Source organism: Catharus ustulatus, chromosome W, assembly GCF_009819885.2.
Source record: "Catharus ustulatus isolate bCatUst1 chromosome W, bCatUst1.pri.v2, whole genome shotgun sequence".
NCBI classification, from domain to species: Eukaryota; Metazoa; Chordata; class Aves; order Passeriformes; family Turdidae; genus Catharus; species Catharus ustulatus.
In genome coordinates, this window is record NC_046261.2 from 10900224 (window position 1) to 11188581 (window position 288358).

The 288358-nt window shown below is 45.2% G+C and overlaps 1 protein-coding gene and 1 long non-coding RNA gene across 4 annotated transcripts; one reads left to right on the top strand and one right to left on the bottom strand.

Moving 5' to 3' along the window:
* Positions 1–39278: 39278 nt before the first annotated feature.
* Positions 39279–214314, bottom strand: LOC117005018 (ras GTPase-activating protein 1-like). 3 transcript variants are annotated; one of them, XM_033076234.1, is made up of 25 exons: positions 213621–214314; positions 175528–175677; positions 170675–170810; positions 169748–169818; positions 156029–156146; positions 154181–154212; positions 150158–150210; positions 149144–149294; positions 122611–122689; positions 119553–119673; positions 118459–118615; positions 116102–116189; positions 113338–113415; positions 110690–110847; positions 110347–110405; positions 102555–102727; positions 102239–102398; positions 101927–102069; positions 101120–101235; positions 81206–81292; positions 73722–73789; positions 54403–54491; positions 50407–50484; positions 47104–47238; positions 39279–41044 (listed from the first exon to the last, which is right to left on the bottom strand). In XM_033076234.1, exons 1-25 carry the CDS (start codon positions 214079–214081, stop codon positions 40961–40963), a joined length of 3045 nt encoding a protein of 1014 aa, XP_032932125.1. In that variant the 5' UTR covers positions 214082–214314; the 3' UTR covers positions 39279–40960. The 3 variants fall into 3 exon arrangements, with proteins under 3 accessions (XP_032932125.1, XP_032932124.1, XP_032932126.1); XM_033076233.1 differs by having other exon boundaries at positions 110329–110405; XM_033076235.1 differs by having other exon boundaries at positions 40961–41044; positions 47104–47174; positions 110329–110405.
* On the top strand, positions 87382–88419 carry LOC117005019. Its single transcript, XR_004419744.2, has 2 exons — positions 87382–87739; positions 88100–88419. It is a non-coding gene; the product is annotated as an uncharacterized LOC117005019 (long non-coding RNA).
* Positions 214315–288358: the final 74044 nt, after the last annotated feature.

Here is a 288358-nt window from a genome sequence, read left to right on the forward strand (position 1 = left end):
AGAAGCAACCTCTCTCCTCAAGTTCGACCGGCGAGTTGCAGAATGTCCCCCCACCCGCCGAAGGACCAAAGCAGGACTCCACCTTTCCCTAATGGAACCATCGGGCTGGTCCAGCCATTCCTTTGTCTTGAGCACTTCATGGCTAATAGGGGAGCCACCCCGGCTAGCTTTACATAATAATGGGAAAAATTTCTAAAACCTCCACAGTCCACAACATTATCCACCCCAAATTTTTTCCATGCTAACATACTATATCAAATTACAACCTTTAAATTACATACATGCATGCAGTTACAGACACAGTATCATAGATAGTTCACCCTAGAACAAGGTCTCCTTGGGGTATGCATCGGGTTTCTCCATCCTTTTGCATCACCCACCAGGTACAACCTGGTCCTTGAGCAAAAACCACCCCACGGACAGGATTGTCTTTGCTGGAGGCAGAGTTCACCCAAACAGTTTTCCCTAGCATACCTCTCATGTGTACCACTGGAACCTTATCCCCATCTGGTGTACCCAAGAGCTCAGATTGAGCAGGGCCTGCTCGGTTAGTGGAGCCTCGGGTATTCACTAACCACATGGCCTTTGGTAGATTACCTTCCCAGTTCTTGAAAGTCCCCCCACCAAGTGCCTTCAAGGTGGTTTTAAGCAGGCCATTGCACCGTTCGACCTTCCCAGCTGCTGGTGCATGGTAGGGGATATGGTACACCCACTCAATGCCGTGTTCCCTAGCCCAGTTGTTTATGAGGCTGTTCTTGAAATGAGTCCCGTTGTCTGACTCAATTCTCTCAGGGGTACCATGCCTCCAAAGAACCAGTTTCTCAAGGCCCAGGATGGTGTTCTGAACAGTGGCGTGGGGCACAGGGTAGGTCTCCAACCATCCGGTGGTGGCTTCCACCATGGTGAGCACGTAGTGCTTGCCTTGGCGGGTCTGAGGCAGTGTGATGTAGTCAATCTACCAGGCCTCCCCATACTTATATTTGGACCAACGCCCACCATACCAGAGGGGCTTCACCCACTTGACCTGTTTGATGGCAGCGCACGTCTCACAGTCATGGATGACTTGAGAGATACTGTCCATGGTTAGATCCACCCCTCGGTCTCGTGCCCACTTATACGTGGCATCTCTGCCCTGATGACCTGAGGCGTCATGGGCCCATCGAGCCAGGAACAATTCTCCCTTGTGTTGCCAATCCAAGTCTATTTTTGACACCTCTCTTTGAGGCCTGATCTACCTGCTCGTTGTGTCGGTGCTCCTCATTAGCCCGAATCTTGGGGACATGGGCATCCACGTGACGAACTTTCACAGGTAGTTTCTCTACCTGGATGGCAATGTCTTTTCACTCATCAGCAGCCCAGATTGGTTTTCCCCTAGGTTGCCAGTTTGCCTTTTTCCACCTTTCCAACCAACCCCACAGAGCATTGGCTACCATCCACGAGTCAGTATAAAGGTAGAACTTTGGCCACTTCTCTCTTTCAGCAATGTCCAGGGCCAGCTGAACAGTTTTGAGTTCAGCAAATTGACTTGATCCACCTTCTCCTTCGGTAGCTTGTGCAACCTGTCGAGTGGGGCTCCATACGGTTGCTTTCCACTTCCAGTTCATACCAACGACGCGGCAGGACCCGTCAGTGAAAAGAACATAGCATGTTTCATCTGCTGGCAGTTGGTTATACGGTGGGGCTTCCTCAGCGCAGCTCACTTGTTCTTGCTCCTCGTCGTCGGCGAGACCAAAATTTTCACCTTCTGGCCAGTTCATAATTATCTCCAAAATCCCAGGGCAATTTGGGTTTCCGATGCGGGCGCGTTGCGTGATGAGGGCAATCCACTTGCTCCATTTGGCATCGGTGGCGTGGTGGGTTGAGGGAACCTTTCCTTTGAACATCCACCCCAGCACTGGTAGTCGGGGTGCCAGAAGGAGTTGTACTTCCGTCCAAATTACCTCTGAGGCAGCTTGGACTCCTTCATAGGCGGTCAAGATCTCCTTCTCTGTGGGAGTGTAATTGGCTTCAGACCCTCTGTAGCTCCGGCTCCAGAATCCCAGAGGTCGGCCTTGAGTCTCCCCAGCCACCTTCTGCCAAAGGCTCCAGGACAAGCCATGGTTCCCGGCTGCAGAATAAAGCACATTCTTCACCTCTGGTCCCGTCCTGACTGGGCCAAGGGCTACCCCATGAGTGATCTCCTGCTTGATCTGGGCAAAGGCTTGCTGCTGCTCAGCACCCCAGTGGAAATCGTTCTTCTTACGGGTGACCAGGTAGAGAGGGCTCACAATCTGACTGTGCTCAGGAATGTGCATTCTCCAAAAGCCTATGGCACCTAGGAAAGCTTGTGTTTCCTTCTTGCTGGTTGGTGGAGACATTGCGGTGATCTTATTGATGACCTCAGTGGGGATCTGGCGCCGTCCATCTTGCCACTTTACTCCCAGGAACTGGATCTCTCGGGCAGGTCCTTTGGCTTTACTCTTTTTAACCACAAAGCCGACTCTCAGCAGAATCTGTATGATCTTTTCTCCTTTCTCAAATACCTCCACTGCCGTGTTCCCCCACACAATGATGTCATCTATGTATTGAAGGTGTTCTGGAACCTCACCCTCTTCCAGTGCAATCTGGATCAGTCCATGACAGATGGTGGGGCTGTGTTTCCACCCCTGGGGCAGACGATTCCACGTGTACTGCACGCCCCTCCATGTAAAGGCAAACTGAGGCCTGCACTCTGCTGCCAGGGGAATGGAGAAAAATGCATTGGCAATGTCAGTGGTAGCATACCACCTTGCTACCTTGGACTCCAACTCGTACTGGAGCTCCAGCATGTCCAGCACGGCAGCACTCAGCGGTGGAGTCACTTCGTTCAACGCACGATAATCCACAGTCAATCTCCATTCTCCATGAGACTTGCGCATGGGCCAGATGGGGCTGTTGAAGGGTGAGTGGGTTTTGCTGACCACCCCTTGGCTCTCCAGCTCACGGATCATCTTGTGGATGGGGATCACGGCATCTCGATTCGTCCGGTACTGCCGGCGGTGCACTGTTGAGGTGGCAATTGGCACTCGTTGCTCTTCTCCCTTCAGGAGTCCCACTGCAGATGGGTTTTCTGACAGTCCAGGCAAGGTGTTCAACTGCTTAATGCCCTCTACCGCTACAACAGATATTCCAAAAACCCATCTGTATCCCTTTCGGTCTTTGTAATAGCTACTCCTGAGAAAGTCTATGCCTAGGATGTGCGGAGCCGCTGGGCCAGTTACAATCGGATGTTTCTGCCACCCCTCCCCTGTCAGGCTCACCTCAGCTTCCAGTAAAGACAATTCCTGTGATCCCCCCGTCACCCCAACAATGGAAACACACTCTTCCCCCACATGTTCTGATGGTATTAGGGTGCATTGTGAACCAGTATCAATTAATACTCTGTATTCTTGGGGTTCTGATGTGCCAGACCATCAGACCCACACCATCCAATAGACCCTGTTATCCCATGCCTCTCCCTGGCTAGAGGCAGGGCCCCTCTAGCCCTGGCTATTATTCCTTTCCTGAACATACATAGTGGAGGTTCCTTCAAGTGGGTCTGACAGATCATCCTCCCTTCTGTAATGCCCAGCACCTTGGTCATGGGAAGTTGAGGCTACCTTCACTTTAGTGTAGCTCCCTCGGTTAGCATTTTCCTCCCTGAGTTGACGCACCCTTGCTGCCAAGACAGAAGTGGGTTTCCCATCCCATTTTCCCATGTCTTCCCCATGGTCATGCAGGAAAAACCATAGGTCAGTTCGTGGGGTATACCCTCTTCCACTAGCAGGGGGGCGTTGGGCTGTAACCTTGGGGTATGAGGCTCGCACTGGTGCTGCCTTGATCTTCCTGATCTCCTCCCTCATCTCACTTATGTCACCTCTCATCCCCCTCACCTCCTTCATCTCCTCCCTCATCCCCCTCACCTCCTGGACCACGGAAGAAACCTGGGCCTGGGCTACACCATTCATCATACTGTGAAAATCCCTAAGCTTGTTAGCAACAGAGCTTACTGTTTCTCGGTGCTCATCAGCATTAATCGTTGCAATGAAGGTGGTGTATTGAGATGGCCCTCGGTTTGCCAGATTCCACAACATGTGACCTGTGCACCTGACCTTGTCAGGGTCATTGTCATGCTGTTCATCCCTCCCAAAGAGTACCTCCAGTACCGCCACCTCTCTCAGCTGTTGGATCCCTTCCTCAATGGTCTTCCAATGCATTCTATTGTGGTACTCCTGCATTCTTTCTCTGTTGACAAACGTCTCTCTTACACTCATTAAAAGACGCTCCCAGAGGGGAAGTGGGCCTGACTCCCTTACGAATATCTGGTCCACACCTGAGTCCTGGGACAAGGATCACAAATTTCTTGCCTCTGTACCATCCAAGTGCACACCTGTACCCATAAGGTCCCAGACCCAAAGTAACCAAGTTGTCAAAGCCTCCCGGCCCGGTCGTGCAATATCTTTCCGCAGATTGCGGAGATTTTCATAAGAGAGGGACTCAGTGATGATTTCAACCTCTGGCTCCCCTGCTGGTTGTGAGGGCCCTCCTCTCTGGTCCTCTTTGTCTAGGTGCCTTGTTTTCATTTTAGACTTCCTAGTTTCTACAGGGGCGACTGCTGCTGGCTGTGAGTGCCCTTGCAATTCAGCTGGACCCTGGGCAGATGTAACACCTATGGGTTCCACTACAGCATCACTGGATTCTCCCCCTTTATGGCAGGGCTTCTCACCATCTGGGGAGAGGTACTCCTTCATCATCTGGCCCATCTCACATATCTCCTTCACTAGAACCCCCACCCACTCTGGGTGGTTTCTTTCTGAGGTGGACTGTGGGGCAGGGTCAGGTTCTGGGGCAGCATCCCTAGACTCTGGGGCAGGGTCAGTCTCTGTGGCCGCATCCCTAGTCTCTGGGGCAGGGTCAGCCTCTGTGGCAGCATCCCTAGTCTCTGGGGCAGGGTCAATGTCTTCAGCACCATTCCTATTTCCTGGAGTAGGTATCAGAGTTGTTATCCAGCTCAATCCCCCCTTATCTCTTAATGTTAAACAGGACAAACCCATCAGTAACACCAGCCACTGTACGATATCATTAGCATTCAGAGGAAATCTGAACCCTTGAAAAACTGGTGGGGTAGACCCAAAAATTTGGGTGAGGGGTTGGGAGAAAATTTCCCCTGGTGTTATTCCCTCACAATAGGTGCCATTATTAAAGTAATCCCAAAAACATGCATTTAGTGTGTGGTATCCCTGAATCCATGTACCCGCCGTCCAAAGGAAGTTAAAAATCCATTAATTCCTCACCTTATCAACCCATAAAGCAAGTTCTATAACAGTCACAGTAGCCTTAGTTTACAGGGCCCATGTTTATTTAACGGTTTGCAAATGGGAGATATACATGTATAAACACGTGCAGCCCAAACCATATTAAACTGGACCACATGTTGCTGGGCCACATATTGCTAGCACACAAAAAGACAATCTCAGGCAACTGAAGAACTGTTATTCCTTAACCTCGAGCCCCACGTTTCGGGCGCCAAGATCTGTCCTGGTTTAAAGGGACAGTATTGCCAGGAAAAGGAAATTCAGGAACTCTCAGGCAAAAAAGGTATGGGTTTGGAGTAACAGTTCTTTACTGATATATTTATAAGACAAACAAAAACAGCATCAACTATATGAAAGAAAAAAAAAAACAGTGACAGAACAGAACGGAACTCAGTCCCAGTCCCTTTTTTCAGTCACCGATGCCCCTCCTCGTCCGCAGAGTCCGATGGAGCAGGGCAGGCGGCCTCTCAGTCGTAGTGGTTGCAGAAGCAGGGGAGCGAGGCAGCAGCACCGTCCCAGGTGGGAGAAAGGGTGAGGGAAGAACTTGCTCACGGTGGGTGTCCCAGTTCTCAGTTGTTCAGAGGAAGCAGGAAGTTTTAGCAGTCCGAGACCAAAGGAGCCTGATCCCAACCACGGAGAGAAGCAACCTCTCTCCTCGAGTTCAACCGGCGAGCTGCAGAGTGTCCCCCCACCCGCCGAAGGACCAAAGCGGGACTCCACCTTTCCCTAATGGAGCCATCGGGCTGGTCCAGCCATTCCTTTGTCTTGAGCACTTCATGGCTAATAGGGGAGCCACCCCGGCTAGCTTAACATAATAATGGGAAAAATTTCTAAACCTCGCCAGCTCACAACTCTCTGAAACTATATATATTAGGTGTTAAGTTCTCTTCACAGGGTGAAGCTTTCCCCTGTGATGGAGCCCAAAGATTGTCACAAGTCCGCTCCAGGAGCATGAAAACCAGACCTAAAGTAGCATTTCAGAAATGAATGACCACCAAATAATTTCAGGCAGAGCCACAGGATTTTTCCAATGTGCCTGGAGTTAGGTTTTCATTACCTCTGGATCTTCTGGTCTCTATACATTACTTGACTTCTTGATGGCTTTTCTACTTATCTAATCCTGTTTTCAGAGACTGCGGTCTTCTCTTCTGATTTGCTCTTGGAGCCTCCAGACACTCTTTTCATCTGTGTCTTGAGACATTTCCTTATCTTTTGTTACAGAATATCCTGGAGCTAAAGTATTCAAAGAATTTATAGAATGACCAGGTTGGAAGAGACCTTCAAGGTCATCGAGTCCAACGCATGCCCTAACACCTCAACTAGACCATGACCCCAAGTGACATATCCAGTCTTTTTTTAAACACATCCAGGGATGGTGACTCTACCACCTCCCTGGGCAGATCATTCCAGTACTTTATCAATTTTCCATTAAAAACTTTTTCCTAATATCCAACCTAATTTTCCTTTGATGCAGCTTGAGACTATGTCCTGTTGTTCTGTTGGTTGCTGCCTGTTGAAAGATACCAACCCCCACCTGACTACAACCACCTTTGAGGAAGTTGAAGAAAGTCATAAGGTCACCCCTGAATCTCCTTTTCTCCAGGCTAAACAACCCCAGTTCCCTCAGTTATTCCTCATAGGGCTTGTGTTCCAAGCCCCTCACCAACCTCATTGCCCTCCTCTGAATGCGCTTAAGCATCTCAATGTCCTTCCAAAGCTGAGAGGCCCAGAACTGGACACAGTACTTAAGGTGTGGCCTCACCAGTGCCAAGGACAGAGGAAGAATGACCTCCCAGATCCTGCTGGCCACACTATTTCTGACACAGGCCAGGATGCCATTGGCCTTCTTGGCCTTCAGGGCACACTGCTGGCTCATGTTCAGTTGGGTGTCGACCAGTACCCCCAGATCCATTTCTGCCTGGGCACTGTCCAACCATACCATCCCAAGCCTATAAGACTGTGGGGGGTTATTGTGGCCAAAATACAGGACTCAACCTTTGGACTTATAAACTTAATCCTGTTGGATTCTGCCCATCCATCCAACTGGTCCAGGTCTCTCTTCAGAGCCTTCCTGCCTTCCAACAGATCAACACATGCTCCCAGCTTAGTGTGGTCTGCAAATTTACTAATGAAAGACTCAGTAACTTCATCCATGTCATCAATGAAAATATTGAACAGGACTCACCCTAGCACAGACCCCTGGGGGACACCTCTGGTGACTGGTTGCCAGCTGGATGCAGTGCCGTTTACCCCCACTCTCCGGGCCCAGCCATCTAGCCAGTTCTTAACCCAGCAAAGAGTGCTCCTTTCCAAGCCATGAGCTGCCAGCTTTTCCAGGAGTATGCTGTGGGAGACAATGTTAAAGGCCTTTCTGAAATCCAAATAAACTACATCCACAGCCTTTCTGGGATCCACCAGGCAGGTCACTTGGTCATAAAAGGAGACCAGATTGGTCAAACACAACCTACCCCTCCTAAACCCATGTTGGTTGGGTCTGAGACCCTGGCCATCCTGTAATTGCTGTGTGATGCCACTCAATATAAACTGTTCCATTACCTTACCAGGTACTGAGGTCAGGCTAACTGGCCTATAATTGCCAGGATCCTCCTTCCCACCCTTTTTATGAATGGGTGTCACATTGGCCAGTTTCCAGTCATATGGAACCTCACCAGTGATCTCTGGGACTTGGTAAATGACAGACAGCAGCTTCACAAGCTCATCTGCCAACTCCCTCATCACCCTCAGATGAATCCCATCTGGTCCCATAGATTTATGAACATCCAAGAGGCTCAGCAGTTCTCTGACTGCCTCCTCCTGGATAACAGAGGACAAGTCATCTTCCCACTAAAGACTGAGGCAAAGAATGTGTTAAGCACTTCTGCCTTCTCCTCATCTGCAGTTACTAATTTTCTTCCCTCATCCAATAGAGATCAAAGGCTGGACTTAGCATTCCTTTTGCCATTAGTATATTTGTAGAAACATTTTTTCTTATGTTTAACAGAAGTCGCCATTTTTCATTCAAACAGAGTTTTGGTCTCCCTATTTTTTTTCCTACATGCTCTAGTAATCCCCTTAAATACTTCTTAAGAGACCTGACCCTCTTTCCAAAGATGATAGATCCTCCAAAAATCTCCTTGCCCATCCAGGCTGGACCTTTGCCTTGTCGACTCACCTTTTGGCACACAGGAACAGTTTGTTCCTGTGCCCTCAAGATCTCTGTTTTGAAGCATGTCCACTGTCCTAGTTTAGGGAAAATTTAGGGAAAACCTCTGGGAGGAGCCCCCAGAAAAACAACAAACCCCCCAAGACTCCTCCCCCCACCACTGGGTTCGGGAAGAATTTCCTCAGAGGAAAAAGTGGAAAAAAACCTGTTTATTAATCAAGCAAAACACTCCCCAACACAAGAGAAGAAAATTAACAACCTCGGATGACAAAAAAAACCTCTTTCACCGATGTGAAAGGGTGACAAACTCAGACAATCTCTCTCGTGCGAGTGGTATCAGTCTCCGGCACTGGGAATGACTGCTGCAGATCTCAAATTGCAGGGTCCCGGTGTTCCTCGGTGTTCCAGGTCCGGTCCAAACAGGTTCGGAAGGTATACAGAAAGGAAAGGGGGAAAGAACAAAAAAAACAGTCCAGGGAAAGAGATTGGACTGCCTAACTAATAAGCAAAAGCAAAACTAAAGTTAGCAAGCGAAGCAAAGCTAAGCAAAAGCAAAGCGAGTAAGCAAGTTACTAAGCAACCAGAGCCAGCCTGAGCCAGCAGAGCTAACCTCCCAAGCACAGACGACGGGGGAGGGGAGCCAACTGATAAGTAGACAAAACAAATTTTCGCTTAAACAGAACACACGATTGGGGATACAAGCCACCATAACGTCACCCCAGGACATCCACCTTTCTCGAACTCCTTTGTTTTTAAGGGCTGCTTCCCAAGGAACTCTCTGAATAAGTCTCCTAAATAGGCCAAAGTGTGCCCTCCAGAAGTCCAGTGTAACAGTCTTATTGCTGTTCCTCCTGATTTCACCAAATATAAAGAACTCTATAATTTCATGGTCCCTATACCCCCAGTGGCCTCCAACCTCCACATCTCCCACCAGCCCATCTCTCTTTGCAAACAACAGATCTAACATAGCATTGCTACAGAGGCAGACGTGACACACAAAAGGCGCGCTATACTTCAGAAGGCTAATATCTGTTTATTACAACAACCGGTTGTCTTTTATACACTCTAGAAAGTGTACAGTTTGTTCATTGGCCACAATAGATCAACATAACATTCATTGGTGTAAAATCCATCTATGTCTCTGTTTTTTCCAAGACTTTTCTAAAATGCTTTTTACAGCTGCATGTTTCTTCTTGCTTATCTTCTTTTTCTCCTTCTCTTCTTGGTCTCCAGGCCAACAGCCTTGATCAGAGAATATTTCTCAAAACAAACCTCGTTTATTTACCCTCTCTAACCCACAGATCAGCAGTGGATCCTAAAAAATTCCCCCTTTTCTTTATTATTTAAACCAAAAACACAGCTGCTAAGGATTTTTCAGGGCCCTTACAAAAATCCAAGCAGACAACGTGGGGACAAAACAATACTTCAACTTACCAAAAAAACCTATTCGATTATTCTCATCTTCAAACTTAAAACATTCCCGTAAACTGACCCATTGCAATATAACAAGTCCTTATAATACATACTCTCAAAATCCTGACATCCATAACCATGCGCTAACAAAAAAAAGGATACATTAACAAGGCACATAAGAGATGTATTTTCAAATTCCATTACAGACTCCCGAATCTCTTGATGACACATTTATGGCAGAATGATACCTTCACTTTTAGTCAAATGAATTTTTCCTCCATATAGAGTTACATTTTGTGGCCAAAAGACCAAGTCATCTGTCCAGAGTCTAATCAGAACTAAGCAGCATCCACTTAACTCTACAACTGGCCACTACTATCATAATGCAAGCAAACCTAGTTGCTTAAAGTGTGGGCTTTCAGCTACTAACTCAGCACCCTTATACAAAAGCAATACCTTTCCCCTAGGTACATTAAGTTCCTCTCTTTTGGGGAAGTAAATGCCATGTGAAAGGAAATGGTACAAGACACATTACTCAGTACTGCCAACCTCTCTGTGGAGGAGAACAAAACCCCAAAGTAAAGGTAACATCCACCAATTTAAATTTAACTTTTTAGCCTGAGTCAAATGGCCCCATTTATTTGCCCTGAGTGATCATCTTCAAAGCATGTTCTTTAAGAGTCCATGTTTCAATCCACCTGATGGTCAGTGTCTTCTACGCGTTTTACTTTGGTTATGGGGCGATCCATCCTGTTCCTTCTGGGGTGCTCCAAATACGGCTTAGCACAACAGGCAGCAACCCAACGAGGACCATTCTCTGTCAAAACACGAGGGTACCCTCTCCCCCATGTTATTAATTCCACTGGGCCAGTCCACATTCCAGTAATTAAATCCTCAACCCATACCTTAACAACCTTATGAAAATTTGGCTGTTTAGAATTTAAAGAAGAAATATTATGAAATATAGGAGACAACTGTAAATCAGAAGAAGGGCGCAAGAAATTTAGCACATAAACAGCTTTATCCAATCTCACTTGAAGTGGTTCCCTTTGCATTCCCCCTTTTTGTTTTTTAATCTGGCGCTTCAAGACACCATGAGCGCTTTCAATAATTGCTTGGCCTGTCGGGGTAGGTATGGGAGATACTGGTAGAATGTTCAACACCCCAGGCATGAAAAAATGTTTGCAATTTCTGTGAAACATATGCTGGACCATTATCTGTCTTTATATGCAAGGGAACACCTAAAATAGAAAAAGCATGACAAAAATGATGAATAGCATCTTGAGCTGTTTCACCAGCAAATGCTGATGCAACCATAGTATGAAAAAAAGTACAAATGCAACATAAACATATTTTAAACGACCAAATTCAGGCACTTTTGTAACATCAGTTTGCCATTTTTGCATAGGTAGTAAACCCATAGGATTGGTACCATAATATTGTGAGACATGAGTCATATGGCAATCAGGACAAGAAGAAATTATGGACTTTGCTTCATTGTGTGATAACTAAAATTGTTGTCATAATGCCTGGGCACTTTGATGAAAAAATTGATGAGACACAACTGCCTGTTGTAACACATTAGGTACTGTTTTGACTGCTGTAGCAGCTACAAAGGAATCCACATAAGCATTACCTTCAAAAAAAATCCAGGTAGTGATGTATGACTACGAATATGCATAATAAAACAGAGATGCCTTCGATTACAAATAACAGTCCACAATTTCGACAGCGTGACAAATAATGGCTTCTCTCTGATGTTATGCAACACAGCTTGATCTAAATGTCTAACTAACATGAACCGAATCAGTAGCTATATTCACAGAATTAGGAAACAAGATAAATACCAAAAATACAGTACAAAGTTCAACCAATTGTGGAAACCCTTGTTAAATCATCATTTCATATTACCAATAATCATTATTTTTCCAGGCCACAGCAGCCTTTCCGGTTTTTCCATCTGTAAAAACTGTCATACCTTCCACTGGAGCAGGAGAACAGATTTACTTCCCCTGGAAAGGAATATCTCTGGTCATAGTCAAAATAGGATAAGAAGGCAAATGACATGTTATTTGACTTGTAAAATAAGATAAAGCAGATTGCAATTCATGACGATTCTGAAAACACCATTAAAAATATCGTTGTTGTACAGGTATCACAATAGTTACAGGATCATGGCCTAAGATCTCATGACAATGTCTGCGACCTTTAATGATGATATCTGCAAAAAGTTCGTAAATCCCTGGAGTTGTTTTCTGGGATCTGAAAGATAAAAATATCTATTCCAAAATATGTTTATAGGCTTTATTTGTGTAGTGAAAGAGTTAATATTTTGTTTGAGGTTTGTAGAGGGTTATGTGATTTTTCTTGAGTGGTGGTTAGAGTTGTTTATGATGGAGAATTTTTTGGCGGTCGCACTGGGGCTTGGGCTAGGATAGCATGGGTTTAGTGAGAAATGGTGGTGGTTGCTTTGGCTATATGGTTGTTTTTTGGTTTCTCTTGTATTTAATTTTAGTCATGGCTTGATGGTATTTTCTCTTTTTGTTTGGTAGTTGTTAGGGCTCTGCCCAGCCCTGCCCAGGCCGCATGGGTTGTGGTGGATGGGGTTTGGCTTGGCTGGTAGCTGCTTCCGGGGCCTGGTGGTTTTTGGTGAGACTTAGTAGTGGCAGCATTCCAGCCGAGCTGCAGGCTGGTCTGGTTGTGCTGGGGGAAGGGGGAAGTAGCTGGGTTTTTAATGGCTAATGATGTCCCCTCCCCTTGCCTAGCAATCTCTGGGGCCCAGCCCACATGGGATAGGACCCTCCCAGCCTGGCCCAGCCATGTAGAGGGGTCAGGTTAGGTTATTTGTATTGAGGTCAGAAGGAAAAGAGTGATTTTTTTGGGTTTGTTTGTTTTAAAATGTGTGTTCACAGAGGCATGTTCAACTTTTTTAGTGGTTTAATAGGTTGTTAGTTCTCAAAACCAATCACTGATTCGTTTTTGTTAGACATAGAGGAAGCTTTTAGTAGTTCTTTTTAGAAAAGTAATTTCTGTGGGTTGGTTTTAATGCAAAACCAGCACACACCTGAACATCAGAAAGCACTTTTTTACTGTGATGATAACCAAGCACTGGAACAGGTTGCTCAGAGAGGTTGGGGAGTCTCCATCCTTGGAGATATTCAAAATCCACTCAGACATGGTACTGGGCAACCAGCTCCTAGTTACTCTGCTTGAGCAGGAGGGTTGTACAAGATGACCTCCAGAGGTCCCTTCCAAACTCAGCCATTCTGTGATTCAAAAACATTAGTCACCTGTAAACCTGAGATGAGGAAAATACACTGAATTACAAAGTTTGCGATTATTTGTATTTGAAGACAATTTTCTTTGGCAATAGTTTCCCAAAACTCTAATTATGTTGATAAGGACAGTAGAACAAAACAGCATTTTACTCACTTGATAAGGGTAGCAGAACAGAACACTTTACTCTTATCAAGGACAGTAGAACAGAACAGCACAGCCTTGGAGAAATAGATAAAGGATGTAACTTAGACAAACAGAAGTCATGCAAAATGCAAGCAGGATGCCAGTTCAGCTCTGCAAGGTTGACAAAGTGAAAGTTATACAAAACAACAATATTACGCTTACTCAAAGCAGGGGGTGAGGAACAGCTACCTAAAAAGGATACCAGATGTTGAAGACAGACCTCAAAGAACCATATAAGGACTTCTGATAAGGGGTGCGACTATGTACAATAAAGTCAAGGAAGTGGGAATAGCTAATGAATATGTAATCAGTGTGCATGATGAAAACACTGTTCACTTGATGTTCAGAGCACTCGATTAGAGGAAGGATCCTCTGAGAGACCAGCATGTTTCAATAAAGAATGCCTACTTTCTAATACTCAAAACTGTTAGAAAGTTACTACTGGCTGATTTCAGTGTCAATGCGACCTTACAAAAGTTTTGATAGACTATTTTTAAAAACCTAGGTAAATATTTTTTTTAATCCTTATGTCACAGAATCAGATAATCATAGAGTGATTTGAATTCAAATGGACCTTAAAGGCCATCTAGTCCAACTGCTCTGCAATGAGCAAGGACACCTTGAATCACATCAGATTGATCAAAGTCCCATCTAACCTGACCTTTCCAGGAACACGCCATCTACAACTTCTCTGGGAAACCTGTTGCAGTGTTTGACCATCCTCACTGTAAAAAATTTCTTCCTTATATTTAGTCTGAATCTAATTGCCCCAACCCAGGTGCAGCACCTTGCACTTGGTCTTGTTGAACTTCATGAGGTTCTTGTGGGCCAACTTCTCAAGTGTTTTCAGGTATCCCTGGATGGCATCCTTCTGTTGTGTCAACTGCACCACTCAGCTTCCTGTCGTCTGCAAACTTCCTGAGTATGCACTAGATTCCACTGTCTATGTCATTGATAAAGATATTAAACAGCACTGGTCCCAAGACACAGGTTTACTCTGGCTTTCCACCATATAAATTACCTTGAACAAATTTTCTTTAATATTTGGTGAAGTGGAGGTCATCTGAGTTCATCCATAATTTTAGAATATATGTGCCATTAATACTTCTGTACTGTATTTTTTCCCATACTTGGTTTATTACAGTGAAAATAGTGTAATGTACACTGTGTATATTGAGTATGGTTTGGATCTTTGATAGAGTATCAGCATAATTCTTTGACATTCAGGGACCACTGTATGTCACCTTTATAATTAAAAAACAAACATAAAAAACCCAAACCCAAAGCTTGTTAGCATCAACTTCAAATAAGAAAAATGAAGAAAAATGAGGTCTTCCATATAAAGTTGTGGTGTCATCAACAGAGGTGCTGATTTCTACTTCCCAGTATACTGTATTGTGCTTTAGGAACCATAACTTTTCCTTCATGGATGCTAAAAGTAATATAATTCTGGATAATTCTTTAGATTTAAGTTATTACTTTTCTCATAATGCTGTACATTTGATTATGATTTGAGTAGAGAAACTAAATTTTTAGGCTAAAACCTCTTCTCCTCTTAAAAACATTTTACTTAGAAAAAAAATGGAAAAGGAAACGATACATTAGATTCCTTTATCTTAGCCTTGCATTCACTATAGGCTAAAGCAAAAATAGGTTGTTTTTTTTTCTATCTAGCATTGGGGCAGCCTCATCTTAAGTACCATGTGCAGGTCTGTGCCTCACAATTTAAGAAGGATATGAAGGTCCTTGAATTGCCCCCCGAGGAGGGGAACAAAGCTGGTGAAAGGGCTGGAATGAATGTCCCATGAGGAGTGGCTGAGGACTCTGGGTTTGTCTAGTTTGGAGAAAAGGTGGCTGAGGGGTGACGTCTGCTCTCTACAGTTTCCTAACAAGGGGAAGTGGAGAGGGAGGTGCTGATCTCACTGGTATCCAATTACATGGGAATGGCTCAAAACTGTGTCAGTGGAGTTTCAGACTTGACATTAGAAAGCATTTCTTTATCCATGGGATGGTGAAACAGTGGAACAAGCTTTTCCCAGAGAGGTGGTCAATGCCCCAAGCCGGTCAGTGTTTAAGAGGCATTTGGACAATGCTCTTAATACTATGCTTTAACTTTTGGTCAGCCCTGAATTGTTCAGGCAGTTGGACTAGATGATTGTTGCAGGTCCCTTCCAACTGAAATCTATTCTATTCTATTTTATGCTATACTATGCTATGCTATGCTATGTTATGCTATGCTAATCCATTATACAGCTCAACTTAGGATTTCTAATCACCTAGACTCTGCAGATCAGGTCAAATCTTAATACACAGTTTGCTGTATCAACATAGCAATCATTATCTAGACTCAATAATTATATAAAAGAATATGAGTTAGTCACTCAGACCTCAGAGGCAACGCTGGCCACCAGGGAGGTCACAGGGGCCACCAAGGGGGGTCACAGGCCTTGCTGTCTAGCAGTAGTTCCAGTCCAAGTTCCCCACTTCAGACTTGCAACTGTTTGATTTCATAGACAGTGCTGTGTGTGTGTTTCCCTGTTCTGTGATGGGGCCATCAACAACCCTTGGTTTGTTGAGTGCTTAGGACCTTCCAGGCCAGCAAGGAAGGGAGAAATTGGCCTGACACCTAGGTTTCTTGAACCCAGTAGGGAAGGAAAGAAAAAAATCTCTTTGGTTTGCCTACTTGGTGCACAGGATCTTAATGGTCTGCTATTAAGGGAAAGGGGATGAATACATGACCCACTTGGTCACAAAGACTGGTTGTTTGCCTTGTAAAATTACATTATTTATGCTAATTACATTACCAGATGTTTGGAGCAGGGGGTATCAGTCACAATGCTACATACTATAATGAATACATTTATTTGTTCAATAGGCGATAACCATATTTATGAGACTTCCCTATTACCAAACAACATTGGTCTCCTCATGCAAGTTTCATATTTTTTACCTCCCATCACACACTTCTTACCAAAACTATTCTCAAGGAAACTCTTACTTTACAACAAATGGATATGGGAGAAACTTTGTCCTTACAAAGAACTCTCTGCTCAGATAATCCATCAAGAAAAATATTTCTGTCTCATGTTGACACAAGGATATAAGTTATTAACATAGAAGTTGTTTCAATGCCTGCATAATTACGAACAAATATTCCAACATATGATGCTTAAAATCAGAATAAAACATAGACTACAAACTATTACACTTGATAGGATAGGTCAACTAATACAGTTGTTTATGAAAATTCACACCATATTTCTATACTTTGCCCAATAAAAAGTTCTGCATTTCATAGTTATGTTACTGTTTTATAGCTTTAGATTTCAGGTTTTGAAACAACTTTCAGTTGTTGTAGCATCTCTGTGATTTATTTAACAAACTATTTTATACTTACTCTGCAATTTATTAGTGCATTCAATATAATCCTTGATAGATTTTGCTGCTTACACAAAAATCAGACTGAATAGCTGACGATTAAGATACAAGAGAACTTGCAAATCGCTCTAGCATTACACTGAAATTGTTCAAGGAGGGAAATGGGGATTGGGCACTTTCTTAGCTCAGGGTGAACACTCTGGCTCTGCTGGGAGCAGGGTCAGTTAAGGCGGTTTTGGTGCAGGACTGCTTCTGCTCAGCAACTAAATGGTGGAGTTCCCCCTGCTGCCTGCTTGTAAGCCTACTGCTTACGAGAGACGGTCCCAGCTGCCTGTTGACTGAGACTTTGGCAATCTCTGAAGCTGGGAGATATGCACGGGTAAGTGTCCAGGGGAACCAAGCCATCCATCTCCTCTTTCTCACCAAGGCCGCCATTACCCCAGCCACAATGGAGTCACTGCAGCTTTTGCCTCACCAGAGCCACCATCGCCCCCTACTGGTTGTGGTCATAACTACACAAAAAGGGAAACAACATTTAGTGGTTGGGAAAACTTCTGTTATTGTGTTGTTGATTTGCTCTGTTCTGATATATATAGAGTCTACTAAATAACTGTTTTCCCTTTCCTACATATTTTTTATGCCTGGAAGCCCCATAATTGCAAAATTACAGTAAGTTAGAGGGAGGAATTGTCTTTCCATTTCAGGATCATTCTCGCCTTCCTTGGCAGACATTTGTTCTTTAAACCAGAAGTAACAGATTTTCTTAATGCGGGGACTAATATTTCCTAATGTCCCATTTGAGACAAATTTGAGAGGAAACTTCCTGAAGGGGTCTCCTCTAAAAAAGCAGATTCCAGCAGCCCCTCACCCAACCAGTTCGGCGGACAATCTCCTTGGGGAAAAGTGGGAATAACTGTTTATTTCACAAGCAAAGTACTTTCAAGCATGGAAAAAAAATGAATAATATTAAACAATAAAACCTCTTGTTCTGAAGACATGGCAAATTCAGAGAGTCCTTCTGTGAGTGTGTCTTGGTCTCAGACTCTCTCAGTCCACCCGGGTCTTGAGCCACAGAGCAGCTTGGGGGCCCCCAGGCAATTGCCCTGGTGTTTTTGGCCCAAGAAAAAAAAGCTGAACAGTCCCAGAAAAAAGACACAGTCCTGGGAAAACTTTTCTTGCCGTAGTTAATGAGGAAAACCAGTGGGAAAAAAAAAGAAAATTTCCCATCCCTCTCTCGCTCTGCACTGCTGTGAACCCAGAGAGAACTGAACCTTTCTCTCTGTTTTGAATACAAGCACCTCAAGGATTCCACTGCTTCTCCCCTCTCTCTCTCTATCTCTCTCTGTGCCTAGCTTAAAGCTACAGGACCCATTTCTGGACAGAAAAAACAAGAGAGTGAGATACCAGACCATGCAGTCACCCCAGGACATTCCACCCTGTATCCCCATCATCAGCTTAGGACCCAAACTAATATATTCTAACTCTAAACACACACATTTATACATACATACATATAGTCACAATATACAGCTATATACAGATAGTGGCAGTGACCTTCAGTAAACAGTAATATTTACACATGGTTGTCACCCAACAATCAGATCTCCCTGAGGTACACATCATATTCCATCTCTCTGCATTATCCACCAAGTGCAACCTGGTGCCTGAGCAAAGACAACCCTGATGCCTTTGGTTTTAGCTTTTATATTTTTCGGAATATCTGCTGCTTAGTGTGTAACTCTGAAACTTCATATTAGGTGTTAGTAAGTTCACTTCACAGAGTAGTTAGACAAAACAATCCCTTCCTAGCTAGAGAATCAAGGACATCCTTTACCCAAAAAGCATAAACAACAGCGAAGGGAAAGGGGGCAAGCCAGGGGGTTGATACTTCATATCATGGGGCTGTAGTTGGATAATTAACCCTAATATGTAGATGAACCAAAACTTATAAAAGTGTGAAGACTTGAGACTGGAATCCATCTTGAATTTGATTTAGGTCTAGCCCCAGTCGGGGTCTTGCACTGACCAAAGTGTATCCTTTCAGTTAACACCTATTTTATTCCTTTTGCTCTGTCTAGTCTCTGTTCCAGGTTAGCCTTTCCCAGCATCAAGCCCATGGATGGGTTTGTCTGTACTTGAGGCAGAATTACAGTAATTTCATGATTATAAGCCGCACCATTTTGACTAAAATTTTGCTCCCACCCCGGAAATGCGGCTTACACTCAGGACCGGCTAACGTGAAAAAGTTTCTGAAATTTCCAACCCCGAAAGTGCAGCCGAGGGGCCGAGCTGAGCACCTGCCAGTAAAACCTGGCATTGCATGATTGTTACAAACTGGTTACTCTGTTGCATGGCGGGTGGAGGCGGGTTCCATGCGGGCAGCGTGGGGGGGGGGGTAGGGAGGTGGGAGGTTCCCTCCTTCAGGCAGCGCAGCCCGGGGGAGAGGCGGAGGGCTCACTCCTGCCAGCCCCGTGGCCCAGGGCAGAGGCGGGGGGCTCCCGCCCCCGCCTGACGCCGTGGGTGCCGGCGGGCTCCATCCCTGCCTGTTGCCACCGCCGCGGGTGCTGGCGGGCTCCATCCCCACCTGCCACCACAGGGCAGCGCTGGGCCAGGGCGAGCGAGCCTGGCAGCAGCGGCGGTCGGCCCCGAGCAGTCCCACCGAGCGGTAGTGCCGAGCTGGGTCACCTGGCCCCGTCAGCAGCCCCGAGCCCGCACGGCCCAAGCCGAACCAGTAAACCCCGCAATCCCGCGATTCTGTTAATAATTGGTAACTTTGTTGCACACAGGTCCTTGTTGCGAATGACAGAGCGGCTTATAATCAGGTGCGGCTTATGTATGGACAAAGAACGAAATGTTGCCGACACCCGGAGATGCAGTTTATAGTCAGTGCGGCTTGTAATCGTGAAATTACTGTAATCCAAAGAGTCTTTCCTAACTGAACTCTGACATGTACCACTGGAACCTTGTCTCCATCTACTCTATGCAGGGGCTCAGATTGGGCAGGGTCTGCTCGGTTGGTAGACCCTCAGGTATTAACCAGGTGGCCTTTGCTAGATGCAGCTCCCAATTTTAGAAAGATCCCCCACCCAATGCTTTTAAGGCGGTTTTTAGCAGTCCACTGTACCTCTCCGCTTTGCCTGCAGCTGGTGCATGGTAGGGGATATGGTACGCCTACCCAATGCCGTGTTCTCTAGCCCAGGTGTTGATAAGGTTGTTCTTGAAATGAGTCCTGTTGTCTGACTCAATTCTCTCAGGAGTACCGCACCTCTAAGGACTTGCATTACAAGGCCTAGGATGATGTTCCGGGCAGTGGCGTGAGGCACAGGGTAGGTCTCCAACCATCCAGTGGTAGTTTCTACCATTGTTAGCAGACAGTGCTTACCTTGGCGTGTCTGGGGCAGTGTAATGTAATCAATCTGCCAGGCCTCCCCATACTTATATTTGGACCACCGTACACCATACCATAGGGGTTTCACCCGCTTGGCCTGCTTGATCGCAGCACACATCTCAGAGTCATGGATAACCTGAGAAAAACTGTCCATGGTTAGATCCACCCCTCAGTCTTGTGCCCACTTATAGGTGGCATTTTTATCCTAAAGACCTTAGGCATTATGGGTCCATTCAGCTAGGAACAACTCTCTTTCCTGTTGCCCATCTAAGTCTATCTGTGACACCTCTATCTTTACAGCCTGATCTACCTGTTTGTTGTTTTGGTGCTCCTCATTAGCCCGACTCTTGGGGACATGGGCATCTACATGGTGGACTTTCACAGGTAGCTTCTCTACCTGGGCAGCAATAACTTTCCATTCTTCAGCAGTCTAGATTGGTCTTCCCCTATGCTGCCAATTAGCCTTTTTCTATTTTTCCAGTCATCCCCACAGAGCATTGGCTACCATGCATGAATCAGTATAAAGGTAGAGCACCGTCCAGGGCCAGTTGAATGGTTTTGAGTTCAGCAACTTGACTTGATCCAACTTATCCTTCAGAGGCCTCTGTGACCTGACGTGTTGGATTGCATATGGTTGCTTTCCACTTTTGGTTCATCCTTACAATGAGACAAGAACAATCACTAAAAAGGGCATAGCTTGTTTCTTCTGCTGGTAGTTGATTGTAAGGTGCAGCTTCTTTAGTACGTGTCACTTATCCTTACTCTTCTTCATCAGTGAGACCAAAGTTTTCCTCTTCAGGCCAATTTATAATTACCTCCAAAATCCCAGGGTGATACAATTTTCCTATACAGGTGTGTTATGTGACAAGAGTAATCCACTTGCTCTATGTGGCATTGGTGGCATGGTGGGTAGAGGGAACCTTCTCTTTGCACATCCACCCCAACACTGGTAGTTGAGAGTGCCAGGAGAAGTTGTGTTTCAGTGCCTATTACCTCTGAGGTGGCATGGACTTCTTCATAGGCTGCCAAGATTTCCTTCTCTGTTGCGGTGTAGTTGGCTTCAGACCCTCTGTATCTTCTACTCCAGAATCCTAATGATCGGATTCGAGTCTCACCAGGTACCTTCTGCCAAAGGCTCCAGGACAGACCATGGGTCCTGGCGGTGGAGTAGAGCACGTTCTTCACATCTCATCATGTCCTGACTGGGCCAAGAGCTACTGCATGAGCGATCTCCTGCTTGATCTGGGCAAAGAATTGTTGCTGTTCAGGGCATGTCCTAGTTTAGGGTAAATTTAAAAAAAACCAAACAAACCAACCCCCCAAGACTCCTCCCCCACCACCGGGTTCGGGAAGAATTTCCTCAGAGGAATAAAAGTGGAAAAAACCTGTTTATTAATTAAACAAAACACTCCCAACACAAGAGAGGAAAATTAACAACCCCGGATGACAAAAAACTTTTTCACCGGTGTAGGAGGGTGACAAACTCAGGAAAATCTCTCCTGTGGGTAGTGTCAGTCTCCGGCGCTGGGATGACTGCTGCAGTTCTCAGTTTGCAGGGTCCCGGTGTTCCTCGGTGATCCAAGTATGGTCCAAACAGGTTCAGAAAGTATACAGAAAGGAAAAGGGGAAAAGAACAAAGAACAGTCCATAGAAAGAGATTGGATGCCCTAAGTACAGTAATTTCATGATTATAAGCCGCACCGAGTATAAACCTCACTTCTGGGTGCCAGCAACTTTCCATTCTTTGTCCATACATAAGCCGCACCTGATTATAAGCTGCACATTACAATACAGAGTGTGATAAAAGGTATCTATTCTATCACCATCTGTTGAGGGTGGGGGCAGTGATCCTTATCTCAACGGGAGATATTTTGCTAATGGGCCATCCATTGAAAACAGGCGGGGCATTGTTCTTTATCTTTTCACAACCCATCCTTCCTCCAGTAGTGAGTCATTTTCTGCTAATGGTCCATTGAGTCCCACTGTGTGACTGATAAAATTACTTCATCCCATTGGAAGTTGCTCCAGCCAGGGGGAAGAGCCCAACATTTCTTACCAAAATAAAAACAGGTTTTGGGTCACTAAGGGGACCCCCTTTCTCCGCTGGACTCCAGAGGAAAACCAAATTTCTCCACATCACCACTGGACCTCCGGAGGGAAACTGCACCTTCTGCAGGAGCACTGCTTCAACTGAATCACATCTATCACTGCAGGAGGATACAGCCACCATTTAATGGGACTGCTACCAACACCCTGCCTGACGGTGTGTCAGGTTGTACTCTGATTTTGTCAGGGTTTGTAGTTTGTTTCTTTGTAGTACTGTATTTCTATTTTAATTTCCCTAGAAAAGAACTGTTATTCCCAATTCCCATATTTTTGCTTGAGAGCCCTTTGATTTCAAAATTATAATAATTTGGAGGGAGGGGATTTACATTCTCTATTTCAAAGAGAATTTCCTGCCTTTCTCAGCAGACAACTGTCCTCCAAACTAAAACAGCAACTTTTCATTCTTTGTCCATATATAAGCTGCACCTGATTATAAGCCTCACTTTGGGTTCAGACCAAAATTTTAGTCTAAATGGTGCGGCTTATAATCGTGAAATTACTGTAATAAGCAAAAACAAACTAAAGCTAGCAAAAGCAAGCGAAGCAAGCGAAAGCAGCAGCAGCAGCAGCAGCAGCAGCAAGCCCAAGTCAGCAGAGCAAGCCTCCTAAGCACAGACATGGGGGAGGGGAGCCAACTGATAAGTAGACTAAACAAACTTTTGCTTAAACAGGACACACGATTGGGGATACAAGCCACCATAACGTCACCCCAGGACATTCCACCCCTTATCTCCATATCGTGAGTCCACTACTAAACACTACGTAAAACTTCATCAATTAAATACTTCCATCTCATGCCTGTGTGATCTAGTTTACAGACAATGGTAGTAACATTCAACAACAATCATATTTGTCTCACACCACAATCAGATCTCCTTGAGGTACACACCGTGTTGTTCCATCTCTCTGCATTACCCACCACGTACAACCTGGTCCTTGAGCAAAGACAATCTCACAAATGGGTTTGTCTGTACTCGAGGCAGAATTTATCCATACTGTCTTTCCTAACAAACCTCTGACATGGGCCACTGGGACTTTATCCCCATCTATTATATGAAGGGACTCAGACTGGGCAGGACCTGCTCGGTTGGTGGAGCCTCGGGTGTTAACTAACCAGGTGGCCTTTGTTAAATGTTGCTCCTAGTTTTTAAAAGAACCCCCACCCAAAGCTTTCAAAGTGGTTTTTAACAATCCATTGTACCTCTCCACTTTACCTGCTGCTGGTGCATGGTAAGGGATGTGGTACACCCACTCAATGCCATGTTCCGTAGTCCAGCTGTTGATAAGGCTGTTCTTGAAATGAGTCCCATTGTCTGACTCAATCCTCCCAGGGGTACCATGCCTCCAAAGGACCTGTTTCTCAAGGCCCAAGATGGTGTTACGGGCTGTAGCATGAGACACAGGGTAGGTTTCTAACCATCTCGTGGTGGCTTCCACCATGGTCAGTACGTAGCGCTTGACTTGGTGGGTCTGAGGCAGTGTGAGATAGTCAATTTGCCAGGCCTCCCCATACTTGTACTTGGACCAACGCCCCCCATACCAGAGGGGCTTCACCCGCTTGGCCTGTTTGATGGCAGCGCACGTCTCACAGTCATGGATAACCTGAGTGATGCTGTCCATGGTTAGATCCACCCCTCGGTCTCGTGCCCACTTATAGGTGGCATCTCTACCCTGGTGGCCTGAGGCATCATGGGTCCATCGTGCTAGGAACAATTGTCTCTTGTGGTCCCAATCGAGGTCTATCTTCGACACCCCTATCTTTGCAGCCTGATCTACCTTCTGATTGTTTTGCTGTTCTTCATTAGCTCTACTTCTGGGGACATGGGCATCTACATGGTGAACCTTCACAGGTAGTTTCTCTAACTGGGTAGCGATGTCTTTCCACTCTTCAGTAGCCCAAATTGGTTTTCCTCTACACTGCCAGTTCGCCTCTTTCCATCTCTCCAGTCATCCCCACAAAGCATTGGCTACCATCCAGGAATCAGTGTACAGATAAAGCTTTGGCCACTTCTCTCTTTCTGCAATGTCTAGGGCAAGCTGAATGGCTTTGAGTTCAGCAAATTGGCTTGATCCACCCTCTCCTTCAGTGGCCTCTGCGACCCGTCGTGTGGGGCTCCATACAGCTGCTTTCCACCTCCGATTCATCCCTACGATGCGACAGGAACCGTCGGTGAATAAAGCGTAACGGGTTTCCTCTGTCGGCAGTTGGTTGTATGGCGGAGTTTCTTCAGCCCGTGTCACTGGTTCTTGTTCCTCATCTGTGACACCAAAACTTTCACCTTCGGGCCAATTTGTAATTACTTCCAAAATCCCAGGGAGATTCAGTTTTCCAATCTGAGCGCGTTGTGTGATAAGGGCAATCCACTTGCTCCATGTAGCACTGGTGGCATGGTGGGTGGAGGGAACCTTTCCTCTGAACATCCACCCCAGCACTGGTAGTCGGGGTGCCAGAAGGAGTTGTGTTTCTGTGCCGATCACTTCTGAGGCAGTTTGGACTCCTTCATAGGCAACCAAGATTTCCTTCTCTGTTGGGGTGTAGTTACCTTCCGACCCCCTGTAGCTCCGACTCCAGAATCCCAGAGGTCAGCCTCGAGTCTCATCAGGCGCCTTCTGCCACAGGTTCCAGGACAAACCATGGCTCCCAGCTGCAGAGTAGAGTACATTCTTTACATCTGGTCCTGTCCTGACTGGGCCAAAAGCTACGGCATGAGCAATTTCTTGCTTTATCTGGGCAAAAGCTTGTTGCTGCTCAGGGCCCCAATGGAAATCATTCTTCTTGCGAGTAACCATGTAAAGAGGGCATACAATCTGACTGTACTCAGGAATGTGCATCCTCCAAAAACCTATAGCACCTAGGAAAGCTTCTATCTCCTTCTTGTTGGTTGGTGGAAACATAGCTGTAATTTTGTCGATGACATCAGTAGGAATCTGACACCGCCCATCTTGCCACTTCACTCCCAGGAACTGGATCTCCCGAGCAGGTCCCTTAACTTTACTCTTCTTGATGGCAAAGCCGGTTTCCAGGAGGATTCGGCTGATTTTCTCTCCTTTCTCAAACATTTCTGCTGCTGTGTTTCCCCACACAATGATATCATCAATATATTGTAGATGTTCTGGAGCCTCACCCTTTTCTAGTGCAGCCTGGATCAGTCCATGGCAGATGGTAGGACTGTGCTTCCACCCCTGGGGCAGTCGGTTCCAGGTGTACTGCACACCCCTCCATGTAAAGGCAAACTGAGGTCTGCATTCTGCTGCCAGGGGAATGGAGAAAAATGCATTGGCGACATCAATAGTGGCATACCACTTTGCTGTCTTGGATTCCAGCTCGTACTGCAGTTCCAGCATGTCCGGCACAGCAGCACTAAGTGGTGGAATCACTTCATTCAACACTCGATAATCTACTGTTAATCTCCATTCCCCTTCAGATTTACGCACAGGCCAGATGGGGTTGTTGAAAGGTGAGTGGGTTTTGCTAACCACCCCTTGGTTCTCCAGCTCTCGGATCATCTTATGGATGGGAACTACAGCATCTCGAGTTGTTCTATATTGTTGGCGATGCACTGTTGAAGTGGCAATTGGTACCTTTTGCTCTTCTCCCTTCAGAAGTCCTACTGTAGTTGGGTTCTCAGACAGTCCAGGTAAGGTGTTCAATTGCTGGATGCCGTCTGTCACCACAGCTGCTATCCCAAATGCCCACCTGAATCCTTTTGGGTCTTTAAAATACCCCCTTTGGAGGTAATCTATGCATAAAATGCATGGGGTCTCTGTGCCAGTCACAATAGGGTGTTTTTTCCATTCCTTTCCAGTCAGACTTACTTCAGCTTCCACCAAGGTAAAGTCCTGTGATCCACCTGTCACGCCAGCAATAGAGACAGATTCTGCCCCCACATATCTTGATGGGACTAATGTACATTGTGCACCAGTATCGACCAAAGCTTTATACTTTTGTGGTTCCGATGTGCCAGGCCAACGAATCCACACAGTCCGGAAAACACGATTTTCCCTCACCTCACCCTAGCTAGAGGCAGGGCCCCTCTAAGCCTGTTTATCCTTCTTCCCTTGGGCACATATTTTGGAGGTTCCTTCAAGGGGATCGGACATGTCATCATCATCATTATACTTGGCAATTTGGCTATGGGCAACTGGAGTTGCTCTCCTTTTGGTGGAATTTCGTCTTTGAGTCTTGCCTTCCTTCAATTCACGCACCCGTTGTGCCAGAGCAGCAGTAGATTTTCCATCCCATCTCCTCATGTTTTCTCCACAATCACGCAGGAAGAACCACAGCTCAGCCCGTGGGGTGTACCTTCTCTCCCCATCGGGGGAATGTCTGCGTTGGATACCAGGACCTTTAATTGGTGCAGCCGAGATTTGGAGAAGGTCCTCCTTAATCTCATCCCTGAGTCTCTTATGATTCTCCTCTATCTTGTCTTCTAATTTCTGCAGACGTGTTTCCACAGCTGCGATTCTGGCATGTGTTGGATCATGTACAGCATCTGCATATGCTCGGAGTTTCTTTGCCATATTGAGCACGGTCTCATCCCTCTCATCCCGCTTCATTATTGTCAAAGCAGAAGCATATTCATGTGGCCCAAGTCGCACAAGTTTTCGCCACATCACAGATGTACATGGTACCAAGTCTGGATTCCTAGTTGTTATGTCATCTGAGAAGATAATCTCTGCCACTGCCATTTCTTTCAGGCATTGGATCCTTTGTTCTATAGTCTTCCACTGTGTCTGCTGCATATAGAGATCGTCTGCACACAGGTATCTTTGTGCTACACTGTCCAGGACCCGTGCCCAGAGGCTGTGAGGGTTAGTCCCCCTCATCATTCCTTGGTCGATGACAGGATCATGTGACAGGGATCCCAAATGCCTCGCTTCAGTGCCGTCCAGAATTGTAGCCTCACCTGCATCACCCCAAAGACGGACCAACCAACTAATTATAGACTCATCAGGTCGTCGAGTGTAATCCTTTCTTAGACCACGGAGGTCCTTTAGGGAAAAAGACTCAATATTGGCCTCTGATCTTGTACCAGTTGCTTTGACTCCTGGTTTTATGTCAGGAGGCACTGAGGGTCCTTCTCCTGCATCCTCATCATCATCCACTGGTCGATTGGTCTTGTCTGTGGATTTCCCACTTCTTGTGATAGTAGCAACAGCCATTGGTTGAGGCTTACTGTCTGGTTTAGCTGCTGGCCTCGAGCCTGGGGTGTTGGCTGCAGCCTGAGTGACTGGGATAGTGGCTGATTTATCTCCCTGTCCCCTTTCCTCTGCCTGCTGCCCTACAGTATCCAGCAGAGTGCGATAAGCATATGCCAGGGACCAGCTCACTGCAATGATATTTTCCTCCTTGGAGTTATCATGGCATTTCTCTTTAAGGTATTTTGTCACCTCATCTGGGTTCTGAATTTGTTCAGGGGGAAAGTCTCAGACTATAGGGTCAGAAAATTCCTTTAAGATTTGGCCTATATGCTCCCATTTCCCACACCACTCAGGATTCCTCACACTTGGCTCTAGTCCTAAATCAGGAGTCCCATCAGCCCCTCTAGAAATCTCAGCTGTTATCCTATAGAAGCTGCAGACTGTATAAAGAAAGGTTACTAGATTGAACAGCAGAAAGATGGTCTCTTTAGCAGTCAGGGGAAACTGAACATACTCTAATAGGGATGTAAAAAATTCAGGGGAGACGAAGGAAAACAAAGGCTGAAAAGTCTCATCCCCTGCTTCTCCTCTAACAAACTGGGCATGTAACCACAACCATGAACCATACATTCCTGGAACAGACTCCAGCATCTTTATAAACCTCCTACAAGCCATTACAACTAAGCCCAGCCCGATGGATATTCTGGTCATTGCCCCTCTGCTACAGAAACTGCGTATTAGGGAAAACACCGGAGCTATTTCTGGATGAGAAAATAAACCCAAGGACCATAGAGGTATTAAGACCTCAAAAAACCCTAAAGAGCAAAAATACATGCAGGCCTCCACCCCCAGAGACATTATAAATTCAAACAACATTATTAGAACGAAGTTTTTTCCACTTTCTCTTGCCCTACAATTGGGCGCCAAAAATTTGTCCTAGTTTAGGGCAAATTTAGGGAAAAACCAACAAACCAACCCCCCAAGACTCCTCCCCCACCACCGAGTTCGGGAAGAATTTCCTCAGAGGAATAAAAGTGGAAAAAACCTGTTTATTAATTAAACAAAACACTCCCAACACAAGAGAGGAAAATTAACAACCCCGGATGACAAAAAAACTTTTTCACCGGTGTAGGAGGGTGACAAACTCAGGAAAATCTCTCCTGTGGGTAGTGTCAGTCTCCGGCGCTGGGATGACTGCTGCAGTTCTCAGTTTGCAGGGTCCCGGTGTTCCTCGGTGATCCAAGTCCGGTCCAAACAGGTTCAGAAAGTATACAGAAAGGAAAAGGGGAAAAGAACAAAGAACAGTCCACAGAAAGAGATTGGACTGCCTAACTAATAAGCAAAAACAAACTAAAGCTAGCAAAAGCAAGCGAAGCAAGCGAAAGCAGCAGCAGCAGCAGCAGCAGTAGCAAACCCGAGCCAGCAGAACTAGCCTCCTAAGCACAGACATGGGGGAGGGGAGCCAACTGATAAGTAGACTAAACAAACTTTCGCTTAAACAGGACACACGATTGGGGATACAAGCCACCATAACGTCACTCCAGGACAGGGCACCACTGGAAAGTGTTCTTCTTGTGGGTAACCAGGTAGAGAGGGTTCACAATCTGGTTGTACTCAGGAATATGCATTCTCCAAAAACATATGGCAGCTAGGAAAGTTTGTGTTTCCTTCTTGTTGGTTGGTGGAGAAATTGCAGTGATCTTATTGATGACATCATTGGGAATCTGCCGTTGTGATTTGGAAACTTTTTAAAAGTTTAATAAGGGAAAAAACAAGGACAAAAATAAAAATTAACCAGTGCTGGGGTGCCTTTGGAGATTGACCAAAGAATACACCAGTGAATTCGGACAGTGTTATCTACATACTGTTACATTACTAAGGCACATACATATTCATGTGCTTCATACATTATTCAACCATTCTTGTGAGCTTTTGTTGTTTCAGGAACTCTTGCTTATTTTCTTTAAACTCTAACTTATCTGGATGACATCCTGTGAATCAGGTTGATATGTTTGGGGTTTTTTTTCTTGTGTATCCCTCCTGTTGTTCCACATCCTCTGATAAGGATTTAACAGGTTCTTATCAAGTTTAAGAGGTATTCTCTAATTATCCTCAGTGCTCTGGTTTGTGTCACAGTTATCACTTGGAGAGGACAGGGAAGCATCTCAACACTAGTTCAGTCAGCAGATGTGAGAGAAGCATCTTAATATTTATTGTTTTGTTAAGGCCAATGGTATAATATATTAATCACACTACCATTTCTATAAGCTAGGCAATACATAGTTAAACTGATAGATTATGTTATACTAATGAACAGTTAGTTATACATTGTGCTATATCCAAATATTTATGGTCAATACTAACATGAAAAGCTAATACATAAATGCGAAAGCCAATATTACATTGTAGTTTTTTTAACACCATCCATCTTGCCACTTCACTCCCAGGAACTGGATCTCTCGGGCAGGTCACTTGACTTTGTTCTTTTTGATGACGAAACTAGCTTACAGGAGAATCTGGATGATTTTCTCTCCTTTCTCAAATACTTCTGCTGCCATGTTACCCCACACAATGATGTCATCAATGTACTACAGATGTTCTGGAGCTTCACCTTTTTCTAGTTGTCTTAGTTTGGTGGACAGGTGTTTGCTAAGAAAGGCAGAAGCCTCTCTTTGAAATGGAGAATGCAAACCCCCTCCCTCCAAATTATATAATTTTGAAATTAAGGGGCTCTCAGGCAAAGATATGGGAATAGGAATAGCAGTTCTTTACTAAGAAAATTAAAATAGAAATGCAGTATTACAAAGAACAAACCCAAAACACTGACAGAGTCAGAATACAACCTGACACCCCGTCAGTCAGAGTGTTGGTATAAGTCTGATTAAATGGTGACTACAGTCCTTTTGCAGTGACAGATGTGGTTCAGTTGAAGCAGTGGTTCTGTAGAAGGGTGCAGTTTCCCTCTGAAGGTTCAGTGATGATGTGGAGAAGTCTGGTTTTCCTCTGAAAGTCCAGTGGATAAAAGGGTTGCTTTAGTGTCCCAAAATCTCAGTTTCTATCTAGGTAGGAAAGGCTTGGTTTGTCCCCCTGGTTGGAGCATCTTCCAATGGGATGAAGTAATTTTATTAGTCATACAGTGGCACTCAATGGGCCATTAGCAGAAGATAACTCCTTGAAGGAAGGATGGGTTGTGAAAAGGTAAAGAACAATGCTCCGCCTGGTTTTAATGGATGACCCATTAGTAGAATATCTCCCATGGAGATAAGGATCACTGCCCCACCTGGTCTCAACAAATGGTGATAGAATAGATACTTTTGATCACATCCTGTATTGTAACCCAAGACACTAGTGCAGTCTGAATCAGTCCATAGCAGATGGTAGGACTGTGCTTCTACCCCTCGGGCAATCGGTTCCAGGTCTACTGCATGCCCCTCCAAATGAAGGCAAATTGAGGTCTGCATTCTGCTGTGAGAGGAATGGAGAAAAATGCATTTGTGATGTCACTGATGGCGTACCACTTTGCTACCTTGGACTCCAGTTCATATTAGAGCTCCAACATGTCTAACACAGCAGCACTCAATGGTGGAGTTACTTCATTCAAGGCACGATAGCCCGCAGTCAATCTCCATTCTCCGTCAGTTTTGTGCACCGGCCAAATAGGACTGTTGAAGGGTGATTGGGTTTGCTGACTACCCCTTGGGTCTCCAGCTCATGGATCATCTTGTGGATGGGAATCACAGCATCTCCAGCTGTTCTATACTGTTGGTGGTGGAGTGTCAAAGTGGCAATTGGTACTTGTTACCATTCCCCCTTCAGAAGTCCTACTGCAGATGGGTTGTCTGATAGTCCAGGCAAGGTGTTCAACTGCTTAACACCCTCTGTCTCCACAGAAGCTATCTGAAAAGCACATCTTAGTCCTTTGGGGTCTTTGAAATACGCACTTCAGAGGAAGTCTATGCTCAAAATGCATGGGGCTTCTAGGCCAGTTACAATATGGTGTTTTTTACACTTATTTCTAGTTAGGTTTACATCAGTTTTCAACACAGTCAAATCCTGTGACCTTCCTGTTATGCCAGCAATAGAAACAGATTCTGCCCCCACATGTCTCAATGGGATTAATGTGCACTGCACACCAGTGTCGACCATGGTCTCATATTTTTGTGGTTCTGATGTGCCAGGCCAATGAATCCACACAGACCAAAAGACACAGTTTTCCCTAGCCTTTACCTGGCTAGAGGCAGGGCCCCTCTAAGCCTGGTTATGCTTCCTTTCCTGGGCATATGTTTTAGAGTTTTTTTCAAGGGGATCAGACATGTCATCATCACACTTGGCAGTTTGGCTATGGCCAACTGGAGTTGTTTGTTTTCTGGTGGAACTTTTTCTCTGAGTCTTGCCCTCCTTCATTTCACACACCCGTTGAGCCAAAGCAGCAGTGGGTTTTCCATTCCGCCTCCTCATGTTTTTCCCCCAATCACACAGGAACAATTACAGATCACCTCATGGGGTGTATCTTCTCTCCCTAGCTGAGGGACATCTGCGTTTGGTAACAGAAATTATGATCTGTACTGCCGAGATTTGGAGAAGGCCTTCTTTAATCTCCTCCCTGAATTTCTGGTGATTCTCCTCCATATTATCTTATATTTTCTGAATGCACTCTGACAGACATGCTTCTACAGCAGCAAATCGTGCATGTGTTGGGCCTTGAACGGCATCTTTATATGCTGGGAGTTTCTTCACCATATCGACCACAGTCTCCTCCCAGTCATCCTGCTTCATCATTGCTAAAGCAGAAGCATATTCTTGTGGTCTGTCTTAGGTTGCAATATAGGATGTGACCAAAAGTATGTATTCTATCACCATCTGTTGAAACCAGGTGGGGCAGTGATCTTTATCTCGATGGGTGATATTCTCTGCTGATGGGCCATCTGTTAAAACCAGGTTGGGCAGTCATCTTTATCTATTCCACAACCCATCCTTCCTCCAGGAAGATATCATCTGCTAATGGGTCATTGAGTGCCACTGCATGACTGATAAAATTACATCATCCCACTGGGAGATGCTCCAGCCAGGGGGAGGAGCCAAGCCTTTCCTACCTAGATAAAAACTGAGATTTAGAACACCAAAGCAGCCTTTTATCCACTGGATTCCAGAGGAAAACCGGACTTCTCCACATCACCACTGGACCTTCGGAGGGAAACTGCACCCTTCTACCGGAGCACTGCTTCAACTGAACCACATCTGTCACTCCAGGAGAACTGTAGCCACCATTTAATCGGACTGCTACCAACACTCTGACTGACGGGGTGTCAGGGTGTATTCTGACTCTGTCAGTGTTTTGGGTTTGTTCTTTGTAATACTGCATTTCTATTTTAATTTTCCTAGTAAAGAACTGCTATTCCTATTCCCATATCTTTGCCTGAGAGCTCCTTAATTTCAAAATTATAATAATTTTGAGGGAGGGGGTTTACATGCTCCATTTCAAAGACAGGATCCTGCCTTTCTTAGCAGACACCTGTCTTTCAAACCAGGACATGGTCCAAGTCGTACGAGTTTTTGCAACATCACTGATGTACATTTTACCATGTCTAGATTCCTAGGCATTGTTAGGTCCTCTGTGAAGACAATTTCTGCCACTGCCATTTCTCTCAAGTGTTGAATTCCTTGTTCTATGGTCTTCCACTGGGTTTGCTGCATATAGAGATCATCTGCACACAGATATCTTTGTCCCATGTTTCCAAAGATCAGTGCCCAGAGACTGTGATGGTTAGCCTCGCTCATTATTCCTTGGTTGATAACCTGATCATGTGACAGGGTTCCTAAATCCCTTGCTTCAGTAACATCCAAAATTGCATCCTCGTCTGCAGCGCCCCAAAGACAGACTAACCAACTAGTTATAGATTCATCAGATCGTTCAATGTAATTCTTTCTTAGGCTACGAAGGTCCTTCAGGGACAAGGACTCAATAGTGACTTCTGATTCTGAGTCAGTTGCTTGCCTTGAGGGCCCTTCCCCTGTATCATCATCATCCACTGGGCAATTGGTTTTGGATTTGTGCTTCTTTCCCGTGGTAGGAGCGACTCCCAGTGGCTTAGGCTGTCTCATTTAGCTGCAGCCTGAGTGACTGGGGTGTCTGCTGATTTATGTCCCTGCCCCCCTGCCTCTATCTGCTGCCCTACAGAATTTAGCAGTGCCCAGCTTATTGCAATGATCTTTTTCTCCTTAGAGTCTTCATTGCAGTTCTCTTGCTAATATTTCCCCACCTCAGCTGGGTTCTGAATTTGTTCAGAGGGAAAATTCCAGGCTGTAGGGTCAGAGAATTCTTTCAAGGTCTAGCCCATGTTCTCCCATTCCCCACACCACTCAGGATTTTCCATGACTGGGTCCATGCCTGGGTCACATGTCTAATCAATTCCTCTTGACATCTCAGCCCTCATTTTAGACAAGCTGCAAACCATATAGAGGAAACCTACTAGATAAATGCCAGGAAGGTGGTATCTTTGACATCCAGGGGAAACTAAACATTCTGAAAAGGTAATGTAACAGATTCAAAGGTGAAGGAGAGGAAAGGTTGGGAAGCCTCATCCCCTGCTCCTCCCCTAACAAACTGGGTGCAATAGCTAATAAACTCCCAAAACGTGCTACTGAAACTAGGACGCAGGGTAGGACAAAGAAACAATAAACCATACATATCTTGAACAGACCCCAGTACCTTTGTTAGCTTCCTATAAACCATTATCACCAACCACATCAATATAGTAAGACTTATCCTTACCACTGCTCTATAAGTTACAGGCCAAAGACACAATTGGCTTTATCTCTGGATAGGTAAACAAGCCTAGAGACCAGAGAGAGATTACCTCAAACCATATGGTGGTTACTGACTGCCTTATCCCAATATAGAGAAGTTACAAACAAAATGCAATTCGTACAGGGTTTTTTAACTTTCTCAAGCCACTCGTTGGGTGCCAAAATATTTGTCCCATTTGAGACAAATTTGAGAGGAAACTTCCTGAAGGGGTCTCCTCTAAAAAAGCAGATTCCAGTAGCCCCTCACCCAACCAGTTCGGCGGACCATCTCCTTGGGGAAAAGTGGGAAAAACTGTTTATTTCACAAGCAAAGTACTTTCAAGCATGGAAAAAAAATGAATAATATTAAACAATAAAACCTCTTGTTCTGAAGACATGGTAAATTCAGAGAGTCCTTCTGTGAGTGTGTCTTGGTCTCAGACTCTCTCAGTCCACCCGGGTCTTGAGCCACAGAGCAGCTTGGGGGCCCCCAGGCAATTGTCCTGGTGTTTCGGACCCAAGAAAAAAAAACTGAACAGTTCCAGAAAAAAGACACAGTCCTGGGAAAACTTTTCTTGCTGTAGCTAATAAGGAAAATCAGTGGAAAAAAAATATGAAATTTTCCCATCTCTCTCTTGCTCTGCACTGCTGTGAGCCCAGAGAGAACTGAACCTTTCTCTCTGTTTTAAATATAAGCACCTCAAGGATTCCACTGCTTCTCCCCCCTCTCTCTCTATCTCTCTCTGTGTCTAGCTTAAAGCTACAGGACTCATTTCTGGACAGAAAAAAAAAGAGAGTAGGATACCAGACCATACAGTCACCCCAGGACACCCATGTAGTTTAGAAAAAGCACCACATTTAAGAGCACGATAAACCATTTTAACTTCTGACCCTACATGTTTCACATGAATCATCTATTTATCTTACATCTCACACACTTCAAATACATGTGCAGGACTATTTAGAATTTGGTTGTCAAAGCAGACAGGCTATGTTGTTTTCATAAATTTATTTTCTATGAAATGGTTATTTTGGGGGAGTAAGATACTACTGAAGAATCACATAGTAAGTATGAATTTATAGGCTGTCATGCATCAAACTGAAAAAGAAGTTGAGAGTACTGCTATTCTGCAAAACTATTGGTCCTAATGTAGGCCTCAGGGAGCTAGAGGTCAGTAGTTGGGAGTGGTAACAGGCAAACCTTGGACTGGACATTGCCAGAAAGTGGAATAACTGGACAATTTTTGTTGTTGTAATGTGATGAAAGAAAAAGGGGGGGAGTGTGTCTAAATTCTGCACCTTTGTTGGTGGATAATATTTTGGTGTGAAGAATTCTGTTTTTTTAATGTAAATGAAGGATGTGTGATGAATGTATATTTTAAAGTTAATTCTTAAATATATTTTTCACAGAGGCAAGAGGTAAAATGTATTTGGTTTATATGGCAAATTTTGCCAGTAGAGGAGGCTGCAGCACTGGTTTGTGTGAGGATATCAGAGCTCATTCCATCAAATTCCACAACAGCTCCACCACTGCCAAAGCTGAGCCAATCACCAATACTGGTGGCACTCTCATGATGTATTTAAGAAAATGTAAAAAATACTGTGAAGCAGCTGTGAGAGAGTGAGAATATATGTGAGGAAAAAACCCTGCAGACACCAAAGTCAGTGAAGAAGGAAGGGGAGGAGGTGCTCCAGGTACCAGAGCAGATTCCCCTGCAGCCTGTGGATGAAGGGGGGAACCTCCCTTGGAATGGAAAATGTAACCCACTTCCCTCAGAATTATTATAACTTTGAAATTACCGGGCTCTCAAGCAAAGATATGGGAAAAGGAATAACAGTTCTTTACTAGTATATATACATGTATAACCAGGCCAAAAAAAACAATGGCAGCAACAACAAAACCAGAAATCCAATAATAGCCTTCTCTTGGCTGTCAAGCACTTTCCCCTTTGGTGGAATTATGGTCACAGCCAGTAGGGGTGCTGTTGGCTCCCAGACAGATAGGGCAGGTGTGATGATTCCCTTCTCTCTATATGGGTAATGTCAGGAGAGCTGGCAGAAGAGATAGAAAAGGAGTTTCCTTTCCAAACTCACAGGGGCAGTCAGTCCTGGTGCCCCTCCAGATAGCAAAATGATGTCTAGCAGGAACCTCGGAGCAGCCAGCTGGAAGCGAGCACACCCTGGGGTGGTAAACAAAATGTAGCAGAAATTCTGCAGCCGTAGCAGGAGCTGTGGGGTTTGGGTAGATGTGGGGTATTGAGTTAAAATGTAGAAAGTAGCCCTGAATTAGTGGCAGAAAATAGGGGGGCTGGGTGGGGAATAACTCCCTTGGATAGGTCACGGGTGATGGCTGGTCCCAGGATCAGGCCGCATAGAGGTAGTGGCCATGACGGGGGACGGCAGGCTCCCAGTGCAGCACTCACTGACTCTGGGCTCCCAAGCACGCAGAGAAGCAGAGAAGGAAGCTGGCAAGCCCAGTAACAGTGCCAAAGGAAAAGAAAAAAAAAGAAACCAGCAAAAACAAGGCAACAGTATCTCCGGTCAGAGGCACCATGCTATGTGGTCACTGAGACGATTGTCCCACCAGAAGGAAACCACAGCCCTTCACCTCCCCAGCCCTCACAGGATCCTGGGCTGGGTCTCACACATCGAAATACTCCCGCAGCCGGGGAGGGGGCTGGGGGTGGGGTGGGGTGGGAGGGGGGCGGTGACCAATTCAGGACACAAAACAAAAACTAACAAAAAAATGGATATGGGATAAAGACCATGCCCAAGACAGCTGCTTACCAGATTTGTTCCACAAGTAAGAACTGTGGAAGGTTAATCTTGTCTGGTTGCTAGGTGCCTACCTAACAGCTCACTTACTCCCCCCTCCTCAGCAGGACAGGGGAAGAAAACAACATGAAAATGCTCATGGGTCGAGATAAGGACAGGAAGGTCATTCATCAGTTACCATCATGAGCAAAAGTGACTTGACTTGGGAAATATGACTTTAATTATTGCCAGTTAAAATAACAAAACAAAACTCAAAAATAAAACCACCTTCTCCCACCCTCCCCCTTCTTCCCAGGCACAGCTTCATTCTTGCCTCTTCTACCTCCTTGTCATGGTTTAAGCATAGATGGAAATTAAGCCCCACACAGTCACTCTTCTCCCCTCACTCCCTCAGGAAGAGAGAGACATAAAAAGTGGAGATTCCAAGTTGAGCTAAAAACAATTTACTGGAAACAACGAGATAAGAAAACAAACAGTAACAGCTACAATACTAATAACAAGTGCATGAAAGAGGGTGATTACATGCAAAAAATGCTCACTGAGTCTGACCCAATGTGACATAACTGCAACTGGAGCCACCCCACTGCTCCATTTGCCACTTGCTCTGCTGGAAAAAGTAACAAAATGGTGACGATTCCCACATGTGGCACCTTTTTCTTCCACCTAAAGCCATGCTGCCTCCTTCCTGGAAGTGAGTCCCTTACTTCCATCCCCCTCAACGATGATGTGAATGGTATAGAATAACAACTTAGACACAGCCACACAGTTCTAGGCTCTGCACCCTCTTGGCTACTGCCTCCCACTGGGGAACAGGCTGGAGAGTAAGAAGTTTGGAGGGGACACTGAAAGAAATAAAGAAAACTAGTAGCTTAGTGTAACTTACTTACCATTAGTAACTAGATGTCCTGAAGTCTCAGGCTGCAAGCTGTGAGCTTACACCAAGATACACTGAACTTTTACCTACTTAAGTAAAAGAAGGTCCCAGAGTCAGTTTGGGTCGGAAGGAAACGAGGAAGGTGACTAGCCCTGTCAGCATAAGATGCAACCTTAGAGGTAAGAGAAGAAATGGGTTCGACTAGAGACAATGAAGAGACCCAACGAAGAACAAGAATACCCCATACCATAATTAGTATTGGACCGAACTGTCACATGAGGGGTGGGGAACTTGGATTGTAAGGGTATAATTACCTGGGGATTTCTTTGTTCAAGGTCCCTCTCCTGAGGCACCCAGTTCAAGTTGTATCTTACCACTGTACCAAATAACCTAATTTGCTAGATTCTGCCTGAGACTCTGCTTGGGGAAACCTAGGGTAAAAACAAAAGGGAAAATGTCTGTGTGAGTGTGTGTGTCTGGAGTCAACACAGGGTACCTATTGGTTCAGTGGAGCCATCCATCATGAATGGACTGCAAAGTCCTAGTGGTTGAAGTCTCAGGTGGTATGAATGTAACTCCTCGACAGTGTGAGATGAGGCCAATTTCCCTAACAGACACAGATAGGACAGTTGACCTGAACTGGTCAAAGGGATATTCCATTCCATTCCATTCCATTCCATTCCATTCCATTCCATTCCATATAATGTCATGCTCAGCAATAGAATTCAAGGGAAGGGATGAAAGTTTATTTGGGGGAGAGAGGGAGGTAGCTGTTGTTTAGAGACTAGTTGAACATCAGTCTGCTTCTGGGAGGTGATGAGTAATTACCTTTGCATCACTTGTTCTGGTTTTCTTTTCTTCATCTTTCTCAAACCCTGAGTTCTCTTGCTTTTGCTCTTCCTATTTTCTCTGGTCCTGCCTTTTTTTTTGGTGGGGGTGGGAGTGGGGTGGCATTTGAGGAAGTAGCTGTGTGTGGTGCCTAAGCTGCTGGTGAGGGGTAAACTACAACATTATTTTCACACACTCTTTTAGGAAATATGTAATGGTGTCAATTCTTAAAATATATATACTGTATTTGTTTTGCACGGTCTGGTTTTTGGTAGCAGGGGGGCCACAGAGATATGGGTGAGAAGCTACTGGAAGCTTCTACCATGTTCAGTAGAGCCAATCCCTGATGGCTCTGAAGATGGACATACTGCTGGCCAAAACTGGGACAGTTAGAGAGGTTGGTAATGCCTCTGTGATAACATATTTAAGTAGAAAATCAAAACAAAGTCGCACAGTTTTTCTTCTAGTCAGAGAAGAGGAGTAGGTGAGAAAATGTGAAGGAAAACAATATGGCGACACCAAGGTCAGTGAAGAAGGAGGGGCAGGAGGTGCTCCAGACACCAGAGCCAAGATTTCTCTGCAGGCCATGGTGAAGACCATGGTGAAGCAGGCTGTCCCCCTGCAGCCCATGGGTCCACGGGGGATGCAGAGATCCACCCATAGCCCATGGGGGAGGTGCCCATGCTGGAGCAGGTGGATGCCTGGAGGAGGCTGTGGTCCAGTGGGAGTCCCAGTGGAGAGAAGGGGCCCTTGCTTCCAGCCTGGAGCAGCCTGTCCTTGGAGGACTGCACCCCATGGAAAGAGAGGCCCACATCACAACAATTTTGAGAGGACTGTGTGCCCATGGGGGGAATTCATGTTGCAGCAGGTGTGGTAGGACTACTGTTCATGAGAGTGGACCCATGCTGGAGAAATTCATGGAGAACTGTCTACCATGGGAGGGACCCCACGGTCTCACAGGAGAATGACTCATCTCCTAGAGAAGTGGAAGAAAATCTTGGTGATGAATTGACCAAAACACTCATGCTCTGTCTCCCTGTGCTGTCGGCAGGAAGGAGGGAGGGGTTAGGGGGAAAAGGGTGTTTTAAGGGCTTATTTTACTTCTCATTATACTCCTCTGATTTTGTTAGCAATAAATTCACTTTGTAATTTTAAGTTGAGCCTATTTTCCCCTTGAAATTTTTTCTCCCAGTCCTTATCTCAATCATGAACCCTTCGTTAAAATTTTTTTCCCCTTCTCCACTGCTCAGCTGTAGCAGAGGATGATGAGTGAGCAACTCTAATGGGTGCCTGGTGTTGGGCCAGTGTTGAACCACAACATATACCTAAATGCAACTTTACCTACAGTCAGTTTTATCAATGCATTTTATATGCAGTAGATAAACAGTCAACCATATCTGTCATCGAAATTTCATTTTTACAGTGTTCTATTACTTGAACACAAAGTTAGTTTCTATGGAGAGTCTATTGGCAGTTTGATTATTTCAAAAACTTATTTTTCAGGTTTAAAAATAACATTCATGGTAGCCTTACATTACACACAAGCCCAACCAATATATACATTATACAATGGTTTAATGGATGCATGCATGTCTGATACAGTGATAATAAATTTACCAAATTCTAATTGTTCACTTTTGTAAACATTTTACAAAAGCATTGTGATTTGCTTGGATGAATACACAGTCCTTGATGGAAGAATTCTTTAGACTGAATCTGTGGTACATTAAAGCTGACAAGATCCGTTCTACATATTCTTTGGACATGATTCCAGCAAGAGAAATAGCATGGTATAAAAAGTATACAGGAAAGATTGTTCTTACCATAACCATCAAACTCTGGAAATTGTAAATACATGCTTAAGTGGTTGAAAAAGTCAAAGTCATAATAATTGTAACCACTCAGAAATTACAGTAAGAAATGTTATACAGTTACATGCAGTTGTCAAAACAATGCATATCTTTCCTTGCCAGTTGGTCAGTCTTTTCCAACAAGGCAGAAAAACTTTGGCATTTTCAGGCGTTGAAAATAATTTTCAAAGTTCATGACAGTCACAGCATTTTCTTTGCAAAAGGTAAACTGTACACCAAGGCTCAGAGGCTGTAAAAACTGGTTCCAAGTGGAAAAAAGTACAAATATCCTGCACATATAGCTTAAAGAACTGCTGGTTCAATAATTTGCTAATAGAATCTTTGTTTTCTTTTTTGCATAGTTCACACATCACTGGGAATGTGACAGGATGTGCTATTTTTGGCAAGAGCAAAAAATGTGATACCTATGTAAGTTGCCATGTTAGACATGCTGGATCCATGCAGAATTCAGGTAGAAGGCTGCTACCTGATGTTATTAGACAGTGAATACTGATGTTGTTTTTGTTGAAGCAGTTCTGTAATAGCCAACAGCTTCTTAAGAACATGCTGTAGAAAAAAATACAAAAAAACAAACAACAAAAAATCCCAGTACAACCCTACATTAGAAACTAGAAAAAAACCAACACCCATCTTGCTTGAGAAGCATCTTCAACATTAACCTACCAGACTTAGAATTAGGTAGTTTAAAATATATTTAAATCCACATCCCCCACACCCGCTCCCCCCAGCTCCAGTTTCACAGTCATGAAGACATTACTTCAAAAGGCAACTGTAAAACAGCGATATGCAATTTATCTGCAGCCATGGAAACCCATTAAGTCTTGCCAACTTAACCTGAGAGTTTGAAAATGAAACAGTTCTATCTGTTAAAAACAATCAGTAAACCAAAAATCTGTTCTTGGATATTTTCCCCATGTGAAAGTGCAGAACTGGGCCAAGAACATGAAAAAAATTCAGGTGGGAAAAAAAAGGTGATAATCAAATTCACTTCTGCACAAGCAGAAGTACCCTCTAACTCTGAAAACCTGGTCATTAAACTTGAACAACTAAAACTGAACTTACAAAACAGGTTGAAAAATTGTATTGCTAATGCACTGTCAGGAGTTCAATAATTTTTTCATTATAGTAGAACTGTGTTCAACTACAAAAGATTGATGATGAACATTAGAGCACTTATAGGTGAAAAAAAGAAAAAAGATTCAAGAGGTTTTTTTATGGAAACCCATGAAGAGAAATTACTCATCTGAAGTAGAAATATAAATGCATTGAGAAAACAGTGTTGCATTTATGACCATTAAGTACTACAGATGCAGGCCTTGTGAAAGAAATTATATCCCTTATCTGTAAGCAATACATATTTATAACTGAAAACTTTTACTATCCTGACTTGCCAGTCTACCCATCATCTTTGCTTTGTCAAGACTAGAAGTAGCTGTGAATTATGAACTTGAACATGATTGATTTTTTCCTCTCATATCCCACTGAAGAGGTAAATTGTAGTAGTTATTAAACTAGATTAGTTTTTAATGGTTCTAATCCAGCATTATCTCATTTTTAATTCCTTGAGCTTTCTTCTGCCAAAGCTAATTGAATACAAATATATTTTCACCATTTGCAAAATTGCCATAAGCGTTCCCAGTAATACCCTTATCAAAAAAAACCAAACATTACTGCCAAAAAATACATTATTTGAGTAAAATCTGCTGAGATTAAATATAGATTTTTCATCTATTTGGGTTTAAATTAACGCCTTTAAAGAGTCAGGATATAGGAAGCTCAGTCTTCAAACCATGACAATAATAAGAAATCTGATTACAAGAAGTTATTTTAAAGCAACTAAGAGTTATTTTTAAAACGATGTCTTCAACATTAGTCATTAAATAGTTTGAGCTGATACTGATTAAATTTAAGGAAGACCATCACTAAGCCAAAAGGCTTTCTATAGTACAACTTCTCCTGTCCCCAAATCATTAGCATTAAAAAGGGAACAGTATTTAAATTATGTCCTGCATAGCACAGTATACTAGTCAAGCATACCAAAACATATTACTGTGCAATAAGTAGGATTGGCAAGTTGAAGTTCATCATAACCAGTAGATCATAGGCAAGTATATTACTTTTTGACACAATGCATGAAGTCATGTAGATTTTTTTCCTCTTAAAAATAAGTTTTCATAAAAGTTGTACACAAGTTTAATATTTGGAACAGAACACTCATTTATAGTATTTTCTGGAGAAGTTCACCATGACTGTTTACAAATGTAATAAATTAGGAAGCAGAAATAAAGTAGTTCTAGAAAGCTATGGAAAGTAAATTTAGCTGTTTAGTTCTCAATTAGATGAGCTAGATCCTAAAACTAGAGATGGTCAGGAGACAGTAATTTCTTGAGTTTAGGCTTCCTTCCTCTAGAAAGTAAAAACATGACCTGGAAACTAAAGAAAAAAAACCCACAAAAAACCAAATCAACAAAAAACAAAAAATAAAAAGCAAACCAATGAATGATCTGCTTTTGCTGGTGGCCAAGTTTGGGGAGGAAGTTGAAAGACTGAGGAGTATTAGGGAAAGTGAAAGGGAAATAGATTGGTGGAGTTCTGCCCTTCCATCCTTGAAGGAGGCCCATCAGGAGTCACAGGAATCCCATACCTCCTACTCTCAGGCAGAAGGAGGAGACCTAGTAGATGAAGGGGAGTGGAAATGGGTTCCTACTTGGAGAGGTAACAAAAATTCCTCCCAACCCCCATCATGTACGCAGGTGCCACTTCAGAATAGGAATGAGGCCCTGGATCTAGAGGGTCAGCTAGATGACAGAAGATGATCTGCCCAGTGAGCCTCCCAATTACACTTCATCTGTCAGATGGATCAACACCTCTAACATTAAAAAGAAAATAAGGGTAGTCGTAGTGGGTGACACACTTCTGAGGGGAATAGAGAGCCCCATATGTTGACCAGACCCATCCCACAGGGAGGTCTGCTACCTCCCTGGGGCCTGGGTAAGGGATATTACTGAAAGACTCCCTGGGCTGATTCAGCCCTCTTATTATTACCCACTGCTGATACTACAGGCTGGCAGTGATGAGATTGAAGAGGAATGTCAAGACAATTAAAAGGGACTTCAGGGCACTGGGTCAAGTGGTTGATAGGGCAGGAGCACAGTGTTCTGCTCAGTCCCTTTGGTGGCAGAGACAAATGATGGAAGGAATAGGAGAGCCCACATTATCAACAAGTGGCTCAAGGGTTGGTATCATAGGCAGAATTCTGGGTTCTTTGCTCATGGGACAACTTTTACGGCACCTGACCTGCTGGAACTGGATGGGATCCATCTCTCTGTTAAGGGCAGAGGATTTTAGCTCATGAACTGGCGGAACTCATTGAGAGGGCTTCAAACTAAGTTTGAAGGGGGAAGGAGATGCAGCTGGGCTATTTGGAAGCAGGCCCAAAGGTTGTAAGCCTGAGTTAGGGGTGAAATCAGTAGCCCAGCTGATGTGCATGTACACTAATACACGCAGCATGGGTAACAAACAAGAAGAGCTGGAAGCCATGGTGTGGCAGCAAAGCTATGATGTGGTTGAAATTGCAGAAACATGGTGAGATGACTCATACAGCTGGAGCGCTGCACTGGATGGCTACAAACTCTTCAGAAGAGACAGGAAATGGAGAAGAGGTGGAGGGGTGGCCCTTTATATTAGGGAGGCTTTTGATGCCATGGGTATTGAAACTAATGAAGTTGAATGCCTATGGGTAAGAATTAAGGGGAAAGCCAACAAGGCTGACATCCTGCTGGGAGTCTGTTATCGTCCACCCAACCAGGAAGAAGAGGTGGACAACTTATTCTATAAGCAGCTGGAGGATGTTTCAGGATCACCACCCCTTGTTCTTGTAGGTGACTTTAAACTACCAGACTTCTGCTAGGAACTTAATACAGCAGAAATGAGTCACTCCCGGAAGTTCTTAAAGTGTGTGGAGGACATATTTTTGTCAAAGCTGGTGAGTGAGCCCATCAGGGGAAGAACTACATTAGACCTGTTGTTTGCAAATAGAGATAGGCTGGTCGGAGATGTGGAGGTTGGAGGCCACTGGGGGTATAGGGATCATGAAATTATAGAGTTCTTTATATTTGGTGAAATCAGGAGGAACAGCAATAAGACTGTTACACTGGACTTCTGGAGGGCACACTTTGGCCTATTTAGGAGACTTATTCAGAGAGTTCCTTGGGAAGCAGCCCTTAAAAACAAAGGAGACCAGGAAAGGTGGGCGTGCTTCAAAACAGAGATCCTGAGGACATAGGAACAAACTGCCCCTGTGTGCTGAAAGATGACTCGACGAGGCAAACATCCAGCCTGGATGGGCAAGGAGCTTTTGAAGGAACTTCAGAATAAAAAGAGGATCTATCATCTTTCGAAGGAGGGTCAGGTCTCTTAAGAAGTATTTAAGGGGATTCCTAGGGCATGTAGGAAAAAATTAGGGATGCCAAAGTTCAGTTTCAACTTAATTTGGCACATTTTGTAAAAGATAATAAAAAATGATTTTACAAATATATTAATGGCAAAAGGAAGGGTAAAAACAACCTTTGTTCTCTACTGGATGCGGGAGGGAACGTAGAAACTGCAGATGAGGAGAAGGCAGAAGTGCTTAACACCTTCTTCGCCTCAGTCTTTAGTGGGAAGACGGATTGTCCTCAGGACAACTGTCCTCCTGGGTTGGTAAATGGTGTCAGGGAGCAGAATGGTCCCCCTGTTATCCAGGAGGAGGCAGTCAGAGAACTGCTGAGCCTCTTGGATGTTCATAAATCTATGGGACCAGATGGGATCTATCCCAGGCTGATGAGGGAGCTGGCAGATGAGCTTGCGAAGCCACTCTCCATCATTTACCAACAGTCCTGGCTTACTGGTGAGGTTCCATATGACTGGAAGCTGGCCAATGTGACACCCATTCACAAAAAGGGTGAGAAGGGGGATCCTGGTAATTATAGGCCAGTTAGCCTGACCTCAGTACCTGGTAAGGTAATGGAACAGTTTATATTGAGTGTCATCATGCAGCACTTACAGGATGCCCAGGGTATCAGACCCAGCCAGCATGGGTTTAGGAGGGGTAGGTCGTGTTTGACCAACTTGGTCTCATTGTACAACCAGGTGACCCGCCTGGTGGATGCAGAAAAGGCTGTGGATGTTGTCTACTTGGACTTCAGAAAGGCCTTTGACACTGTCTCCCACAGCATACTCCTGGAAAAGCTGGCAGCTCGTGGCTTGGAAAGGAGCACTCTTTGCTGGGTTAAGAACTGGCTGGATGGCCAGGCCCAGAGAGTGGTGGTGAACAGTGCTGCATCCAGCTGGCGGCCAGTCACCAGAGGTGTCCCTCACGGTTCTGTGATGGGGCCAGTTCTGTTCAATATTTTTATTGACACCATGGATGAGGATATTGAGCCTTTCATTAGTAAATTTGCAGATGACACTAAGCTGGGAGCATGTGTCGATCTGGTGGAAGGCAGAAGGACTCTGCAGAAAGACCTGGAATGGTTGGATGGATGGGCAGAGTCCAACAGGATTAAGTTTAATAAGTCCAAGGGCCAAGTCCTGTATTTTGGCCACGATAACCCCCTGCAATGCTATAGGCTTGGGACTGTGTGGCTGGATAGTGCCCAGGCAGAAATGGACCTGGGGGTACTGGACATGAGCCAGCAGTGTGCCCTGGTGGCCAAGAAGGCCAACAGCATCCTTGCCTGTATCAAGAATAGTGTGGCCAGGAGGACCAGGGAGGTCATTCTTCCCCTGTCCTTGGCACTGGTGAGGCCACACCTTGAGTACTGTGTCCAGTTCTGGGCCCCTCAGCTTTTGAAGGATGTTGAGACACTTGACACCCTTTGGAGGATGACAACAAGGCTGGTGAGGGGCTTGGAACACAAGCCCTATGAGGAATAACTGAGGGAGCTGGGGTTGTTTAGCCTGGAGAAAAGGAGACTCAGGGGTGACCTTATCACTCTCTACAACTTCCTCAAAGGTGGTTGTAGTCAAGTGGAGGTTGGTCTCTTTCTCCAGGCAGCAACTGACAGAATGAGAGGACACAGTCTTCAGCTGTGCCAAGGGAAATACAGGTTGGATATTAGCAAAAAGTTTTTTAAGGAGAGAGTGATAAAGTACTGGAATTTTCTGCCCAGGGAGGTGGTGGAGTCACCATCCCTGGATGTGTTTAAAAAAAGACTGGACATGGCACTCGGTGCCATGGTTTCAGTGAGGTGTAAGGGCATGGGTTGGACTCGATGATCTTGAAGGTCTCTTCCAAGCTAGTGATTCTGTGAAAAAAAACCCCACTAAAACAAACAAAACAAACCCCCAAAAACTCCAAAAGAGAAAACTTAAAACAAAATACCAAAAAGGCTCCCAAAAAATCCCCAACTCACTGCTTTAAAACATCTTTGGATTTGTTGTATAAATACTTAGTTCATATTTTTGAGCTTCTTTACCTTTACAACTAGCAACCTCCTGGTGAAATTTACATATTTATCACTCATACTGCTGGAGAGAAAAAATTACAAAGGAATCACTATGTTAAACAATAACTCTAGACGTGCTATCTCTATGTGTGATTTTTCTTAATCATCATTGTTTACCTGCATTACACCTCGCTCATTGCTAAGTGTCCGAAGTTCATCTGAATGAGCCACACACATCTCATGCAAGGCTGCCAGATAACGAGATAAGTCAGTTCTAGAGTAATCTGTAGTGTCTGGAAGCTCAGGAACATTCTTTAACAAAAATTATGAGAACAGACTTAGAATGGTGAATAGCCAGGCATAAAAGAAATTAAATTACAGTTCTACACATCCGCCAACAGTTGTTTTGATACTGCAAGCACCACATTTTTCTTCACAATTAAGTCTTCTGTCCATGCTAATACAAATTATTTATTTCCTCCTCTCCACAATGATCTATTTTATGAAGACAAATTATGGTTACACATTTCCCATAGAGAGATTACTGATTATACAGTAATTCCTGTTCCTAATTGGAGGGTTTGATGCTGCTATGCTGTCTCTGAACTGTATAGAAAGATACTGAGAAAAAGAGATTCATATCATATCTTCCCCCCAAATGAGGGGGATCCATCTATTACATGTTCGTTGTTTTGTATTTTTTTTGAAATTTAAATCAGGCAATAACAACAGCAAAAATGGACATCAAAAAATCCCCAAACTATCAAGTCAGAAAATCCACTAAAAAAATAATGTACAGTAATTTCACGCGTATAAGGCGCACCTTTTTGACTAAAATTTTGGTCCAAACCCGGAAGTGCGCCTTATACTCCGGAGTGCCTTATATATGGACAAAGTTTGGAAATTTGCCAACCCAAAAGTGTGAACTGCGAGCCAAAACGCGCCGGCCAAAGGCCTCGGCGCGGGGGGGGCACATCTAGCGCGGGCCTGCGGGGCTCAGCACGTGTCCTGGTTTGGAGGACAGGTGTCTGCTAAGAAAGGCGGGAGCCTCTCTTTGAAATGGAGAATGTAAACCCCCTCCCTCCAAATTATTATAATTTTGAAATTAAGGGGCTCTCAGGCAAAGATGTAAAATTAGGAATAGCAGTTCTTTACTAGGAAAATTAAGATAGAAATACAGTACTACAAAGAAACAAACCTCATACACTGACAAAGTGTCTTGGGTTACAATACAGGATGTGATCAAAGTATCTATTCTATCACTGTCTGTTGTGACTAGGTGGAGCAGTGATCTTTATCTCTGTGGGAGATACTCTGCTAATGAGCCATCCAGTGAAACCAGTAGGGCATTGTTCTTTATCTTTCCACCCCTCATCCTTCCTCCAGGGAGGTATCTTCTGCTAATGGCTCATTCAGTCCCACTGTGTGACTGATAAAATTACTTCATCCCATTGAGAGTTGCTCCAGCCAGGGGGGAGAGCCAAGTCTTTCTTACCTAGATAAAAACTGAAATTCTAGGACACCGAGTAGCCCTTTCTCTACTGGACTCTAGAAAAAAATAAGATTTGTCCACATCACTACTAGACCTCTGGAAGGAAACTGCACCTTCTGCAAGACCACTGCTTCAACTAAACCACATCTGTCACTGCAAGAAGACTGCAGCCACTATTTAATCAAACTGCTACCAACACCCTGCCTGACGGGGTGTCACGTTGTACTCTGACTTTGTAAGGGTTTGGAGTTTGTTTCTTTGTAGTACTGTATTTCTATTTTAATTTCCCTAGTAAAGAACTGTTATTCCTAATTCCCATATCTTTGCCTGAGAGCTCCTTGATTTCAAAATTATAATAATTTGGAGAGAGGAGGTTTACATTCTCCATTTCAAAGAGAGGCTCCTGCCTTTCTCAGCAGACACCTGTCCTCCAAACTAAGACACAAAGTCAGAGTACAACCTGAAACCCCATCAGGGTGACACCTGTCAGTCAGGATGTTGGTAGCAGTCCTGTTAAATGGTGGCTACAGTCCTCCTGCAGTGACAGATGTGTTTCAGTTGAAGCAGTGGTCTTGTAGAAGGGTACAGCCTCCCTCCAAAGGTCCAGTGATGATATGGAAAAAAAGTCTGGTTTTCCTCTGGAGTCCAGGGAAAAGAGGGCGACTTGGTGTCCCAGAATTTCAGTTTTTATCTAGGTAGGAAAGGCTGGGCTCTTCCCCCTGGATGGAGCAACTCCCAATGGAATTAGGTAATTTTATCAGTCACATAGTGGGACTCAATGGGGCATTAGCAGAAGATAACTCCCTGGAGGTCGGATGGGGGGTGCAAAGACAAAGAACAATGCTCTACTGGTTTCAATGGATGGCCCATTAGCAGAGTATCTCCCACGGAGATAAGGATCAGTGCCCCACCTGGTCACAACACATGGTGATAGAATAGATACTTTGATCACATCCTGTATTGTAACCCAAGACAGCATGGCTGGCACAATTGTTAGTAATTCGTTACTTTGTTGCGCACGGATGCTCACTGCAAAAAAAAGTGCGCTTTATATTCCAGTGCGCCTTATATATGGACAAAGTTTGGAAATTTGCCGACACCCGGAAGTGCACCTTTATGCTCCGGTGCGCCTTATACTTGTGAAATTACTGTAATTAAAGCAGTAGATTAATCAGTTATTCTAAAACCTAACAATTCTTCAAGTCCTCATGTATAATCTACCATTTAAAGAAAAACAACAGTATATCACAATATGCAGAAGTTGCCATCTAACCATAAAAAGGTGACATATGGTAATCTATCTGAATGACACACTTCAAAACAGTAATTGTTATAGATTATCAAAATAGTCTGAGATGTTTTCTAGGTCACTTTTAATGGATTAATTCAGAAATAATAAGATAGGCATGTTTCTTTCATCTTCTTTTTCCCCATAAATTATTGGTTTAAACATAAACATATACACATACACAAGCTCCTAACTTATTATAGCTATCATACACAAAATACTAATGGTTTCAAACTGAACTGCAACTATTATTTTCTTTTAAACTACAATATCCAGAATTCATGCAGTCAAGCATTTGGTTATGTATAACTAAAATAGAACACAATATTTTTAAAAACTTCAATTTTTTCAATCTCAGGTCAAAATCTTATGACAAGTTACACATAAGATTTTCTATATTTTAAAATATTTTTTAGAAGATTTTTATTTTTGTCTGAAAGCCCTAATCCTTGAGGACAAGCTCAAATAGATCTCATGTCTACAACAGTACTTTCTAACAGGACATTTGATTGGTTTTAATTCTGTGCAACAGGCCAGCAATCTGCAGTTCCTCAACATGCACAAGAAAAATATTTCAGTAACAATCATTCAAAATTGTGAGAAAGCTGATGCATTTTTGAACTAGTTAACAAGAACTATAAAGAATTTTAACTCACCATGTTGCTATACAACTTGCAATTTTTCTTTTTAAACCACTTACCCCAAGTTCATCTAAAAACATGATCATGCGATGTTTGTTACTCTTGATGAATGGATTTACCCCCTCCATATATGGCTCCTGGTAATTTTTAAAAGTATTTATTAGAACAAATTGATACTGATTTAACAGCCATACCTGAAGTGAACATATTATAACAGAGACAAATGACACTGCAAAACAAATGTGTCATCTTTTTCAAGTGAATTTATGATGACTGGTATACAATCATTCAAAAGATTACAGTAATTTCACGAATACAAGCCGCAGTAATTTGACAAAAATTTTGGTGGAAACCCGGAAGTGCGGCTAATAGTCGGGGGCGGCTAATATGTGAATAGTTTTCTGACATTTACAACCCCAGACGTGCCAGCCAGGGCGCCGAGCCAAGCACCGGCCAGTAAAAGCCGGCATTCCACGATTGTTACAGTGTTACTGTGTTGCCCTGGCTCCCTGCAGGAAGCACGGGGGACGGGGAGAGAGGCGGGAGAGCTCTCTTTCCTCCTCTGACGCGGTTCGGGGAGGACGGGGGGGGGGGGGGGGGGGGGGGCGCGCGCTGCCATTGCCGCGGCCCGGGGAGGACGTGGGGGGGGCGCCGCCATTGCTGCGGCCCGGGGAGGACGGGGGGGGGCACGCCGCCATTGCCACGGCCCGGGGAGGACGGGGGGGGGGGCGCGCCGCCATTGCCACGGGCCGGGGAGGACGGGGGGGGGGGGCGCCGCCATTGCCGCGGCCCGAGGAGGATGGGGGGGGGGGCGCGCCGCCATTGCCGCGGTCCGGGGAGCCAACGGGGGCCCTGCGCCGCCATTGCCGCGGCCCGGGGAGGACGGGGGGGGGGGGGGCGCCGCCATTGCTGCGGCTCCGGGAGCCGACGGGAGCCCCGCGCAGCCATTGCCGCGGCCCGGGGGGGGGGGGGGGGAAGTGCGCGCAGCCATTGCCGCGGCTCGGGGAGGAGGCGGGGTGCTTTGTCTGCGCCCGCCGCCGGCGCCACGGGCGCGGGAAAGCTCCGTCCCCGCCCGCCGCCGCTGCCGTAGGAGCGGGGGAAGCTCCGTCCCTGCCTGCCACCGCGGGGCAGCGCCGACCCGGGGTGACCGAGCCCAGTGGCAGCGGCGGCCGGCCCCGAGCGGCAGCACCGGGCTGGGCCACCTGGCCCCGTTGGCAGCCCCTAGCGGGCCGAGCCTGCACAGCCTTAGCTCAGCCAGTAAACCCCGCCCTCCCGCGGTTCTGTTACTAATTGCACGCGGGTCCTCGCTGCGAACGACAGAGCGGCTTATATTCGGGTGCGGCTTATCTATGGACAAAAACCGAAATATTTGCCAACACCCAGAGATGCGGCTTATACTCAGTGCGGCTTGTATTCGTGAATTTACTGTACACTTTTTTCTGCTCCAGATGGATTGTGAAATTGTTTATATATGCATTGTGTCATGAAATGTTATATTTCTGAACTACTGAAAATGGAATTTTTTCATTGCAGCTATAAAATGAAGAAAAAACTTTCAGAGGTAACAACATCAGCAGCATCAACATCAGGACATAATTGCCCTCCTTTTTGTTCTTTTATTAGTGCTAAAATTCCAAGTTGTGTTAGACAAATAGCATTATAATGGGAGCCTGAAATTTCTTTCTTTCATTATGCTTAAGTCAACAGATTTTTATTGTTCAACCATATTGTGACTTGGGAACCAGAACAGGCCAATTATTACTGGCATTCTTTTAGTGATGCAAAAGAAAGTTTATTAAAAGCTGAGGCTTTAAAAGGAAACTTGTAAAACTGATTTACAAAATTATGTCAAGCAGTATGAAAACAAGTACAAATAAAAGGGGTGTTTCAAAATGCTGTACCAACAGAAAATACTGGTCTAAAGAATAAATAAAGAAAAAGTGTGTGTGTCTGTGTGTGTGTGAGCCAGAGGTTGGTAGTTGTTAATATGTTTCCAAATTAAAATACTCTATATCCAGGCTGGAAGTTTAGTCCTAATTGGTCTCAATTTGAAAGTTAATTATTACATATCGTATATAGAAGAACATGGATGTGGAATGTATTTCAAGGTTCTGTACAGAGGCATACCAATATTACTGAAAGATGTCTCCCCATTTTGACATGAAATAATCAATGTAAATGCAAAAAGGCTCCCATCATCTCCATCAGGCAAATGATTCATACTTCTTGAATAAATTCTTTCTAATCACAGATTTCTACTCTAGCATTTCTCAGTTGTCTTTTTGAGATGGATATTCCTAAAGAAAATTTACTCATTTTGCCATCACATAGATGTTTTCTTTGCGGAGGGATGGCTGCTTGCCTCTCCTCTCCCACTTTTCCAACTCCAACACTCATCTTTTTGACTAAGGGAAGCCAGAAGCCATGGTGGTTTTGGATTTTAGCAAAGCTTTTGATACTCTCTCACAGTATCTTTCTGGATATAATATCCAGCACACAGCTAGAAAAGTCCATAATACATTATGTGAGTGATTGGCTAATGGGCCAGGCTCAAAAGACCATAATAAATAGGGTTATAATAAAATCAGGCTGGCAGCCAATCATCAGTGAGGTTCCTCAGGGCTCAGTTTTAGGGCCAGTGGTCTTTAATGTTTTTATAAATGATCTGGACACAGGAATCGAGCATACATTAAATTTTGCTGATGATAAAGTAGGAGGAGCTGTGGACTCCATCAAGGGTAGAAGCCTTACAGAGTGATCTGGATAGACTAGAGAGCTGCGCAATCACCAACCATATGAAATTTAACAAGGGCAGGTACTAGATTCTGCACCTGGGATGGGGTAATCCTGGCTATACATATAAATTGGGAGACAAAAGGCTGGAGAGCAGTCACACAGAAAGGGACCTGGGGTCCTGGTTGATGTCAAGTTGAATGAGTCAGCAGGCCCTGGCAGCCAGGAGGGCCAACCATGTCCTGGGGTGCATCAGGCAGAGCATCGCCAGCTAGTCAAGGGAGATGATTGTCCTGCTCTGCTCTGAACTGGTATGGTCCCACCTCAAGTGCTGTGTGTAGTTTTGGGTGCCTCAATATAAAAAGGACATCAAACTATTAGAGTATGTCCAGAGGATGGTAACCAAGACATTGAAAGACCTCGAGGGCAAGAGTGGCTGAGGTCAGTTGGTTTGTTCAGCTTAGAAAAGGCTGAGGGGTGAGCTCATCATAGTCTACAACTTCCTCAAGGGGGGCAGTGAGATGCTGATCTCTTCTCTCTGGTGACTAGCAATAGGACATGAGAAAATGGAATGAAGCTGCATCACAGGTAGTTCAGACTGGACATTAGGAAAAGATTCTTAACTGAGAGGGTGGTCAGTCACTGGAACAGTCTCCCCAAGGAAGCAGTCACGGCACCAAGCCTATCACTTCAAGGACAATATGGGTGCTACCCTTAGTCATATGATTCACTTTTAGGTAGTCCTGCGGGGAGCATGGAGTTGGACTTGATGATCATTCCCTTCCAACTTGAGATATTCTATGATTCTATGACTACTAGAGTATGACTACTACCCTTTTTGACATCGACAGACAGAAAAAAAGAGTTCACATACTTCCACTGTTGTCTTTGAAATGAATGTCTGAGTTTATCTGATCTCATAGCATAAAAATATGGTTACATCACTCTATAATGCGTACTAGCATGGCCATTAATTTATCAGTTATTTTAATATGTCACTGTTGTTGTTCATACTACCAGATTGAAAATCTTTATGGTAAGTACCAAATCATTCACATAAGTTTCTAGATGACTCATTCTGAAATTATTGACTCTTCTTTCCAAATTTGCCATACTTTATGATACTGCTCTAGGTTAAAACAATACCCTGTTGAGCTCCAACTAAAGAGGATAGAAAAAAAATTGCAGGAATAAAGCCTCCTTGCTAATAAGACACCCAGGTCACACATAAGGATTTGCATAAGAATAATACAGACAAAATCTGTTTCTGTTAACATGAACATGGCAATCTTCTAGACCGTTCTATGTAAAATTATATTCACCTTAGCTCCAAATTCAACCAGATTTGCTAAATTCTGCACAGACTTGGCAACCAGTGTCAGCGTTCTTGCAGCAGTAGGGGAAGGAGAATCTGATAGGAATAGAAATTAGAAAGTTACTGACCATTTAATTTAAAACCTCCAGTAGTCACAAGAAAATTCCCTTCCACAATTTGTTATCATGGAATTTAATACTTTAAATGCTGTAAGAGAACTGCATATGAAAAATTTCCCATGATCAAGTAAACTGTTGGTATTTTAGTAACTATGCCCACAGTAAACTTCAATATGCATATATAACTGTCTAAGACAACTCACAGAGCAGAGACTCCAAAGTGAGTTACCTCCCCTTAGTTTTAACCACTCCCCTTTGATCAATAAGGAGAGTCAAATGCAAGAAGATATAAGTGAAAAAATAACAGTTTACTAAAAATAAAACAGCAACAACTAAGATAACAGCAATAACCACTAGATACAAAGGTGCTGAGTCATGTCCTCCCCCTGGGAACAGAGAAAACAAGGTAGCAGAGAAGCCCCCTCCTCCTAAGATGGAAGTCACTGTGGCAGCCCATTGGTCCAGGGGACAAAGACAAGATGGCAGAGAAACTCCCCTTCTCCCAAGATGGTGGCCTCTGTATCAGCCCATGTGGCCCAAAGGACAAAGACAAGATGCCAGAGAAGGCCCCTATGGTGGACCACACACCCAAGAGAGAGAACAAAGGAAAACAACACGGTAAACAAGCCTCCGCGGTTTCAGAACACTCCCTACCCCCAAAACAACAACCTACAGCGAGGAGGGACAAAACAAAACCTGGAAAAAACTATTTTTGTCCAAAAGGCTCTGATGCTGCCAAAATACTGAAAGAAAATTTCCAGTATCTGCAGGTCTGATCCCTCCTCAGAATGGTGCAGCTGGAACTGTGGGCAGTGGTTTGAAAAACTTCTGGAGAGCAGGTCTGACCGTTCCTTGGCACAGCATGGCTTGAAATGGGGGCGGCTGCTGGAAAAACCCTTGGAGAGCAAGTCCAACCCCTCCTTGGCACAGGGTAGGCAGTAGCAGTGAAGGTATGGTGAAATTCTCCTAAGCCCAGGATGAGCATAAGAGCTCCTGCCTCCTGCTGCCTCACAGGAGTTGGCAAGTGGCAGACAAACAACCCAACAGGCAGCGAAGGTGTTGCAACATCTGCTCCAAAACAGCTTCGGATTGTGAAATGCAGCTTCTCAGGTTGCCCCATTACAGCAAGGAAGTATGTTAGAAAATTTGCTCCACAAAGAAAAAGAGCCCCGTTAGTTTGTTTGGCTTTGAGTTGGTTTTTTTTTGTTGTTTTGTTTTGTTTTTATTAACAGCTCTAACAACCCTATATAAAGTCCATATACTTACCTTAGTGAAAGTCAAGAATATTATCTGGACTTCTAAACATGACTAACATTTACAGACAAGCTTAAAAGGGATTACACAAATTTATGGATAACAACTTCATTTATAGCTAAAGACACAGTGGTCTCAATGCAGTCCCCAAATTAGAAAATAATATAATCTGAAGATTAGAAAAATAAATAAAGAAATTATAGGAAAGATGTGTGCTACTGTCTTTACAAACAATTCCATGGGTGAAGGTATGGGTGTTAATGTCATTGAAATGACTCTCAATGTCTCTACCAACTTCAAGCCACAGGTTTGTTACAGAACCCAGACAGTTTGACTCCTGAAACAGACAAGTGGGTCTGCACAAACCTGAGTTTCTGAACTTTAAGGAAAATGCCAGGTTCAAGGGGGAATATGTGATAGGCGGTTTGCGAAGACTATACTTTCCTAGTACCTCAGCCACTGGCGAAAGGAAGAGGGCAACATGCGGCCAGGATTTTAGGATAAAAGGAGGTTGAGTCCTCCAAAACCTCAATAGAGAAAACCCCACGGGCATGTGCCCCAGTGGACTCTCTCCCTTTCTTCGAATAAAGTTGCAGGACTCCTCTGTCTCCTTTATGGACACTGGCTTTTCATAGCGTGATTTTCCGTACAAGATGGGAGCTCTTGTCTGAAATCCTTCCACCTTCTGGGGCCGGCACATGGCAAGAGGAGCTGGAGGTGTACCTCTGCTGCTCTTTAGGTGACCAGTTCCCTTTGATGCTGGCCATCACTGGGCGATTGATTGGGTTCCTGAGACTGTCCAGGAGACAGATGAGAGGCTGACCAGGGGGGTCTGTGAAGAGCCTACAGGAAAGGACAACTGGAAATCTCACTGGTGAGCACAATGGAAACTTTGGGGAGTAAAACACGGCAGTGAGAGGAATGACAGATTTGTCTTTACAAACAAGCTGTGGGTCTGCTGGTAGATAAGACTAGCACTGGGAGATAAAAGAAACAGTGGAATGGATTCCACTGATTGATGAATGGGAAAAGATATTTGCCTTTACAAACCAACTGTAGGTTTGCTGATAAATGAAGCTGGTTATTGAAAGATGAAAGAAGCAATGGGGAAAAACTAAGAATTTTATAAGAATTAAAAATTAAAAGAGAGGGTTATACATTAGAGGGGAATCTCAGGTATCAGGCGTTCTGGGAAATCTGTACCTCTCAAGCACCAAAAATTTGAGAGATCCCAGGTGAATGCCCCATGGCCTCTCCCTTTATTCAAATAAAGTAAAAGGACTCCTCTGTCTCCTTTTTGGACATAAACCTCTGGTGTTTGTGGATTAATTTTCCTGACAATTTGGGAGATCTCATCTGGGATATTTCCACCGTTTGGGGCGACAGGCAGTAAGTGGAGCTGAAGGCCCACCTCACCCAGTTTCGGTGATCAGCTCCCCTTGGTGCCAGTTGGCACCAGGCAATCGACTGGGTTCCCGAGACTGTCCAGGAGACAGATGAGATGCGGACCAGGGAGGTCCATGAACAGTCCACAGGGAAGGACCACTGAAAATCTCACCAGTGAGTAAAATGGGATATTCAGGAAGTAAACCTGGGAGGGCACCCATGGAGGGTTGCAAGGATAAAACTGGGAAGGGGCCCCAGGCAAAAGGGATGATGATCCCAAAATATCTCTTTTGGAATCCCTGGAAGAATGTGGAGTTGGTTTACACATTCTCACAGAAGTAATTAAGAATATAGATGCCCAAAGGGGGCAATAAGGGGATTTGTGAAAGGGTCTTGACAACAGTGGATGGACTGAGAGTGTTTGTGTGTTGGAACAAAATTGGTTGAGTGGGAGTGTGGAGAGATATGGGTGAGGAAAGGAGAGCCAGGACAGAGCGCAGAGGTGCGGGACTGGGAGCATGGGCTGGGGGCCTGTGGGGCTGCTGGGACTCAGTGCCGGGCAGTGCCTGACCCTGCCACCCCTGAGCAGGGGCAGCAGTAGCTGCTGGCCTCCAAGAGGTTGTGGGACACCCGGGCCCCATGAGGCTGCGGGATGCCCCGGCTGCCTGTGATGCTGCTGGCTGTGCCCTCTGGGATCGCCAGTAGGAGAGGAGCCACATTTAGACTTCAACAGGACAGGGACCAACTCTGGACTACGGTGTATGATAAAGAGAGGGAGAACAAGGATGAAGGAATATCCGGGAAATGCAGATTTTACGTGAAAAGATTAGGATTCTCTTTTAAGGATTTTGTGAGTTTTGCTGGAAAATAAAAGTAACACGGGAACGGCCGTGAGAGTTTGCTGAATGTATGAGATGGGTTTGAAAAGCATGACTTTCTGATTATTCCTAGTTGTGATTGTGGTTTGCTAGGAGGGGATTTGATGGCTGGAGTTGGGAATGCGAGTTAGTGTTGTGGGGAGTAATGGGGAGGCTAACGTTGTGAATGCTGGAGTAAACCCAGAGGTGTGAGTAGTCCCAAGGGAATATGGAAAACTGCATATGGAGCCATATTACTCTGAGGTAACCTGGACAAGTGGTGTCTAAAAAGCAATACCCTGTTTCAAGGGAAGGAATGAAGGGGTTGCAACCTGTTGCTAAGCTAAGGGTGGGTCTTTTGGAACTGTGTATGTCCCCTTATAACACTCTGATCCTGATCAAACCCAGGCACTCCATAATCCTAGATCCTTATACCATCTTGAGCTGGGTTCCCTCCTCACACTGGTGCTATTCAGTACTTGATTTAAGGGATGCTTTCTGGGAGTGCTCGATTACAGAAGATAGTAAACAGTATTTTGCCTTTGAGTGAGAACAGGAGGAAGAAGGGAAAATGATAAAACAACAATTGACATGGACAGTACTCCCTCAGGGATATACAGAGTCACCGGTTTTGTTTGGGCAAGCTTTGCAGAAAATATTGAGAGTTTACTCCACCCTCAGGAGTTAAGTTGTTGCAGTATGTGGATGATTTGCTCTTATCAGGGGAACAGGAAAAGGGTTGAAGGGGCTACTATAAGGCTGCATAATTTTCTTGCTAAAAAAGGACTTATTGTCCAAAAAGAAGGTGCAGTTGGTAGAAAAGAAGGTGAAATATTTGGGACACATTCTGACTGAAGGGTTACGGTGTATTGATTTAGAAAGAATACAAGGGATTTTAGAAGTGCCATTACCCCAGACAAGAAAAAAGGAGTTACGGCAGTTTTTAGAGTTGGTGGGGTACTGCAGAGTATGGATTGAGGATTTTACTGTTGTGGCCAGACCTTTATATAACTTTTTAACCCAAGACAGTCCTAAAGTGGTGGTATGGACACCAGAAGGAGAGTACAGCTTTAGAAAATTAAAAGACAAATTGGTTAATACCTCAGTCTTAGCTCTTCCAGATGCAGAAAAAGAATTTCAACTAAATGTGGATTTTAAACAGGGTCATGCTAAAGGAATTTTGGTGCAAGAGCATGGGGGAACACAGAGGCCTGTTGCTTATTTTTCTAAGTTGTTAGACCTGGTGACCAGAGGCTGGTCACATTGTCTACAGAACTGTGCAGCCACAGCTCTGATGGTGGCTGAGGCACAAAAGCTGACAAGAGGAGGGTATCTGATTGTTAAAGTTTCACATCAGATTAAAGCTTTGTTAACTCAGAGAGCCTCTAAGTGAATGACCAGCACTTGGTTATTACAGTATGAATCTTGTTTAATGGAACTGGAGGATTTAAAATTTAAAAGTAGGAAAGGGTTTTAACCTGGGCTAGAGAAGATTTATGAGATACTCCCTGGCCTGAGGGAGAAAATGCATTCATTTATGGGTCTTCAAAGGTGGTAGAAGGGGAACTATTTACAGGATACTCTATCATGAATGGAAAGCAATTAAAGGAAAGGGGAAGTTACCACCCGCTTGGTCAGCTCAGACAGCAGAGCTGTACGTGCTTGTGAGAGCCTGTGAATTACACTGGGACAAGATAGTGAATATTTTTACTGATTCTAAATATGCATATGGGGTGATACATGCATTTGGGAAACTATAGGAAGAATAAGGTTTATTAACCAGCAAGGAGAAAAAGCTAGCTTGGGAGAGCTTAATTTCTCATCTATTGGAGGTGGTGAATTTACCAAAAGGGGTGGTAATTACACACGTCAGGGAACACCAAGCAGGGTGCTTGGAGGAGGCAACAGGCAACCGACTGGCTGATGAAGAAGCTCGGAAAGATGCATTGTTGCCAAAAATCTCTAAGATCTTTACCTTGCTCCCAGTAACTGCACCGCTGCCAGAGAAACTGTCTTTTCCACCAGAGGAACTTGAGATACTTAAAAAGAGTGGGGCAGAGGAAAGAGGGGATTACAAGGTTTACAAGGGATGGTAAGCAGTGGATACCAAAAGCTCCGGCGGCCTTACAAATGTTAAAACAACTTCATGAAGGGAGTCATTGGGGCTCCTGAGGACTAGCAGAAGCCTTCCTCAAAATGTATGCTGCTGTGGGTCTTTTTACTCCGGCAAAGTGAGCTATTGAGGGTTGTTTGATTTGTGCTAAAACCAATAACAAGGTTACAAAGAAACTTGCCAGGGGAGGGAGGCCTTGAGCTGTACATCCCTTCCAGAGATGCCAGGCAGATTTTACTAAAATGCCCCGAGCGGCAAGATTTAAATATCTTCTGGTAATAGTATATCAGTTAACAGGGTGATCAGAAGCACTTCCAGCCTTTTCAACAACTACAGGAACAGTTGTTAAAGTATTTTTGGAACAAATAATTCCAAGATATGGGATTGTAGAAGCAATAGACTCAGATAGGGGAACTCATTTTACAGGGAAAACACTTTGAGGAGTCATGACTGCTTGGGGGATACAATGGAACCTCCATATACCCGGGCACCCCCAGAGTTCGGGCCTGGCTGAGAGGATAAATGGAGAAATAAAGAAACACCTTCTGAAGCTGGAGATAGAAACGAAGATGCTGTGGGTACAGTTCCTGCCCCTGGCTTTGGCAAGAATAAGGGCCAGACCCAGGAGAGATATTCAATTAGCTCTCTTTGAACTGATGTTTGGAATTCCTTACCCTCGTAATTCTCAGTCTACTGGAGGATGGGGGGGGTAGAGATAAGTGATGTATATTTAAAACAATATGTGGCCATGTGCTGGTTTTGTATTGAAGTTGCTTAGGAAGAAGATATACTCCGAGGTTTTTTTTTTATGGAAACTTTGTCTGTGAGTTGATAAGACCAATTGGAGGCAGATCAAATAATTGACAGTTTGGAAAACTACAGCAATTTCATGACTATAAGGTGCATCGGATTATAAGGCGCACTCCCGGGTGTCGGCAAAATTCCGAACTTTTGCCGATATATAAGGCGCACCAGACTATAAGGCGCACTTCTGGGTTCGCGGGAAAATTTTAGTCAAAAGGGTGCGCCTTATAGTTGTGAAATTACTGTATGTTAGTTAATTGGGATGCTGACCCTTCTACAAGAGAAAAGGAAAAAGTAAAGATGATCCAGTTTTGTATAGAACGGGGAAAAACAAATAAGATCTGACCATGTTCACTGGCCCAGATATGGCTCTTTTAAAGCTTAGATTTGCCAGGCTTTAAACAAATTTGTAAATTCAAAAGAAAAAGAAAAAAAAAAAAAAGAAAGAAACGGGGACCCTCTAGATACATTGCCCCCTCCTTTCCCGCTTGCTCCCGCACCGTTCAGAGCTGCGCCACTCGCCCCAGCCCCAGAGTACCCCCTTGTTCCAGCCCTGAAATTCCCGACAGCGCCAGCTGTTCCTCCTGCTATGGTTCCCGCCCCAATCCCACAGCCACCCCAGTTGCCCGTTCCCAACTGTCTGCACTGGACATCGCCGCTCCAAATCACGCGGCCACCTGTGCCCCAGTCTGGTTTCTGCCGAAATACTCTGCCCCCTCAGCGGTTCCGGTAGCAGTCCCCTCCTACACCCCCTCCCCATCCTTGAAGGACTCAGGATTGCTGCCTCAGCTGTCCAAGATGCCTCTTCTCTTAAAGGGGAAGTGCCATACCATCTAAAGCCTGTAATAACTTTAAAAATGGGTCCCCAAAGGGAGGAATTAGAATTTGTGGTTGACTCAGGGGCAGAAAGAACCTGCCTATTAAAAACCCCAAAAGGCTGCAGTATAAGTAAAGACACTGCACAAGTAACAAGTAAAAAAAAAGATTTCACAGAGTCTATCATTAAAGATGAAATAATTGAGGGGGAAATAAAAATTTGGTTGGGAGATGTCTTATTAGTTCCTGGGGCAGGCAGTAACATACTAGGGAGGGATTTACAGGTAAAGTTAGGAAGAGGGGTGATACCAGAAGAAGGAAATGGGGGGGGGGGTGGGTATTGACCCCATCAGGGTCACAATTAAGAGAAAAAAAAGTCCCATACGTGTACATCAGTACCCTATGTCCTTAAAAAAACAAAAAAACCCTTAAAACCAATAATAAGGGGACTAATAAAGGATGGGACATTAGAACCTTGTATATCTCCTCATAATACCCCTATTCTGCCAGTAAAAAAGCCTAATAAAAAATATACAGTAGTTTCACGAATACAAGCCGCACCATTTTGACTAAAATTTTGCTCCCACACTGGAAATGCGGCTAATACTCAGGAGTGGCTAATATATGAATAATTTTCTGACATTTACAACCTCAGAAGTGCCAGTCAGGGTGCTGAGCCGAGTACCTGCTAGTAAAAGCCGGCATTTCGCGATTGTTACAAATTGTTACTCTGTTGCGCCGCGGGTGGAGCCTGGTTCCCTGCAGGCAGCACAGGGGGCGGGGGGAGAGGCGGGAGAGCTCTCTCCTTCCCTCCTCTGCCGCAGCCCGGGGGAGAGACGGGGGGGCCCCGTGCCGCCATTGCCGCGGCCCGGGGGGAAGGCGGGGGCCCCGTGCCGCCACTGCCGCGGCTCGGGGAGGCAGTGGGGGCCCCGTGCCGCCATGGTCGTGGCTCGGGGAGGCGACGGGGGCCCCGTGCCGCCATGGTCGTGGCTCAGGGAGGCAGTGTGTGTCCCGTGCCACCATCACCGCGGTTCGGGGAGGAGGCGGGGGGCTCCGTCCCCGCCCGCCTCCGCCGCCGCGGGAGCTGAGGGGGCTCTGTCCCTGCCTACTACCACGGGGCAGCGCCGGGCCAGGGCAAGCGAGCCCAGAGGCGGCGGCCAGCCACGAGTGGCCGCGCCGAGTGGCCCCACCGAGTTGGGCCACCTGGCCCCGTCGGCAGCCCCGAGCAGGCCGAGCCGAGCCAGTAAACCCTGCCCTGCCGCGGTTCTGTTACTAATTGGCAACTTTGTTGCACGTGGGTCCTCGCTGCGAACGACAGAGCGGCTTATACTCAGGTGCGGCTTATTTATGGACAAAAAGCAAAATGTTTGCCAACACCCGGCGATGCGGCTTATACTCAGTGCAGCTTGTATTCGTGAATTTACTGTAAATTAGTATAAGACTTAAGAAAAGTTAACAAAAGAACTCAGACCCATTATCCTGTAGTACCCAACCCTTATATCTCTCTGAGTAAAGTCCCATCCCAGCATCAGTGGTTTAGTGTAGTGGACCTCAAAGATGCTTTCTGGGCATGCCAATTAACAGAAGAAAGCCAGGATATTTTTGCCTTTGAATGAGAAGGTCCTTTTCAGGTACTGCTGACAACTGAAGCTGCTATCCGAACCAGGGAATGCGGGTGGATCCATGCCAGCAGAATCAAAAGACCTGTGGAGAAACCTAAAGAGTAGACTATAACATCTGAACCTGGTGACACCAAATTGACTCTTAAGCGAGGACCAATTGGTAATGAATTGGGAGGACCCAAATAACAACTTCCATCAATGCCACACAGTATATCCTGTCTGACTCATTCCAAATAATGGACATATTCACTGGATTAAGTGTAAAGGTCTAAATTGTAGAAAAACTGATGTTGTAATACATACAATTAACAGTCTCATTATAGGGAGTTCTAAATACCAAATCTTGTTCCTATCTAGATAAAAACTAAGAACCATTAAAATAATAACTTTATTTTGTGGATGGGAGTTACTAATGTCTGTTGACTGGGGAATACCTGAGCTGAGGAAATAGTAGGAATCTACAGCTAAGGAGCGTCAAAAACAGCAAGTGACAAAGAAATAGAGGGCAAGACCAGATCGGCCTCTGTATCTGCCACTGAGAAGATCATAACATCTGCTGTGGGCTGCAACCCCATAGGCATGGGAGGTGGAGGTATAAGCCATACCGGACCTCTATTATTCCTTTTTCTGTCACTCAGTTTCTGCCTTTTCCCCGTCGGGAGGTTGGCAAGGCCATGCTACAGATGCTACTGGAAGCTGTACATGGAAAGACACCGAGGTTCTTTCCTTATTACACATACCCATGTCAACAGCCACTGTTATGACCCATTCAAATTAAGTACAGTAATTTCACGAATACAAGCCGCACCAATTTGACTAAGATTTTGCTCCTAAACCGGAAATGCGGCTAATAATCAGGAGCGGCTAATACAACCTCAGAAGTGCCTGCCAGAGTGCTGAGCCGAGCAGCTGCAAAGTCGGCATTTTGCGATTGTTACAAATCGCTACTTTGTTGCACCGCGGGTGGAGCCTGGCTCCCTGTAGGCAGCACGGGGGGCGGGGAGAGAGGCGGGAGAGCTCTCTTTCCTCCTCTGCCGCAGCCCAGGGGAGAGACGGGGGGGGGCCCGGCGCCGCCATTGCCGCAGCCCGGGGAGGAGAGGGGGGACCCGGGCCGCCCCTACCGCGGCCCGGGGAGGGGGGGGGAAGCCCGCGCCGCCATTGTTGCGGCCCGGGGAGGCGGGGGGAAGCCCGCGCCGCCATTGCTGCGGCCCGGGGAGCCGACAGGAGCCCCGCGCAGCCATTGCTGCGGCCCAGGGAGGGGGGGGGGAAGCCCGCGCCGCCATTGCTGCGGCCCGGGGAGGCGGGGGGAAGCCCGCGCCGCCATTGCTGCGGCCCGGGGAGCCGACAGGAGCCCCGCGCAGCCATTGCTGCGGCCCGGGGAGGGGGGGAAGCGCGCGCCGCCATTGCTGTGGCCCGGGGAGCCGACGGGAGCCCCGCGCAGCCATTGCTGCGGCTCGGGGAGCCGACGGGGTGCTTTGTCCCCGCCCGCCGCCGCCGCGGCAGGAGCGGGGAAACTCCGTCCCTGCCCGCCGCCGGCGCCACGGGCGCGGGAAAGCTCCGTCCCCGCCCGCCGCTGCTGCCGTAGGAGCGGGGGAAGCTCCGTCCCTGCCTGCCACCGCGGGGCAGCGCCGACCCGGGGTGACCGAGCCCAGAGGCAGCGGCGGCCGGCCCCGAGCTGCAGCACCGTGCTGGACCACCTGGCCCCGTCAGCGGCCCCTAGCGGGTCGAGCCTGCACAGCCTTAGCTCAGCCAGTAAACCCCGCCCTCCCGCGGTTCTGTTACTAATTGCACGCGGGTCCTCGCTGCGAACGACAAAGCGGCTTATATTCGGGTGCGGCTTATCTATGGACAAAAACCGAAATATTTGCCAACACCCAGAGATGCGGCTTATAGTCAGTGCGGCTTGTATTCGTGAATTTACTGTACCTGTGAACAAAATGGAAAAAAATATTGGATTGCAGAAAACCTCGAAATAAGCAATAACAAATTGAAATGTCCAAAAGGAGAAAAATGGATTTGTTTCACATATATCATTGACAGTAAGGCCCAAGATTTGGTAAAAGAACAATTAGTAAATATAAAAGGAAAAATAGTACCACAGCCTAAAATTGTGCCAATTTCACTTCAAAATTTGTATGCAAGACTTGAAAAGAAACTTGAAAAGGAGATAGATATCTCAAGACTGGGAAAGAACCAATTTATATAACTAAGAGAAAGAATAAGTAAAGAGCTTAATGTAACCAACTGCTGGGTCTGTGGGGGGACTCTGATGTCAAAAAAATGGCCATGGAAAAGTAGTAGCTTAGGCCCAATTGAACTCCTTAAGGGAACCAGACAAATATCAAGAGGAGAAGGAGACCAAAAGGCTGGATTTTAAGTTCAACAGTGATAGGGGAAGAATGTCTCTGGTGCACTGGAAAAGCTTTCATAAGGAAGTCGGAAATACTCCTTGTAAAAGATATAAAGTAAGTAATGGAACACTGACCTGGTGGATCCCAGAGGAACCAACTCAGTATTGGACACAGGGAAAAACAAAAAATGAAAATTGTAAACATGATAACAGAATTAGACTTTTTCAATGTAATGATACTGGCAAGAATCCTTACTATGGAATCCCAGAAATATCCAAATTTTGGAAAAATATAAATCAACAGAAAAATAATTATTGGAAAGCACCTGATGGCTCATTTTGGATATGTGGAAAAAGAGCATATCCTGAACTCCCTTCTCAGTGGGAGTTGTACCCTGGGAATCATACAACCAGGATTTTTTCTTTTACCAAGACCAAAGGGAGACAAATTGGGAATACCAGTTTATGAGGACTTAAAAATAAACAAAAGTGAATTGATTGGAGGGTTCCAAAAATGGGAAGATGAAGAATAGCCCCCTAAACGCATCATTGAAACATATGGACCAGCCACCTGGGCACGGGATGGGAGTTGGGGATACCGAACCCCAATTTACATGTTAAATTGCATTATAAGGCTCCAGGCAGTGGTAGAAATAATAAGAAACAAAACTATGAGCAAATCAACAAAGGCAAACAAGGGCTGCAGTGTATCAAAACAGACTGGTTTTACATTATTTGTTAACTGAAGAAGGAGGTGTGTGTGGAAAATTTAATATATCAGATTGTTGTTTGAAGATAGATGACAATGGAGAGGCTGTACTGGATATAGTCAATGATAACAGGAAAATAGCTCATGTACCAGTACAGAAATGGGAATCAATGCTAAACAATAGCTGGTGGGATAATGTATTGGGAATAGAATGGCGGAAGAAGCTAGGCTTCTTCCTTTTATGTGCTACAGTTGGCTTGATCATTCTCCCTTGTTTAATCCCCTGTTTTATTCAGCTGATCACCAGCGTAGTTCTAGGCATGCAAGTTGTAATAATGCCTTATGGATCCAAAATTGGCTATATCTGGAACAGCACAAAAAATCATGGTGTTAAAAGAACAAAGAAAAATAAAAGACCCCTTGAAGGAAGCGAAAATGATTTATTAAAAAAAGGAGAAAATAATGGAGGTTAGAAAATAAGGAATATTGCTCAAGCCAAATGACGTATAAAAAGAAAGATGGGGGTATTGTTATAAGTGCATGACATATTGTTGGTTTTTCGCAACTATTAGGATAAATGCTATATGTATAATGCTAAAATAGTTTTTCTGTATAAATATAGGTTTTTTTCTTTTCTTCTAATAGCAAAAGTTAGATATAAGTTTTTTAGAGATAGTATGCTTAAACTACCCGCCTAGTTGAGATAATAGCCCGTGAACGTGTGATGGGGCCCTGCAGCTGACACGACAATTATCAACACTCACCGGCTGCAAAAAACCAAAACCACGACCCAAATTAAAAGATGATAAGAAGAGGATTAAAACCATAAGCCAAGAAACACGCATGCTCTAAAAAGGCGGACCCAAGGAGTGGCCATGCTAAACAGTTCCCAGAATTTTTTTACTATACATGAGAGACTATGAATATGCAACAGGTTGATGTATTGTAAAGTGAATTTAAAGGGGCGTTCCCGAAGCAACCGTGTGCTCTTGGCAGCTTGCCAAGCACCCAGCCGTTTTAACCCTTTGCTTTATGTTTGTCTCCTATTGTCTTTTTATTAAACCTTTAAAATTTTACCAGGACAGTGGAGCGTGTTTTTCACACCGCCAAAAAAAACCCCAAAACCACAACATGGCGGATGTCATGCGCTACAGACGCGACTCTCACCCAACATGGCGGCGAGCACATGGCTGCAGAGTCACTCACCCAAAATGGCGGAGCGCGCGCACCGCAGAAGCAGCCCGCCAATTCATCTCAAAATGGTGAAGCGCGGAAAGCAGCCCGTGGTGGAAGATACTGCGCCGAACACGTGGAGGCAGCGGATGGAGCCGCCCCTATCGTGGCGCCAGTGGGTTCCTCCCGTGCGCCAACCAGACCTCAGAAGCATCACAGCACCAGAAATCGGAAAAGAAACCAGCAGCCCCCGCTGCCGGAAGAGCTCCAACAGTTCATTCACCCTATGGCGCGTGGCGCCGCCGGTGCCCGGGGCTGTGGACAGCAGCATACCACCGCACCCACAGTCGGAACTCAAAAAATTTGGGAAACACCACGACAGCCAGCATCGCAGTCAGCACCGAGAACCTGGGAGACCCAGACAACACAGACGGCACCCGAGACCGCAAAAACATAACACCAAGCAGCTGCGAGCAGCCACCGACGCCAGCGAGGCGGAGCGGAGTTCCTCGTTGTCCTCGACAGACCGCGTTGCCTGGCAACGACTACAGCAACTGTATCCAGTACTCTTACACCATCAACAAATGATTGTGAGTTTACTGGGGCTGGGGGAGGGAAACCAAAAGATAGCCCATTCTTCTCCGATCCTTTGAATCCTGGAAAAGACCCTAACAGTGTCACGGGAAAGCCCGTACTGCCCTGTGCTATGCGGAGGTGGCGGGAGCCGGGTGGGGCTCTTCCTAGCAGCATGCTTTCCCCTCTGCCTGCCCTCTGCAAAAGCGGAGAGACAGAGGCAGAGGGGGGAGGGAGCTTGCATGGAACCCCAGCGTCCGTCCCAAGGGGCCGCAGAGGGGAGACAATCCAAAAAAGCCCGGGGGTCAGCGAGAGCAGCACCGCGACTCCCCTCAGCACCGCGCATGTGGGACCCATTCACTATTCTTTCCACACCCCGCGTTGCTATGGAAGCGCTAGGCCCGACTCCGCCTCCAGCTGATTGGTTCCGTCCTGGAACCTGGCCCTCCTTTGACACACCCACTCGCAGCCTACCGCAGCCCGGGGAAACACACCACCCCGGGGCGGTCCCAAGCAGCTGCCCCCACGCCGGAACCGGGGAATGGGGCCTGGACAGAGTAGCCACGAGGAGCGGCAGGCGCCCTCCCAGCTACCGTCGTCAGCCACTCCCACCGTTCCTGCAACAGCCCGAGCTCCGTCTGCTGCAAACCTTCGTGTACCGACACTGAAACCTAGCTCAACAAGTAACTTTTTCTTCAGAAAACTGCAACACCTGCACAAGCCTTCTGAAAAAGCAACTGCAAACTAAGCCTATCATTTCTACAATTAATCCGTAAAACTTCTTTTTTTATTATTCAGATAACGATTGCTACGGGATTTAAAGAGTCAGCACTGTTGTTGTACCTGTGTTACCACTGTTACAATACCACCCTATAACTCTCTGCATTGCTTGAATTACATTTTATAAATAGATACTCCTGTAACTATTTTAAATTACAAGCTATCCTTTCAAGCAAAAATTAAATGATGTTTCCTCAAAGTACTTTTAATTTATAAGAACAGCATCCATTCTACTACTTCCCTAATATAGAAAAGGTTACCACTAGCATTAAAAAACCTAACCCTCTTTCATCCTAAAGCAGAATACTGAAAATACATAAACTATTTTGTTAAACACTCTCCTTAAAATATGTACTGTATTTAATAACCTAAAAGTTTCCATAGACTCCACAGCTTTAAATTGTTTAATTAACATTTCAGTTGCAGTTTTCTAAATACTTATCTCTTATCACTTCTAAAATCACTACCTTTAATATTTCTACATAGCTAAAACATTCAGACCAACTCCTGTTAAAATTAATATCAAGTTTCTAAATATAGCAAGCTTGTCACTGCTATCACTACAGTACTAATTTAGATGTTTTCTTATTTTCAACCAAAATATAAACATAGATTTAAATATTAAGTTTTTACAACTAAATATGAAGATGCAATATTTACAGAACTGTGATAATTTGAGATTACAGGAGTTAAAACTATACATGAAAAGATAATAACAGAAACTTCTAAATTAACAAAATAGTTTGCCTTGCAGCTTTGAGGTCATGTCCTATACCTTTCCTGAAGAAAACATATTATTTAAAGATGCATAATCATCCCAAAACACGTTTAAATTAATTAAAATTATCACCAATTTCAAAACTCTAATTTAAAAAAAGTTCATTAAACTGCAACCATTAGCAATGTTATTAAATATACTAATGATGATACAATAACTGTATAAAAGTAAATTCCTTCCAACCTTGACAAACAACTTCATAGTGTCCTTAGGTATCAAAATGATTAATTTTTGTTATCTCTGTTCTGTAATACTAACACAAAGATGTGTCATTTTAATTATGTACCAAGATGTAACCTGTAAAATCTAAGAAATATAGATGTTTCCTTTGATAGTTTTGAATTGCTTTGGTTATAACAAAAGGGTGAATGATATTTTCAAGAGAGTTCTATATATATGTATATAATTATATTTGTTTACAACTTCTTTATAATATTATTTAAAGGTTTGTTTTAAAGATACAATAGGGAACCCTTCCCAGTCTAGGTTTCAACTCTGGCCAAGTTTTGGCTTTGACTGACAGGGAAAAAGTACTAAATCCAGATGTTTCTGTGCTAAAGATGAAAGCAAGTCATTTTGACCAGCTGATTTAGCCTTGCAAAAGCTGAACTCCTTTCCTTTGAGATAAACATGGAGAGCCTTATCTGGAGAAAGTTCTCTTAAGTCCTCATTTTGAAAGGGAGGCTCCTCAGTGATGGCAGACACTGGGCGATGGTAAAGCATATAGGCAATTATAAGTATCACTTTGTTAATTTCATTTAAAAGTGCATGTTTTGTTCCTGTTATAGTTCTTAAAACAAAGAAAGGGGGCCAAATAAGTAGTAGAAATATGTGGTTTTAATTGAAATAGTTTTAAGTTGAATTGTATATTCTTTAGTATTGTAACTTTGTAACTTCTAAGCATGAGTCTGTGACATGTTTAAGCTGAAAAATTGTAATTTTAACAGTTTTTACCTAACAGTTTCTAAATATGAACACCACAACTCCAATGATACATGAAGCACATCATTGCTGTGGAACATTAGGCTTATTGAATTTGGTGAAAAAAGCTTTATATATTTTTTTAAATCTAACTGAAAGGGTGAGCTGTCACATTGCAGCTAGCCTAAAGCTGCAGCCTCGAACTCAGTCAGCCTAGAAGTAAATAAGTCCCTGAGTGAGTGATTATAAGATAGATTTGAACACATACCCTGGATCCCAGCTAATCCATTGAACCCTAAGTGCAGATGTATCACTGGCCAGGGAAATAGGTGTCTTGACAGCAACCAATCATATGTGTATACCCAGGAAATTCAAAGCCTCTATTTAAGAAGCGTTCAGAACAATAAAAAAAGGCTTATGTCACATGAATCTCAAGAGGGTCTTGTCTCTGTCTCCAACCATGACCCCATTCAATGTAATAATAAGCCTTTTGTTGTATTTTCTCTCCCCTGTCCAGCTAATGAGGGAGAGTGATTGAGACCATTTGGTGGGTGCCTGGCATACAGCCAAGGTCTACCCACCACAAAGGAATACAGCAAAACTTAAAACCTGGAATTCCATCAACACAAACTTATGTCTGGTACAACAGTAACACACATACTAGCTGTTGCATCTCTAAGACCTCAACTACATCCATAAGTTAAAATGCTCAGAAACAATTATAGGTACTTAAGCCAACTGCAGTGGAATAATCTATGCCCTCAACATTGACAACAAAGCCCCATGCCAACTTTCAGATATGATCCCTGATGCATGTCAACATCCAAAACACATCTAAGTATCGTTTAGGAGAATGCTATCTGTTATCAGCCAGAACCATACTGCAGATCAGTATTGCAATTTTGCAATCCTGTTCTAGCAAACAGGAATAGTCCCCATCACTGTTTTATTTACTGATAGAGATGTACTCTACAAAGAGAGCATAACAACCCAGGATAATGTTTTTGTACTGGGCCTGGCTAGGACACAGTTACTTTTCTTCAGGGCAGCTCATATGAAGCTGTTTTAGATTTTTGACCAAAACAGTACTGATAGCAGACTAATATTATAGCTTTTGCTGAATGATGTTTATAGAGCATCAAGACTGCCTGTTTTTCACTCTACTCCCCCAGTGAATAGACTGAGGGTGAGCAATAGGCTGAGATTAGACAGAACAGGGCAGATGACCCAAACTAACCAAAGAGATATACCATAACATATAAAGCCATGCTCAGCAATAAAAGGGAAAAGAGGGAGGTTTTATGGGTGTCAGCCATATTTTCTTTAGGAATTGGCTGGGCATCGGTCTACACATGGGAAGTACAGTAATTTCACGACTATAAGGCGCACCCTTTTGACTAAAATTTTCCCTCGAGCCCGGAAGTGCACCTTATAGTCCATTGCGCCTTATCTGATGTACAAAGCGGCGAAATTTGCCAAACCGGAAGTGTGAGCTGAGAGCCGTGGGGGGAGCCGGAAGTGCCACAGCAGCCGCCCCGAGGCACCGCCCCTCTCCGGTCCAGGCAGTCCCGGGGCCCCATGGCTGCCAGATGAATGTGGGCTAGGGGGGCCGCGGCACCCCCTTCCTGGGTGGAAGCAGTCCCGGGAGCCCATGGCTGCCGCGTGAATGCGGGCTAGGGAGCTCGCGGTACCCCCGCTCCTGGGTCCAGGCAGCCCCGGGAGCCCACGGCTGCCGGATGAAGGCGGGCTAGGGGGCCGGCAGCACCCCCGTTCCTGGGTCCAGGCAGTCCCGGGGAGCCATGGCTGCCACGTGAATGTGGGCTAGGGGGGCCGCGGCACCCCCCCTTCCTGGGTGGCAGCAGTCCCGGGAGCCCATGGCTACCGGATGAAGGTGGGCTAGGGGCCCCGCGGCACCCCCGCTCCTGGGTCCAGGCAGTCCCGGGGGCCCATGGCTTCCGCGTGAATGCGGGCTAGGGGGCCGGCGGCACCCCCGCTCCTGGGTCCAGAAAGGCCTGGGGGCCCATGGCTGCCGCGTGAATGTGGGCTAGGGAGCTCGCGGTACCCCCGCTCCTGGGTCCAGGCAGGCCCGGGGGCCCATGGCTGCCACGTGAATGCGGGCTAGGGAGCCCGCGGTACCCCCGCTCCTGGGTCCAGGCAGCCCCAGGAGCCCACGGCTGCTGGATGAATGTGGGCTAGGGGGGCCGTGGCACCCCCCTTCCCGGGTGGAAGCAGTCCCGGGAGCCCATGGCTACCGGGTGAATGTGGGCTAGGGGGGCCGCGGCACCCCCCTTCCCGGGTGGAAGCAGTCCCGGGAGCCCATGGCTGCCGTGTGAATGCGGGCTAGGGGCCCTGCGGCACCCCCGCTCCTGGGTCCAGGCAGCCCTGGGAGCCCACGGCTGCCGGGTCCAGGGTGGCCCGGTGGCTTGCGGCACCGCCCCTACCGGGTGGAGGCGGGCCCGGGGGCCAATGGCTGCCGGGTTGAGGCGGGGCCTCGACCAGCAACCGCACGGGGTGAGCTGGGGGCGGGGCCTCGCTGCAAAAAAAAAGTGCGCCTTATAGTCTGGTGTGCCTTATGGTCGTGAAATTACTGTAGTTTGATTGCCTTTGCATCACTTGTTTAGTTCTATTACATTTATCCTTTATTTAGTAAGCATTTATATATTTTTGGTTTGTTTTCTCTTGATCCTCAAATTTTCTTGTTTTTATTCTCTTTCTTCTTCCCCCATCCTACTGAGGGTGAAGAGGAAAGTGAGCAAGTAACTGTGATGCTTTATCTGCCAAAGAGGGTTAGCCCACAACAGTTTTCTTTATGAAACACTTGAACATTCACTTTCCCTTTTTTTTTTTTTTACTTTAAAACAAGACATTGGGAATAAACATTATAAACATTGTCTAATCTTCAAGAGTGAGAACTGTATGCTGACTGCCTGAGGGAGAAAATCAATTAATTTATATGATTAACATGATTTTGCACAGTATTCAAATGACTTAATATTTTGCTAAATTACGCACTAAAGTAACTTCATGCCTATTATTACATAAAGTATGAATTCAGTCTGAAGCATAGTCACCTGAGATGATATTAAACATCCTTGGGTTCAGGATAGCAGGACAAATCAGTCGAAGAAAAACAAAGCCACTGAAATGGAGAAAAAAAAGAAATTTTTTGTTCAATAATAAAGCTATCATTAAATTATGTAGTCTTTAGGCATATAAGTGTGGAAATCTTTGTGAGATGACAACCAGCTTGTGCTCCATGTTAATTAAAAATGTCTTTTTATGATTTCAACTATAACAAAAAACAAAATAAAATCAGACATTGATTTCCCAATTAAGGTGAACTTCTGAAACTACCTGGGAAAAGCTTAACTGTAAAACCATACTGAAGTCTGCAGTATAAGACCACACTGACTTTATAAAGGAGGAACACTTCATCTCCTGCCTCCTACAAGTGTTGCACTGTCTACTATCACAAATAATTCATTCTACAGCCACTCATTTCCCCAAGTCGACATAAGGAGAGCAAGAGTGCACAGTAAAAATGGGCTTGAACCAATCCATCTCCTTATAACAGTACGTCAGTATCCTAGAAGAATAATACTGGATCAGCTACTATCTTCACAGAAGTAATTGCTGCCACCCAGACAATCTAGAAAGCTAGGGAAAAGTACACAGTTTGACTGCAGAACTAGGAAATTACTAAACAGAAACCTAAATTGTTGATTTAGTTTTGCACAGTCTCGTTCTTGGTAGTGAGGGGGCCACAGAGGTGGCTTCTGTGAGAAGCTGCTAGAAGCTTCTACCATGTCCAGCAGAGCCAATCCCTGATGGCTCCAAAAATAGACATGCTTCTGGCCAAGGCTGGGCCAACTAGAGATGGTGGTAATGCCTCTGTGATAGTATATTTAAGAAGAAATCTAAACAAAGTTTGTGGTGCAGTTTTAATTCTAGCCGAGAAGAAGAGGAGGTGAGAACATGTGAGAAGAACAACTCTGCAGACACCAAGGTCAGTGAAGAATGAGGGGGAGGAGGTGCTCCAGGTGCTGGAGCCAAAATTCCTCTGCAGGCCATGGTGAGGACCATGGTGAAGCAGGTTGTCCCCCTGCAGCCCATGGGGATCCACAGGGGATGCAGAGATCCACCTGTAGCCCATGGGGGAGGAGCCCACACCAGAGTAGGTGGATGACTGGAGGATGCTGTGATCCAGTGGGAGACCCGTGGAGAGAGGGATCCTACTCCCAGCCTGAAGAAGCCTGTCCTTAAAAGACTGGACCCCACGGAAGAGTGACCCACACTGCAGCAGTTTGAGGCATACTGCTGCCTGTGGGATGCACTCATATTGCAGCAGTTTTGGGAGGACTGTTACTCATGAGATGGAGCCACATCAGAGAAGTATGTGGAGAACTGTCTCCATTGGAAGGGACCCCACGATGCAGCAGGGGAACGACTCCTCTCCCAGAGCAGTGAGAGAAAGCACGGGTGATAAACTGCCCAAAACACCACTCCCTGCCTCCCTGTGCTGTCAGTGGGAAGGAGGGAGGGCTTATAGGCAGGGAGGGAAAGGTGTTTTGAAGGGCTTATTTTACTTCTTATTATCCTGCTCTGATTTTGTTAGTAATAAATTCATTTTATATCTCTAAGTTGAGCCTGTTTTGCCTTTGATGGTAATTGATGAGTGTTTTCTCCCAGTCCTTATCTCAACTCATTAACCCCTCATAATATTTTCTCTCCTCTGTCCACTTGCAGGGGAGGGTGAGTGTCCTAGGTTACAATGTAAAGATGTGACCAAAAGTATGTATTCTATCACCATCTGTTGAAACCAGATGGGGCAGTGATTCTTATCTCTGTAGGAGATATCCTCTGCTAATGGGCCATCGGTTAAAAACCAGGTGGGACAGTCATCTTTATATTTTCCTCAACCCATCCTTTCTCCAGGAAGATATTTTCTGTTAATGGACCATTGAGTCCCACTGCATGACTGATAAAATTACATCATCCCATTGTGAAATGCTCCACCCAGGGGGAGGAGCCAAACATTTCTTACCTAGATAAAAAATGGGATTTGGAACACCAAGGCAGCCCTTACCCACTGGTTTCCAGAGGACAAGAGCTACCAGACCTTTCTACAGGATCACTACTTCAACAAGACCACTTCATCTGGACTGCTACCACCACCCTAACTAGCGAGGTGTCAAGTTGTATTCTGACTGTGTCAGTGGTTTTCTTTTGTACTATTGCATGCTTTTTTTTTTTCCTATTAAATTGTATTTCTGACTTGGACTTTCTCACTGGTTTTGCATCCAAACCCAGTGAGTGAGCAGCTTTCATGGGTGCATGTCCTTCAGTTTACCATGAGAAAAATCTAACTTTCTGTTGACAACTAAAGAAAAATAAAATAAAATATAAATTTCAGGTTAACCATAATTCTGGAAGACTGCTATAAAATTAAGAGATATATGGACCAACTAAAGCAATCTAACTCACCTTTCATTTAGTTCAGAGTGCATGGACACCACCAGCAGACTGCTTTTTCACTACAGCAATACCAAAGTTTGACCTCTTACAAAAGAGTGGAAATGGACCTTGCACTACCTTGCTTTTAAGTATACAGTGATGGCATCGCCTATTATTAATTGGAAGTGACACATGTAGCTGTGAGCTTAACACACCTTTCATGTGTCCAACACACTTCAATTCCAATATATGCTATTATAGAAGTCTCCTGTTTGTCCAAGAACCATGGATTATGGGTTAGCAAAACACTCCTGGCCCAGTGTGAAACAAAACTATTTTCTATGAGATGAATTTAAAGCTGTGAGAAAGTAAATAATTTTGAAGTCATGGCATGTACATCAATTTCTCCTATAGATGATGTATTGGTTTTGCACAGCCTGGTTTTTGGTAGCGGGGGGGCCACAGAGGGGGCTTCTGCGAGAAGCTACTGGAAGCTTCTACCATGTTCAGTAGAGCCAATCCCTGATGGCTCTGAAGATGGACATGCTACTGGCCAAAACTGGGAAAATTAGAGAGGTTGGTAATGCCTCTGTGATAACATATTTAAGAAGAAAATCAAAACAAAGTACACACAGTTTTTCTTCTAGTCAGAGAAGAGGAGGAGGTGAGAACCATGTGAGGGAAAACAACATGGCGACACCAAGGTCAGTGGAGAAGGAGGGGGAGGAGGTGCTCCAGGCTCTGGAGCCGAGATTCCTCTGCAGGCCATGGTGAAGACCATGGTGAAGCAGGCTTACCCCCTGAAGCCCATGGGTCCACAGGGAATGCAGAGATCCACCTGTAGCCCATGGGGGAGGTGCCCATGCTGGAGCAGGAGGAGGCTGTGGTCCAGTGGGAGTCCCAGTGGAGAGAAGGGGCCCTTGCTTCCAGCCTGGAGCAGCCTGTCCTTGGAGGACTGCACCCCATGGAAAGAAAGACCCACGTCGCAGCACTTTTGGGAGGACTGTCTGCCCATGGGGGGAATTCATGTTGCAGCAGGTGTGGTAGGACTGCTGTTTGTGAAAGTGGACCCATGCTGGAGAAGTTCATGGAGAACTGTCTCCTGTGAGAGAGACCCCATGGTCTTACAGGGGAACATCTCCTCTCCCAGAGCAGCGTAAGAAAATCTTGGTGATGAATTGACCAAAACCCCCATGCCCTGTCTCCCTGTGCTGTTGGTGGGAAGGAGGGAGGGACTAGGGGGAAAAAGGTGTTTTAAGGGTTTATTTTACTTCTCATTATACTCCTCTGATTTTGTTTGTAATAAATTCACTTTGTAACTTTAAGTTGAGCCTGTTTTCCCCTTGAAGTGTTTTCTCCCAGTCCTTATTTCACTCATGAACCCTTTGTTAATTTTTTTCTCTCCTTTTCCCAGTTGTGGCAGAGGAGGGTGTGTGAGTGACTCTCGTGGGTGCCTGGCATTGGGCCAGCATCAAACCATGACAGATGACCTGAGGACAACTGGGGTGTGAACCCAAGATGGACCTTGCAGACACAGAAAATTTGCTGATAAAGAGAGAATGGGACCCAATATTTATAGTATCTAGCAGAGGTCCCAGAAAAATTCTCAATGCAAGCTGTATCATTTAAGGAAAGCCACATGGTGCTCTCTGGCGATGGGAAGAAACAGGAAGAGACATGGTATTTGCTTCTAAGTTCTACACGCTTGCAATAGACTAGCCCAAACACCTCTAAATAAGAACAGCCTCAATTTGAAGGAGGAACTCCCGCAGAACACTGTTGGCAGGTTTCACATTGCAGCTAGTCTGAAGCTGCAGTCCAAACTCAACCAGCCTAGAAGTAAACAAGGCCCTTGATGAGCGATGATAGGATGAATTTGAACACATACAAAGGATCCCAGCCAATTAATTGAACCCTTAATGCAGATGTATCATTGGCCAGGGAAATGGGTGTGTTAAGACCCTGACCAATTGCATGTGTATATCCAGGAGATTCAAGCCCCTTATGTAAGAAAGGTCCGAACAACAAGAGGCTTTTGTAATATGGATCTCTGAGAGATCGTGTCGCCTCTGTCTCTGACCCACGATTCCATGTAACAGGCAGGTATTTTACTGAAGATTTTTCTTCGTTAAAATCTTGAGTTACTATTGTTATGAACACTAAATTGCAGGAAAATAAGCATGGAAGGTACTGTACTAAGTACAGTAACATTAACTGAAACTCTGAGGAGGGAAGGACTCCTACATCTTCATTTGTGTCTCCATCCAAAGTGATACACAAGACCCAATGGCAAATCATCTGGAAGACACTGTTCAATGGGAGATTCACCTCAGTAAATCAGATCAGTGCCAGATATTGGTCTATTAGAAAGTTAGGATTGAAAAAAAAAACCAAAAAAGGTAATGCAAATGTAGAAAAGATGTGGCTTTGAAACCTTTAAATCCCCAGTAACATTTAGAACAAGTGTCAAGACTTCATTTTTATCAAAGGTTCTTTTCACCTGCACAAGCAACTGAAAGTGTTAAAGAAAGAACTATTTATTCAATTAACTTATGAATGCAGACTGTAGTTTCTGTACTCAGTGCCAACTCAAAGGAGTCTGGTTCAGCAGCCTGCAACATTTTTAAAGAGATTCTGGAATGTTTCAACATGATTGGGCTGTAGCAGAGAAATAAAACTGGGACAGCATAAAAGTATGTATTTTCCAAAATGAATGCTGATTCCAAGTGATCAGCACAGGGAGCCTTCATTGATGCGGAAAACTATATATTCCAATTCAGAAAGTCCCTCAGTGAAATCTAATGACAGTCCAACCACCTTTCTGAGAAGGTATTAGTTTCCTTAACAGGTTATGTCTGCACTTTAAAGGACACTTAGCATGTGTAAGATTTTTCCAGTAATTAACACATACTACATAAGAGTCCCTGGATAAGGCACAGTCCTCCCAGATGGCATGACAGGAACATAATCATTTGAGGATATAAAAAGTTAACTATCACTTTGAAAAAACTTTTTCTCTTTCCCAAGATCTTAGATTAAATAAATTAACAAAATACAAGTAAATTTGAAGTTGAAGCTATTAAGTATAGCTATAATGGCCTCTATACTAGACCATTACCAAGTCTCCAACAACATGACTAAGAATCTATCAGATCCTTAACTGAGATATCATGCCTCAGTACCACAATAATTTTAAATATTCTTGTAATCTTTATACAGTAATTTCACAATTATAAGCCGCACTGAGTATAAGCCGCACTTCTGGGTGCCAGCAACTTTTCGTTCTTTGTCCATATATAAACCACACCTGATTATAAGCCACACATTACAATACAGAGTGTGATAAAAGGTATCTATTCTATCACCATCTGTTGAGTGTGGGGGCACTGATCCTTATCACCGCGGGAGATATTCTGCTAATGGCCCATCCATTGAAACCAGGTGGGGCATTGTTCTTTATCTTTTCACAACCCATCCTCCCTCCAGAAAGTAATTTTCTGCTAATGGCCCATTGAGTCCCACTGTATGACTGATAAAATTGCTTCATCCCATTGGAAGTTGCTCCAGCCAGGGGGAAGAGCCCAACATTTCTTACCAAGATAAAACCAGAGGTTTTGGGACACTAAGGGAGCCCCTTTCTCCACTGGACTCCAGAGGAAAACCGGATTTCTCCACATCACCGCTGGACCTCTGGAGGGAAACTGCACCTTCTACAGGAGCACTGCTTCAACTGAATCACATCTGTCACTGCAAGAGGACTGCAACCATCATTTAATGGGACTGCTACCAACACCCTGCCTGACGGGGTGACAGGTTGTATTCTGACTTTGTCAGGGTTTGGAGTTTGTTTCTTTATAGTACTGTATTTCTATTTTAATTTCCCTAGAAAAGAACTGTTATTCCTAATTCCCATATTTTTGCCTGAAAGCCTCTTGATTTCAAAATTATAATAATTTGAAGAGAGGGGGTTTACATTCTCCATTTCAAAGAGAAGTTCCTGCCTTTCTCAGCAGACACCTGTCCTCCAAACTAAAACAGCAACTTTTTGTTCTTTGTCCGTATATAAGCCGCACCTGATTATAAGCGGCACTTTGGGTTCGGGCTAAAATTTTAGTCAAAATGGTGTGGCTTATAATCGTGAAATTACTGTAAATACTAAAAACTTTTGTCACTAAAAGAAAAAATTTATAAGCACACCGAAGCATGAGTGAGACAGGGAATTGAGAAGTAAGGAATAGTTCATCAAAATTAGCTAACCAAGACAATGAGGAATGCCTGACATTTACAGTAATTTCACGACTATAAGGCGCACCCTTTTGACTAAAATTTTTCCCTGAACCCAGAAGTGCGCCTTATAGTCCGGTGCGCCTTATATGATGTACAAAGTTGCGACATTTGCCACCCCGGATCTTCACGGCAAAAAAAAAAGTGCGCCTTATATGATCTACAAATTTGCGAAGTTTGCCGACTCCTGGGGGGTGCGCCTTATAGTCCGGTGCGCCTTATGGTCATGAAATTACTGTACTATGCTTGTGAAAATCGGGAGGAGAGGCAGACTTGTTTGCAATAAACAGAGCCAGAACTTGCAAACAGGGTGAGGGGTGCAAGGCTACCAGTAATAAGTGACAAATTCAAATCCAAAACCCTAAACCAGCGAGAACTAATCTCAAGACCTGAAATGTGCCCAAAAGGCTAAGACACATGCTCTGGAGACAAAGTTGAAAAGTTCAAGTCCAATGAAGAGTTTGGAAGCCTTCATCAGAGACCCCCGACGACCCCTGAATTGGGGAGGCGCAAGCGTAAAAGGACTTTTGGTTCATTTTAATACAAAGCGAGGGTAGGTGGGACTAGGCGGGACTAGGACATGAATATATATTAGGCATATTGTGTAATCCTAGTCTTTTAGGGAATAAACAGATCAGTAGTTTGAAGTTTTGGGGTGCATGCTTTGGGAGGAATTATCCCCGTGCACCTCAGCGCTGAATAAATGCATACCTTCTTTATAACTCTAATTTCTTACAAGTTGTAGAGTCTTTTCCGCGTATCAACAGTAATAAGACAATAAAATATTATTTTCAACATAAAATGACAAGTAACTTACCTAACAACTCTTGTTCTCATTGTCGTATTAGCTGGCCACTTGTTTTGAACAGACTTCTGCAAGCATCCATAAATATATCTCAACGTCCTGTAAAAATAATGACTAATGAATAATTTTATTTAAAAATTTTAAAGAGTAAAAATAGCTGGTCAGAAAGTATCTAGTCCACTTTCCTCCAATTCAGACATAAACTGTAAATTAATTTAAAATCTGCTATAACAGTCCATTTAAAAAATGGCAAAGAAAGTCCTTGACTAATGCACTACTCTATTTGTGAAGGTAAAATTCTGATAAATCATTTATGCATTATATGTTTGTTGGGGGTTGGGAGGGGTTTTTACTCTTTTCCCTCGGTGGAGAATTGGAGAATTTTTCTCATTATCATGCTAAGGAAGCTGGCCAGGGCGGCTCCCTTAGCTTTTAATTGCCCAAGACAAAAGGGATAGACGGGTGTCTCGCTTGGTTGGATTGCTGGCAGGCGTTTGAGGGGTTGGGGGTGGATGGTCGTTTGTTCTTTTTTTCTTTTTTTTTTTTTTTTTCCTTCCGGGGGGGACATGGGGGACACGGTCTCACCAGTTGGAACGCCAAGGAGGGAGGTTGCTCTGCGGTCGGATCTGCCCTGCAGCCCTGCACTGCTACAGCCCTCCTGCTTCTGAGAACAGCACTGAGAAGCAGGACCCAAACAGTGAGTGGAGTCTTCCTTCACCCTTCTCCCACCTGGGACACAGCCCTGCGGCTGCCACCTCGCATCCCTGCTCCTGCTGCTGCCATGGCTGTGAGGGGCCCACCCCGCTCTCCACCGGGACCGTGCAGAGAAGAGAGTAACTGGAAAAGGGACTGGGACTAAGTTTTGTTCTGTTTTCTTGCTGATTTTTTCATAACTGATGTTGTTCTTGTTTGTCTTGTAGATATATCAGTAAAGAACTGTTATTCCTAAACCCATACCTTTGCCTGAGAGTCCCTTAATTTCCAAATTATAGCAAACTGAGAGGGAGGGGATTTTAACTATCCATTTTAGGAAAAGCTCCTGCCTTTTTTTCTGGCAGTATTTGTCCCCTAAACCAGGACAATGTTTTATAATACATTTCCTTTTTAAAAAAAAAAAAAGTTTGGTGGCTTTTATCCTTGATTTTTTTCCACTTATGCATCCATAACTAGAGGTCAGGTGTTTAAAAATAGTTGTGCAATAGTCCCCGCCTATAAAAAAAATAGGAGCCCTCTGATGTATTTCAGAAAATGTTGAGATGCACCATATAGTTAACAGGATGAAGCTTTTAATACTAATTGTGCTGGTTTTGTATTAATTGATTTGTGGTGAAGAGGGAAAAAGTCAGCCATAAAAGTGATTCTTTGTGAGGAGCTGCTAGCAACTTTCTCCATGCCTGGCAAAACCAATTGCTGGCTAGCTCTGGGAATTGGCATGCTGCCAAGCCAATTAGAAAAGCTGAAAACACCTCTATGATAACATATTTAAGAATGAAAAAACTGTGGGAAGTGCTCTTGCTCCCTGCTCTCTAAAGAAAGGTGGGGGGGCAGCCCGGGCCCCCTTCCCGACGGGGAGTGCTGGAAGCCGTACTGGCATGGCCGCCGGGCCATGCTGCCAGGAGCTATCCCGAAGCCGTGAGCAACCATGTGGCTGGGGCAGCACCATGTGGCTGCGGCTCCCTCGGCATTGATGCCTTAAGTTCTAAGTTTTTCTGTTCTGCTTGGGTGTGTTTTTCCCATTGTGCTTGGGTGGTGAAGACAAAACAGTCCTATTCCAGCTGGGGACTCAAGGACAAATTCTTCAAACTTCAGGCCCTAAGCATGAACAATATGAAAGGAGGAGAGCGGGCCAGCAAGCAAGCAAGGAGGATGAAACTCCACAATTTGAGACTATTAATTGGACAGTTGACTCCTACATGCAAATGGACTAAAACCTATAAAGATGTGAGATCTTGTGACCAAGTCCTCTTTTGCTTCCATCTTGGAGCCATCCAGGCAGGTCCACGATTGGTACTGCCAGGGTGTGGCCTTTGAAGGCCTCTCAAAAAATACCCATTTTATTCCCCTTAACTCTGTGTAGCCTCTGTTCCAGCCCCTCTAGGCATCAGTACTGGTGACTCCGCCAGGACAGGTGAGGCATCTGGAAAACCCCTGGACTGAAGCCCTGACGGCAACCCCGGAAAGGCTCAGCAGGGTCCAGAGGTATCAGAGCCAAGAACCCTGGGGGCAGGGTCACGTGAGTGACCGAATAAAAGGGTATTCTGTTTAGCATCTGGCTTAGGTGCTAAGAGGGTTTGTAGATTGATTGCAATTTTGTGAATTGCAAATTTTTTTTGGAGAACCTTAGGGTTCTAAGTAGAATTGTTTTGCTCTTTATCCATGGGTAAGAAGGAATGCCTTCTTAAAGAGTAGCTTTAAATTGTAGTGCTGCTGGCCTGAAGCCAAAGGGTAGCATAACTGATTGGTTTCTGTACTGTGGCTCTGAGGGTTGTGAGTTCCAATCCCGACTGTTTGTGCTTTTTGCTCTTTATTTTAGGGTATCAGAATGGGTTGTGTATCCTCTTCTGAATGTGAGAATGGTAGTATTCCAAGAGATAGCCCTTTGGGGTTAATATTGAAAAACTGGGCAAATTTAATCGGGGAAGAGTCTATGGTTTTAAAATCTAAACTTATTATACTCTCAGAGAAAATGTGGCCAACGTATGAACTAGATAATGGGGAAACATGACCTAAATTTGGGAGTTGAGACCAAAAATTAATATCAAGTTTAATATCCTGAATACGGGGAGACAGATTTTTTTAAGAGTTAGAGTATGCCCGGCTTTTTATGGTATTAGCATGTGAGTAAAACATAGATAAGAAGAAAGAACATGTATTAGTCTTAAAAGATAAAAAGAGCCAACTTTCAGTAGCATATATAAAAATTCAGAGGAGGCAGAGATGGACCTTGAAACACTAATCTTAGAAAAATTAAGATTTTAGTTAAACTTAAATAATTGATTGATCGTCTGTCATCTCATGTTTGCTCAGCTGTGCTTACAATGGGAAAAGACGAAACTGGTAAGCAGGCCTGAAGAAGCACGAACAATCGCAACCAGAAACCCATTCTTTGAAAAATTGGAATATCCCCAGAAATCATTTGTATTGTCATTAATAGAAAAGGGTCGAAAGTTCAGGGCGAGGAAGACTCGCCTTACTTCCTCCTTTTAGGACCCCTCCCCACAAAAACGACCCCAGACTTAATTCAAGAAGCCAACCACGCATGCTTAATAGCCATTCAAGCTAATTACCATAGGAAGCAGGGGATGGGAGGGGCTGGTATTATGAATATGTATTTATTTAAACCTTTTGTTAATAAATAGACTCTGTGACCACCTGTAATTTCGCAGTGCGTATTAGGGGGCTACCCCACGCTGCTGCCCAGCGCTGAATAAACATACCCTTTCTAACTTTAAATTGTTAGAGAGTCTTTTGTCCGTCACAGTTGAGTATCGGTACTAGACCAATACTCATATTTTGGTAAATCATTTGGCGACTCTGGTGGGACACTTCTCTCTGGCCGAGGGGCCAGCGGGGTTCAGGACCCCTCTAGGGCGCCCACCTGGGATCTTCCTAGGAGGAGGGCTCCTTTTCCTCGCTAGCACCCCGGGGAGCAGAACTAGAACTGCCGGAGACACGGACAAAAAGGTATGTTTAAAAAAATTAAAGATAGGTACCTTTAAGAGAACCAAATTCATAAGATACTGCAAGACATCGTGCGCACAGTGGAAAGGCCTAAAGTGGATTTGTTTGTAAGTTTCCGCGGAGCTTGAGCTGGCCTGTGTTCCAGGTGAGGCTGGAACTTGTGCCCCGTAGTGGGGGTGCATTGGCAAGCCAGTGGCAGCTGTCACTTGTGCCCCGTAGTGGGGGTGCATTGGCAGGCCAGTGGCAGCTGTCAGAGGTAGAGCTCATGCAGCAGTGGGTCGGTGGAAGTTTTATTTGTAGTTTAAAGCAGCCCGGTGGTGATTTCCAGCTTGAGGCACCGGCTGCGGGCATTGGGGTGTGATGACTGCATTTTTGGTTTGCAGAATACAGCGATCGCAGTTTGTGCATGCCAAATGTGTGTGTGTGTTTGAGTGTGCAACTTGTTTTTGTGAGCTTTGTGTGCTTGAACTGTGAGTTAGTGGCGCACTGTGTGTGTTTTATTTTGTGTGGTTTTGAGAGTGTGTTGGCAAAAGTTTTGTATGTGTAAGTTGTGAAAGAATTTTGAAATTTACACCTGAGTAGTAGACACCTAAAAAGTGGAGGAATTTGGAGCACTTGCATTATGTGAATTGCATGAGCTAAGCTGTGTGTGTGTAATTTGACTCTGTGTGTGTGTAAGCAGCAAAATTGTGGACAGCGTATTACTGAGTGAGAGCAGCAGTTGTGTGTGATTGAGCTGTTTGTTTTGTGTTTAAAAGAAGTGAGCAGTGTGAGACGATCTAAAAATTATGCCCAACATAGTCCAGTGTAATCCCGGCAACAGACATTGGTGGGGTGATCCGAGTTTTTTGCATAGACAACGCCTTTGTTTCTGCTCAACCTTGAAAAGTTTTAATTTTGGCTGTTTGTTTTAAATGTGAAAAATATAGCTAGTTATTTGTGAAGTTTTAAAATTGCTGGTGTAAAGGGTTAGTTTCTAAGTGCAGAGGGGTGAGACAGCGACATGAGTCCAAAGCTGCTGGCCCCCCCACACCACAGAGAAACTGTGTCTTGGCCAAAATTTGACAGATTTTTGGCGTAGCTTTATGAATACTTAACCCAAGGTATAACGAGAAAGGTTTGGTTTACTAGCAACCTGTAATGGGCAATTTAAAGGAAAAAAAAAAAATGTTGCTTTGTTATTTCATGTAAGTGTTGTAAGTAAAGTGTTTGAAAGTGTTTGGTTGAGATATGAGTTCGCTTAGAGGTGAATAAAAAGAGTTTCTCTTTAGTTGTGCAGTGTGTGTAGTGAACATTTTGAAACAAAAACGATTGCCAATTTGTGTTGAAAAAAAAAAAATAACCATTTGTCTTGGTTAGTGACATAAGCTTTAAAAGAGTTATTTTAAGTGAGTTGGTTCACTGGTTTTTCATATTAACCCCTCTTTTGTTGGTTGTTTTAATTTCTTTCCTTTTCTCTTTGCTGGTATAATTATATGTCAAAGAATAAAAAATTCAGAGAATGATCCCAAGCTAAAGGAACTTCCCTGTCCAAGAAAGAGCTGTGACTTTAACCCGTGAGTTGTGTTTTGTTGTGCAGTTTGTTGAAAATTGTAAATTTAATAAATATATAAGTCAAGGATACCTAAAAATGGAATTTATAGTAAACACAAAAGCAACATATTTGATGTTAAAATAAAGATACCTATAATAAATAGTTATGTTATAATAAAGGGGGCTACTAGCCAGTTTGAAAAAGCATATTTTTACAAACCACTAAAGTATAAATTGGAGAAACAGTAGAGAATTCATTGATTTTTGTATATGCATAAAGCTCCAGCTGCACTTTTGAGCAGGGATCTGCTGGAGCAGCTGGAAGCAAAAATAATGTTTAAAGATGGAGAAATTAGTTTGGAGGTAAAAGATCAACAATATGTAAAATTGTTAAGCCTAAAGTTAATAACCAAAGAAATTGAAGCTGAAAATAAAGAAAAATTATTAAAAAATATGAATCAGGTGTTCCTTAGAGTGTGAGCCTCTAATATACCAGGGAGAGCAAAGAATGCTCTACTAGCACAAATCTAGCTTAAAGAAGGAAAACAATCAGTAAGGGTTGAACAATATCCCTTGAAAAGGGAAGACAGAAATGAAATTCAAACAGGTTAGTACAAGATTTAAGAGATGTTAATAAAATAATTGACATTTTGTTAACTTATCTGACACCTTAATTAACCTAGTTTACTGTTTTAGATTTGAAGGATGCTTTCTTTTGCCTCCCTCTCCATGAAGCCAGCCAGAAAATTTTTGCATTTGAATGGGAGAATCCCAAAAGTAGATGTCAAACTCAGCTCACATGGTGTGTACTACCCCAGGAGTTCAAGAACTCCCCTACCATATTTGGAGAACAGCTGGCAAAGGATTTGGAGTCTTAGGAACTCCCACCAAGGGAAAGACAACTGCTTCAGTACGTGGATGACCTCTTAATAGCCACCCAGACCCAGGAGGCTTGTGTGGATTGGACGGTAAGCCTCCTAAACTTTGGGCCTGCAGGGGTATCGAGTATCCCAAAAGAAAGCCCAGATGGTGAAACAAACAGTTATTTACCTGGGCTATGAAGTGAGTGCTGGACAAAGGACCTTGAGGCAAGCCTGCAAGGAAGCAATATGCCAAACCCCAAAACCCCAGACAGTAAGAGAACTGAGAACCTTTCTAGGCATGATGGGGTGGTGCAGACTGTGGATTTATAACTGTAGATTGTTCATTAAAACCCTGTGTGCCTTAATCATGGAAGGGAGCAGGGATCTTCAGTGGACAACAGAAGCAACACAAGCCTTTGACCAACTAAAGAAGGCTCTTATGTCAGCTCCAGCCCTGAGATTTTCAGATGTGAGTAACCCATTTTTTTCTGTTTTTCTCACGAAAAACAAGGGATTGCTCTGGGAGTACTAGCACAAGATCTGGGGCCGTACCAGAGGGCAGTTGCCAACTTCTCCAAACAGCTGGACACGGCAGCCAAGGGGTGGCCAGGGTGCCTCAGAGCTGTTGCAGCAGTAGCAGTGAACATCCAAGAAGCATGCAAGTTCACCCTAGGCCAGAAGATGACCGTGCTAGTATCCCACACAGTGTCTGCAGTCCTGGAAGCAAAAGGGGGACATTGGCTTTCCCCACAAAGATTTCTAAAATACCAAGCCATACTGGTAGAACAAAATGATATTGAAACTGTGGTAACTAACATTGTGAACACAGCTTCTTTCCTCAGCGGGAGTGAGGGAGAACCAGTGATCCACGACTGCCTGGAGACCATTGAAGCCACCTACTCCAGTGCCCGGATCTGAAGAACACCCCTCTTGAAGACGCTGAGACCTGGTTCACCGATCATCAGCAAAAAGGACATGCTGGGTATGTGGTTACCACATGCAGACCATTGCCAACAAACACCTCTGCGCAAAAAGCTGAAATAATTGCCTAACCTGAGCCTTAGAGCTGGCAAAAGAAAAGAAATCAACATTTATATAGACTCAAGGTATGCATTTAGAATGGTCTATACACACAAAACTTTTTGAGAAGAAAAAAAAAAAAAAAAAAAAGACTGCTGAACTCACAAGGGAAGACACCAAAAAGTGAGCTCAGAATTAGAACAAAGAAATATGCTGGCGGACAGAGAGGCAAAAGACGCAGCCAAAGGTGAGGTACCCAATGAAATGGTCGAAGCAACACTAATTCCAGATAGAAAGATCTCTATTGAAGGTAAGTCAGTATATAACAAAAAGATAAGAAACTTATTAAAGAAGAGGAAGCAATTTATAACCAAGAGAGGTGAGCTGTAACAAAAAAGGAAAATTGTAGTACCTTTCTACTTGTTGTGGTCATTAGTGCTAAAAAAAAAAAAAATATGAGAAAACTCATTAAGATATAGATGCCCTATGCAATTATTTAAAAGATAGAATTCTAGCTAGAAAATTATAAGGCACAGTAGCACAAGTATCTCGTCAGTGTGGTTTTGCCTCCAAACTAATCCTAAAAACTTTCCAAAGCCTAAAGTTGGACAAATTAAGAAAGATTGTGAATCTGAGCAGCAATGACAAATTGATTTTACGAAATTGCCCAGGAAAGGGGGGTAATGCTACCTATTAGTATTAACAAATACCTTTTCAAGATGGCCAGAAGCCTTCCCTACCCAGACAGCTAAGGCGTGAAAAGCGACCAAAACACTGTTACAAGAAATAATACCATGCTTTAGAGTCCCAGTCACTATATCTTCCAATAGAAGGTCACATTTTACATGGTGGCCCTAAATAAACAACTTAAAGAAATTAGAAAATATGTGACTAGAGCCCAAAGCAGATAATTAGATAAGCCAGTACATGATATACAACCTAGGAATTAAGTATATGTTAAGTTTTTTGCAGAGAAAACTTTGGAACCACAGTGAGAAGGACTATTCCAGTCCTCGCCACCTTCACAGCAGTCAAGATCAAAGAACAGAAAGCTTGAATCCATCACCCCTAAGTGAAGAAAGCTTCTGAAAAAGTTTAGAAGATTGCACCAGACGACGAAGACCTGAAGCTGAAATTCACCAAAAACAACGAGTAATGGACTTAAGTTACCATGGACATAATGTGAACAGTTGTGACCCTTGTGGTCATTACTATACAATCCCTACTCTCGTAGGGCTTTTAGCAAAATGTTAAGGGTCACAAATGCAAGTATGTGAGAAGGAAAAATGTTTAAGGTATGTAAATTTGCATTTGTAAAAATGAGTTCCATGAAGCTCACCATCCATCTATGGAACTCATCCAAGTTGGTCCTAGATGCTGTGACAAATGCTTGACCATGTGTCCTAAATTTAAACTTAAAATTAAAGGGTGTGCAGCAAAAGGTTTAATCTTGATTTTAACATCACTGAATTGAGTTTGACAAATCAAAGCCAAACAACTCCACCAGTGTTAAAGAAAATTGTAACAATGTAAACTCTGATTATTTCAAAAGAAAAAGAACAAAAATTGAGCCAGAAATAGGAATGCAAGTAAGTGCTTCTGCCATTTGGCCAGAATGTGCCCCATTTCTCAAAACTCTTTTTATGGATTGTACTGATTAGACTGCTTGGCTTCAAAGCTGTAGGCCTTCTAGTTTTAAGAAAAAGAGAAACTTCACTGAGATATTAAGAATGAAATTGAGAGTTTTAAATACAATAGATTCAAAAGTGTTAATGAACAAATTGGTTGTGATGGAAAGTAATTTAGCTATATTATAGCAACCTTTGCAATATTTTTTGTTAGCATTAAGTAACAATTATTAGAATTAACCAAAATATTACCAGAATAGGAATAATTAAAGCACTAAGCATATCTAGTGTGAACATTTCTCTAGCTCTTAAATGTACATCAAGCACAAATGTGGATGCAGTCATTTGCTGCCACAGTTAACAAAGAAGATAAAAAAAGCATTCCCTAATAAAATTTGCAAAATTGTTTGGGATAATGCCTCTGAAATGAAAAAGAGCTTCAATCTTGGTAGGTCTTGGTCAATTTTACTTATGACCATGTAACAAATATGATAGCAGCCTTCAATTTAACTATACACAATGCATCTGTGAACTTAATACATCCAATAGAGCCCTGTTTTAAGAGTAAATCATGAAGGGACTGTATTGTACGCTTTTGAACATAGAATGTTCAAGGCATGAAAAATTAAGGGAAAATAGCAAACCATTAAGCTGAAGCCCTGTTCTATGAAGAAACAATTAAGATATATATGTGAAAGAACTTTAGAATATGACAAAATATTTGCCAAAACACAAAACAAAGCATTTGCCACTTTGAAAGGCATCTAACCAACCAGACAACTTCACTTGTGTCTACTGCAATGCTTGTTTAGAATTGGAAGATACTACAGCAAGTGGCAAATTTGGCATCGCTATCGAAGGCATATGGCTTGGTCTTAAGAGATCGTCGCCATGCGCCTTGGATAGATGAAGAGGAATCCCCATATTGAGTAAAAGAATTTACTCATTTCAAAGGAGAAGTGGGGAATGAAACACTAATCTTAGAAAAATTAAGATTTTAGTTAAACTTAAATAATTGATTGATCGTCTGTCATCTCATGTTTGCTCAGCTGTGCTTACAATGGGAAAAGACGAAACTGGTAAGCAGGCCTGAAGAAGCACGAACAATCGCAACCAGAAACCCATTCTTTGAAAAATTGGAATATCCCCAGAAATCATTTGTATTGTCATTAATAGAAAAGGGTCGAAAGTTCAGGGCGAGGAAGACTCGCCTTACTTCCTCCTTTTAGGACCCCTCCCCACAAAAACGACCCCAGACTTAATTCAAGAAGCCAACCACGCATGCTTAATAGCCATTCAAGCTAATTACCATAGGAAGCAGGGGATGGGAGGGGCTGGTATTATGAATATGTATTTATTTAAACCTTTTGTCAATAAATAGACTCTGTGACCACCTGTAATTTCGCAGTGTGTATTAGGGGGCTACCCCACGCTGCTGCCCAGCGCTGAATAAACATACCCTTTCTAACTTTAAATTGTTAGAGAGTCTTTTGTCCGTCACAGTTGAGTATCGGTACTAGACCAATACTCATATTTTGGTAAATCAGACCTGGTTGCGCCTGCCATGAGAACAGGATCGGTCCCGGCCGTACTGGGCGCAGGCTCGTGCCAGGATGTGGGCTCAGGATAGTGTGCGGCCCCTCCTCCCGCATCCCTGCGAAGGGGGGCAAGGGAGGGCACAACTCAGGCGGGGCCCCAGTCAGTGAAGGAGGAGAAAGGCAGGCCCTGGCAGCAATAGACACTGCCCCCGCTGCCGTCTCCGGCACCAGCCCGAGGGGTTGGGAAGGGGGGAGGAGATAGCTGGTGTGTGCAGCCCTCGGCACCGCCCCGAGAGGCAGGGCTAGGGGTTAAAGCCTTCTACCGAGAGGAGGGGCCGGAGGGCAGGGCCAAGAAGGCGGAGAGGGAACCTCCCATAGCAGGAATGACGCCTCATCCGTTCTCAGGCCTGAGATATCATGGCAGCCCCAAAGGCCAGGGAGCTGCCTCGGAAGATGACATCATCAAAAATCGCAGACACATAGCCCGGGCGTAACGTCGCGATAGGTCTTGCATGATGCTTTCTAGGATGGGGACTAGCCGAGGTAGACTCTTTGCTACAACAGTCAGACAGCTCTTACTCAAATGGGTCTGAGGAGGAAGAAGAGGATGAAATGGATGAGATTATTGCTGCCTTAAACAAGCGAAGGAGGGGAAGGATAGCAAGAAAAACCCTCAGAGAATGTAGCCCAATTGCCCACTATACTAGATCAAAAAGGAAGAAAGTAAGAGAACCAATTTTGCAAGCCCCCTTACGACAAGCAGTTGGTAGTCAGGGGTTAATACATGTGAAAGTTCCATACTCCCTTATAGAGTTAGAGCAGTGAAAAACTACTGTGGGGAAATATAAAGAGAACCCAGATAAAGTGGCAACATTAGTAGAACAGACTATTAACTCACAAAACCAGATTTGGGCAGATTTGAACTCCATGTTAGATACATTACTCGATCCCACTGAGCGACAAATGGTCAATAAAGCTATCACAACATCACTGGAGGGGAGTGTAGCCAGTGGACTGCTTCAAGGCACTGTCATTCAGATATTCTCCCTTGAGAATCCTGGGTGGGATCCAAATATACCAGAACATATGGTGAGGCTAAAACGATATCAAAGCTTTGTGGTATATGGGTTAAAACATGGTGTACCAAAAACTATAAATTGGTCAAAGCTTTATGAAGTGAGACAAAATTATGATGAATCACCCTCTGATTTTTTAAAAAGTTTAAGAGAAACCACTATCAAATATACGGATCTAGACCCTGAATCAGCTGGTGGCAAAGTACATCTGGTTTTCTTGTTTATGGGTCAGACTTCAAATGATATAAGAAGGAAGCTGCAAAATATAGAGGGAGTCCAAGATATGGAGAAACTGCTAGAGCTTGCCTGGAAGGTGTTTTGAGATAGGGATCCAAATGAAAGAGTTAAACCCCAACCTAGTAAGAAGGCAGCTCAGGAAAAGTCATCCAACAAAGCCTCTCCTACAGAAAAGGACCAGTGTGCATACTGTAATAAGTGGGGATATTGGAAAAAGGACTGTCCAGTGTTAAAAGAAAAATTCTCAATTTCCCAACTCCCAGTAGTAAAAACGTCAAGTGGCTCAAGCTCCGAGTGATGGCAACCAAGGGCTATTCCCCCAGCAGAGTCCTTGGTTATGACAAAGCTGGGGAAAGATGACATCAAGTTTTTGGTAGATACAGGAGCAGCATATTCTGTGTTGAATACCTTAGAAGGGAAACTGAGTCACAACACTGTACATGTTGTTGGGGCAACTGGGGTAAGTGAAACATGACCTTTCTTCTAACCAAAATTCAAATTGGGGAAGCATTGGGTAATCCATCAATTCCTTTACATGCCTAACTCTCCAAAACCATTGCTGGGGAGGGTCTTGCTAGAAAAATTGGAAACTTATAACCAGACTGTGTTTAGTGACTCAGATATGTGTGTTTGCAATGTAACTACAATTAGAGGCTGTGATTTTGTGTATAAACCACCTGTGTTTACTAGCCAGTTGCTAATTAGAAACTATACCTTGTATTGTAGTATAACCCCAACCCACATCAGTATGGATTTATCACTTGTAAAATAAAGGCTATAACATGGAAATTTTCAACAACTGCTAAATAATGCCAAGGCTGAAGCTAAAAAGATCCTAATAATGGCTCACTATGATGGTAAAGTTATAAAACAGGCAATGGAACAAATTAAGAGGGCGGGAGAACACCACTGGTGGGAAGTTTTTTTTTGGCTGGTCCCCCCATGGCCACTGGCATTTTCAATGCTCTGCTGCACCCCGTTGTGGTTGTACTGCTGGTGCAGGTCTGTGTGTGCTTTGCCATGGTGGCCACTTGTTATCGGATGGGGCAGGTGAAGCTCTGCTTTGATGGCCAGGTGAAAGGAATAGGGCTGGCCAGGATGCTCATGAGGTGGTCAAGGGCAAGACTGGGTTGGTCTCTGTGTTTGCCACCAATATCTTTTGGTTCCGCTGTTGGCTGCAACCCAGTAGGCGTTGAGTGGTGGGGACACATGCCATGTCAGACCTTGAGGAGAGGGATGGCCTTCTCTGTTACCAGAGGGCCATCCAGGAGGGGAGGACAGGCCGGGCAGCCTGCAGATGGTGTGGGCCACAGGGTGGTTGGGGTTGGAGGGGACCTCTTGAACAGTTTCATTTGGTCTGGGCCCACCTGCTCAAGTGGGGTCACCTAGAGCAGATTGCCCAGGACTGCGTTCAGCTGAGCTTTGACCATCTCCACAGATGGAGACTCCACAACCTCTCCGGGCAAACCTGTTTCATTGTTTGATCATCCTCATGGTAAAGAAGCAAAAGTTTGGATACAATCCAGATGGAGGGATAATATAAAATACTTATGGTAGACCATATAAAATCCCACATATTCCAAGTGAAATTCACATGAAGGGGAAACATGATTTGCAGTATTATTTAATGGCTTTATGCAAATGATAATATATTTTAAGTGGTTCCTCTTCTGCGTTTAATTAGTATTCTTCTCTAGGCATCAGCATGGCTCACAGTGTACTTTATTTACTTTGCCACTTTTAGCCAGCCACGCTGCGGACAGGAAGACAAAAGCGATGGCAGCAGCTTTTCTTTTTTCAGTGTCCCTCATGAAGAAAAGGTGCGGAATGGAGCCGGCAGCCAGTGCGGCTTGTGCAGTACTGGTGGAGACCATGTGACCAATAGAGAGAGAAGCACAGTGAGCAATTCCCCGATTGCAGAACTTGAACAAAATCAACCTTTCAATGCTGCAGAATTCTATAAAAACTGTTTCAATCGATAGAACTTGATAACAAATGAACCTACAAACACCAATTCTCTCCCGAGTCAGAGAAAAGGAAACAGTGAAGACACATGAGGAGAACAATATGGCGACACTAAGGTTGGTGCAAAAGAGGGAGGGGAGGAGGAGGTGCTCCAAGCATCAGAGATGAGATTCTTCTGCAAGCCATGATGAGGACTATAATACAACAAATTGTTTCCCTGTAATTCATGAAGTACATGGGGGGATGAAGCATTCACCCACAGCCCATGAGAAGAAGGCACTTGTGCTGGAGTGTGTGGATGCTGAAAAACTGTGATCCGGTGAGAGGCTTGAACAGAGAGAGAGAACCCTTGCTTTCAGAGATAAAAAAGAGGATCCTTGCTTTTATACTGTTATAAGTACATATTATATTGTTGGTTTTTCGCAAATATTAAAATGAATGCTATATGCATAATGTTGGAAAACTTTGCTGTATGAATATAGTTTCTTTTAGTTCTGCTATTAACAAAACTTAGAAATAGTAGTGTGATAAATATATATTTTTCTTGGACTATAACATGGTGATGTAAAAAGCTTTTGTTCACGTAACTAACTCAGAGAATGGTAAAAAAAAAAATATAATCAGGAAATTATTCAGATTCTTGGATTATTGGACACCAGAACCCCAGGGAAGGAATATATTGAAAAAAATGTTGATTTGCAGGTTGGGGGCAGATGATTTTGAATAATGCATGAAGATCTATGAATATGCAACATGTTGATGCATTTAACCAAGTGTTTTTTGAGTTAGTGTGTGCTCTTGGCTGAATGTCAAGCACCCAGCTGTATAACCTTTTGCTTAATTGTTTGTCTCTTATTGTATTTTATTAAACTTTTTAAATTTCACCAGGAAAGTGAACCTCATTTTTCACAGTACTAGAACAACTCATTCTTTAAAACTGCACCCCAAAACTAAATGGCCCACAAAAAGCAGTTGTGGGAAGATTGCAAGCCGTGGGAGGGACTTCAAGTTGCAAGCAGGTTCCAGGCAGCCTGTTAGCCATGAAAATTAAAACCACCTTGAAAAAGTTCACAGAAAACTGTTTCCCATAGGAAAGACCCCATGGCACAGCAAAAGAGACTCCTGTCTTTAAGCAAACTGAAAAAAGATCTTAAGAAGTGGCAAACTAACTAAAATTCCCATATTTTGTCTCCCTGTGCTGTCGGGGGGACAGAAAGAAGGGCTGGGGTGGGGAGAGTAAGGTGTTCTAAAGGTTTATTTTTGTTTCTCATCATCCTCTTCTAATTTTATTAATAAATTTTTCTTTATACCTTTTAAAATTTTGAGTATGTTTTGCCCTTAAAGTGTTTTCTCATAATCCTTATCTCACCCCATGAGTTTTCTTTCCCCCTCCTCTGCTTAACTACAGCAGAGGAAAATGAGTACAGTAATTTCACGATTATAAGCCGCACCATTTTGACTAAAATTTTGCTCCCAACCCGGAAATGCAGCTTACACTCAGGAGCGGCTAATATATGAAAAAGTTCAGAAATTTCCAACCCCGGAAGTGCCAGCCAGGGTGCCGAGCCGAGCACCTGCCAGTAAAACCCGGGATTGCGCGATTGTTACAAATTGGTTACTCTGTTGCGCGGCGGGTGGAGGCGGGCTCCATGCCAGCAGTGCGGGGGGGGTGGAGGCAGGGGGCTCCATCCTGCCGACCCCGCAGCCTGGGGGGGAGGTGGGGGGCTCTCGCTCCTGCCTGCTGCCGCAGGAGCAGGCAGGCACTGTCCCCGCCTACTGCCACCGCCATGGGTGCCGGCGGACTCCGTCCCCGCCTGCTGCCACCACTGCGGGTGCTGGCGGGCTCTGTCCCCGCCTGCCACCGCAGGGCAGCACCGGGCCGGGGCGAGCGAGCCTGGCGGCAACAGCGGCTGGCCCCAAGCGGCCCCGCCAAGCGGCAGCGCCGAGCTGGGCCACCTGGCCCCATCAGCAGCCTCGAGCGGGCCGAGACTGCACGGACCGAGTCGAGCCAGTAAACCCAGCGATCCCATGATTCTGTTACTATTTAACAACTTTGTTGCACGCAGGTCCTCGCTGCGAACAACAGAGCGGCTTATAATCAGGTGCAGCTTATGTATGGACAAAGAACGAAATGTTGCCGACACCCGGAGATGCGGTTTATAATCAATGCGGCTTGTAATCATGAAATTACTGTAAATGATTTTCATGAATGCGTTGGCATTTGGCCAGCATCAACCCATCACATGAACCTTGCTATCACTGACACAAAAGAACTTTCTATGCTGTTCTGTGGTGAGTTGACCATGGTCAGCAGCTAAGCCCCCACTGAGTTACATGCTCACTTCCCCTCAGCAGGATAGGAAAGAAAATAATAAAATCACAGAATCATTTAGGTTGGAAAAGAGCTCTAAGATCAAGTCCAACCAGCAACCTAACACTACCGAGTCCACCATTAAACCACATCCTTAAGTGACACATCTACATGCCTTTAAATACCTCTAGGGATGGTGACTCCGTCACTTCCCTGGGCAGCCTGTCCCAATGCTTTACAACCCTTTTGGTGAAAAAACTTTTTCCTAATATCCAATCTAAACCTCCACTGTCACAACTTGAGGTCATTTCCTCTCATCACTTCCTACTTGAGAAGAGACCAACATCCACCTTGCCACAACCTCCTTTCAGGTAGTTACAGAGAATGATAAGGTCTCCCGAGCCTCCTCTTTTCCAGGCTAAACAACCGGAGCTCGCTCAGTCACTCCTCATAGGACTTATTCTCCAGCCTCTTCCTCAGCTCTGTTGCCTTTCTCTAAACATGCTCCAGCACCTCAATGTCTTTCTTGTAGTGAGGGGCCAAAAACTGACCCCAGGATTCAAGGTGTGACCTCACCAGTACCAAGTACAGAGAAACAATCACTTCCCTGGTCCTGTTGGCCGCACTATTTCTGCTACAAGCCAGGATGTCATTGGCATTCTTGGCCACCTGGACACACGCTGGCTCGTGTCCAACTGGCTGTCAACCAGCACTCCCAGGTCCTTTTCCATTGAGCAGTTTTCCAGCCACTCCAAGCGTGTAGCACTGCCTGGGGTTGTTGCGACCCAAGTGTAGGACCTGGCACTTTGCCCTATTGAACCTCATGCAATTTGCCTCAGCCCATCTATCCAGCTTGTCCAGATCCCTCTGCAGAGTCTTCCTATACTCAAGCAGAGCCTTCCTATCCTCAAGCAGATCAACAGTTCCACCCAACTCTGTTCCATCTTCAAATGTACAGAAGGGCAAAAGCAAGAAAAACTCATGAGCTGACATACAGTTTAATAGGTAAAGTAAAAGCTGTGCATGCAAGGAAAGCAAAATAAATTCATTCACTACTTCCCATTAAAGCAAAATCAAAGGGTTAAGAGCTTAGCTGAGGGATAGAAGCTATACATATAATGATTAGAGTAGAAGCAATGTAGAAAGTATCTGAGCCAGTAGAGCTAAGACAAGAAATCACTTGCTTGGCTTTGTTGTGTCAAGACAGGTGGTTGGGATATTGTCAAAGTGAAGGAACCATATCTGCACCTGGGGGCTGGGGAAACACCACACAGCCGACTGGAAAAAGCATTGTACACCATCAATCATCACTGTGCCACAAGATTCCAATAATCCCGTTATTGTGAATCATTTCACTTCATTGCAGGCTGCAGACGAGACACACCTGCCTCGGGTGAAGGTCTTCATACAGGACTTGACCATGAGTAAGTGGGAGGGCCGGCATGACCTTATCGTTTGGAGCCGTGGGTATGCTTGCATCTCAACCAACACCGGAGTACGTTGGCTACCTGCAAGATGTGTCCACCCTGACCTGCCACATCAGAAACAGAATGCGGCCTGTGTACAGCCTTCAAATGCTGATCAACATGCCGATCACCAGCCAGACGGACCCTCTACAAGCAGAGGGTGAACATTAATTTGCCTGTTTTCCCTTTAAGCTGTTTTAAATTCTGGGACATTATTAGACAGGTTTTCTGAAATGCACTAGAGATAAGTTTGGTGAATGGTGACGGGTTCTTTGTTATTGTATTTTGCAGGGAAAGGACACCAGGCTTGAAATTTCCCTTGGCACCTCAGATGTCCTCAGGTCTCTTGGGATGTGTTTGTTCTCCTCTGCAAGGGCCCTGTAGGGGATTACAAACACTTTTCTTTCTTTCTTCTTTTTAATGTAAAAAAGGGGACCTGTGGACACTGTGGCCTAGTAAATTTTCAGTCTGGATTTTCTCAGGTTGTGAAAAGTACACAGTTCTTGTTTCTCATAAATAGCTAAAACCTTCCCAGGTTGTTTTGAAATACACAGCTCTGGGGCTGTGGATGTTCCCAGGCAGAAAAAGAAAAACATAGATTAAACATCTGTTGTTTTACAAGTAACTGTACTGTGAGTACATGACAGAGATTGTTTTCTTATTCTGTCCAATAATTCTCTGTTCTGCCTGAGGTTTGCGATCATCATTATAAATATGTTGGTGTATCGGTCATTAAACGGCCTCTTCTCTAAGAAGTTGCCCATGTGCCCATGCTTTCCCTCATGTGATAGCAACATCTGGGCCCTGAAACCAGCCAGAACCAGGTTGGGAGCTTGAACTATGACCAAAGGGCATGAGAACCTAGCAACAAGACAAAGGTGAAAAGTTGAAGGCTAGGAAGACTCCCTGACTTCATCATTAGGAGACCACTGACCCATTTCAAACACCCACCCACCCATTTGAAGGAAGGAACTGTGCAAGCCTAAAAAGGACTTTGAGCTAATTTTGATACAAAGCGGGGTTAGGCGGGGTTAGGTAATGCATATGTATAGGTGTATTGGTTAATTCTATGAATATGAAAAGCTTTTGTGGATAAAAGAAGGCAAGAGCCCTGTGTACTTCGCACATCCCTGTGGGAGATTTCTCCTGGGTGTGCCCTTCGTCTTAATAAACATACCACTTTCTAATTTTAACTGGTTGGAGTTTTTGTTTCTGCATCACCATTGGCAGTCAGGCATTCAGCCATCTTCAGTAAAGCAGGGCTCCATCATACATAATGATTACTTGGGAAGACAAATGCAGTAACTCCAAAATGTCTCCTTCATCCTTATTTCTCTGCAGTTTTATTGCAAAGCAGAACGTCATATCATATGGAATATTCATTTCGTCAGTTGGGGTCAGTCATCCCAGCTGTTGCCCCTCCCAACTTCTTACCCATGTCCAGCCTACTTACTGGGGGGTAGAGCAGAAGGGGGAGATAAAATACAACCCTCAACACTGTGCAAGCACTGTTCAGCCAAAGCATGGGTGTGTTATCAACACTGTTTTAGTTACAAATCTAAAAGAGAACACCATTCAGGCTCCTATGAAGAAAATAATCTCCATCTCTTTTTCTATACCATTTGCATAATATGCTTGGGTTGTACACTATCCAGTACATCTTCATTAACTACCATCCCGCCTTCCCATCCTTTAGCATGCATACAGATAACATTCCCTTCGTTTATAGCCCCCCCTCCCCCCAAAGTGTCCATAAAATGTCCATTCAGTTCACTTGGTCTGTAACCTGGGCTCTGTTATGGTGGTCACTTGGAACAGGAGCAGTGCATTGTGTGGAGTCGTTTGGCACCAAAGGTAGCTCAGATTGTGTCACTGCTGCAGTTGCACTGCTTTTTGCAAAGTTCATCTACCACTAGTTCAGGTGGTCCCTTTTATAGTACTACTTCTAGTATGAAACTCAAATCATGGGTTACAACAGTTTATTCACATATCCATTATAATCTCCACCCCTGGTCCTTTTGGATCAGGCTATAGAGTTTTGCATCACAATGAACTCCATGCCTTGCCTGCACTCCATCATGGATTCTCCATGGGCTGCAGTCCCTTTGGAGGCATACCTGTTCTACTATATACTTATCCACAGACCAGCCACTTTGACTCCAGCTCATACTGGAGTTCCTCCATGTCCAGTATGGCAGCACTAAACCATGGCATGATTTCATTCAGGCCATGATAGTCCACTGTTAGTCCCCACCCTCTGCCAGACTTTTGCAGGCCATATGGAACTATTCAAGAGTGATTGAGTATTACTGCTTACTCCTTGACTCTCCAATTGATGAATCAGCTTTAGCCAGGGTCATCAGTCACTCTTGTTAACTCAATCACCTTTTATTCACCCCCCAGGTGGCACCTCCTTCTTGTCCCAGGGTCTTTTTCAGATGACAGATGGAAATCCCTGAAAAACCTAACCCACAACACAGTCCTAAAGAATTTTGTCTTAGTACTGATTAGTATAAGATAAACCAATAAAACACCATTTTTATGGTTCAATATAAACCACAAACAGGAATTTTCAAGTACAAATTTGAACAGAAGAGTGCAAACTTACGGAGGTAGTATCTCTGCAGCCATGAATATTTTCTCCACCAATTCCGAAAGTATACTGAGTAGATGTGCCAAATTAGTGTTTACGTCTTCATTTTTTTCTAACTTTGAAGGATTTAACTGAAACCAAAAGGGAAAAAGACATAAATTTTCTCTCTTGAATAGAACTACATATATAATTTGATAATATTACACACTGAATATGAATTCAAAATAAATTAAATATTCTATGGCTGTACAAATCTTGTACAAAACTTACAAATCTGTTTCAAGGGCTGGCCAGAAAACTAATGTGAAAAAGCAAGGTTTTTAACTTTTAGTGCACTATGCTTTTAACAGTACATTTAACACTATCCGCAAGTACCCATCTTTTTTCTAACTATGTATATTTTCATCTTTTAATCCAGTATTCTGAGGAAACAGAAGCAGACATTAGGAGAGTTGTTTTAGAAATAAAGATAAGATCTAACACAAGCAGTTAATGTAAGGGAGTTTAAACTTAATTCAGACATTGACTTCTAGCATATCTGGAGCTTAAAACAAGTTATTTAAGGTAGGCCATTCAGTAACTGAACTTACAACTGTTAAAGAATAAATATATAATTTAAAGAAATTTGAGTTTAAAAGCTTATTTAAAAGTGATACTATGAACATTGTTCAAGCTCACATTTAGGAAAAAAACCTCATAATCAGTTCAGTTCCAGTACTGAAATTATTTCTGAAGGGTTAATAAATGTTTCTAAAGCAAATAACCAGTAGATCATAATTTCAACAAATCAAAATTAAAAAAAAACATAGTTCAATGTATCACCTCACAGGACTGCTTGCTCTCCATTATCTTTAAAATACTGTCTTTTAGTGCATGATGAACAAAACGTGTTGCTGTAGCTTTCATATATTGCTCCATAAGTGTACTTGCTAAAGTGGTGGCACGAAACAAAGTAGTAGCTTCATCTGAAAAAAATGAAGTGTAAAGTTGGGAAAAAGAGACAACAAAAAGCAGAAGGGAAAAATAAGCTATGTTCACTGTTTGGTATATGATGCAAGAGGAGACAGAAATGAAGACATGGGAGTCATTCCCTCCCCAGAGTTTCAACTAATATTAGTGTAATTGGTACAGTACCTTCCATGTTTATTTCCCTGTCATTTAGTGTTCGTAACAATAGCGACTCAAGCTTTTCATGAAGAAATATCTTCAATAAAATGCCAGCCAACAGTGTTCTATCCTGGCCACAAACATGTGATAAGGCATAGACTACATGCATCTCTTTCTGGAGTATGAGCTAAAAGAAAACCAAAACAATGTTAAGAAATTTGTGTTTAAATAACAGTCACCACAAATGCAACTTAGCAACATCTGTAAGTGTTATTGAAATTTCTCTCAAACAACAGAGAAAGTGAATTTTGACAGAAAAAAAATGAGGAAACAAACTTAATACCTCTTTAAACTCACTGTACTCCTCTTCTGGCATGATCTTCTCCATAGAATAGCGTGCTCGAACACGCAAAGATCCTGGCTCAATACCTTTCAGTGGTATATGGGAACTGAGTTGAAACCACTCATCTGTTGCATGCCCTTTCTGTAATCGGCTTAATTGGCAACGCATAAACACTTTAAGAAAAAAACATTGTTAAATAGGTTATCTCCAGCAAAACAGTGCTAGCATTGAATAAAAAAAGATTTTTTTTCAGCACGTCACCTTGTTTCAGCAAAAGAGTATTAATAAAAATGATCAAAATTTGTGTCATCAAGTATATGGACAGATTACCTCTTAGATGGTTTAACAGGCTCCTGAAAACTGAAGTTGAAACATAAAGCATGCTGTAAATACTGTATACCCAGAGATATTTAAAACGTTTTCTTTTTAATGCCCAAACAGGGGAAAAAGCCTCTCTGTTCCCTCGCTACCTATCAAACCTAGGCAGCAATCAGAAAATTAAAACAGGTGAAATTATCAGAATTCACTGTCCTCTTTTGAAGCCCTGGGCTCGTACCCCTATCAGGTCTGCTCTTGAACATCTTTGTTACCATTTTTAGTCTTTATTTTTAGCCTTTATTTTTAGCTTTACTACATCTTTCCCAGATGTTGTTAGATGTATTTCTTTAATACTTTGAAACTCCTAAATTTAAGGCTGTAACATTTTATGCAAAACATAAAAAGTCCTTCCCAGACAGGTTACTGCCCAAATAATGACAAGTTAACCACATATGACAAAAACATTATTTCACTTTTTTTTTGGTGGTGTTGGTACTTTAAAATTACTAAGTAATGACCTGCACCAGCCTATTCAACCATAATTGAAAGTCTGATCTGACAGACAACTAGTAAGTTGCAGTAGTCAGACCACTGACCATTGCAAATTAAGCATGTGCACTCCTGAACAGACTGTCTGGAACTTCTAAGCAAACACTCTTTTTCTGCATATCTTGATGATATCTACTTTTAATCAAGTCCCTCACATTTAAACAAAACAACTCCCCAAACCAAAAAAACCCAATCATCCCCACAAAAATCAAAACAATAAAAAACACTTATCACACACTTCTTTTTCACTTTTCTGCAAAACGTTTAAACAGTTCTAGCAGACTTTCCACTGCTCCAGTTCTGCAGTATGTTTGGTCATCATTTGCATAATCAGATAATGGAACAGAATGACATCATATTTCTAATATAGATTTAATATCTCATATTCTCCCTTTATTCAAATAAAGTCAAAGGACTCCTCCGTCTCCTTTTTGGACATAAACCTCTGGTGTTTGTGGATTCATTTTCCTGACACTGATGATTTAATTTTTCCCATGGTTATATAGTAGCACTTCCTAGTGATAATATAAATATTATAATCATATTTTGATCTTAAAAGATTGAAACAGAAACATCAACATATGGACCGCAAAATACTTGTTATAATTTATATTCAAAAAATTTAAAGAAAACTTTCTGCTACTTAGAAAAGTATATTGAACTATTAGGCTATGATCAATAAGAGACTGACATTAGTTGAGAATTTAAGGATGTTTAAACTTTGCAGTCTAGCACATTATGATAGAATAACAAATATACAGAAAAACCTCCAAAAGTTGATCCATTCTTTGCAAGCACAGTCAAAAAACTGTATACAACAACCTTGGACCAAGAATGTTCTACGTGATCAACATTAGCAAAACTAAAAGGCAAAACTGAGGTTTCTTAATGGTTTGTTTGCAAATCAAGCTTAGGGATTAATATTTAGTAAAAAGCACAGTAATTTCACAACTATAAGGTACACTGGATTATAAGACGCACCTCCGGGAGTCGGCAAATTTTGCAACTTTGGACATTATATAAGGCGCACCGGACTATACGGCGCACTTTTTTTCCAGCAAGGATCCGCGCCGCGCTCAACAAAGTAACGAAATAGTAACGGAATCATGCGATCGTGGGGTTTACTGGCTTGGTTTGGGGTCAAGTGGGCTCGGCACCGCTCGGGGTTGCAGCTGTGCTGGGAACCCGTGCCCCGCCGCGGCGCCAGGAGCCCATGCTACCCCGCACCGCGCTGCTGAAAGCCCGAGCCGTGCTAGGATGCCGGAAGCCTGTGCTGCCCGCGTTGCCAGGTGACTCTGCCGCGCCGCTGTGCCGAGAGCCTGTTCCGCTTCACGGTGCCGGGAGCCCGCGCTGCCCCGCGGTGCTGGGCACCCATGCCCTACCGCTGCGCCGGGAGCCTGTGCCCCGCTGTGCTGCTGAAAGCCCGAACCGCGCTGGGATGTTGGAAACCTGTGCCGCCCCGCGTTACTGGGCGACTCTGCTGCGCCGCGCTGCCGGAAGCCCAAGCCGTGCTGCTGTGCTGCTGGAAGCCCGTGCCACTCCGCATTACTGGGCAACTCTGCCGCGCCGCTGTGCCAGGCACCCGTGCCCCACCGCTGTACTGGGAGCCCGCGTCGTGCCACAGTGCCGGGAGCCCAAATTGCTTGGCGGTGCCGCAGTGCCACCGGCTCCCCCCACGGCTCTCCCGGCTCACCCTTCCGGGTTGGCAAATTTGGCAACTTTGTACATTATATAAGGCGCACCGGACTATAAGGCGCACTTCCGGGTTCGGACCAAAATTTTAGTCAAAAGGGTGTGCCTTGTAGTCGTGAAATTACTGTATATATTTTGATGATTAATAATTAAAATCTGGAAATCAAACTTAAAGTGATTAAAACTTATGGATTTTTTAGAATGGAAATGAACTTAAGTTTACAGTAAAGCCTTTGTGAAGCCTTTGTTGAACCCAACCAGAATCAAACAAACAAACCCCCTAAAACCACTTACTGAATCAGAATAAAAGTTTATCTAAACGTTGACAAAGAATACATTGCTCAGTTATGGACACATTAAATGCTGGCTTTCCCACCCACAGTTTTAAATAATTTCACACATATCAGGCGCAACCTTTTGACTAAAATTTTGGTCCGAACCCAGAAGTGTGCCTTATACCCTGGAGCGCCTTATATATGAATAAAGTTCAGAAATTTGCCAACCCAGAAGTGCGCCTTATCCTCCGGTGCACCTTATACTCGTGAAATTACTGTACTCATATGTTAGCACAATCCATTTACGAGGCAGTGAGGAGCTTTAAGGACGTGAACCTCTTACACTAAGTTCTTCATAGAAGGGGATGCCAACATCTTATTTTTGGTACCTAGTGTTGGTAGACAATATGTTGTTACCACCATTAACAAGTACCTGATAGGCTCCACAGTTTCTCCCCATTGTTTAAAGTCCACCCATGTCAATGAAAGAGTGCTTACATACACTAAATATGTTTAGCACATATTTCATGAAGAATATGCAAGGGATGGAGCCAAGTATATAATCTGTTGTCTTGGGGTGACTTTATGATGCTTGTATCCCCAAATTGTCTGTTTTGTTGGTGTTGGATATTGAGTTCTGCAACTTTAATACTGGTTCCAGGAGTGAAGGGGGAAGAGAAAGAGGTGCAGAGTTTATCAGAGACTGCACTTCCTCCCCTGCATCCTTCACACAGACTGTGTTGTCTGCCGTGGACAGCAGGAGAGAGCTCTCCTTTGCTTTTTAGTTAGTTTTTCTGGCTAACTGAGGCAAAGGAGTCCCCTGGACTGTGTTTTTTCCCTTTTTCTGAGAATTGTTTGAACCTGCTCTGGACAGAAAACCCAGGAGGAGCATTGGGAGCTCACACCTGTGGCCCACCAGGCCTGGCCTGGGGCATTTCCCAGCCCCGTAAGGACTGAGAACAGACTGAGTGAGCCGGGCTGCAACCCATGGAAGGGATTCTTCTGAATTTGTCATTTCTTCAGAGCGGCGAGAGGTTTTACTGTTTAGTATTGTTCATTTTTGTGCTGGGGAGTGCTTTGCCTGTTAAATAAATGGTTTTTTTTCACTTCTCTCTGAGGAAATATTTTTCCGCGAACCAGCTGGGGAAGGGACTGCTTGAATCTGTTTCCTAGAGGGATCTCATTCAGAGGTTTCCTCCCAAATTTGCCCTAAACCAGGACACCTGCAAAGTAGGCTTATTTCCCAGTGTCACAGAAGTGATGATACATGTGTATCACAGTGACTTTTTTTGTCCTCTAGCTGCATATTCTCAAATTACTTCAAAGCCAAGCTATGTCACTACTGCAAATAAAAACTGGATAAAAGGAGAGACAAAGGCAATGTGTGCTTGCAGCCCAGAAAGCCAACCGCATCCAGGGCTGCACCAAAAGCAATGTGGGCAGCAGGTCAAGGGAGGCAATTCTCCCACTCTGCTCTCATGAGACTCCACACAGAGTACTGTGTTCAGCTCTGGGACCCCAAGCATAAGAAGGAAGTGAACCTGCTTGACTGGGTCCAGAGGAGGGCCTCCTAGATGATCAGGGGGCTGGAGCAGCTCCTCTATGAGGAAAGGTTGAGACAGTTGGGGTTGCTTAACCTAGAGAAGGCTGTGGAAAGACCTTATAGCAGCCTTCCAATACTTTAAGGGAGCCTACAGGAATAATGAGGAGGGACTTTATCAGGAATTGTAGTGATAGGATAAGGGGTAATAGCTTTAAACTGAGAATGGGTTTGGATTAGATATTGGGAAAAAATTCTTTATTGTGAGGGTGGTGAGGCACTGGAACAGGTTGCTCAGAGAATCTGTGGCTGCTCCATCCCTGCAAGTATTCAAGGCCAGGGGGCTTGGAGAAACCTGGTCTAGTGGAAGGTACCCCTGCCCATGGCAGCAGGTTGGAACTAAATTATATTTAAAGTGCCAAGCCATTCTATGATTCTATGATTCTATGACATAGTCAGGACACCTGACCTAACCTTACCAAAGAGATATCCCATAATACATGGTGTTGTGCTCAGCAATATTAAGAATACTGAGCTAAGAAAAAGGAGGAGAGGGGGCATTCATTATTAAGGCATTTGTTTTCCAAAGCAATCACTATGCATACTGAGGCCCTACTTCCCAGCAAGTGTGGATATCACTTGTTGATGGGAAGTAGAAAATATTTTTTTTCCTTTGCTTCCATGTACAGCCTTTGCTTTTCTTTGTTAAACTGCCTTTATCTTGACCCATGAGTTTTTCACCTTATGTTTTCTCCTGTACCCTTGAGGAGGGGGAGTGAGACAGCTGCTTGGTGGGCACCTGGCAGCCAGACAAGGTCAACTCACCACAAATATTGAAAAAATATAGCCTTCACATTACTCCTACTTCAGAGCAATCCACTTTTAAAAACTGTGGCTACAATAGAGAAATGTTCAGAAATATAAACAACCCCTTTTCTTGATTTTGGAGGTTTAGGCAACATTGCACGCAGACAAGTTGGATATGGTCTCTTTTATCTCAGTTTTTCTCCCCATATACTTCAAATATTTGATAGCGATGGGGATGTAGGCAGAGATGCTTGTTAGTTCAAGTTGATATGGTCTAATTCTTATCCCAAAATGAAAGGACTGTTAGGTTATACTCTGAGAGTCTACCTAACCATGATCAAAAAATGCAAATCCTCTTGACCTAGGTAAGAACAAGATCTATAACCTTCCACCAGTTGGATATATCTAAAAGTAGCACAATCTCCTTAATCTGGACAAAGAGAAGGAAACTACAAAAACACTTCAAAAGAAGTTACTGAAGCATCCCATTCATGAATTATCCTTTGAAAGGGTCTTTTACTAACCAAAGCTTTGGCCAAGATAAAGAATTTTCTAGCTCAAATGCATAGAACCATGCAATAACAAGGTCATAACTGTAATCAGAAAGTCGTTTTGTCTGTCAAATGAAATACATCCTTTTTTCCTTCTGCTATGCAGAAAATTTTGTAGTTAAAGGAAAGGGAAACAGTTTTGAAATTGAATTAGGTTTGGCAAGAACATTCAGTCTTCAAAGTAATTCTTCTACTTTCGTCAAAGTTTCCCTACAAATCTCTTCTCTGAGAGGAAAAAAAGAGAAATCAATTGACAGAGAGGCAAACATAACAGTCCAGTAACACAATACCATGCAAATAAAAATCAACAGCAACAGATTATCAGTACTGTGCTAGACTTTGGGACAGGTCCGAACACAACAGAAAAGTACAATAATTTCACAACTATAAGGCGCATCCGATTATAAGGCGCACCTCCGGGAGTTGGCAAATTTCACAACTTTGTACATTATATAAGGCGCACCGGACTACAAGGCGCACTTTTTTCGCAGCAAGGATCCGCAGGCAACAAAGTAACAAAATAGTAACAGAATCGTGTGATCGCGGGGTTTACTGGCTTGACTCGGGGCCGGGTGGGCTCGGCGCTGCTCGGGGCTGCCGCCAGTGCTGGGTACCCGAGCCACACTGTGGTGCCGGGAGCCCGTGCCGCACTTGGCACTGCCGGAAGCCTGAGCCGCACCGGGATGCCGGAAGCCTGTTCTGCCCCACATTGCCAGGCAACTCTGCCGTGCGGCGGCGCTAGGAGCCCGTGCCCCGCCGCTGTTCCGGGAGCCTGTGCCGCACCGCGGTGCTGGGAGCCCGTGCCCCGCCACACTGCCGGAAGCCTGAGCTGCGCTAGGATGCCGGAAGTCCATTCTGCCCCGCGTTGCCTGGCAACTCTGCCCCACTTCTGTGCCAGGAGCCCATGCCACACTGCGCTGGGATGCCAGAAATCCATGCCCCGCCGCGTTGCCGGGCGACTGTGCCGCGCCGTGGTGCCGGGAGCTCGTGCCCTGCCGTGGCGCTGACAGCTCCCCCCACGGCTCTCCCAGTTCGCACTTCCGGGTTGGCAAATTTTGCAACTTTGTACATTATATAAGGCGCACTGGACTATAAGGCACACTTCTGGATTCGGATCAAAATTTTAGTCAAAAGGGTGCGCCTTATAGTCATGAAATTACTGTACTTGTAACAACTGTTGGGCAAGAGGGTGTCTGCTCTGCAGGCAACAGAGAGGAGGCAAAGGGATGAAGTTACAAGGCAATTATGGTGAGAAACAAAATATCTTGAAAGCCAAAAAATCACAGTGTGCCTCAGAATTCAAGTGTGGGTTTTTTGGGGAGGGTTCATTTTGGTGGGTTGGGTTTGGGGTCTTTTGTTTAGTTTTGTTTTTTGAAAGCTAATAAGTCTTACCATCTTGTTAGTAGTTTTCTGGAATAGAAAAATAGAAACAAAACAGCTGAAGAAGCTGTGTAAATAACAGGAGGAAAGTACAGTCTTGGGAACATAGAGGAGATAGAATGGGGGGAAGAACAAGATGCTACAAGGACTGAGGCAAATTTTGTTCTATAGACTGTCAAATCGGTGTTTTTTAAAAATTATTTACAAGTGAAGAAATTACTACTGTTTTTCCCTCTTTCTCACTGGAAGCAACAAAAAACCCTGAGAAGGACAAAAATAATTCCACACAGTTGAGCTTAAAAAAATTAAAGAAATTAGCTTAATGAAACATAACATTTTATGAAGGAGATTAATTCTGACAGCTTCTCTTTTTTTTTGTAAACATGGGCACTGTATAACAAAATAGGTATACTGGAATAGAGCTAGAAAAGCCATCAGACATATAGGATTGGATTACTGTGCATTTTACTACTAAAAAACATTCAGGTTCTTACTGTAAAAACATTAATGTAAAATCAGTAACAGACATCTAAAACATACCAATACAGCTGTATGATAGTCACAGAATATGCTTCATTCTCTTGTGACAATGTTTGACAAGAGCAATGCAAACTCTATCCATTGTTAAAGTATATATGCATCCTTTACATAAAAATACTTACATATATCTGGATCTTTACTTTTCTTTGTTTTGTTACTAAGACTTATCTCAAATCTATTAATATCAGATGAAAGATCACTGGAGAAAAAGACAAAAAGCCCCAATTAATACTATATTTGGCCAACATTTAAATTTATTCTGAAGTTATTTCAATCCTGAGTTATTATGACCAGCCAAAGACAATCATATTAACAAAGATACTTAGATTAATACATAAAATTCTATTCATGCATTTGTGGATCCTATATAACCATGCATACAGTAGTTTTAAAAAGCAGATACAAAACAGTACACTGCAAAGGATCTTAAATACAATGCAACTTTGAAGTAAAATTCAGTAATTCAGTAAGATTAAGACTTACTCAAAGACAAATTCTTCTGACCATACAGGGTTCTGACCTTCCCTGATATGTGTTTTTGCTACCTGGACACTGTTCAGGTAGATGTTACAATATGGATTAGTAAAATGTTTTACTGGGAGCGTATGAGCTTCTTCTACATGCAAGATAAGACTGCTGACCTAAAGAAAATACACAAAGTTTATTTATTTATTTATTTATTTAAGAAAGTATGGAATTCTTTCCCACACCCCCCCTCCCACCATGTGGAGACTTAATGTTAAGGAATAAATATTAAATACAAAATATAATTTTCTAATAGAAAGAGCAGGGAAGAGGAATAATGAAAGAAGATTTTAAGAGGCACCAGGGACAAAGTAAGAGCAACAACTTGAAAATAAACCTCCAGCACCATAGTTTTACCTCATTTTTTTATTTTAAAACCATCACTATAAGATTTGCAATTACTATCTTTTCTACGCATAGAAAATTCTGCTGAAGCTAAAGACTAGCATCTTAAGTAAGAACTGTGGACAAATGCAAACACAATGCTGCATTTCATGCTTTCCTAACAGATTAGGCTCAATTGAAGCCAGCAGTGATCCCTGGCAGCCAAGAGGGCAAACCACATCCTGGGGTGCATCAAGGACAGCATAACCAGCCAGTCAAAAGGGATGATTATCCTGCTGTATTTAGCATTGGAGCAGCCTCACCTTGAGTACTGTGTGCAGTTCTGGGCCCCACCATTTAAGATGGATGTGAAGGTCCTTGAATGCATCTAGAGAAGGGCAACAAAGCTGGTGAAGGAGTTGGAATGAATGTCCTATGAGGAGCAGCTGAGGACACTGGGTTTGTTGAGTTTGGAGAAAAGGAGGCTGAGGGGTGACCTTGTTCTCTACATACAGCTTCCTGAGGAGGGGAAGTGGAGAGGGATGTGCTGAGCTCTTCTCCCTGAGATCCACTGACAGGATGTGTGGGAATGGTTCAAAACTGCACCAGGGGAGGTTTAGATGACATTAGGAAGCATTTCTTTACCCAGAGTGTGGTCAAACAGTAGAACAGGCTTTTCCCAGAGAGGTGGTTGATGTCCCAAACCCATCAGTGTTTAAGAGGTACTTGGACAATGCCTTTACTTAATACTGTGCTTTAACTTTTGGTCAGCTCTGAATTGATCAGGGTGTTGAACTAAATGATTGTTGTAGGTCCCTTTCAACTGAAATATTCTATTCTCTTCTAAAACCCAGTAGATTTCATAACATTCTTTTGTTTAACACACTAAACTGTTTTGTCCCTGTTATAAGGAAGATATTGGTCTGTACCACAGATTCTCAAAATAAGAGCGCTTGGAAACTTAATTTCCAAAAAATGAGAAATGAATACTGAACGCATTTACATTAAATACATTTTAAACAGTCTACTATTTTACAAACTTCTGAATTGAATGCAATTCATAGCATAATCAAATATCTACAGATATTAACTGAAGTCAATTTAGTCAAATACAGGAAATATCATACTTGATCAGGTCAAAATTTCATTTAAATGCAAATATTCAGTACCAGAAATTTCAAAGGACAGTTTGAGAAACCCTGAAACTGCTATAACTTCTGTAAGGCAGTCATGGAAGTATGATTTTTGATCTTTATACACTTCATCTACCTTGATCATTCATGCTTTTTATAGTTTTCACCTTTCTAAATAGTCCAATACTTCCCACACTTATTTACCTGGAATTTCTTTTACTCATTCCACCCTATAGTTTTCTCATTTTCTTTATACATTTGATATAAGATGATCAAAAATAACAGTATCCTAAATGAGAATACCATAAATATTAAATAGTATCTATCCTCTATACTATTCCTTCACGCAACCTAACATTTACTTTGTGTATGCAAGTACCGAATTATTTCAGATGATCACTCTGTAGGTGCTTCACTTTTTTGGCTCCAAATTTCTTCTGCCATTCATATATCATTTGACCTAGTTTAGTTTACTTCTTCAGAAGTATTCAATCATCTTTAATCTTGACCACAGAATAATTCTGCATTTCCTAAAAAAACTCCACCCATAAAACATATTCCTTTTCCTATAGACTGGCAAAACAGTTTCTTCCAACATTCATAGTGTTCAAAGATACCAGGGATTCTCGATTCCCATTATTCTTCTATCATCACTTATGTAGTCATTTATGAATATCTGTCCTCTACCTCTGAAAGAAATTCCGGACACAACAGCACTCTCAAGAAACCAAAAGAATATACACCACAATCACAGTTAAGTATGTATTTGTCACTGAAAAATAAATATATTAGTTATACTATTATTTTGGTTACATGTGACATAAGTCTGTCAAATCTGGTGAACTGTAAGAGTTAAGACAATACAAATGCTGAATTGTTGACACTTTTACTTAAATGTGATCAGAAATTAATACCTAGCAAAACATCTGTCAATTGCCTAAACACCATTTTGATCTTTGTGTATATAGATATCATATAGAGAGTGGAAGTCATTCCGGTTGGTTTAATAAAGGTACTGTATAACTCCAAGAAAAAGAAATCACATGCAGAATTTACTATTGTTGAAAGGAAAGTTATGACATGTATCATCATTTTGCAACAAGGAGGCAACCTCTCCCCCTCTCCCCCCCCATATCTGCATAGCTTCACCTGACGTAGACGTTTATTTGATGTCCCCGGACTGTTTTTCCTTAAGCTGCAAAACATCTGCAGAGCCTTCATCCAGTCCTAAAAGATAAAGGCACAAAACAGTGTAACAAAAAGTCAGATACAGATTCTTGCAATAGAACTGACATATCAAAAAGTACAGTAATTTCACGACCATAAGGCGCACCCGACTATAAGGCGCACCCCCCGGGAGGCGGCAAAATTAACAACTTTGTAGATCAGATAAGGTGCACCGGACTATAAGGCGCACTTTTTTTTTTGCAGTGAGGCTCCGTCCCCAGCTCCCGCTGTGCGGTTGCTGGCCGAGGCCCCGTCTCAACCCGGCACCCGGCAGCCATTGGCCCTTGGGCCTGCCTGTACCGGGCGGGGGTGGTGCCGCGAACCACCGGGCCCCTCTGGACCCGGGAGGGGGGGCTCCGCGGGCCCCCTGGCCCACCTTCACCCGGCAGCCATGGGCCCCCGGGACTGCCTCCACCCGGCAGGGGCGGTGCCGCAGGACCCTGGGCCCCCCTCCAGCCGGCTACCGTGGCACTTCCAGCTCCCCCCACGGCTCACAGCTCACACTTCCGGTTTGGCAAATTTCGCAACTTTGTACATTATATAAGGCACACTGGACTATAAGGCACACTTCCAGGTTCGAGGGAAAATTTTAGTCAAAAGGGTGTGCCTTATAGTCGTGAAATTACTGTATATTAAGTTGTTTCTATAGCTTAAAAAGAACCAACTTGTATACAACTCAGAGAATATAACTTTGAATAGTAAAGCAAAATTCATATTTCTCCATAAATCTAAAAAGATATTTGCAAATTTGAGTTTCTCCTTTTATAAATATCAAGCATTACTAATGGATATACAGTACGACCTTTATCAATTTTCCAGATTAGTCATACTTAAATAAAAAATGGCATATAAAATGAAGCAAGACTTGATTGCTTCTGAGAAAATAACAGATAAGTTGAACTGTTCCGATCATTCTCTCCTCTATTTTTATATGCAGTTGTATTTACTCTATGTGCTTCAAACAAAAAAGAAAGTAGCATTAACAGAAAAACACTGAGAAGTATAACCTCCACCCCCATTCTCTCTGCTCACAAATACATAAAGCAGAGTAGATACTTGGAAAGGTGAAAGATATGCTATAGCCTCATTTCTCATGTTTTCACATCCCACACAGTCAAATTTTGTAAGTTCTCATGAAGCACAAAATTTAGACTTTGACTAACATTCATAAAGGTGTAGGTCAAAGATCTGATAGCTATTATCAAAGTGCAATTTAATAATTTCTAAAATACAGGTACATTCAATATTTCAGCTATTCTCAAGTAAACCACTTTGGGAGTGAAGTTTAAGCTTTCAAAATCTTCCACAAAATGAGAAACTGTCAAGTATGCATCAAATTTTTATTAGTTTGCTTTCTTATTCAAATAAGAAAAAGCAAATAAAGAACCATAGAACTTACTAAACACTCTAAATTAATCTAAATATTTCCTAGATACAGTCATCTTTATTCTCCCTTTTAACAGGAAAATCTCTCCCCTTAAATGTCACAGTTTACAGCAGCAAGTATGAACAGTGCACCATAGTATGCACAAAGACACTAGTTATGTCATGAGGCTAATATATGTCATGTATATGAGGCTAACACTACATTACAATACATTCACTTAATGGTTTGTACAAACCTCAGACAACATGCAATACATTGGACAGCTGCTTTGATATTTACCACATTATATGAAAACCATCAAATTCTCCTTAGTACTACAAAACTATTCTTCTGTGAAATGTTGCAAAGTACAGACAGCTCTAACTTCTGAGAACACAAGCATCAGTAAAACATCTGACTTACCTGAACCAGAATCATCTTATAAAAGAAATCCCAGTATTCTATATAAATGCAGTGAACATCTTAAGTGTTTAACAAATCTAAACCAAAAGCAGATTATACCAAATATTCAGAAAACAGGACAGGATATTCTTCATGTCCTGACAGGATATTCTGCCTACTACACATTCTTAAATAAAATCAAATGCATAGCTTGACTTCTGACACAAATTGTCTGTTTCAGAGCTCTGGAATACCAAAACAACTTGATGAATAAGAACATAGTCACATCTTCCATATGCTCTCCTATTAGTGAGTGACTTTTGGAGAATTAAATTCCATTCCTACATTTCTTAATCAGCAAACATTAACTGTTAGAGAGCTAATAAATAAATGATACCAATTGTAAAACACAACCCCCGCTTTATTTTGTGCAAGATCAGGGCCTAAGACAGGACAAAAAACTGTAAATGACTCGACAGATTTTGATTGGTGGGCATATCTGCATTCGCATTTTAGTTCTTATCAGGAATGTGCTCTTTAAGCAAAACTCCCACTTGCCATGCTCTGGTTCATTAGTTGGAAGAGTGCTGGAAAGTGAACTTTTTTTTTGCACTGAACTACTCCAAAATATATTCTCCAGAAATATCTAATGGAAACTAATGGAAGTTTAGTCCATGGGACCAGACTAGAACTTTTCCAAAGCAGAATCCCTAAAGCACAGGTAATTTAGGTGCTGGATTATCATCACCAACTCTATCCCTAACAGATCTGCTATTATTGCATGGTAATATTTGCTAATGTAGACATAGCCACCATACACTGTACACTTGCTTTCTATTAGAGAAGGATAATATCAATAAACACTACAAAACAAAAAAAATTGCTTTTAAAATTATATTTACCAACAAAAGCTCTCACCTGCACTTGCTCTTGAGTTTCTCCTGCAAAGTAAAAGATGTAATGCTCTTCACTGAAGTGCTGAACTACTATCTGAAAACAGTTTGGCCTTAAAATCAAACAAAACAAAAATGTCAGAAAAAAAACCCAACAAGAAATGTTTCTACATGCTTCAAAAGTGCATTTTGGTTGGAATGATTGATGCAATCTCAAGAAAACTGCATTGTAGTTCAACTAGTTCAACTAGTTTGTTTCAAAATATTTAAGGAACTTGGAACAATTTGTATTGAATATACATGTATACTGACTTACACTTGAGGTAAAATGCATCTGATATCATTAACAAGTGAGGACTATTCACCACAAGCATTTTAAACGATGAACAAGTTCAGAATTACATCCCAAGCACTTAATCATGCCTTATGGATTTGTTGTTTTAGGAATTCAGGAAACTATATTAACATAACGAATTCTTTATCTGAATGTGTTTCACAGCTCTCACCTCAATAAAATGTGTACTGGATCATGATCAAATATGTGTCATAGAAACTTTTAAAGCTTTAAATGTGAGTATAACATCTTCTCTATTTTATGTATGTACACTAATTTGTCAAAAAAGATCAAAAATATTTTGTACTGTTACATTAAAAGTTGCACACTATAAGTACACTGAGTCTTCCACATTACCTTCAAGATAATTTGGCTCTCCCAAACACAGAGTTACATGAAGGATCTTACTTCATTTGCATATATTTCAGTCTTCCCTTCCCTCCATCCATTGTTTAGGTAAATACTGGCATGGCATTTTCTAGCCATGCACACAGGAGGACTGAGAAGGGGGGAAAAAGTAGCTGGGTCAGGGGCTACTTAAGACATGCAAAGCTACAGCTCTCACTGTACTTCTGAGAAAAGGGGAAAGATATTTTAAGTAGGTGGCAAAAATAAGAGGAATTTTGTCTCAACTACAGTTCTTCATTAACAGCTTTCCCAAGCAGGTGCAACCATACATCTCCTTCTACCCACACTTTCAGTGTTACTTATTATCCAAATATATTTTAACCCACAGTACAACATTTCTTATAAGCTGCTCAAGAGTCACCATTAACCAAAACACTCCTTGTTTACAGTCTCCAGCAAAGTTTCATGTATAATCGCCAACTTTCATGAGGAATATTTCAGTATTTTTTTTAATGGTACCCTCATATCTATGGCTCCTCATTGCAAAAGTTGTGCAGATCTTTTTAAATGATTGCGAAATGTATAAAAATCAGATGCTACAAGAACACCAGATCTTTGCAGCTTAAGAAATGTCACTAATTTTAAACATCTATCTTGACATTATCTATGCAAAAAGACTCTAAGTTGATTTAATACTCTTAATAAATATTAAGATGCATGGAATAACCAGAGCTGCTTTTAATGTGTTTATCTATCTGTTATGAAAATATAACATTTGCAGGAGTAAATGCATATTTTTCGTCTATATTGCACAGGACTGCATATTTTTTTATAATTAACAATGAAAAGTGTGATCTCTTTCATCTTAGTTACCAATGATATAAAGAAGTGGTTTGATTCTCAATGTCTTTGCCAATAATCAAATCGCTTGCAGTTGACATATTTAGTACAGTAAATGAAACTGTGAAAATGCTCTCTTGCAAAAATAGTTTAAAAAATATTTGTTGATATGAACTAACTTGTTCCTCTAACACTGATTGGTCTAATCTGCTTCTTATTGATTCCTAAACAGAAAAGCACTGATACATTATCTACCTAATTTAGCTTTGTAATACCTATCAACAAAAGAATGCAGATCTTTTGGAACTGACTAAATTCTTGATCTTATAAATTCTTGGTTCAATTAAAACACTCAATACAGTTACTTCACAATCTTTTTAATACGTGTATAACAATTCATACATAATATTGAAAAATGACAGTGCAAAAGGTCAAGTCATTATCACATCATATTACGTGAGAAAATCTTAAATTCCAAAATTTCTTACTAGAATCTGTTTATGAACAGTTACTAGCAATCAAGTTGCCATGGCTTAAGTTTTCATTAATCAGTTAAATTTGTTTACATATGCTCTTGCAATCTACACCAACTATGGTATGAAATGCAATATGAAACAAGTCACAATACTTGCATTTCACAATCAGCAAAATCTAAAAAAAACCCAAAAAAAACAAGACAACAACCAACCAAAAAAAACTCTACATGTGGACAGTAACCAGGGTTCAAGTGTCAAAATCCAAGTTTTTTGTGTCAGGCCAACTTGCTCATTAGTGACAAATTTTTTGTATCTTGTATATGCCTCAAACTAGTAGTCAGCTGTCCTGCTGTATGTACAAGAATTAAAAAACCAGTGTCCTACCTGCCAAATAAACTGTCATGTACTCCATAGACTGAACACACACTAAGGTCTATTAATCCTTTAGGTTTTGTGGCTCGTTTTTCGCTTTCAAAATAAATAAGTTGGGCATCATTTCCCTCCAATATAAAGTACAAGTTTTTCCATCTCTTTCCTTTACCTGTAAGGAAAGTACAATATTGTTTTAAAGAAAATATAAATTCTGTAAATGAAAAAAAAAGAGAGCAGTAAGGTTTTTGTCAAAATACAAACAGAAGAACAATGCACAGTTAATTATGTTTAAGCAATAATGTCAGTATACATACTCAATTTGTTCAGCATGTAGCTAAAACTAGACCCTCTTCACGTATTAAAGTAGAATTTTAGATGGTTCACTAAACATTTTCATTAATCTCAACAGGATTAAACAAGTGTGTGAGCTCCGTTCATATCAGTGAGAAGACGACATCTATACAGTTTGCAAATAATGTATGATTCTGTAAGCAATCTAATTTATTATGACTATTTTAAGTAAGAAACAGAGTTCTCTTTACATGAGAAAATTATTCCTAAAGTCTTACCAACTGATCAGCATAACAAATTGCATCACAATATCTTAAATCAAAATGACTAAAAACCAGGAATGGGAATACAGTATATGCAAATCTGGATCAGAACCATGCCCTAAACACACATATATAAAAAATTTGACCATTAAAAAAAAAAAGGAAGAAAAAAGAAAAAGAAAAACAGCATTTAAAAATGTTAATACCCAGAGATTTATATGTCAAGGATTGTTGGAAGACAAATTAGATGTACCAGCAAAATGTGGATTTAGACGCTGACTAAAACAAAAATAAATCACTCATTGTTTAACATCCATTGAATAAAACTGATAAGGTTCTGAAGTAATTCATACATAAACCACAGTAAATTTTGGAAAAATATTCAGTCTTAATTTTCAATTTGATCATCATAGATCCACCACAGCCCTTCATAAACAACCTTTTGCTCTCTTCAATTTTGCCTCCACTAGTACCACTACTACACAAAATTTGCATACATATCTGCATTTTTTAGAAAAAAAAATACATTTTATAAAATCAAACAGAACTCACTTTTTTTCAGAAGATATCCTTTTTTGACAATATTTTTATAAAAAGCATCCTTAGTTTTGCGACGAATTGTATTGTAGATTTCTTTTCCATCAACTGTATCATTAAACACTTGTTCTTGATGCTGGTAAACAAGGAAGAAAACAACACTTTTTTAATCTCAGAAATCACTGTGAAACAATTGCGTACTATGCAGTTGCAACTGAACTTTTACTGAATGCTATCAATTCTTTATTCTCATGTATCTTAACAAACCAATATAATTTAATACAATACATTTGGCAGAAATGTAATATAACTATTTTTTGTGGAATTATTAGGCCACAATTATAAGAGAAGAAAAACAAGGTTTAAATATAGATCATTTTTCAAAAAGCAACATCTGTATTTAAAGGTTCTTTAGCTTCTAACTGTCTTCTACCACAGATTTTGAGACTAATTAAGGATACACTCTGAACCAACAAGAATGGTATAGATCACAATAAAAACTGAATTATTAACACACAGCTAATGCACTGTGCCTCACTAATCTTATTAGCACTTATATCCTAAATGACTATCATTCTAACAAAAAGCAATAGGAGAAAGTAGAAACAGGACATCAAAAAAGGATAAATTCACATATAAAATGAAGATCTGGAAATGTAGTTACCCAGCTACAATGGCCAAAAGCCAAGTCAAGTTTGACATTACCAAGTCAGCTGATCAGTAAAAGTTGTTTAGCCATAAGAAAACATGAAAAACAAGACTATCAAGCAGTGAGAACAGTATCAAGATGAAGTGATATGCACTAACTCCATACTAAATACAGTAATTTCACGAATACAAGCCGCAGCAATTTGACAAAAATTTTGGTGGAAACCCGGAAGTGCGGCTAATACTCGGGGGCGGCTAATATGTGAATAATTTTCTGACATTTACAACCCCAGACGTGCCAGCCAGGGCGCCGAGCCAAGCACCTGCCAGTAAAAGCCGGCATTTTGCGATTGTTACAGTGTTACTGTGTTGCCCTGGTTCCCTGCAGGCAGCACAGGGGGCGGGGAGAGAGGCGGGAGAGCTCTCTTTCCTCCTCTGCCGCAGCCCAGAGGAGAGACAGGGGGGCCCCACGCCGCCATTGCCGCGGCCCGGGGGGGGTGCGGGAAGCCCACGCCGCCATTGCCACGGCCCAGGGAGGGGGGGGGGACCCCGCGCAGCCATTGCCGTGGCTCGGGGAGGAGACGGGGTGGTCTGTCCCCGCCCTCCGCGGCAGGAGCAGGCAGGCTCCATCCTGGCCCGCCGCCGCCGCGGCAGGAGCGGGGAAACTCCGTCCCTGCCCGCCGCCAGTGCCACGGGCGCGGGAAAGCTCCGTCCCCGCCCGCTGCCACTGTCGTAGGAGCGGGGGAAGCTCCGTCCCTGCCTGCCATTGCGGGGCAGCGCCGACCCGGGGTGACCAAGCCCAGTGGCAGCGGCGGGCGGCGTCGAGAGGCGGTCGGTCCCGAGCCCAGTGGCAGCAGCGGCGGCGACCGGCCCCGAGCCCAGTGGCAGCAGCGGCGGCGGTCGGCCCCGAGCCCAGTGGCAGCGGCGGCCGGCCCCGAGCAGCAGCGCCGGGCTGGGCCACCTGGCCCCGTTAGTAGCCCCTAGCGGGCCGAGCCTGCACAGCCTTAGCTCAGTCAGTAAACCCCGCCCTCCCGCGGTTCTGTTACTAATTGGCAACTTTGTTGCACGCGGGTCCTCGTTGCGAACGACAGAGCGGCTTATATTCGGGTGCGGCTTATTTATGGACAAAAACCGAAATGTTTGCCAACACCCAGATATGTGGCTTATACTCAGTGCGGCTTGTATTCGTGAATTTACTGTACTTTACTTTTCTCTCCTCTATTCCATAAGAATCATGGTTTTAAACAACATGACAAAGGCAAGATGAAAAACATTTCAGTAATAGGAATTACAGGGCTGACAATAGAAGTAATATCCAAGTTTTTACTAGCTCAGTATAATCTCCATAACATATCTATGACAGAAATAACATACAAAACATCTAGTGAAAAATGTTTTAAAGTAAATTTCAGAATTAGAAACAGGAAGTCTTTTAGATTGAAGGAAGAGTATGCAAGACTTTTGATTTTTTTTCGTCATAGAGCATGACAGTATGTGGTAATTATATCACCAATATATTTTTTTTAACAAAGGAAAGTCACAAATACAACCAAAAAGAATTTTATGCATGCTCACATGGAAAATTAGTCAACACAGAGAAAGTTATTTATAAAGGAACCATAATCAGATAGACAAAGTGCCAAAAGGAAGATGACTGTCATAATCCAAAAAGAATGATGGAGAACAAGGAAAGTTATTGGGTGAAGCTTTTCAAGGATCAGTCTCTGAATTCAAATTTCCTCACATTTGTCTCAAACACATTGAAGAGCATGAGTTAATAGTAGCAGAAAACTGGGAAGCATTGATGACAAGTCAATCAGCAAAAAAAATATCAACCAATCAGAATAATAAGGTATAAGTCTAATAATACAAGATAAAATTTGCTCTTGTTGATACTTACCAATAGTAAACAATATAATACAATGTGGGTACAGTAAAACTTTTGAACTAGTTATAACTGTATGAAAAACTAGACAATACAGTTTGTTTACTATCAGTGGTCTCTTAGGATAAATTTATGGTACAGGGCAACAATGTTATTGAACACACCCTATAATCCCGGCCCCTTGATCATCTCTGAAGCTTTTCTGTTCATATAGATTTTCTCTGAGGGAAGATACTAGACACAGAAGAATAGAGGAATAGCCTAGTTCAGGGACCAGCATTAGGGGCACAAGATGAAGCATTTACACCCTAGAGCACAGACAAAGCTTATCATAACTTCTGCTTACTACAAGCCAACAGATAAACAAATGCATATGAAAATAAAATGAAAGAAACACACAAACTCAAAACAAAAATTCAGGAGGGGATGATGCTGTTTAAGTACAATGGATACCTTTGCAGTAATTCATCTCCTATATTATAAATATTTGAGGATTAATTTAATACCTTCAATATCAAGCGCTCAGAGATGAAGTTTTACCTGCATTGGAACAGGATCTTTAAGGTAATATCCTTCAACAATCTGTTCTTTTCTATAATGTTCAATGATCTCTGCAATACTGTTCAAATAAGAAAAATAATATTTAAAATGTTAAATGAGCTAGGTTTTCCTCTGTATGAGACATGCAATCACACTACATTTCCTTACAAACTTATAATAAAAATCCAGTGTTAAACATCATCATCTCATTTTCAGCAATGATAATCTACTAATACACTGAAGTCAAGAAAATTCACAGAACTGTATTTATTTATTCTAAACTTCATAGAATATTTTCAATCAGTTGTTGAAAATGCATGTATTGAGTATGTCTGGGATGGAGTTAACTTTCCCCACAGCAGTCCTCACAGTGCTGTGCTCTGTATTTTTAGCTAGAAAGGTGTTGATAAACAACCACTTTTTGGCTACTGCTGAGCAGTGCTCACACAGCATCAAGGCTGTCTCTCCAACCCCATTCCTCAAAAGCCAGTAGTCTGGGGGTGGGCAAGAGTTTGGGAGGGGACATAGCCAGGAGAGCTGACCCAACTTGACCAAAGGGATATCCCATACTGTATGATATGCTCAGCAATAAAAGCTAAGAGAAGGAGGGGAGGGGAGGGAGGAGGGTATTCATTATTAATTATTAAGGCATTTGTCTTCCAAAGCAACCACTATGCATAATGAGGCCCTATTTCTCAGCAAGAACAGTAATTTCACGACTATAAGGCGCACCCTTTTGACTAAAATTTTTCCCCAAACCCGGAAGTGCACCTTATAGTCCGGTGCGCCTTATATGATCTACAAAGTTGCAACATTTGCCACCCCGGAAGTGAGAGCTGCGAGGGAGGGCGGCGCCGCAGGAGCGCCAAGTAGCAACGGGGGGGCAGCCGCAGGCAGCCCCAGGCACAGGGAGCAGCGCGGGCAGGAAGGCAGGGGGCGGCCCCAGGCACTGGGAGCAGCGCGGGCAGGAAGGCAGAGTGCGGCCCCGGGTGGCCCCAGGCACCGGGAGCAGCGTGGGCAGGGAGGCGTTACTACTTCGTTACTTTGTTGTGCGCGGCGGTCTGAGCCGAGGGGCCATAGCCGATAGGGGCCGGCGGCGCCACGGTTCTGGGGGCAGCAGGGCCACAGCCCAATAGGGGCAGCAGGGCCGTGGTGCCGTGGCCAGCAGGGCCACAGCTGATAGGGGTCGGCAGGGTTGCAGTCAATAGGGGCCGGTGGGGCCGCGGTGCCGTGACCAGCGGGGTCACAGCTGATAGGGGCCGGCGGGGTCGCAGTGCTGGGGGCAGCGGGGCCACAGCTGATAGGGGCAGGCGCGGTCAGTGGGGTTGCGGCCAGCACGGGCCAGTGTGACCACAGTCAATAGGGGTCAGCAGGGCCGCGGTGCTGGGGGCAGAGGGGCTACACCTGATAGGGGCAGGCGGGGCCGCGGTGCGCCGATCCGAGCAAGGGACGGGCGGCAGGGCAGTGGCGCTGCCGAGTCGAGCGAGGGATGGACGGCAGGACGGGCGTGCCGCCGAACCGAGTGAGGGGCGGGTGGCAGAGCTGCTCCGCAGAGCCGCGAGGGGGAACAGCATGGTGCCACAACGGAGCCGCGAGGCGGAACGGCACGGCAAGAGCGTCGATCCGAGCGACGGACGGGCGGCATGGAGGCGGTGCCGCCGAGTCGAGCGAGGGACAGGCGGCATGGCAACGGCGCCGAGTCCAGTGAGGGACAGGCGGCATGGCAGGAGCGCCGAGCCGAGTGAGGGAACGGCACGGCGGCTCTGCGGAGCCGCGAGGGGGAACAGCACCGCGGCAGTACGGAGCTGCAAGGGGGAGGTGGCCCCGCGGCTGCGCCGAGCAGCTCCTGCCGGCACCGGGGGTGGGCGGGAGTGCCAGAGCCCACTGCACGGGGAGGGCACCTGGGGTTGCCTTTGAAAACCTACGCCGATCTGTGAAAAATGTTTCCAAATTGCGCCCCTGCCAGTAAACTCCACGATCGTGGGTTTCTGTTACTAATTCGTTACTTTGTTGCACGAGGCACGGATCTTCGCGGCAAAAAAAAAAGTGTGCCTTATATGATCTACAAATTTGCGAAGTTTGCAGACTCCCGGGAGGTGCGTCTTATAGTCTGGTGCGCCTTATGGTCGTGAAATTACTGTACTATGCTTGTGAAAATCGGGAGGAGAGGCAGACTGGTTTGCAATAAACAGAGCCAGAACGGATCTTCACGGCAAAAAAAAGGTGCGCCTTATCTGATCTACAAAGTTGTGAAATGTGCCGGCAAAAAAAAAAGGTGCGCCTTATAGTCCGGTGTGCCTTATGGTCGTGAAATTACTGTACCTGAACATCACTTGCAAAAAAAACCCCTTGTTTTTCCTTTGCTTCCCTTTGCAACCTTTACTTTTCTTTGTTAAACTGCCTTTTTCTTGACTCAAGTTTTTCACCTTATTTTTCTTCCAGTCCCTCTGAGGGGGCTGGGGGGTGAGAATGGGTCTTGGTGGGCACATGGCAACCAGACAAGTTCAACCCACCACAATGTCAAATGAGTACACTACCTTTTCCACATTCAAGTAACGTGTATTTCTCAGCTCTCCAACCAGGCTGAAAATTGTTATTTTATTGGTAATAATTTTCAAAGTCCTAGAGTAACTAGGGAAGGGGAATGGAAGATAGTTCAAACTCTGAAAATCAAGATCTTTCTAGGAAGACAGGAATGGGAAATAAAAAAAGTGTTGTAACACGGATTACGCAGATTGTACTTCAAATCACTGAACCATCATGTTAAATTAAATACCCAGTCAGTAACATGTCTCTATGGGTAAGCTTACATTCTAATTACCAAAGTCAGGTTTAAATTCTATTTTGAAGGATCAGGAAAGAAGTAGTGACAGACACGATCTAAAATTCAACATATCTTTGAATTGCTCTTATTTTTCCAGTTGTTGAAAGTTACATTGCAATAAAGAGAAATTAACATCAACGCAGACGAAACATTAATATAAGAAATATAAACCTGAAGATAAAGAGGTAATTCACAAGGGAACAAAAACATACATTATGTTTTCTCATTTCATATAGACTGTTAGCTGTGTGTGCAAGTGTAATCAAAATGGCACACGATAGATCTTTGACCTATTACAATTGGATAAAATTTTATCAAAAGGGAAAATATAGGATACTATAAAAATGATCATAAAAATGATCATAAAAACAATCATAAAATACATGTAACTAAAACAACAGAAAGAAATCTATTTGCTTTTTCTCAATTTCATTCTTCTAAAGCTATGAACTAGTGTATACGCATTAAGGTAAAAATGTTCACTGGAAGATAAGTTATTTTTTCAAGTTTGTAATGACTTGAATTTCTCAATATTACTAAAACCCAAATAAATTTAAATTTTTATTGATATGCAACATGCATATGCCATTTTCACCATGAAAATTTAAGCTTTACTACACTGCATAAAAGAAACATTCTCTGTATTTTGCATGTTGAACAGCTATTGCCAACATGGGGGCAATCAATAATAAAGCAGTTTTATACAATTTCTTTAGTCCTCCCCTACACACTCAAGTCAGATGGTCATTATCTATTGTCTTACTACTGAAATAGTCCAAATGACTGAACAAACCAAATATTACAAACAGAAAGATACTACATATAATCAAATACACTTGAGAATGAATTTGCAAGTCATCCAAGTTATCTAATGTAAAATACAAAGCATGAGATGGAACAGACCACAAAAATAATCAAGGTTACAGGAAAAAAGGATTTATAAAATTTTTCAGCATCTGACAGCAACAAAATCCTACTTACACAAGATACATCAAGGAAGGTCTAAATAAGCATGAATTTTAAAAAATGAATGGTTAAACTTGGTTCAATATGGAGAAAGAAATATGAGTCTCAATGCTACACAACAGTTACATTAGTAATTGTAAAATGTTTAGCACAGTGTATTAGGTTGTCCAGATCCTAGCTACTTGGATAATTTTAAAAGTATCTCATCATAATGAGTAGTATCCCTCTTTTAATACTTAATGGATGAATTAGGAGTAATTCCAATGGTTGATGATAAGGACATTAGAACAGAACAGCATTTTACTTTTATCAAGGCCAGTAGAACAGAACAGCCTTGGAGAAATAAATAAAGGATGTCACTTAGGTTAGGGTGGTGTCTCAGATTCCCTCACCCAGCAACACCTCTGGCTCCCCCCATGGGGCAGGCTGCGCAGAGTCCATTACCGCCCACATCCCTCCCCCCGGGGAGGGCTGCGTGGGGCCCGCTCCGCTCCGCTCCTGCCCTGCCCGCCCCTTCAGCACTGCCCCTGCACCGGCCCCGAACCCATGCCGGCGCCAGCACAACTCGGCGACCGGTCACAACACCGGCTCCCCGGGCCGTGGGTGCGGGTGTGCGGAACCCCTCGCCGGCTCCCAATGCCACAGCCACATGCCGCGCATCTAACAAAGGCGCTGTGTTCCTGCCCCCCACTTCTCCTCTGAAGAAAACTTAAACTCCTTTGATTCCAGCAGTTTCATCGACTCGTGGGAGAAGACCAGAACACGCGAGGTACAGGGAGGGGGAGGAGAAATGCCTTCCAAAAAAACTGCTTCTTCAGAAAGATACAGGAAGGGAGAAACCGATCTTAAAAGAAAATCCCTAGCCTATCAAGAAGGAATGAAACTGCGTAATGCTATCAAGAAATTTTGGAGGGATTTTCTTTTCTTTAGCAATCTAATGCAAGCTAAAATTATTGCATTTGTTAACCCTCCATAATCTGAAACACATAGCAACTGTGCTGCTGTCCTCAGCTGGGTTCACCCTGTAGAAGGGAGGGTGGAAAAAACTGTTAGATCAGCTGTTGCCTAACCAGGCATGAGCAATATTAACATCAGAACCCCTAACTGAAAAAAGGATAGATACCCAACCAGACAACCAGGCTGGTAACACACCTGCACAGGACTTTGTGGAGCTGAAATAGGGGCCCAGTGAACCATACATGAAATCCAATCTGATTACTGAGACAATAAGCCACAGTCAGCCTCAGATTGCCTGCACACTGGAACTTAACAACAAAAGGATTGTTCTGTTAGGATTCATTGATACAGGTGCCGACATGACAGTCATCTCAGAATCCAAGTGGTCTGCTGAATGGACTCTCGAACCTGCTATGGACATATGGGCAACAGCTCCAGCCTGCAGAGCATACCGTTAATCAAACTCATGGGACCAGAAAACCATATCGCTAACACCAGACCTTTTGTGGTAAGAGTCCCCATAGTTTTGTGGGGAAGAGACATTTTGTCCCCAGTAGGCAACACGGCTAGAGACAAATTTTTAATTGAGCCATTGAGCAGAGATACACTCTTAAATTGACCTAGAAAACCAATAAATCCATATGGAAAAAGCCACTGCTGCAGCTATCCAAACAACCAGCTTTACCATCACTAAGAAGAAGATACAGAAGATCCTCCATAAAATATAGACTGCTATGAAAATCTAGTTTTGCTATTTGTTTGGTTATTAGAGTTTTTTCTATGTTTATATGTCCTTTTAATTTGGTTAACTAATTTTGTTATGTTGCAGGCAGTGTCAAGAAAGCTAAAAATTCATTTCTAAAGGCAGTTACTAATGATCAGTTATACTCTTTGCTTAAAATTTTAATTTCTACTTCTTTGCCAGGATTCCTAGCAAAAGGTAATAGACAAACTAACATCCCTGTGACACAAAGAATAAAGTAAGAATTTTAAGATTTAGAACACTGCTTACCATCAAAGAACTCCATATGGTGCACATATCGTGTGAATTGTTTATTCACATAATGATCCAACAATCTTATAGAATGTTAGTTTAATTGATATTGCCATGAAAATTGAGTTATTTAAAGTAGCTTTTTTTCACTCTCAATTAGAGTTGCGTATTCAACTAGTCTTCTTCTTACTCCTTATGCTACGTCTTTCTCAAATGTACAGTAATTTCACGATTATAAGCTGCACCTGATTGTAAGTCACGTGTCCAGGTGTCGGCAACATTTCGTTCTTTGTACATATATAAACCGCACCGGATTGTAAGCTGTACTTTCGTTTGCAGCAAAGTAACCAATTTGTAGCAATAACATGATCGCGGGTTTTACTGGCAGGTGCTCAATTCGCGAGCTCTGCTCCCCCCACGCTGCTGGCAGGAGAGGGACCCCGACCCGCAGCTGGCGGGAGGGGGAGCTCGGCCTGCAGTCGGCGGGAGAGGGAGCCCGGCCCCCAGTCGGCGGGAGGGGGAGTTCGGCCTGCAACTGGCGGGAAAGGGAGCCCGGCCCGCTTCCGGCGGGAGCCCACCCCCCCCCCCGCCACGCAACAGAGTAACCAGTGTGTAACAATTGTGCGATCGCGGGTTTTACTGGCAGGTGCTCAATTCACAAGCTCGGCTCCACCCGCGGTTCGCACTTCTGGGTTGGGAAATTTCAGAACTTTGTTCATCTATTGGCCGCTCCTGAGTGTCAGCCGCACTTCTGGGTTGGGACCAAAATTTTAGTCAAAATGGTGCAGCTTATAATCGTGAAATTACTGTAGTTCTATTTTAGTTGTTACCTACAAACTTTTACTAACCTTTTAATAGTCAACCTTATTTTCAAAAAATCTTTCAAGCTATTATGTGTACTAACCAAAAGATTTAGTCCAGTTCACCCAGTTCCTGAGACTTCCCTCCCCACAACACCTGTATCTACTGCTCCTACCTATCTTTCCCAATGCCTACTAACAAAAGAAAGGGGGAATAGAGACCCTACCCACCATAAAAAGAGTTATAAAGGCCATATATGTATTTAATTTTTAAAATAATTCCTTTATGGAACCAAGTTCCCCAATTATCAGGTACTTTTCTAATACCACATAAGCACAGTTAAAAGAGAGGACCACCTGTTCTAATCAAAGATCTAAAATCCAGTCAAATTCTAAGGCCTTTCCCACTAATTACCTGGGAAAAAGGATATGCTTGTGTCTCTTCAGGTAGAGGGTCCTGCTGGGTTCCAGCAAAAAGTATAAAACCATATCTAAAGCCTCTACAGGAACACCAAGACGCTCCACAAGAAGAACCCTAAAAGGAATCTGAGGAGAGGATGCCCTGAGAACAACCACCTACCTGCTGCAGAATTCCTTTATACTTTCCTAACTTTCTTAGCTTTCTCACAGATTATCCCATTAAATATGACCCCCAAGGGACTCCTGCTTGCTTCTGCCATCCTGATCAACTCCACGCTCCTTGTAAAGACTTGGATAGTCCCACAGCCAAAACAAAATGTATGGGTAACTCTGGCAAAAGCCATAAAACACCCTGTGCCTGTCTGTTGCCAGCCCTGATGACCCCTGCATATTAGGATTACCTACAGATGTATGGCTGATAACCAATAATGCCACCCACAATATGAAAGATAACAATCCTAATAGTAGATGGAAACATAACCCTGTAGATGCCTGGGATCACTGCACCCAGAAGCTCCCACACGCACCACTTGAACCCCAGGAGCTAGAAATTCTCTGCTCAGTGAAAATGGATTTTGTATAAGTCTTTTTTATAAACCAAGGTGGAAAAAGATTGAGAGACCCACAATCACAAAAGAAAGATAAATTATTAGGAAAGATGTTTCCCCATATCACCTAGCTTAAAAAAATCAGAACCAATGGTGTAATTATACCTCCTCCATCGCTTCTCAGTCCAGTAATCACCCACTCCAGTTACCTCACGGTGTGTTTCTTATTTGTGGGGACAGAGCATGGCCTGGCATACCATCACATATTAAGGGTGGGCCTTGTAGCTTGGGGAGGCTTACTTTGCTGGCACCTGACATAAAAACAATTCATAGCCAAAAGAATAGAGTAAAAAGATCTATGCATTACTTTATATCTGATTGCAGTGATGAATTTATGTACTGGAATAAAATCAAGAGAATAGCTGCCTCCATTTTACTGCTTTGAGTGGCTGCAGCAAAACCTTTAGGACAATTAGACCATCTTGAGTGCCTCCTAAGTAAGCAAACCAATGCCACCTCACTTGCATTAAGTGGCTTACTCTCATATGTAGGTGCTATCAGGCACGCCACCTTGCAGAATCGAGCAGCAATAGACTTTCTACTCTTAGCACATGGGCACGGCTGCGAGGACTCCTAGGGCATGGGTTGTATGAATCTTTCCAATCATAGCGAGTCCATTCATCACAGTATTTAAATTCTCAAGGAAGGATTCAAGAAGTTACAAGAAGATGACAGTGACTGGTTCAATGGACTAGTCAAGAAGTGGAACTTATCTAGTTGGACTCTAGTCAAAACAGGTTTACTGATTTTTGTAGTCGTTGTTGTGTTTATGTTGCTAACCTGTTTTTTAAATTGACTGTTAAAGAGTTTTTCAAAAATCTTTACCAAAAGCCTTTGCAATACAAAGAAAGGGGCAGATGTGGGAATCAAATTGGCTAGGATGGACTAGGGCTTGGCCCAGGTTCCCTACACAGAAGGCGTAAGTCTGAGACCCTGGGAGGAGGGCTGTTGGGATACAAGGCCTTAGACTTAAGGTCAGGTCCCTGCCCTGCAGGTACAGGAGGCTTTGACCTGAAACCGTGGGACTTGTGGGGACATGTAAAGGCATGCCCAGACATGTTCCTAGTTGTCATTTGTGATTGAACCTCTGCCCTCAAATACCCCTATGTATTGTTAAGTCTGACACCTCCCCCTGGTGTTTAGATGCTGCCTCTCAGACCGCATGGTCACGGATCGATTAAAAGATTTCTTAGGCATGCCATCGTACCCATCCCATTTATTTTAACCACGCTCAGACCTGGCCAAGCCAGACAAGAAGTTGCAAGAGGAACAAACCCCTCAGCAACACTTAATATTGTTTTTAAGATGGGAACAGAGGTAGGATGAGGTTAAGTATGCTGATGTGTTTTACACTTAGCAGAATCATCTAGAATGGCAGAAAGATTGTGGCTTGAATACGCCCGTCAGACCCTTTTGTGCTAGCTCTTAAAAAGGAGAATCAAGGAAAACAGTTAAAACATTACTCTATGTGCAGCATAGAACGAATTTGTTCTAAACATCTCCCTGATAAAGGAAGATGATTTAGATCTGATGGACAGTCCTAATTGAAGGTTGGATGGGGGAACAGATAATCAGTCTGCCAAGACTGATATTATGAGGGAACTGGTGCGTAAAGAGGCAAATTTAGCACAACTAGTGGAGAGGATCGAGAGGATAGGGAAGATGTCTTGAGGAGCAGAGGATTTTAGTCCAACTGCAGGGAGAACTAGAGCTAAACACAGAGATGTGATAGTAGCTCCCCTCCATCAGGTGGTAGGTGCAGACAGTCCAATCACAGTAGAAGTGTCATTTTCAAGTAACAGACCTTAATAATTGGAAGTCGATGGCTGGCATCTACCTTAAAATACTCAAAAAAATTTTTTTTAAAAAGTTGCACTTATGGAAGGAATTTTAAAAGGAATGGTACCCCCGGAGAAAGGAAGATGGTGAGTGTGTGGAAAACCTATCTCAAAGTCCCCGCGGGAGACTTGGTATTAATCAATGTGCATACTGTAAGAACAATGGGCATTGGAAAAAGAACTGTCTGCAGTTGAAACATAAAAGCCCTCATCTCATGGTCATCACTGATGATGACTGAGGGGGACCAGAGGATTCTTACCCACCAGAACCTCTGGTTACAGCTAAGCTGGGGAATGAGGAGGTAAATGAGTAGGTAGAATTTTTAGTAGATAAAGGAGCTAGCTACTCTGTGCTAAATACAGTAAAAGGAAACTTGAGTAATTATTCTATAACAATCATTGGTGCAACAGGGAATTGTGAAACTGGGACATTTTTCAAACCCATTAATTTCAAATTAGAAAAGCACTCGATGACGCACCAGTTTTTGTATTTACCCAATTCACCAAAGCGTCTCCTTGGGAGAGACTTATTAAAAAAATTAAATGCTGAAATGAAATTTTAAAATGCCAAAATACAGGTTATTATTCAAGAACATAAATATGTGTAAGCCTCTATTTTTGCACTACAGTCTCCAAAATTGAATGTGAGCCATCTGCCAGTATCACTTGAGGATGCAGTGATTCCAATAATCTGGGCTGGAGAGGTACAAGGGCATGGAGAGGTGCCCAGGTGATCCAAAAGAGTACAGTAAATTCACGAATACAAGCCGCACAGAATATAAGCCGCACTGCTGGTGTGTTGGCAACATTGTTGCCTTTGTTAATAGATAAGCCGCACCCAGAATATTAGCCGCACTTTAGTTTGCAGCGAACTTTCACAAAGTCGTCATTTAGTAACACAATCACGGGATTGCCGGGGCTTACTGGCTTACTGCCGACCTCGGAAACATTGTTTCCAAGTGAAAAAAGACACACCCTTTATTTACAAGCCGAAAAAGACAGGAACAATAGTGTGGTCATTTTGCGAGCATTCCCAATGGATCCGTGTTGCCTTTAAACAGCCACTTAGCCACGCAGGCAGGCAGCTGAGCTCCGAGCGGAGCCACATCTCCGTGCTGGCACAGGAGCGGCCGTTGTAGCCCTCGCAGCCCGCGGAGGGGAGGGGCCGTTGTAGCCCTCGCAGCCCGTGGGGGGAAGCGGCCGTTGTAGCCCTCGCAGCCGGGCGGGGGGAGCGGCCGTTGTAGCCCTCGCAGCCCGCGGGGGGAGCGGCCGTTGTAGCCCTCTCCCTGCGAGCCGAGTGGCCGTTCTACCCCTCTCCCTGAGGGGAGAGAGGCTCCCCCAGCCCTCTCCCTGCGAGCCCAGCCAGCCCCGTAGCCGCACAAGACTGAAAACACTTTAAAAAGTACAGAGAAATATCACACACTTTTATCGAACTGCCGAGGTAACTCACCCCGATAACAACCCCCGCCCCTCAGTAACGCCACCATCCACAGGCAGACAATAAGCTGTTCTCTGATTGGTTCATCGTCGGAAGAACGGGAAACCATGGATTTCAGACTGTTTTGGCTCGGGACTGGACCAGCATGATACTAGGTAAGGGCAGATATCACATTTTTGTCCATAGATTAGCCGCACCGGAATATTGGCCGCATTTCCGGGTTTCCACCAAAATTTTAGTCTTCTTGCTGCGGCTTGTATTCGTGAAATTACTGTACAGTAATTTCACGATTATAAGCCGCACCATTTTGACTAAAATTTTGGTCCCAACCCAAAGTGCGGCTTATAATCAGGTGCGGCTTATATATGGACAAAGAACGAAAAGTTGCTGTTTTAGTTTGGAGGACAGGTGTCTGCTGAGAAAGGCAGGAACTTCTCTTTGAAATGGAGAATGTAAACCCCCTCTCTCCAAATTATTATAATTTGGAAATCAAGGGACTTTCAGGTAAAAATATGGGAATTAGAAATAACAGTTCTTTACTAGGGAAATTCAAATAGAAATACAGTACTACAAAGAAACAAACTCCAAACCCTGACAAAGTCAGAGTACAGCCTGACACCCTGTCAGGCAGGGTGTTGGCAGCAGTCCCATTCCATGGTGGCTGCATCCTCCTGCAGTGACAGATGTGATTCAGTTGAAGCAGTGCTCCTGTAGAAGGTGCAGTTTCCCTCTAAAGGTCCAGTGGTGATGTGGAGAAATCCAGTTTTCCACTGGAGTTCAGTGGAGAAAGGGGCTCCCTTAGTGTCCCAAAACCTCTGTTTTTATCTTGGTAAGAAATGTTGGGCTCTTCCCCCTGGCTGGAGCAACTTTCAATGGGATGCAGTAATTTTATCAGTCACACAGTGGGACTCAATGGCCATGAGCAGACAATGACTCGCTGGAGGAAGGATGGGTTGTGAAAAGATAAAGAACAATGCCCTGCCTGGTTTCAATGGATGGCCCATTAGCAGATTATCTGCCATTGAGATAAGGATCACTGTCCCCACCCTCAACAGATGGTGATAGAACAGATACCTTTTATCACACTCTGTATTGTAACATGCGGCTTATAATCAGGTGTGGTTTACATATGGACAAAAAACCAAAAAGTTGCTGAAACCCAGAAGTGCGGCTTATACTCAGTGCGACTTAAAATTGTGAAATTACTGTATATCCTGTAAGAATTAAACTGAAACCTGGAACAGGACCAGTAAGGCAAAAACAATGCCCTTTGAAAATAGAAAGTTGTGAGGGGTTATTACCCCTTGTGGAAATATTTCTAAAACATGACCTATTGAAGGAATGTGATGAGAGTTAGGGCAGGAATCCAAATTTAATACTCCTATTTTACCATTTAAGAAGGGAAATGGAAAGGATTACCAGCTGGTACAGAACCTCAGAGCCATAAATAAAACAGTAGAAGATACACACACAGTAGTAGTAAATCTTATACCTTGCTAACAGCCTTGAGTGAAAAATTAAAATTATTTACAGTATTACATTTGAAGGATGTAATTTTCTGTATCTCTTTGAGTACTGAAAGTCACGAGCTTTGTATTTTTGAATGGGAAAATCCAAACACAGGGAAAAGAACCCAAATGAATTGGATGGTTCTACTGCAGTGGTTTAAAAATAGCCCCATCATATTCAGAAATCAATCTGCAAAAGAACTGGAGGAATGGAAAAATCAGAATCTTCTTGGAGTTTTGTTACAGTATGTCAATGACATTCTGATAGCCACTGAAACTAAACGAATGTTGGGATCAGACTATGGCATCGTTCAATTTTCTGGGACTAAGTGGATATACGGTATCCAAAAACAAAGCACAAATAGTCCCGATCACAGTGACCTACTTGGGGTTTGAAATTTTCCAAGGACAAAGGAGGTTGGGACAGGAAGGAAAAACAGCAATTTGCCAACTCCCACAGCCACAGACCTTAAGAGAGTTGCGTGTATTTCTCAGGATGGTTGGATAGTGTTGCCTGTGGATCAGCACTTATGGGTTGTCAGTAAAGCCACTGTATGAGCTCTTCAAGACAGCTTGTGGCAGGACTTCCCCCCTCTACCACAGAAAGATTATCTACTCTGTCCATCAGCTGGTGCATAGCTCTAGACATTCCTCCCCTCCCTTCCCCCCCCATGTGAATGGGTGAGATAAGCCAGGCTGGACAGATGTCTGACAGTGAGTTATCTCTGGCACCAAGGCGATAAGACCCCCAGGTGACAATGAACATCCCTGACCTTGAGAGCTAGATGTAGAGAGATAAGCCAGGAATCCTTGACTGAAAAGACATTACTTTACAACTATAAAAGCTACACAAAATTTCATGGAGGCAGAAGTCTCCCACATACACTCCCTGGAAATGTGTAGGGCTCCTCCCCGAAGCTTGGACGTATCTTTGTGGTTACTTTTCCAGAAATTGAGAGCAAAGGATCCTATGTATACCCCATGAGAAATTGCATGAAAATATACATTGAATCCTAATCTATACTATTTCTTTGCTAGTTGTAATATAGGTACCTCACTCTAGTGCTCTACTGTTTATCTGCTAGTAGTGTTTCTTTCTAAATATAGTAATTTCACGATTATAAGCCGCACCTGATGATAAGCTGCACTTTCAGGTGTCGGCAACTTTTCGTTCTTTGTCCATATATAAGCCCCACCTGAGTATAAACTGCACGTTACAATACAGAGTGTGATAAAAGGTATCTATTCTATCATCATCTGTTGAGGGTGGGGGCAGTGATCCTTATCTCCCTGGGAGATATTCTGCTAATGGGCCATCCATTGAAACCAGGCAGGGCATTGTTCTTTATCTTTTCACAACCCATCCTTCCTCCAGCGAGTCATTTTCTGCTAATGGCCCATTGAGTCCCACTGTGTGACTGATAAAATTACTTCATCCCATTGGAAGTTGCTCCAGTCAGGGGGAAGAGTCCAACATTTCTTACCAAAATAAAAACAGAGGTTTTGGGACACTAAGGGAGCCCCTTTCTCCACTGGACTCCAGAGGAAAACTGGATTTCTCCACATCACCACTGGACCTTTAGAGGGAAACTGCACCTTCTACAGGAGCACTGCTTCAACTGAATCACATCTGTCACTGCAAGAGGACTGCAGCCATCATTTAATGGGACTGCTGCCAACACCCTACCTGACGGGGTGTCAGGTTGTACTCTGACTTTGTCAGGGTTTGGGGTTTGTTTCTTTGTAGTATTGCATTTCTATTTTAATTTTCCTAGTAAAGAACTTTTATTCCTAAGTCCCATATCTTTGCCTGAAAGTCCCTTGATTTCAAAATTATAATAATTTGAAGAGAGCGAGTTTACATTCTCCATTTCAAAGAGAAGCTCCTGCCTTTCTCAGTAGACACCTGTCCTCCAAACTAAAACAGCAATTTTTCGTTCTTTGTCCATATATAAGCCGCACCTGATTATAAGCCACACTTCGGGTTCAGACAAAAATTTTAGTCAAAATGGTGCAGCTTATAATTGTGAAATTACTGTAATTTATTTCATAATAGACCTAATCAGTCATTATTAAGAACTTGCGAGTGAGAGTGGTTTTGGGGTGCTGGCCACATCAATAAAGCTACTGTCTACTGCCAGAGGCCTGGGAAGAGGCAGAGACTTGTCCAAGTTCTCTCCTTTCTATTCATAACACAGCTCAGAAGGACTTTATAGTCTGGACTGATGATTCATGGGCTACCTTTCTAATGGAGCACTTATGCAGGCCCCTGCTTTAGGGCTCCGAGACCCCATGCATCCATTTGAACTATTTACCTATGAAAGACAAAACATAGCACAGTGGAGTACTATGGATTTAATTAGCATATGCAGTTTGATAACCAAGATGCCTTGGCAAGAGCAAACAGAGCTTTGAAGATTACAAGAAGATTGGATCAAGTCTAGAAACAGGAAAGAAGATTTAAATAAGTAGAAATGTAAAGTTTGTATGTGTGATGTTTAACCCGATGAATGTAGTAAAAAATTACTAGTCTTCCTGAAAATGGTATATAAGCATATGTAGCTGACAGTAAAATTCAAATTCTGATCACGAATCAGTAGTCCCCGTCTCTCTCAATCGTCAATAATTGATGCTCCCATGTCAGAAGGACTGGTCTACCTGGCAGCAATGAGCCAGCCCCCAGAACTGATTGTGATGGTGAAAGAACCACATCTGGGTCCTAAATCACCTGTCCTGCTGCGACATGACAAGTGAGCTGGGGGAACTGAAGTATGGGACAGGACATGTCCGAGGAGAGAGACGATAATAAAACCATACTCGCTCTTCTGGGCAAGCATGGTTCCCCCATCTTAAAGCACGACCTTAAGTCACTTCTACAATGGGTGTCACGCATGTTTCCCAATACCACCCCTTCTTCTATTTTTACCCTCCGCTACTGGGACAAGCTTTATGATCTGGGTACTACGGGACTCGAGCAGGCAACCCGTATGCTCCTGGCCTGGAAGGTGATTTTTGAAACACTGAAAAAGCAAGAGTGGTCTTAGGTTGTATCCTCTGCTGATGTCACCGACTCCCTGCCCCACTCTGACTCTCCCTGCCTGGTTGAAACTTGTGCCCCTGATACTGGAGAGGGGCAACAGTCATAAACCCCCCCTCTGCCCAGACAAAGGAGGGGAAGGCATTCTGTCTCACGGTCGTTAGCAGCCTATATTGCCGACTGTGGCTCTAGCAGTGCGGAGGAGGGGGTCCCCTTCGGCCCCGGTCCAATAGATCCAGATACTGAGTCTGACTTATTCCCTCCTGACCCCCATGAAAACTGAGTGTGATTAAAGAAAAAGGCTCTGAAGGAGAGGGATTTTGATATTGCAGCACAAATAGTCACTCCAGTCATGTTTCATGGCGCCAGGGGAAATAGCCCACGGTGAGAACCCCTCGCTTATTCGGAAATTAAGGAACTACACTGCACGGCTACAGAACATGGGCTGGGATCTCCCTACTTTGCTAATCTTTTACGGTCTATGTTGTCAACTCATGACTCCTCATGATTTAAAGGGACCGGAGAACTTACGATAAACCCCAACTCAGTATGTCGTTTTTGATGCTCAGTGGAAAAAGGGGTTAGAAGTTTTGCTTGTAAAATTTGTGAGGCTTGCAAACCAGAGTGGACCGCAGCAAGCCCCAGCCCAGCCGCCACAAGCAGCCTTGGCCAGACCGTCGCTGATCTACAACCCGCCAGAGCAGGGAGCACTGGACTGGACCTGGCAACCTCTGGGACAGTCACGTTACTTGATTCATCTGTTCATTTGCGTCCCACAGGAGTTTTCGGACCATCAGGGAAACGTATGCATAATACCCCAAATATGCTGGGTACAGCCTATATTAGAACAACGCCCCACATGCCAGTGTACCCTGACATTAAAAGGACAAAAAGATAGCACTTGTCAGTCTGATAGACACAGGACCTGCGGTTACTCTTATCTCTCAAGCTAAATGGTCCTCACAATGGGCCCTGGCTGAAGTGCCCCAGGCACTTTCAGGCACTGGGGGAAGCAGCCCTAGCTATCAAAGCCACCACTTGATACAGATCAATGGCCCCGAGGGACACTTCGCCTCAGTCAAACTGTTTGTATTACCAGTTGCTTGCCCTTTACTCCATAGTTTTAATAAGTTTTTTTATTGTGAAACTTTCACTACAGCTATTTAGTAATTCAAGTGTAATTATTCTTCCTTACTACGTTTAAGTATATAGAAAAATCACAAATATAATAAACAGTATCTTACTCTTTAGAATAAACTGAACCCTTAATTTTGTAACTGTCTGTATGCAAGGATCAGCCTTACACACCCACTAACCAAACCAAGTTACTTGTAAAAAACTCATTGTTTTAGCCTTCAATATTTATATCTCATCACTTTTATTAGGCCAAACTCAAATCTGTCGTACAAGTACTCTTAAAAAAGCTGCAACAGTTGAATTCCTACAGTAAATCCATGTTGCTGCTATCTCAATACACTTGTTTACTTGGATGTTTAACTGCTGTATGAAAAATTTTCAGTAACTTTTTGTAATGAAAGAGTCAAAACTAATTAAGATTCTGTTAAGTACTGTTAAGTTAATTTTTGTTAAGATTAAGTATTAGACTAAGCAAAGTTAAATTTAAATGTTATTCAATTTAAGTTCTATTATTTTAAGTTCTGTTAATTGCTGTTAAGATCAATTCAGTAATATTAACTGTAAGTTCTCTTCGGTGCACCCTCATTATATCTAAGTAACGTTAAGTATCAGTGAAGCTAGTTTTAAGTTCTGCTAAAATATGTTCGTTTAAATTATAAGATGCAATTCTTTTGATATAGAGTAATGTGAAGTTTTCATAGATCTAACTTCTGTTAAAATCTGTTCATTTAAACTACAAGATACAGTTATTTTATTGTTGAGATAAGATAGAACCGATTAGTTAAGCTATTTAGTACTTTCTTTTTTACTTTTCTGCTTTAATGTCATATATGTATAAATGCCTAAGAAAATATTACCTCAATTTCTTAAGACAGTTACTACTGATAAATTAATAATCCTGATTATGTTGTTAATCTCATGACATGAATTCACTGACTTTTTATGACAGGCATTATCTATTAGCTATTATTACTTTATTTACAGTAATTTCACGAATACAAGTCGCAGCAATTTGACAAAAATTTTGGTGGAAACCCGGAAGTGCGGCTAATAGTCGGGGGCGGCTAATATGTGAATAATTTTCTGACATTTACAACCCCAGACGTGCCAGACAGGGCGCCGAGCCAAGCACCTGCCAGTAAAAGCCGGCATTCCGCGATTGTTACAGTGTTACTGTGTTGCCCTGGCTCCCTGCAGGCAGCACGGGGGGGGCGGGGAGAGAGGCGGGAGAGCTCTCTTCCCTCCTCTGCCGCAGCCCAGGGGAGGAGGAAGGGGGGGGGGGGGGCGCGCCGCCATTGCCGCGGTTCGGGGAGGACGGGGGGGGGCGCGCCGCCATTGCCGCGGCCCGGGGAGGGGGGGGGAAGTGCACGCCGCCATTGCCGCGGCCCGGGGAGGGGGGGGGGAAGTGCGCACCGCCATTGCCGCGGCCCGGGGAGGGGGGAGGAAGTGCGCGCCGCCATTGCCGCGGTCCGGGAGGGGGGAGAAGTGCGCGCCGCCATTGCCGCGGCTCGGGGAGCCGACGGGAGCCCCGTGCAGCCATTGCCGCGGCTCGGGGAGGAGGCGGGGTGTTTTGTCCGCGCCCGCCGCCAGCGTCACGGGCGCGGGAAAGCTCCGTCCCTGCCCGCCGCCGGCGCCACGGGCGCGGGAAAGCTCCGTCCCCGCCCGCCGCCGCTGCCCTAGGAGCGGGGGAAGCTCCGTCCCTGCCTGCCACCGCGGGGCAGCGCCGACCCGGGGTGACCGAGCCCAGTGGCAGCGGCGACCAGCCCCGAGTGGCACCACTGAGCTGGGTCACCTGGCCCTGTCAGCAACCCCTAGAGGGTCGAGCCTGCACAGCCTTAGCTCAGCCAGTAAACCCTGCCCTCCCGCGGTTCTGTTACTAATTGCACGCGGCTTATATTCGGGTGCGGTTTATTTATGGACAAAAACCGAAATATTTGCCAACACCCAGAGATGCGTTTTATACTCAGTGCAGCTTGTATTCGTGAATTTACTGTATTTGCTATTTCTCTGCTACCATTGACTGTTTAATGGAAGATAAATTACAAAGCCAGCTGCTTTATCGACTTTAATATATCCATGTAGAGCTATCTAAAAGATATGTATCATTTTAAGAAAACTTCCCAGCTATTACTGAGAGGTATTTAGAATACAGAAATTTCATGATTATAAGGCGCACCCTTTTGACTAAAATTTTTCCCCGAACCCAAAAGTGCGCCTTATAGTCCAGTGCGCCTTATATAATGGACAAAGTTGCTAAATTTGCCAAGTTGGAAGCATGAGCCGCAAGGGGGAGGCAGTGCCGCTAGAGTGCCGAGTCGCGACGGAGGGCGGGAGCGGGTGGTTGCAACCGGCAGGAGCCACGCGGGGAGGGACCAAACTGCTGCTGACCCAAGCCCCAGGGCGGGGGGAAGAAGAAACCGGGCGGCACCGGTCCCGACCTGGGCCCAGGGAGAACGAGGAGCCGCCGGGCGCGGAGGGAACGAGGAGCCGCCAGGTGCTGGGGGAACGAAGAGCCACTGGGCGACACGGGCCACGGCCCGGGCTCGGAGGGAAGGAGGAGCCGACGGGCGGCGCCGGGCGCGGAGGGAACGAGGAGCCGCCGAGCACGGGGGGAAGGAGGAGCCGAGGGGCGGCGCCGGGCGCAGAGGGAACGAGAAGCCGCCGAGTGCGGAGGGAAAGAGGAGTTGCCGGGTGCGGGGGGAACGAAGAACCTCCAGGCACGGGGAGATCAAGGAGCGGCCTGGTTGCACCGGCTGCGGTCCAGGCACGAGGGGAACGACGAGCCACGGGGCGCAGGGGGAACGAGCAGCCGCCGGGTTGAGGGAGAACGAGGAGCTGCCGGGTGCGGGGGGAACGAGGCGTTCCTGGACGGCACCGGCCACGGCCCGGGCGCGAGGGGAACGAGGAACTGACAACCGGCACTGGGCGCGGAGGGAACGAGGAGCCACCGGGCGGCGTCGACCACGGCCCGGTACGAGGAGAACGATGAGCCACCAACCGGCGTTGGGCGTGGGGGGAACAAGGATCCACCGGGCACGGGAGGAAAGAGGAGCCGCCGGGCGCGTGTGGAACGAGGCGCTCCTGAACGGCGCCGGTCACGGCCCGGGCGTGGGGGGAACGAGGAGCCACCGGGCGCATGGGGAACGAGGAGCTGCTGGGCGTGGGGGGAATGAGGAACCGCTGGGTGACACCGGGCGCGGGCGGAATGATGAGCCACCAGCCGACTCCGGTCGTGGGGGGAACGAGGAACCACTGGGCGCGGGTGGAACGAGGAGCCACTGGACGCGGGGGGAATGAAGATGCGCCGGGTGGGGGAGGAATGAGGAGCCGTTGGGTGTGGGAGGAACGAGGAGCCACCGGGCGCAGGGGGAACGAGGATCCGCCGGGCAGGGGAGGAACGAGGAACCACCGGGCGCGGGGGGAACGTGGATCCGCCGGGTGGGGGAGGAACGAGGAGTCGTCGGGTGTGGGGGGAAGGAAGCGCCGCCGGTCAGCACCGGCTGTGGCCCGGGGACTGGGGGAACGAGGAGCCGAGAGGCGTGGGGAGAACAATGAGCTGCCGGGTAGCACCAGCCACGGTCCGGGCATGGGGGGAACAAGGAGCCCCTGGGCGTGGGGGGAACGAGGAGCCACCGGGTGGGGGGGAACTAAGAGATGCTGGGCGGCGCCGGCCGCAGCCCGGGTGCGGGGGGAACGATGAAGCGTTGGATGGCACTGGGTGCGGGGGGAACGAGGAGCTGTGGGGTGGTGCCTGCCGTGGCCCGGGCACGGGGGAAACGAGGAGCCGCCAGGCGCAGGTGGAACGAGGAGCCACCAGGCGCGGGGGGAACGAGGAGCCGCTGGGTGCGCCTGGATCGAGGAGCTGCCAGGTGGCACCGTCCCTGGCTCAGGGGGAAGGAGCTGCCAGCGACCGTGTCAGCTAAGTTGCAAGCTGAGCTGCGCCAGCCAGCGCAGGGCGGGAGTGCCTGGACCTGTGGCACGGGGAGGGCACCTGGGGCTGCGTTTAAAGCTACGCCAGTCTGTGAAAAATATTTGCAAATAGAGCACCTACCAGTAATTCGTTACTTTGTTGCACGCGGTGCAGCTCCTCGCTGCAAAAAACAAAGTGGAAGCTGTGAGCCGAGCCGCGAGGGGTGGGGGGGCCGCAGGAGTGCCGAGTCGCAAAGTGGGGCGGGAGCGGCCAGCCCCCGGCCAGCAGGAGCAGCACAGGAAGAGAGGGAGTGGCCAGTCCCCGGTCAGCAGCAGCCGCACAGGGAGAGAGGGAGCAGGCAGCGCTGCGCCACCCCAAACCGTGGACAATCTCGAGCCGCCCTGAACCGCAGCAGCCCGGAGGTGTAAGCCGTGGTCGCCCCGAACCCCAGCAGTTGTGAGCTGCAGCTGCACCGAGCCCTGCTTTGCCAGTCGGGGGTCGGGGGCAGGTGGGAGTGCCGGGGCCCACCCACACACGGAGAGGGCGCTTGGGGTTGTGTTTAAAGGCTACACCAATCTGTTAAAATGTTTCCAATTTCAGCACCTGCCAGTAAACTCCAGGATCGCAGGATTCCGTTGCTAATTCGTTACTTTGTTGCGCGCGGCACGGATCTTCGCTGCAAAAAAAGTGCACCTTATAATCCGGTGCACCTTATATAGAGTACAAAGTTGCTAAATTTGCCGATTCCCAGAGGTGCGTCTTATATTCCGGTGCGCCTTATGGTCGTGAAATTACTGTGTATTAGGGAGACTCGTCCAGTTAAGGCCTGGACCCTGGCCAAGTCCTGGTCTTACCTGGTCGAGAGGTATGCCAACAACCAAGGTGTTTTCTGCATCAAAATTATACTTAAATCATTTTGACTTGCTGAATTTGGACCTGTAATAGCTGAAATCCTTTTTGGATTGAGTTTGGAAAATCTTACCCGGGAATGGTTTTCTAAGCCCTCACTCTAAAATGAGGCTTTCCAGTTACTGCAGACTCTGGGTCATGGTACAATATTTAGGGAATTGATAATGCATTGTTTTAAATCACCATTCTACCTTGCGTGTGCTACTAATCGCGTATATTACCTAATTTATTTTTGCTTGGTGTGAATTTATTGTTTTGCCACGTTTTTTTGCTTTTTATGTTGCCTTCATGTTCAATAATGAGAGACATGTCGTTAAAAAAAAAAAGGAAGGAAAGAAGGGGGAATATGGCTCATCAAGAACGTTTAGATAATGCAATATTTATACAAAAAATTTTGAAATTAAATCAAAACAAATTTAACCCCTGGCAGAGTGATAATGCTTTGAAGATTTTCATGTGCAGAGGCAATTTCTAAAAGTTTCTGCATAAACATCTTTCACTGAGTGTACAGTGATGAAGCCTAGCTGATTGAGTAACCTAGGGAGAAAGTATGCATGTGTTTTATCACCAACAGGTCCAAAGTAGTTACCTGCTCGTCTGAACAAAAATTGATCGCCTTCAAAAGGAATGAGGCTCAGAGAAAAGAAAAATTACTTAATTGACATCCAGCCCTGACATTGACCTCTGAAGATTTGTGATTTCACCCTCTGGGGATGCCTGTGAGAAGAACCTCATCAGCACATGTTTGACCTCTAACAGACTTATGGACTTAGAAGATGGATTCGAAATTTAGTTAAAAAAAGTTTATATGCATCAAGCATTATATTATGTATTGTAGTAGTTATTCCTTGTATTTTACAGTGTGTGAAAAAATTAATAGACAAGTCACTTAAGAGTGTATTTTTAGTTGAAAGGAATGGGGGAGATGTGGAGTACTATGGATTTAATTAGCATATGCAGTTTGATAACCAAGATGCCTTGGCAAGAGCAAACAGAGCTTTGAAGATTACAAGAAGATCAGATCAAGTCTAGAAACAGGAAAGAAGATTTAAATAAGTAGAAATGTAAAGTTTGTATGTGTGATGTTTAACCCGATGAATGTAGTAAAAAATTACTAGCCTTCCTGAAAATGGTATATAAGCATATAAAGTTCACAAAAGTTGCATGCTTTACTGAAGTCCATGGAAAAATACAATTTCAATATCTAGTCAAAATAATTCACTCAATATGCATTTCACATTTCCTATATATTAGGACCTTCAAATAGACAACTAAAAGACTACAGACTGTCTGTTTTGTAGAGATGATATAAGAAATAAGGAAAGCAAATCTCCATACGAGTGTAAATATGGTCTGTTAGTTATACTCATCAATAGAAGTTTTAAGCAATTTATATGCAGAATAGTGGGTGAACATGCAAATAGAGAAGGTTAGTAGAAAAAGTAGTCTTCCTATGCCTCACAGGACACTAGATTTCCAAGATATACCCCGGAATTTTTTGCCATGATCACCCAAAATAAGGTTGGCTGGTTTTTGGAATGTAGTCTGATACATAGCATTGCTTATATTGGTTCCAGTCCCATGTCTGGATATTTACATTACCTGGAAAATAAAACAACAGTCAACTTTTGAGTTGGTTTCTTCACTATTGTTAAGGCTGTTACTTTTGTATGGAAAACTTTGTTCTATAATTTTTGTGACTATAATTGTAATCAATACTTTGCAAAAGAAGATTGGCTTTATCCATTTTTTTAATCACATGTAGAATCACTAAAGCAGCAAGAGAAGAATATTCAAGAGAAACAACACAACTACCAAGGAGATTTTTTTAAAACTTCCGGTCTAATACTAGTATTGGATTTAAACCAGATACCTTCAGAGCATTTAAAGAAATAGCTTATAAAAAGATCAATGAAAACTGTTTAACACATGCATTTAAAGAAGCAGCATGTCTTCAACCTCTAGTTTTTCACCTTGAAGACAAACTACAGTAATTTCATGACTATAAGGCGCACCCTTTTGACTAAAATTTTCCCCCGAACCCAGAAGTGCGCCTTATAGTCCGGTGCGCCTTATATGATGTACAAAGTTCAGAAATTTGCAAACCCGGAAGTGAGAGCTGCGAGCCGCGTGGGGATCCGGCAGGGCCACGGCTGCCAGGTGGAGGCGGGGCTGCACCCTGGCAGGCATAACCCGGCCCCGTGCAGGAGGGGAGGAGCCCCAGAAGGCTTGCCCCGGCCCTGTAGAGGCGGGGCTGCGCCCCGGCAGGCATAGCCCGGCCCTGTGGAAGGGACACGGAGGGGCAGCAGGCATAGCCCGGCCCCGGGGAAGGGGCATGGAGGGACGGGCGGCAGAGCCCGGCCCCGTGCAGGCGGGGAGGAGCCCTGGCAGGCATGCCTCGGCCCTGTGGAGGCGGGGAGGAGCCCCAGAAGGCTTGCCCCGGCCCCGGGGAGGCGGGGAGGAGCCCTGGCAGGCTTGTCCCGGCCCCATGGAGGGGACACAGAGGGGCGTCAGGCATAGCCCGGCCCCAGGGAGGCGGCACGGAGGGGTGGCAGGCACAGACCAGCCCTGGAGAGGTGGCACGGAGGGGCGCCAGGCATGCCCCGGCCCCGCCGGGTACAGGTGGGCCTGGGGCCCCGCGGCGCCCCTCCTGCCGGGTACAGGCGGGCCCGGGGCCCATGGCTGCCGGGTTGAGGCGGGGCCTCAGCCAGCAACCGTGCGGGGGGAGCTGGGGGCGGAGCCTCGCTGCAAAAAAAACCGTGCACCTTATAGTCCGGTGCACCTTATATGATCTACAAAGTTGCGAATTTTGCCGACTCCCGGGGGGTGCGCCTTATAGTCTGGTGTGCCTTATGGTCGTGAAATTACTGTACATTTTTTGATGAAGAATAAACATAGATGTTCTCTCTGCCCAAGAAATGTTCATAAATAATTTCATTATCTTCCATAAATTCATACTTCCCATATTTCTGTTCTGAATTTAATGCCATTTGATATTTTTTAGCAACTTCTGTTTCATACAACAATCCACCTTAGTCTTCACATATTTAAAGACTTCCTTCTTCCAGGGTCCATAACAAATAAACCAGTACAAGAATTAAGAAGCCCACAGAAAGCTATTCTTTTTTTTCTGCTCCTCATTTATTACCCTCTGCAGTATATCTTATGATAAATAATTTGGGGCAGTTACCACCTCCATTTTGCATCATTATCCTGCATGTTTGAACTTCCAAGAAGTCTATCAACTGTCAGTAAATGTGAATTGGACAGAATTTGAGCTGAAGAGTATATTAGTAATTCTCCAAAACATTCAACTAGAAGTCTTTCAAAGCCAAGTAGTTCTCTTACTGAGGAAGATCTTTGCAACCTAGGTACTGAAATATTCAAAAAGCCCTCTAAAAGCATATTATTGTAAGTTAGCAGTGCTTAATCTTTTCATCTTTTCCATCCAATGTCAAGGAAAGAATCTTCTCTAGTGAATCCAGCAGTGGGAAGTAATAACTTATTGCAGTAAGTTTCTGGAGCTATATTCTCTAATACTGCAAAGCCGTTTGAGACTAATAAGACTTCCACTAATTTGCTAATTAGTTTGACATCACCCAGGGTGTTTGAAGTCTAACATTCTCCTAATATGCCATGTAACTAGAAAATGGGCAAAAGAGGATTTACCTTCAAAGGCTGACACTGAAGCTAGCTTGATTTTCAATGAGGATGTCTGGAGGCCAGACTGATTAATGTAGAAGATACTCAAACAGTCTGTATGTGGGATATATATATATATAGGTTAATAAGGTTCCAATTCCTTAGTCTCAAACTACTGTCCATTTGAAATCATATGAAGTCCACTGAATTTCTTAGTTAGGAAACTGCAACATTTTCTCAGATACACGAGTTGCTGGATCTCTACCCACTCAGAAGCCAAGCTGGAATTGATAGAAATTCTCTGTTGTGATGAAGAATACCCTGGTTCTAGGTGAACAAGTCCAGAAAATTTCTGATCATGTATGTGACAGGCAATGGCCTCAGTTGTGAGAAAGGTGAGTTTTCACTATCTGCACTTCTGACCAGAATATTCAGATAATTTAAGGCGATTAATTTAATGACCTTTTTCAACAATAAAGGAAATTTTCCCCTTTGTTGTCAATACCCATTTCTATTGTTTGTACTTTAAAATCCCTACTGAATGTCTCCAATAAAACTAACATTTACAGTAATTTCACGATTATAAGCCGCACCATTTTGACTAAAGTTTTGGTCCGAACCCAGAAGTGCGGCTTGTAATCCGGAGCAGCTAATATATGAAAAAAAGTTCTGAAATTTGCCAACCTGGAAGTGCAAGCCGGCAGCCCTAACCCAAGCCAAGCCGAGCCGAGCCCACCCGGTCCCGGCAGGGCAGCGCCAGGTTGGGGGAAGCGAACACGGCGGCAGTGGGGCCGGCAGCGCCAGGCCCCAGGCTGGGCGGAGCGAACGCGGTGGTGGCAGGACCAGCAGCGCCGGGCCAGGGCCAGCCCGCCCAGCACCGGCAGTGCAGGCGGGGGCGAATGAGCCCGGCAGCGGCGGCAGCGGTGGCAGTGGTGGCCGGCCCCAAGCGGCCCCGCCGATTGGCAGCACCAAGCTGGCTCACTCGGCCCTGTCAGCAGCCCCGAGCGGGCTGAGCCCACGCGGCTCTGAGCCGAGCCAGTAAACCCTGCGATCCCGCAATTCTGTTACTAATTGGCAACTTTTGAAAGTTGCACGGGAATCCTCGCTGCAAACGAAAGTGCGGCTTACAATCCGGTGCGGCTTACATATGGACAAATAACGAAATGTTGCCCACACCCAGACATGCAGCTTATAATCAGGTGCAGCTTGTAATCGTGAAATTACTGTAAATTTTCCCCTTTCATATACACAAAACTCCCTATTATAAATAGTCATTTCCAAGACAATACAGCATTCTCCTAATTACATGTCATAATCCAATGTTTTTACAGGAGAAAAATATTTCAAAAGAAACAAGTTACACCTAAGCTTTTGAAGGCTTTTAGAATGTACTTAGTTACAACTAACTACTAAGCAAGTTAGTTAAAACTCATAGTATACCCTTAAGAAACACTGAAACTTTATGAACATATCAGTAAGTTATCAGCAATATGTTATACAAGTTCCTTACAGAACTGTAAAATACACACAACTATTAAAACTTACCTATTATAATATCTGCCTCCCATCATAAACTGATTGCTTGATGTTGGACATATTTTAAAACGCTGAATATTTTCACTGGTCCGAAAATAAAGTGAGTAATCACCAGGTGTATTATCTGAAGGCCTCACAAGAAAACTGCACACCTGACCAACTGAAAAGATATAATAATACAGCATTATTAACTGTTACTTAGTGTCACTTATGAGTTCTTATCAAAGCTCTTTCTGTACAAATTAGCAGGAATTGCACACTTAAAGGATAAAGTCTGATCTAAGTTCCAACAGTGATCCCCATTCTTCCCCCAAAAAGGATGAAGTAGTACTAAACTGCCAAGGTTAATGCCAAATAATTTGGCTGTAGCTGACAACCTATCCCAAACTTGCGTCACCTCTTTATAAGAGCATATGGTGTGCATATAAGTTTTGACAATATTTTTTTAAAAAATAAAGATTTTTGTTCTCATATTTAAGGTAGGTTATTTGACAGTATGAGTCTGAAATCTTGATGTTTTCATTTTAAAAATTATTTCCTCTATGAGGAAACTAAAGTTTAATACATTCTCCCATAAGTATATAACAGCACCAAGCCTTCCAGAGTTCAGGAAGTGTTTGGACAACACTCTCAGGCACATGGTGATTCTTGGGGGATGGTTCTGTGCAGGGCCAGGAGTTGGATTCAGTGATCCTTGTGGGTCCCTTCCAATTAGAATATTCTCTGATTCTGTGAACTGTATTTTCTCCTCAGCATTTGAATGAAGCCCAAGATACATTTATGTATATTACAATTTTTTAAAAAAAAAATTAGCTATTTCAATCAGAATTCTGAAACTAACTTTATGTGAGAACATAAAAAACCCCCCTCAATGCTCATCCGTGAGGTTTTTTCCAATGTAGTAGCAACCACAGATCTGATGCTCATATGTTCATACAGAAGAAAAGCAAGTTTTCCTGCAGTCTCAAAGGATTAATTTGTCTCATTCCTCTACCACTGTATTTCTATCTGAAATAAAAGTACCTGTCATCAGCAAATTGTAAGCTTCTTGTTTGGAGATCTTCCCATGGAACCATCTTAAAGATAAAAAAAATTAGAAAGCAAGACTATCAGCTCTCTTTTTTAGTAGTTGTGAAATCAATGAATTAATCTCTGGTACATATGAATTAATCTTTGTTTTTAAAAATCTAGTAAACATAGAATATATAAGCAACTGTTATGTTATTCAGCAATTCTGTTTTTCTACCAACAGAATGAAAAATAAAAAATATCTACATCTATATAAACTTATTTGAGTATAGGTGTCCAACGCAAAGTAGATGTTCAAATCCAAATGTGTTTAGAGATTAAAGGAATTGTTTAAATGCTAGATAATGACAGGCATATTTGAAGCCAGTCTCAGATAGCAATTTATTTGAAGCATGAAATACAAAGCCCAAGGACATAATGAAATTTAAATACTATACAGAATAGCTAAAATTGAATTTTGCTAGAAGCTGAGGAAATAAACTCCAGCTTTATTAACTACTGAATAAGAATCACTTTAGTTTCACGCCTTGCATCTTCCAGAATCCTTCATCAGAGCATCATCCAAAAAAACCCCAGCAATCTATCCAGTGTTAACCTGATACCTATGATTATAGGAAACAGCTTGATGTTGCATAGGTATTCAGTTTACATGTGACATAGCACATGTTACATTGTGAGAGCTCATCCTGTCTTTCAAAGGAAAGCTAGAAATAAGGTCTTTCATTGCAGGGTGTATATGCACATGCATGCATGTTTAAGTGTGTTCTTAGTAACAAAGGGATCCAGGAAGGCTGGACGTACTTTAAGATGGAAATGGTAAAGCTGCAAGAGCAGGCTGTCCCTGTGTGCCTAAAGACAAGCCATCAGGGAAGAAAACTGGCCTGGTTGAACAGGGAGCTTTCACAGGAACTCAAGGGGAAAAAAAGTGAATTTATGACCTTTGGAAGAAGGGGTAGGAAACTCAGGAAGAGTACAAGGATGTTGTTAGGTCATGCAGAGAGGGAATTAGGCAAAAGCCCAGCTGGAATTCAATCTGGCTACTGTCATAAAAGACAATTAAAAGTATTTTTACAAATGCATTAACAACAAAAGGAGGGCCAAGGAAAATCTCCATCCTTTATTGGATGTGGGGGAAAGGATGGGATGGACACATTGTCCCCAAGGATGAGGAAAAGGCTGAGGTACTTAATACCTTCTTTGCCTCAGTCCTTAACAAAGACTGGTTATCCTCAGGGTACCCAGCCCCCTGACCTAGTAGACAGGAGCAGGAAGAATAGATCCCCTGCAATCCAGAAGGAAGCAGTTAGTGACCTGCTGAGCCACTTAAACACTCACAAGTCTATAGGGCCTGATGGGATTCACCTGAGGGTACTGAGGGAGCTGGTGGAAGAGCTTCCTAAGCTGCCCTCCATTATTTATCATCAGTCCTGGTGAACCATGGAGGTCCCAGCTGACTGGAGGTTGGCCAATGTGATGCCAATCTACAAGAGCATCCAGGGAACTACAGGCTTGTCAGCCTGACCAACAGATCATCTGGAGTGCCATCACACAGCACATGCAGAAAAAACAGGTGATCAAGCCTAGCCAACCTGGGTTTAGGAAAGGTAGGTCCTGCTTGACCAACGTGATCTGCTTTTCTGACCAGGTGACCTGCCTAGTGGATGAGGATGTGGATATTTTCTACCTGGACTTCAGCAAAGCCTTTGATACTGTCTTCCACAGCATTCTCCTGGAGAAGCTGAAGCCCATGGCTCGGACAGGTGCACTCTGATAGGTAAAAAACTGCATGGATGGCTGGGCCCAGAGAGTGGTGGTGAATGGTGCTATAGCCAGTTTGTATTTGGTCACTAGTGGTGTTCCCCAAGGCTCAGTGTTTGGGCCAGTCCTGTTTAATATCTTTATTTATAATCTGGATGGGAGGATCAAGTGCACCCTCAGTAAGTTTGCAGACAACACTGAGTTGGGTGGGAGTGTTGATCTGCTGGAGGGTAAGAAGGCTCTGCAGAGGGATTTGGTCATGCTGGATCAATGGGCCAAGACCAATAGTATGAAGTCCAACAATGTCAAGTGCCAGGTCCTACACTTGGGTCAAAACAACCCCATGCAGCGCTACAGCCTGGGTTGAGAGCTGGCTGAACATGAGCCAGCATGTGCCTAGGTGGCCAAGAAGGCCAATGGCATCCTGGCCTGTATCAAGAATAGTGTAGCGAGCAGGACCAGGGTAGTGATTTGCCCCCCTGTACTCAGCACTGGTGAAGCCACGCCTCAAATACTGTGTCCAGTTCTGGGCCCCTCACTTCAAGAAAGACATTGAGGTGCTGGAGCAAGTCCAGAGAAGGGCAACAAAGCTGGTGAAGGGTCTAGAGAGTAAGTCCTCTGAGGAGTGGCTAAGGATACTGGGGTTCTCTCTACAACTACCTGAAAGGAGGTTGGAGCCAGGTAGGGGTCAGCCTCTTCTACCACATAACTAGTGATGGCACAAGACAGCCTCAAGCTGTGCCAGAGGAGGTTCAGGTTGGACATCAGGAGGAATTTCTTCACAGAAAGGGTTGTTATACATTGGAATGGGCTGCCCAGGGAGGTGGGAGTCACCCTCCCTGGAAGTGTTCAACAAAGACTGGATGTGGCACTTAGTGCTCTGGTCTAGTTGACAAGATGGTGATCAGTCAAAGGCTGGACTCAATCTCAGAGGTCTTTTCCAACTCAAATGATTCTGTGAAACAGACCAAAATGGGACCAAACTAGGGCCTTAAAGGGAAAGTTGCACCAGGGGAGGTTTAGATTAGATATTAGGAAAAAATTCTTTACAGAAAGGGTGGTCAGGCATTGGAACAGGCTACCCAAAGAGGTGGAGGAGTCACCATCCCTGGAAGTGTTAAAAAATGTATGCATATGGCACTTGAGGACATGGTTTAGCAGTGAATATGGTGGTGCTGCTGGGTTGATGGTTGGACTTGATCTTAGAGGTATTTTCTAACCTTAACAATTCTGTGATTTTGTGTAAAAGAAAGAACTCTACTTCTAACTTGCTTTCTATATTAACTTTACAGGAAAATCCCTGGATATTGGAATATTTACAGAAATCCCTGCCTCCCCTGGAATCTTCTGAGCAACATGAGTAACTGAATTGAGTATCCAAGCTTCAAGATTCCACTACAAACTACTTTGTTTAAAAAAAAAAGTTCCTGTATTTGAAGGCATCCCTACTACTATTATGCTGCTATACCAAACTGACTAGCAAAACACTGAAAACTAGGAACAAAAACAAACCACCAAGAAAACACCACCAGAAGAAATGCCTTCTTCTAACATCAGTCCTTTGGAGACTGCAAACTGGGTAAAAAATACAGAAAGCAGAAACTGCAATTATTGCAAGCAAATAGAGGACAGATGAAGTTATCCAGCTACTAGAAATTTTCTGTAACTTTCATTTGCTGCTCATCTTTACAACTGAAAATTATATAACAATCAAGTTTCCTATATCAATTCATTGTTCTTTGTAAATTGTATTAGTTTTTTTTAAAGTTATTTAACAAGTTGCAATTCACTGCAAACAAATTATTCTAGTGTCTCCTGGTTTTCATTTAAAATGCTAGCACACGAGGCTAATATCAAGTGTTACTATTAAACTATAATTCCTCTAAATGATACCTTGATCCCTCTCCTGCATTTAGAGTTGAGCAGATCTCAAAAAAGGTTACCTCTAAGCTAAAGGTATGTGTATTTAAAAATCCCCACAAATCAGAAAACACCACATCCTCCATTGAATATATTCTAGGTAAAGTGATCAGAAACTCATTCAAAAATTTTACTGCAAAACCCATTAACATTAGGCATAACTAATACAAGACTTCATGTCAATGACCTATGCAACTTCAACACCTAGAATAGAAGAAAAGTCTTAAGATTCAAAAACAAGTACATTCATTTTTGGTTTACCTTCCCAATCTCATAGCTAAAGTTTACAAACAGTTGTTATATGATTTGCTTTTAATAAAAACAAAAAAAAAACCTTACATTTTGCCTTCATGTGGATCTTCTTCTCTTCCCTAATAGAAAAATTAACATATTAAGTGCATGACAAACGTATGCTTGAGTTTAGAACAGTAAACTTCATAGGTTAAGACCTTCTGTAGAAATAAACAACACTAAGAAGTCCAAGACATTTTGGAACAAGATGGCTAATTGCACAGTTCGTGTTAAGAGGTTTTCAACTTCATTCACTGGAATTCAGTGGAAATTCAGTCATAATGTTATTTCAAAGGATTGTTTCTGTCACTCTTCAAGTCCTTCTTTATACATGGTAACTTAAATCTCAACTTTTGTGAACTTCAACCACTAATGTAGAAATTTATAGTTTCTCTAACAGTACCATTTCAATTTAGCCATTCACATCGTGATATAGATGTGAGAACAGGTGAAGCAAACTCTACTAATAGCAATGTACATATGCTGCAAAGCAAACATTATCAAGACTTCAAAGCCATGGTGAACTACTTGGAAAAAAAAGCATGTGGGAGGGTGGAGTGGGTGGTTTTGTCCATTAAATCATCTCTTATCTTGCAGCAAATCAACTATCTTTGCCACCCGATTAGCTTCCTGACTTAGCAAAAGCCCTTCTAGTTATAATTAACTCATCAATATTTTATTATCCACACTTGGCCCTTAAAAAAAACAAAAAGCCATACGGCAAAATTTGAGTCTACATTTATGAATATTTCACAGCAAACAAACAAACAGAATGTAAGTGAATGACTAGCAAGTTATTTATCAGGACTGGTGAATTTAGGAAACTGCTTAATAAGTTTGCAGTATCATTCATTTGCACATAAGCTTTTTGGGTTAACAAGAAGAGGTACTTTGTTTGGATAGTAAATTAGACTTAATGGTTTGTTAAACTACAGTAATTTCACGATTATAAGCCACACCATTTTGACTAAAATTTTGCTCCCACCCCGGAAATGCAGCTTAAACTCAGGAGCGGCTAATATGTGAAAAATTTTCTGAAATTTCCAACCCCGGAAGTGCAGCCGAGGTGCCGAGCCAAGCACCTGGCAGTAAAACCCAGGATTGCGTGATTGTTACAAATTGATTACTGTGTTGCGCAGCGGATGGAGGCGGGCTCCATGCTGGCAGCGCGGGGGGGGGAGGTGGGGGGCTCCCTCCTTCAGGCAGCGCATCCCGGGGGAGAGGCGGGGGGCTCCGTGCTGCCATCCCCGCAGCCCGGGGCAGAGGGCTCCGTGCTGCCACCCCCACGGCCCGGGGGGGAGGCGGGGGGCTCCCGCCCCCGCCTGCCACCGCCGCCACGGGAGCGGGGGGGCTCCATCCCCACCTGCCGCCACCACCACGGATGCCGGTGGGCTCCGTGCCCGCCTGCCACAGCGGGGCAGCGCCGGGCTGGGGCGAGCGAGCCCAGCGGCAGCAGCGGCTGGCTCCAAGCGGCCCCGCCGAGCAGCAGCGCCGAGCTGGGCCACCTGACCCCGTCGGCAGCCCTGAGCGAGCCGAGCCAGTAAACCCCGCAATCCCGCCATTCTGTTACTATTTGGTAACTTTGTTGCATGCGGGTCCTCGCTGCAAACGACAGAGCGGCTTATAATCATGTGCGGCTTATGTATGGACAAAGAACTAAATGTTGCCGACACCCGGAGATGCAGCTTATAGACAGTGCGGCTTGTAATCGTGAAATTACTGTACTTAAAAACTGGAAGATTCAAGTAGTGCAAGAAGGTTTAGAAAAGTACATAAAGTCAGGCAGCTCGATGACACTAGCTTGGCTTAATTTCAATGTTAACTTCCACACACAACTAACAAAAAATAAAAATGAAATCTCAGTTCTGCAACAGATTTGAATATAAAATTACTTACCACTTCTTCTACCAGGTCTTCTACTATAAGACCTTGGTCATCTGTCCGTAGGTTTGTAACCCACATCCAGCCATCTTCCAATTCATTATGCACAATAAACATATCTCCTTTAAGGAAACTGAAGAGAGTTACAGTAACATATATATTAGAAGTACAATCATAATACAAAGTTTAATGAACACAGTGAATTCTTGAGCATAGTTTCAGAAAAACATTTGAGAAAATCTGACCATGAAAGATATATTTATTGGTATCCCAAGCACACCATGTGTATTTTTCACATAGTTTAAGTAGGTATGAATATCAAATGAATGTTTATTTTATATTTAGAATCTAATAGATACTTTAAATTATGCAAAGGATGCATAAAACAAAAAACACCACAACATTAGAAGATAGTAACATACCTTTATCAAGAGGGACCAAATACTAAACACAGGTAAAAAACAATCAAAGATTTCCTTAATAGTCTAAAAAATAATATTTCTAGCAAAACATCATTTTGTATAATAAAGCCTATGGAATATCTACCATTTAAGTATTTGGATATGAAGATAAGTGGTAAAACGAAGATACAGAACAGTTCTTCAAGAAGACATGCAAATAACTACAAATAAGAATATAAACACAAAGCATTAAAAGATTCAAAGGAGTTTAATTACTGGAAGGTTAGTATAAGTTGTTCCTTAAGTGTAATCCCAAACTCAGGTATACTCGTTTTGACTAGACTAGAGTTAAATTTCTCCATAGTAGCTCCTATGGGGGGGGCAGACAGTCTGTTGGCAGTATGCAACTGTTTTCATTTTTATAACTTATTTTTCTTGGGTTTTATTCCCTTCGCTCTTTGTCAGCTGGTGCGTGAGTTTTTTCCCTTACAACTTTTTTTTTTTTAATTTATTTTTAATTATTAAAACTGTCTTTATCTCAACCCATGGATGTCTCATTTTTACCCTTCCAATTCTTCCCCCATTCCAACAGGAAGGAGGGAGCAAGAGGCTGTGGGATGCTTAGCTGCCATCTGGAGTTAAACCACAACAGTCCTTTTTGGTACCCAACAGGGTTCTCAAAGGGTTTGAGATAATAACAGATTCTACCAGAAGGTATTAGAAGAAACTTATATCTGTTAACAGTTGCTGGTCCAAATACTGATCTAACTGTTCTAAATATCACTTTATCTGATCGGTGCCATGGTCCCTTTTTTACTGTACATGTTAAAGACTGGTTTTGGCTTTTGCAGTTTTCTGTGCTCTGTAGCATTTAGTGGTGTTTTGCCTGAGATATTTATTACTAAAACACTAGCCTCGAGCTTAATCTGCTATTTGAGCTCTGTACTGATTCCATTACCGTACTTCAGGAACTGTCTCATGGAGACAAATAAAAATTACACTTCCTCCAAGAGGATTTTCGTGGAGGAAATAGAGAATGGCACCTTCACCACTTTCTTATATGATGTTTTCTCCCTTGTTATAGCAAGTCTTCAGTATCTTAAACATTCTTGGGTAATGAAAATACTCCTTTTGGTATTTCTTAGAATATTGTTTTGGCTTTTTCCAAGGTTGACAAGCAATTTAGGAATATCACACAGACGCTACAACAGTGTGGTTATGGGTGGCAAGGTGTCTTGGTTTAAGACAATTTAAGAGGTGGACACTCTAAAATAAGTTACCTCCCCTTTTAGTTTTAACCAATCCCTTTCCACCAATAAGGAGAAATGAATATGAGTAGATATAAGTGAAAAAATAACAGTTTACTAAAAAAATAAAAATAGCAACAGGCAAAAAATAATAGTAATAGGCACTAGCTACAGAGTTCCTGAAATCTTGCAGATACCCCAGGAACAAAGAAAAACTCAAAATGGCAGAGTAAACCCTTCCCCAAGATGGTGCACTCTGCAAGTAACCATGTGTGGGGAGGCAAAGGGAAAAGATGGCAGACAAACGCTGCTCGTCTCAGCCTTCCCTCTGGAACAAAAAACTGGGAAAGTAGGACCTTACAAAGCCATTCTAGTGGCAGATGGGAATTGCTGGCATGTGTGAGGTCAGTGGTGCTGCTTGCTGCCACCTCCTGCCACCCACTGCACTGTGCCAGTGTTGGTGGTGCTGTCTTGGGTCCCTGTTCCAATGGGAAGAAGAAAATGGACTCTCAAGCACGGATGTACGATGGCCCAACCCCAATCTGACTCCAGCTTCACACTGCCAATAGATGTTGCAAATTTCACTCTGAAACAGTTTTTGATTGTGAAATGCAGCTTTTCAGGTTGCTACTGTTGAGAGTAGAGCTAAAAGGCAACAGGGAGCTCTGCTTGAGCAACTCTGACTTTTTTAAATGGCCCTGGAAACCCCCCCCCCCCCCCCACCCCCCCCCCCCCCCCGGCCTCACCATTCTGTTTCTGGCTGTGCTGTCAGGCCTTAAAGAGACAGTAACATTTTTTGGGCACAGATAGATATAGAAAAAAATAACATTTTGGGTTACCCAGGACACAAGGCATGTAGGAAAATATGGGCAGCTATCTAGAAAGATTGCCACCTCCAGTGGTCTAAGACTTCACTCCTGGATCCTGATGAAGTGATAGAATGTTTGAAAGAAGATAATCCAAAGAGGCACAACTTATCACACTCTACTGGGGCCTGGCCTGCACCAACCAACACTGTTTAGAACTGTTCAGCACCCTCAAGGAGAGGGTCTTCTGGATCTGAAAACATACTAATAGATACTGTAACTTCGAGCGGCACCCATGTCTGAGACAGAGACACAGGCACTCTGTGATCCATGTGACAAAAAACACTTTATTGTTCTCCCTGCACCTTAAATACCTATCTTAATTGTGATATATGTTATAAAGTAAATCATGTTTTATCAAAGATGAATCATGCTTGTATAAATAAAGAATTTAATAAAGTAATTTTAGCAACACTGAGCCACAACGAGGAGAAAAGATTGCTTCATAGAATTCCAGCGCTGCAGTCGCTAACAAAGCCACAATTAGCACGTTAATAGAACCAGCCCAAACGGAGGTAACTCGTTATGAGGCAGTCCAGGAAACTCCCCAGCCATGAGGACTTGATAATCGCCATCAATCAAGATAACCAGGGTCTTCAGGAAAAACTACATTTCAATATCCAGTTCCCATAAACCAAAATCTGCACACATCAAAATTCATCGCTGCCCAAAAACTGTTTTGTCCAGTTCACTGCTGAGAAAGGAGACTACATGAATATGGGAATCCACGACAGGAAAGGAGGACTTTTGCCCCAGGCCAGAAAAACTGTATAAAAATGGACTGCCCAGGACAGCATTTGTGAACACAGGGGGATCCGATGCAATAGAGGTCAGATCAGCGTGTGTGTTCACTCAGTGCCGATCCCGGGCTCGATGCTGTCCTTTTTGATTGTGGCTATTGAGGACCGTATTTCGGTCATAAAAATTAAAATTGCTTCTTAAATCTTTTTAATTCAGCTTGATTTGTTTATTATCTATAACAATCTTGGTGACCCCGACGTGATCCTGATTTGGGGGTCCAGGAAGGCCCCCCCTTCCGCTCAGAAGGTGCCCCGCTGATTTCAGCGGCCTGACGGAATGGGGGAATTCCTTGGAAACAATCAGAATCCCGAACTAAAAGCCAGAGCCACAATCAAAAAGGGGATCAGACAGGCACAGAGCTCTCAGATAACCGTGGCAATTTTTTTCACTCATAAAACTTTATATGCACAAAGAACCCACGCAGGAAAAGGAACCGTAAGTATCGCGTGGTTGAGTGAGGTGTTACTGAGCGCGTGCGTGAGACGTGATCTGATCACGGAGCGAGTGCAGACCCCAAGATCACATTTCCACCATCCCACGAGGGACGTGGTCAGTCATGGGGTAAGCGAACGTAACGTGGTAGAACTCTTTCTCGCGTGTCAAGCCTAAAACTTGGAAAGTTTATGGGGTCGGTCACGGGGAGGATCAAAAGGGAGGGTACGTTCCCTGTCAATTGGGAGCTGGTAAACCTTTTAGATCCAGGACTAGGTAAGACCAGAAAGGGAAAAGAGAGCTCACGACCTTTCGAAAAACCCCACGGAACGGTTCTCTGTGTGAGGTGAGTAGATTGGTAAATACAAATGAAGAAATTAAGACTCAAGTACGGTACCGCTCAGACTGAGAGGATCCCGGCGTGAAATCACGGTAAGGAAACATACGAATGTAGCGTGTTGTAACTTTCTTAGAAGGATGGGACAGAGGAAGAGTAAACTTCAGGCAAAAACTCCAGAGAAGCCTGTAAAGGCATGAGGGGGCAAGTTACCTGCAATCCCGAGAAACAGCTTGTTGGGATGGATGTTAGAACATTGGGAGGAGTGTTCCAATAGGAGGAAAAGGTCTAGAGAGAAAATAAACTTGAGAAAATAGAAGGATGGAAGGAGAAAAAGTTACAGGACTTGCTTAGAGAAGCGCAGCAGGTTTATATCAGGAGAGGAGAAGAGCAGCAGAAAGAACAGGCAAAGGTGTTGGTAGCAGCTGTGAGGAAAGTACAAAGGCAGGAGCAGGTCCAAGATAATGGGACGCCCACGCCAAACCATCAACCTCAGATTCACCCAGAGGTAACTATGGAAATGATGGTAAATATTGTTATTTTGTATGGCCAGAGTATGAGTTGGCAAAGGGACTTATATGGCCATGTTATGGAACAGATAAAATTCATTTGTGTCGAATTCTGTGGAGGTATTTGGAGGAGAATTGGGAAGGATGGACTGAAAGGGAATGTGGATTAATATGGGTTAGACAAGCAACAGGAGAAATCTATGTGTTAAGAAGAAAGGGGAGGAAGAGGAAAATGGTAGGGATTGGGATGTTTTTCAGCCCCTTTCCCCGTCTTGTCCTGCAGTGTTGCCAGCTGACCCAAGGGCCAGTTGCAGGTCCCCTGTATCCTCCACTTCCAGAGCAAAGGGGGCAATAAGGGCAGTCAAGTAGGGGTCTCGACAACAGCAGGTAGACGGATAGTGTTTGTGTGTTGAAACAGAATTGGTTGAAAGGGAGTGTGCAGAGATATGAGTGAGGCAATGAGCAGCAGGACCGAGCACGGAGGTGCAGGTCTGGGAGCATGGCCGGTGGGGGCTGGGGGTGGCTGTGGGGCTGCGGGGACTCAGCGCCGGGCAGTGCCTGACCCCGCCACCCTCGAGCAGGGGTGGCAGTGGCCGCTAGTCCCTGTGAGGCTGGCCTGGCTGGCTGCCTGTGATGCTGCCGGTTGTGCCCGCTGGGAGCACCGGTGGGGGAGCAGCTGCATTTAGACTGCGACAGGACAGGGATTGGCTCTGGTATAAAGTGTGTGATAAAGAGAGGGAGAACAAGCATAAAGGAATATCTGGGAAATGTAGATTGTAGGTGAAAAGATTAGGATTCTGTTTTAAAAAAAAAATTAAAATTTGTGAGTTTTGCTAGAAAATAAAAGTAATACGGGGAAGGCCGTGAGAGTTTTGCTGAATGTGTGAGATGGGTTTGAAAAGCATGAGTTTCTAATGTCTCATTGTGATTGTATTTTACTGGGAAAATATTTGATGGCTCCTATGGGAATTGCAAATTAATATAGTGATAAATAACACAGAGTCCAAAACTGTGATATCTTAGTGTAAAATGTCTGAGAAGGCTTATGCTGAAATAAATCTGGCAGTGTTGACAGACCTCCCTCAGGAATATACTGAGTCACTGGTTTTGTTTAGACACGCTTTGCAGAAAATACTAAGAGAGTTTACTCCACCCTCAGGAGTCAAGTTATTACAATATGTGGATGATCTACTGGTAGCAGGTCCAAGAAAAGAGGACATAAGAACCAGTTCCATAGAATTACTAAATTTCTTAGGGGACAAAGAATTAAAGGTTTCCAAATCAAAATTACAGTTTACTGAACCTGAGGTTAAATACTTGGGACATTGGCTAATAAAGGGGAAAAAGAAATTAGACCCTGAAAGGGTAACAGGGATCGTTACTCTGCCCTCCTCACAAACAAAAAGGGGAAATAAGGCAGCTACTGGGGCTTTTGGGTTATTGCAGACAGTGGATTGAAGGGTATAGTGAGAAGGTAAAAGAAGAAGGGAGGAGAAAAATGGTTTGTGGATGGGTCAGCGAGAGTCGTAGAAGGAAAAAGGAAGTCAGGATATGTGATTGTGGATGGTAAGATGGGGAAGTAGTGGAATCAGGACTCCTAAGTGTGAGTTAGTCAGCTCAGGCACGTGAGTTGTATGCAGTATTGCGAGCGTTAAAGAAATTGAAAGGAAAAAGATAAACGATCTTTACAGATTCAAAATATGCATTTGGGGTAGTCTGTACTTTTGGGAAAATTTGGGAAGAAAGAGGATAAATTAATACTTGAGAAATAATAAAGCAAATCTTAGAGGCTAGCCAGGAGCCAGAGGCAATCTCAATCATGCATGTAAAAGGGCATCAGGCCGGAATACAGTTTCGGACTCAAGGAAACAAGATTTTTTTCTGTTTTTTTCTTTTCCCACACTTTGATTTCTGGTTTTAATGCTAGTATAGATCTTTGGGTCCCATCCCCTATTTGGAATGGTGACTTTTCATGTGATTGGGACTGTTTGAAAATGCTATATGGTTGCAGACATTCCCCTTTTATATCTATGTGTTTCTCCCCCCTATAGCTTAGTAGAAGGTTAGTGTGTAGGTGTTTATTTATTTGGGAGAGATTTCCCTGTTCCCATGGACACTGAGTATTAATTAAACCAGGGACTTGAAAAACTCCTCTCTCTACCCTTACAAATGTACAGTTTTCGGTTGGAGGTGTAGATAGGCTTGGAGGTGTAATCGCAGCAGGGTGACTTGTGTTTCTTTCTTGGCTGTCTTGAGTGTTCTTCTGTGCTGTGGTCTCTTGGAGCTGTTCCACTCTTGGCTTCTGATACAAAGAAACTGTGGGTGCTGTGGTCGCAGCAGGATCAGGGCTGAAGCTCAGAGCAGGAATGGTTTTCAGAGCTTTGGTGTTTTTACTTCCTGGTTCCGGTGGGCTTCTCAAGGTTTTGCTGGGTACTCCTAGTGTAACATCATTGGGGATGCCCTTCTCAGGCCAGTTGTTGGCAGGGGTTTCCATGGCAACTTGGGGCAAAGGTACGTCTTCTTTCTTGGCCGACAACACACCCTCCAGAGGCTGAAGTGGGCTCGGGACCCATCCCCCCAGAGGCAGGACTACTTGGGGTGGAGGCATGCCCCCATGGCTGGCCCATGGCCGGGACCCTGCCCCTCTGAGGCTCGACCTTGACCGGGGGTACTAACCACCAAGGCTGGGTCAGAGCAGGGGGTACCTCCCACCAGGGCATGGTCAGAACAGGAGACACGCCCCACCAGGGATGGGCTTGGGGCGAAGCTGCACCCCACGAGGCAGGCTGGGTTTCTTTTTCCCCGGCGGTGGCCACACGGCATCCGTCATCTTGGGGTTTTTCTCGGGGTTTTCTTCTCTGGCCATGCGGTCGGTGCCATCTTTAGAATTTTCTTCAGCCCCTGTTGTAACCCAATACCCTACTGCTTTAAGAATGGTATGTCCCTTTAACCCTGTAACCCCTGCAAGACCAATGGACTGACCCCTGCGATGGGATTGGCCTGAAGCCAAGGCTGACCCCTCCCCTTTCCTGACCCTTAAAAACCTGAGCCCTCCACTGGAACTTCCTCTTTATCCTCTTCTCCCGCTCTGACCACATGGAAGCCTAAGAATAAAACAGAATATCAACCCTGGGATAAGAGCCTCTAATATCTTTCTGTTCTACATGAAACAGCACCCCAGGCCAGCTCTGCAGGATATTTGAGGTACAGGGCCAGGCCCCCAGAGTGTTGTTTCAAGCCTCCCCCCCCAGTGGTTTTGGATGGATTAAGGGTCTCTGAGCCAGCTACCAAGGATTTGCTGGTCAGTAAAGTCTCTCCCTTTCACTGCACTTCAGATTTCATCTGTTTTATCAATTTTAGAATGATCCTCCAAGGTTTTACCACCTTAACTGCTTCGGGATCATTTTTTAAAGCTCCACTTATTATTTCTTCCCCAAATCTACTCCAATAGTCCATATCTAATGCAATTTCTGCAGTCGGTTCCTCCCCTTTTCTTTTTGTCCATAATGTTAAATCAAAAAGTGATTCTTTATATTCCACCTCCCACTTTTCCAGAAACTGCACCCATACCTGGATTACTGGATGTCTGTCTGTAGAAATGTATCCTCCCATGTTGTTCCTGGCTCAAGGCCAAAGTTCGCTGCCATCTCTCTTGGACATCCCTGGTTCTCAGCCAGCTCTTCCCCGCCTCTTTTTCTGGGCATTTCTTCCCTCGCTCATGGCTAGAATGTTCTTGTCTCCCCCTGCTTTCCGTAGGTCTGGCTTTGTTGGATCACGTCGGCTGGTCACCAATTGTAACTACGAGTGGCACCCATGTCCAAGACAGAGACACAGGGACTCTGTGATCCATGTGACAAAAAGCACTTTATTGTTCTCCCTGCACCTTAAATACCTTTCTTAATGTTCCTCAGCAAGTACTTGTAATCGGTTCAAAGTTCAGGCTGCCCAGCCCTCTGACCAATAGCCTCTGCAGCCAGGCAGGAACCCATTGGGTCAATTCCCTGTCTGGTTCCGAATTTGTCCTATCCCTGTTCCCTGGAGGGCTGTCTGTCCCACCAGAGTGTTTCTCCCATATATGGAGAATCACTTTGTCCAGTACAAGCCAGCTTGTACTGTGACATACTGTGACTTAATCAGAGATCCAGCCTTCAACTATATCAGTCACCTCTATAATTAAAAAGAAACAATGAAAGTGGAAGTCAACTCATTCAGGAAGGGATGAAGAAGCTTCTCCTAAGAGGGAGCAGTAGAGCAGTCACAAGAACAGGAGAGGAAAGAATGAAATAATGAGAGCGAAACCATATAATCCCTATCCCTAAGCAAGCAGCAAGATATGTGAAGCCATCAACCAGGTGAACAAATTGTAAGTGAGTTATTCTGACACTGGAATATTGGAGCCAAACATCAGGAATTAGAGGGTAAGGAAACCTAGCAGCTGGGATCCCTTGTTAGGAATAAGGTCACTGACAAAAGAATTGTAAAAGTGGCAGGAATCTGAAGTCTTTGGAGGCAGTTTCCATCGAGTGTGGACAGATATCCCATCAAGGAAAGACCTACAAATTCCCAAAGCAAGGTGACCACCACTGGGGGAAGATATCCAGTATCTGAGGGAATTAACTGTGGTGGAGGTATATGACAACCAGGTATCCAACAAGCCATGTGAAATCCCATGCACATGGCATATGTGGTGAAAGCCTGCATGAAGTCCACCAACATCGTACACCAACAACCTGGCAGCAATGAGCTGGAGAGACACAAAAGAACCAATTGTGGTTAGACTAGCCAGCCAACTTGAGAATTCAAAGAGAATCTCACTTCCTCCCTGGGTCTCGACTGTGGAGAAACTGTTCCAACAATTGTCCCACCAATTAAAGGAGAAGTCTTCCTCATCCAGAGTGACCAACATCTTGGTTATTAAGAGTCAACATTTTTGTGTTTGGGAAGAGATTTATCAGTGAATTAGTGACACACGCTATATGCCACCCTGTGGTTCTGTCTGCCATGACCAGGGGGAGGACATAAGGAAGTGGGATGGTAAACCTACCTGGAGACTAGAAGCTCAAGTACAAGAAGTGCAAGAAAAAACAGCAGCAAAAAGGCATCCACCCAGGAAAATTACTGCCCCGGTGTCTGTTGGTGCTTAGTTGCTGGCCAGGGTTAAACCATAATATCAGGTCGTATGAAAACCTTTTATGGAGCACGGGGGGACTTCTCAATCAAGTCAAATGATGTATCGGGGATACAGGCAATAGCTACGCAGTACTGAAGTTCATCAACTACCAAATTCAGATAGCAATTTTCTACTGAACATCTCTAGAGAGGGTGTGATAGATGCACCCACTCTGAGTGAACTGTATTAATTACCATTTAATAATTGTTTAATCAATAAAACCCTTTTAGTTAATCCCACAATGATGACTTCTTTTAATAATTCATCTGTGACAGAGTAACAAAAAATGCATTAACTTGAGCACAAAGTAAAAAGCAAGAGTAAAAAAAGGCTTATGAAAATACTCAGAATGAATTCAGCTACTAATGAACTTAAATCTTAGCAATGTACAATACACAGTAAAGCCATCCTATATCAGTTGTTATTGTTTGAAATGCTTCAAGCTTTCTAAATATTAATTATGACATTAAAATTAAGTGAAGATTCCCTGAAATTTATAACATCTTCAAGAGTACATTACAAGAGCATGTGGTGGTTCATAAAGATTTCCTGAAATTTTTACCTGCCAAGACCTGGGCAGCCTCCTTTGAACTTGACAAAGACCAAGCAGTGTCTGATTTTTAATATTGACACATTGTTACATCAATGAGAAAGTTTATGCGTCTTTGTGAAACATGCATGTCAGGACGAAAAACCTCGGGAAAGCTCTCTTTCCCTTCTGGCCTCTCACAAGGTAACACCGGCCCAGGCCCCCTCTACACGGCCCGGGCCAGGCAGGGGCGGCCGGGCGGGCTCTGACACAAGGCACGGGAAGCCTGCCGGGCCCCGTTTTAAACCAGGGGCCCCGATAGCCAGGGGGAGGGTAGGCCTGCTCAGTTGCTAAAATCTGAGTTTCCCCCCACGGGGCGCGGGCAGAGAGCCCACGGCTCAGCAGAAAATCTAGCTGCCATTAAAACCCTGCCTTGCTGCTGGCACAGGCCGAGCCAGGAGGTCCGTTGGGCCCCCCCAGGACAGCAGCTCCGGGGGGCCAGGCCTGCCCCGCTGCCTGTGCAGCCTGGGGGAGAGACAGCTGAGCTCCATTCTAGCAAGGCCCCCCCCACCCTCTGCCTGCCGGGCAAGGTGGAGGGAAGAGCATCAGCCCGCAGCTGGAATTGAATGTAGCAAATGCCAGAAAACAGCCATGGAGCCAGAAAACCCACCAGTTTCTGGCTGGGTCCTTACAATCCTAGCCCAACCTCAGCGCAGCCTTGAAAGACTCTTTCTTGTAAATAGCTCCAGCCCACCACCTGGAAGAGATCACAGAACCATCTGCTACCTGGGCAAGATATTAACTCTTTCACTGCCCAGAATGAGACTTGCAGATACAGTAATTTCACGATTATAAGCTGCACCATTTTGACTAAAGTTTTGGTCTGAACCCGGAAGTGCGGCTTGTAATCTGGAGCGGCTAATATAGGAAAAAAACTTCTGAAATTCGCCATCCCAGAAGTGCGAGTTAGCAACAGCCCTAACCCGAGCCGAGCCCACCCGGCCCCGGCGGGGCAGTGCCAGGCCGGGGGAAGCGAACACGGCGGGGGCTGGGCAGGCAGCCCTGGGCTGAGGGGAGCAAACGCGGCATGGGCTGGGCCGGCAGCGCCGGGCCCCAGGGCGCGGGGGAGCGAACGCAGCGGGGGCCGGGCGGGCAGCCCCGGGTCGGGAGGAGCAAACATAGCGGCAGCAGGGCCAGCAGCAGTGAATGCGGTGGCAGTGGGACCGGCAGCGTCAGGTCCTGGGTCGGGGGGAGCGAACACGGCAGCAGCGGGACCAGCAGTGCTGGGCCAGGGCCAGCCTGCCTGGCACCGGCGGTGCAGGCGGGGGCGAGTGAGCCCGGCAGCGGCGGCCACGCTGGCCGGCCCCGCCAAGTGGCCCTGCCGATTGGCAGCGCTGAACTGGCTCACTCGGCCCCATCGGCAGCCCCGAGCAGGCCGAGTCCGCCCAACCCCGAGTCAAGTCAGTAAACCCCGCGATCTCGCGATTCTGTTACTAATTGGCAACTTTGTGAAAGTTGCATGGGGATCCTCGCTGCGAATGAAAGTGCAGCTTACAATTCGGTGCGGCTTATATATGGACAAAGAATGAAATGTTGCCGATACCCAGATGTGCGGCTTATAATCAGGTGCGGCTTGTAATCGTGAAATTACTGTACTTTGTTCTCTCACCCGAGTGAAAGAAGAGGACCAAGATGAAGACAGACACAGAAACAGCATGAAAACACCAAGGTAAGACAAGAGTCAGGTCCCAGATGAGGGAAGGAGGAGAGTTGTGGACTGAAATTTCTCTTTTTTTAAGCTATGGAGAAGAGACTCTCATTTCTCTATAACACATAAAGATATATTATGGGGTGGATTAATGTTTTAACTGTAGATATGAGCAGAGGCATTGGTGTTAGAGTAAGCAGATGTTGAAATGGCTGTGATCCCATAAGTTTAAATAGAGAGGAGATGAAAATCCCTGCTGCCTCCCACGGAAGAAGAAGAAAGACCTCTATTTTCAAAGATGAAGAGAGCTTTTGTTTGAACTGTTATAATCCTTGAAGTGTGCCCCATAATTTGATATGGTCCTCAACAATGGTTGTGGGAAAACTGTTAGTTGAAGAAGGGATTTTTACACAGTGATCAGATTTCCATTCTCCCGGGCGGCTGATTACTGTGACATCAAGGCCACGAGAAAACTGTTTCTTGTGTAGAAATCTCCATAGACTGAAGAGGGAAGTCTCCTCTCCCAAGTGAATTAGTGAAAGACTATTTTAGAGATGGTAAACTGACTGGATGGTTTCTGCATGTGGTTGGTGTGAAAGAAAATAGTTGTGGAGGGGAGGAGAAACTGTTCTTAAAGTTTTATTCTGATTCTTATTATTTTTCCCTTATAGTTTCTAGTAATAAAAATTTTCTTTGTACCCTTTACAGATTAAGCCTGTTTTGCCTTCCTCCTAATCCTATCTCTCAGAAGGAAATGAGTAAATAATTCTAGTGGGTGCACGGGCAATTTGGCCAACACAGAACCCGCAACATAAATTGGTGCATTGGCTGGGAAATCTCAAATTGGTGAACCAAAACCACTACACTAAATTGGTGTTTCTGCCCAGTTGAACCAAAACCGTGACACAGTATAATACATTACTTTAACCTAAAATGGTGTACTTTGTACCAGTTTTGCTATGAACAGATTATTTTACCATGCACAGCTCAGAAACCTAGCCAGACACATAGAACTTTACAATTTCCTGTAATTCTTGTTACCATAGTAGAGTAATAAAATACTTTTTCCTCTTAAGTTGGTAGGTGCAATTAGGCATTTATTGTACTTGATGGACCCTATTATGCATAAGAACAGAAAGAAGCCTTACTTTCAATATACAATTAGGGAGTGCCCTCCTGTCTTAACTACCTTATTGTATGCTTAGAAGAAGGTCTTCTCAGAAATTAATATCCTCAAAGTGTTTTTTATAGAGATCAGAATGGACTGGGTAAATTTTCACCCTGATGAGGATATAAAGCTGTCATATACTTTTCTCTATAATCTTAGGTTAATAGTCCTATCAAGAACCTTATTCCCAATTACGCCAGCATGTTCTATCAATTTGTGAAACCAAGACAGTCTCATCAGAAATTACTACAAACATGTTTCAAATCTGGCTTTTCTTTTTTCATCTGGAAGAAAACTGATATCTCAGGAAAGCAGTATTAATTCCAAGCAACTAGTAGATGTTCTTCCATTAGATACAGGACTGTTGGTTTTGCATCTTTTCCACATAATATGTATATAGTGGAAGAAAGAAAAAAAAAGGCAGGCATAATACCTTTACCCTCCCAGAGCATTAAGTCTAAGACGCAATTGGAAAGCATTTGGATAGTGAACATATACCTAAATCATTAGGTTTTACAAATACTCCAAGAATTTCACATGTGCTTCTACCTATTATTAAAACATACCTTATTTCATCAGTTTCTGGCACTTTGGTATAAGGCAGAATTGCTCGAACTCTCCTTCTATCTTCCACAGGCTACAATTTAAGGGAAGAGTTCAAAGATATTAATTTTCTCTTTCATTCTAGTGTAGCTTCCTCTCCCCAACATTATGCTATCCTGAGGCAAAAGACTGGTAATAGTAATTTGTATCCCTTTGCTAGTTTTAAGTTTTTTAAGTGTCAAAAATAGTAAGAGCTGGAAATGCTCAATTCCTAAAATTATCTACAAAAGTCTTCATTTTGCTTCTAGCCCTGTAACATTATCAGTCATGTTATCTCCAAAAATCAAATTACCAACTATGTAATTCCCATGAAAGAGCACTTTACAACTTACTTCCTCTTAGTGGAAATTTGTGAAAATTTAACATTCAGAAACATCTTTATTTGGGGAGGGATGGGGGCATTACTCATACTGATAATTACTGATATTGTCTTAAGGATAGTCACTTGAAAGAAATAGCTTTCAGGAGCTTTAGTTATTTCAAGGATGTGTATTTCGAAATCTTTGCTACAAAACAGTAATATTATTTGGATATAATTTATTAAGTCTGTGTAAAACCCTACATTATAATGGTGCTCTTTAATAGCCAAAACCCACACATATTCTTATTTCAGTTTACGTACAATGTTATTACTACATTTGGAGACAGTTGCAGTACCTGACATCTAGCTTTCTCATGACAGATTTTTATTAAAAAAACATTTTTTATCATTAGCTTCTATCAGTAAAACCTTGTTTATATATTCATTATACTTCACCATATGCTGAGATAGGTCTAGAACTAAGGGAAGCTATCTACAAGGCTTTTTCCATAGAAAACTATTAATATCGAATGCAAGATCAATAATATTAATATTTAAGTAGATGACATTTTAAAATTTTACTACTTGCCTCTGGAGGTGCTACTGGAAATAATAGTTTTTCCCCCTTCAGCAAACAAGACACATGACTGTAATACCCAATTAGGTCTGAGAGTGAAGCAAAGCGACGTCCACCAATGTAATAATCTCCACACATGGCAATAATCCTGTTAATAAAGAAAAGGAAGTTTGACAGAAGAACTTTTGCTTCAAACATTTGGGATGGTTTGGGGATTTTTTTAAAAAGGAAATTAGGATGAGCTTGAGTTGTTAAAGCAGGCTATGTTCAAAATACAATATTAGAGACTCACAAAAATGTTAAGAGTTACCTGGAAAAGCAACTTTGAGAAGGGAGAAAATATTGACAGAGGGATTGAACTATTCCTTAAAATGAGTTACACAAAAGAAAAAAATTAACAAGACATTTGATCTACTTAAAAACTATCATTTTTTTGTAAAAATTGAGAAATTATCAGCTTTATGAAGCTTGCAGAATGCTAAAAACAGTTTCCAATAAATTATGCAGTAAATGGGAAAAACATCATACTTTCCACCAGAACTCTTTGTTGGAGTGTCAAACAATAATTTTTAGGATCATAGAATCAGGTTGGAAAAAAACCTTTACTATCATGGGGTTTTTTAAGATAATGGGACTTAAACATTAACCCAGCACTGCCAAATCCACCACTAAGCACAACATCTACACATCTTTTTAATAACTACAGGGATGGTAACTCCACCACTTCCCTAGGCAGATCATTCCAATGCTTCCCTTTTGGTGATGAAATATTTCCTTCTATCCAATCTAAACCTCCCCTGGTGCAACTTGAGGTCTCTTCCTCTCATCCTATTACTTGCTACTTGGGAAAGACAGACCAACGTCTACCTGGCTACAACCTCCTTTCAGGTAATTCTAGAGAGCAATGTCTTCTGTGAGCCTCCTTTGCTCCAGGCTAAACAACCCCAGTATCCTCAGCTGCTCCCAGTAAGACTTGTGTTCCAGACCCTTCCCCAGCTTCATTGCCCTTCTTTGGACACACTCCAGCACCTCAATGTCTTTCTTGCAGTGAGGTGCCCTGAAATGGATACAGTATTTGAGGTGCAACCACACCAGTGCTTAGTCAAAAGGGACAATCACTTCCCTAGTCCTGCTGGCCACACTATTCTTGATACAGGCCAGGATGCCATTGGCCTTCTTGCCCACCTGAGCACACACTGGCTCATGTTCAGCTGGCTGTTGACTAGCACCTCCAGGTCTTTTTCCACTGGGCAGCTTTCTAGTCCCTCTTCTCCCAGACTGTAATGATGCATGGGATTGTCATAACCCAAGTGCAGGACCCAGCATTTGACCTTGTTTGAACTTCCTACAACTGGCCTCAGCCCATCAATCCAGCCTGTCCAGATCCCTCTGCAGAGCCTTCCAGCCCATCAACACTCCAACCCAACTTGGTATCATCTGTGAACTTACTGAGGGTACACTCAATCTGCTCCTCCAAGTCATCAATAAAGATATTAAACAGGACTTGCTCCAGTACTGAGCCCTGGGGAACACCACTGGTGACTTGCCACCAACTGGATTTAACTCCATTTGCCACCTCTCTCTGCTCCCAGCCATCCAGCCAGTTTTTTACCCAGCAAACAGTGCACCCGTCCAGGCCATGAGTAGCCAGTTTCTCAAGGAGAATACTGTGGAAAACTCTGCCAAAAGCTTCACTGGACTTGAAGTCTAGATAGACAACATGCACAGCCTTTCCCTCATCCACTAAGTAGGTCACCCCTTGTCATACAAGGAGATCAGTTTATCCAAGCAGGACCTGCCTTTTATAAACCCATCCTGGCTGGACTTGATCACCTATTTTTTCTGCCTGTGCCATGTGATGGCACTCAAGATGATCTGCTCCATAATCTTCCCTCGTACCAAGGTCAGGCTGACAGGTCTGTAGTTCTCCAAATCCTCTTTCTGGCCGTTCTTGTAAACAGACATCACATTTGCTAACCTCCATTCAATCACAGAAAATTCTGAAGGGCAAGATGAAAATATAAAGATTTTCCTCCCCAATATTTTATATCACTCAGCAACTCACCAAAAAAATATACTATTACAGTCAAAAAGAATTTAGTTTTCATGGACTCATACACTATCTGTCAATCATAGGCTGCATGAACATATGCCCATATCCAACTTAGGGGGAGGGGGATTTGGAGAACTTTCACCTAAAATATTGGTATTTTAGTCAAACAGAAATATAGAAGGAAAGTTTAATCCTAGAAATATCACTTTTAGGAAACAAATATCAGTGAGATTTTTAACCAATGAAAATTTCACCCATTTTTGGCAGGGAACAAGCTTTGGTGGAAGTAACACTTCTAGTCTATGGGACCCAGGGGGCACATCCCTATATTTGGCTGAATTAACTTCACGACTATCAATCTTGAGGTTGGAAAAATGTTTGAGTGTGGCATCTGCCCTTCCAATAACAAAAACATATACACTCTGCAGTCAACAAGTGAAATCAAAAGTAGCTCTGCTCTATGAAGACCAATATCAGCAGGGAAATTTGTTTCCTTCAGATAGTTCAAATATTTAGTGGATCCAAGAAGAAAAGATTCTTTAAGATTTGAAAATATTATAAGGATTCCTTTCTTAGAAAGTAGCATTTAATGGTTTCCCATTTTCTGAGATGCCAGAAACAATTTTATGGTGGACACAAACTAACATTCAAAACCTGATAGTGGCAACAATAAGCAGAAGTTATTAAAAATGAGACTCTTGAAAACTTTAACTTAAAAAACAAGTATTAACATACAGTAGTTTCACGAATACAAGCCGCACCATTTTGACTAAAATTTTGCTCCCACACTGGAAATGCAGCTTATACTCAGGACCGGCTAATATGTGAATAATTTTCTGACATTTACAACCTCAGATGTGCCAGTCAGGGTGCCGAGCCGAGCACCTGCTAGTAAAAGCCGTCATTTCGCGATTGTTACAAATTGTTACTCTGTTGCGCAGCGGGTGGAACCTGGTTCCCTGCAGGCAGCACGGGGGGCGGGGAGAGAAGCAGGAGAGTTCCCTCCTTCCCTCCTCTGCTGCAGCCCGGGGGAGAGACAGGGGGGCCCTGTGCTGCCATCGCCACGGCTCAGGGGGAAGGCGGGGGCCCCATGCCGCCATCGCCGCGGTTCGGGGGGGAGGTGGGGAGTTCCGTCCCCCCCGCCTCCGCGTGAGCGGGGGGGGTTCCGTCCCTGCCTGCCACCACGGGGCAGCGCCTAGCCAGGGCGAGCGATCCCAGAGGCGGCGGCCGGCCACGAGCGGCCCTGCCGAGCGGCAGCGCCGGGCTGGGCCACCTGGCCCCGTCGGCAGCCCCGAGTGGGCCGAGCCTGCACAGCCCGAGCCGAGCCAGTAAACCCCGCCATGCCGCGATTCTGTTACTAATTGGCAACTTTGTTGCACGCGGGTCCTCGTTGCGAACAACAAAGCGGCTTATACTCAGGTGCGGCTTATTTATGGGTAAAAAACAAAATGTTGGCCAACACCCGGCGATGCGGCTTATACTCAGTGCGGCTTGTATTCATGAATTTACTGTAACTTCATTTTCTACTACTACTACATAGTAATTGAGGATGATACAAATCCTCCCAAACTCTCCACACCGGGCCCCTGGAATTTGCTATAATAGATAAGATATCCTGGTTACCAAGAATGAACGAATTCTTTAGGAATTCGTACCCTCTCTATCACTTTGGAAGATAATTGGTTAGAAATTAGCTTTTGTAATTGGTTAGTTTACCTTTAGAACTTTTGACTTCGTTTGGATGCTGGTTTTTTTGTATAACTTTCTATTGGTTAGAATTTCAATCCTCTTTGAATCTATAAATATGACTGTCTCCCCTTTGTCTAACAGGTCTCCTTGCTGGACTTCCTTCACAATGAAATAAAGACTCTTGTGGAATCCTCTTGCAAGGCCCCAGTCTCTCTCTGCTGGCTTCGTGGACTGCTAAGAGACTTCACTGATCGATATCAGTACTCTCATGTTCTGGTGGCAAATAACTACCAGAGAGAAGCAGTTCACAAGTAATCAATTCCCTAACAAGAATCAGTATAGCTGAGAAGCACGTATTGTTACCCTAGACATGATGAAAATATGTGCATGCTATTTGTTTGCTTTGCAAGAAAATTTGCTTTCTGTTTATTTCTTGTTATCTAGATAGCTGACAAAGATTTTTTCTAGTGCTGAAGATCCACTTGATATCCTATTTTGTGAAGATGAACATTACAATGCAGCACACTACATGCTAACATTCAAGTACCTCCCAGAACATCTGATTTACACTAAATGAGACTAAATTAATATCTATAACTTGTTAATGGTAAAATAACCACAGTTACAATTTCAGACAAATGGATATTTCTATTTAGAACAACTAATTCTAACATAGACTGAAAATTGATTCTAGCAAATCCTCATATTGTTAAACACATTATCTCTTTGTTTCTCCTTGTTATAGCTATCTTATAAACACAGATTTGTTATGACTTTGACAATCAAATATGCTCTTTAAGCTGCAATAGCTGAGGAATAGACTTAATCTTATTACTACTAAGAAGCCTGCATATTACTGTAAATTTAGTCACAACAGCTTTAGACAAGCTTTTCAATCCTGATAATGCCAGTTTCCTCACATTTTCATTCTTCAGCCTGTAAAGGAATTTTTGTAGCATGGTTTAAAACAATTAAACCCTAGCAAAGAGCTATACCATACATGGATAAAAAGAAAAGTAAAAAATATTCAATTTATAATACCATTGTCTTCTATATTGTACTAAGTTCTAAACCCACAAATAAATAAGTTACAATGTTTTAAAAGAAAACATTTACTTCTTACCTAAAATGATTGACACTTGTTTTACTAAGGAATGAAAGCACAAATGAACCTGGTCTCCGATCACTCTCTCGAATAAGGTAACTTCCAGGTTTTTCCACTTGCCAAAGACGTTCTTCTGCAATTGTTCTGTCAAGTTTTCCATGATACCACCTAAAAAACATGTAATAATGGGTGTCCTTAAAAGTTAAGGTTTCTGTTTGTTCTCATAGCTCAGAGTTATGAAACTAATGAAAGATCTTTATTTCAAATAAAGTTATCAGATGTTTACATGTGCAACCTCTCTCAAATTACAGTAATTTCACGATTATAAGATGCACCTGATTATAAGCCGCACGTCCGGGTGTCGGCAATTGTCTTGGGTTACAATACAGAGTGTGATAAAAGTTATCTATTCTATCACCATCTGTTGAGGGTGGGGGCAGTGATCCTTATCTCCGTGGGAGATATTCTGCTAATGGGTCATCCATTGAAACCAGGCAGGGCATTGTTCTTTATCTTTTCACAATCCATCCTTCCTCCAGCGAGTCATTTTCTGCTAATGGCCCAATGAGTCCCACTGTGTGACTGATAAGATTACTTTATCCCATTGGAAGTTGCTCCAGCCAGGGGGAAGAGCCCAACATTTCTTACCAAGATAAAAACAGAGGTTTTGGGACACTAAGGTAGGCCCTTTCTCCACTGGACTCCAGAGGAAAACCAGATTTCTCCACATCACTGCTGGACCTCCGGAGGGAAACTGCACCTTCTACAGAAGCACTGCTTCAACTGAATCACATCTGTCACTACAAAAGGACTACAACCACCATTTAATGGGACTGCTACCAACACCCTGCTTGACAGGGTGTCAGGTTGTACTCTGACTTTGTCAGTGTTTGGAGTTTGTTTCTTTGTAGTACTGTATTTCTATTTTAATTTCACTAGTAAAGAACTGTTATTCCTAATTCCCATATCTTTGCCTGAAAGCCGTTTGATTTCAAAATTATAATACAGTAATTTCCCGATTACAAGCTGCACCATTTTGACTAAAATTTTGCTCCCACACCGGAAATGCGGCTTACACTCAAGAGCGGCTAATATGTGAATAATTTTCTGACATTTCCAACCATGGAAGTGCAAACCAAGGTGCCGAGTCGAGCAACCTGCCAGTAAAACCCGGCTTTACCCGATTGTTACACATTGGTTACTCTGTTGCACCGCGGATGGAGTCAGGCTCTGTACAGGCAGTGCAGGGGGTGGGGAAGGCGGGGGACTCCCTCCTTCAGGCAGCGCAGCCCGGGAGAGAGGCGGAGGCTCCCTCCTGCTGGCCCCGCGGCTCGGGGGGAGGCAGGGGGCTCCCATCCCCTCCTGCTGCCACCGCCATGGGTGCCAGCTGGCTCCATCCTCGCCTCCCACCACCGCCACGGATGCCGGCAGGTTCCATGCCCCTCTTGCCACCGCAGCGCAGCGCAGGGCCGGGGCGAGTGAGCCCAGCGGCGGCAGCGGCCAGCCACGAGCGGCCCTGCCAAGCGGCAGCGCCGAGCTGGGCCACTTGGCCCCATCGGCAGCCCCGAGGCCTCACGGCCCGAGCCGAGCCAGTAAACCCCGCAATCCCGCCATTCTGTTACTATTTGGCAACTTTGTTGCATGCGGGTCCTCGTTGCGAATGACAGAGCGGCTTATAATTGGGTGCGGCTTGTGTATGGACAAAGAACGAAATGTTTGCCAACACCCGGAGATGCGGCTTATATTCAGTGCGGCTTGTAATCGTGAAATTACTGTAATTTGGAGGGAAAGGGTTTACATTCTCCATTTCAAAGAGAAGCTCCTGCCTTTCTCAGCAGACACCTGTCCTCCAAACTAAAACAGCAACTTTTCGTTCTTTGTCCATATATAAGCCGCACCTGATTATATGCCGCACTTCCAGGTTCAGACCAAAATTTTAGTCAAAATGGTGCAGCTTATAATCGTGAAATTACTGTACTTATTTCCAACACACAGAATTTGGAAAGCTTCACAGGTTCAGATAACCCGTTTCCCCAAATAACTCACACCAGAGAAAAGCACTCTGAACTATCCAAAGGGGACAAAGGCTCTCTATAACCATCTGTGCTGATTTTGCACATTTGACATTTAGTGAGGAGGGAAGAAGTCACCCACGGAAATGTGTTGAAAAAAAAGTTTAATAAGTGAAGGGAAAATAAGAAGGGGTTGGTGGAAACAAAAAAAAAAACACCAACAAAAAACCAAAGCAATGCAAAGTCAGTCACTTGCTACCTCCCACAAGCAGACACACATCCAGTCAGTCTCTGAGCAATGGTTACCTTGGAGGACACACACAATCTCTTTTTTTTGTTGTTGTTGTTGAGAATGATCCCTAATATGGTAAGGAATCCCTTTGGCCAATTTCAGTCAGCTATCCTGGCTGCCTCTCCTCAACTTCTTGCCCACCTCTAACCTACTTGTTGGAGGGCAGGGGGAACAGTGAGAAATTTAGAATTTTTTAACACTTTGAACACACTCTTCAGCAACAGTCAAGATAGCAGTGTTTTATCAACACTGTTTTAGCCACAAATCCAAAGCAAAACGCCACAGGGGCTACTATGAAGAAAGTTAACTCAAGCCCAGTCAGAACCAGGACATCCTTAGATAGCTCTATACCTTTTAGAATTTTACAGGTCAAGATCAATAAGTTAAATTTAATGCTGTTCCAACTGCCAGTTGCTTAATGCACTCAGTTGAAAGCAATGCTTAACATCTCTCAACTTCACACCAAATACGGTTTACCCCCAAAGAGATGCAAAATGGTGTCTTATCTCACTATTCATAAAAAGAAGCTGTCCCTCTGACCATGAATATTATCAAATGTATTAATTTCAAAGAGTAACTATTACTAAGATTTTAAACTTTCATCATTGCCAAGTACAAGATCCCTATAATTTCCAGTCACCTCTTATTTTCTTGCCTAGTCCTAACTAGGAAGACACTTGTATTTTCAACATTAAATTCTAAAGTTTTAAGTGATGTTGGAGGTTAGGACTTGTTCCTTCTTTTTTTTTTCTTTTTTTTTTTTGTTTTGTCTTAGGGAATTTTTCTAGCATTTGTTACCTAAGAGACCAGAACGATGAATACTTGAGAGACAAAGGGTGTGGCCGAAACACGGAGAGGGGTGCATCTGGCTGCAGTCTCCTAGTTGGGGGGGGATTTCTCTTGGGAAGTGCAAAGATACCGCGAGATTTTGGCTGGGGGGTGAGGGGCTGAGCTCGTTACTCACGCTCTCGGGACTGGAGGGGAACAGTCGGGCTGGTGCTGTTGTGGGGCAGAATTCGCTGCCACAGTGGAGTTCAGTCATTTACTGCCTCTCCTGCCGTGGGTCAGCCTTTTCTCGTAAGAGCGGTCATTGAACTGAGACCTTTCTAACACCCAATATCACCAGGAAGGACCCTCACCATCTACTCGGGTGCCTCAGGGGAAAACCCGGGACCCTGACCCCCTCCGGAGGGAGTGTCTCCTGGCTGCTTGCAGCAGCTGCCTGCAGTAGGCCATCTTCCGTCACCTAGCCCCACTGTTTTCTGTCACTACTTCAGGGCTTTTTGCTACACTTTAACCTGACACCCCGTGCCCGCCCGGGCAGCCCGCGGTTTCCAGTGCGGCTCCGGAGCCTTTGCTAAACTTTGTTTGTCACACTAAGTGTGCCTACCTCTGCTGTTCCAGGCTGTTGCTCCGAGGTTTTCCTGTTGCAGTCCATTCAGTTTCCCGAGTGGCACTGAGACTGCCTGCCCCCCCCGTGAATTTGAAAAGGAAAGCCCCTTCTTTCTCTCTCCTGCCGGCTGAGATGCCATTACCCAGGAGGGGAGGTAGTTAAGCTCGCACCACACCACCCCCTGCAGCCATGGAGGACTTATGACACCTGCTGTGCCCAGACGGGACCCAACAGCAGCCCTGCAAACTGTAACCATAACTGAGGGCATGCACAGGTGATTGGTTACAATTTCAGTCACTCATTTCCTCAACCAATGATATATCAGCACTCAGGGTCCAATAAATGAGCTGGGATTTTCACTCAGTGTCTTGGGTTACAATACAGGGTGTGATAAAAGGTCTATTCTATCACCATCTGTTGAGGGTGGAGGCAGTGATCCTTATCTCCGTGGGAGATGTTCTGCTAATGGGCCATCCATTGAAACCAGGCAGGGCATTGTTCTTTATCTTTTCACAACCCATCCTACCTCTAGGGAGGTATCTTCTGCTAATGGCCCATTGAGTCCCACTGTGTGACTGATAAAATTACTTCATCCCATTGGAAGTTGCTCCAGTCAAGGGGAAGGGCCCAACATTTCTTACCAAGATAAAAACAGAGGTTTTGGGACACTAAGGTAGCCCCCTTCTCCACTAGACTCCAGAGGAAAACCAGATTTCTCCACATCACTGCTGGACCTCCGGAGGGAAACTGCACCTTCTACAGGACCACTGCTTCAACTGAATCACATCTGTCACTACAAAAGGACTACAGCCACAATTTAATCAAACTGCTAGCAACACCCTGCCTGACAGGGTGTCAGGATGTACTCTGACTTTGTCAAGGCTTGGGGTCTGTTTCTTTGTAGTACTGAATTTCTGTTTTAATTTCCCTAGTAAAGAACTGTTATTCCTAATTCCCATATCTTTGCCTGAGAGCCGTTTGATTTCAAAATTATAATAATTTGGAGGGAGGGGGTTTACATTCTCCATTTTCAAAGAGAGGTTCCTGCCTTTCTTAGCAGACACCTGTCCTCCAAACTAGGAAAGATTTTGGCGCCCAAGGTGGGGCTCGAGGGCATCAAGAGATAAAAGGAATAACAGTTCTTAAGTTACCTAATTTTTTATGTGCTGATACAGAAACCTCATTAGGTGGCAATATGTCGTCTAGTTTACCCTGGTTTGGGTGGCACGTGGTTGTGGCTGTATTTTTCCCATTTACAGGCCCTTATCTAAACATGGGCCCTATAACTAAGGCTACTGTGGCTGTTATCCAGTTTGCTTTATGGGTTAACAAGGTGAGGAATTCATGGATTTTTAACTTCCTTTGGAAGGCGGGTACGTGGATTCAGGGCTACCACACACTCACTGTATGTTTTTGGGGTTACTTTAATAATGGTACTTACTGTGAGGGAATGAAACCAGGGGAAATTTTCTCCCAACCCTTCACCCAGATTTTTGGGTCTACCCCACCAGTTCTCAAGGGTTCAAACCTCCTCTAAATGCTAATGATATTATACAGTGGCTGGTGTTACTGATAGTCTTGTCCTATTTAACATTTAGAGATAAGGAGGGATTGAGCTGGATAACAACCCTGATACCTACTCCAGGAAATAGGGATGGTGCTGCAGAAATTGACCCTGCCCCAGAAACTAGGGATGCTGCCCCAGAGCCTGACCCTGCCCCACAGCCCACCTCAGAAAGGAACCACCCAGAGTGGGTGGGAGTTCTAGTGAAGCAGATGAGTGAGATGAGCCAGATGTTGAAGGAGTACCTTTCCGCAGCTGGTGAGAGACCCTCCCCCTGCCCTAAGAAGGGAGAATCCAATGATGCTGCAGTGGAACCTACTAACGTTACATCTGTCCAGGTTCCAACTAAACCACAGGGGCACTCGCAGTCAGCAGCAGTCGCTCCCGTGGAAACTAGAAAGTTTAAGACAAAAACAAAGCACTTAGACAATAAGGATAATAAAGGAGGGCCCTCACAATCAGCAGGGGAACCAGAGGTTGAGATCGTCACTGAGTCCCTGTCGTATGAATGTCTCCGTGATCTCCAAAAAGACATTGTACGACGTGGTCGGGAGGCTTTTACAATTTGGTTACTTTGGGTCTGGGACCTTATGGGTGCAGGTGTGCAACTGGATGGTACTGAGGCAAGGAATTTGGGACCTTTGACCCAGGACTCAGGTGTAGATCAGGTATTCGTAAGAGACACAGGCCCCCTTTCCCTCTGGAAGCGGTTTTTAATGCGTGTGAGAGAGAGGTTCGTCCACAGGGAAAGAATGCAGGAGCATCACCATAGAATGCACTGGAAGACCCTTGAAGAAGGGATCCAACAGCTGAGGGAAGTGGCAGTATTGGAGGTACTCTTTGGGAGGGGTGGACAGCATGATAATGACCCTGACAAGGTCAGGTGCACAAGGCAGATGCTGTGGAATCTGACAAACCTGGGGCCATCTCAATACACCACATACATTGCAACGATTAATGCTGACAATAGCCAAGAGACAGTGGGTTCTGTTGCTAACAAGTTCAGAAATTTTGAGAGCATGATCAATGGCCCAATGCAGACTCATGTCTCTGTTGTGGTTAAGGAACTCAAAGAGGAGTTTAAGGAGGAGATGAGGTAGATAAGGGAAGTGGTAAGGAAGGTCAATGCAGCACCAGTGCGAGTCACAGGCCCCAAAGTCAGAGCCCAACGCCCCCCAGCTAGGAAGAGAGGGTACACCCCACGAGCTGACCTGTGGTTGTTTTTGCGTGACCATGGGGAAGACATGGGAAAATGGGATGGGAAACCCACTTCTGTCCTGGCAGCATGGGTGCGTCAACTCAGGGAAGGAAACGCTAACCAAGGGAGGGCTACTAAAGTGAAGATAGCTTCAATCTCCCATAATCAAGGTGCAGGGTATTACAGAAGAGAGGATAATCCGTTAGATCCACTTGAAGTAACCTCTACGATGTATGCCCAGGAAGGAAATAATAACCAGGGCTAGAGGGGCCCTGCCTCTAGCCAGGGAGAGGCATGGGATAACAGGGTCTATTGGACGGTGTGGATCCAATGGACTGGCACATCAGAGCCACAAAAACACAGGGCGTTAGTTGATACTGGTTCACAGTGTACTCTGATACCATCAGGATATGTGGGGGAAGAGCGTGTTTCCATTGTTAGGGTGACAGGAGGATCACAGGAATTAACTTTGCTGGAGGCTGAGGTGAGCTTGACTGGGAAGGGGTGGGAGAAACATCCACTTGTGACTGGCCCAGAGGCACCGCGCATTCTAGGCATAGACTTTCTCAGGAGTGGCTATTACAAAGACCCAAAGGGATACAGATGGGCTTTTGGAATATCTGCTGTAGAGGTATGGGGCATTAAGCAGTTGAACACCTTGCCTGGACTGTCAGAAAACACATCTGCAGTAGGACTCATGAAGGTGGAAGAGTAACAAGTGCCAATTGCCACCTCAACAGTTCACTGCCGGCAGTACCGGACGAATCGAGATGCCGTGATCCCCATCCACAAGATGATCCGTGAGCTGGAGAGCCAAGGGGTGGTCAGCAAAACCCACTCACCATTCAACAGCCCCATCGGGCCCGTGCGCAAGTCTGATGGAGAATGGAGATTGACTGTGGACTATCGTGCGTTGAACGAAGTGACTCCACCACTGAGCGCTGCCGTGCCGGACATACTGGAACTCCAGTATGAGCTGGAGTCCAAGGTAGCAAGGTGGTATGCCACCACTGACATTGCCAACGCCTTTTTCTCTTTTTCTCCATTCCTCTAGCAGCAGAGTGCAGGCCTCAGTTTGCTTTCACCTGGAGAGGTGTGCAGTACACCTGGAATCGTCTGCCCCAGGGGTGGAAACACAGCCCCACCATCTGCCATGGACTGATCCAGGCTGCACTGAAAAAGGGTGAAGCTGCAGAACACCTTCAATACATCGATGACATCATTGTGTAGGGGAACACGGCAGTGGAGGTATTTGAGAAAGGAGAGAAAATCATCCAGATTCTGCTGGGAGCCGGTTTTGCCATTAAAAAGAGCAAAGTCAAAGGACCTGCCTGAGAGATCCAGTTCCTGGGAGTAAAGTGCCAAGATGGACAGCGCCAGATCCCCACTGAGGTCATCAATAAGATCACCGTGATGTCTCCACCAACCAGCAAGAAGGAAACACAAGCTTTCCTAGGTGCCATAGGCTTTTGGAGAATGCACATTCCTGAGTACAGTCAGATTGTGAGCCCTCTCTACCTGGTCACCTGCAAGTAGAACGATTTCCACTGGGGTGCTGAGCAGTAGCAAGCTTTTGCTCAGATCAAGCAGGAAGATCGCTCATGCGGTAGCCCTTGGCCCAGTCAGGACGGGACCAGAGGTGAAGAATGTGCTTTACACTGCAGCCGGGAACCATGGACTGTCCTGGAGCCTTTGGCAGAAGGTGCCTGGGGAGACTCGAGGTCAACCTCTGGGGATTCTGGAGCTGAATCTATAGAGGGTCTGAAGCCAATTACACTCCCACAGAGAAGGAGATCTTGGCTGCCTATGAGGGAGTCCAAGCTGCCTCAGAGGTGATTGGGATGGAAGCGCAACTCCTCCTGGCACCCCGACTACCAGTGCTGGGGTGGATGTTCAAAGGAAAGGTTCCCTCTACCCACCATGCCACCGACGCCACATGGAGCAAGTGGATTGCCCTCATCACGCAATGCGCCCGTACTGGAAACCCGAATCGCCCTGGGATTTTGGAGATAATTACGAACTGGCCAGAAGGTGAAAATTTTGGTCTCACTGACGAAGAGGAGCAAGAACAAGTGAGCCGGGCTGAGAAAGCCCTAGCATATAACCAACTGCCAGCAGATGAAACATGCTACGCTCTTTTCACCGACGGTTCCTGCTGCGTTGTGGGGATGAACCAGAAGTGGAAAGCAGCCGTATGGAGCCCTACATGACAGGTTGCACAAGCAACCAAAGGAGAAGGTGGATCAAGTCAACTTGCTGAACTCAAAGCTGTTCAGCTGGCCCTGGACATTGCTGAAAAAGAGAAGTGGCCAAAGCTCTACCTTTATACTGACTCATGGATGGTAGCCAATGCTCTGTGGGGTTGGTTGGAAAGGTGGAAAAAGGCAAACTGGCAACGTAGGGGAAAACCAATCTGGGTTGCTGATGAGTGGAAAGACATTGCCACCCGGGTAGAGAAGCTACTTGTGAAAGTTCGTCATGTGGATGCCCCTGTCCCCAAGAGTCGGGCTAATGAGGAACACCGACATAACGAGCAGGTAGATCAGGCCTCAAAGACAGAGGTGTCACAGATAGACTTAGATTGGCAACACAAGGGAGAATTGTTCCTGGTTCGATGGGCCCATGATGCCTCAGGTCATCAGGGCAGAGATGCCACATATAAGTGGGCACGAGACCGAAGGGTGGATCTAACCATGGACAGTATCTCTCAAGTTATCCATGACCGTGATACGTGCGCTGCCATCAAGCAAGCCAAGCGGGTCAAGCCTCTCTGGTACGGTGGGCGTTGGTCTAAGTATAAATACGGGGAGGCCTGGCAGATTGACTACATCACACTGCCTCAAACCCGCCAAGGCAAGCACTATGTGCTGACCATGGTGGAAGCCACCACCGGATGGTTGGAGACCTACCTTGTGCCTCACGCCACTGCTCAGGACACCATCCTGGGCCTTGAGAAACAGGTCCTTTGGAGGCATGGTACCCCTGAGAGAATTGGGTCAGACAATGGGACTCATTTCAAAAACGGCCTTATCAACACCTGGGCCAGAGAACATGGCATTGAACGGATATATCATATCCCTTACCATCCACCAGTTGCCAGGAAAGTTGAACAATGCAATGGGCTACTCAAGACCACACTGAAAGCACTTGGTGGGGGAACCTTGAAGAATTGGGAAACGAACTTAGCAAAGGCCACCTGGATGGTCAACACCCCAAGGTCCATAAATTGAGCTGGTCCTGCCCAGTCTGAACCCTTGCACACAGTGGATGGAGATAAGGTCCCTGTAGTATGCATGAAAGGTATTTTAGGTAAGACTGTTTGGATTAGTCCCACCACGGGCAAGGACAAACCCATCCGTGGGATTGTTTTTACTCAAGGACCTGGTTACACTTGGTGGGTAATGCAGAAAGATGGAGAAACCCATTGTGTACCGCAGGGAAACCTAATCTTAAGTGAGAACGCTGTGTAAGGTGTCATTATGCAGATGGTAATAGAATAAGGGGTGGATAATGTCTTTATAGTTTTCTTATATTTTGGTGCCCAAAACTGCACCTTCTACAGAAGCACTGCTTCAACTGAATCACATCTGTCACTACAAAAGGACTACAGCCACCATTTAATGGGACTCAAGGTGAGGTCACACCAGTGCAGAGCAGGACAATCACCTCTCTCTACATGCCTGCCTTGAGTCCTTTGTGCAGTTTTGGGCACCAAAATATAAGAAAGCTATAAAGCTATTGGAGAGTATCCAAAGGAGGGCTACAAACATAGGGAAGGGCCTAGAGGGGAAGCCATATGAGGAGCAGTTGAGGTCACTTGATTTGTTGAGCCTGAAGGAGAGGAGACTCAGGTGAGACCTCATTGCAGTCCTCAACATCATCATGAGGGGAAGTAAAGGGGCAGGTGCTGATCTCTTTGCTCTTGTGACTAGTGACAGGATGAGAGGGAATGGCTGGAGCTGTGTTAGGAGAGGTTAGGTTGGATATTAGGAAAAGGTTTTTCACCTAGAGGGTGGTTGGGCACTGGAGCAGGCTCCCCAGGGAAGTGGTCACAGCACCAAGCCTGACAGAGTTCAAGAAGTATTTGGACAACTCTCTCGGGCACATGGTGATTCTTGGGGCTGTCTTGTGCAGGGCCAGGAGTTGGACTTCAATGATCCTTATGCATCCCCTCCAACTTTATGATTCTTTGACTAATTTTTAAACTATTTTAGAAAAACTGCTTATACTAAGTACACAGAATCACCGTGGTCATTCAATCTGATTATTTAATGTTAGCTAAATCTAAGCGTACCATTCTTTTCAGTTTCTGGAAACTATCCCAGAAAAATAGAGCAATGAACTGTGCATGTTCATTAAAAAAAAACCTTTCCTAAATATCTGGAAGTAGGTATTAACAAGAGAAAATTGCATAGCAACCTCAGCTAAACCAATGACAGGATTCCTTAACAGAAAATAAAATTCTAAATATTTTCATATAGTTACATATTCAACTTCTTTAAATATAATTACATACAACCATACAACGAAAATATCTAACATTAATATACAGTAATTTCACGATTATAAGCCGCACCATTTTGACTAAAATTTTGCTCCCACCCCAGAAATGCGGCTTACACTCAGGAGCGGCTAATATGTGAAAAATTTTCTGAAATTTCCAACCCCGGAAGTGCCAGCCAGGGTGCCGAGTCGAGCACCTGCCAGTAAAACCCGGCATTGTGTGATTGTTACAAATTGGTTACTGTGTTGTGCGGCGGGTGGAGGCGGGCTCTGTGCGGCAGCACGGGGGGGGGAGGGAGGCGGGGGCTCCGTGCTGCCATCCCCGTGGCTCAGGGGGAAGGGGGGGGGCTCCCGCCCCCGCCTGCCACCGCCGTTGTAGGAGCAGGCAGGCTCCGCCCCCACCTGCCGCTGCCGCCACAGGAGCGGAGGGGCTCCTTCCCCACCTGCCGCCACAGGAGCGGGGGGCTCCTTCCCCGCCCACCGCCGCTGTGGGTGCCGGCGGGCTCCATCCCTGCCTGCCACCACAGGGCAGCACCAGGCCAGGGCGAGTGAGCCCGCCGAGCTGGGCCACCCGGCCCCATGCCCACACGGCCCGAGCCAAGCCAGTAAACCCTGCGATCCTACGATTCTGTTACTAATTGGCAACTCTGTTGCACACGGGTCCTCGCTGCGAACAACAGAGCGGCTTATAATCAGGTGCGGCTTATGTATGGACAAAGAACGAAATGTTGCCGACACGCAGAGATGTAGCTTATAGTCAGTGCGGCTTGTAATCGTGAAATTACTGTACTTATTCTAACCCTAGGAAACTTTATACTTATTTAAACTCAAATCCTACTTAAGGATGGGCAAGTATTACAATTTCAGTGTTAAAAAAATTAAACAACCAATCCTTAATTACAAAAACAAAAATCTATGTGAAACTGGTCCCAATTAGTTATTAAAATAGAGATGAGGATGACTTTAGAATTCAGTCATTGCAATGATCAGACTTCTAACTTATCAGAACACTGAATGGGTACACTGAGTGCCCTAGCAAGCTGGCTACACCTTTCTTCAAATGTTAACACCACATACAAGTTTATTTAGCAACATTGGTTTCTATACATTAATAATTAATACAAAGATAAATATTAATAATTTTGCAATGTGTGCCTTTTTAAAGTTAAGCAACACTGCTAGCTACCTTCAAAAGAACTTAAAAAAAGACAAAATAAATTCCTGAGCATCTACAGAAGAAATTAGGAGGAAAGTTGTCTATATAAAAAACAATACTGTTTATTCACCTCAGCTTTTCTTGTACTTTTTTCAAAGATGTTCCAATAGCTATTTCCACTGACGTAATCCCAGACTATTTATTTAAAATAACAAGTTTCATTAAGCAGGTAACCTAATAACAGTCCTCAACTCCAAACAGTATATTTATAAATATACAAAACATAATTTAAAGACAGACCTATGGAAAAAAAAAAAAAAAACCCACCAAAAAAAAACCAACCAAAACCACCCCACCCTTTTTCTATTCCACAGTCATCAAGCATTTTACATAAAAGTAAAAAGCAATTAGGACTGCAGGAGAGTATAAAACAGTAGAAGGAACTTGTCATGAACCCATAAAATTTTATTGGTGCCATTCTTATTTACAGTAATTTCATGACTATAAGGTGCACCCGTTTGACTAAAATTTTCCCCCGAACCCGGAAGTGTGCCTTATAGTCCGGTGTGCCTTATCTGATGTACAAAGTTTGGAAATTTGTGAACCCGGAAGTGCGAGCTGCGAGCTGAGCCGGGAACCGCGGGAGCTGCGGCCGTGCAGGGGAAGTTGGGAATTGTGGGAGCCGCGGCCGCCAGGCGGGGGAAACTGGGAACTGGCGTGGCCGCTGGGCGGGGAGAAGCGGGGGGAAGCGGCGTGGCCGTGGGGAAGTGCCAAGAAGCGCCACGGGAAAGCGCCGAAAAGCGGCGAAAAAGCACTGTGGGAAAGCACTGAGAAGTGGCGCCACTGATGGCTGGGGGGAAGCCGGGATGCAGCGCGGCCGCGCGGTGGGAGCCGTGAGCCATGCCAGCCGGCGCCGGGGGTGGGCGGGAGTGCCGGGGCCCACTGCACGGGGAGGGCGCCTGGCGCTGCGTTTAAAGGCTACACCGATCTTTGAAAAATGTTTGCAAATTGAGCACCTGCCAGTAATTCGTTACTTTGTTGTGCGCCACGCAGCTCCTCGCTGCAAAAAAAAAGTGCGCCTTATAGTCCGGTGCGCCTTATATGATCAACAAAGTTGCGAAAGTTGCCGACTCTCGGGGGGTGCACCTTATAGTCCGGTGCGCCTTATGGTTGTGAAATTACTGTAAATTGGAATACTTCTATGAAACACAAAGACAGTGTTGACATAAGATGCTTTCTCTGTCCTCTTATTGTGCCTAAATACCAATGGGGTTTTGTTTGGTTGTTTTTTTAAAGGAAGAAGGAAGATATTGGGTAAAAGGAAAAACAACTGCAGAATTCCAAATTTATGACTGAAACAACAGGAATGATGCTATGATGAAAAGATCTAACTGTGGGAACCCAGGATATTCCCCTGGCTTCCCTGGAGCCTGTACAGGGGGCTCAGAAACCGTGGCAAGGTGCCAAAAATCCCTGTGAGTTCAATCTAAGTCCCTGGGAGAAATTACCATCTTTATATACAGAATTACAGAGTCACAGAAATAAGTAGAGTGTAAATTGGTGTGTTAAAAGGTAGAAAAATAAGGTTTTAAAGATTGTTTATATTAGGAGGTTTTAAACACAAGATGGAAGATTTGTGGCATAGTAAAAAATTCTTCTTCTTCTTCATGGCATCCATCTTCTGGGTCGGGATGCCAACTCAGGATTGGTGAAGGGAAAACTGCTCGGTGTAAAGTGGGTATAAAGTATTGGTGATTAATTGTAAATAAAGTAGATGTAAATTAGGGTATAAAAGATAAGTCCTGCCCCGGAGGGCAAGAGAACAGCCTTGAATGAGTTGCAGAGTGGACCGCTGTAAGGTAGACAGAAAATTCCTTAGATAAGAAAGAATAAACAACCTTGGAAACCTCAAAACATCAGCTCTCAAGTCTTCTTTCTTGCCCTGCTGCGCCCTGACTGCAAAATAAGAACTCTCAGACCACCCTTTGCTGTGCAGGTGAGTGATCTCTGACCATAAAAGAGGTCGCTGCCTGTCACAGTTTGGCGTCCCTGGGTGGGCACACGAAGTGGGCTCACGAAGTGGGCGACAAGCAGGCGTGAAGAGGGCCAGCACGAAGAGGGCGAGAGAGCGCAGTGAGCTGGAGGTGGCTTCACAAAGGTGAGCACCGTCGACAGAAGATATCCCAGAGGCAGGCATGCCAGAGAAAGCTGCAGGGAAGAGATCTTGACCTTCGCTGAGAGGAAGACAGCTCCAAGCCAGAATCGGAAGGGAGGAAACCCGGGACTCCTCTCCTGTGATCTGCTGGCCAGAGACCAGGAAAAACCATCCGGCTCGACTTAGAGGACTTGCTTTTGGTAAGACAGGTCAAAATTCAGAACATGGGGGGTGGATTCAGCCAGGAATAAATCAATCTCCTAGCCACCTTAAAAGGGGAGATGTCAGCTCATCCCATGCCCATCCCAGATAAGGAACTTAAAAACCTGCTTTTATGGGTGAAGCTCAAGTTTCCAAGTGCCGAGGCGGATTTATTATTCGAGCCAGATTTTTGGGAACAGATCAATAGATCTTTGTACCACTTAGCGACTCAGAGAGATAAAGAGGCGTTAAAGCTCTTGTCTCCGGCACAGGTGATGCTGGAAGTTATTTCGCACAGAAGTGCAAATTTACAGAGTTGCCGGAGAGCAATTCTGGGTCCCTCGGGAGCAGAGGGAGGATCCCACTCCAGCCAGCAGCTGGGGGAGGGAGATCTTTTGCCGTCTGGCCATCAGCCAGCGGAGGAATCTTGCTATCAGCAAGGAGGTTCAGATACAGATGAAGGACCCGAAGAAGGTCAAGGTGTATCCCTAGAAACCCCAGGATCCCCAGAAATACCTAGAACACCCCATCGCAGGAAAGGAAAGCTTAAGCTAGAAATTTTTCCGAGTGAATTGAAGGACTTAGATTTCTGTTTTTACAGCCTCTCAGACACCTTGTCCCCAGAGTGCGGGGGGGGCGGTACAAGCACCCCTAGGGGGGACGGGTGGGGCAGAGGCGGAGACGGGAAAGTCAAAAACTACCGCGGACACTGCGGGGAAAAGCGCGGATTCGGTGCGCGCAGTCGCGGGGATAGGCGGGACTCAGCCAATCGCGGCGGCGGCCGGGACGCGCGGGACGGGCGGGGCGGCCGGGGTACGCGGGCCAGCCTCGATCCCAGGCGCGGGGAGGGCTGCGCTGACCTCCAGACCGGATGTGGGCGGGGCGGCGAGCTCCATGCCGATCGCGGGAACGTCGGACGCGGCATGCCCGGTTAGCGCGGGCGCGGCGGCGGCGGCGGGGGGAGCAACAGTCCGAACCGTAGCGGACACAGAAAAAACAAGTGCGGTGACCATAGTAACAGGGACAGCGTCAGGCGCGTGCGCGATGGCGGCGAAGCGCGGTGGGCGTGCGCGGGGAACGCGAAACACGGAAGTGTCAGCTATAGGGGCGGAGAGTCCGGAAGCGAAGAGGGGGCGGAGCAGAAAACAAAGTGACAGCTCAAATGAGAGTGAAGTAGGCGGGTCTAGCTCGGAGGGGGCTGAGACAAGCGACAGTGAGGGAGATCAGGATACGAGAGGAGGCGTGTCCAAGGGCAAGGCTACGTCGGTGCGGGCAGTGGGGAGGCGTGGTCAGGATAGAAGCAGCCACACCCCCAGGGCTCTGCAAGCGGAGACGGACCGTGCCCAGGCAGGAGGCGTTTCCCTCGGCACAGACACAGCTAGTCTCAGCAGTGAGTCTCCGCTTCCATGGCAACCAAGTAGACAGTTTCTCATGAAGGTAATAACTGAAAGTGTTTCACACAACTTGCACGAACTGTGTGAAACTTTGAAGAGATTCCCAGACTCACCAGAAAAAATAAGCAGCAAAAAGGTGAAACAAAAGGCACAGTCAACCCTAACGGGGCGAACAACTAGCAGTAAAACCTTAACAATGCAAGACTTTTTTCCAACTTCTTACAAAAAATCCTCTTCCAAGAAAAGGTTGCAGGAAAGTTCGGAAGAGCAACAGGGTGATACACTGTGTATTACAGCGTCGGAGGGGATTCCGGCGTGGGCAGCAGGTGCTAGTGCATCAGGCCAAGGACAATCAATTATGACTCCAAAAGAAATTATCAAAGCCTTTTTGCAGCATATAGGAGCAAGCTTGGAATCCTATCCAGAGATGAGGGCAGAATTTCCACAGATTATCCAGACAACTCAAGAGTCGCAGATCGTTGTTCCACAGCCAAGACCAGAAATAGCACAGAGAGTGCAGGTACCAGCAATACCGGTGAGTGAAGCAGCATGGACCCAGACACAGCAAATAGCTCCTTTCTACAGGTCAGTGCCAATGGAAGCACAACCATCTGCACCACAGGCAGTGATAGATTGGGTAGACATAAGAAGAAATCTGGCACGAGAGAGCATATCCAGTGATTGGTACAGGGGACATTGCAATGCCAGTGGCTTATGATGCCCAAGGGCAGAACCCAAGATGGGAGAGATTAACTCATGAAGTGATCAAGGATTTGATCAGAGCAATAAGAGACAATGGACTGGGATCTTCATATTTTAAACAACTTTTAAAAGGCACCTTCAACATATATGATTTAACTCCATATGATCTCAGGTCTCTTGTGTCATTGATTCTTACAGACACACAGGCACTCATCTGGGACGGCAGATGGAGAAGGGCACTGCAGGAGCTCAGAACAAAATATCAAGGTGGGCCAAATGCAGCTCTCACTTTGGTGCAGTTAGCAGGTGATCCACCGGAGGACAACCCAGCTCAGCAAGCAGCGAGACTTCCACGTGACGTATTGATGGACATCAAAGAAGCTGCACGTAAGGCAATTTTACAGATTGCACCAGCAGGTATGCAAGACACAATTTATACAGAGATCAAACAAGGTGCTTCAGAGAGTTACTCCTCATTCACAGATAGGCTCACTCAAGCAGTGGATAGGCAAGTGACTGAGGAAGCAGCCAAACCGCATTTGTTGAAAAGTCTTGCATTTGCAAATGCTAATCAGGAATGCAAAAGGGTCATCAGTGCAATTCCAGGTCAACCCTCTTTAGCAGAGATGGTTGAAGCCTGCAGCAAAGTAGGCACACCACAGCATATAGCGTCAATCATGGAAGAAAGAATGGAAAGGGTACTCCAAGTACAAAATGAGACTCTTGAAAAAGTTCTTGCAAATTTCAAAAAAAAAAGAACCCCACAGAGGGACAATGTTATAAATGTGGAAATTCTGGACATTTTAAGAAAAACTGTCCTCAGCTTCCGAAAACAGACAAGTCGACGGGGCTTTGTCCGAGATGCAGAAGAGGAAAGCATCATCCAAGTGAATGTTATTCACAAACAGATGTGGATGGAAAACAGTTGGCCGTTCCGGGAAACTACAAGAAGAGCGCGAATCGTCAACGCGCGACGACAGAAGTAATGACGATGGCACAAGGAACACCAGTGTTCCAAACAGGACAATTATTGGGGAACGTCAATCAGACGCCCTCTGCAGGGCAGTTGCAGGCATCCCCTGTGACCCAGAATTATTGCCCCCCGGAGCACAATGTTACTTGGCAACTTCCAAAGTACAGTAATTTCACAAATACAAGCCGCAGCAATTTGATAAAAATTTTGGTGGAAACCCGGAAGTGCGGCCAATATTCCGGGGCGGCTAATATATGAACAATATTCTAAAAGCTGCCAACACGGAAGTGAGAGCCCACGGCAGCCCCAAGCCAAGCTGGAGCCCGGCCGGCCCCGGCAGAGGTGGGAAAGCCTGGCAGAGGCGGGGGCAGCAGTGCGGGGGGCGGGCGGCTGAGCCTGAACCAGCAGGGCGGGGCAGGGGGGGGCGGCAGAGCCTGGGACAGCATGGCGGGGGAGCCCGGCAGAACCAGGGCTGGCAGTGCACGGGAGCCAGACTGCATGGGGGAGGATGGCAGAAGCAGGAATCCCGGCGGTGCGGGGCTGCCCGGCGGCGGGGAGAAGCTCCGTAGAAGCAGGGCTGGCAGTGCACGGGAGCCAAACTGCATAGGAGAGGATAGCAGAAGCAGGAAGCCCGGCGGTGGGGGCTGCCCGGCGGCGGGGAAAAGCCCCGTAGAAGCAGGGCTAGCAGTGCACGGGAGCCAAACTGCATAGGAGAGGATAGCAGAAGCAGGAAGCCCAGCGGTGCGGGGCTGCCCGGCGGTGGGCAGAAGCCCCGTAGAAGCAGGGCTGGCAGTGCACGGGAGCCAGACTGCATGGGGGAGGATAGCAGAAACAGGAAGCCCGGCGGTGCGGGGCTGCCCGGCGGCGGGGCAGCCCAGCAGAAGCAGGGCTGGCAGTGCACGGGAGCCAAACTGCATAGGAGAGGATAGCAGAAGCAGGAAGCCCGGCAGTGCGGGGCTGCCCTGCGGCGGGGAAAAGCCCCGTAGAAGCAGGGCTGGCAGTGCACGGGAGCCAAACTGCATAGGAGAGGATAGCAGAAGCAGGAAGCCCGGCGGTGCGGGGCTGCCCGGCGGTGCGGGGCTGCCCGGCGGCGGGGAAAAGCCCCGTAGAAGCAGGGCTGGCAGTGCACGGGAGCCAAACTGCATAGGAGAGGATAGCAGAAGCAGGAAGCCCGGCGGTGCGGGGCTACCCGGCGGCGGGGGAGCCCAGCAGAAGCAGGGCTGGCAGTGCACGGGAGCCAAACTGCATAGGAGAGGATAGCAGAAGCAGGAAGCCCGGCGGTGTGGGGCTGCCCGGCGGCGGGGAAAAGCCCCGTAGAAGCAGGGCTGGCAGTGCACGGGAGCCAAACTGCATAGGAGAGGATAGCAGAAGCAGGAAGCCCAGCGGTGCGGGGCTGCCCGGCGGCGGGGAAAAGCCCCGTAGAAGCAGGGCTGGCAGTGCACGGGAGCCAAACTGCATAGGAGAGGATAGCAGAAGCAGGAAGCCCGGCGGTGCGGGGCTGCCCGGCGGCGGGGAAAAGCCCCGTAGAAGCAGGGCTGGCAGTGCACGGGAGCCAAACTGCATAGGAGAGGATAGCAGAAGCAGGAAGCCCGGCGGTGCGGGGCTGCCCGGCGGTGGGGAAAAGCCCCGTAGAAGCAGGGCTGGCAGTGCACGGGAGCCAAACTGCATAGGAGAGGATAGCAGAAGCAGGAAGCCCGGCGGTGCGGGGCTGCCCGGCGGCGGGGAAAAGCCCCGTAGAAGCAGGGCTGGCAGTGCACGGGAGCCAAACTGCATAGGAGAGGATAGCAGAAGCAGGAAGCCCGGCGGTGCGGGGCTGCCCGGCGGCGGGGAAAAGCCCCGTAGAAGCAGGGCTGGCAGTGCACGGGAGCCAGACTGCATAGGAGAGGATAGCAGAAGCAGGAAGCCCGGCGGTGCGGGGCTGCCCGGCGGCGGGGGAGCCCAGCAGAAGCAGGGCTGGCAGTGCACGGGAGCCAAACTGCATAGGAGAGGATAGCAGAAGCAGGAAGCCCGGCGGCGGGGAGAAGCCCCGTAGAAGCAGGGCTGGCAGTGCACGGGAGCCAAACTGCATAGGAGAGGACAGCAGAAGCAGGAAGCCCGGCGGTGCGGGGCTACCCGGCGGCGGGGGAGCCCAGCAGAAGCAGGGCTGGCAGTGCACGGGAGCCAAACTGCATAGGAGAGGATAGCAGAAGCAGGAAGCCCGGCGGTGCGGGGCTGCCCGGCGGCGGGGAAAAGCCCTGTAGAAGCAGGGCTGGCAGTGCACGGGAGCCAAACTGCATAGGAGAGGATAGCAGAAGCAGGAAGCCCGGCGGTGTGGGGCTGCCCGGCGGCGGGGAAAAGCCCCGTAGAATCAGGGCTGGCAGTGCACGGGAGCCAAACTGCATAGGAGAGGATAGCAGAAGCAGGAAGCCCGGCGGTGCGGGGCTGCCCGGCGGTGGGGAAAAGCCCCGTAGAAGCAGGGCTGGCAGTGCACGGGAGCCAAACTGCATAGGAGAGGATAGCAGAAGCAGGAAGCCCGGCGGTGCGGGGCTGCCCGGCGGCGGGGAAAAGCCCCGTAGAAGCAGGGCTGGCAGTGCACGGGAGCCAAACTGCATAGGAGAGGACAGCAGAAGCAGGAAGCCCGGCGGTGCGGGGCTGCCCGGCGGCGGGCAGAAGCTCCGTAGAAGCAGGGCTGGCAGTGCACGGGAGCCAGACTGCATGGGGGAGGATAGCAGAAACAGGAAGCCCGGCGGTGCGGGGCTGCCCGGCGGCGGGGAGAAGCCCCGTAGAAGCAGGGCTGGCAGTGCACGGGAGCCAAACTGCATAGGAGAGGATAGCAGAAGCAGGAAGCCCGGCGGTGCGGGGCTACCCGGCTGCGGGGGAGCCCAGCAGAAGCAGGGCTGGCAGTGCACGGGAGCCAAACTGCATAGGAGAGGATAGCAGAATCAGGAAGCCTGGCGGTGCGGGGCTGCCCGGCGGCGGGGAAAAGCCCCGTAGAAGCAGGGCTGGCAGTGCATGGGAGCCAAACTGCATAGGAGAGGATAGCAGAAGCAGGAAGCCCGGCGAGCAGGGCTGCCCGGCGGCGGGGAGAAGCCCTGTAGAAGCAGGGCTGGCAGTGCACGGGAGCCCAGGAGAACTGGGGCTAGCAGCGTGGGGGAGCCCGGCGGTGCGGCGGCCAGCAGTGCCGGCCAGGGCGAGCAAACACGGCAGCGGCGGTGCAGACGGGAGCGGGGAGCCAGGGAGCCTGGCGGCGGCGGCGGCAGCAGCACCGCCCGGCCGGCCCAGCCAAGCCGTAGCGCCGAGCCGGGCCATCCACCCCTGTCGGCCACCATGAGCGGGCTGAGCCTGCCTGGCCCCGCCCCGAGCCAGTAAACCCCGCTATGCCGCGATCCTGTTACTAATTGGCCAATTTATGAAAGCTGCGCACGGATTCTCGCTACGAACGAAAGTGCGGCTAATATTCGGGTGCGGCTTATCTATTGACAAAGACAGCAACATTGTCAACGCACCGGAAGTGCGGCTTATACTCCGTGCGGCTTGTATTCGTGAAACTACTGTAATATGTCTCCTATGCGAAGAGCTCATAGCAATACCTACAGGAGTCAGAGGGACATCCTGGAAGAGGCAAGACTTCTTAATTTTAGGCGAAGATAGAAATAGTATCTTCGGATTAGTTATTATTCCTATGGTCCTCACAGCAAATTGTAATGAAGAATTAACAGTCATAGCAAAAGCTCTTCGGCCACCACTAACAATTCCAGAAAATACGCGGATAGCAAAAGCAATGGCTTTGCCACCTCATCCATTGGAACATAAAGTGATGGCGGTGATTGATCCAGATCATCCTTCATATAATGATCACGTATAAGTTCATGCTACATGGGTGCAACACATAGGTCGCGACCGGCCAATCATCGTTTGTCGATTGACATATGGTGAAAGATCACTAGAGATCAAAGGATTAGTTGATACAGGAGCAGATGTTAAGCTCGTTTCATACATCTTTTGGCCGAGAGAGTGGAACTTAAGAATACCATTGGGTCAAATTACAGGTGTAGGAGGAAGTTCTGTTTGTCTGCAAAGTGAATATGCAATAGTAGTCTCAGGACCAGGAGGAAAACCAGCAGTCACTCGACCTTTCGTAGTGCAAAGGCCAATCACAGTATGGGGAAGAGACTTGTTGTCATAATGGGGCATGAGACTGGAAATGGATTTTTAGTGGGGGTCACTGTGGCACTCACCACTCCAAAGTTAACTTGGAAAACTGATAAGCCCATTTGGGTGGATCAGTGGTCCCTGTAGAGGAAGAAACTGAGTGCTTTGAAAAGTTTAGTAAAAGAACAGTTACAAAAAGGACAAATTAAGCTGACAAATAGTCCCTGGAATTTTCCAGTGTTTGTCATTTGGAAGAAAACTTCTGGACAATGGAGGTTGCTTCATGATCTCAGGAAGATGAATGAAATAATGGAAGAGATGGGACCACTTCAACAAGGACTCCCTTCACTCACAATGATTCCAAGAGAATGGCCACTTGTGATCATTGATCTCAAGTATTGCTTCTTCAGCATACCACTTCATCCAAGTGATGCTCACAGAATGGCATTTTCTGTTCCAAGTCTAAACAGGGAAGAGCCATTGGAAAGATATCATTGGGTGGTTTTACCACAAGGCCTCAAGAATTCACCAACAATTTGTCAGTGGTATGTGGCGCGAGCTTTAGCTCCGGCGAGGAAGAAATATCTGGAGGCAAGAATCATTCATTACATGGATGATTTGCTCATTGCAGCATCGACACAACAAGAGCTGCAGCAAGTTCGTGATTGCGTGACGGAAGAAGTGCAGAAGGCTGGATTGGAGATCAGCACTTCCAAGATCCAAGAGATCGCACCCTGGAAATACCTCGGATGGAAAATCACAGAGCAAACAATAAAGCCTCAAAAAATAGAGATCAGCTCAAAGATCAACAATTTACAAGATCTACAGCAACTTCTTGGAGAGATAAACTGGATGAGGCCAATCTTAGGAATCACAAATGAAGATCTTTCATCGTTGTTCAATCTTCTGAGAGGAGATAGTAATATTAAATCTCCTAGGACTCTCACACCAGAAGCTCAAAAGGCTCTAGAAAGAGTTGCGGAAATTATACAGCAAAGACAGGCACATCGTTATGTAGACTCACTACCCTTTTGTTTAGCCATGTTGGGAGAACAGACACAGCTATATGGCTTGATCTTTCAATGGGACGTGTCTCAAAGAGACCCACTTCTAATTATAGAGTGGATTTTTTTATCTTACAGGTCCCCAAAGACAATTCTTGCAAGTCTAGAAATGACAGCTCAGATCATAATAAAGGCAAGAACTAGGTTGCTGACAATGACAGGCAAAGATTTTTCAGTAATATATCTACCATTAAAAAAGCAATATTTTGATTGGGCAAATCAGAAATCACAAGATTTAGCGATTGCATTGTTAGATTATACAGGTATTTGTACAATTCACTACCCAAGCCACAGGATGTTAAAGGCAAAAGTAAGTTTCAGGGAGAAACCAAAAATAAGTGAAGAACCGTTGGAGGGAATCACGGTATTCACTGATGGTTCAGGGAAGACTCACAAATCAGTCATTACATGGCAAAATTCTGCTACAGGAGAATGGGAGTCAGATGTGAAAATAGTACAAGGTTCACCACAGATTGTAGAGTTAGCAGCAGTAGTCAGAGTTTTTGAGTTGTTTCAACAACCTCTCAATTTGATCACAGATTCAGCATATGTAGCTAATGTAGTTAAAAGATTAGAAGGATCACTTTTGCGAGAAACAAGCAATGAAATTTTGTATTCATACTTATCATGTATGAAGACACTGCTGGAAAACAGAGCACATAAATACTTCATTACACACATCAGGGCACATTCATCACTCCCAGGTCTTTTAGCAGAAGGGAATGCTCAAGCAGATAGACTAACTATGTCAGTTTTGCAAACATTGCCGGACATCTTTGAGCAGGCAAAATTGAGCCATGCATTTTTTCATCAAAATGCGAGAGCATTGATGGAGTCTTTTCACATTTCAAAAAGTCAGGCAAAAGAAATTATTCAGTCATGTCCGGATTGTCAACTTGTGCAACCACCAACCTCTACGGGAGCAGTCAACCCGAGAGGATTGCAAAGTCTTCAATTATGGCAGACAGATGTAACAAAGTATCTATCATTTGGAAAGTTGAAAAATATTCATGTGTCAGTAGATACATTTTCAGGAGCGATTTTTGCATCATTATGTACAGGGGAGACAGTACAACATGCATGTAGGCATTTTTTACAGGCATTTGCATCATTAGGAGTTCCACAAGAAGTCAAGACAGATAATGGTCCAACATATATTGGAAAGGTACTGGACAAATTTCTGAAAAAGTGGGGTGTCAGGCATGCATTTGGCATTCCACACTCTCCCACTGGTCAGGCAATTATAGAAAGGACCCATCACGCTCTGAAAACACTGCTAGACAAACAAAAAAGGGGGGAGGCAGAGGCTACGCCTCACATGCGGTTAAATAAGGCTTTATATATATTGAATTTCTTGAATGGTTCGTTCTCAGAACCGACTCCACCGATCATAAGGCATTTTACAAACGATACAAGGGCAAAGATAAAGGAAAATCCTTTAGTGTTAATTAGAAATCCGGAAATAAGCCGGATTGAAGGACCTTTTAAACTAATTACTTGGGGGAAGGGTTTTGCTTGTGTCTCCACAGAGAGAGGGCCGAAGTGGGTGCCAGCAAGAAACGTGAAACCGTATCGTGTTCAAACGCAAGCAGATACAGTCCCTGGAGGCGGAGAGGAGAGTTCACGGACAGAACCAGAAGCAGAGATCATGAACTCCTCTTCGGACAACACATAAAGAACTTAAGGACTGGGAATTGAAAATGTTCATTCCAATGGTTTTATGTCTAATGATGCTGTCTATTGCATTAAGCAATGGGGCAGATTTACCAATGATGCAACCAAGGGAGAATGTTTGGGAGAATTTGACTCATGCGGCAGGTTTAGACACCATATGTTTAACACATTCCAAGCCAAAGAAGCCGTTTACAACATGCTTGGTGGGATTGCCAGTGAAAGAATGGCCAATTCCAAAAGGCATTCCTCCAAAGGTGTTGCAGGCTGTGTCGACACCTGTGGACGGATGGAATGTGTGGGTTCAATTTCTTCCAGTAGCTCCTTTCGAACCTCAAGAATTAGAAATTCTGGGGTCAACAATGATGGACTTTTGCATAGAGTTTGACATTTCGGGAATGGTAGATAATAAGATGTTAGACGTCACTCCGATTCGCGATGTATATAAGAATGCTTCTTTTTGGTGTAATTATACTAGGGTGTCAAACAAACCATCCTTCCGAGTTCCAGCACAATTGCCAAGAGGAACATTTTTCATATGTGGGGACAGAATTTGGCCGGGTATCCCTGCAAACATAAAGGGAGGTCCATGCAGCATTGGGAGGCTTTCGCTTTTAACACTAGACTTGAAAATTTTGAAAAAGTTAAAAAATAGAAATAAGAGAGCAATTCAACAATATGGTCAGGATTGTGATGATAATGTCTACACATGGAACAAGGCACGGAGACTCGCAGTAGCGATTTTCTCACCCCAGATAGCTTCAGGGGCGGCCTTGGCACAATTGGATCATATAGGTTGTTGGCTCAGCAAACATTCTAAAGCAGTTTCATTTGCACTGAGTGACTTGTTAAAAAATGTCGACAGTGTAAGGAGAGCCACTCTTCAAAACAGGGCGGCAATCGATTATTTATTGTTAACCCGTGGACATGGATGTGAAGAATTTGAGGGAATGTGCTGCATGAATCTGTCCGATCATTCCAAATCAATTCATGAAGATATAAAACATTTACAGGAAAGTGTGACCAAACTTGGAGAAGTTACTGGACCGTTGTTGGATGGTGTGTTTGATTTTTTTAGCTTTTCACCGTTGTGGAGGGAACTTTTAAGGATAGGATTATATGTATTGGTAGGACTCGTAATTCTGTTGTTTGTTTTGCTGTGCGTTATTCAATGCATACGGCGGGCTATAGACAGGACAGCTAAAGAAGTTCTTTTAGTGCAAACAGAGGGGGGAGATGTGGGAACCCAGGATATTCCCCTGGCTTCCCTGGAGCCTGTACAGGAGGCTCAGAAACCGTAGCAAGGTGCCAAAAATCCCTGTGAGTTCAATCTAAGTCCCTGGGAGAAATTACCATCTTTATATACAGAATTACAGAGTCACAGAAATAAGTAGAGTGTAAATTGGTGTGTTAAAAGGTAGAAAAGTAAGGTTTTAAAGATTGTTTATATTAGGAGGTTTTAAACACAAGATGGAAGATTTGTGGCATAGTAAAAAATTCTTCTTCTTCTTCATGGCATCCATCTTCTGGGTCGGGATGCCAACTCAGGATTGGTGAAGGGAAAACTGCTCGGTGTAAAGTGGGTATAAAGTATTGGTGATTAATTGTAAATAAAGTAGATGTAAATTAGGGTATAAAAGATAAGTCCTGCCCCGGAGGGCAAGAGAACAGCCTTGAATGAGTTGCAGAGTGGACCGCTGTAAGGTAGACAGAAAATTCCTTAGATAAGAAAGAATAAACAACCTTGGAAACCTCAGAACATCAGCTCTCAAGTCTTCTTTTGTGCCCTGCTGCGCCCTGACTGCAAAATAAGAACTCTCAGACCACCCTTTGCTGTGCAGGTGAGTGATCTCTGACCATAAAAGAGGTCGCCGCCTGTCACATCTAACAGCAGAATTAGTGTTCTTCCACCAGAAAAATAGAAAAAAAAGGAAAAAAAAGGTGAAGAAATATAGCATGACAGTATGCTTCTCAATAAGGTATGCTAGTAGGTGAAGTGCATAAGTCCCATACTGAAGTTGTGGCAGAAAATATACAACAAAATAAAAATTTGATAAACTACAGGTTGAGTCTCTATTTACTATTTAGATAAAAAAAACCTTTCATGTTAATTAGAAATTCTGACCAAAAAAAACCAGAACAACAAAAAGCACCCAACAAAACCCCAGAAAATTCCTGTTTTAACTTATTTCCAGCATCAGATATTGTTACACTATTGTTTTTCCAAAGTTGAAGCTTCCATTTTGTCTTGGGTTACAGTACAGGATGTGATCAAAAGTATCTATTCTATCACCATCTGATGAGACCAGGTGGGGCAGTGATCCTTATCTCCATGGGAGATATTCTGCTAATGGGCCATCCACTGAAACCAGGTGGGGCACTGGTCTTTATCTTTTCAAAACCCATCCTTCCTCCAAGGAGTTAGCTTCTGCTAATGGACCATTGAGTCCCACTGTATGACTGATAAGATGACTTCATCTCATTAAGAGATGTTCCAGCCAGCAGGGGGAGCCAAGCCTTTCTTACCAAGAAAAAACCTAAGATTTTGGGACACTAAGGTAGCCCTTTTTCCATCTGGACTCCAGAGGAAAACCGGACTTCTCCACATCATCACTGGAACTTTGGTAGAAAACTGCACCCTTCTATAGGACCACTGCTTCAACTGAACCACATCTGTCACTGCAAGGGACTGTAGCCACCATTTAATGGGACTGCTGCCAACACCGTGACTGACAGGGTGTCAGGTTGTATTCTGACTTTGTCAGTGTGTGAGGTTTGTTCTTTGTAGTATTGTATTTCTATTTTAATGTTCTTAGTAAAGAACTGTTATTCCTAATTCCCATATCTTTGCCTGAGAGCCCCATAATTTCAAAATTATAATAATTTGGAGGGAGGGGGTTTACATTCTCCATTCTCAAGAGAGGCTCCTGCCTTTCTTAGCAGACACCTGTCCTCCAAACTAGGACAGATTTATATCACAGAATCACAGAAGCATTAGGTTGGAAGAGACCTTTAAGATCATTGAGTTCAACTCATGCCCCAACACCCCAACTAAACCATGGCACAAAGTGCTATACTCAGTCTTTTTTTAAACACATCCAGGGATGGTGACTCCACTACCTCCCCAGGCAGACAATTCTAGTACTTTATCACTCTTTCCATAAAAAACTTTTTCCTAATATCCAACCTAAATTTCCCTTGGTGCAGCTTAAGACTGTGCCTTCTCATTCTGTCAGTTGCTGCTGAAGTTGTAGAGAGTGATAAGGTCACCCCTGAGTCTCCTTTTCTCCAGGCTAAACAACCACAACTCCCTCAGCCGTTCCTTAATAGCGCTTGTGTTCAAAGCCCCTCACCAGCCTTGTTGCTCTCTTCGGGACGCACTCAAGCGTCTCAACGTCCTTCCTAAACTGAGGGGCCCAGAACTGGACACAGTACTCAAACTGCAGCCTCACCAGTGCCAAGTATAGGGGAAAAATGACCTCCCTGCTCCTGCTGGTCACATTATTCCTGACACAGGCCGGGATGCCACTGGCCTTCTTGGCCACCAGGGCACACTGCTGGCTCATGTTCAGTTGGGTGTCGACCAGTACCCCCAAGTCCCTTTCTGCCGGCTCATGTTCAGTTGGGTGTCGACCAGTACCCCCAAGTCCCTTTCTGCCTGAGCACTGTCCAGCCGCACTGTCCCCAGCCTGTAATGTTGCAGGGGGTTATTGTGGCCAAAATGCAGGACTCAGCACATGGACTTATTAAACTTTATCTTATTGGACTCTGCCCATCCATCCAACTGTTCCAGGTCTCTCTGCCCAGCCCTCCTACCTTCCACCAGATCGACACATGCTCCCAGCTTAGTGTCATCTGCAAATTTACTAATGAAAGGCTCAATACCCTCATCTATGTCATCAATAAAAATATTGAACAGAACTGGCCCCAGCACAGATCCCTGAGGAACACAACCGGTGACTGGCTGCCAGCTGGATGCAGTAGCATTCACCACCACTCTCTGGACCCGGCCATCCAGCCAGTTCTTAATCCAGCAAAGAGTACTCCTGTCCAAGTCGTGGGCTGCCATCTTTTCCAGGAGTATGCTGTGGGAGACAGTGTCAAAGGCCTTGCTGAAGTCCAAGTAGACAACATCCACAGCCTTTCCTGCATCTACCAGGTGGGTCACCTGGTCATAAAAGGAGACAAGGTTGGTCAAACATGACCTACCCCTCCTAAACCCATGATGGTTGGGTCTGATACCCCGGCCATCCTGTAAGTGCTGCATGATGACACTCAATATAAACTGTTCCATTACCTTACCAGGTACTGAGGTCAGGTTAACTGGCCTATAATTACCAGGATCCTCCTTCCCACCCTTTTTGTTAATGGGTGTCACATTGGCCAGCTTCCAGTCATCTGGAACCTCACCAGTGTCCCAGGACTGCTGATAAATGATGGAAAGTGGCTTCGCAAGCTCATCTGCCAGCTCCTTCATCACCCTGGGATGGATCCCATCTGGTCCCATAGATTTATGAACATCTAAGAGGCTCAGCAGTTCTCTGACTGCCTCCTCCTGGATAACTGGGGAACCATTCTGCTCCCTTACACCATTTACTAACCCAGGAGGACAGTTGTCCTGAGGAAAAGCCATCTTCCCACTAAAGACTGAGGTAAAGAAGGCATTAAGCACTTCTGCCTTCTCTTCATCTGCAGTTACTAAGTTCCCTCCTGCATCCAGTAGAGAACAAAGGTTGGTCTTACCCCTCCTTTTGCCATTAATATATTTGTAAAAGCATTTTTTATTATCCTTCACAAAAGTTGCCAAATTAAGTTCGAAATGAGCTTTGGCCTCCCTAATAGATTTCCTACATGCCCATATATGTACAGTAATTTCACGAATACAAGTCACACGGACTATAAGCCGCATCTCTGGGTGTTGGCAAACATTTCGTTCTTTGTCCATAAATAAGCCGCACCTGAGTATAAGCCGCTCTGTCGTTTGCAGCGAGGACCCGCGTGCAACAAAGTTGCCAAATAGTAACAGAACCGCGGCATGGTGGGGGGTTTACTGGCTCAGCTAAGGCCATGCAGGCTCGGCCCGCTCGGGGTTGCTGACGGGGCCAGGTGGCCCAGCTCGGTGGGGCCGCTCGGGGCTGGTCGCCGCCTCTGGGTTCGCTCGCCCCAGCCCGGCGCTGCCCCGCAGCGGCAGGCAGGCACGGAGCACACACCCCACTCCCGCCGCGGTGGCGGAGCCTGCCTGCTCCTGCCGCGGCAGTGGCGGGCAGGCATGGAGCACACACCCCGCTCCCGCCGCGGTGGCGGAGAGCGGGGGCGAAGCCTGCCTGCTCCTGCCGCGGCAGGCAGAGGCAGGAGCCCCCCGCATACCCCATGGGCCGCGGGGATGGCAGCATGGAGCTCCCGCCTCCTCCCCGAACCGTGGAGATGTCAGCACAGAGTCCCCTGCCTCTCCCCCGCCTGAAGTAGGGAACTCCCCTGCCTCCCTCCCTCCCCACGCGCTGCCGGCGCTGAGCTGGCCCCACCCGCCTCGCAACACAGTAACCAATTTGTAACAATAGCGAAATCCTGGGTTTTACTGGCAGGTGCTCGGCTCGGCACCCTGGTTGGCACTTCTGGGGTTGTAAATGTCAGAAAATTATTCACATTTTAGCCGCTCCTGAGTATAAGCCGCATTTCCGGTGTGGGAGCAAAATCTTAGTCAAAATGGTGCGGTTTGTATTCATGAAATTACTGTACTTAGGTTTGGTTTACTTACTGTTTCACTTCCAACAGAAGGTTAAAATACAATTTCTTTCTGCTGCTCCTAACCATTGTTTTAAAATAGTATTTCTGACATCATCTATTCAGACTGAAATATAACCAGATTTATATACAATTCTATTCTGTAAGTACACAAATAAAATCTGGACAAATCAGCAAACTACCCAAAATAAGGTGTTTATAGTCCCTCTGCAATTCAAAAAAAAGGCATTAGTAAGAAACACTTGTTAACTGATGAAAAAGGTTACCTGCTAACTAGATTAATTGTGAAACAGAAATTTCATATACTAAAATCAAGTTACATCACAGTTGCAGACAGAATTAGACTCACATCCAGAAAGGGAGTTTAACCACCCCCATATCTGCTGGAAGAACAACACATCAGGACATAAGCAATCAAGGAGATTCCTGGAGAGGCTCATTGGAAATCTGAAGGCCAAAGGCAACCATGGCTACAGTGACCATGAAATGGCAGAATTCAGGGGGGCAAAAAGCAAGATCACAATACTGAATTTCAGAAGAGCAGTATTGGCCTCTTCAGCGATCTGCTTGGAAGAGTCCCATGGGATAATACCTTGGAAAGAAGGGGAGCCCAAGAAAGCTGGTTAATATTCAAGGATTACCTCAACCAAAGGCAACAAGAAGGGCTTCTATAAGTACACAAGTGACAAAAGGAAGACTAGGGAAAACATGACCCACTGCTGAATGGGACAGGGGCCCTGGTGACACAGGACATGGAAAAAGGCTGAGGTACTGAATGCCTTCTTCACCTCAGTCTTTACTGTCAAGACCAGCTATCAGGGACTGAAATGATTCATGCCTTAAACACTGTTATAAAATAATTTTGCCCATTACAGTAAAACCGTATAAAGAAGCTGCTGAAGCCCACCCCTCCCTAAAGATGTCTGACTAGAACTTCGGACTGAAATTCAAACTGCTGAGATTAAAGGGAAACCCATTCTTCAGTCATCTCAGGCCTAGGGAGAAGTAAACAAGGAAAAGAATGAGAGTCAAACTCAGCAGCCATGCTAAGAATCATCTCTGGCTTGTTTTTGGGTGAGGGAGGCCATAGCCCACAGATCCATTTGCTGGGAGCAGGTTTGCACAGATTTTTCCCCCCAACTGAGGTGGGAGGAGGAAATTTTGGTGTGTTGTAACCTCTGCTCAGGAGCAGTGAACCCATCCTCCCTTATGCAAACTGACTATGGAACCCTCAACCCTGGAAAGGTTACATCCATGGGACATTCACGTGAGAAAACTGAGGGGGTGTCTTAATCCATCAAAGACCCCCCCAGAGTCATTCCTGAGGCCTTGCACCACAGAACTGCACCTAATGCAACAAATCCAGAGTCTGTTGTAAGAGATAATGGTAAACCACCCCCTCCCCCCAGGGAGGTGTCTGGGTTTTCCTACCTAGTCTGCACATATATTAACACATCGGGTTCTATGCTTTTGGGGGAACCTTCACCACCAAGAAGATCAGCTGAAGAGGATCAATGGAACATTGTTGGGATCCACAGATGGTGATATTTTCTTTATTCTGTCTCTGTCACTTTCTGTTTCCCTACCTATTTTCTACTTATTTCTCTTCTTTTGTCTCTTTCTTTCTCTCTCTCTTATATTTACTATTAAATAAATCCCATACTATTGATTATGACATATGGTCTTGTTTGCACCTTAATTCAGGCAGAGGCATTTCTAATAATTTTAATAACTGGATCATAACACCGGCCTTCAGAAATCCAGAGTCCCAGAGACCAGAAGAAAGGTTGGAGCAAGAAGTACTCTTGGTGGAAGATCAGGTCAGGGAATACTTCAGCAAACTGGACATATGTAAGATCACAGGCCCTGATGAGATAGACCCATGAGCACCATGGAAGCTGGCTGATATCATTGTGAGGTCACTCTAAGTAATATTTTAATGGTCGTGGCAATTGGAAGAAGTGCCCAAATAGTGGAAGAAAGTAAATGTCACCTGAATCTTAAAGAAAGGAGACCCAGGGAACTAGAGGCCAATCAGCCTCATCATGATCCCTGGGGAAGGTGATGGAGCACCTGATCCTGAAAACCACTTCCACACAGGTGAAGGACAAGAAAAGTTACAAGGAGTAGTCAGCATGGCTTCACAAAGGGGAAGTCTTGCTTGACGAACCTGATAACCTTCTATGATGAAATGCCAGGCTTGGCAGATGACGGGAGAGCAGTGGATATTGTCTACCTGGACTTCAGGAAAACTTTTGACATTATCTCTCTGTTGGAAGTTAGGATTCTTCCTTTCTGTTTTCTTTCTCTTAGGGAATTTTCTCCCATTTTCTTGCTAAGAAACAATAATCGGTACTTAAGAGAAAAAAAAGAAGTAACCACGGAGAAGGGGGAGGAGTGCAGCCGGCTTTACTGTGGTAGCTGAGGGGTTTCTCAGAGAAGGGCAGATACCATGAGATTTGCGCTGTGGGAAGAGGTTGGGTGCAGCTCCTAGCCCTCTCTTGCTTCCTCGGCTTTCAGAGAGGAAACAAGCTGCTGTCGCTGTGAGAAGAATTCACCACCACTGCGAGGTTCCATCTCCTGCTGCCTTTCTTCTACCGTGAGTGGAGCGGCCGTTGCACTGAGACTTTATTAACACCCTACCGCACCAAACAAAGGACCCTTCATAATCTGCTCTGGTACCTCAGGGTAAGCCCCGGGATCCCGAGCCCTTTCCCCCTCCCAGGGAGCCTCTCCCTGCCGTGTTCGGGAGCCGGGCTGCCACCGCCCAGCCCCCGCCATCTCTTTGCCACTGTTCCGGGTTTTTGCTACGCTGTAGCCCGCACCCTCTGCCTGCTGGGACGTCCCGTGGTTCCAGCTACAGCTGCGGAGTTTCTCATACATCTCGTCTACCACTCCAGGATTTTTTTTTTTTGTCCCTGCCGTTCCAGCTTGCCGCTTCCGAGGTCCCTGCTACAGCTCCATTTGCTATCCAGAGGGGCACCGGGATCGGCTGCCCCTGGGGGTTTGTAAAGGAAGCCCCTTTTGCAAGCCTTCTACCGGCTGTGCCCACCATTGTCCACGTGCAGAGAGATGACCGAACTCGCGCCACAGCGCCCCCTGCAGCCGCGGGGGAATTGCCGCACCTGCCCTGACAAGCTGGGGAGCCACCAGCGCCCCTGCCGGCTGTGACCGTAACTACACCAAAGAGGAAGGCGCCTGACAGCTGAGAGAAGGCTGTTACTGGGTTTCTGGATTTGTTTGTTGTTGCTGCCATTGTTTGTTTGTCTGGTTATACATACATATATATATATACACACACTAGTAAAAAAACTGTTATTCCTTTTTCCATATCTTTGCCTGAGAGCCCAGTAATTTCAAAGTTATAATAATTCTGAGGGAAGAGGGTCATATTCTCCATTCCAAGGGAGGTTCCTGCCTTCCTTGGGAGACACTTGTCTTTCAGACCGAGACACTCTCATATGATCCTCATAGAGAAGCTTTTGATATATGGGTAGGATAAGCAAACAGTGAGGTGGACCAAAAACTGGCTGAACATCAAGGCCAAGAGAGTGGTGGTCAGCAGCATGTCTAGTTGGAGGCCAGTATGTACCCCAGGGGTCAATACTGGGTCTAGCCCTGTTTAACATCTTCATTAATGATCTGGACAACGAGGCAGAGCATATCCATAGCAAGTTTGCAGAACCAGCTGATACACCAAGGGGTCATGCTGCCATCCAGAGGAACCTTGACAGGCTGGAGAAATGGTCTGACAGGAATCTCATGCAGTTCAATGACAGGAAGTGCAAAATCCTGCACCTGAGGAAGAATAAGCCCAGGCACTAGTACACATACTGGGGGCTTACCAGTTGGGAAGTAGTCTTGCAGAAAAGGACCTGGGGAGTCCTGGTGAACACCAAGTTGAATATGAGCCAGCAATGTACCCTTGCTGCAAAGAAGGCAAATGGTATCCTGGGCTGCCTTAGGAGGAATGTTGGCAGCAGGTGTTGCCAGCAGGTTGGGGGAGGTGATTCTTCCCCTTTACTCAGCACTGGTGAGGCCACATCTGGAGATCCATGTCCAGTTTTGGGCTCCCCAGTACAGGAGAGATGCAGACATACTGATGTGAGTCCAGGAAAGGGCCATGAAGAGACTGAAGCATCTCTCCTATGAGGAAAGGCTGTCTAGCCAAGAGATCAGAGGAGATCTCATCAACATATACAAATTCCTGAAGGGAGACTGCAAAGATGAGAGAGTGTCTATTGTCAATCATGCCCAGTGACAGGACAAGATGCAATGGGCTATATCTGAAGCACAGGAGGTTCTGTTTGAAGATGAGGAAACACTTTTTTTTACTGTGAAGGTGACTGAGCACTGGATGCAGGTTGCTTAGAGAAGTTGTAGAGTCCAAACATGCCAATAGTATTTCACCTCAGTTTTCAATGCAATACAAATTTATTCTTTGGTATGGAGTATAGCCTTCAAAAATTATTGTAAAGCTATGCACTTTCAGAAAAACATTTTATTAGCTACTGAAATAAACAAATGTTGCAGAACTCTGGACTTGCTACCTCTGACAAATTCAGCTGAAGAAACTAACTTCACACTACATTGAGACAAAGTATTTTTTCCTTTTACTCAAACCATATTAATTAAATACTTCTCTACCCAGCTCTCTCTTTTTTTTTCCTCACTAATGTTGTCTCAACAGATACCAAGAGTGACTGTAACAATACATCTATCATGGAAAGGATTTTTGTAATCAAAGGATTTAAAAGGATTTTCATTTCAACTTGATAATCACCACTTAAAGAAACATCATATGAAAATATTAATTGTGTCGGAATATACTGGAACTGCTTCTGCCATCTTAATGCAACACTAATATATATCTTGTCAACTTTAAGATTTTTATTCAAATACATAAACAAACTATTTCATATATGACCAGTTTACTACTAAATTAAGTATCATTCATTCTTTAACTTTCTAGGCATTTCCATAACACCATTTCAGACTGCCATCAACCTCAAGCAGTAAGATTTGAAGATAGGATAGACAGTGCAGAGAAAAACACCAAACACACAAAGGGAATTATCCACTCTATTACCTAGCATCCTGTTCCTCCCACCTACCATTAAGCTACAGCATAAACATACTACTTATGTACTCAAATGCCAAAGTATACACTGAACAATCATTAAGTCAGTCTCATTCAGGACTGTGGTGCATTGCCTTGTACAGTATTTGCATACCCTCTGCACACTAAGGACAGAACTGAAACAGAGGTAGGATGTGTGATGATTGGTTAACACATCCATATAGTGCTTCCACAATTCAGCAATTAAAGAGGTCAGTCCAATCAGGGAATTCTGAATTCCCTGAGTGCATCAGCTGGTCTGCGTCATTCATCCAAAGAAGCCACGCCCTGCTTCTTGCAACCTTGCTCAATAACCATGGTTATGTAAGCCTTTGCACTCAGGGATATTAAGTTTAGCCCAGTACTGGTAAATGATTGGATTTGCTGTTGTTTTGACCTGGATAATTACACTGGTGAATTACTGAATGTGTTGTAAAAACACAGATAATTGTACTACTGATCTCTATTTAGCAATAGCTTGTTTATCCCTAAAGCTGTTAGGTCTAGCATCTCTTACTGTATCCTGAACCCATAGCTTGGCAGTGCCTCCTTAGGCCATTACAATGATCAAAGATAAATATCAATCAATCATACTTTGGACTTTGAGTATTTTAATTAGCAGAATGTGTTACATATTGGCAAGCTTCTCCCACTGCTACAAAATTAATCATCTAAAAATGTATTCCCATTTTCCTGAGGTACTTGGAAAAGAGGAAGTATATTAGGTGCCTGCTTATAATATTAAAGTGACATCCTTGTTCAATTCTATAAAAACAGATGGTATGACTACAAAGAAAGTATGCTTCCAAAAGAAAACATTGGGACTGAAAGAATAAAACTTATCAACATGCAGCTAATTTAAATTACTTAACCAACAATGGTAAAAAAATGACTTTGTATTAAAATAGATGTATGAAAGAAAAAAGAAAGTCTGATTATTTTTAATTAGCCAACAACTTAAAAGTAAGTCACAAAAATTATAAGTTACAAAGAAAAAACAGGTAAGTAGATGGAGGTATAAGTCTCTGAATCAGTTTTTCAAAATCTATTTTGCTGCCTGTTTTTCTATTGAAGGACCTGCAAGAACAAATACTCAACTACACAGTTATGCTGGTCCTGCAAAGACTTCAATATCGCTTTTGTCTTAACAAGCTAAGTAGCCTCATGGACCAAGAGAGAAAATCAGGGCCTTCACAGTTACGCTTTTTGTCAGAAATTTTGTATCCTCTTTTATCAAAGTTAACCTTCATGCTATCATGCGAATTACAATACTCTGACAGCAAAATCCACTTATAATTCTGAAAGTAGTAATGATTACTTAGTATCAAATACATGATCATTCACCAAAAATTACCTCTCTTTCTAAAAAATATTTGAAAGAGAGCACAACCTTACTTTCTGAGATACATAATAACCAGTTCTAACAAAGAGCAGTCTGATCTTTCAGAGAGAAGAGGATACTGTCTCTCTCTGACATAATAGACAATATTGAAGAAGTAACCACCTTTATGCACCTCTATTTCCCTCCTCAGTCTTTATCTTAAACTGCCTGATTATACTGCTAGCTCTTTATGGAAGTATAAAACTTTAAGACTATTCAAACAGTCTTCACAAAACAAGGTCTTATTCTTTATTACCTTTCAGAAAAAGTCAAGAAATCAAAAGAGGAAAGGATTAGTAGAAAGCCTGCCATGATTAGAGATTATTTTTAAAACCCAAACATTTAATATTACAGAAATGAACTCTCCAACACCAGTTATGAAAGACGCTAAAAATGAACCCAAGTTCAGATGGGTTTTCAGATTAATTTTGACCTATACCTTGAACGTATCTACCATCCTGTACCTTGAAACCATATTATTCTCTATACTTACTATAACTTCAGAAATAACATATTCCTATATGCCAACATAAGCAATTTAAGCCTTTGTTCCATTTTGGGGAGAATAAGGTACCTACTTGAGGGCTGTTCCAATACAAGCTGTCGTGGTTTAACCTGGCAGGTAGCTAAACACCACACAGCCACTTGCTCACTCCTCCCCCCACTAATAAACTAAAATATACAGAACAAGTGATGCACAATGCAGTTGCTCACCACCTGCCGACCAGTTCCTGAGCAGCAGCCCCCAGACAACTTTCCCTCTAGCTTTATATGCTGAGCATAATGCCATATGCTATGGAATACCCCTTTGGCCAGTTTGGGTCACCTGCCCTGGCTATGTTCCCTCCCAGCCTACTCGCTGGTGGGGTGATGTGAAAAGCTGAAGTCCTTGACTTAGTGTAAACACTGCTTAGAAAAAACTAAAAACATCTATGTGTTATCAACCTTATTATAATCCTAAATCCAAAATACAGCATTATACCAGCTACTGGGAAGAAAATTAACTGTATCCCAGGACACAAGCCTTGCAACCTTTTTATGTAAATCTGCAGACTTCCTGGAATTAGTTCATTGTTAAATCCAAAGGTTGTTTAGTGCACTCGCTAGTTACGTGAACTCTATATAACATTATCTGATTTTTTTTTTTATGTCGCAAAGTATAAATGGAGAACTGCTCTGCCTCTAGAGCAAGACTCTAACTAGCACTGTAGGAATCTCGATCAAGCTGATGGAAGTATAATAAAAATATTAACGAAGACTTACAGTTAATTTTTTCAATTGCTTCCTCTTTCCAAACATAACCTAATGAAAAACTTCTACGACACTTCCACAGGAGTTTGAGAAAGTGTGTGGGCCTAACGCCGCGCTGCCCACTGCGGCGCCCCTCTTCCCCCTTCCCCGCGGGGGAAACGTCCAGGGGTGGCGGACACCCGATGGGGTCCAGAAACGCTGCTACTCACTGATTTGTGGGGGGAGCGTTGAGCGGGATGGCAACCTCTTCCTCTTCATACTCGGGCCCATCCAACGAGTCGCCTTCATCCACAATCCCCATCCCCCCCGCCAAGGAAGGTGGCTGTGGCGGCGGCGGCAGCGGGGGAAAGGCAACAGTGCTAGGTTTGGGTGGGAGCAGCACCCCTCCGGACACCTCTGGCCTTTGTCCAGTTGCTGACAGTGCGTCTCTGGACGCCAGAGACGCAGGCCCGGAGCTTAACGCCAGGAGCTCCAGCGCCGAGCACAACGCCGGACCACCAGCGCCCAGGCTGTCACCGCCAGACCCCACCAGAAAGGGGCCCTGCGACCCCAGCTCCTTGCCCCGGCATAACGTGGGGTAGTGCTCCGACTCAGCTCCGCTAACGGCTCCCACCGTCCCGGCAGCGGTAACCGAGCCGCCCTCCTCAGCCCCGGCCTCGGCCGCCATCATGTTGAGCCTCACTCCTTCCTACCTCCACCTCCCCCGCCGAACGCAGCACTCCAGGGAGGTGGCGACGACTTCCTCCTCCCCGCGCCTCCGCCTGCAGGGAGTGGAGCTAGTACTAGAAGATTTCTCTAGCAGAGAGGCTCTGAACAATAACTGTCTGAGTGCCTAGGTTAATTCCACAAGACCCCAACGCTGCTGCTTTACTCCCCTACAGCCGCGAGGGGAGCAACTCTTGCGGAGATCCAACTCTACGCTCTCACTCCACCCCTCCCCCAAAAGCCAGCGAGGGCGCGCGACTGTATGGGCGGGGCAAAGAAGAAAAGGGGGAGGAAGCTAGTTAGCTAGCGACAAAGAAAAGGGCAAATCGGTGAGCTACACTTGCGCATTTAGTATCTCAATCTCATTCTCATGTAGGGGATAGGCAGCAGAGCGCGGAGTGTAAGGTAGCTGATAAAGAAGATGGGGGGATTCCCTGCTCCCTTTTGAGGAGTGTAAGGGATACAGGGAGGGGAGAAAAGAATAGGGAGTCTGCCACCATTCCTGCCTTGAAGAAAACAAACAAAAACCAAACACCACACCAAATAACGCCACAACAACTAAACGGGAAAAGACAGATCTCCCCAGATCGTGCCAAAGTTTATTCTTCTCCCTAATTACGGCATCGAAGTTGAGAACAACTGTGCGAGTCTCTTGCACTACCAAAGCGTGAAGCAATAAACACACACGTAGGTCTATAGGGAAAACAGGGTTGTTCGCAGGTCATTCCAGTGCAACAAAACCAACCAAACAAATAAACAAAAGCAGAAATTTGCTCAGTGCTATGCTGCTGCCTACAGGGAGAACAGCTCTAGTGAGGCACCCTAGCGCGGATGCTGCAAGTGCGGGGGAGATGGGAGCAGATCCGGGCGAGGGGCGATGCCACAGGCTCTAGCCATTAGGGGCGGAGGAAGTGGGGGATTGAGAAGAAATCGATTTTCATGTCCAGCCCCCAAGTACACAGTGATGAAGGTCTCGCTGGGTACTCACGTGCTTATTCAGACAGTGCTATGCTTCAAGCCGCAAGTAGGGCCTTACCGGTGGGTTACTTTCTAGGTAAAATTGGGGAGTTTTCTGACAATGCAGTATGAGGTAGTTTTTATTGATGCTCTGATACTTGGATCCAGACTTTCTCAGCACAGTGGAAATTGCAGTGGTTGTACAGTGTTTTAAAAATACCTCATAAAAGCCTAGATGCAAAAAACCCATAATGATTCAAAAGATCTAGCATTAATGGACCACTTCTAGGCCTGACTGTTTTCACATAGAATGACAGCACTGCTCAATGAGATGAAATTTTGTATAGTGTAGTGGTTTGACCTTGACTGCCAGATGTCCACCAAGATGCTCTATTCACTCCCCATCTATCAACAAGACAGAAGGAAAACACAACAAAAAGCTTGTGGGTTGAGATAAGGCCAGGGAACTCAGCCATTACTTTCACAGGCAAAACAGACTCGATGTGGGGAAAAGAATTTAACTTATTGCCCATTAAACAGATAGTAGTACAATAAGAAATAAGAACAAATCTTCCCCCCATCCCTCTCTTCATCCCGGGCTCAGCTTCATTCCCAACTCCTCTACCTCCATTCCCCCCTCCAAATGGTGGAAATGGGGAATGGAGGTTGCAATCAGTTCATCATACTGTCTCTGCTGCTCCTTCCTCCTCACACTCTTTCCCTGCTCCACCGTGGGGTCCCTCCAATGGGAGACAGTCCTTTGCAAACTTCTCCAATGTGGGTCCTTCCCACAGGCTGCAGTCTGTCAGAAACAGACTGCTCCAAAGTGGGTCCTCCACAAGGCCACAGTTCCTGCCAGAAAACATGCTCCCACGTGGGCTCCTCTCCACAACCTGCAGTTCCTGCCAGGAGCTTGCTCCAGCATGGATACTCCATGGGCTGCTGCTTCCTTCAGGACACATCCACCTGCTCCAGGATGGGGTCCTCCACGGGCTGCTACTAAAAATGTATTTAATTTGCACTTTCCTGAAATTATAGGTTTGTTTTTTTCTTGTTACCCAAGCCCATGAGCTTTCATGCCCAAGCTTATCTTTGTCATTAATTAATTCTGGTAATGTCAGTGGGTTTACTTGAATACATTAGGTTCACCTCATATGTAGGTACCTCCATGATCAAGACATTGTGACACATTACCAGGCAATATAACATGTAGGTATCTTTTTTTTTACATTATTAAAAGAGATAACAAAAAAATAGCACATTAACACTTGCATGTCTCTCAAGAGTTTTTAGAAGGCATCTAAACATTCAGTTTTTTAAAGGTTTGTATTACTCAAAAGTCTTAAGTGAATTTCTCCTGAGGCCATTAAAACAAACTAATACTCCCACTTGAACAGCTTTCCAGTCAACATCCTTTTATCTGCTGAAATAAAGTTTCATATCATGCCTACAAAAGGCAAAAATTATTTCTGGTTTCACCACTAATATCAGTGGAATTATGCTGGATTTGTGCCAGCCTCAATGAAAGCAGAATCAAGCTCAAGTCCTCAGTTTACAGGATTCTAACACATTTGTACCCTGCTGTTTTTCTGTTTAAGAAATTGCAGCTTCAATAGCAATCTCTTATGACTTTGATTTCTGTATTACCATGTTTCAGCATTATATTTGTCATGACAAATAATCTTGTAGTTTATTGTCTCTATGGGTTTGTATTTAGTGCTGTTTGCTGTTCCTCGGAGATTTTCAAGCTAAATTATGTTAGCACAATCTTGTTGCTTTTGTAGAAGTGGTATTCTGGAATATAGGAATGCAGTGTAAATATTTATGATTCCCTTTATGAGACAGTCTTTTCTAAGTGTCTTCAAGGGCAGCAGCATGTGTACAGGTGTCATGGTTCAACCCTAGATGGCAACTAAATACCATACAGCCATTCGCTTACACTCCCCCAGTGGGATCAGGGAGAGAATCAGAAAGGTAAAAGCAAGAAAACAAAGTATCTCTATGTTATCAACACTGTGTTCTGCACAAATCCAAAATGCAGCTGCATACTAGGTGCTATGAATAAAATTAACTCTACCCAAGCTAAAACCAATAGGTATGTGGGAACTAGGAGGATAGCTGTCCTAAGAATTCCTTGCAGGAGAGGGTAATATAACTGCAACCCTCCTTTATGAGATTTGTTTTAGGGAGAACAGTTTTAAATCCAACAAGGATTCCACAGAAAGAGAGCTTCTTGTAAGATCAGCTGAATTGTTGCATTTCTGCCCCTGACACACCATTTGTTTTCGTTTTACAGGCAGAGCTCTGTTAGGACATGCAAGTTGGCTTCCATTATACAAGCTTTGCATTACTATATTTGAATAAAAGAAGCAAAAGCTTGACATGCAAACCCAATACAGACCAGCAGACTGGGAGTGGGCAAGAGCAATAAAAGTTAAGAGAAAGCAGGAGGAGAGGGGGTATTCGTTTTTATGGCATTTCTGTTCTGAAACTACCACTACACATACTGAGGCCCTATTACGTCCCAGGAAGTGACTGGACATTACCTGCTGATGGAAAGTAGAGAATAATTTTTTTTTTTTGTGCTTTGCTTTACTTTGTTTCTGCATGCAGCCTTTGCTTTTCTTTATTAAACTGCCTTTATCTTGACCCAGGAATTTTTCATATTATTTTCTCCCCCTCTCCCCCTGGGGAGTAGGAGTGAGAAAGCCCCTTGGTGGGCACCTGGCAACTAGACAAGATCAACCCCATGATATCCCAAGGTCCAAACAGCAGTCCTAAACCTGAGTTGACTTACAAGATAAATCTTGAGCATGATGCTATTTATACCATCAAGGTTCTTTAGTTAAAAATAGATTATTAAAATATTTTTATTAGTTGTTCTTAATGCCAAACTGTCTGTTGTAGAGATGTTTGTATAACCTTGTATAGGATACAGTAATTTCACAACCATAAGGTGCACCGGACTATACGGCGCATCCCCCGGGAGTCGGCAAATTTCGCAACTTTGTAGATCATATAAGGTGCACCGGACTATAAGGCACACTTTTTTTTTGCAGCGAGGAGCTGCGTGGCGCACAACAAAGTAACGAATTACTGGCAGGTGCTCAATTTGCAAACATTTTTCACAGATCGGTGTAGCCTTTAAACGCAGCCCCAGGCACCCTCCCCGTGCAGCGGACCCTGGCACTCCCGCCCGCCCCCAGAGCCGGCTGGCACTGCTCCCAGCTCCCGGCTCCCGGCGCTGCGTCCCGACTTCCCCCCGGCCGGTTTGTCGCCCCTTCCCCGCGGCGGCGGCGCTTCTCACCATTTCTCGCGGCTTTCCCACGACGGCACTTCTTGCCCTTGTTACCACTTCCCCACGGCCGGCGGCTATGCCGCTGCTTGTCACCCCTTCCCCCGTGGTCGGCGGTGGCGCCGCCACTTCTTGTCCCTTCCCAGCGGCGACACCGCTTCTCGCCGCTTCCCCACGACCGGTGACGGTAGCGCCGCTTCTCGCCGCTTCCCCGCGGCCGGCGGTTGCACCGCTTCCCCCCGCTTCTCCCCGACCAGCGACTGCACCGCATCCCCCCGACCGGCAGCCACGCCGCGTCCTGGCGTCCCCCCGCCCGGCAGCCGTGGCTCCCGCAGTTCCCAACTCGGCTCGCAACTTGCACTTCTGGGTTTGCAAATTTCGCAACTTTGTACATTATATAAGGTGTACCAGACTATAAGGCGCACTTCCGGGTTAGGACCAAAATTTTAGTCAAAAGGGTGCGCCTTATAGTCGTGAAATTACTGTATATCAAGAAGTCCTCCCAACAGATATCTCTAGAGAATTGTTAGAATATTTTGGGCAAAACCCTCCCAACCATGGCCTGGGCTCTGGCCAAGCCCTGGCCCCAGCTGTCTAGGAAGTGGACCATTGTTGTAACAGACCAGCCAGGACTCAGTTTCTTCATGCAGGAAAAAGCTGATTCTTTATTCACATAATTCATTTTTATAAAGTTTCCACAGACCTCGTGTGCAACTCTGATTGGCTAGTAGTATTCTTGCCATCTAATTTATGCCCCACAGAGAGAAAGGCCTCTGTGTGAGCTTGTTGTTTGGTCTGCCATTAGTCTGCATGTGGCTTTTAACAAATAGCCCATATGGAGTTCAAAAGCAACTTCATCTCATGCTGTCTCTCCCTCAGGCAATATTTAGGGAAGAAAAGAAGAAATGGTGATAACGTGGAAAGATCCAGGAAGAAGGAGTACAGTAATTTCATGACTATAAGGCGCACCCTTTTGACTAAAATTTTCCCCCGAAACCGGAAGTGCGCCTTATAGTACGGTGCGCCTTATCTGATGGACAAAGTGGCAAAATTTGCCAACCCGGAAGTGCGAGCCGCGAGGGGGAGTGGCCCCGCATCAGGGCTGGGCTGTGAGGGGAGAGGTGTCCCGCGGGGCTGTGCCTGGCTGTGAGGGGGAGTGGCCCCGCGGGGCTGTGCCTGGCTGTGAGGAGGGAGTGGCCCTGCAGGACTGTGCCTGGCTGTGAGGGGAGAGTGGCCCTGCGGGGCTGTGCCGGGCTGTGAGGGGAGAGGTGTCCCGTGGGGCTGTGCCTGGTTGTGAGTGGGGAGTGGCCCCGCAGCAGCGTCAGGATGTGAGGGGAGAGGGGCTCCGCGGGGGGGGGCCTACCGGCATCAGGGCGGCCGCAGCGCAGGGGGGACCCGCCGGCATCGGGGCGGCCGCCGTGTGGGGTGGGAAAGCCTCTGGAATCAGGGCAGTGGCGGCGCGGAGCGAGCCTGCCGGCATCGGGGCACCCAGAGCACCAGGGAACTCCCGGAGCAACAGGGCCCCGGGACGCCGCACGGAGCGGCGGCGGGCATTTTCCGGCCCCGGGGATGCCGCACGGAGCGACGGCGGGCATTCCCCCGGCCCGGGGACGCCGCACGGAGCAGCGGTAGGCATGCCCCGGGCCCAGGGACACCACACGGAGCGGCGGATACAGGCGGGTCCAGGGGCCCATGGCTGCCGGGTCGGGGCGGGGCCTCGACCAGCAACCGCGTGGGGGGAGCTGGGGGCGGAGCCTCGCTGCAAAAAAAAAAAAAAGTGCGCCTTATAGTCCGGTGCACCTTATCTGATCTGCAAAGTTGCAAAATTTACTGACTCCCAGGGGGTGCACCTTATAGTTCGGTGCGCCTTATGGTCGTGAAATTACTGTACATAGGAATCGTTGTGGCACAAATACATAAGAAACTTCTTGGTGAATTAGTATAACCTTCTTGCAGACTCAGCTGAGACCTTGCTTCTTTGCTGTCAAGGTACCATTATTAAATATACCATATTTTCTTTTACTGGTTTTGTCTGCGATAATGTTCTTCATAGTAGATTGCATGGTGCTTTGATTTGTATTTGTGATGAAAACAGTGTTGATAACACAGAGGTGTTTTAGTTATGACTGATCAGTGCTTGCACAGATTCAAGACCTTTTCTGCTTTTCACACTTCCATCAGCAAGTAAGCTGGGGTTGCACAAGAAGCTGGGAGGGGGCACAGCTGGAACAACTGACCCCAACTGACCGAAATGATATTCCATACCATATGGCATCATGTTCAGCAATAGAAGTTGGAGGAAGAAGAAGGAAGGGAGGACATTTGGAATTATGGCATCTGTCTTCACAAGTACAGTAATTTCACGATTATAAGCCGCACCATTTTGACTAAAATTTTACTCCCAAACCGGAAGTGCGGCTTACATTCAGGAACGACCAATATATGAACAAATTTTGGAAATTTCCCAAGCCGAAAGTCTGAACCCGCCCAGCCCTGGGCAGCAGGGCAGTGGTGGCGCAGCGGATCCTCACTGCAAACGAAAGTGTGGCTAATAATCTGGTGCAGCTTATATATGGACAAAGACCTAAACGTTGCTGACACCCGGAGTTGCGGCTTATAATCTGGTGCGACTTGTAATCGTGAAATTAATGTAACCATTACATGTGATGGAGCACTCTTTTTCTGGAAATGGATAAACACCTGTACATTGAGAGGAAGTATTAAATGAATTCTGTGTTTTGTGTTGCTTGCACACACAGCTTTTACTTGCCTATTAAACTGTCTTTATCTCACCCAATGAGATTTCCGGCTTTTACATTTCCAATTCTCTCCCCCACCCAACTTCAGGAGGAGTGAGCAAGAGAATTTGTGGGGTTTAGCTGCCTACTGGGGTTAAACCACAAAATTCCTATATCTGATATCTAGGATTTTGTCACAGTAGAGACAGACACGACACTTCAAGGTTCATGCGGCAATAGCACACTTTATTGTTCACAGCTCACATTTATATGGTTTTCAAAAACTGCATGTTCAATCCCAATTGGTTAGTAACTTGTTGCTACCCAGTTCACTGGCCAATAGCTGCCTGCGTATGTGCTGGCCAAAGATTGGCCAACATCTATTCCTTGCATTTGAATCCTTCCATTCCTCAGTGCTTTCTTCCTTATCTCATGGGTACAGACTGATCAAGTCAAGGTCAAGTTTACTTGTTTCTGTGAGGCCTTCAGGCCAGCTGTTAGCTGTAACAGTTCCCCCTTTTTGTTTTTTGACTACAAAGGTGATCTTTCTCATCCTCTGCAGAGCCCTTTGTAGAGAGGATAGCAAACATAGCACAATGAGTGAAATAATTATGACAATACAAAAAATTATAAACCCAGACTGAATGAGGCTCTTCACCCAGCTTGATAAACCTAACACTTCCAGCCGGTGATCTATCCCAGAAAATCCTCCATATAACACATGCCATCAAAATCTTCAAAACCATGTCCATAAGCTAACAAAAGAAAAACAATAGCAGCATGAATTTGCAAGGTAGCATGCTACATGCTATCTACATCTACAGCCAAACCACTCAAAATTAAGGATGTTTCGTTTACTCTTTTTGCTACAAAGCAAACCAATCTATTTAATTCAGAAACTATCAGGACTGACATTTTGCTTTCTGTCCTAGTTTAGGGCAAATTAAGGGAAAACCTCTGGGAGGAGCCCCAAGGAAAAAAAAAAACAAACCCCCCAAGACTCCTCCCCCACCACCGGGTTCGGGAAGAATTTCCTCAGAGGAAAAAGTGGAAAAAACCTGTTTATTAATCAAACAAAACACTCCCCAACACAAGAGAAGAAAATGAACAACCCCAGATGACAAAAAAAACCTCTTTCACCGGTGTGAGAGGGTGACAAACTCAGAAAATCTCTCCTGCAAGTGGTATCAATCTCTGGCGCTGGGAATGACTGCAGATCTCAAATTGCAGAGTCCCGGTGTTCCTCGGTATCCCAGGTCCGGTCCAAAACAGGTTCAAATGGTATACAGAAAGGGAAAGAAGGAAAAAACAAAAAAACAGTCCAGGGAAGGAAATTGGACTGCCTAACTAAACTAATAAGCAAAAACCAGCAAAACTAAAGCTAGCAAGCCGAGCAAAGCAAGCAAGCAAGCAAGCTAGCAAGCAAAGCGGGCGAACCAGCCAGAGCGGGCAAAACCTAGCCTCCCAAACACAGACGATGGGGGAGGGGAGCCAACTGGTAAGTAGACAAAACAAACCTTCATTTGAACAGAAAACACCATTGGGGATACAAGCCACCATAACGTCACCCCAGGACACTTTCCTGTTCCAACTTGGTCCCACATATCACGTCCATGTGTATAATTAAAAAATACATATATTTCTGCTGATAACTGTGTAATCAATTAAAAAATAATGGCTGTTGTCTTTTAAGGTTGGTGGGGCAAAAAGACCCATTCTAAAATGTGTAGTTGGTCAGACCACTGAGTGTCCCATTGACCAATAATACCTGTAGTATATAAATCAGCAATAACAATGAATATTGTAATAGAAATCTCAGGGCTTAGTCAATAAATTTTGCAGTTGTGGCCCACTCTACTGTTCCGAGAGTGGCTTTTGCTTCTGGAGTCAATTTCCTTGGAAAAGTTAATTCAGATTCACCTTTAAGAATATGAAACAAGAGTGTGATATGAGGAAAAGACTCAGTAACTTGTGAGAAATGAGAGTTATAAAGTAGATATGTATTTATTCAGCGCTGAGGTGCACGGGGATACTTCTTTCTAAAGCATGTGCACCAAAACTTTAAACTATTGCTCTATTTATTTCTGAAAAACCTAGGATTACACAATATGCTTAATACATATTTATGTCCTAGCCCTGCCTAGTCTCGCTTACTTACGCTTCGTATTAAAATGAACCAAAAGTACTTTTGCACTTGCACTTTCCCAATTTAGGGATCGTCGGTAGTCTCTGACGAAGTCTTCCAAACTCTTCATTGCACTTAAACTTTTCAGCTTTGTCTCAGGACCATGCGTCTTAGCCTTTTGGGCACATTCCAGACCTTGAGATTAGTTCTTGCTGGTTTTTGGATTTATTACTTATCACTGGTAGCTTTGCACTCCTCACCCTGTTTGCAAGTTTTGGTTCCGTTTATCACAAACTAGTCTGCGTCTCCTCCCGATTTTTGCAAGCATAGTAAATGTAAGGCATTTTTTATTGTTCTCATTTTGATGAACTATTCTTTACTTCTTAACTCCCTGTTGTCTTGGGTTGCAATACAGGATGTGATCAAAAGTATCTATTCTACCACTATCTGTTGAGACCAGGTGGGGTAGTGATCCTTATCTCTGTGGGAGATATTCTGCTAATGGGCCATCTGCTGAAACCAGGTGGGGCAGTCATCTTTATCTTTTCACAACCCATCCTTCCTCCAGGGAGGTATCTTCTGCTAATGGCCCATTGAGTCCCACTGTGTGACATAAGATGACTTCATCCTAATGGAAGATGCTCCAACCAGGGGGAGGAGCCAAGCATTTCCTACCTAGATAAGAAAAGATTGGGAACACCAAGGTAGCCTTTTCCACTGGATTCCAGAGGAAAAACCGGACCTTCCCACATCATTACTGCACCTTTGGAGGAAAACAGTACCCTTCTACAGGACCACTGCTTCAACTGAACCACATCTGTGTTACCACATTTTGTGTTACTTGTATACTTTGTGTGCCATTCAAGGGTACCCCCACTAAGCAGGTGCAAAAAGGTTGTTCTGGTCATGCCACAGCCCACAACTCGATTCCATCCTATCTCTCCCCATTATTCCCTCTTTTTTGTTTTATACAAACAAGAATTATGAAGTAAAACAATTCCAACATTAGAACATGTATGCCCTACTACCTGAACCAAACAAGTTCCATTTATTTTGTTCTCTCAGCTTCCCCACGAGCTAATGATGAAACCAGAGTAACCAAGGCTGGTTGGACCATTCTTGCAGGTACTCCTCATGGACTGGAATCTGTGAAAACACAAACATATCCTCGCCCCCAGGTTATCAACAGAAGGGGTCCTTCCCATTTCCCACCTTCAAGATTCCTAACATGTACTTGAGTTTTTTTCTAAGTGGGCTTTTGTTTCACAAAAATGCCATTGGACAGGGGTTAGGTCATTCTGAATGCAATTCAAAAAGTTAAGAACATATATGGCTTTCATGGGTATTATATCGCATCTCTGCACCCATCCTTTTTTTATTTTAACAGTTGTAATATGAACATATGTGCTGGTTCTGCACTGAAGACACCTGGGGGGAGGGCATACTCGGAAGTTTTTCTCCCTGAGAACATCCTCTGTGAATTGATGGGACCAGTTGGAGGCTGGTTTAGTTGTTGACAGCCTGAGTCAAAGTCGCCTGAGTCAAAGTCACCTGAGTCAGCAAGTCAAAGTGACCTGATTACACTTGTAACACAGAAACATCTGGATCTGATGGCATACTTCCCTAACCAGCCAGGGCCTGGGCTTGGCCAACGCCCAAGCCTTGGCCGGAAGAGTTTCCCTAGAATACCTATAAGCCAACTTTTATTAATATAACCAAAGGAATGCATATAAGTAACATCAAATAATTATCTTACAACTAAATGCCTTTATAAAAACTTTATGCATTAATGATATCTGGATCCAAAAATATACTACAATCACACAGATAACCTTAAATTTCTCTAATAAACAGATCATTTAGTGAAAATATAAAGTTAGTTTTTAACAAAAGCAAAAAATTACTTAACAATACCTAAATTTGCCAATTTTCCTTCACATAAGGTATATAAATCCAGGCCTGGGACATTACAATTATTTTAACTCCTTAAGTGGTTTCAAAAGATAACAAGCCCTGAGTCAGAAGTTGCTGCAGGATGAGAGGGTTACAGTCTTTCATTCCAGTGGTAACCTTTTCCACATCAGGGAAGTAGCATGGTGGGAGTTGTTCTTCCAGTTTCTTTAAGTAGGAAAAGGGTACTTTGAAAAAACATATCAGTTAATTTCTGCTTGAAAGGATACCTTACAATTCAGAATTATAAAAGAAGCCTCTATCACAGAAGCAATCAGAGCAATGCAGGGAGTCACAAGGTGGTGTCAAAAATGAGATGCACTTCCCTGGTAAATTTTAAAAGGTTTAATAAAAAGACAATAGGAGACAAAGACAATAAAGCAAAGGGTTATTATGGCCAGGTGCTTGGCATTCAACCAAGAGCACACCCTAACTCAGAAAACATTTCTTTAAATGCATCAACATGTTGCATATTCATAGACTCTCATGCATTATTCAAAAACATTCCTTTTGAGTTCCCCCAACCTGCCCCCCCATTCCATCCTGTCAATCAACATTGGTTTTTTTATATTTCTCCTTGTGGCTCCATCTTGTCACGCATTCCCTGATAATGGGCAATCAATAAATTTCTTCCTGGGGTTCTGATGTCCGTCACTGCCATGCCATCTTCATCCAGATAGGGTAATCCAAGAAAGTGACGAATTTCCTGATTATCTTTTACCATTCTGAGTTAGTTACATGAACAAAAGCTTTTTACATCACCATGCTTTAGTCCAAGGAAAATATATATTTATCACACTACTATTTCTATGTTTTGTTAATAGTAGAACTAAAAGAAAGTATATTCATACAACAAAGTTTTCCAACAGTACACATACAGAATTAATTTTAATATTTGCGAAAAACCAATAATATAATATGTACTTATAACAATATCCTTCCTATTTCTTTTTATAAATCATTTGGTTTGAGCAATATTCCTTGTTTTCTAGCCTCTATTATTTGCTTTTTTATTTTCATAAATAATTTTTTATTCTTTCAAAGAGTTTTCTATATTACAGTAATTTCACGAATACAAGCCGCACAGACTATAAGCCGCATCTCTGGGTGTTGGTAAACATTTCGTTCTTTGTCCATAAATAAGCCGCACCTGAGTATAAGCCGCTCTGTCGTTCGCAGCGAGGACCCGCGTGCAACAAAGTTACCAAATAGTAACAGAACCGCGGCATGGCGGGGGGGGTTACTGGCTCAGCTAAGGCTGTGCAGGCTCGGCCCGCTCGTGGTTGCTGATGGGGCCAGGTGGCCCAGCTCGGTGGGGCCGCTCGGCGAGGCCACTCAGGGTTGACCGCTGCCTCTGGGTTCGCTCGCCCCGGCCCGGCGCTGCCCCGCGGCGGCAGGCAGGCACGGAGCACACACCCCGCTCCCGCCGCGGCGGCGGAGAGCGGGGGCGGAGCCTACCTGCTCCTGCCGCGGCAGGCAGGGGCAGGAGCCCCCCGCTTACCCCACGGACTGTGGGGATGTCAGCACGGAACCCCCACCTCCTTCCCGAACCGTGGGGATGTCAGCACAGAGCCCCCTGCCCCCCGCCTCCCCTGAAGTAGGGAACTCCCCTGCCTCCCTCCCTCCCCACGCGCTGCCCCACAGTAACCAATTTGTAACAATCATGAAATCCTGGGTTTTACTGGCAGATGCTCGGCTCGGCACCCTGGCTGACACTTCTGGGGTTGTAAATGTCAGAAAATTATTCACATATTAGCCGCTCCTCAGTATAAGCCGCATTTCCGGTGTGGGAGCAAAATTTTAGTCAAAATGGTGCGGCTTGTATTGGTGAAATTACTGTATTTTGTTTCTTTACCACTATGATCTTTTGTGCCATTTCAGATGTAGTCAATTTTGGGTCCATAGACATTGTTTCTACTTGCATGCCTTGGACTACACTAGTGATTAGCTGAATAAAACGGGATTAAACAAGGAAGAAATATTAATCCAGCTGTAGCACATAAAAGGAAAGACCTAGTTTCTTCCACCATTCTATTCCCAATACATTATCCCACCAACTAGTTTTTAGCATTGATTTCCTTTTTTGTACCAGTACATAAGCTATTTTTCTGATATCATTGACTATATCTAGGATGACATCCCCGTTGTCATCTATTTTCAAACAACAATCAGATGTATTAAATTTTCCACAAACGCCTCCTTCTTAAGCTAACAAATAGTCTAAAGCCAGCTTATTCTGATATACTACAACCCTTATTTGGTGTTGACTTGATATTAATTCCAGTGCTCGACCAGTGCTACTTTATCCAATGCTCAGCCCGCTTCCTAGTAACTGTAGCAGGGCAAGCCTGGGATTTAATAGCATGAAGTAGGGGTAAAAGACATAAAGAGGATCTTTTCTCCCAGGGGTTTCCTTGGTTTATTTCTTCATGGCTTCCAGGGGGCAAAGATGAAGTTTCCCAAAGTCTGGTATCTTTTCTAGGGTGAGGAAAGTGGAGGGGGGTTTGGTTTACTGCCAATAGGTTAGCAGAGGAGTAGGGTCAGTCCATAGATATTACAGAGGTCACAGGAATCAAGGGACATACCATTCTTAATACATCTTGGGTACAGGGTTACAACATCTCACCGTTTTTTTGTTTAAAAGATGAAAGAAGAATATTAGGTTATTCTGGATTCAAATTATGATCTTTTCCACCCCTTGCAGTTAGTGGGAGAGTTAGATTGTTTCAGGGTTTTCATTTCTATGTGATTAACTACTGAGATAGAAGGAATGAGACCATTAATGGCCTTGAAAACTAAGTGACGAAGGATTCCCAATGCCATTATTACAAGGATAAGAATAACAAAAAATAATAAAATTGTTTTAACTATAGAAGTCCACCACCCAGTGAATCCCCAGCCCTTGAACAGTTTGTTGAACCAATCTTCAGATTCTTGCTTCACTTGTCCGATCAAGCTGTTCATGTTTCGGAGGGCAGCATGGGTGTTAGGAACTTTTGAGGTCAGGTTCATGCAGCAAAGTCCTTCAAATTCCTGGCACTCATGTCCATGTAGCAGCAGGAGAAAATCTATGGCAGCACGGTTTTGGAGTGTGGCCTGCCTGGTAATTTACTCGTCTTCTAGGAGGGAGCTGATGGCAGTGTATGTCAAATGTGCCTGTTTGACAACCCAAAGCTCTATGTGACCCAATTCATCCAGAGTTTTGGCTGCTGCAACCCATGGAAGAAACAGGGATTCAGCAATTCTTTTTGACTTGGCCCAATGAAAAATTTCAGAGTCACAATCTCTGTCCAAATTGTCTGCACTTCTTTTTTGGATTTTATCAACCGATTTGTTTTTATGAGTCCAATCACTAATTAAGGTTTCGTTGGGTGCCAACAGGGACAACCACCCTATGGTACAAGGTCCTCCTAAAAACCGCGAGGGAATTCCTGCCCATGCCCGATCTCCACAAACCAAGAACAACCCTTTAGGGAGGCTCTTGGGACTTGTTAGAGATGGGGTGTCTGCTGCAATATGACTCAGAACATTGCACCACTTTTTGGCCAAGAATTCCTGTCTATATTGCCTTATGTCATGGAATTCTTTGGTGTCAGAAGGTTTTGGAAAGATTATCAAATGAATGCAGTATTGTGCTGGATAGGAACCCAACAACTCTAATTCCTGAGGTTCCACAGCTGCTTTGGGCAAACTTGGTAGCAGTTCCTCTATAGGATTCTTTTCTGTTTGCTGCCTATGAGTTTTGTATAATGAAATTGTGTGTGATTCGGGAAGTTCATTTAGCATCTGTATTTCAAAACTGGCTGAATATTCTCCAGCCCTCAAGGGAACTCCTACCAGGCAGGTGGACATAGGATTTTCTGCTGCTGCCGTGGACAGGCATATGTTTTCCTGTTGGAGTGTCTTTGCCAGGGTCACCCAGGCGTTTTTACACGGCTGAAGGATGATCCATGCAGCTGCCAGACTGTTCATTGTTAACAAGATGACAACTTGGATGGGGTTCATCATGGGGTTGAGTGGAAGGAAGGTATTCTCTAAAAAGAAAACAAAGATTTTTAAAACATGTTAAACGTCTCTGAATCTGCTGGAAGGTAGTCTTCTATGTAGGTTCTCTTTCCTCTTTTTGGCGGCGTCTTCTTTTTGAAGCAACTGCAACTTACTTCTTGTTTCCTTCAGCTGGAACTGGATGTTTGGGGACAAAAGGCTTCACCCATTTTTGGGGAATCCACCGAGGGCCTGAGGGAGTGGATATGCATGCATAACCACGTTCCCAGGTAACAAGCTCATAGGGACCTTTGGTTTCCCATGTTTCGGGATGGCTATTCAAAACTGGTGGATGTTGAGACAACTTAAACTGTTTACCACTGTTAAAATGACGAACCAGAGGAGGATTCCAGTTTTCAAATGAACAGTTCAGAAAATTGATAGTGAACACGGCTTTACAGAGCTTCTGCTGTGGGGACATCTACACAGTTCAACTGTCCTGTCTAGCCAGAACCTGCTTGGGCGTCTGGTGTGTACACTCAATCACAGTTTGGCCTGTGGGGGATGCCAGTCTTATGTTCCACTCCCCACTGCTGGATAAATTCCAGGAACTCCTTGGACACATACGCTGGGTCATTATCTGTTTTGATTTCCTTAGGGATCCCCAATACTGAAAAGGCTTGCACTAGGTGTTGTTTCGCATGCACAGTCCTTTCTCCTGTGTGGGCAGAGGCATAAACTGCACCTGAATATGTGTCAATGTTTACATGAACATATTTCAGGCAACCAAAACTGGGAATGTGCGTGATGTCTGTCTGCCATACCTCACAGCTGCCAAGGCCTCGGTGGTTAACCCCTGTACCTAGCGATGGCATGGCCTGGAGCTGACAGCTGGGACAGTTGGCCACAGTGGCTCTAGCCTGACTCCGTGTTAGCTGGAACTGATGGATCAGACCTGGCACATTCTGATGGTATTGCTGGTGGTTCAGCTTTGCCTGTTGGAAGATGTCAGGGAAGCGTGCTTGTTCAGCTGAGGTTGCAAGGTAGTCTGCCTGACGATTCCCTTCTGCGATCTCACCTGGCAAATCGGTGTGTGACCTCACATGCATCACATAGAATGCATGTTCTCTATGGGAAATTAGATAGATTAGTTTTGACAGCAACCTGAAAAGCTGCTCATTCTCGATGTCTTTGAGCACTGCCTGCTCCGCCCTGAACACTACCTCCGCTACATAGGCTGAGTCAGTTACCAAGTTAATTGGTTCTGACAACTTCTCAAAAGATCTTACCACTGCAGCCAGTTCAGCTCCCTGGAGCGACCCCTCCACAAATCTCAACATCAGCTTGCCAATGCTGAGTCTGAGGATTTCTCCAAGTCATCACCAACTTGTGGGAAGCCCCAGATGCATCAGTGTACACTGTGAGAGCTTTGAGTGGTTTCCAGCTCATCTTCTCATGAGGAATAATGTGGAATTCCTCTTTAAACAGCTTGTGAGATGGGGCATGGACTGATATTAATCCACTAAATCTGTCCAGAGACAACTAGAGGCTGGCATTGCTCTGGAGCAAGTGCTCGAACATCTCCTTTGTCAACCTCTCAGGAGAGTTCCTTCCCTCCTCAGAGAGTTTGACTGGAAGGTGAATACATGTAAAGTCACAACCAGCCAGCCCATACAGTCTCATCCTTGCTTTCCGAATCAGCTGAGCTATGAGTTCTTGTGGCTTTGTGATGATGTTGGATCTTTGGTGAGAGAGGAAGACCCATTCTATGATTAAGAGCGAATCTCTCTGCCCCTCGATCCATTGGAACATCAATCCATGTAAGTGTGGCTGTTTTCCCAGGACTATGAATTTCAAAGGCAGTTCAGGCTTGTAGCGATAAGCCCGCCTCTCTGCTAGAGCTTTCTGTACATTTTTGAATGCAGTTTTTCCTCTGGGGTCAGTTCCCTGGGAGAAACCAGCTCTCTCTCCCTCTTCAATAAATTGAAAAGAGGCTCTAGGTCCTCATTAGTGAGGCCTAGCCAGGGCCTAATCCAATTCAAAGACCCACACAAGGAATGGAGATCTGCTAAGGTCTTTGGATTAAAATTGATTTCCAATTTCTGAAGCACAATGGTCCTTGCAGTGATTTCCAAGCCCAGGTACTTCCAAGGTGGTATCCTTTGGACTTTATCATCCTGCAATTGAAATCCAGCAGAGGTTAAAACCTTAACCACTAGGTCAAGTGTGTGTTGGAGTATAGATTCATCGGGGGCACACACAAGCAAGTCATCAACATTGTGCAAGACAATGGTTTCCTTTCTCTGAGCACGCACCGGGGACAGCAATGAGGCCACGTACCACTGGCATATGAAAGGACTACATTCCATCCCTTGCGGGAGTACCTTCCAGTGGTAACGCTTCATTGGGGCTTCTCTGTTGATAGTAGGAACAGAGAAGGTAAAACGTGGAGCATCTTCTGGGTGTAAGGGAATTTGAAAGAAACAGTCCTTAATGTCCAGGACAGCCAATTTCCAGTTTTGAGGAAGCATCATTGGAGAGGGCATCCCTGGTTGAAGTGATCCCATGTCTCCTATAATTTTGTTTATTTCCCGGAGATCATGTGACAACCTCCATTTATCCTTCCCTGGTTTCTTAATTACAAACACTGGGGAATTCCAAGGGCTTGTAGGTTCTTCTATGTGACCTTTTGCCAATTGCTCTACTACAAGCTCCTCTAGTGCCTTGAGTTTCTCTTTACTCATCGACCACTGCACTATCCATCTTGGAGAATCATCCAGCCATGTCAATTTGTGGGCAGGGCGCTCCTCAGTGGCGACCTTTAAAAATCTGTGGGAGTTTTGGGAATAACCATTCGCATTCCCCTCTGAGACATGGTATGTCTTCCCCATAGGGGGCACTTATAGTCTATAACAAACGGACGGACACTAGCCAATTTTCCATCCAGCCCCTCAATTTGCACGATGCTTTTTTGATATTTTTGCCAATTTGACTCCTCCTAAACCTTGGATTTTGCCTACCACGGGTTGCAATTCCCAATATGATGGCCACATCCTCTCAGGTATGATCGTCACATTTGCCCCTTTGTCCAGCATCCACTCCACATGGAGATGGTCTGAACCAGGGATCAGGTTGCATGCCAGAGATGGCTTCTTCTCACCCACCACTTCTGCCCAATAGACTTCAGGTGATTTTCCATCTGCTGTGATTTCCTTTGAAATGGGAATGGCCTGGGCAAGGATTTACCCCTTGACCAGGTAAAATGGTGGTTGAGAGTAGCGTACTCGGAGAATGAGGCAGGAGATGCTTCCCTTCAAGGACATGGGAAGCAACTCAATCTCCAAGGGTGTGTGTGCTGTGTCCCCCATAACAAAATACTCACAGTGCAATTCCATATTCAACAACGTCACATCCAGTGAAGTGTTAGACAGGTCCACTGTAATAATTGTCCATTCTGCTGACCTAAAATGAAAACTTTTTGTAGTTATAAGGCTGAAACGACGAAGAGGCTGCCAAACCTTGTTAATTGAACATTTGACATTCATGTTATCTTGAATTCCCACACCCTTTATCCCATCCTCCCCCTCTGTTTTGAATAGAGAGGCTTTTTCCAGTGTGAAACCCGCTGTATTTATATTTTTGCGCGTTATGATATTTATGGCGGGACCACGCTGTGCACCTAGTTTTTTTGTTTGTTGATTTTCTTCTGTTTCTGGTTGTTTGGACAGTCTCTAGCATAATGTCCTGTTTTCTTGCACTGGAAGCAGGTGATATGCTGCAGCTGCTGTGATGGCACTGGTTGCTTCCTTGGTCCTGGTGTTACAACTGCTTCAGACTTTGGTTCTGCTGCTCCTGGGTTCCTCTCTGGTGCACTGAACAGTTCTGCTTTTCTGGTGCAGGCTTCTATCATCTGTGCTAGGCTAGGTGGTGGCTCGAGGGGAAGGCTAAGTATAACCCTGCGACAGGCTTCATTAGCATTCCTCTGAGCCATCTCCTTGATCAATTCAGCTTGCACCACTGGATCTGGTACCTGTCTTCCCACCTGCACGCGAAGACAGTCCAGAAACTGCAAGAAATTTTCTGAAAGAAACTGTTTAATATTAACATAACTACCTTTAACTTCAACAGTAGGTAATTGATTGAAGGTTTTTTCTGCAACATTGCAGATCTTATCCAAAACAAACTTGGTTAATACTTGTGTTTATTTTTCTGGGCAACGCCATTCACCTTCATCACATAGATGTTCATGTGTAATATCATTCTCATCCTCATCTTTTGCACTATTTGGGCTTTGTTGAAGTTCCTGCAAAAGCACTCTTAAAGATCTTTTCCACATGCTTTCCCACAGATCATATTCTGAGGGAGTTAACAGACATCTGAACAAGTCCTTAATGTTATTGGGTACCATCTCATTTGAACTAAATATGGCTTTCATAATTCCCTTAAAAATTTCACTACTTCTGCCAAACTCTCTTTGGGCCTTACAAATTTCCTTTTTATCTTGATAGGACAAAGGTTGATAACTTCCCTTGCTGTTTTTCCTACCAAGATAAACCACTGGAGCTGCTGATGGTATATCATTTTCTTCCAGGTTTTGACTTCAGGGCTAGGCAATACCCTTTCACCGGGCCCTGTAGTTTGTTTACCTTCCCCCAGCGTGGGGACACTGTCTCATAAGGTCTGTGAGCTGGGCCCTGCCCACCCCCCCTTCCCACCGGCACTGAGCCCTGCAGGGGCCCCAACCTGCCCCTTGTAGTTTCTTGGAGGACAGGCATGTGTAACCTGAGCCGGAGCAGGGAAGGTGTAACCATGGGAACCAGGGTTACACATAGATACAGGGTTGCATGGTGGGGGCAGGGCAGCTGAGGGCAGGAATTGATTGGGGGCTGGGACCAGGGGGAAAAAGGGGTTGTGGGATGAAGGAGGTGACATGTGACTGCTATTATACTGACTCCTTACCACACGATCTGCAGCTTCCTGGGGACAAGTCATGTGGCCGGGGTCATCTTGGACCTTGCCCCCTTGTCCCCGGACCCCTCAGGATCAGCCACGTGGCCTCTGCCCTGAGGGGAAGGAAAGTCTGAACTTTGCTCTAAAGGGAGAGAAGGATACAAGGAAGACCGGCTGACAATTTGTGGAAATTCATCAGAGCCTGGATACTGAGGAGGACTCTGGGACCCAGAGGAACTGCAGCCCTGCCGACTGCCCTGCGGATCCCGGGGTGACCCATGAGTCCCCTCCAACCCCTGGTTAGAGGATTTTAGAGAAAGGGAATCCGGGGTGCTTTGCTGTTGCTGTCTGTTGTTTTCTGTTTGAAGTAAAAGTTTCCTAATTTATAAAAATATTTGGAGGAATACAGAGACTTTTTCATCTCCATTTTCCACTTTTAATGTTAATAAATCTCCAATTTCATTCCAAAATAGAACCGAATTCATATCTTCCAAATTAAGATCTGATTTTTCCACAGACAACCAGCTAGCAAAATGTACTAATCTTTTCTTAGAGATTATCACATCTCCAGAATTTAAGATTTCCCTAATCTGGGAAATCATGCTCTTTTGAAGAGAATATTGCTGTATGCCCATTTTTCTAAGCAATCTACTCTAATATCTACCCTTAATCCACAGTTAAAACACAGAAAAATGCGATTGTTTGTCTTTCCTGCCCATTGCAGGGAGGAGGGAGGGGGTGCCAGCGTTCACCACCTTTCCCTCCCCTTGCCGGAGACTACACTGCCGTGTTTCTGAGACTGATCCTGGCATGCTGAACCTCCCGCATGGCTGACCGGCTTCGGGCCATCTCACATGCCCTGTAGGATCCTCTAGGATCCACCATGTAAAAGTTCCATTACTTACTTTATATCTCTTACAGGGAGTATTTCCTACTTCATTAAGAAAAGTTCTCCCAGTGCACCAGAGACATTCTTCCCCTATCACTGTTGAACTTAAAATCCACCCTTCTGGTCTGTTTTCCCCCCTTATATTTGTCTGGTTCCACTTAAGGAGTTCAACCGGGCCAAAACTACTGCATTTCTGTGGCCATTCTTCTGACATCAAAGCCCCTCCACAGACCCAACAATTGGTTATGTTAAGCTCCTTACTTATTATTTCCCCCAATTCTACAAACAGATTCTTTCCCAGTCTCGAGATATCTATTTCCTTTTCTATTGCTGTTCAAGTTTTGTATACAAATTTTGAAGTGAAATTGGCACAGAGTTAGATTGTTGTACTGGTTTTTCTTTTATGCTTGGCAGTTGTTCTTTTATCAAATCTTGGACTCTACTTCCAATGATAAATGTGAAACAAATCCATTTCTCTCCTTTTGGACGTTTACTTCCCAACCTGTTACCACTTATTCCTGAGTTTTCTGCAATCCAATATTTTTTTCCATTTTGCATACAAGTACCTAACTCGATTGGTTTATAACAGTGGCTGTTGATATGGGTGTGGGTAATAAAACAGGAACCTCAGTTTCTTTCCATATACAGTTTCCAGCAGCATTTGTGACATGACTTTGCCGGTATCCTATAAGGGAAAAGAAAAAAAAAAGAGTGACAGAAAAAGGAATACCAGAGGTCCGATATGGCTTATACCTCCACCTCCCATGCCCATGGGGTTGCTACCCATAGCAGGTGTATACAATCTTCTTGGTGGTAAGTACAGTGGCCAATCTGGTCTTGCCCTCTATTTCCTTGTCACTTCCTTTTTGCTAATTTCCAGGCACATTATCTTTGACACTTCTTAACTGTAGATTCCCACCGTTCCTCAGGTATTTCCCATTCAACAGGCACTAGTAATTCCCATCCACAAAGCAAAGTTATTATTTCAGTGATTCTTAGTTCTATCTCTATAGGGAATAGGTCTGGCACGTGACACTTCCTGCAATGAGTGTTGATTTTGTGAACTACAATACCGATTTTTTCCATAATTTAGACATTTACTCTTAACCCAGTTATGATGTCCAGTATTGGGATAAATCAGACAGGGTAGGTAGTGTGGTACCAGTGAAAGTTGCAATTCCTCCTTTTCTTTGTATAAGTCACAGGCTAAGGCCAGAATATGAGAACTCTCTGACTGAAAGTCCTGTTCTTCCTGTTTGAAGTGGAAGTATTCCTCCCAAGGGGAGTATTGGAAGCATCTCAGAACTTGTCCAGGCGGTGCTTGATACCACTGATGTAAGCTTGGCCTTATTTTCCCATTAGATATGATTCTTTATACTTTTCTTGGATTATTTGAGTCTTCCTAGTTTATTACCACCCAGTCCCCGCTTAAGAGTCAATTTGGTATCGCTTGGTTCAGATGTTATAGTCTTCTCCTCAGGTTCTTCCACAGGTCCTTTGATTCTGCTGGCGTGGATCCACCGTCTTTCCCTGGTTCAGATTGCTGCCTCAGTTGTTAGTAGCACCTGAAAAAGACTTTCCTATTGTGGAGTTAAAGATTATTCTTTCCATGTTTCCACAAACATCATTCCTCTGAATGGATACTATGGATTTTAAATTTTAAAGGTGTGGTTTGAGGGATTATCTCTTTCAACTGCAAATTTTCAAGTGTTTTTGCTATTGTGGTGACATATTTTCTAACACTCATTTCCCCTACTTCATAAGTAGCAGTTTCATGTTGGGTGGTCAAAAAGAGTACAGTAATTTCACGATTATAAGCCTCACCATTTTGACTAAAGTTTTGGTCCGAACCCGGAGTGCGGCTTGTAATCCAGAGTGGATAATATGTGATAAAAAATTCTGAAATTTGCCAACCGGAAATGCGAGTCGGCAGCATCCCCAAGCCCAGCCCATCTGACCCCGGCGGGGCAGCACCGGACCGGGAGGAGCGAACACAGTGGAGGCCGGGCGGGCAGCGCCGGGCCAGGGGAAGCGAACACAGCGGGGGCTGGGTGGGTAGCACCGGGTCGGGGGGAGCGGATGCGACGGGGGCCGGGCAGAGCGAACGCGGCGGAGGCGGGACCGGCGCTGGACCAGAGCCAGCCCGCCCAGCGGGGGCGGGGCCAGCAGCACCGGGCCCCAGGTCGGGGGGAGCGAACACAGAGCAGCAGCCGGAGCGGCAGCGTCGGACCAGGGCCAGCCCAGGGCCTGTCTGCCCAACACTGGCAGTGCAGGCGGGGGCGAATGAGCCCGGCAGCAGCGACCAGCCCCGAGCAACCCTGCCAAGTGGCAGCACCGAGTTGGCTCACTTGGCCCCGTCGGCAGCCACAAGCGGACTGAACCCACATGGCCCCAAGCCGAGCCAGTAAACCCCGCGATCCTGCGATTCTGTTACTACTTGGCAACTTTGTGAAAGTTGCATGCGGGTCCTCACCGCGAACAAAAGTGCGACTAATAATCCGGTGTGGCTCATTTATGGACAAAAAACGAAATGTTGCCGACACTCGGACATGCGACTTATAATCAGTGCGGCTTGTAATCGTGAAATTACTGTAATTCAAACATTATCTCATAGGCTGACACTCTCAGGTTTAACCTGGGTTGTGTTTGGATTCTCAACAGAGCCAAAGGTGAACACTTTACCCATGACATTTAGGTTATTATTATTATTATTATTATTATTATTAATTTTGTTAAAGTTCTCTTTAAAGTCTGGTTTATCTACTTGGCTCAATTTTGTGGATACCATGGGGTGTGTAATTCCTATTTTATTCCCAAGGCTTGAGTTACTTGCTGTATTAACCATTCTGTATCTGGGAATACAGTAATTTCACGAATACAAGCCGCACCGTTTTGAACAAAATTTGGCTCCCACACCAGAAATGCGGCTTATACTCAGGAGCGGCAAATATGTGAATAATTTTCTGACATTTTCAACCTCGAGAGTGCAAACTGAGTCAGTGCAAACTGCAAAGTAGAGCACCTGCCAGTAAAACCCTGCATTTACGCGGTTGTTACAAATTGGTTACTCTGTTGTGCGGCAGGTGGAGCTGCACAGGGTGTGGGGAAGGCGAGGCAGGTCCCTCCTGCTGGTTCCATGGCCCAGGGGGAGGCAGGGGCTCTCTCCTGCTGACCCCGCAGCCCGGGGGAAAGCAGGGGCTCTCTCCTGCTGGCCCCGTGGCCCAGGGGGAGGCAGGGACTCTCTCCTGCTTGACCCCGTGGCCCGGGGAGAGGCAGGGGCTCTCTCCTGCTGACCCCGTGGCTCAGGGGGAGGCAGGGGCTCTCTCCTGCTGGTCCCGCAGCCTGGGGGGAGGCAGGGGGCTCCATGCTGCTGGCCCCGCGGCTCGGGGGGCTCACGTCCCAGCGTGCCGTCGCCAAAGGAGCGGGGCGGCTCCATCCCCACCTCCCACCGGCACTGTGGGTGCTGGCGGGCTCTGTGCCCCCCCTGCCACCACAGGGCAGCGCCAGGCCAGGGTGACTGAGCCCAGAGGCAGTGGTGGCCGGCCCCAAGCGGCCCCGCTGAGCGGCAGCGCCGAGCTGGGCCACCCAGCCCTGTCGGCAGCCCTGAGCCCTCATGGCCCAAGCTGAGTCAGTAAACCCCACCCTGCCGCGATTCTGTTACTATTTGGCAACTTTGTTGCACGCGGGTCCTCTCTGCGAACGACAGAGTGGCTTATACTCAGGTGCAGCTTATTTATGGACAAAGAACGAAATGTTTGCCAACACCCAGAGATGCAGCTTATACTCAGTGCGGCTTGTATTCGTGAAATTACTGTAATTTGTTTCAAAAAGATTTTACATACCATGTTAGCTGTAGCTCTGATATTGGGAACAGTTTCTACCCAATGAGTTAAATGATCTGTTACCACCAATAAAAACCACTTTTACCTTTTGGAAAATTATACATTTCTTAGTTATTTACTTTACAAATCCAAACATTTAAATGCACCTATAATTCCTTAAAAATGATCACACAAAACCTGAGACTCCCAATAAAATTTTGATGCATGCCTTCTAATATTTTTCCAGTAAGTGGCTTATCAAGTCACTGTCTCCTAACAGGAAATTTCCATTTCCCAGATTGTAATTCTTTTTCTTCTGCTTCACTAAACTTTGGAATTTTCAATTCCTCCTTGTCTGGGGTCAACAATTAACATAACCCTTTTTAATCCCATTTTATGCTGCATTTCTAGCCTCTTGATCTGCCAAATTATTCCCTCTTATTTATGAGGTCATTTTCCTTTGGTGTCTTTTAATATGTACTACAGTTATTTCTTCAGGCAAATTTAATGCCTTTAAAACTTCTAAAATTAGTGTCTCGTGTATCAATCCCTTTTGAATTAAGTAACCCCCTTTCTTTCCATATTTTCCAAAAGTGCATACTACCCCAAAGGCACACCTTGAATCAGTATATATTTCCTTTTTTGTGTGTCAAATATTCTAATGCTCTTTTTAGAGCATATAATTCACAAAATCGAACCAACCAATTTGAAAGTAATTTTCCTTTTTTTTTATAGTCTGCATATTTTTCCCACCAACTTAAGGCATATCCTGACATTCTTTTTCCTTGTAAACATTTGGATGAACCATGAACATTTTTTTTTCTAGGAGTGCTTGTTCTTTTAGATTTTCCCTCCTTCTGGTATAACCCCTATTCCTAACAGTATCTGAAAATCCCCCCCAATAAATTATTACCTATTCTAGGACCTAGTAAGATATCTCCTCTCCATACCTTGATCTCACTTCCAACTATTACACTTTTAATGACAGGAACTTTTATCTCCTCTCCCCTTTCCACAGTGTCACTACATACATCACATCCCCCTGGAATATCTACCACACAAGTTCTTTCTGCCCCAGTATCTACTATAAATTCTAATACCTCCTTTTGTGGGCCTGTTTTCAAAGTTATTAAAGGCCTTAGAGCCTATGACCTCCCCGTTTTTCTTCTAGGTGTATCTCCCAGACTGCTCTCAGATTCCTTTTCAGGTGAGGGCACCTCCCCCCACAGTGTATCTTTTCCTCAAAGCAGAAACCGGCATTCCCAGCTTGCTCCTGACATCTTGACCATGCTAGGGCTCCACACCCTCCATTCTCCCCATCTCTAAAACCCGAATGTTTAGGAGTAGTGGTATGGGAGGGATTATCAGGATGCCCCTGGGTTTCAAATGAGATCCCAGCACTTTGGTATGATACTCTTTCTCTAAAGAGGGAGTTCCCTTGGACAGTGGGAGCCACGGTTACTAAGGGAATGGTGGCAAGGGTGGGGTTTAGTAATAGAACTGGGACTGACCAAGAGAGAGGGGTGAGGGTGGAAGTCATCACCATGGCCAGAACCTCCAAGGGGGCAGAAGTAAGATCATCTGGTGGAAACCAGATCGGTGCACGGACCTTGCACACCTGGTTCATGGTGCCCTGGACCATGGCACCTGGTAGACATGGGGGACTGAGCAGAAGAACCAATATGGGTTGTGCTAGCAGGGGTGGTGGGGCCAGGGCGGCCAGGGCCATGGCTGGAGCAACCAGTGAAAAAGCTGCGGCAGCCGGGATCGGGGCTGGGGAAGACGCTGGGGGAAAAGCTGCAGGTGCCGGGGCTGGGGGAAAAACCGGAGCCAACGGGGGAGGCAATATTTCCAGAGGGCCCCAGCCCTTTTCTTTCTTTATCTTTTCTTGCTCTGTCTCTGGGGTTTCTGTTATTTTCAAAACTTTTACCCCCAGGGGCTCTGTTTCTCCTGACCAACAAGAGGCACACTCCCCATTCACCGGATCACTCGGTTCTCCTGAATTCACAAATATATTCAAGGTCTGGCAAATCCAAGTCTCCTGGGGCATATCTACCAGCACCCCTCCTCCCCCTTCTTTCTCTGAACCTAATTTACTGGGTCCTTGTCCCATTTTTCCAGGACTCTTCCCATTCATCACTGGCCTCTGCCTCCCCGCTCCAACTCATTCCTCTGACAACTAAAACATCACTCATCCCCCTACAACACAGAAAATCCTACCTTTCCAACAATACAATTCAAACCATCTCCTTCCAGAAAATAATCTTTAAATCAACAATACATATCACATATACTTTCATTCATTCACACTCAATTTTATTTCTTCAATATGTCTTTGTTACTCTCCCCCTCACTCACAACCAGACAACACAAAATATGGTACCTTTTCTTTCAAGTTACTTGTTAATATCCACCCATGGGTATAAAAATCTCTAATGTCCCAGATTTATCAGATTAATCCTCAACTTGGCAAAATTTTAGGGCGTCCCCCTCCTTTTGTCCTGTTTCCCAGTGGATTGTGCTAGGAAACCCTTGGCTCCCTTCCCCCAAGGGGTCCAATCCCTCCCTGGGACCCCATCCCAGTTACCCCGGGGGGTGACTGTGTCTCCTTTTATCTTTCGCATCGTCTCCTCCCTGGCCGTTTTTCTGGTGAAAGAATGGAAACACAGCTCTCACAGACTCCACACTCGCGTTGTAGGTCTGGAATAGCCAACTCGTGTCTCATTCACACGCCTTTCAGCCCCTATAACTGCCCCCCCGAAGAGTACTTACAATCCTTTTTTCTTCTCTGGGTCTTTGTGCACAAGAATTGTGGGGCAAACTACCGCAGTTCTTAGGGAAGCTTTTCCTTTTCCTTTGCTTTGTTTCCTTGTCCACGGGGTGTCAACCTGCAACCGCCGATCCATGTCACAAGAAACGGAGTCGGCTGGCGAACTCGGTGGGGCGCGTCTCCCTGCTCTGGATCTTCCGGGGTCTCAGAGGCGAGATGTTAATCCTGAGCAAAGCCCCCATTGTGAAAAACGAGGTGCACTTCCATGGTAAATTTTAAAAGGTTTAATAAAAAGACAATAGGAGACAAAGACAATAAAGCAAAGGATTAATAAGACCGGGTGCTTAGCATTCAGCCAAGAGTACACCCTAACTCAGAAAATATTTCTTTAAATGCATCAACATGTTAAATATTCATAGACTCTCATGCATTATTCAAAAACATTCCTTTTGAGTTCCCCCAACCTGCCCACTCCATTCTATCCTGTAAATCAACATTTTTATTTTTTTTTATTTCTCCTTGTGGTTCCATCTTGTAGCGCATTCCCTGATAACGGACAATCAATAAATTTCTTCCTGGGGTTCTGGTGTCTGTCACCACCATCTTCATCCAGATAATTCAAAAATGTGAAGAATTTCCTGATTATCTTTTACCATTCTGAGTTAGTTACATGAACAAAAGCTTTTTATATCACCATTCTTTAGTCCAAGAAAAATATATATTTATCACACTACTATTTCTATGTTTTGTTAATAGCAGAACTAAAAGAAACTATGTTTATACAGCAAAGTTTTCCAACATTATACATATAGCATTCATTTTAGTATTTGCGAAAAGTCAATAATATAATATGTACTTATAACACCCATGATGGTGCTCTTTTTCATATCAAAGAGAGGAACTAAGATTGCTTTGTTGATATACTCTGTGATATCAGTTTATGTAAAGATAACATCAGAGGCAATGAAGATCATTTGGGATCTGTATTAATTGTTGTTTGCCTGTCCTGGTCTGGGCTGTTACTTCTGGGAGTTTATTAATAATCACACTCAGCCTGTTGGGGGAGCAGGAGAGGAGGGTTTTTCCCAGCCTTTTATCTCCTTCTCCCCCTTCAGGTCTGACACATTACTTTTTGAGAATGTTAAACTCCCTCCAGATGTTAAAGATAGCATATTTTTGTTACTAGTTCTGCTTTCTCCTCTATACGGTCTACAATACATTTAGAGTCAGGGCAGAGATTTCTAGGGAGGTTGTCTGGAGACCTGCCCCAGGGGTGAAAAATCCTAAGTGTCATGGAATGTGGGAGAAAATGGACCAGATTTTGAAGAAGTATTCTTCTCCAATGGTTTGGAAGTTCCCTCCTGAACAAATACAGAACCTCCCTGAGGTAGCAGAATATTTCAAAGGAGATTGAAGTAGCAGTTCCAGAGGGGGGCAACTTATTGCACTGTACTGGATCCTGGCTAATGCTTATCACACACTGCTCGTTGCTGTACAGCAACACCTACAGCTGAAAGGGAAGGAGAACCAATCAACAGATGCCACAGTCACTCAGGCTACAGTTAAGTCAGAAGGGCAGCCTAAGCCAAAAACAGTCAACCCTGTCCAAAGGAGGAAATACAAGACCAAATCTGTTCACCTGGTGGATGACGATGAGGAGGCAGAACCTTCACAGTCAGCAGAGTAATCAGAGTTGGAAATAATCACGGAATCTCTGTCCTTGGAAAATCTACATACAGTAGTTTCACGAATACAAGCTGCACGGAGTATAAGCCGCACTTCCGGTGCGTTGACAATGTTGCTGTCTTTGTCAACAGATAAGCCGCACCCGAATATTAGCCGCACTTTCGTTCGTAGCGAGAATCTGTGCGCAGTTTTCACAAATTGGCCAATTAGTAACAGGATCGCGGCATAGCGGGGTTTACTGGCTCGGGGCGGGGCCAGGCAGGCTCAGCCCGCTCATGGTTGCCGACAGGGGTGGATGGCCCGGCTCAGCGCTACGGCTTGGCTGGGCCGGCCGGGCGGTGCTGCTACCGCCGCCGCCACCAGGCTCCCTGCTCCCGTCTGCACTGCCGCTGCCGCGTTTGCTCGCCCTGCGGGCGGTGCTGCTGCCGCCGCCGCAACCGCCGCCAGGCTCCCTGGCTCCCCGCTCCCGTCTGCACCGCCGCTGCCATGTTTGCTCGCCCTGGCCGGCACTGCTGGCCACCGCACCGCCAGGCTCCCCCACGCTGCTAGCCCCGGTTCTCCTGGGCTCCCGTGCACTGCCAGCCCTGCTTCTACGAGGTTTTTCCCCGCCGCCGGGCAGCCCCGCACCGCCGGGCTTCCTGCTTCTGCTATCCTCTCCTATGCAGTTTGGCTCCCGTGCACTGCCAGCCCTGCTTCTACGGGGCTTTTCCCCGCCGCCGGGCAGCCCCGCACCGCCGGGCTTCCTGCTTCTGCTATCCTCTCCTATGCAGTTTGACTCCCGTGCACTGCCAGCCCTGCTTCTACGGGGCTTTTCCCCGCCGCCGGGCAGCCCCGCACCGCCGGGTTTCCTGCTTCTGCTATCCTCTCCTATGCAGTTTGGCTCCCGTGCACTGCCAGCCCTGCTTCTGCTGGGCTCCCCCGCCGCCGGGCAGCCCCGCACCGCCGGGTTTCCTGCTTCTGCCATCCTCCCCCATGCAGTCTGGCTCCCGTGCACTGCCAACCCTGCTTCTGCCGGGCTTTTCCCGGCCATGCTGGCCCAGGCTCTGCCGCCCCCCCTGCCCCGCCCTGCTGGTTCAGGTTCAGCCACCCGCCCCCCGCACTGCTGGCCCCGCCTCTGCCAGGCTTTCCCACCTCTGCCAGGGCCGGCCGGGCTCCAACTTGGCTTGGGGCTGCCACGGGCTCTCACTTCTGTGTTGGCAGCTTTTAGAATATTGTTCATATATTAGCCGCCCCGGAATATTGGCCGCACTTCCGGGTTTCCACCAAAATTTTTATCAAATTGCTGCGGCTTGTATTCGTGAAATTACTGTAATCTGTGGAAAGACCTCACTCGATAAACAGACGAGTCCATATAGAACTGGTTGATCTGAGTCTGAGACTGCAGGTGATGGTGGGATTTTAGACGGTACTGAAGCGAGGCACTTAGGATGCTTGTCCTGAGATGTGGGTATTGATCATGGCATCATGAGGAAGTCAGAACCTCTCAGCCTCTGGATGCGACTGCTTACAAGTGTGAAGGAGAGATACATCTGCCAGGAAGACCTCCAATTGCAGCAAGACCCTTGGAAAACCCCGGGGCAAGGAATCCAACGCTTGTGAGAACTGACTGTGCTAGAGATCCTTTTCTCAAATAACAAGCAACCCACTAAAAGCCCAGACCTTGCTAAATGTACACCACAGATGTGGTTGAAACTCGCAGAACTCAGGCCACAAACCTATTCCCATTTCTTAGCAATGCTACAATGGAATGAGGAACATGAGACAGTGGATGCTATGACAAGAAATCTCCGGACATATGAAGACAGTGTCCATGCCCCAATATGAACCCAAATCTTGTCAGTGGAAAACAAAGCCAAGCAAGTCCAGAACCTGAAAGAGAAAATGAAAGAAGAGCACCAGTAACTCAGAGAGGAGTTTAGAGAGGACCTTTTCCATGTCTTGTGGTGCAGACCAGAATCTCTGCTATTAGAAAGAGGCTCCCTCCAACTAGGGAGAGGGACTACACCCCTCAAGGCCATCTGTGGTTTTTCCTAGAGAAACATGGGGAAGACATGAAGAGGTGGGACAGAAAATCCACTTCTGTCCTAGTAGCATAGGTATGTAAACTAAAAGAAGAAACTACTAACAAAGGAAATTAATCAAGGATAAATGTAGCTCCAGTTTCCCATAGGTATAAAAAAAAGGAGAATGACATGTCTGTTCCCTTCGAAGGGACCTCCAGGATGTATGCACAGGGAAGAAGCAATGACTACAATGACCAGAACTAGAAGGACCCTGCCTCTAGCCAGGTAGAGGCCAGGGAAAATCAGGTCTATCGGACTGTGTGGATCCAATGACCTGGATCATAAGGCCCACAAGAATATAAAGCTTTGGTTGACACTGGTGTGCAATGTACTCTGATGCCACTGGGACATGTGGAGGGCAGAACATGTTTTCATTTCTGGGGTGACAGGGGGGTCTCATCAGTTGACTCTACTTGAAGCTGAAGTGAGCCTGACAGGGAAGGAATGGCAAAAACACCCCAGTGGACTGGCCCAGAGGCCTTGTGCATCCTTGGCATAGATTATCTCAGGAGAGGGTATTTAAAAGACCCAAGAGGTCATCTTTGTGCTTTTGGGATAGCTGTTCTAGAGACAGAAGGCATTACAGTTGAACACCTTGCCTGGTTCCTCAGAGGAACCTTCTGCTGTAGGACTCCTGAGGGTTGAAAAACAACGGGTACCAATTGCTACTGTAACAGTGCATCATACAGCATGAACTAAGACTCCCTGATTCCCATCCATAAGATGATCTAGAGAGCCAGGGAGTGGTCAGCAAGACTTGTTCATCCTTCAATAGCCCCATATGGCCTGTGCATAAGTCTAATGGAGAGTAGGTACTAACAGTGGATTATCGTGGCCTGAATGAAGTTACACCATCACTGAATGCTGCTGTGCCAGACATGATGGAACTTCAGTACCAACTGGAGTCCAAGGCAGCAAAGTGGTGGTGACATGCGGAAAAACTCTATAACCCACAAAGTAAGTTATAGTTATGTATTTTATTTAGCACTGAGGTGCATGGGGGATAACTCCTCCAGAAACATGCTCACCTTTGCTGACCTGTGCCTCTCTTTTTATTCTCTACAAACTAGGATTACACAGTATGACTAATACATATTCATTTCCTAACCCCGCCTGTCCCCGCTTTGTATTAAAATTAGTTCTATGTCTCTTTGAGACTGCACACTACTCTGTGTTGGTCGCTTTGGTGGTCATTTGGGGGTCTTTGGGATGAAGTAAACAGTTTTCCTCTCAGTTGAACTTTTCACCTTGCCTTTTTTGTGCATGTGTATTAGTCTTTGGTTGCTTTCCAGACCTTGATACTGGTTTTTGCTGGTTCAGGGGTCTAAGGAATCCCCCTTATTTCGAAGGGGTCTTGCTCTTCCACCCTGTTTGGGCATTCTTGGCCCTCTGTCTTATGTTGTAGCCTTGCTCTGTCCTCCTGTTCTTGCAAAGACAGCGAATTTTAAACATTCATAGAATCTTGTCAGCCCCCTTCTAGTTAAAGCATCCTTCTCTATTTTTACCCTTAATGCTTTAATTTTAAGTTTAATTTTAATTCCCCCTGTGTAGACTATACTTTTGTCTCTGGTAGGTGTTTTACCAGGACCTGAGAGTGCTGATATCGATCAGCAACTTCTCAGTAGTTTACATTTAGTCAGCAGAGAAAGACTGGAGACCTTACTAGACACATTCCACAAGAATTTTATTTCATGTGGAGGGTTGTCGAGCAGGATCCCCGGAGACAAAGGGGAGACATTCATACTTATAGGTTCAGGAGGGGTTCAAAATACAACCAGTAGAAAGTTATACAAAGGGCAGCATCCAATCGAAGTCAAAAGTTCTAAAGGTGAACTGACCAATTACACAAACTAATTTCTAACCAATTCTCTTCTAAAGTGATAGGAGAGTGACCAAATTCTTAAGGAATTCAGCTCAGCCTTGGTATCTAGGAGACCTTATCTATTAAACTACATGCCAGGGTCCAGGAGAAGATGGCTTTCGAGGAATTGTATCATCTACAATTCCTCTTTCTGTATTTACTAAAAAGATGCTTTCTTCAACTTTCTTGAAGCATTGAACAAAGCATGCAAACATAACTAACACAACAACAACTACAATCAAAATCCACAAAATTCCCTTCACCAAAGGTGCAACCCATCCCGTCAGTCCCCATCGGCCAAAAAGGTCGTGGACCCAATCAGGGGGGGTTTCCATTTTCACATCCTTCGTGCAGCTTCTGGATGTTGGCATGGATGGATGTGAAGCATGATGAGAGGTTGAAGCAGCACATCCCTTCAAAGTCTTGGCAGCCATGTCCGTGGGCGAACAGCAGGAAATTGATTGCAGCATGGTTCTGCAGGGAGGCATGTCTTGTGGTCTCTTCATCCTTCAAGAGATCACTCAGGGCAGTAGATGTAGCGTTGGCCTACTTACTAAGCCAGCACCCCAAATGATCAATTTCGCCAAGGGCTTTTGCTGCTGCTACACAGGGTAGAAACAGGGAGACAGCAACTCTTTTGGGTTTCTTCCAATTGTGCAATTTAGGGTCACAACTTTCCTCATATTCAGTGTAGGATCTTTTTTCACGTTTTGATTCTCTATCTTTTCTCCAATTGTGCAACAGAGTGATGTTTTGGGTGAGGGTAGAAAGCCTACCGAGGCTACAGGGTCCTCCCTGAAGGCGGGAGGGGATTCTGGCCCAAACTCAATTTCCACAGATAAGAAACATTCCTCTGGGCAAGGTTTTGGTGTGAAGAGAGGATTCTGAAAGTGTGTGAGCAGTGTATTTGCACAAATTGGGGGAATTGTAAGCTTTGTTGATGGGTGAAATATCTTTTCAGTATGTGTTTTTTGTCAAATCCAAATCGGGAAAATTTTGTGTTGGACATTTAAAGTAAAATTTGACACAAAATGTTGCCCTGGAGGACCTTAGCAAATCCAGTTCTTGGGGTTCCTCCTGCACATTTGGCAGCATTTTTGTCCACACATCCCAGTTGTCCACTGGATTGGGTCTCTTACCTGTGGTGCAAAGGAGTTCTGAGTTATAAATGAGGCAATCATTTGCTACCAAAGGAATTCCTACTAAACAGGTAGAAAATGGGTTATCAAGGTTGCCCATGGATAAACACAGATTATCTTGTTTTAGTGTCTTTGCTAAAGTCACCCAGACATTTTGGTTGGGCTGTGGGTCGATCCAACCACAGGCATGAGGTGCGGTGAGAAGCATCCAGGCAGCAGTGAGGGCAACACCAATGGAGATGCTTTTCATCCCTGGACAAGGGTGTGGCTTCTGATAGGAACACAAGCAAAATTTGTTAACTTTAAGTTGGGGGAGGAGGAATAGGGTTCCTTCCTCCCTATTCCCCCCCTCCTTTTTTTTTTGTTTTACTTAACTCTAAGGATAGGGGAGTGGGTATAGGGTTAGGAGCTTGCTAAGGGTTATAAGAAGGGAGCAATGGGGTTTTCAGCAGGTTTAACAACATCTAAATATCTGTTCTGTTGCCAGGCTAAGTCTGGCTTATGATTTGACTGAAACAACAGAAGTCTGTTTAGCTTTTTGTTTTGTCTGCTGTCGTGTGACAAACTCAAACAATCTCTCTCGTGCGAGTGATATCAGTCTCCGGTGCTGGGAATGACTGCAGATCTCAAATTGCAGAGTTCCGATGTTCCTCGGTGTCCCAGGTCCAGTCCAAATCAGGTTCAGATGGTATACAGAAAGGGAAAGAAGGAAAAAACCAAAAAAACCAAAAATCAAAAAAAACAGTCCAGGGAAGGAAATTGGACTGCCTAACTAAACTAATAAGCAAAAGTCAGCAAAACTAAAGCTAGCAAGCCGAGCAAAAGCAAAGCCAGACCCAACCCCAGCAAGCAAAACCTAGCCATCCGAGCACAGACGATGGGGGAGGGGAGCCAACTGATAAGTAGACAAAACAAACCTTCACTTAAACAGAACACGCGACTGGGGATTCAAACCACCATAATGTCACCCCAGGACATTCCACCCCTTATCTCCATATCGTGAGTACACTCCTAAACACCATGTAAAAAACTTCATAAATTAAATACTTCCATCTCACTTGCTCAAACCTTTGACACGTATGCATTTCCTTCTATCTCGCTCAGACCTTCGACACTTACACATTTCCTTCTTTCTCATGTCTGTGTGATCTAATGTACAATGGTTTTAACATTCAGTAAACAATCATATTTGTTTCACCCCACGATCAGATCTCCCTGAGGTACACATCGTGTTGTTCGATCTCTCTGCATTACCCACCATGTACAACCTGGTCCTTGAGCAAAGACAATCCCACAAATGGGTTTGTCTGTTCTCGAGGCAGAATTAATCCAGACTGTCTTCCCTAACAAACCTCTGATATGTGCCACTGAGACTTTATGTCCATCTATTATATGAAGGGACTCAGACTGGGCGGGACCTGCTCCGTTGGAGAAGCCTCGGGTGTTAACTAACCAGGTGGCCTTTGCTAAATGCTGCTCTCAGTTTTTAAAAGACCCCCCACCCAATGCTTTCAAGGTGGTTTTTAACAATCCATTGTACCTCTCTACTTTACCTGCAGCTGGTGCATGGTGGGGGATGTGGTACATCCGCTGAATGCCATGATCCCTAGCCCAGGTGTTGATAAGGCTATTCTTGAAATGAGTCCCATTGTCTGACTCAATCCTCTCTGGGGTACCATGCCTCCAAAGGACCTGTTTCTCAAGGCCCAGGATGGTGTTCCGGGCTGTAGCAGGAGACACAGGGTAGATTTCCAACCATCCCGGGGTGGCTTCCACCATGGTCAGTACGTAGCACTTGCCTTGGCGGGTTTGAGGCAGTGTGATGTAGTCAATCTGCCAGGCCTCCCAGTACTTGTACTTGTACTTGGACCATCACCCCCCATACCAGAGGGGCTTGACCCGATTGACCTGTTTGATGACAGCTGTTGTGGGCTGGGGGAGGTTTTAGAAATTTTTCCCATTATTATGTTAAGCTAACCGGGATGGCTCCCCTTTTAGCCTGGCTCAATGGGCCCATGACGCCTCAGGTCATCAGGGCAGAGATGCCACGTATAAGTGGGCACGAGACCGAGGGGTGGATCTAACCATGGACAGTATCTCTCAAGTTATCCATGACTGTGAGACGTGCGCTGCCATCAAACAGGCCAAGTGGGTGAAGCCCCTCTGGTATGGTGGGCATTGGTCCAAACATAAGTACGGGGAGGCCTGGCAGATTGACTACATCACACTGCCTCAGACCTGCCAAGGCAAGCGCTACGTGCTGACCATGGTGGAAGCCACCACTGGATGGTTGGAGACCTACCCTGTGCCCCACGCCACTGCTCGGAACACCATCCTGGGCCTTGAGAAACAGATCCTTTGGAGGCATGGTACCCCTGAGAGAATTGAGTCAGACAATGGGACTCATTTCAAGAACAACCTCATAAACAACTGGGCTAGGGAACATGGCATTGAGTGGGTGTATCACATCCCCTACCATGCACCTGCAGCTGGGAAGGTCGAACGGTGCAATGGTCTGCTTAAAACCACCTTGAAGGCACTTGGTGGGGGAAATTTCAAGAACTGGGAAAGTAATCTATCAAAGGCCACATAGTTAGTGAATACCCGAGGTTCCACTAACCGAGCAGGCCCTGCTCAATCTGAGCTCTTGGGAACACCAGATGGGGATAAGGTTCCAGTGGTACACATGAGAGGTATGCTAGGGAAAACTGTTTGGGTGAACTCTGCCTCCAGCAAAGACAATCCTGTCCGTGGGGTGGTTTTTGATCAAGGACCAGGTTGTACCTGGTGGGTGATGCAAAAGGATGGAGAAACCTGATGCGTACCCCAAGGAGACCTTGTTCTAGGGTGAACTACCTATGATACTGTGTCTGTAACTGCATGTATGTACAGTAAATTCACGAATACAAGCCGCACTGAGTATAAGCCGCATCTCTGGGTGTTGGCAAATATTTCGGTTTTTGTCCATAGATAAGCCGCACACGAATATAAGCCGCTCTGTCGTTCGCAGCGAGGACCCGCGTGCAATTAGTAACAGAACCGCGGGAGGGCGGGGTTTACTGGTTGAGCTAAGGCTGTGCAGGCTCGGCCCGCTAGGGGCCACTGACGGGGCCAGGTGGCCCAGCCCGGTGCTGCCGCTCGGGGCCGGCCGCCGCTGCCACTGGGCTCGGTCACCCCGGGTCGGCGCTGCCCCGCGGTGGCAGGCAGGGACGGAGCTTCCCCCGCTCCTACGGCAGCGGCGGCGGGCGGGGACAGAGCTTTCCCGCGCCCGTGGCGCCGGCGGCGGGCGCGGACAAAGCACCCCGCCTCTTCCCCGAGCCGCGGCAATGGCGGCGCGCGCTTCCCGTCCCCCCCCGAGCCGCGGCAATGGCGGCGCGGGGCTCCCGCCGGCTCCCTGAGACGCGGCAATGGCGGTGCGCACTTCCCCCCCCCTCCCCGGGCCGCGGCAATGGCTGCGCAGGGCTCCCGTCGGCTCCCGGAGCCGCGGCAATGGCGGCGTCCCCCCCACGTCGGCTCCCCGGGCCGCGGCAATGGCGGCGCCCCCCGCCCCCCCCCCCCCCCACCTCTCCTCCCCGGGCCGTGGCAATGGCGGCGCCCCCCCCCCCCCCCCTCCCCTGGGCTGCGGCAGAGGAGGGAAGAAGAGAGCTCTCCCGCCTCTCTCCCCGCCCCCCGTGCTGCCTGCAGGGAGCCAGGGCGACACGGTAACACTGTAACAATTGCGAAATGCCGACTTTTACTGGCCGGTGCTTGGCTCGGCACTCTGGCTGGCACGTCTGGGGTTGTAAATGTCAGAAAATTATTAATATATTAGCCGCACCCGACTATTAGCCGCACTTCCGGGTTTCCACCAAAATTTTTGTCAAATTACTGCGGCTTGTATTCGTGAAATTACTGTATATAATTTAAAGGTTCTAATTTGACGTAGTATGTTAGCATGGAAAAAATTTGGGGTGGATAATGTTGTGGGCTGGGGGAGGTTTTAGAAATTTTTCCCATTATTATGTTAAGCTAGCCGGGATGGCTCCCCTTTTAGCCGTTAAGAGCTGAAGACAAAAGGATGCCTGGGCGGGCCCTGATTTTCTTGATGACCGAAAGTGGAGCGCTGCTTTTGTCCTTCAGTGGGTGGGGGGACACTCACGACTCGCCGGCAGAGGAGAGAGGTTGCTTCTTCTCCGTGGTGAGATCAGGCTCCTTGGACTCGGACTGCAAAAAGCTTCCTGCTTCTGAGAAACAACGCCGAGAACCCACGGGACACCTACGGTGAACAAGTTCTTCCCTCACCCTTTTTCCCACCTGGGACGGCCGGTGCCACCTCGCTCCCCTGCTCCTGCAGTAACCGCGACTGAGAGGCTGCCCTGCCCTGCTCCATCTCGACTGTGCGGACGAGGAGGGGCATCGGTGACTGGAAAAAGGGACTGAGACTGTTTCGTTCTGTTCTGTCACTGGTTTTTTTTTGTTCTCTTTCATATAGCTGATGCTGGTTTTGTTTGTCTAGTAAATATATCAGTAAAGAACTGTTATTCCCAACCCATACCTTCTTTTTTGTCTGAGAGTTCCTGAATTTCCTTTTCCTGGCAATACTATCCCTTTAAACCAGGACAGTAGCGCACGTCTCACAGTCATGGATAACCTGAGAGATACTGTCCATGGTTAGATCCACCCTTCGGTCTCGTGCCCACTTATAGGTGGCATCTCTACCCTGGTGGCCTGAGGCATCATGGGTCCATAGTGCTAGGAACAACTCTCGCTTGTGTTCCAAATCAAGGTCTATCTTCAATACCCCTATCTTTGCAACCTGATCTACCTTCTGATTGTTTTGTTGCTCTTCATTAGCTTTACTTCTGGGGACATGGTCATCTACATGGCGAACCTTCACAGGTAGTTTCTCTAACCGGGTAGCGATGTCTTTCCATTCTTCAACAGTCCAAATTGGTTTTCCTCTACGCTGCCAGTTCGCCTCTTTCCATCTCTCCAACCATCCCCACAAAGCATTGGCTACCATCCAGGAATCAGTGTACAGATAAAGCTTTGGCCACTTCTCTCTTTCTGCAATGTCTAGGACAAGCTGAATGGCTTTGAGTTCAGCAAATTGGCTTGATCCACCCTCTCCTTCAGTGGCCTCTGCGACTGCTTTCCACCTCTGATTCATTCCTACGATGCGACAGGAACCGTCGGTGAATAAAGCGTAACGGGTTTCCTCTACCAGCAGTTGGTTGTATGGTAGAGCTTCTTCAGCCCATGTCACTGGTTCTTGTTCCTCATCTGTGACACCAAAACTTTCACCTTCGGGCCAATTTGTAATGATCTCCAAAATCCCAGGGCGATTCAGTTTTCCAATCTGGGCGCGCTGTGTGATAAGGGCAATCCACTTGCTCCATGTAGCACTGGTGGCATGGTGGGTGGAGGGAACCTTTCCTCTGAACATCCACCCTAGCACTGGTAGTTGGGGTGCCAGGAGGAGTTGTGCTTCCGTTCCAATTACCTCTGAGGCAGCTTGGACTCCTTCATAGGCGGCCAAGATTTCCTTCCCTGTTGGGGTGTAGTTACCTTCAGACCCTCTGTAACTCCGACTCCAGAATCCCAGAGGTCGGCCTCGAGTCTCATCAGGCACCTTCTGCCAAAGGCTCCAGGACAAACCATGGCTCCCAGCTGCAGAGTAGAGCACATTCTTCACCTCTGGTCCCGTCCTGACTGGGCCAAGGGCTACGGCATGAGCAATTTCTTGCTTTATCTGGGCAAAGGCTTGTTGCTGCTCAGGGCCCCAATGGAAATCATTCTTCTTGCGGGTAACCAGGTAGAGAGGGCTCACAATCTGACTGTACTCAGGAATGTGCATCCTCCAAAAACCTATAGCACCTAAGAAAGCTTGTATCTCCTTCTTGTTGGTTGGTGGGGACATAACTGTGATTTTGTCGATGACATCAGTAGGAATCTGACGCCGTCCATCTTGCCACTTCACTCCCAGGAACTGGATCTCCCGAACAGGTCCCTTAACTTTACTCTTCTTGATGGCGAAGACGGCTTCCAGAAGGATTCGGATAATTTTCTCTCCTTTCTCCAACACTTCTGCTGCTGTGTTCTCCCACACAACGATATCATCAATATATTGTAGATGTTCTGGAGTCTCACCCTTTTCTAGTGCAGCCTGGACCAGTCCATGGCAGATGGTAGGACTGTACTTCCACCCCTGGGGCAGTTGGTTCCCGGTATACTGCACACCCCTCCATGTAAAGGCAAACTGAGGTCTGCATTCTGCTGCCAGAGGAATGGAGAAAAATGCATTGGCGATATCGATAGTGGCGTGCCACTTTGCTGCCTTGGACTCCAGTTCGTACTGCAGTTCCAGCATGTCCGGCACAGCAGCACTAAGTGGTGGAGTCACTTCATTCAACGCACGATAATCCACTGTCAATCTCCATTCCCCTTCAGATTTACGCACAGGCCAGATGGGGCTGTTGAAGGGTGAGTGGATTTTGCTAACCACCCCTTGGCTCTCCAGCTCTCGGATCATCTTATGGATGGGAACTACAGCATCTCGAATTGTTCTATATTGTCGGCGATGCACTGTTGAAGTGGCAATTGGTACCTTTTGCTCTTCTCCCTTCAGAAGTCCTACTGTAGTTGGTTTCTTGGACAGTCCAGGCAAGGTGTTCAATTGCTGGATGCCCTCTGTCACCACAGCTGCTACCCCAAATGCCCACCTGAATCCTTTTGGGTCTTTAAAATACCCCCTTCGGAGGTAATCTATGCCTAAAATGCATGGGGCCCCTGGGTCAGTAACAATAGGGTGTTTTTTCCATTCCTTTCCAGTCAGACTCACTTCAGCTTCCACCAAGGTAAAGTCCTGTGATCCACCTGTCACACCAGTGATAGAGACAGATTCTGCCCCCACATATCTTGATGGGACTAATGTACATTGTGCACCAGTATCAACCAAAGCTTTATACTTTTGTGGTTCCGATGTGCCAGGTCAACGAATCCACACAGTCCAGAAAACACGATTTTCCCTCGCCTCGCCCTGGCTAGAGGCAGGGCCCCTCTAAGTCTGTTTATCCTTCTTTCCTTGGGTACATGTCTTAGAGGTTCCTTCAAGGGGATCGGACATGTCATCATCATCATCATACTTGGCAATTTGGCTACGGGCAACTGGAACTGCTCTCCTTTTGGTGGAACTTCCTCTTTGAGTCTTGCCTTCCTTCAATTCATGCCACCCGTTGTGCCAGAGCAGCAGTAGATTTTCCATCCCATCTCCTCATGTTTTCTCCACAATCACGCAGGAAGAACCACAGCTCAGTTCGTGGGGTGTACCTTCTCTCCCCATCGAGGGAACGTCTGCATTAGATACCAGGGCCTCTAATTTGTACAGCCGAGATTTGGAGAAGGTCCTCCTTAATCTCCTCCCTGAGTCTCTTATGATTCTCCTCTATCTTGTCTTCTAATTTCTGCAGATGTGTTTCCACAGCTGCGATTCTAGCATGTGTTGGATCATGTACAGCATCTGCATATGCTCAGAGCTTCTTTGCCATATTGAGCACGGTCTCATCCCTCTCATCCCGCTTCATTATTGCTAAAGCAGAAGCATATTGATGTGGCCCAAGTCGCACAAGTTTTCACCACATCACAGATGTACATGGTACCAAGTATGGATTCCTAGTTTTTATGTCCTCTGAGAAGATAATCTCTGCCACTGCCATTTCTTTCAGGCATTGGATCCCTTGTTCTATAGTCTTCTACTGTGTCTGCTGCATATAAAGATCGTCTGCACACAGGTATCTTTGTGCTACACTGTCCAGGACCCGTGCCCAGAGGCTGTGAGGGTTAGTCCCCCTCATCATTCCTTGGTCGATGACAGGATCATGTGACAGAGATCCCAAATGCCTCGCTTCAGTGCCGTCCAGAATTGTAACCTCGCCTGCAGCATCCCAAAGACGGACCAACCAACTAATTATAGACTCATCAGGTCGTCGAGTGTAATCCTTTCTTAGACCACGGAGATCCTTTAGGGAAAAGGACTCAATATTGGTCTCTGATCTTGTACCAGTTGCTTTGACTCCTGGTTTTATGTCAGGAGGCACTGAGGGTCCTTCTCCTGCATCCTCATCATCATCATCATCCACTGGTCGATTGGTCTTGTCTGTGGACTTCCCTCTTCTCGTGCTAGTAGCAACAGCCATTGGTTGAGGCTTACTGTCTGGTTTGGCTGCTGGCCTCGAGCCTGGGGTGTTGGTTGTAGCCTGAGTGACTGGGATAGTGGCTGATTTATCTCCCTGTCCCCTTTCCTCTGTCTGCTGCCCTACAGTATCTAGCAGGGTATGATAAGCATATGCCAGGGACCAGCTCACTGCAATGATCTTTTCCTCCTTGGAGTTATCACAGCATTTCTCTTTAAGGTATTTTGCCACCTCAACTGGGTTCTGAATTTGTTCACGTGGAAAGTCCCAGACTATAGGGTCAGAAAATTCCTTTAAGATTTGGCCCATATCCTCCCATTTTCCACACCACTCAGGATTCCTCACACTTGGCTCTACTCCTAAGTCTGGAGTCTCATCAGCCCCTCTAGAAATCTCAGCTCTTATCCTATAGAAGCTGCAGACTGTAAAAGAAAGTTTACTAGATGAAACAGCAGAAAGATGGTCTCTTTAGCATTCAGGGGAAACTGAACATACTCTAATAGGGATGTAAAAAATTCAGGGGAGAGGAAGGAAAACAAAGGCTGAAAAGCCTCATCCCCTGCTTCTCCTCTAACAAACTGGGCACATAAGCATAACCATGAACCATACATTCCTGGAACAGACTCCAGCATCTTTATAAACCTCCTACAAGCCATTACAACCAAGTCCAGTCTGATGGATATTCTGGTCATTGCCCTTCTACTACAGAAACTACGTATTAGGGACAACACCGAAGCTATTTCTGGATGAGAAAATAAACCTCGGGACCACAGAGGTATTAAGACCTCAAAAAACCCTAGGGAGCAAAAATACATGCAGGCCTCCACCACAAGGGACATTATGAATTCAAACAACATTATTAGAAAAAAGTTTTTTCCACTTTCTCTTGCCCCACGTTGGGCGCCAAAACTATTTGTCCTAGTTTAGGGCAAATTAAGGGAAAACCTCTGGGAGGAACCCCCAGGAAAAAAAACAAACCCCCCAAGACTCCTCCCCCACCACTGGGTTCGGGAAGAATTTCCTCAGAGGAAAAAGTGGAAAAAACCTGTTTATTAATCAAACAAAACACTCCCCAACACAAGAGAAGAAAATGAACAACCCCAGATGACAAAAAAAAAACCTCTTTCACCGATGTGAAAGGGTGACAAACTCAGACAATCTCTCTCGTGCGAGTGGTATCAGTCTCCGGCGCTGGGAATGACTGCAGATCTCAAATTGCAGAGTCCCAGTGTTCCTCGGTGTCCCAGGTCTAGTCCAAAACAGGTTCAGAAGGTATACAGAAAGGGAAAGAAGGAAAAAACCAAAAAAACAAACAAAAAAAAAACCAGTCCAGGGAAGGAAATTGGACTGCCTAACTAAACTAAGAAGCAAAAGCCAACAAAACTAAAGCTAGCAAGCCGAGCAAAGCAAGCAAGCAAGCTAACTAGCAAGCAAAAGCAAAGCCAGAGCCAGCCCCAGCGAGCAAAACCTAGCCTCCCGAGCACAGACGATGGGGGAGGGGAGCCAACTGATAAGTAGACAAAACACACCTTCACTTAAACAGAACAAACTATTGGGGATACAAGCCACCATAACGTCACCCCAGGACAGAGAGGAGCCTGAGCTGTCTGTGAAAACAGTCAGAGCTTTGAGGGGTGCTCTGCTTTGGACTAACTTTGGGACTAAATGAAAAACTGCATTTTGATTGAAAAGTTTGTGTTTTGGTAAATGGATGAAAATTTTACCTGTGTAGCTATCTAGGGTAAACTGGAGACTTTCATTGGTTTGGAGCAAGTGCTCCAGATCTCCAGTGGTGAGTGGCAGGTAAATGCAGGTGAACTCACACCTCGCAAGGAAGCAAAGGCGAGTTCTGGCTTTTCTGATCAGGTGTGCCATGATTTCCTGAAATGTGGTGATTGTCTTTGTGGGTTGGTTGCTTGTGAAAATGCATTCAAGGATCACCAGAGGGTCTGTGAGTTGAGAGTCCCATTGAAAAATCAGTCCATGGAAACAAGAGGTCTTTCCCAGGATGGCAAACTGGAAAGGCAGGTTGGGCTCGTAGCGATGGGCTTTACGAGAGGACAGGGCGTCCTGGACCTTGGTGATGGCTTCTCTGGCTTCAGGTGTGATGGTGCGTGGAGAGTCCAGATTCTCATTGCCATGGAGGAGGTTGAACAGGGGAGCGAGATCCTGTGTCGTGATTCCCAGTAGGGGGCATATCCAGTTGATGGATACTCACAGGTTGTGTAGGTCTCTCAGGGTCTTTGGGTCATCTCGAATGGTGAGCTGATGGGAAATGATGGTTCTTTCACGGATCTGGAGTCCAAGGTATTTCCGCGGGCTGGTGTACTGTACTTTGTCTTCTCGAATTTCAAATCCTGCTTTTTGGATGGTTTTGATGGTGGAGGTGACTGCTTTGTCCAGGTACTTCTTGTCTGATGCACAAATGAGGATGTCGTTCATGTAGTGGAATATGATTGCATCTGGGAATTCTTCTCGGACAGGAGAGAGGATGTGAGCCACATAGCATTGGCATATGGTGGGGGAGTTTTTGAGTCCTTGAGGGAGGAAAAGCCAGTGGTACCTTTTAAGGGGAGCCTAAGAGAGGGAGCAGAGAAGGTGAAACGCAGTGCATCTTGAGGGTGCAGTGGAATGCTAAAGAAACAGTCCTTGATGTCAATGAAGACAAGAGTCCAATCTCAAGGCAGCATCGATGGTGAGGGCAGACCAGGCTGAAGGGGACCCATTTTCTCGAGGATATTATTTATCTTGCGAAGATGATGGAGAAGTCTCCACCTGTTGGTCCCAGGTTTTCGCAGAACAAGGACTGGAGAATTCCAAGGGCTTGTGGTTTCAGGGATGTGGCTTTTGGCAAGTTGTTCTTGACCTTAGAAAGGGACCATTGTTCTGTCCAAACAGGCTGATCACTTTTCCAGGTAAGGGGTGGAATTTCGAGACATGTGCGTTCAACAATGGTCCCAACTAAAAATCCTGGTAATGAACTCTGAGAGAGGTCCCCCATTCGGATAGGGCATCCCTGCCCCATAGGGTGATAGGGGCCCTTACTACAAATGGGCCAACTTGCCTTCAGGGCCTTCAGTGATGACGTTGTGCTTGGTCTGCATCGACACAGCAACACCACCAATGCCTGAGATCATGCCTGCTACTGGTTGCAGTGGCCAATTCGCTGGCCATTCTGAGTAGGCGATGATGGTCACATCAGCACCAGTGTCTAGCATTCCTGGTCAAGTAATTTTTTCTCCTTTTCAGAAAATGTTGCATTCGAGGATGGGCTTATTTTTTCCCATGATTTGTGTCCACATTATTGTGGGGTTGAGTGGAATCTGTTCCATGTAGTTTTTTGGCAGCAGGAAAGTTTGTGTGACTGGAGTTTTCTTTGGGAGATAAAAGGGAATGTCCACACATCGAAGTTGAACAAATATCTATTGTTCAGGTGAAACAGATTGCATTTCAGGCAAAAGAAAAACCTGTGATGGACCATGGAAAGTGTCACCTAGAATCAAAATGTCCCAGGGACCATCGGTTGGTCCTCGCTTTCCTGTGGGAACATGGTAAAAGTTCTTATTTGTAAAGTTCAAAGGTATTTGTTTACCAACTAGCATCTTGAGCCCATCTGTAACACTCCGTATGTTGGATCTGTTTCATGTAATCTGGAATCCCCTGTGATGGTAGGTTGAAGTTTCCTGCATTTTTCACAGTAGGGTTGGAGTGGGAAGCAGTTTTTGATTTGTTGTTGTTGCGCAGGGCTGCCGCCGCCCTCTTGGAGGATTTTTTTTGGTATTGTTGGTTCTTTTGTTGTTTCTGGGGTTTCTGGAAATTATTATTAGGTTTTGGGGAAGTTGATTTTTCTGGGCAGTCTTTTACAAAGTGTCCAAGTTCTCCACAGTAAAAGCAGCGAGCATTTTCTTTGGAATTCACCACTGCAAAAACATCTGAGACTCCCTGTGAAATCCCTTTTGAAACTGCCTGGGCTACTGTGTTTTCGATGGACGTGTGTTTTGTGCAGCTTTGCACCATCTTTTCAATGGTTGGTTCTGTGTCTATGGGCAGAGCTCTTAAAATAGATTTGCATTGTTCATTTGCATTGCACAAGGCAAATTTTCGCAGAAATTCTTTCTGTGCCTCAGAACTATTAATCTGTTTTTCTAGGGCATCTTTAAGTCTGTCCATAAATTTTATGAAGCTCTCACCCACACCTTGTTTTATAGTAGAGAAATGCAAGGTAGGTTTTGAGTTGTCAACTATCAGAAGAAATGAGGTTTTTGCTGCATTAGCTATTTCTTGCAGAACCTCTTCAGGGAGTGTGTCAATTTGTTTTGAAGGTTTCTCAAATTCACCTTCACCAGCAAGTTGTTGAATAGTGTATTTTGTGCCATTTGGAATTTTGTCATATTTAGCAACTAATATTAGTAGATGTTTTCTCCAGTGTCTTTCCCACAACATGAATTCAGCTGAAGTAAGGAGACATCTGTATAGGTTTTTCAGATCATGTGGAATTAGGGTGTGTCCAGAAAAGGTAGCATCTAAAGAATTTTTAAATATTTGGGACGATCTGCCATGTTCTGAACCCAATTTTGACAAATCGTTTATATATTTTGGGTTGAAATTGTGCCACTCTGATTCTGGTTGAGCCCCAGGATTCCTGTTTGTCTTATAAGTAACTGGAAAAGCAGAGATTTTTTTTGGCTAATTTCCACTCATCTGAATTGGCAGCTTGAAGTTGGACTTCAGTCCATGGGTCAGGTCTATTTGTATTTAAAGCATTTGGTTCAGAACCGGTGTGATCTGAATAGGAAATGGTCTGTTGGCAACAATGTTCGTGACTTGCAGAGGATTCGGGGGAGTAATTCATTGTGGGGGCAGTGGGGTGTATGTTTTCAGGGGGATATGTGATTTGTGGGACATGAGATGGGTAAGGTAGGTGATATGACATGGTTTGACTCGTATGTGGCGCTGCCTGGGGAGGGAAGCTAGGACCCAGAGGCTGCACCAGGCAGGTTTGGAGGTGCGCATGTGCAGGGGAGCGGGGACCACGGTGTGCGGTGCAGGTTGGGATGGGCCGGGCGGACCCGTGGTTTGGGTTGGGGGGCATAGAAGGGCTTGGTGAGGAGGGTAAAAAGCACCCGTGGCTTGGGGGAGGAGGGGGGGATAAAGTAGTGCTGTCGCAAGCGGCTGGGGGGGGCCGAAAGGGTAGGGAGGGGGCTGGGTGAGGGGGATGACGTCACAGCCTGCGTGGCTTGAACTGCGCATGCGTGTTTCTCAGCAATGGTGGCGGCCGGTCCCCACTGCCGTGCGGGGCCGGGCGGGGACAGCGCGGCGGTGGGATACCGCGTGGCAGGGGATACGGGGAGGTGAACGTGGTCGGTGCGGTTGCTGTGGCGGCGGCGGGAGGGAATGCAGCGGCAGTGGGGGGGGAGCGGGCTTGGGACGTGCGCAGTGGCGACGGACGGGCGCAGCGGGGGCTGCCGAGGGTATGGGGGCAGGGATGGGAGTTACGGCGGGTACGGTGGGGGGGCCTACGAAGCTTGGAAGGGCGCGGGGAGGAGCGGACTGCACGAAACTTAGGGAATCACAGTGGGAGCGGGATCGGGGCTGGCGGGGAGCGGGACAGGGGAAGTGGCAAGGGGGCCGGGGGGAGCAGGGCCGGCGGCCACGGCGAGAATTGTGTGTGGAGGGGCTGGGTGGGGAGGGGAGGCCGGGGCTGCAGGGCCGGCGCTCGCACGGCTGAAGCGGGCGGGGGAGGGGCTGGTGCTGGCAGGGCGGAGGGGAACGGCGCAGGGGGTACAGGGGCGGCAGAGGATGGGGCGCACAGGACTGTGGACGCAGAGGGTGCGGCAGAGGGTTGTGGGGGGGGGGCGGGGGGAGGAGGAGGAGGGGGCGGGCATCTCTGTGGAGTTCGGGGGAGCAGAGGATGATGCTGTAGCTGCTGGGGGAGGGGGGGAAAGAGGCGAGGGGGGTGGGAGAGCTGTTTGAGCTGGCTGTACTGGGGTAGGGGTGATTGTAGGGGTGGTAAGGGAGGGGGAAGGGGCATTTTCTTGGTGAGGATGCAGGCAGGAATGGGCGGGGGGTGAAGAGACGGGCTGGGACAGAGCGGGAGTATTTTGAGTTGGAGGAATCTGATTTTTAACTGCATGGAATAAAGGAATATATGTTGGAATATGTTGGAATAAAGGAATAAAAGAAGAAACACGAAAATTGCCTTGAGTTTGTAAAACATTGATGTGGGTACCGATAGTATCTAAAAAGGAGGGTGAAGTGATAGTTTCAGTGTTACAGTGATGAAATTCATCAGAAAGCCATTTAATGAAATGTTTTAAGTTAGATTTAGAAAGGTGCCCTTTAGAGAAGGTGAAATTGTTAGAAGAAAGAAGATTTGAGATTTTTAGGAAGAGATCTTTCTCAATATGGGAAAGCTTGGGTTTTTTGAGTTTGTTCCCAATATTTTGGCAAACCAGCAGAAAAAGAGAAAAAAAAAAAAAAAAAGATCCCAGAAAATGACCCAAAGTTTCCCGCGCGGGTGTTAGAAAGGGCAGACTGAGAATACTCATGGATTCTTCAGTCAACAGGGCCAAATGCTGCTGGTTTGTTGCTGACTTCATCGAGTCTCAGATCCGGATTTCTGAGGTTGTTCAGCGTTCCTTCAGGGGATGCTGCTCTTTTTAAAACAAAGAGTGGGCTCTGAAGGGTGCTGATGATGGGAAGAACAATTCGCCGAACTGCCGTTCATTCCTCAGTGTGAAAACCCAGTTTTCAGGCACTGTTCGGGGCACCACAAATGTAAACTTTCCTTTTGTCTCTGGTAGGTGTTTTACCAGGACCTGAGAGTGCTGATATCGATCAGCGACTTCTCAGTAGTTTACATTTAGCCAGCAGAGAAAGACCAGAGGCCTTACTAGACGCATTCCACAAGAATTTTATTTCATGCGAAGGGTTGTCGAGCAGGATCCCCGGAGACAAAGGGATGACAGTCATATTTATAGGTTCAGGAGGGGTTCAAAATACAACCAATAGAAAGTTATACAAAGGGCAGCATCCAATCGAAGTCAAAAGTTCTAAAGGTGAACTGACCAATTACGCAAACTAATTTCTAACCAAGGTGTTAGGAGAGTGACCTTGGTATCTAGGAGACCTTATCTATTAATGTACATGCCAGGGGCCCAGGGGAAGATGGCTTTGGAGGAATTCTATCATCCACACCCCTGTTTCAGTGCCACTGCTGATATTGCTAACACATTTTTCTCTATCCCTGGCCGGGGCTACGCCCAAGTCAAATCCAAGATGGATCCTGGTCACAAGTTTTTACACTTCTATAAGTTCATCTACATATTGGGGTCAATTGTCCAACCACAGTCCCAGGTTATGAAGTCTCAACCCCCTGGCTTGCCCCCTTCCCTTTGATATTGTTTATGCTTTTTGGTACCGGCTGTCCTTGATTCTCTAGCTGGGAAGGGGTTGATGTCTTGCCACACTTCAGCAGCCCAGATGGGTTTCCCTCTGTGCTACCAATTGGATTTTTCCATCATTCCAGCCACTCCCACAGAGTGTTTGCTACCATCCACAAGTCAGTGTAGAGGTAGCGATGCCTTAACTTTTATATATTTTAGCTTTTATCTTTTTCAGATTGTCTGCTGCTTGGTGTGTGACTGAAACTTCATATTAGGTATTAGTAAGTTCTCTTCACTGGGTAGTTAGACAAAACAATCCCTTCCCAGCTAGAGAATCAAGGACAGCTGGTACCCAAAAAGCATAAACAATGTTGAAGGGAAGGAGGCAAGCCAGGGGGTTGAGACTTCATAACCTGGGACTGTGGTTAGACAATTGACCTCAATATGTAGATGAACCAAAACTTATAGAAGTGTAAAAACTCGTGACCGGGATCCATCTTGGATTTGACTTGGGCGTAGCCCCGGCCAGGCTCTTGCACTGCCCAAGGTGTATCCTTTTAAAAGCCTTTCAATAAATACCTATTTTATTCATTTTGCCCTGTCTAGTCTCTGTTCCAGGTCAGCCTTTCTAGGCATCAGTTCCCAGGAAGAAGCAAGATAGCACAGAGGCCCTGCACCTCCCAGGGTTTGGAGCTCTGGAATTTGTTTTGTCTTTATGTGCAAAAAATACAGGGAACATGCAAAAGAAAAAAGGCAAAAATCAAACGGCATCAACCTGTGGCAGGACATGTCAACACCTCCCTCTTCCCTCCCCCCCCCCTTCCCCCCGCCACATGGTTGATGCATATGGAAAAAGATAACCTAGGGTTTGAAAGGCTCAGCAAGGGGTCATCTCTGGCACCAAAAGGACTCAGGCCTCCACTAAGAATCAGCATCTTAGTCTGGAGAGCAGAAGTGGGGAGAGATAAAGAAAATAAATATTCCTGACTGAGAGACACTGCTTTACAAACTATCAAAGCACACACAGTTATCACAGATGTAGAAGCCTCTACATGCACACCCTGAAGCCATAAGGGACTTCTCCCTGGAGTTTGGATACAAATTCCGTGGTTACTTTCCTGGGAATTGGGGGAAAGGATCTCAATATGTGCTCCACCAAAAACTGGATGGTAAGATACATTGAATCCTAAGCTTATACTATTTATTCACTAGCTGTAACTGAAAAGGGTACCTTATTGTGCACTGTATGTTAACCTACTAGTAGTCTCTTTTTTTGTCCTTATTCCTGTGTAGTAGATGGTTTTACCAAAGTCTTATGTCTGTTAGTTTTGTGTCTATTAAATAAATAATTCATTCTATAATAGATCCAATCAGCCATTATTAAAGAACTTGCAAACGAGAGTGGGTATTGAGGTGCTGGTCACCTCAATAAAGCTACTGCCTGCTGCTGGAAGCCTGGGCAAAAGGCAAGGGCTTATCTAAACCCCCACATCCATTTGTAACACAACCCCAAACTGGTGCTGAGACCTCCACTGCCCGGGACAGCCCTGCTGGGTGGCATGGACCAGGCAGCTTGCCAACATTGACTCCTTTTGGACAAAAATCTTTTTTTCAGTTTTTGTTTTTGTTTGGAGGTAGGGAGTTCTGAAACCGTGGGGACTCATTTGCCATGTAATTTCCTTCATTACTGAGGGGAAGGGGGGGAATCGTGGTTCAGCACCATTGCATCTTGTGGGTATTGCTGTTTTCTTATTTATTGCTGTTTTTCTTTTAGTAAACTGTTATTTTTCCCACTTATATCTCTTCTCATTTATCTCTCCTTATTAGTGGAAAGAGGAGAGGTTAAAACCAAGGGGAGGTGACTTATTTCAGTCTCCACCCTCTAAAATGGTCTTAACCTAAGACAATGATATAATACCATTCTTGATGTATGTGTTCCCTGTTGTGATGTTTATCCTCCATTGAGCCTAGGTTAAGATTATAATTTTGTTGTTCTTTGTAGCAATCACTTATGATAGAATTGCTGGATATGATACTAATCTGGTGTGCATACTCAACATTGCTGTCACTGTACTTCAGAAGCCATCTATTTGAATTAATAATTACATATTTTACTTTTTTCCCTTGGGGAATCAGCTTATTGAAGAAATATCTTCCTTCCTTCCTTCCTTCCTTCCTTCCGTCCTTCCTTCCTTCCTTCCTTCCTTCCTCTAGGCTTATTGCCATAGCATTTGAGAATAAAACTTTGAATATCCTTTGAGTGCCCTTGAAATCAGCCTGGCCTTTTTGCTAGGAATCAGCACAGGGTGTTAATTTCTTGTTTACCATTAAGCAACAATCAGTGGTCACCCCGAATCTTATGAAAAGCACTGCAATTCAAAAGAGTTAAAGAGGGTCTGCAGCTACTCAAACCTCAGTGACAAGCATTGTGGTGACTTCCATGCCTGCGACATGCACTGCAGCCACTCAAATTCTGGTGACCAGTATTGGGGATGGTCAAGCTACAGCTACTTTAACCCCTGCAACAAGCATGATGACTACTCATATCCCAGTGACAGATGCTACAGCCTTCAGTGAAGTGCAGATGAACCAGAAAGTAAACCTGTGCAGGTATTAGTCACCCCTAAACACAAGAAGAAATGCACACAAAAGTCATCTGACCCCATAAAGAAGAACAAGGAGGGCAAAGAGGGTGAAGCAGGGCTATCTCAGGAACAGGAAAAAGAGACAGAACACAAGGTAACCACCACTCAGTCCCTATCCCTGAGTGAGCCGTGGGAGATATGAAAATATTTCAACTGTCATCCAAGTGAGCACAATACCACCTGGCTGCTCCAGTGCTGTGATAATCGTGCTCGCAGTTTGGAATTAGAGGGTAAGAAGCCAAGCAGCTGGGATCTTTTTCCAGGGAAGAATCACAGAATTTTTAGGGTTGGAAGGGACCACTGGACATCATTCAGTCAAGCCTCCTGCCAAGGCAGGGTCACCTAGGGCAGGTGACACAGGAATGCATCAAGGTGGGTTTTGAATGTCTCCAGAGAGGAAGAATCCATGACCTTCCTGGGCAGCCTCTTTCAGTACTCTGGCACCCTCAGTGTAAAGAAGTTTTTCCTCATGTTGAGGTGAAACTTCTTGTCTTTTAGTTTATTGCCATTGCTCCTCATCCTGTAGCTGGACACCACCAAAAGTCTGGCACCAAGAAGGTACTGACAAAGCAATTGGAAAAACAACACAAGTTCTTAGCCTTTGGAGGCACCTCCTGTAAGGAAAGATATCCCTACAAGGAAGACATTACGTCTTGCATGGGTAAATGTGTCACCGAAAATCACCAAAAGTCAGGTAAATAGAACTCTTTAACACTAATGTAGCATTAAGAAGCAGGTATTATTTTTTGCAGGCCCAGATGCATGGGGGATAGCTACACCTAGTGAGCATTCCAGTCCTCTGCAAGTGCATTGCTTACATGCATTCATCACATACTGTCATGGTTTGACACTGGCCCAACACCAGGCATCCACAAAAGCTGCTTGCTCATCCTCCCCTGCCACAGCTGGGCAGAGGAGAGAAAAATTAACAAAGGGTTCGTGAGTTGAGATAAGGACTGGGACAAAACACTCCAAGGGTAAAACAGGCTCAACTTGGAGGTACAAAGTGAATTTATTACTAAGAGAGTCAGAGGAGAATAATGAGAAGTAAAATAAGCCCTTTAAAAGGCCACCTTTTTTCCCCTCAACCTCTCCCTCCTTCCCACTGACAGCGCAGGCAGACAGGATATGAGGATTAGGTCAATTCGTCACCCGAGATGTTTTCCATTGCTCAGGGAGAGATGTCCTTCCCCTGCTGCACCATCAGGTCACTTCCATGGGAGACAGTTCTCCGTGAACTTCTCCAACATGTCTCCAATCTCACTAGCAGCAGTCCTCCCAAAACTGCTGCAACATGAGTCCCTCCCATGGGCACACAGTCCTCCCAAAACTGCTGAGGCATGGGTCACCCTTCCATGGGGTGCAGCTCTCCAAGGACAGGCTGCTCCACTGGCTCTCCCACTGGACTATAGTCTCCTCCAGGCATCCATCCACTCTGGCATGAGCACTTCCCCCACAGGCTGTGGGTGTATCTGTGCTTCGCCTGTGGACCCATGGTCTGCATGGGGACAGCCTGCTTCACCATGGTCATCACCACAGCCTGCAGGGGAATCTTGGCTCCGGTGCCTGGAGCACCTCCTCCCCCTCCTTCTTCACTGACCTTGGTATCTCCATGTTGTTTCCCTCACATGTTCTCACCTCCTCCACTTCTCTGACTAGAAGAAAAAACTGCACGTGCCCCACTTTGTTTTGATTTTCTTCTTAAATATGTTATCAGAGAGGCATTGTCAACCTTTCTAATTGGCTCATTTTTGGCCAGCAGCATGTCCGTCTTCAGGGCCATCGGGGATTGGCTCTGTCAGACATGGTGGTAGGTTCTAGTAGCTTGTTATGGAAGCCACCTCTGTGGCCCTCCCACTACCAAAAATGAGGCCATGCCAAACAAACACACATACACATGCATCATAATTCCCAGAAATCTCATACATGTTACAATTGCTCATTACCATAAAACCTTCCCCTGGTTCAGTCCCTTTTATAGTCTTATTTCGGCTGTGGCTGCACTCCTAGGCCAGATGTACTCCCCTCCCAAATTCTTTTATCTCCCTTCTCTCCTTGCTCAGTAAGCAGATCCTGCACATCCTGTTTCTTTGCTAAAAGTACACAGATACAATAGAGCTCTTTGTTCTTAGAGTAACCTTTTAGTATTAATTCCCCCATTTGAAACTTCTCAAATTCCTTAAGGTCATTTGACAATTTTCAACTCAGGTTTCATCTATAGTCACATATATTTCTGTGAGATTATGGTTGATCATTTTGCAAACACAACAAATAGCAGTGCTAATAATTTTTACTATTGCAATCACAATTATAATGGTTTCCAGTATCCCAGTCATCCTTTCAGGAACCCTCCTCCTATTCCTTGAAGAATTTTGTTGAGCCAATTAGTTTCAGAAGCCATTTGGATAGCATTGCTGTCTTCAGCAACTTGCCACATTTTGTTATCTTTCAAGATTTTCTGTTCCATTTGGGATGTGTACACAACAATATTCTCTATCCAATTTAAAATACTGACAAAGCCCTTGTTCTTTGGCCAGCAATAGATCTAAGGCCATTCTGTTTTGTAATGTCATTTTAGTATTTGCCTGTATTTGTCTACTTATAATTTGGAATCCCCTTTCTGTGGCTTTGGATAGTTTATTTACTTGCGAAGTCAGATTATTATATTGAATCACCATTGAGATTTATAGGGATATTTTCCCAAGGAATAGGTTCCCCTGCTGAATTGGAGATAGCAAGGTAGGCTGTAATGCTGGCCGGATTGTGCATTTTACCAAATCCTTGGATTAAAGTCAATATCAAATTTTCTTCAACACCTCCTCCTAAAGATAAAGTGATCCCCATAAATATTAGTCTATACATTTCACTGTTTGTTTACAGACATCTTCTAAATTTTCAGCTGCAGAGATCAGGTGTTTTGAACTGTCCACTCTGAGTTGGGAGCTCTCTTAATTTGGATGCAATGAATCCAGGAGTTAATTCCTTTCACTTTCACAGCTGTTCTTGTAGTCAACAGAACTATATAAGGTCCTTTCCACTGCTACTGAAGTGGCTAATTTTTCCAGATCTTGATGTATACATGGTTTCTAGCCTGAAATAAATGAACTGGAGTGTCTAGGGTAAGAGGTTCTGAGAGAATGATAAGCATTTTTAGTTCATTCAAGGATTTCCCTAATGAAATTAAATATTTTTCTGTTTCCTGATTCCCAGTTTGTTCCTCAAACCCGGGGAAAGTTGTAACAGAATGCAGTCTCCCAAACATCAACTCATAGGCTCACCTTCAGGTTAGTTTGGGGCTGTATTCTAATTCATAGCAAGGCTAGTGGTAACACCTCTGGCCATTTCAGGTGTTTCCTGACACATTTTGCTAATTTGTCTCTTTAATGTTTCATTCATACAATCAACCCTTCCACTAGATTGCAGTCTCCATGGAGTATGTAAATCTTAATTTATACCCAGCTACTTACTAAGTTGCTGTAAAATTTCAGACATACAATGGGGTCCCCAATCAGATGACATCCCTATAGGCACTCTAACCCTGCGCATGATCTCTTTGAGGAGTACCTTGGTGACTTCCCTGGCCTTGTTGGTTGTCCTGGTTTGGGGGACAGGTACTGCCAGAAAAAAAAAAGGCAGGAGCTTTTCCTAAAATGGAGAGTGAAAATCGCCTCCCTCTCAGTTTACTACAATTTAGAAATTAAGGGGGCTCTCAGGTAAAGGTATGGGTTTAGGAATAGCAGTTCTTTACTGATATATCTACAAGACAAATAAGAACAACATCAGCTATGAAAAAAAATCAGCGACAAAACAGAACAAAACTCAGTCCCTTTTCCAGTCACGGACACTCTTCTCCGCACAGTCCTGGTGGAGCAGGGTGGGCCCCTTGCAGCTGCGGCAGCAGCAGCAGGAGCAGGGAGATGGAGGTGGACGCGGCAGGGCCGTGTCCCAGGTGGAAAGAGGGTGAAGGAGGGCTCTCTGCTCACTGTTTTGGTCCCGGTTCTCAGCGGTGGTCTCAGAAGCAGGAGACTATAGCAGTGCCGGGCTGCGGGGCAAATCTGACCGCAGAGAAAAAAAACCTCTCTCCTTGGGGTTCGGACCAGCGAGTGTGTCCTGAGCTAGGATAAAAACGACCAGCCACCCAGACCCCCAAAACCCCGCCAGCGATTCAGCCAGCCAGCCAGCCAGCCTCCACCCATCCCTTTTGTCTTGAGCAATTAAAAGCTAAGGGAGTCACCCGGTAGACTTCCTTAACATGATAATGGGAAAAATTCTCCACAAAAGACGGAGAGTAAACCCCCCCCCCAAACCCCAACATTGGTGCAGCAACGGAAAGCTTCTGGCTACCCAGGAAAGGTATCTACTGATACTAAGAGATACCTGTATCTTTGTTGGTGTGGTAGCTCAGAAAAATCAATTTGACAGTAATCCCCAGCAGTGTTTCCTCTTTTAGTGATTCCTGGAGGCAGTCTTTTTGAATTCAAAGGATTGTTTCTAAGATACATTGGGCATTTTTCTCTAACAGACCTGACAATTTTTGTCATACAGACACAGAGTCTCTGAGTCCATAGACTTGTCATCATAGCATTGATTCCCCAATAGGTTTTCTGATGTTTCTCTATTACAATTTTCAACATCAGTTGTGATGGGACTATGACCTGGTTATTGAGAATTAACAACCATCCACCCTCTTTATTCTGGACCTTTATGTAAGTACCTAATTTTAAATCTGCTTGGCTATATCCAGGGCAAACATCTGGGAATGAAATAACTTTCTCAGGTATTAACGGCAGTGATATACCACCCTGAGGCTAGTCCTGCACCCTTAAACCCTGCAGAGCTAGCCTGAGGTGATATCATATAGAACAGGATAAGATATACAGAGGCTCTTTTCTCAGGGTTTTCCTCAGTTTATTTCTTCATCGCTTCCAGGGGGCAAAGATGAAGTTTCTCAAGGTCTGTGGTCTTTTCTAGGGTCAGGAAAGGGGAGGAGCAATCTTGGCTTCTTGCCAATCCGATTGCAGAGGATCAGTCCATAGGTTTTACAGGGGTTGCAGGGTTACAGGGACATACCATTCTTAAAGCATCTGGGTACAGGGTTACAACATCTCACCGTTTTTTTTTCTTTAAAAGATGAAAGAAGGATATTAGGTTATTCTGGATTCAAATTATGATCTTTTCCACCCCTTGCAGTTAGTGGGAGAGTTAGATTGTTTCAGGGTTTTCATTTCTATGTGATTAACTACTGAGATAGAAGGAATGAGACCATTAATGGCCTTGAAAACTAAGTGACGAAGGATTCCCAATGCCATTATTACAAGGATAAGAATAACAAAAAATAATAAAATTGTTTTAACTATAGAAGTCCACCACCCAGTGAATCCCCAGCCCTTGAACAGTTTGTTGAACCAATCTTCAGATTCTTGCTTCACTTGTCCGATCAAGCTGTTCATGTTTCGGAGGGCAGCATGGGTGTTAGGAACTTTTGAGGTCAGGTTCATGCAGCAAAGTCCTTCAAATTCCTGGCACTCATGTCCATGTAGCAGCAGGAGAAAATCTATGGCAGCACGGTTTTGGAGTGTGGCCTGCCTGGTAATTTACTCGTCTTCTAGGAGGGAGCTGATGGCAGTGTATGTCAAATGTGCCTGTTTGACAACCCAAAGCTCTATGTGACCCAATTCATCCAGAGTTTTGGCTGCTGCAACCCATGGAAGAAACAGGGATTCAGCAATTCTTTTTGACTTGGCCCAATGAAAAATTTCAGAGTCACAATCTCTGTCCAAATTGTCTGCACTTCTTTTTTGGATTTTATCAACCGATTTGTTTTTATGAGTCCAATCACTAATTAAGGTTTCGTTGGGTGCCAACAGGGACAACCACGCTATGGTACAAGGTCCTCCTAAAAACCGTGAGGGAATTCCTGCCCATGCCCGATCTCCACAAACCAAGAACAACCCTTTAGGGAGGCTCTTGGGACTTGTTAGAGATGGGGTGTCTGCTGCAATATGACTCAGAACATTGCACCACTTTTTGGCCAAGAATTCCTGTCTATATTGCTTTATGTTGTGGAATTCTTTGGTGTCAGAAGGTTTTGGATAGATTGCAAGATGAATGCAGTATTGTGCCGGTAGGAACCTAACAACTCTAATTCCTGGGTTTCCTGAACTGCTTTGGGCAAACTTGGCAGCAGTTCCTCTATAGGATTCTTTTCTGTTTGCTGCCTATGAGTTTTGTATAATGAAATTGTGTGTGATTCGGGAAGTTCATTTAGCATCTGTATTTCAAAACTGGCTGAATATTCTCCAGCCCTCAAGGGAACTCCTACCAGGCAGGTGGACATAGGATTTTCTGCTGCTGCCGTGGACAGGCATATGTTTTCCTGTTGGAGTGTATTTGACCGGGTCACCCAGACATTTTGACACGGCTGAGGGACGATCCATGCAGCTGCCAGACTGTTCAATGTTAACAACATGACAACTTGAATGGGGTTCATCACGGGGTTGAGTGGAAGGAAGGTATTCTCTAAAAAGAAAACAAACATTTTTAAAACATGTTAAACGTCTCTGAATCTGCTGGAAGGTAGTCTTCTATGTAGGTTCTCTTTCCTCTTTCCGGCAGTGTCTTCTTTTTGAAGCAACTGCAACTTACTTCTCTTCCCCTTCAACTGGAGCTGGATGTTTGGGGACAAAAGGCTTCACCCATTTCTGGGGGATCCATCGAGGGCCTGAAGGAATGGATACACACGCATAACCAAGTCCCCAGGTGACAAGCTCATAGGGACCTTTGGTTTCCCATGTTTCTGGATCCCTAATCAAAACTGGTGGATGCTGAGACAACTTGAACTGTTTACCACTGTTAAAATGACGAACCACAGGAGGATTCACGTTTTCAAATGAACAGTTCAGAAAATTGATAGTGAACACGGCTTTACAGAGCTTCTGCTGTGGGGACATCCACACAGTTGAACTGCTCTGTCTAGCCAGAACCTGCTTGAGCATCTGGTGTGTACGCTCAATCACAGCTTGGCCTGTGGGGGAGTGGGGGATGCCAGTCTTATGTTCCACTCCCCACTGCTGGACAAATTCCAGGAACTCCTTGGACACGTATGCTGCGCCATTATCTCTTTTGATTTCCTTAGGGATCCCCAATACTGAAAAGGCTTGCACGAGATGTTGTTTGGCATGCACAGTTCTTTTTCCTGCGTGGGCAGAGGCATAAACTGCACCTGAATATGTGTCAATGCTTACATGAACGTATTTGAGGCGACCAAAACTGGGAATGTGTGTGATGTCTGTCCGCCATACCTCACAGCTGCCAAGGCCTCGGGGGTTAACCCCTGTACCTAGCGATGGCATGGCCTGGAGCTGACAGTTGGGACAGTTGGCCACAGTGGCTCTAGCCTGACTCCGAGTTAGTTGGAACTGATGGATCAGACCTGGCACATTCTGATGATACTGCTGGTGGCTCAGCTTTCCCTGTTGGAAGATGTCAGGGAGGCGTGCTTTTTCAGCTGGAGTTGCAAGGTAGTCTGCCTGACGATTCCCTTCTGCAATCTCACCTGGCAAATCAGTGTGTGACCTCACATGCATCACATAGAATGGATGTTCTCTATGAGAAATGAGATTAGTTTTGACAGCAACCTGAAAAGCTGCTCATTCTCGATGTCTTTGAGCACTGCCTGCTCCGCCCTGGACACTACCCCCACTACATAAGCTGAATCTGTTGCCGAGTTGATTGGTTCTGAGAACTTCCCAAAAGCTCTTACCACTGCAGCCAGTTCAGCTACCTGAGGCAATCCCTCCACAAACTCAACATCAGGTTCCCAGTGCTGAGTCTGAGGATTTCTCCAAGTCATCAGCGACTTGTGGGAAGCCCCAGAAGCATCTGTGAACACTGTGAGAGCTTTGAGTCGTCTCAGATGTGGAGAATTAGGGATAGGCGTGCGGAAGACATCGAGCTGTACGGGTAGATAGGACCCCTCCCCTCTGCAGTCAAAGTTGTCTAACCCCTGCTCGGCAGTCGGCCACACCCAGCCGGATGTGAGCAGACGGAAACGACGCCAACTGCCCAAGTTATAAAAACCCCTGTAACCTTTTAATAAACGCCATTTTCTGTCTACCAAATTGGTGTCTGTGAGCATATGGACCAAGTGACCCTGGGGTGGGTCGCTGTGCCGTTCCTGAACCAGGTCGCTATGCCTTAGGAAGGCAACAATTGGTGCCGAAACCTGGGACACTATTATTCTCTGGGTTTGGGGAATCGCCTGGACGGGTGAACCGGGGGCTGTGTGGCTGGACCTGCGCAGCGGGGGGGACATCCCTGGACCAGCGAGAAGGATGGACGCTCTCGTGCAGGTCGTAAGTGAAATTCACAAGCAGTGGGGCATTGATTGTAAGCTCAAGGATTTTATTCTCATGATGCCGAGACTATTAAAGATAGGGTTTATTGATTGCCCGGTTGATATACTTCATCTGGAGATATGGGGAAAATGCATGAAAGCCCTGGCTGAGGAAACTGTCCTCAGGCTCAGGGAAGAACGTTAAATCATGGGGCAAGGTCGTACAGGCTCTACAAAAGGCTCGGCAAGAGCAGGAGACCTGGAAGGCTGCGCGAACTTGTTTATTAGACACGCTGCAGCTGGGGGTCGGGGCGACAACGCAGACCGCAGAAGAGACCAACCCTGCCAAACGCACAGACGCGTGGTCGCAAGAACTCCCTCCGCAGTCCCCGGGGCTGGACCCACCATCAGAAGGAGGGGAGCGAGCGCGGTCGTTTTGGCATGGGCTAGCAGAGGAGGCGCAGAACGCCGCTATAACATCAGAGCCCGAAGCAGCTGCAGAAATGCCGCCTCCATACATGTTTAAAAATGGCACCGAACGTCATGAAGATGGGAGGGGCGCTGACGCGGGTGGTGGAAATGCAGAAGGCTCGCCGAACAGCGCAGGCACGGGCAGGCAGGAAGGAGGGATGACTCCCGGAGAGAGGCTTAAGATCAAAGCGCTCATTTTAAATCATGTCCTTATAAGATAAGAACCTCCCCCAGCAGGAGGCGGGGTGAGCCCAGGGGGAAGGAACGGCCCGATCCTAAGAGAACGAGGCGGGGTCGAAGCCCGAGAAAAAGGCTCTGGAGCCCGGAAACATCCAGTCAGTCGACTTCCGGCTCCGAGTCGAGCTCCAGCTGGATGGTGCTCCCGGTCACGGCCCAGCCTCAGAGGAGAGGGGTCCCGACCCCGGCACAGCCTCTGCAGGGCATGTTGTCGGCAGAGAAAGAAGGCGTCGTTCTGCCCCGGGTCACCATGGAAGTCCCTGCCTGCGGCTGCCTGGAGAGGGAGATCCGTGATGACGCCACTCTGGGAGTGCCCAGAAGCACCTTGGGAAGCCACTGGAACCAGGAGGGGAAAGCACTGGAGCTCCGAGGAACTCTCCAGCTCAGAAAACCTCTAGTTCCGATTCTACTACAATTGTCTCTTTGTATCAAAAGTCGAAAGTGGATCAATTCCAAGAAATCGCAGTACAAGAAAACACCCAGGACATCCAGGAAAATAATACAAAACAATTTAATGTTACCAAAAAGCTGGAAACAGTTCCAGCTCCATCTGATCCTGCTGTGATCTCTGAAGCCAAAGTACAGTAATTTCACGACTATAAGGCGCACCCTTTTGACTAAAATTTTCCCCCAAAACCGGAAGTGCGCCTTATAGTCCGGTGCGCCTTATCTGATGGACAAAGTGGCAAAATTTGCTGAACCGGAAGTGCAAGCCGCGAGGGGAGTGGCTCCGCAGCAGGGCTGGGCTGTGAGGGGGAGTGGCCCGGCGGGGCCGTGCAGGGCTGTGAGGGGGGAAGGGCCCCGCGGGGCCGTGCCAGGCTGTGAGGGGGAGTGGCCCGGTGGGGCCGTGCCGGGCTGTGAGGGGGAGTGGCCCGGCGGGGCCGTGCAGGGCTGTGAGGGGGAGTGGCCCGGTGGGGCCATGCCGGGCTGTGAGGGGGGAAGGGCCCCGCGGGGCCGTGCCGGGCTGTGAGGGGGAGTGGCCCCGCGGGGCCGTGCCGGGCTGTGAGGGGGAGTGGCCCGGCGAGGCCGTGCAGGGCTGTGAGGGGGAGTGGCCCCGCGGGGCCGTGCAGGGCTGTGAGGGGGAGTGGCCCGGCGGGGCCGTGCCGGGCTGTGAGGAGGGAACAGCCCCGCGGGGCTGTGCCGGGCTGTGAGGGGAGAGGTGTCCCGTAGCAGCGTCAGGATGTGAGGGGAGAGGCGCTCCGCGTGGGGGGGCTTACTAGCATCAGCGCGGCCGCCGCGCAGGGTGGGAAAGCCTCTGGAATCAGGGCAGTGGCGGCGCGGGGCAAGCCCGCCGACATGGGGGCACCCGGAGCACCAGGGAACTCCCGGAGCAGCGGGGCCCTGGGGACGCCGCACGGAGCGGCAGCAGGTGTTCCCCAGCCCTGGGGACACCGCACGGAGCGGCGGAGGGCTTTCTCCGGCCTCGGGGACGCCACACGGAGCGGCGGCGGGCATTTTCCAGCCCCGGGGACGCCGCACGGAGCGGCGGCAGGCATTTTCCAGCCCCGGGGACGCCGCACGGAGCGGCGGCGGGCATTTTCTAGCCCCGGGGACGCCGCACGGAGCGGCGGCGGGCATTTTCTGGCGCCGGGGACGCCGCACGGAGGGGTGGCGGGCATTTTCCAGCCCCAGGGACACCGCACGGAGTGGCAGCAGGCGTTCCCTGGCCCCAGGGACGCCGCACGGAGCGGCGGCGGGCATTTTCTGGTGCCGGGGACGCCGCACGGCGCGGTGGTGGGCATTTTCCGGCCCCGGGGATGCCGCACGGAATGGCGGATACAGGCAGGCCCGGGGGCCAATGGCTGCCGGGTTGGGGCGGGGCCTTGGCCAGCAACCGCGCGGGGGGAGCTGGGGGCGGAGCCTCGCTAAAAAAAAAAAAAAAAAAAGTGCGCCTTATAGTCCGGTGCGCCTTATGGTCGTGAAATTACTGTAGTCACCACACTTTCAAATTCATTTACATATCCAACTGAAAACTGTAAGTTGTTAAGAAAAGAGGGAGAAAAACTACCTAGTTTAATCAATACCCAGCGACCATAGGGACCAAGAAATTTTTCCCTGGGAAATAAACATTTACACACTAATCTTTCATTAAGCTATAAAGGAGAAAAACACAAAGATATAAAAAGAGAATGTTTGAAACCAAGTATCATTTCCAAACAGCCCCAATCACACGAAATGCCACCATCTCAAGGAGGATGTGGGACTCAAACACCTACACAAATTAGAATGTAGAAAAAACCCTTAAAAAATATCCACCCAGTAAAAATAAAAACTGGAAAACCTAAAGACATTAATCCAAGCGATGTTTGCCCTCAGGAAAGTTCAACAACTGCTTTACCCATCTCAAAACTAAATTTGTTAAAGCCTTTATATTTTGCAAACTTTACTAAGTTAATATTTGCCTTGTTAACTTGTTCTCTTGCAGTTGCTAAAAATGTGTTTTATCAATGCAGCAAATACATGTTAATGTTTTTTAAGTGTATATTGAAGTTGGCACCACAATGTTTGTTAATGTTGTTTGTATACATTGCTTTAGCATTATATATTATTAACCATCCAGAAAAACTTTAAGATGTTACTTCCTTTAACATTATAAGTTTAATGAATCAAAATTATGTGAATTAGTTTAGTGGAAAATATTTCATTGTCGAATTAAAATTGCATAGTTTTCTATCACTTTTCAAAATTGAGTAAAAATTTAGTTTAAAAATATAATAGAAAAATATTTTGCCTTGTCTAATATTTCAGCCCTGGCCAGGTTGGAATATTAGCTAAGCAAAAGAATGTTTACTATCAAAACCTTCTCAGTCTATTTCAATTGTGGCCAGATTGGAACTGACTGACAAAGGGGGAAAATTATAAAATTCAGATATTTCTGAGTTAAAATTGGAAACAAGTACTTTGGGCTAGTTGATTTAGCCTAGTAAAAGCTAAAACCTTTTCCTTTGAGAGAAACATGAGGAATCTTATCCGGAGAAGATTCTCCTAAGTTATCATTTAAAAGGAAAATTCTTGAACAATATTAAACACTAAAATTGAATTGTAAAATATCAACAATTATGATTTTCACCAAACTAAGGTAACTCAAAATGCACGTTTTCCTCTGTTGTAATTTCAAAAAAAAAGAAAGGGGGAGAAAGGCAGGAAACTTGCCCAGAGACACTGGGCCACTTGAGCACTAGAGAAAGGCCCACTGGTTGTAATCAAAAATGAACTAGGGGAGGGGGAACAAGGTTGGAGACTAGTGCTCACGGGGCGAGGGTATGCGACCGTTAAAAAAGATGGTGAAATTAAATAGTGTCCACTCAAATCCATCAAACCAGACCTTCAGAGTAAAAATAATGAGAGTTGTGAGATTGTATTTGCAGGACCAGATCATCAGACGCCCCCGCAACTCGTACACCCCACTACCTGAAGAGAGAGAGAAACCATCAAGCAGCCCACCACTTCCCAAGATGCCAGCAAACCCAAAGGAAAAAGAAGCTCAACCAGGATGGTTCAAGTCATGGTTCAATCGGTCCCCATGGCTCACCACCCTAGTTTCCACCCTAATAGGCCCTCTCACCATAATCCTACTAACCCTGATCTTCGGGCCTTGCATATTAAACAAATTGGTGTTGTTCGTCAAAAAGCGTTTAGAAAAGGTTAACGTTATGTTTGTTGAATGCCGACAATTGCTTTGAGGCGTGCCTGTTACTAACATGTTTACAATTTTTATACCAGTTTTACTAACATTTGTAGTTTTATAACGTTTACATTTTATATATTTTTTACTAATCATGAGGGAGGGGGGAAATGTGGAGAATTAGGGATAGGCGTGCGGAAGACATCGAGCTGTATGGGTAGATAGGACCCCTCCCCTCTGCAGTCAAAGTTGTCTAACCCCTGCTTGGCAGTCGGCCGCACTCAGCTGGACGTGAGCAGATGGAAATGACTCCAACTGCCCAAGTTATAAAACCCCCTGTAACCTTTTAATAAATGCCATTTGCCATCTACCAAATTGGTGTCTGTGAGCATATGGACTGAGTGACCCTGGGGTGGGTCGCCGTGCCGTTCCTGAACCAGGTCGCTAGGCCTTAGGAAGGCAACACTCGGACTCCTCACAAGGAATGAGGTGGAATTCCTCATTGAACAGATTGTGAGATGGGGCATGGACTGATATTTGTCCACTATAGCTGTCCAGAGACAATTGGAGACTGGCATTGCTCTGGAGCAAGTGCTCGAACATATCCTTTGTCAACCTCTCAGGAGAGTTCCTTCCCTCCTCAGAGAGTTTGACTGGAAGGTGAATACATGTAAAGTCACAACCTGCCAGCTCATACAGTCTCATCCTTGCTTTCCGAATCAGCTGAGCTATGAGTTCTTGTGGCTTTGTGATGGTCTTGGATCTTTGGTGGGAGAGGAAGACCCATTCTATGATTAAGAGTGAATCTCTCTGCCCCTCGATCCATTGGAATATCAAACCGTGTAAGTGTGGCAGCTTTCCCAGGATTATGAATTTTAAAGGCAGTTCAGGCTTGTAGTGATGAGCCTGCCTCTCTGCTAAGGCTTTCTGTACCTTTTTGATTGCAGCTTTTGCCTCTGGGGTCAGTTCCCTGGGAAAAACCAGCTCTCTCCCTTCAATAAGTTGAAAAGGGGCTCTAGGTCCTCATTAGTGAGGCCTAGCCAGGGCCTAACCCAATTCAAAGACCCACACAAGGAATGGAGATCTGCTAAGGTCTTTGGATTACAATTAATGTCCAATTTCTGAGGAACAATGGTCCTTGCAGTGATTTCCAGGCCCAGGTACTTCCAAGGTGGCATCCTTTGGACTTTATCATCCTGCAATTGAAATCCAGCATAGGTTAAAACCTTAACCACTAGGTCAAGTGTGTGTTGGAGTACAGAGGCATCGGGGGCACACACAAGCAAATCATCTACATAATGTAAGATGATAGTTTCCTTTATCTGAGCACACACTGGGGACAGCAATGAGGCCACGTACCACTGGCATATGAAAGGACTACATTCCATCCCTTGCGGGAGTACCTTCCAATGGTAGCACTTCATTGGGGCTTCTCTGTTGGTAGTAGGAACAGAGAAGGCAAACCGTGGAGCATCTTTGGGTGTAAAGGAATTTGAAAGAAACAGTCCTTAATATCTAAAACAGCCAATTTCCAATTTTGAGGAAGTATCGTTGGGGAGGGCATCCCTGGTTGAAGTGATCCCATGTCTGCTATAATTTTGTTTATTTCCCGGAGATCATGTGACAACCTCCATTTATTCTTCCCTGGTTTCTTTATTACAAATACCAGGGAATTCCAAGGGCTTGTAGTTTCTTCTATGTGTCCTTTTGCCAATTGCTCTGCTACAAGCTCCTTCAGCGCCTTGAGTTTTTCTTTACTCATCGACTACTGAGCTGTCCATCTTGGGGAATTATCCAGCCATGCCAATTTGTGGGCAGGGTGCTCCTCAGCCGCCGCTTTTAAAAATCCTGGGGAGTTTTGGGGATAGCTATTTTCATTCCCCACTGGGACATGGTATCTCTTCCCCACAGGGGGGACTTATAGTCTGTAACAAATGGATGGACACTAGCCAGTTTTCCATCTGGCCCCTCAATTTCCACGATGCTTTTTGATATTTTTGCCAATTTGACTCCTCCTAAGCCTTGGATTTTGCCTACCACGGGTTGCAATTCCCAATGTGACGGCCATATCATTTCGGGTATGATCGTCACATCTGCCCCTGTGTCCAGCACCCCCTCCACATGGAGATGGTCTGAACCATGGGTCAGGTTGCATGCCAGAGAGGGTTTTTCCTCACCCACCACTTCTGCCCAATAGACTTCAGGTGATTTTCCTTCTGCTGTGATTTCCTTTGGAACAGGAATGGCCTGGGTGAGGATTTGCCCCTCGTTCAGGTAATAAGGTGGTTGAGGGCAGCGTGCTAAGAGAATGAAACTGGAGTTACTTCCCTTCATGGATATGGGAAGTAACTCCATCTCCAAGGGTGTGTGTGCATGTCCCCCATAACAAAATACTCACAGCGCAGTTCCAAATGCAACAATGTCAGATCCAGTGAAGTGTTAGACAGGTCCACTGTAATAACTGTCCACTCTGCTGTCATAAAATAAAAACCTTTTGTAGTCTTAAGGTTGAGACAACCAAGAGGCTGCCAAACCTTGTTAATTGAATATTTAACATTTATGTTATCTTTAATCCCCACACCATTTTTCCCATCCTCCCCCTTTGTTTTCAAGAGAAAGGCTTTCTCCAGTGTGAAACCCGCTATATTTATATCTTTGCGCATTATGATATTTATGGCGGGCATGCACTGTGCACCTAGTTTTTTTGTTTGTTGGTCTTCTTCTTTTTCTGGTTTCCTGGACAATCCCTAGCATAGTGTCCTGTCTTCTTGCACTGGAAGCAGGTGATATGCTGCAGCTTTTGTGGAGGCACTGGTTGCTTCCTTGGTCCTGGTGTTACAGCTGCTGCAGATCGTGAGTGTGCTGGTCCTGGATTTCTCTCTGGTGCACTGAACAGTTCTGCTTTTCTGGTGCAGGCTTCTATCATCTGTGCTAAGCTAGGTGGTGGGTCGAGGGGAAGGCTAAGAATGACCCTGCGACAGGCTTCATTAGCATTCCTCTGAGCCATTTCCTTAATTAACTCAGCTTGCACTACTGGATCAGGTACCTGTCTTCCCACCTGCACTCGAAGACGGTCCAGAAACTGCAAGAAATTTTCTGAAAGAAACTGTTTAATATTAACATAACTACCTTTAACTTCAACAGTAGGTAATTGATTGAAGGCTTTTTCTGCTACCAGGCAGATCTTATCCAAAACTAACTTGGTTAATACCCGAGTTTGTTTTTCAGGAAAATGCCAATCTCCTTCACCAGTCAGATGTTCATGTGTAATATCATTCTCATCCTCATCTTTTGCACTATTTGGGCTTTGTTGAAGTTCCTGCAAAAGCACTCTTAAGGATCTTTTCCACATGCTTTCCCACAGATCATATTCTGAGGGAGTTAACAGACACCTGAAAAAATCCTTAATATCATTGGGTACCATCTAATTTCAACTAAATGTAGCTTTATAAATCCTTTAAATATTTTACTGTTTCTGCCAAACTCTCTTTGAACCTTACAAATTTCCTTTTTATCTTGATAGGATAATGGTTGATAAGTCCTTTTTCCATTTCTCCTACCAAGATAGACCACAGGTGCCACAGACGGGATCTCATTTGTTACCAGATTAAAGTTTCAGAGCTGGGCATTAACCCCCTTCGGGCTCTGTGATTTGTTTATCATTTTCCTCTGTAGATGCATTGTCCCGCAGGGGTTGTGAGCTCAGCCCTGGCCCACAGGAAGGTTCTGCAGGGGGCACTTCCCCCTCACCCCGCCCCCCTGGCAACTTGGGGGAAAGGAATGTGTAACCTGAACTGGGGAGGGGTAGCCATGGAAACCAAGGGTACAGGATGGGGGTAGGAACGGATTTAGGGGTGGACCCAGAGGGAAAAAGGGATTATGGGATGAAGGAATGAGGACCATGTGACTGCTATTATCTGCAGACCCCCGGGGACAAGCTATGTGGCCGGAGCCATGTTGGCTCTTGCCCCCAGGCCTCTTAGGATCAGCCATGTGGCCAGTGCCCTGAGGGGGAGGGGGGTCGGAACTCGGCTCTGTAGGAAACACAGTAGGGAGAGAGGGGTAGAGCAAAGAACTGCTGACCATTTTTGAAAAATAATCACATCCTGGATACTGGGGAGGTCTTTGGGATCCTGAAGTTTCCTCCAGCCCCAGCTTAGTGGATTTTAAAGAAAGCGAAAAGGAATCCGAGGTGCTTTGCTCTGGCTGTCTGTTGTTTTCTGTTTGAAGTAAAAGTTTCCTAATTTGTAAAAATATTGGGAGGAATATAGAGGCTTTTTCATCTCCATTTTCCACTTTTAATGTTAATAAATCTCCAATTTCATTCCAAAATAGAATCGAATTAATATCTTCCAAATTAAGATCTGATTTTTCCACAGACAGCCAATTTGCAAAATGTACTAATTTTCTGTTAGAGATGTTAACATCTGCAGAATTCAAAAGTTCTCTAATCTGTGAAGCCACAATTTTTTAAAAACTTGATTACTGCGTGCCCATTTTGATTTTTCCCAAAGCAATCTACTCTAATATCTCTCCCCCAATCCACAGTTAAAACACAGAAAAATGTGGTTATTGTTTGTATTTCCCGCGCGTTGCAAGGAGGAGGGAGAAAAGCTGCCGGCTGGCTTTCCCCCCCCCACCACGGAGACCCCCACGGAGACCTCGCTGGCTGCTGGGCGGTGCCGCCATTTTTGAGACCGATTCTGGCGTGTTATACTTCCTGCACGGCAGATTGGTCTCAGGCTTCCACCACGCCCTCCCCCGCGCGTCTCCTGAACTCTACACAGCTCCGACCCCGGGTCAGCCACTGTGTGCAATTCAAGCTTCCCTCGGCACCCCTCTGTTACACAAACACCTGTACCCTCCCCCACAGAGGAGCTGCATTACTTACAGTTCTCTAGCGAGTGCCTGGGGCTGTGAAAAACTGTGGACTACGGTCCCTGCTCTGAAATCGCCCGCCCTGGGCTAGGCGAGGTCTCGATCTTGTCCCTGTAAGCTGAAACTACTATAAAAGCAGTCTTTTGCCTTCAGGGTAATTGCGATTCTTCGGCTTTCTGAACCCTGTAAGTAGGGGTTCACAGCCTCTCACGTGGATTCTAATGAAAGAAACCCACGTTGGAGCACCAGCTGATATACCACCCTGAGGCTAGTCCTGCACCCTTAAACCCTGCAGAGCTAACCTGAGGTAATATCATATAGAACAGGATAAGATATATAGAGGCTTTTTTCTCAGGGTTTTCCTCAGTTTATTTCTTCATCGCTTCCGAGGGGAAAAAGAGCAAGTTTCTCAAGGTCTGGGGTCTTTTCTAGGGTCAGGAAAGGGGAGGAGAAATATTGACTTCTTGCCAATCCGATTGCAGAGGATCAGTCCATAGGTTTTACAGGGGTTGCAGGGTTACAGGGACATACCATTCTTAAAGCATCTGGGTACAGGGTTACAACACGACAGGATGCCTTGCTGTGCAAACTCTTGTTCAGATTTATCTGCAAGTCCATTTCCTATATGAATTTGGGAATCCTGTCCTCGTTTAGAGGACAGGTGTTTGCTAAGAAAGGTAGTGAGATATATGTTGTTATAATTCGTGTTTATATGATATAAGAAGGTTGTATAAAATAAAGAAATAAAATAAGGGGACTCTTAGCCACTGCCAGGAAAAGGGTGTTTTCATCCGACTCCAGCACCCAGAGCCATGGACAAAGGCCTTAATTAGCATATCAACAAACCTAGTTCAGCAATCCTGAAACCACTCAACAAGAGAAGATCATCGAAAAAAACATGTCAAGTACCACACCTGAAGACAGCTGGGAGGTTCCTGGGAGCCATCACATATCAAGGCCGGTTCCCGTAAATTCAATCATCTCCACCGGGAAAAGTTACATTCCAAAGCCTCAGTTTCTGTAAGCAAAAATCAACCCACCCAAGGAAAATTACACCTCAATACGGAGCAGACACAACCTTCATCAGGATTCACTGACCCGCAGGAAGGACTTTTGTCCAGGGCAACACCAAGAAAAGGATTTGATCTGAATATGAGAATCCGCAGCAAAAACAAAGGGGACTCTCGCCTCAGGCCGGAAAAACTGTATAAAAACTGGACTCCCAGGGATGGCATTTGTGAACACAGGGGGATCTGGTATGATAGAGGCCAGATCATCGTGGCGTGTTCACCTGGCACTGATCCTCGGGCTCGGTGTTGTTCTTTTCGTTTGTGGCTTTCCAGGACCGTGTTTTTGGTCGCAAAAATAAAAATTGCTGTTTTACTACCTAATTCGGCTTAATTCAGTTATTATCTATAACAGTAGAAGACTTTCTTTGAAATGGAGAATGTAAACTCCCTCCCTCCAAATTATTATAATTTTGAAATTAAGGAGCTCTCAGGCAAAGATATGGGAATAGGAATAACAGTTCTTTACTAGGAAAATTAAAATAAAAATACAGTAATACAAAACAACAAAACACTGACAGAGAATACAACTTGACACCTTGTCAGTCAGGGTGTTGGTAGCAGTCTGATTAAATGGTTGCTGCAGTCCTCCTGGAGTGACAGATGTGGTTCTGTTGAAGCAGTGGTCCTGTAGAAGGGTGCAGTTTTCCTCCAAAGTCCTGTGATTATGTAGAAGGGTCTGGTTTTCCTCTGGAATCCAGTGGAAAAAGGCTTCTCTGATGTTCCAAATCTCAGTTTTTATCTAGGTAGGAAATGCTTGGCTCCTCCCCCTGTGCGGAGCATTTCACAATTGGATGATGTAGTTTTATCAGTCATGCAATGGGACTCAATGGCCCATTAACGGCCAATATCTTCCTGGAGGAAGGATGGGTAGTGGAAAAGATAAGGATCACTGCCCCACCTGGTTTAAACAGATGGTGATAGAATACATACTTTTGGTTACATCCTGCATTGCAACCCAAGACACACCAACACCAGACTTGAACTTAACTCTTACCTCCCACTCAACTGCCCACCCCCTCCTTGTGCTTCCCCATTATCAGACACAAAGATTCTCTATCCCCATATCTCCCACATCTGGTGCCACTATAATTTCTACATCATCCTACTCCCATAGGCCATGGCATTTCAAACTGTGGTGCCCAATACAGCAGGAGGAACAACATCACTTCATTCTCCTCTCCTTTCCTCCTTCCTTTTCCAAAGCTAGTGTTATGAAGGGGAGAGGGGAGAGCTTAGACAAGTCCCTGCCTTGGACAGGTTTCTGGCAGTAGACAGCAGCTTTATTGATATGGCTAGCACCCTAACACCCATTCTCGCTTGCAAGTTCTTAATAATGATCAATCAGGCCTATTACAACATGAATTATTTATTGAACAGGGCAAGGAAAACAGACATATGACTTTAAACAGATTTACTTATTACACAGGATAAACAAAAGAAATCCTACTAGCAGATAAAATACAGAGCACTATAATAGAGGTACCTATATTACAGCTAGCAAAGAAATAGTATAAATTAGGAACTGATGTCACTTACCAATAAATGATAGTGGTATGCAGAGAATCTCTTAATTCTTTTCAATCCCTGGGGAAGTATCTCGATGCTCATGTCTTAGCATCAAGGAGAACTCTCCACACACTCAGAGTGTATGAGAGATTTCTGATTTCATTAAAATCATAGTGGTCTTTAATAGTTGTAAAAAGTGCTTGTGTTCTGTAATCACTAATTTTGGTTGATCCTTTTTCACCATTTAAGACAGGATGTTTATTGCTGACTAAGGAGGTTTTCAGCTGAGACAATTTATCACATGACAAACCATTCCAGCCTGACTTGAGCTATATGAGACAAGGAGATAAGTTTCTGCTGTACCAGGGGTTGAAAGGTCCTGTCACAATCTACCCCTTGACTGCAGACACTGACTTTTACCTCATGGAGTGGTAGTTACAGGCACCTCTTGTATCCATGCTATAAAAGCATCTACTACATATGCGCACACTATTGTTGAGTGTTTTTGGTGAACATTGATCTCCTAAGGACTACTATTTCTCGCAGGGTGTGACTATGTTATCAATTTTGATAGAAAGTACCTGTTGGTTGCTTCAGCATGTCTGTTGCAATCCACTATCCAAGATGTATTAAGAATGGTATGTCCCTTGACTCCTGTGACCCCTGTAATACCTATGGTTCGACCGTATCCCCTCTGCCTTTGTCTTAGTGGCAGGATGCCAACTCCCCCCGCCTCTTCCTGACCCTAGAAAAGATTCCTGTCCTTTGGGCTCGTCTTCTTTGCCTCCTGGACACCATGAAATAAACGTCGGAACCCCCAGGGAGAAAAGAGTCTTTTTTCTATCTTTTACCCTTGTTCATGCTGCTGTCTCAGGCTTTCCCTGCTACTGCGCTAACAGAGAGCGAGGCAAGCCTCAGACAAAGTCAATTGGCATCCAACATGCCGACTTTTCACTTCAGAGCCCCCACGCGTGGCTGTGAGTCCTATTATAGAGATTCAGTAAGCCCAGGAACAGGTCAATTACCCTGAGGGCAAGAAACTGCTTTCAGCGTAGTTTCAACTTACAGGGTCGAAATTGGTACCTCGCTCAGCCCAAGAGCGAACAATTTCTGAACAGGGACCTAACCCAGTTTCCACAGCCGTCGGCACCCACTGGAGAAGGGTGAGTACAGCCCCTGGTTAAGGCGGGGTGGGTCCTTGGAACTCCACGCAGCGAAACACGTGCAGCTCCCTCTGTGGGGGGGGGCGGGGGGGGGGTGTTGTACGTGTTTGCTTGTGCAGCAGCGGGAGTGGGGCGGGCCAACTCAGCGCCGGGCGCGCGGGTGGCGCGGGGCCAGTGCGCCGCATGGGGCTCGGCAGACGCGCAGGTGTAGGGGCGCGCCAGGCGGTAGTGCGTCTGTGCCATTTGAAAAGCAGCCGCGGTTCCTCTTCTGCCGTTTTTGCGGCTTTGCACGCCAGGATCGGTCCCAAAAGCGGCGCCCAGGGTTCCCGCAGCGGGCGCAGTCTCCCGGCCGGGGGGGCGGGAAAAAGCGGCAGTGGCACTCTCTCCCTCCAGCTGGCACCGGGCGGGAAAAGACCAACAACCGCGTTTTTCTGTGTTTTAACTGTGGATTAAGGGTAGATATAGAGCAGACTACTTTAAAACATGGGCTTGCAGCAATCTGCTCTACAAAAGAGCATGATTTCCCAG

Excerpts from the sequence above, each read along its gene's own strand:
- LOC117005018 (XM_033076233.1), bottom strand. The coding sequence starts at position 214,081 with ATGATGGCGGCCGAGGCCGGGGCTGAGGAGGGCGGCTCGGTTACCGCT. Across the intron at positions 73,790-81,205 it reads ATGAGAACAAGAGTTGTTAG|TGGCTTTGTTTTTCTTCGAC; the intron begins GTAAGTTACTTG and ends TCTCCATTTCAG. Across the intron at positions 41,045-47,103 it reads ATGAGCGAGGTGTAATGCAG|CATGTTCTTAAGAAGCTGTT; the intron begins GTAAACAATGAT and ends TTTTTTCTACAG.